Genomic DNA, 271,494 nt, shown 5'->3' with positions numbered 1-271,494 from the left:
CCCGGCACAACAACAAGTTGCCGGTGTACGGGTCTCGCACAAGAGACGAAGGGGCGTCTCTGGTGGATGCTCTGTCCGTCCGGTGGACGTTCAGGTTCGCATACCTGTTCCCTCCGGTCTCCCTTCTTCCACGGGTAATCCGGAAATTCAAACAGGAAGGAGGGACGCTCCTGTTGATAGCTCCCGCGTGGCCCAGACGGCACTGGTTCTCAGACCTTCAGGGTCTGTCCGTGGACAGTCCTCTGCGGTTGCCGCTACGACCGGACCTTCTGTCTCAGGGTCCTTGTCTTCACCCGGACCTGACTCGGCTGTCTTTGGCGGCGTGGCTGTTGAGACGGCCATGCTGAGGTCCTGGGGGTTTTCCAGCTCTGTGGTGCGTACCATGTTACGAGCTCGGAAACCGTCTTCCGCGAGGATATACCATCGCGTGTGGCATACGTTCTTCCAGTGGTGTCGACCGAGAGGTTATGCACCGCGGGAGTTTCGTCTGTCTCGGATTCTCGCCTTCCTGCAAGCGGGACTAGATCATGGGCTTCGCCTTGCTTCTTTGAAGGTACAGGTTTCGGCCCTATCTGTCTGGTTTCACCGTAGGATTGCTACAATCCCGGATGTGCGCACCTTTATGCAAGGTGTTCTCCGTATTCAGCCGCCCTTTGTTCCACCTGTGGCGCCTTGGGATTTGGCTGTGGTCCTGAGGGCTCTCCAAGGACCGCCGTTTGAACCACTGGGCTCAGTGGATATTAAATGGCTAACAGCTAAGACTGTTTTCCTTCTGGCCGTTGCTTCAGCCAGACGTGTTTCTGAGTTAGGGGCTCTTTCTTGTAGACCCCCTTTCTTGGTTTTTCATGGGAACAGGGCAGTGCTCCGCACTCGGCCCGAGTTTCTTCCCAAAGTTGTTTCCCAGTTTCATGTTAACGAGGAAATAGTTGTTCCGGCCTTTAACTCACCGGGTCTTTCCGTGGGTGAGGCCTCTTTGGATGTTGTGCGGGCCTTAAGGACTTATGTTGACCGCACTTCTTTGTTTAGGAAGTCGGACGCTTTGTTGTCCTCTATGGCTTCTGTAAAAAGGGTTGGCCTGCTTCAAAGCAAACTTTGGCAGCCTGGATCCGTATGGCTATTTCTGAAGCTTATCTTCATGAAGGCCTACCGGTCCCTCCTTCTCTGAAGGCTCATTCCACTAGGTCTGTGGGTCCTTCGTGGGCAGCTCGACGTGGTGCCTCGGCAGTTCAGATCTGCAAGGCTGCTACGTGGTCTTCTGTCCATACCTTCGTGAGGTATTACAGGTTTGACACCTTCGCCTCTCAGGATGCTTCCTTCGGGCGGCGGATTCTCCTTTCTGCACAGGAGCGTCCCCACCCTTAAAGGATACTGCTTTGGGACATCCCCAAGGTATCCTGTGGATACCCTATGGACCCTGAAGTAGAAAATATGAGATATGGTAAGAACTTACCCTTGTTATCTCTATTTCTACGAAGTCCATAGGGTTCCACAGGACTCCCGCCCTGTCGCACCTGTGCTGCAGATGGGCTTTGCTCTGGTCACTGGTTTTCCGTCTCCCTCTGGTGAGAATGTGATTCTTGTATGTGTCCAGATCTTTGTTCTCTCTCTTCCTTCTCCTCCTCCGGCCTATGGCTTGGTAACTAACTGAGGTGCCTTGGCCCGGGGGCGGGGTATAGGAGGGGGACCTAGTGCATCCTGGGAGGCTGAAAGCTTAACTCTTTGGTGCCCTGCGACTGACGTCACACCTATACCCCAAGGTATCCTGTGGAACCCTATGGACTTCGTAGAAATAGAGATAACAAGGGTAAGTTCTTACCATATCTCATATTTTTCCAACTATTTACAAACTTGTATAAGCACAGAGAAAAATCAATTTAAACTTTACATTGCCCCAAATGACTTGAAAGACAGAAACACTTGCTGGCTATCCTTTTCCCACTATTAAGAAATTCAAAAATCATAAAATTGACACCTAAGAATCGCCAATACGCTCATGGCCACTAACAGCCTTCTATAAGGTCCTGCTGGCTCAAATGCCACTTTTTGGGTCCAGGATAGTTTCTCCATTTATTATGCACTTCTCCCAGGTCGCTTTTTGTAGAAAAGTGCAGCAATTGTCATTTCTCTTTCATCCACTAGGGGAGGTGTATATAGGCGTGGATAGCTGGAGCTGGCACTTCAAAATTTAGAAGTGTGAAGCTCCTCCCCCTCTATGCCCCACCAGCCCCCAGTTTAGAAAATGTGCCTACGGAGCTGGTCACAACCTGCTGTGCTCCAGCGAGTCACTTATTTTATTTCTTTTATTTAACATTTATTTATTTTTGTTTTATTATTTATAACATCTTTTACATTATTTTTGAGGTACTCTTCGCCACCTCTCTAAAGGTGGGGTTCGGGCACCTGGCGACCTGTTAACCTCCTGGGTTAATATGGAAGGAGTGTGCAGTGCTTAAACTAAAAGCTACTGACAGCTCCTAAAACGCCACACACACACACAGCACAGACTGCCTCCAGGAAGAAGCTGTGAGGAGAGTGCTGTTAATACAGAGGAGCCGTCCTGAGGGGAGTGCAGTGAGTATGATCACATGCACTTTCCCCGACTCCTGCCCCGCTGCCAGCGCTGGTTTCAGAGAGCTCTAGAAGCGCTGCTCAATGATATGCTTTTCCAATCTCCCCGCTGATGAGCGCGACTAGCGGCTCCTTCCCAGCGGGGCTAGCACAGGGGGGGAGGTGATAACAGCGTGGCGGCCATTTTATAGTCCCTCGGACTTGAGGAGAAAGGGGGCGGAGCCTAATAGCGCGGGCTCCCTGGTCTAATTAACGTGGCAGTGGCTGTTAGAGCAGCGTGGGGGCTGCATTTAACCTGTTGTTTGCCTGCATCTCTCCACTACAGGTAGTGTGCAGGCACATGCTGAAGGTTGATTCTCCTGTCTACATCCCTGGCAAGGCTGTGAGTAACACTGGGGTGTCAGTGCAGGGAATCTTATCTGTGGGAGGGGGTACCTCTTCCTCTTTGTCCCAACCAGCCTTCTCTTTTATTTCAAATCTCTGCTGTGTCTATTGTGTCTGGGTGACTGTTGTTTATCCATGTCAAACAAAACAAAAGCGGCTCAAAAGATGTTTGTCTGTTCTAAATGTAACCACAAACTATCTAAGCCGCATGCCACTGGGTCCACGTTATGTGATGCTTGTTTAACAAATGATCCGCCGATGGCTATTCCTGACTCAGTTGCTCCGCCGTGGGCCGCTAACATGGTAGGAGTTATGTCAGACTTAACGTCAGAGTTAGCTGAGGCACGTAAGTCTCAACCTCCCTGGGTGGCGGGGCTAACTAAGTCTCTAGACACCTTGGTTCAGGTTATGGGCACAGCGACATCCACACCCTACACTTCCTACCAGAGACAGAAGCTTACTCTGACGACTGTTCTCCAGTCAGAGGAGTCGGAGGAAGAATTCCTTACTATGGAGGATACCGAAGAAGGGGAATTGGAGGTTGCATTACAGGACGACACCACTCAGGAGTTAGAGTCCACCTCTCCCGGGGTGGAATCTTTAATTTTGGCGGTCAGAAAGACCCTGAATTTACCTGAGGATATAATTCCTCCATCACAGGAGTTATTTAACGAACAACCGAAGAGCTCTGCAGTTTTTCCGTTCTCGCAGCAGCTTCAGCAACAGCTCTCGGTAGCTTGGAAATAGCCGGATAGGAGGTTCCAGATTCCGCGCCAGTTTTGATCTAGTTATCCTTTTCCTTCATCCATGATGGAGAAGTGGGAAACTCCTCCTCCAGTAGATGCGTCTGTCTCCCGTCTCAAAGAAAACAGCACTCCCAGTAACGGGAGCTACAGTTCTAAAAGATCCGTCGGATCGTAAGTTGGAGACAACGCTAAGATCTATTTATACAGCAGCGGGTGCTCAACTCAGGCCCACACTTGTTACCGCTTGGGTTAACAAGGCGGTGGTTTCCTGGGCCAATCAATTGATTACAGGATTGGACTCAGGTAATTCCAGAGCAGAGTTACGTCTACTAGCAGAACACATCCGTGAATCTGCAGTTTACATGGGAGAAGCTTCAAAGGATATCAGTCAGATTAGTGCTTGCATATCTGCTTCGGTGATTTCGGCCGGCAGAGCCCTCTGGCTACACGCTTGGCAAGCTGACGCAGAATCCAAGCGTTCGGTGGAAAGTCTACCATTCACTGGCGACATTCTGTTCGGCCCGGAATTAGACAGATGGATATTCCAAGCCACAGGGGGTAAGTCTTCCTCCCGTCAGCTGCACCGGCTCCCAGAAGAATTTACTTTGGACCTTCGTTTAATTCCTTTCAGGCGCCACATTCCTTTCGTGGTAGGACCAGAGGTGCGCCCTCGCAACCAAGAGGTGGCAGAGGTAGAGGTCGTCCACACACGGTTGCTCGTAGACCAGAGCCTAAACCAGCTGAGAAACAAGTGGCATGACGGTCTTCCGTCCCATCTGGGACCATCTGCAGTGGGAGGCCGCCTGCAAAGATTTCAACAAGTTTGGAACCAGACTTCTACAGAACCATGGATCCGAAGACTAATTACCCTGGGGTACCGAATAGATTTCGAGACCTCCCCTCCACATCGGTTCTTCACTACAAGTCTGCCAATACAGGCAGAAAGAGCCAAGGTTCTACAGGAGGCTATCCAGTCTCTAGTAGTATCTTCTGTGATAGTTCCAGTTCCGGAACTTCAACGAGGTATGGGGTTTTACTCAAACCTGTTTGTAGTACCCAAGCCAGATGGCTCGGTCAGGCCCATCTTAAACCTAAAGTCTTTGAACCGGTATCTGAAGATGTATCATTTCAAGATGGAGTTTCTAAGGTCAGTAATAGCGAGCTTGGAACCAGGGGAGTTCCTATTATCCCTGGATATCAAGGACGCATATCTCCATGTTCCCATTTGGGAACCACACCAGGCTTTTCTGCGTTTCGCCATTTTGAAGGATCATTATCAATTTCGGGCATTGCCGTTCGGGTTATCCTCGGCTCCCCGCATCTTCACCAAACTCATGTCAGTCATGATTGCTCTCCTTCGGTCATCAGGAGTGAACATAATACCTTATTTGGACGATCTGTTACTCAAGGCTCCATCGGTGCCTCTTCTATCAGATCATGCCTTACTGACATATCACATTCTAATCCAACATGGTTGGATAATCAACTTCAAGAAGTAGAATCTCAATCCGTCCCAGAAACTTTTATTTCTGGGCATGATATTGGATACGAAATCTCAGAGGATTTTTCTTCCAACAGACAAGGCCAATGATATTTGAGTGTTAGTTCAGCTGGTCCTCAAAACAAAGACTGCGGCAATGCTTCTTTGTCTGCGTCTCTTGGGGAAAATGGTAGCTGCTTTCGAGGCACTACAGTTCGGCCGGTTCCACTCCAGGGTGTTTCAGTTGGACCTGTTAGCACAGGGGTCAGGGTCTCATCTGTTCCTACATCGACAGATCCATCTGAGCCCGGTTACCAGAGTAGCCCTTCTTTGGTGGACACAATCCAGAAATCTGTTAGCGGGAAAACGGTTCGGAATGTGGGACTGGATCATCATAACCACGGATGCCAGCCTTCGAGGATGGGGCGCAGTGGTCCTTGATTATCACTTTCAAGGTCGATGGTCCCCTCTAGCACAGAAGTGGCCAATAAATGTGTTGGAACTCAGAGCGTTTTACAATGCTCTGATAGAGGCAACAGAGTTGCTAAAGGCTCGTCCGGTAAGAGTTCAATCCGACAACGCGATGGCTGTCGCTTACATCAACCGCCAAGGAGGGACTCGGAGTCGCATGGCTATGCGAGAGGTAACTCGGATCCTCCGATGGGCCGAGTATCAGTCAATAATCCTGTCAGCGGTATTCATTACGGGTGTGGACAACTGGGAAGCAGATTACCTAAGTCGACAGGATGTCCATCCTGGGGAATGGAAGCTTCATCCAGACGTGTTCAACGCGCTGATACGTCGATGGGGATGTCCTCAGGTGGATCTCATGGCGTCACGATTGAATCGGCAGCTTCCAGTATACGTGTCAAGAACTCGAGATCCACAGGCGGGAGCAGTAGACGCTCTGAGAAGTCCGTGGACCTACGTCTTGACCATCGCGACCATCATGATGGCCGCTCGCATAAGCTGTGGGTGGTAACCCACAGCTATGCTAGCGGCCCAGAGGCCGCAACCCCAAAAAAATAACACCTTATTCAGAGCGAGCGCTCGCTTTTTGCGAGCGGCTTTGAATCAGGCCCTGTGTTCCTTCCTGAGGATCGTTCCAGGCTCAGTGTCTGCTGTTTCCAGAGTTTTCTCCTGTGGATACTTTCCTTGCTGAAACTCAACTATTACCTACTTTTACCATCGCTGTATACCATTTCAACGTCGCGGCTTCCACGCCGCACACAGACCGCTTGCTGTTGTCTGCATTCCATCTACCTCTGAGTATCATCTCTATTAGCGCCGCGGCTTTCACGCCGCAGACATGCTGTTCATCATTGTCTGCAATCTATCTACCGCTGTGTACCATCTATCAGTGCTGCAGCTACCACGCTGCACACAGCAGTGGCATAACTATAAATTTTGCTCTCCCATGCCAAAAAGGTTTCAGGTGCCCCCCCACCCTCCCCGCCCAAAGATCAAACACACCCAAAGACGAAGTTTAAGGTGTGTGGTTACATGATACAGCAACGTGCCTTACACATTATGACACACTAAGCAATGGCAATTATAACACAGTGTGCCACACCGGAATGCCCCTTACAACACATTATGCCACACAGCAATGCCCCTTACACATGCCACACAATAATGCCACGTATAACACATAATGACATACATTAAAGCCCTTATAACAAATTTATGCCATGCTGTAATGCCCCTATTTCACATTATGCCACACAGTAATGCCACATACAACACATGCCACACAGTAATGCCCCTAATAGCACATTGTGCACACAGTAATGCCAAATACACATTATGCCAAACAGTAATGCCCATTACATCCCACCCTCAGATCTACTTCATCAACCCTCGTCTCTGCTCCTGCCAGTCTGTCACCTCAGCTCAATACAGGTTGCACAGTTTTTATGTCCGTGTAGAACCAGATTATTGGGAACATAGGCCCTCATTCAGAGCCGCTCGTAAGCGGTCGTACTCTCGTAGTCATCCGATGTTGTCAAACCACGCATGCGTCGGTGTAACAGTGCGCATGTGCGTACGGCTGTTTGCGATAATTTTTCCAGTCGTTCGTCGAATAGCGAACAGGAATTGACATGTCAAATGTGATTGACAGAACTGTCCGTTTTGGGGCGGTGACGGGGGTGGAGATGGGAAAACGCATGCGTGTCGAGGCGTTTTTTGGGCGTACATAAATTATCTGATGCGAACGGCCAATGTGAATGGAACAAGGGTTACATCACTGTCTGATCCACTTTCCATTCAAACTGCTCGCTCAGCTTGTGGTCTGGTGTTCTCTACCGCAATGACGATGGTCTCTTCGTTCTTCCCTTGGCTCATCGATGGTTTCCCGATTGATAAATTGAGGCCTCAAAAACAATCAGTTTTGAATTGCAAAAAGGCTTGTAAGGTGTTTAGCAAATAGCCTTTTTTTAGTTGCAAAAAACCATACGCAGGTGAACTACTCAGCTGATAATTTCTGGGTTAGACAATCAATTAGCTTACAAATTTATTTTACATTTGCGTGTTTTTTCCAAATTGTTTTTTCTTTTTCAGGCAACAATATTGTACGCAGGTTGGTTGTTTTTCTTCATTTTTTAGGGGCCAAGAAAACAATCGTCCTTTTGTTTTTTGCTAAGTGTTAATTAAAACTCATAAATTGTTTTTAACCCTTGGTTTATTTTTCCCTCAAAAATGTTTAGATTTCCGTTGTATTGTTTGTAATGTTGTTTGCGAGATTACCTTTTAACACGTTTTTTAATAAATTAACAATAGAATTGTGCAGATTTTCAACATTATTTTTTTTCTTGTTGTTTATTTCTAAACAAATTTTGGGGAAATAAAAAAAACTTGATAACGTAAAAACAAATAACAAATGATTTTAAAAACACACAAACAAAATAAGTGGCATTTGAAATCCACAAACAAACACAATTAATAAAAAATTCACAAGAAAGGAGAGGGAGGTTTTGGGCATTAAGGAATATGGGGCAAACACAGAGAAGGATTGTGGGAAAATTAGCCAGTGCTGTCATCGCCTTTTGGCCCGTTTGGCCGGGGTAGGGAGGGAGCCTGAACGGGTCCGGGATGTCCTTCTGCTGGCCTGGCCAGAGGCAGATGTTGTGGCCTCTGGACTAGGCATAGGGCTAGGCACATTTGGAGGGATGGCTGTTGTTGTGCCAGAGGTGGAGGGTCCTGATGTTCCGGCAGGAAGGGAGGCCGGCTCCAACATGTGCTGGCGAACGAGCTGCTCCAGGGCATTTGCTATTCGCACGTTGGCCCCAGTATTTTCCGCCAGGGCCTTAGCAATGGTCATGTTGGCCGCAGCACTTTGCTCCAGGGCGTCCGCCACCCGTAGCAGATTGGCGTCTATCCTCAGCAGAATCTCGGTCTGCTGATCCGTTTTAATATTGAGATCAGTGAGGAGGCCCACTGCCTGCGAGGGGGAATGTCCTGGACTGTCTGCCACAGGGTCCACAGCCGGATCTACTGCTTCCTCCCCTGCAGAGCCAGCAGAAATTCTGCGGCCAAAGCTCCCCTCTGGAGCAGACTCATCCGCCTGTGTCTCTGTAAGAGAAGAGAGTAACATTATAATCTAGATATTGTCCCAAACACATTTCTGAGTTGTTAACATTACAACATTTACCTGGGGCAACATGAGGAGCCGCAAAGTCGGGCATGTCGGTATCCATGTTCGACACGCCAAACACCTCCTCATCCTGCACACACCCCTGGGCCAGCTCCAAATCTGTGAGCTCCAGTGACATGGGAGGGACCCCCCCCTGTCCCCCCTGCATGCCTAGCCCTATCAGCCAGTTTTTGCTTAAGACGATATTTGAAGTCGCTCCATCTGTGGGGTAAAAAGTTAGCATTATTCCTGCAGTATTTTAACCTGTAAACACTTTTTACTAAAATGTAGTTTTTACGTACCGGCGTTTGACCTCCCGGGTTGAACATTCACAATCACCCACCCTATTGACACCACTGGCTATGTCATCCCACATTTTTCATTTCTGGCTTGCACCCATATTCCTTGGTCCCTGTGGTAGGTTATCATTGCACATTTGCACCAAAACCTCCATCTCCTTTCTTGTGATATAAAAAAAGGGGAGAGGTGGAGCGCTCATATATAACGACAGGAATTCAACAGTGATTTATTGGCAGCTGACACAAGGGGCTATCTGCTAAAATTCCCCTATAGAAGAACAAGAATGTAAAAAACACTAGTGTCTGCGCCTATAAACACCTGACCATATGAACAAACCAGAAAATTAATATGAATGAATTTATTTCAATAACAATAGACCTTTTAGAACTGCAGCTCCTCAGGACATAAATTAAAACAATGCAGTGATATAATAAACCACTTTTGATACTGAATACATTTAAAAAATGAATAACAAGTAAAATGAACCAGTTCCTGGGTGGATGACAAAAGTTCCTCTGAATATAGAAATCTGGGTATAATGATTCAATAGAGATGGCAAACAATTGTCCCAGAGGTATAGGTTATCCGCATCTCCTTGGACCAAAAAAGGGGACTACTCACTGCTGATAAATTCAAGTTCCAAGTAAGCCAGTATGGATGGACATATGATGATTAATAAGAACCCGGTCAGCAGAAAATTCCACAGTGGCAATGATGGGCAAATAGAAATTCAGCCTACCCATTACAAGAGTCTCCAGACTCCGGGCTGGTATGCACCGTCTCAGAATATCGATCCCACGGACAAGATGATGTCCGCCGCCTGCAGACAACAGAGGGCAAGGAGCGGTAATGTGAACTTCCACACTCGGGATCAGCTGGAACAGGTAGGCGGTGATGTGATGTAAGCTCCAACACCCGGGATGAGCTGAAAACAGGTAAGCGGTGGTGACAGCGGGGAAATGCCACAGAGTGGAGAATAAGAGCCGCAAGGTCCGCAATGGTCTGTGACCGGGATAAACACTCCAGTGTGTGCAGTCTCCTGTAGCGGCAATGGTCCGTCGGAATTACGGAGCAGCAGTTCAGGAAAAGGTCAAAACCTTGACGCGTTTCTCCTCATTGAATGAGGTTTTTTCTTGTGAATTGTGGCTGCCTTTTTTTTTTTGGTTTAGTTGGCCTACTAGGCCCAGCAGCCTCTTCCATGGCATCCTCCACTCCTTTTTTAAAAAAGATTGTAAAAATTATAATGTCAAACGTTACCCAAATTATTGTTAAACATAAACCTTTTGTCCCAAAAAGACAAATACTTACCTGGCGCCTCTTGGCCAGTGCTTTGCTGCTCTGTAGCCATTTTTGACTTTCAGGTCTCACTACAGCAGACCGATTGGGGTTTTCAGTCACGTTTTTATTCATGCGTCAGCATTATTCGGCCGCATCATTGATTGTGCGCTCCTATTGTCCATCCTTAATTTGAGCTGGAAAATAAAGACTTGGCTTGGTGTGACTCGAGTCGAGGTGGCGGGTTATGAATGTTGGAGGTTTGGCGTAGGAGTTGATTGTTGGTGATATTTGGAGTTTGAGGCGGTTTTCTACACTTGTGATCGTTTTGTTTGTTTTCTTACTTATTTAATTTCCGTTCGCTTTTTTTTTATTGTTTAGCTTTTTTTTTTGGAGTATTTTAGTAAGTCTTTTTAAAAACAACCGTCAAAAAGAATAGTAAATAGTTTACAAGTGTTAGTACTTATTTTTTATTTTTTGATTTTTACAGTTATTTTTGCCTTGCCCCATTGAAGTTTTTGTACTTTGGGATATTTGTCTGTTTTTGGTAAGTGTTTTTAGTTTCATGAAGTTACAATTTCGATGTGTTGGTCTTCGCATATGTTTCGCTAAGAAAACTTGTTTTTTTTCTTGGACCAATCATGTCTTACCACTAAATATAGCGTACTCTTTTGCAAAATAATGTTTGAGTTGTTTTTAATTTAAAATGAACGTACTATTTAGCGCACTAATGTCTCCTTATTTAACTGTATAAATTGCGTACTATTTAGAGCACTAATGTCTCCTTATGTAAGTGTCAAAAAAGCGTACTATTTAGCGCACTAATGTCTCCTTATGTAACTGTCAAAAAAGCGTACTATTTAGCGCACTAATGTCTCCTTATTTAACTGTATAAATTGCGTACTATTTAGCGCACTAATGTCTCCTTATGTAACTGTCCAAAAAGCGTACTATTTAGCGCACTAATGTCTCCTTATTTAACTGTATAAATTGCGTACTATTTAGCGCACTAATGTCTCCTTATTTAACTGTACAAAAAGCGTATTATTTAGCGCACTAATGTGTTTTGTTTTTTTCATTGTAAAATCATGTTTTACCACTAAATGTAGCATGCGATTTTCCGAACTAATGTGTGCTCCCTTCTCTATTTTTTACCCCAAAAAAATGTGTTTACAATCCAAGTTTTTTTTTAAAAAAAGCAAAAAATATTTTCTACTTTTGAAATGTAGGTTGTTCTACTCATGACAAGACCCTGGCCTGTAAGCATCTTTGGATTTCTTAGAAAAGATAAGTATATTTTTCTTTACACATTTGTCTAAAACAATAACTACCTGGCTTACCATTTCAGGTTGATGTTGGTCGTATTATATTGGCCATGGTTCCAGAACCCGACCAACCTCAACTTCGTCCCGGGCGTAGGCCTCGTAGGCATGCAAGGCCCCAGATATATAGAACACGTGTCACCCTTTTTGGAATGCCAGATGATGAGGTATTAAGACGATACCGTCTTCCTCCCCAAATCATCCTAGACACTCTCTCATTAATAGAGAGTGATCTTGAATGGCAAATTGACAGTCCTACAGCAATACCACCACTTACGCAATTAATGTTGTTGTTACATTTCTGTGCCTCAGGATCCTTTCTAACCACCGTGGGAATAGTTGCCGGAATCTCCCAATCCTCCTTTTCAAGGATCCTGAGGGCAGTGATGGAGGCCATGTTTAAACACCTCCATCATTTTATTACAATGCCATTGGATATGGGTTCCCTTAGTGTGGCGAAGGCCAATTTTTACCAAATAGCTGGCTTCCCACACATCATAGGGGTTGTGGATGGCACTCAAATACCACTTCAGCCTCCAGCAGGGCTGGAGGCTATTTTTCGGAACCGCAAACACTTTCATTCACTGAATGTAATGGTGGTATGTGATGCCTCCCTCCAGATCCTGTCCCTGAATGCCAAATTCCCCGGAAGTGCACATGATTCCTTCGTCATCCTGCAATCAGGGATTTGGCACAAATTAGACAACCTACAAGCTGGTGATGCGTGGCTTCTGGGTAAGTTGACACCTTCTGTTGCAACCAATGAAAAGCTTGTTACACAATGATCCTGATGTTTGTTTTTGTTTTTTCACAGGAGACAGTGGTTACCCTTGCACGCCCTGGCTGCTCACTCCTTATTTGGCTCCCACACCAGGGCCACAAAGTGAGTATAATTCCACACTTACAGCCACCAGGCAGGTGGTGGAGCGCTCTATCGGCCTTTTAAAAGGCTGATTCAGATGCCTCCAGCGCTCTGGTGGCGACCTCATGTATTTGCCGGCTATGGTTTCGAAAATTGTGGTCCTGTGTGGGATATTTCACAACATCGCCATAAGGAGTTTTGTCCCAATGCAGCCAGAGGATGCCTTGCCTGAGGATGGCCCCCCCGAGGTTGGTCGGAGGTCAGTATATGGGGGGGCCATACGGGATGATGTGATGGCCAGATTTTTTAGGTAATTATTGTTCAAAATGTAGTTAATTGACACAATGTAGACATGTAAGATTTTAATGGCCAATTTTAATTTTTTTATTTTATTCCATAAAATTACCCGAAAAAACGATGCCTACTACCTGATTATAAAATTTGACTTCATGTGGCCACATTGGATATAACTTCTGGAACAATGATTTCTTCGCCTCATTTGTGGATTCATGTTGGCATGCTACTTCTTCAAACAGTTCTTGATTGTTGTTATTTTGTTATTTTTGGTGTTGGTTGTATTTTTGAGTGTGTTTTCACTGTGTGAATTGATTTTGACAATTCACTTTGTGTTTATTATTTGTGTGGAATACATTTTTGGTTAACATGAAAAAAACATTTCCTTGGTAAATTACAAGCAAGTGTAACCTGGTCCAAAAAAGGCAAACTTGCTTAATGGCTAATCCTGTAATGTGTTAAATTGTAAAGTATTTTACCATGCTTTGTGGCTAACAACAAACACCAAAGGTATTATGGTGAATCAGTATGTTTCCTAATCTAGGCCTAAGCAGGTTTGATTTAATATTTACATTACCCACCAAAAAAAAATTGCTGGTAATTCTACAAACCTATTGGTATTGTTAGGTGTTTAATGTGCCAGCTTACATACTTACTTGAGCTTTCTACAATCTAATTTCCATTACTTCCAAAAACATGCTCCAATAGTCGACTTATGTAAGGTTAAACAATCTAATATTTACAGACAAGGAATGAGACTTTAATAAATCAAAATATATTTTATTTTTTTGAACATTTTTATGGGGAAAAAATAAAAAAATTTGTGGCGCAGGAGCGCCAACATGTGATCCAGGACCACAAGCATGCCTACAACATGGCCCCTCAACCTGTGCAAGCCATCCTGCATTTCTTGCATCTGCCTCTGGTCCTCTGTGGGTTAAAAAAATGTGTGGATTACTAAACTGACACCTTAATTTATGTTACCAAACAACTTACAAATCAGACTATACTTTAAAAAAAGAGAAACAAATCCAAAAAAAAACAAAGTAACGGAAAACGCAAAGATTGTATAAATTTTTTAAAAATTACACATAAAAATACAATAAAAAAAAGGGACAAGTACGCCAAAAAACTACAGTTGGTTCAGTAAGCAAGAAAGACACAAGTATGAGTGTTTGGACATGTGTGATATGTGTAAGGAGAAAACATCCTAGACATTGTTTGGCAAAGATATATATCCAAAACATTAGAAATACTTAACAAATTGGAAATGCACAGGCAAAAGGACAACATCACCCAAAAACAAAAAAATGCAAAAGCAACCATAGTTTAAAAGGGAAACATAGCGGTCAGAATGATGACTGGTCCTGGAGCCCCGACATCGTCCTCCTCTGAGGTGGGCCAGTGCTGGTGGGATGAGGAGGGGTGATTTGGCTTGGTGTGGAGGGGGAGGAAAAGAGAGGGGTGGGTGGAGGGGAGGGTGAATTTTGAGGGATGGGAATATTATGAGAGGGAGGGGCATCCCGGTCTGGGGTGGAGGGGGAATTTGGGGAAGGTTGGGGAGAGGAGGTTTGGGTGGGGTATAGGGGACGAGGCCGACGTCGTTGACATAGTAGACGTCGTAGTCTGCGCTCAGCCCCTAAATGATGGATCAAAATTTTTATGATTAATTTTTTTTTTGGTTTTGTAAAAAATTAACCCCCCCAAAAAATAAAAAAAGCGCAATACGGAAAACATGCACACGCAGGTATGTCCTAAATAAAGAAACAGGGCTAGACGGAAAACAGGCACACGCAGATATGTCCTAAATAAAGAAACGGCTAGACGGAAAACAGGCACACGCAGGTAAGTCCTAAATAAAGAAATAGGGCTAGACAGAAAACAGGCACACGCAGGTATGTCCTAAATAAAGAAACAGGGCTAGATGGAAAACAGGCACACGCAGGTATGTCCTAAATAAAGAAACAGGGCTAGACGGAAAACAGGCACACGCAGGTATGCTTACATTTAAAATGTTTAAAAAATACACTTTCGCTAATTTGCTGACGCAAATTGCCCAAAAGGCGTGGGGATCTGCGGTGGAGATTGGACCAGCGCCTTTCTAGCTGGCCGATATTGCGGCGGCAGCCCAAGTTACGCAGGCGGCGACGCACCTCCGCATAGGCGAGCCGCTTGCGGAGGTTAGTGATGGGGGCCGGATGCTCCGTGATTCTCCGGTCCATCACATCTGTGAGGACCAGGAGTTCTCTGCGAGTAAATGCTGCGGCTCTCATGATGGCAATGATTTTTTCAACACAAAACAGTTTTAATAAAGGTCCCAGAAAAAATTTGATTGGCTAATGTACTTTGAAAATTAACAGAAAGCATTGTATTGGTTATTGTATGAGTCATGTGACCTACACCCTCACAAATATAATGTGAGTTATGATAGGCTTGATGCAGTGACATGCATAAGCTAATTTAAATATTATTAATAAAGATGAAAAATCTGCATATAAACTAACGCAAAACAATAGTAGCATTCAAACAAACTTTAAAATTTGATAAACCATCCCCTTGGTACAAACGTACGTATTCTGCGGAAGGAATGACACACACGAACAATAATAAAGTTTATTGACAGTGAAAAAAAAAAAAGATTGCAAAGATGTGAATACCAATTAAGCTAATGAATATACTGATTGCTATTAATCGATTCTAGTATGTTGGCAGAATGAAATAGCAGGCAATCGAAAACTGACAGGCCCACTTCCGGATTTTACTTGTACGAGCGTTCCCTGCAACCAAAGAGGAGACGGACGGTCGCTATTTAGAACGTTCGCTAACTAGAGGAGGGGTTGGGAGACTATGGGGCGGAAGATTAGCTGCGAGCGAACATACGAGCGAGCGCTTGAATTTAAATTTTTTCGCTCGTATGCCGAACGAACGAACGGCCACTTGCGTCCGGCTCTGAATCAGGCCCATAGTTTATAAACTGTAAACTGTGTGTATCAAGTTAGTGCCCCTTATACAGTGCCCCCTTTAGTTGTGCCCCAAAATGCAATGCCCCCTATACTAGTGCCCCTTATGCAATGCCCCCTGTAATAGTGCCCCTTATGCAATGTCCCCTGTAGTAGTGCCAATTATGCAGGGCCCCCTGTAGTTGTGCCCATTAAAGTAGTGCCCCCTGTAGTTGTGCCCCATATGCAGTGCCCCCTATACTAGTGCCCCTTATGCAATGCCCAATGTAATAGTGCCCCTTATGCAATGTCCCCTGTAGTAGTGCCCATTATGCAGGGCCCCTTGTAGTAGTGCCCATTAAAGTAGTTCCCCCTGTAGTTGTGCCCATATGCAGTGCCCCTTGTAGTTGTGCCCCTTCTAGTAGTGCCCCCTGTAGTTGTGCCCATTTTAGTAGTGCCCCCTGTAGTTGTGCCCAGTAGTTGCCCCCTGTAGTTGCTCCCAGTAGTGAGTCCCCTGTAGGTGCACCTAGTTGATCCCAATAGTGAGCCCCCTGCAGTTGCCCCCAGTAGTGAGCCCTCTGTAGTTGCTCCCCCCGCGCACACAGACACACATAAAAAACCAAACACTTACCTTTATCCCCGCTCCAGTGCTGCTGCCGACCATATCCCGGCGTCCGCTCCTCGGCACTATGGGAGTGACATCATGACGTCACTCCCATAGTGCTCTGTGGGATCCGGAAGCCGGAGCTCACTCCTGAGCTCCATCCCCGGCGTCCACTCCTCGGCACTATGGGAGTGACGTCATGACGTCACTCCCATAGTGCCCTGCGGGACCCAGAAGATGGAGGGAGCTCCATCCTCCGGCTGCCGCCGGGGGTTTGAATAGGAGCCGGGCGCCCGCTGGTAACACACTCAGCGGGCGCCCGGCAGATGGAGGGTGCAGGGGGTGCGACTGCACCCCCTGCACCCTCCGTAGTTACGGGAGTTCCGCCACTGAGGGGCATAACTACTGCCCCCAAGCTACCCAGCGCCTCCAAGCCACCACGGGGGCTGCGGGGGCAGTAGTTACGCCACTGGCACTCAGACAACTTCCAGCTCCAGTTCTGCCAGTATATCTGTGGTGCATACCATTTGCTGTTGCCACACATCACCTGCGTGGATTCTACTCCTGCGTTGTGCGGGCATCATCTGGACTGTGTTGCAAGTATCACTACACTCTGTGGCTACAGAGGGTTACTTCATAATCTAGGTTGATTATTTTGGTTATCCTGTAGTGTGTGCTCTTGTCTTGGGCTGACAGTCAGGGTTGGGGTTCCAGTTCTGGAGGGCATGATCAGGTGACACTCTTTTAGCATCGAGGTGTTCAGTACTGTGTGTACCTGAAGTGTCTCTCTAGCCTTAGTTCCCCTTCCGGATTATGGTCCAGGTCTTGCGTCAGAGCTGTACCAGAGAGATAGCTTCATTGGTTCTTCCCTGGTTACATAAGACTCAGATTCCTGGCTTGGGTCCCAGGTCCAGACTGCCAGTACTATACTGTTTTGAGTTCAGGTTATTCTTGTCACTGGAGTAGTTCTCTGGTGTGATTGGTTCTTGGACCATTAGGTGAGAGGCATCCCGATGGGTTCCTGTTCCAATTCTAGTATCCTTGCTGTCAGGATGCGGCCTGGGATCGGCCTTTACTCACCGCTGTACTGGTGTCTCTAGGCTCCGAGGCATGCAGATGCCAGTTGTAGTGGTGGGTTAGGGCTGAGGATTCTCCCAGTGGTCTGCTAGGACTTCCATGTGAGCGTCCTGACTCCTGTGTTAGCAGGCATGGGGGCAGCCATGTTGGTTCATCTAACCTGGTCAGTCTCCTCCAATGACAGCCCGGCAGTCTCCCAGCTGATCTCATGATCCAATGACCAGCTGCCTAGGGGTATTTAGGTCTATACCTCCAGTGCGCTCCAAATGGCATCTTCGTATACTTGTTCCTGTGTCTCAATATAACTTAATTTCTGCACCTCCAGTATATCCCCGGAGCATCTTAGCATATTCTGTACCTGTGTCTCAGTACAAACCATTCCTCTGTGCTAATTCTAGTGTTCTGGTGTTAGCTGTCTCCTATAAATTATTTCAGTCTTCTGCCACTCCCAGGTACCTGTCCAGAAGGCCGCGACCTGCTCACTTGGTGCTGCGAAAACCAAATCCCAATTGGAGGGGTCACTGGAGAATACCACCAAGTGAGTTAGATTCTGCGCCTCTGGGCAGGTCTAGCCAAACCTGGGTTTAGCTGCAACTAGGAGACTTAGGCCCGTATTCAATATTGGAGCAAAAAGTCTGTGCTGGACTTTTCGCTCCACATCGGAGCTTTTCTGGGGGATAAAGTATCGGCCGTGGAATTTTTGGGAATTCATCCTGGGACCCCCATAATGAGTCCAGACATGGGGGATCACTGTGGGTACCCCCATTTAGCCCTGCAGAATGTGTTCTGCATTTTTAAGTAGCCGCGGCAGGTGTTTTTTCCAAACATTGAAGAAGGGATGCAAAAGAGCACTTAGATTTTTTTTGTTCGTTTTAAAAGTGTTCCCATCAAATTTGGGGTACATGAAAATGGGTACTAGCATATTTTTAAGTCCCTAAACTAATTTTGTAATAATTCTGCAAAAATGCATTTGCCGCTAATAGCCTATTCTAGAAAACACCTGCCGCATACTTACAGAATACCCCTGAACCTATTTCGCTATTTTTAAACACTGTTCCCCATTATTATTTTTTTTACACCCTAAAATGAAAATAATTTTTTGGGGTGTCCCTATTTTATTTTTTTTTACTTTTTTTGTTCTTTTTAGAGGCTATTCCCAGGGGTGCAGGCTATTTTTTTTAAGCCTGCACCCCAAAACCCCAATTCTGCACTTTTTTTCACCATGTAAAACATGGTGAAAACTTATCCCTGTTTTTTTACAAAGACTTTTCGAACCGGCGAAAAGTCTTTGTAATTGTATACGGGGATAATTGAAATATGCAAAAATGATTTATCGCCGATTCCGACTTTTCGTAGGCTAATTGAATATGGCCCTTAGTCTGTCACTCCCGTCATTTCCATACAGTCATCCTAAACCTCCCGGTTCTTAACCTCATCAGAGGTAGTCCTAGTGCCTGATCGTGACACTTGCATTGCTCCGGTCCATGATTCCTAGTGTCTCTAGTCTGCCAGTACCTGTATTACCTATGAGTTGTGGTATCTTGAAGCCTTCCCGTTTCCTGCACTCCTCAGTTAATACCCTGGGCCCCATGCCAGATCTATAGAATTACAGAACCGTGACACTGGGCAATTGGACAGTCTTGAAGAGACGATGGATGCTACCACGTACACCCTAATTCTTGAAGAAAACCTGTGGCCATCTGCTAGACAGCTGAAGTCGGCAGGTGGTTCACCTTCCAGCATGAAAACAACCCTAAACCCTCATACCGCCAGGGGGCATGGCCTGGCTGTGGATGGAGCAGGCAGCTGGTTGCATCCTGCTTAATCTCCATATATTATCCTGTTCCCCTGGTGGTATCGGGCTGAAACTTGCACCATATGTGCCTTTACTATCACTGCACCTCCGTTGGTAGTTTGATCCCCCTACGTGCCCGCTGACTCTACTTACCGGCTCTGGTGCTGAAGATGGCCTCCTAGTCTGGCTGCAGTCTCGGCTTCACTCTGCTCCCGGCACTCCTGTGTTTTCCGGCAACCCCCATTGTATGGTGTATAGAGCCCAGAGGTCCGGAGGTCATAGATGCAGGTGCCTGATCTGGCTCCCTACTAACTTGCCACGCCGCAATTCCGTGCTGCTGACATTTTGGGTGAGGAAGCTTTCTGCTGGATCTGCAGCCCCTGTCCTGCTTATTGCTTTCCTGCTTTGCTTCCACCTCTACCTCCCGTTAAGCTGCTCTAGAGGTTGGTTGATCCTGGGTGTATGTGGAGGGGCAGTTTCCTTGCAGGATTACCCGCACTGTTATCTTCTGTCATGTCCATATTGGCTGGGCCCCACCCACGCCTCCATTACACAGCTCCCATATCTCTTCACTGCTGGTTTTCTCCTGTCATCACATCTGTTATTCTTTATAAGGCAAGAATGGAAACCCCTCTACAACAGATCATTCAAGCTATTAATGGCTCTATCCAGAGGCTTATCATCAAATTTGATGACTTACAGTTGGTTATTCTCTCTCCTTGCTGTATCCTTTGGAAGCCTCGGGAGGAAGTTGAGGCATACTTACCTACCCTCCCGATTTGGTCGGGAGCCTCCCGAAAATCGGGTGCCGCTCCCGACAAGGCAGGCAAGTCTCCCGGCTGCCGCCGACCCCTCCTGGCCCACCCCAATTGTTTGTAAAACCCCCGACAGCGAAGGGGGCGGTGACGCAATTCGCGTCATTTTGGCACCGCCCCCTGCATCACACTGCCTGCAATATCGGCAGTGTGCAGTGGGGCGGGGCCAAATCGACGCGCTCGCGTGGCTCCGCCCCCCGCTCCGCCCACAAAATGTGTCATCTGGTCGTCCCTGCCTCCGTTTGCTGGCCACGCCCCCCATAATGCCAATCTGGCTGCTCCCTCCCGAAAGGGGCAGCCAGATAGTCGGCAAGTATGAGTTGAGGTGTCTGAATCTCCATTTTCTGATCCTGCAGTTCACACTTCATTTGTGGAAAATCACTTCATGGATTTCTCTTTTCCTATGACTGTGGTTCTCCCCGAATTTGATAAGCTCTGTCCTATAATCCTATGGGGTGTGCCGTGGTTCCAGGAATTTCCGCCGTTATATTCGGTGTGCTTTTCTGTTTGTTCTCGGGTGTGTTGGGATGGGACTGTTTCTTGTGTTGCATTCTCACAGGATCCCAAAGCATGGCTGGATTGCTATGCATTAGCCTATTACTTTGCCTTACCATTTGATGTTAGTAAGTTGTTATTAAGATATGACCTGCCCTAGTTTATTCAAAGGCTCTTCTGTAATTGCCCAGTTATTTGTATTATGTCTTTATATATCGTCTTAGCTACATACTTTTATATTATTTGTGACTATTCTATTATATCTGGTTGTCATTTTCTTTTTTATTCAAATATCTGTACCCAATTCACTATTTTATATGTGACTCCTGCTCTGTCTAGATATTTAGCTTTTTTGTGTATTTTATTGTGGTTGTTTCAGAGTTTGTTTTTTTTCTCATATAAATGTACTGTATGTGTACGAGTTATTAGTTTAATGGTAAATTATACCTTATTTAGTTTGCATATTATGTCTGTAATTAGCCTTATAGCTAAATAAGTTAATATGTTATGGGATTACCCTGCTATATCTGGTAAAGGTTATTTCTTTGTTTAAGCACCCCTGGTATTCATAATATGTCTGTTTCTAACATACTATATTTAACTATTTCTGTATATTTATTTTTACTATTTTACGTTAAAGCAAAAAAGTATTTTACGGGAACAGTCTGCTGCCTGCTTCATCTCGGATATAGCCTCTTACTTTTTTGCCCCAGTTACTTAGATGGTTATTTATCGTTTATATCGGAGGGATGGGGGGGATTGTTAGAAGTAGGTTAGTGTAGTTAGGGGGGAGGGCATTGTGGGATCCATGTATACCTGAGTTGGGGTTAGGTTATACAGGGTGGGGGGTTATAGGGGAGGTTTGCTTTGTTTAGTTTTATTATTTTGGCAGACATCGTTAGCTTATTTTTTATTTTGGGGACAAAATTTTACTGACTTGATAGGTGGTTAGTTTATATAGATTCTTTTCTGGGGGGGGGGGTAATTGTGTAAGATCTCCCATGTTTTCTTATACACATCTTATATTCTTTATTGGCCTCCGGCTCTGAGGACCCGAATGCGCCTTCGGGTACTTGGTATGTTTTCCTTGTTATTTGGGGTTGTATGCATATCCCGTTTTGAATATTATGTCTTTAAATTGTACTCTGCTTTAAATGTGTATGTATGCCACATTTTTTCTTTCCATGCTTGCCTCATTTACTATTATTATTTTTTTTTGGGTGTATATTCAGAATTTTTTAATAAAAATTACTCAATTTAAACACTCATACCGCCAATAAAACAATGCAAGGGCAAGGGCCCTGACCTAAATTAATAGATAATCTGTGGGTGGACTTGAAGAGACCAGTCTATCCTTGCTCACCACGATATTTGACAGACGTGAATAACTCGGCAAGGAAGAATGGGAAAATATTCCTCAATCTAGGTGATTAAAACTGGCAGAAAGAGAGCGATATATCCAAACAGTCTGGTGGCTGTCAAGGGACTGACCACTTTTCCAACACTATTATTCTAGATTTTAATTTATTAATTTTCAGAACTGTTGCCTTTTTTTCCATAATTCAATGTTGTAAGGTGAAATGTGTAAATGAAGCTTAAAAAAGTTTGATTCTACTTATTTGTTTTCCATGTGACAAAAGGTAAGGATGTTGACAGGTTATGATGATTTTCTAAAGGCACTGTATAAGACCACCCACAAACCATCAGACCTTTATGCATGCTCCTTATCTATCCCTCAGTTTTTCAAGTTATATGGCAGTTACCCCCACTTGCCCCACAAAGATTTTATATGCCCAGCAGATCCCCTTACATGTCCTCAAACCTATTCACATGCCTCATAAATGACTCTTAGAGGCTACCACATGCCGTCAGACCTCCAAAAATGCCTCTTATAATGCCCATGAGACCCCACACATGCCTCTTCTATGACATCATATTCTACCTGCCCTCTTACCTTCCTGTATAGTATTTGTTCCCTGTACTATATATACTGTGTGCTGTGGTCCATATATGTATATACATGTCCTCTGTACTGCGGAGCTGAGCAGTGTGTGAGAACCCTAAGTCATGCAGTAGCAGCACTCTCACCCTTTTAGCAAACACCATCTTGATTTTACGCTTGGTGGCGATGAACACTGATTGCACCTCTTTAAACACATTTAGTGCTGCAGTTACTTCAGCACAGACTATGCTGTCATCCTGCTTAATGCAATCGCAAGAAAGAATTAGCCAACTCTCTTCAATTCACCATCGGCTAAACTCGAGAACCTTTTCACTAGTGAAGATAGTATTTGGGAATTTACCAAGATGAGAGTTTCTAAACTCTCATGAGAACGGACAACATTCCTGTAAAAATTTGTGAAATCAATTTACCTGCCTGTGATCTGCGAGTTTGGCAGAAACAGACACAGATCAGTGTGATCCATGTATGTTTCTGCCTGTAAATAGAAAAAATGGGTTAATTAAACAATTTTTTTTACGTAGGGTCCCCCCTAAAAGCATAACCAGCCCGGACTTGTCAGCCAGTCCTGGTTGAAAAAATTACGGGGAACAAAATGAGTAGGGTTCCACCATAGTTTAGGAACCAGCACCAGGCTGCAGGGCCAGTCCTGGTTTTAATTTATAGAGGAAAAAATGCGTAGGGGTCCCCCTATAATTAAAACCAGCACCGGACACAAACCGACCAGGTGTAATGCCACAACCCGGAGACCCTATTACTGGGTCTCCAGGGGCAAAGCATTCTCACCCCAAGCCGGTCAGGCTGGGGATCTCAGGAGAAGTGGGGACCCCCACAAGAAGGGGTGCCCCCTCTCCCGAACCCCAGGCTTGGTCTGAAGCCCGGGGCTCTTCACCGCACCCCTGGGCTGTGGGTATGGGGTTATGTGAGTATGCCTGCCCTTTGGCACTTGTGGAACTACAAGTGCCAGCAGGAGGCTGGCACCCGTACCTCCACTGTAAAATAGTTAAATAAAGACATAACACACACATTGATAGTACAAGTTTATTACACACATACATCAATCAGACATACTTCCCTGTACCAGCCGGTCTGTTCTCTTCTCCAAGTAGGAATCCGTGTGCATGGACCTGCAAAAAAGATCGTATACCTCCATCCTGGTACTGCTACCCGTAGCATCCAGGTCTTGTTAAAATAAAAAAATTACTTACCCGAAACCATGCCGAACAGATGTAAGTATATGCTGTTACATATACTTACACCTCGCAAAGTGACAGATGACCGAAATCATCTGTAATTTATCACTGGCCGCTTTACATTTAGCGATCGCTCATTGGCTGGGACCCACGTGGAACCAACCCTGCGAAGTACCAGAGTTGGATCCCCTGGACCAGGGTGGATCCATTTACACAGACAAAAATCCTGGGTTGATGCGCATCAACCTGGGATTTTTAGGTCGGTGTAAAAGGGATATAAGTAACTCAACATCGTCAAACAGTAGTCACTCTAGCAAATATACCAGACCAAATAGCCCCTGGCATCTACAGCATACAGGCCAGCTTTGGAGATGGCATCTGGCTCTCAGCCTTACACAGTATGCCTGACATCCATCTGGTCAAGCAGGAATGCTAGAAAGCTCCTTGGCCAGGTCTCCAAATGGCTCAGCCTCTAAATGCCGACCCAGGGCAGATGTTGACTTTTCTTTTAGTATGGGCATTTTAACAATACAGACTCCTCCCCTTTCTATTTTTGACTAATCCAACTTCTTAGTCTATACTATTACAATACAAATATTATTAAACAACATACAAGTGTATATACTGTAATTCTCTATTTAAATAGACACGTCACAGCTAATTCAAACTTCAGACCACGTGCCATAATCAAACATTTGAAAGTAGAAATATCAATAACTATGTTTTGTGCAGCACTGGAATTTAAGGTGCCTAGCTGCCTGCCTGCAAGTGTGTTTTTTTTAGATATATGCTCTGCATCTAGCCCTGTGCTCTTGTCTGCCCAGCTGATGTTACATTGCCTCAGCTGAAGACTACACTCCATAGTGCTACTGGATCATATGCCCATGTCTGCTACCCTCATGGCCAGTGATTAACAATATGTGACTTTCTTTCACCACTCCTGTATGTTTTGACACTACTGAAGATCTGTAGTATTATCAAGCCATCTCATTGGATTTCCAGTGTTCTCTAATCTATTTTATTTAATTTTATCAATGGCGCCTAAACGTCAGGGTGCACCCAATGTGGTGATTCCTGTGAGCTTCTTTAAACAACGTTTGTCTGTTCAGAGTGCACTGGAAACTGTGTTTCGTGATGTCAAGGTTAAAAGACCTGTTTCTACAACACAGGCATCTCCTATTACCACCACAGTTCTGCTTCCTACCGCTACTCCTGGAGATGGGGAATCTTTAACAGTGGGGTCCATGAAACAGCTTTTGGCGTCTTTTAAAGAGGATATTTCCTTGGAGTTTCGGTCTGCCTTACAGTCCTGTCAAGAGTCGATTGATGATGATTTGGGTACTCGCACCGATCACTTGGAAACTAAGATAGAGGAAGTGGTTGGTTCCCATATGACCTGATTCGGTTGCACGAACAGCTCTAGTCTGAGGTTACGGCCTTGCGAAATAAAGTTGGTGACCTTGAAGACCGGTCACGACGCAACAATATAAAAATTTGTGGTATTCCAGGATCCGTGACTTTTAAGGGCCTCCAGGAATTTGTTACAGATATCTTTATGAAGCTCCTGCCCACTATCCTTATTACAGATTTCTTAATTGATCATATCCATGGTTTGCCTCGGGCGAAGACTGCTCCGGCTGGGGTACCTTGGGACACTCTAATGCGACTACATTATTTCCACATAAAAGAGGCCATTCTTTGAGCTGCACGTGCGACTGATTCTTCTGAAGCGGTACTGGGAGATTTACAAGTATTTGGAGATATCTCTGCGACCACTTTAGCTCAACTGCGATCTTTTCATCAAGCTACAAATGCTCTTCGGAAGGCAGAGGTCTTGTACTGGTGGGGCTTCCCGACAAAGTTGTTTATATCATGTAATGGATCCACAGTTACGGTTTCTACTCCAGAAGATGGTCTTCAATTGCTTCGCTCTTGGAATATTGTGCCTGGCGATCCAGTACAGACTTCAACCAGTCCTCGTATCCAAAAGGAATGGTCTGTGGGGTCTAATGATTGAGGGATAGCCAATTTTTTTTTGTTTTCTGCGTCTCATGCTGTTTTATTTTTTATTGTTCACTGGACTGTCCCTCTATTGATATCAGTGACTTTGTGACTCTGGATTGTTCCTGGTAAGATGCAATTATAGAGCCCTTTAAAGGGGTATTTTCAAATGGGTTTCCAGGACTCAGTGTCTATTATGTGTCTGACTACTCTTAACTCCCATATATATTTGTTCTTATCCGTATTAGTGTCATTACACAAATTTATTTGATTGTGCAATTTTCTCTATATTAGGAGTGGTGGAAGAGGAGCCTCTACCCCCCTTTCCATTTAGTGTAATCTCAGATGGTGACCTTTTCTAGCTCCACATGGGAGCTATTTCAGTTTGTTTTTTGTGTAGTGTGTGTTTGTTTGTTTTTGTCTCCCCCTCCCCCCACTTTTTTTTTTACTCCTCTTGGGTACTTTTATTATATTCTGGGTGTGCTGTTAGGCATACTGATGTGTTATATTTAAATTGCTATTGCCTATGGTTAAGGTAATATCGTAAAATGTAAAGGGTTTAAACTCCCCAAATAAAAGACGCCTTGCCTTGCGATACTTTGCTAAAAACAAGGCTCAAGTAGTAGCTATACAGGAAACACATTTTGTTGCTTCGTCTCCGCCTAAGTTCTCTGACAACATTTATCCTCACTGTTACACTGCAAATGAGCCGGAGAAAAAGGCTGGAGCAGCTATTTTAATTTCTCGTTCCTGTAACTTTACTCTACAATCTCAATACGCAGATGTGCATGAGCGTTATTTAATTTTAAATGGTAAGCTAGAAGACCAGTTGGTCACTTTGGTATCTGTTTATGTCCCTAATACCAAGCAGGTGCCTTTTTGTAGACGTTTCTGTACTGTCTTACAAAAACGATGTAAAGGAGCTGTTATGGTTTTAGGTGATTTTAATATGGTTATTGAACAGAAGGATGATAGATCTTCTCCCACAGTTAGGATGAAGGCTACCTCTCAGCATGACCATTCTAGGCCTTTCAAAAACTATTAACGGAATGTGATTTGTTTGATATTTGGAGGGCAAAACACCCAACAGTACGGGACTATACATGTTATTCGCATGTCCACAGATCATATTCCAGAATTGATTTAGCTTTGGCAGATAAATGGACTCTACAACAGCTCCGGAAGGCTGTTATACTTCCTATGACAGGGTCTGATCATGCACCTCTTTGTTTGGAGTGGGTTTTGGGGTCACCTTGTATGGCACCTAGGCCTTGGCGGTTGGGAACATATCTTCTGTTTGATTTGGAGTCTAAACAGGCCCTTTCCCGTACCCTTGCTATGTATATGGAAACTAATACACCAACAGACACTTCTGTTTTTAATTATTGGTGCACACTGAAAGCAGTGGTTAGAGGGACTGCTATTCAATCAACGGCTCATATTAAGAAAGCCAATTTACAAAGACATGCCGCACTGGAAGCTCAATTAAGAGATTTGGAGGAGCATCATAAATGCTCCCCTTCTGATGGTGCTATATTTAAAGATCTACTTAAGGCCATGGACGAGTGGAAGTCTTGCTTTGCAAGAGGTACATAGGAACCTATTCCAGCTGAGACAAAAGTTTTATGTACAGGTTGATAGAGCAGGCAGAATGTTGGCGCGAAGACTGAGAGGAAAATTGGCCAAGGAGAGAATTTGTGCAATTTTCAATAAAGTTGGTGCAAAGGTGTCAGATCCCCTAGACATAGCTAATGCTTTTGCTGAGTACTATTCGCCACTATACAATTTATCTAGTGATCCGCATGTTTTTCAGCCCAAGCCGGATGAGATTACCAAATTTATGGATGCTATTAATCTCCCGTCCTTACAGGAGGAGTCAATTCAATCCCTTAGCAATCCTTGGTCAGCAGAAGAAATAACTGTGGCCATAGAGTCCTTGCCTTTAGATAAAGCTCCTGGTCCAGATGGCTATATCAATGCTTTTCTAAAACTTTCAATTAGAATTGGCTCCAGTTCTTATGTTATTGTATAATGAAGCTTCAGACACAGGATGTTTTCCAAGAGAGATGTTGGAGGCCAAAATTGTGGCACTTCCCAAACATGGGAAGAACCCTTCATTAGTTACCAATTACAGACCAATCGCACTTTTGAATACTGATGTTAAGGTATATGCCAAATTAATAGCAAATAGGTTGAGTCCATTAGTATCCTCATTAATTAATCAAGATCAGGCTAGGTTTGTTTTGGGAAGACAGCCTTCAGATAATACTAGGCGGGTTTTCAACTTGGTTGATTTATTTTCCGGATTCTGGAGACCCATTATTATTGCTTTTGTTGGATGCTGAAAAAGCATTCGACAGACTGCATTGGGGTTATCTGCGGTCCTGAGTCGGTTTGGGTTACGGGATAGAACTCTGTCATCTAGATTGGCCCTTTATTCTAACCCCTCAGCTAAGAGTTTTGTGAATGGTCTTCTCTTCTCTGCCTTTTCTATATCGAATGGCACTGGGCAGGGTTGCCCACTTTCCCCTTTGGTTTTCGCGCTTGCTATGGAACCTTTGGCGGAAACTATTAGGAAAACCATTGCTATACAGGGGCCTCAGTTGGGGGGCTCATTTCATAAAATTTGCTTTATTGCTGACGATGTATTAATGTGCCTCACTAGCCCTGAATCCTCATTGTCGTCACTGCATATGATATTGGAACAATATTCCAGAGTGTCTTATTATAAATTAAACACAGCTAAGACAGAGGCACTTCCGATAAATTTTTCTCCTGAACTTTTGATTAGGCTTCAAGGGGCTTACAATTATGCATGGCAAGATAAGAGTCTTACATATTTGGGAGTCCAGATTCCAAAAAGGGGGGTTGATATTGTGGCTTGTAACTATCTTCCCCTCTTGACTAAATGTTCACTCTTAACAGCTGATTTGATGTTACAAGAGGTTTCATAGTTGGGCCGTATTGCTGCTTTAAAAATGGTACTGTTACCCAAGTTAATGTATTTGTTTTGCCCCATTCCCAAGCTACTCCCTTTGTCATTGTTATCTATATTTTATGGAGTTTTTACAAAATATGTTTGGAAGTCAAAAAGACCCAGATTGTCTAGACGTATTATGGCCCTACCTAAGTCGGAAGGGGGTCTTGCATTTCCAGATCTAGAATTGTACCAGTGGTCATGTATTCTATGTCAACTTGGGGATTGGTTTGCAGTAGATGTCCCTAAACCATGGGTAATTTTGGAGCGGGACATGTCTCATGCTTTTTCCTTATCTGATTTAATGTGGTTACCGCAAAACTGTAAAAGCCAGTTGCCTTCTTCCTCAATGGCAGTAAGTGCTTCTGTGTCTGCATGGCATAAAGCTATAGTTCAGATTTAATCCAAAAATTGGATACAATAGAGGATAAAATACAAGATCATTGTGATTTTGAGATAGCGTGAGACTCATATTCCACCTCAGCCAATAATCCATTTATGATATGGTTTAGCTGGAATGAATACCGAGCATTACTAGCCTTATTTTGCCCGTGTCAGATTCTAAATGATGGGAGTTTTATTTTTATTGTATTTCTTTATGTGTTGTCGAAGCTGGTTTAGTGGCTGAGACAGAATCAGTATAAAATTAGCTTGGAGCGACACCATCTTGCGAATGGCAACCAGACTCCATCTTAAAAATAAGAATCTGCAAGACGCCATTTTGCGACCAGTGCCATTTTAAGTTACAGCTCACGAGCTAAGTACAGATGGCAATGTTTTTGATAATCTTCTTAGAAGCCATGACAGGCCCATTCTGGGGACAACCTTGCATAGAGAAATACCAAAACAAACACAGTATCAGTTAGCAACTAGAAAAACAGCTTCCTGAGAAAAGGAATTAGAAAATAACAATACACCAGGAACTGTGGGTGTTTTTGCATGTAAATGGAGAGACCCCATATGTAGACAGGTGTAGCTGTGGCAATTGTAATATGGCCCAGACATTTGAATTTGATTAAATGAACAATGGTAAGAAATCTGCTCATTTTAACTCACTGTCAGACAGGCTGGCACCAACACGGTTGGGGGTCTCCACCCTGTTTGAGAGTGAAGCTCACTGCCCATAACACATTTGCATTGCAGTTTGAAAATGTTAGTAAGAAATGAGATATATATATATATATATATATACAGTCAGATGCATAAATATTGGGACATTGACAGAATTTTCATATTTTGGCCTCTATTCACCACCACAATGGCTTTGAAATGAAACAAACAAGATGTGCTTTAACTGCAGACTTTCAGATTTAATTTGAGGGTAATTACATCCAAATCAGGTGAACGGTGTAGGAATTACAACGGTTTCTATATGTGCCTCCCACTTTTTAAGGGGCCAAAAGTAATGGGACTATCAATTCAAAAGCTATTTCATGGACAGGTGTGGGCTATTCCCTCGTTATTTCATTATCAATTAAGCAGGTAAAAGGTCTGGAGTTGATTCTAGGTGTGACATTTGCATTTGGAATCAGTTGCTGTCGACTCTCAATATGAAATCCAAAGAGCTGTCACTATCAGTGAAGCAAGCCATCATTAGGCTGAAAAATCAAAACAAACCCATCAGAGAGATAGCAAAAACATTAGGTGTGGCCAAATCAACTGTTTGGAACATTCTTAAAAAGAAAAAACGCACCGGAGAGCTCAGCAACACCAAAAGACCTGGAAGACCACGGAAAACAACTGTGGTGGATGACAGAAGAATTATTTCCCTGGTGAAGAAAAACCCCTTCACAACAGTTGGCCAAATCAAGAACACTCTCCAGGAGGTAGGTGTATATGTGTCAAAGTCAACAATCAAGAGAATACTTCACAAGAGTGAATATAGAGGGTTCACCACAATATGTAAACCATTGGTGAGCCTCAAAAACAGGAAGACCAGATTAGAGTTTGCCAAACAACATCTAAAAAAGCCATTACAGTTCTGGAACAACATCCTATGGACAGATGAGACAAAGATCAACTTGTACCAGAGTGATGGGAAGAGAAGAGTATGGAGAAGGGAAGGAACTGCTCATGATCCCAAACATACCACCTCATCAGTGAAGCATGGTGGTGGTAGTGTCATGGCGTGGGCATGTATGGCTGCCAATGGAACTGGTTCCCTTGTATTTATTGATGATGTGACTGCTGACAAAAGCAGCAGAATGAATTCTGAAGTGTTTTCGGGCAATATTATATGCTCATATTCAGTCAAATGCTTCAGAACTCATTGGACGGCACTTCACAGTGCAGATGGAAAATGACCCGAAGCATACTGCAAAAGCAACCAAAGAGTTTTAAGGCTAAAAAGTGGAATGTTATGCAATGGCCAAGTCAATCCCCTGACCTGAATCCGATTGAGCATGCACTTCACTTGATGAAGACAAAACTGAATGGTAAATGCCCCAAGAACAAGCAGGAACTGAAGACATTTGCAGTAGAGGACTTGCAGAGCATCACCAGGGATGAAACCCAGCGTCTGGTGATGTCTATGCGTTCCAGACTTCAGGCTGTAATTGCCTGCAAAGGATTTAAAAGTGAGTTAGATTTAGGATTGTTTAGTTTGTCCCATTACTTTTGGCCCCTTAAAAAGTGGGAGGCACATATAGAAACCGTTGTAATTCCTACACCGTTCACCTGATTTGGATGTAATTACCCTCAAATTAAATCTGAAAGTCTGCAGTTAAATCACATCTCGTTTGTTTCATTTCAAAGCCATTGTGGTGGTGAATAGAGGCCAAAATATGAAAATGCTGTCAATGTCCCAATATTTATGCACCTGACTGTGTATATATATATATATATATATATATATATTAAATCCATCATAAATAGAATCTCATGCATAAACACCGCACATTACGCACAGTTGCGCTGCTAACATGACGCACATTAGCGAATGCACAATATCCTGCATGAGAACGCTGTTTATTAGCTGCATGCGTGCACATCTGCCCCAAATCAGATAAACCTAACTAGCGTCTTTACCCAAACCCCTAATACTTACATAATGCACACTCACATAAAAGGTTCCATAGCTTTAAAGTATAAGATCCAAGTTTTATTCATTTATTACAAATGCTGTGAAATAAAGGCTATTTTGGTAGTTAAGGTTTAATACGTGATAAGTAAGCCATGTTTGGTATTATATTGATCTGCACTTTCTCAACAGCTTTCCGGTATCATCGGTGTGAAGATCGCAACATGCATTCTCAACTTATGGACCGTAGAGATATAAAGCACCAAAATGTATTTTGTGAAACTTACAGCTTAGATTTGCATGCAGGGGGAATAGAGGAAACAATAGACTGTTAGAGGCTGTTCTGTGTCCATTTGAATCAACCTGTTAAATATCCTGTAACAGATGCACCCGCACTGGGAACCAATGGGATCAGCAACAAATCTCTCTATTGTGTTGTCTGTTTCTGTAAGGGTATAAATGTGTGTGTTGTGACCCCAGTCTGGAGTCTTCTTGCTGATGCCGGTATCTGGTCCAGAGCGCGTGCGTATGTATAACTGTATCTTGGGTCTGTATAATTCTTTGCGCTAAATTGTACTTGGATCACAGCGTGTAACTGACTACTTTACTTGAATAATACTTTGTGCTTTGGAAACACATGTTTAAGGTCTAAAGTCTTTATTTTACTGTGTGACTGCATACGCAAATAGCGTAAATTTTAGAGGTTTATAGGCAGGGTTTAGAAGGTATAGGTAGATGCGTATAGAGGTTGAAATCCAGTATCCTTAGTGTGTATGATGTTTGATATATGTTTTGTATTATATTGTTTATTTATAGATTCGGTATGTATACAGTATTTTAATGATAAATCTGTTTATATATTTTGATGTACCCTGGTCCTAGGGCAATTTTTTCCCTGTCCCCATCTTGTTTATATAATTTTATTGTTTATTTTTTTCTATTGTATGTATTGTTATACATTTTTTTGTGTGGTGAAAATTAATAAAAATCTAATATTGAAAAACAATAAAAAAAATACAAAGCAATCCAAGCAAGTGATTTGGATACCAAACCTCCTGTACAGGGCCACAACAGGGCTTAAATGAACCCTGTGCTGGCCCAGCCCCCCTAGCACCTGTTGTCGGGTGCATGACATCATTATGTTGCTCGGAGGGGGCAATAAGTGCAGCTCTGACTTGGGAGTGGCCACTCAGGACACTCCAGATAAGCTGCACACACTGCAGAGAGCCTGTCTGGAATGTCGAAAGAACACTCCGACAGCACCGCAACAGTGATCCTAGCTGCAGGGTGACGTTTCAGGCACTCTGCTAGCCAAATCAAGGGCCGTAGGGCGTGATGGTGCCGCCCAAAGAGCCCTGCAACCCCTAGTTATGGCCCTGCTCCTAATACCATAGTCAGACACTTAACTTGTAAGCTGTCAGTAATAGTATAATATATGTGCACTTAGGACCTGATTCAGAGATGGATGGAAACAGACACCTCCTTGCTGCATTTGCGGTCGCAGCTTAGGATCAACATCGCAATCAGGTTGCTCCTTTGGCCAGGCTGCGGAAGCTGAAGCTCACCGCAGCCTGACTGGGTCCTGGTCACTTGCAAGGCCAAAATCTGCATCCACCGACACAGACCCTGGCCTCTTCCCACCCGGGAACGGTGGCTAGCCACGCCCCTGCTCCACCCCCAAACGCCTCAGCCTGTCAATCATGCTGCGCCTTGGGGGGGTCTGCGAGTGAGATCGCAGGACCCGTTCTGTGCATGCGCAGACCCCAAAACGTCGGTGATGTTCCCTAGCCATCGGGTTAGAGTACATCTCTAAATCAGGTCCTTATTCAATAATAACCTCTTTTTAAAGCCATCACTGTATTTTAAACTAAAATTGCTCAACATACCATGCAGAGGATTTGAATTCACAACTTAACATACAAGCTTTTTGCTTCTGTGTAGCAAGCCAAGTGATTCTAACTATAAGATGGCTGTAATTCTGCTGATATCTGACTGTGGCTAATAAGTACTTCGCATCAGTGCATTGCAGGACCCCCGGTTCCCTGACACTGATCTGTTGTAGCTACAGAATGGGATTTAGATAGGGGATGGGGCATGGGAATTGCCCTCATAGAGGGCAAAAACTTCTGTCGAAACATCAGCCCCCCTAATCCCCGCCCCCAACTTTCCTCCTTTATTCTCCTGCTGGGATGGGCATCGGTGGGGTGTCTATTGATGGTCACCATCGATAGTTATATCAGTGACTACCATCGAATGCACAAAAACCCATCTGTGGTGAACCATCGATGGTTTCAACCCTTCACTGGCCACTGCCGTTGGGGGTCTGGTGGGCCATGTGCCAATCAAAAATAGGGGCGTGGCTTAGCGGCTATTGGGGACGGCTAAGCTCCATTCTGTCACAAAATAAAACCATCAGGTCCAGTTCGGTCAAAGATGGTGGAGAACTACTGGCTTTCTGCCACTGATGGCAAAACCAACGGCAGATAACCATCGATGGTTGTTAACTAACGATGGTCGAAAGCCATCTCTGCACAGTGGCAGAAGTTTCCCAAGAGTATAAATGCCACCCGCTCTAACCAAGTGTGCTTCTGTCCCTTCCTCCATCTCCAAGTGTGTTGCTGTTCCCACCCACTTCCCAAGTGTGTCTTTACTCCCATCCCACCCCGTGTGCCTCTGCCTCCATCTCTTCTCAGGTGTGCCTCTGACTCCAAACTCTCTTCTCCATCTCTGACCCTGCTGTCACCCCCATCGCAAGTTTGATTTTGCTTTCCCTGGCTGGTGGCTGCCAATCAGAAATAGCGTGGACAAAGGCAGGCAAGATCATGTTGAACGACATACCGGCATCTAACGATGGCAGGTAAGCACGATCTTTAATATATCTTTTGGACTTTATTTCACATAAAAGAAAAACCTGATGGTTATACTTTGTATGTGGAAGTCTCACAAGAATAAATACCCGATTTGAAAAAAAGGTGGTTGTTAGTCAATATAGCTGCCACCATAGTGATCTGTCCTGTCTTATATTGAAGGTAGAAAAATAGGGTAGTCTCACCCCTTCTCTAACAGGCCCATGCTATTCAGCATTATGTCCAGGGGAAGTGGGGTAGCAAGAGATGTGGAGCCCCAATATCTAGAGATAATCAGCCAACTGTTGATTAGCACTGGAACCATCCTTGCACCCCTGGGCTGCGAGTACCAGGGTAATTGTAAATAAAGTGTTGCCCACTTATAAATGTATTAATAAGTTGTGCCCCATTTTTGTTTTCCAAATAAAAATTAAATAAAATATTCCCTAACTTAATACTTACCTGTTCTCTAATTCCCAGCTTGATCTAACATAATCCAATGGGAACTGGGGAAAAGATGCAACTTGCTCCAAAAAATCCCAACAGTGTAATGAGTTAAAATTAGGCTTTTTGGCTTGTTAGTAACTGGACAGCGAATCATGAGCTTTGTCTTATCTTCAAGACAAGACAGAGCCAATCGAGGTTTCCCAAGTTCTTGATTGACTTTATCTTCTTTTTTTTTTTAAAACATATTTTTATTGTAAAACCGCAATAAACAATATAACATATTGATCAGAAAATGACAAGACATCAACAGGACCACAACAGTGATGTGCAATACAATGTATCCATGAGGAACGTAACAATACAGGAATTAAAATGGTGGTTCACCTGAAGACAAGGTTTCTTCATTATACCAGGCTGTAAGTTGAACTGCAGCTCGAAGCGTGTCTTTAACCTGAGGTGTTAATGTGTGAACATATGGGAGCCAAATATTAAAGAACTTCTCTGCTTCCTTGTCTTTATTAAGGGATAGTTCTAACCAATCCATATTAAATAGGTGCGTAATTCTAGGTTGTAAAAGACTGAGTGTTAAAGTGTCAGTGGATATCCATTGAGATAATATTGTTTTTTTCGCAGCTGCTGCAATCTTTGCTAGTAATAGACGGGCACCTCCAGGGGCACAGGATGATCCAGATGATGGTACAATATCCCACATAGCCCACTCGGGTGTTAGTTCAAAGGCAATTCCCAACTTGGTGGAAATATAGGTGTGTACCAAGGACCAGAACCTCTGTACCTCCGCACAGTGCCACATACAATGCATTAGATCCGCATCAGGTTGACCACATTTAAAACAATTTGAGTCTGTGGAAGTACCTGTGATGAGTCTTAATTTGGGGGTAAAATAGGCACGATGCAATAATTTATACTGCATTTCCGCGTATGAAGCCGAAATTAATTGCTTATTGAGTCTAACAAAAGATTTCAAAATGGTGGATAGGGGTATGTTAGGGAATGTGGAATGCCACTTGGCAAATCCCACCGTCTCCACTTCCAAATTTATTTCCCGGCGTATATAGGTGTATAGCATAGAAGTGGAAAATGACATAGAGAGGCAGCGAGACAGCACATCATCCAAACCATTTTTCCCAGGTATAATGGGAATTTTAGGGAGTAAAGTATTGACATAACTACGTATTTGGAAATATATAAATAAAGGGATTTGGATACAGGGAAATTTTTCCTGTATTTGGTTATGAGAGTAAATAGTCATTGTGGAGAGATCCAATAATTGATATATGTAACGCAATCCCTGTGTGTTCCAGGTTTTGAAAGTCTGTGTTAGAAAACCAGCATCAAACCCTGGGTTATGGCCGATAGGAAGGAACAAGGAGACATTGGGAGGGACTCTCATTTGAGTTCTGGCTCGGCGCCAAGCCAAGCATGTAGTATGTAGTAGTAGATTTTGTGCTACGTGAGGTGGAAAGGACAAGGGTCGTGTGTGTAGCAAACTAGCTAATGGCATTTCAACACTAAAAGATTGCTCTATTAGCGTGTCAGCAAATCCATTTGTTCCTCTAATCCAGTCAATTGCGTATCGGTAATTTGACGCAATAGCATAAGATTTTAAGCAAGGGAGATTAATTCCGCCTAAAGCAGGTGGTTGTCTGAGTTTGAATAATGAAATCCTGGGTTTTTTGTTCGCCCAAATGAACTTGCTGATCGCTTTGTTAATCAATTTTAAATCAGATTCTAAAGGAAGCAAGGGGAGCATCTGAAAAAGATATAAAATCCTAGGAAAAGATATCATTTTAATTAATTGACATCTACCGAGATATGAGAGTGGGAGATGTTTCCATTTTTTAAAATCTAAAAGTGTACGTTGTATTAAAGCAGGGAAATTGACTGAGTATAGGGCGGAGGGATGTGCCGGGATATTAAGGCCTAGGTATTTTAGAGTTGTTTTGGCCCATTTAAATGGGAAAGAATTTTTCCAGTTTTTTGTGACGTCCGAGTGTAGGGCCAAGGCCTCTGTTTTGTTATAATTTATCAAAAAACCAGAGATAATATGGAAGTCTTTCAGGATATGAAGGAGTTTAGGTATGGCAGAATGTGGGTTCTCAAAATACAGTAATAAGTCATCCGCATACGCGGAGACTTTCAAAGTATTATTTCCGATATTTATTCCCTGCCATTGTTGACATAGCAAAAAGGTGCGGATAAGAGGATCTATAGCCAAGTTAAATAATAAAGGAGATAGGGGACAACCCTGTCGGGTTCCCCTATGTAGTCTAAGGGATGGAGTATTCAGGCCGTTAACTGTTAGGAATGCTATAGGGGTGTGGTATATTGTTTTGAATAATGTAATAAATTCGGGACCAAAATTTTGTAGCTGGAAGATGCGCAGTAAGTGGTTCCACGACACCCTATCAAAGGCCTTGTCAGCGTCGCAGCTGACAAGGAGCGTTTGGTTATTTCTCATTTGGTGAGATTTAGTTAATCCTGCAATCAAATGTCGGACGTTGATCACTGAGTGTCGTCCTTTCATAAACCCAGTTTGTGCGGTGTGTATGAGATGTGGCAATACTAATTGTAAACGTTGAGCGATAATATCAGTGAGGATTTTGAAATCCTGGTTGAGCAGAGATATTGGCCTATATGATTGGGTCAGCGTAGGGTCTTTCTCAGGTTTCAAGAGAAGGATAATTCGGGCCTGGTTAAAGTCTGGTGGTGTTGAGGTTCCCTTCAATATTGAATTAAATAAGGAAACTAAATGAGGGGTTACAAGTGGATTTAATATTTTGTAGTACTCGGCACTAAGGCCATCTGGGCCGGGTGTCTTTCCGTTGGCCAGGGACTTGATAGTTAGAGCAACCTCCAACTCCGAAACAGGAGTTGTTAGGGAGTCGCGGGCCTCTTCAGAGAGGGAAGGTAGATTAGCCTCTTTCAAAAAGTTCATCCCCAGAACAGGGTTATCATCCTGTGCGGAGTATAAGTCTGTGTAATATTGTAAGAAAGAGGCCGCAATGTCCTCGTTGGTATGTAATGATCCTAGGGGACCTTTAAGAGAAAGAATGGGAGAGGATGTTTTCTGACTTCTCACTATATTAGCTAGCAGTTTGCCCGCTTTATTTCCCCAACGGAAATAGCGATGTTTCTGGAAATCTAGATAATATTGGGCTCTTTCAGTGCACAATGTGTCATATAAATTTTTGTTATTCAAATAATTCCGCCGTGTCTCTGTGTTGTTATTTTGCAGCATAATGGCATACGATTGTGATAGGGCGTTACTCAATTCCGTGAAACGTGTGTTAAGTTTACGGCGTTTATGGGAAACATATCCCATAATATGCCCTCTCACTACTGGTTTAGATGCGGCCCAGAACAATGATATGTCGCCAATATGAGAAGCATTATCATTATTATAATTAAGAAATTGTTGTTCTAAGTATTTTTTGAAGTCTGGAGAAGTGAATAAGTATGAGGGGAATCTCCAATTGAAGGAAGATGTTTTGGGGGTAGATAGTTGTAACGTGAACCATGTAGGCGCATGATCGGAGATGACTATGTTTTCTATATGAGATGTTTGAATCCTATTAATTAATGAGCTTGAGACCAGCCAGAAGTTCAATCTAGCTGAGGAGTGATGGGGGTGGGAGTAAAACGTGTAATCACGTGCTAAGGGGTGGAGGTGTCTCCATGGGTCTACTAGGGCGAGGGATTCAATTAGTAGTTGTAGCGTTGGAGATGTGCTGCCCCGCCACTCACCGGATGCTCCCGTTCTGTCCAGACTAGGAGAAAGAGTAGTGTTGAAGTCTCCTCCTATGACGAGGGCGCCTTCTGCCCAATTCTGGAGTCGGGCGTAGAGATCGGAGAAGAATGCATTGTTGTGACCTGTGGGAGCGTACAAAGTGACAAGCGTGATTAATTCACCTTCTAAATTCAGTTTAAGAAAAAGAAATCTGCCCTCGGTGTCCAGGATCGAGTCTACAACTGTGTATTTTAAAGATTTATGGAAAATCACCAGCACCCCTCTTTTTTTAGATGTGAAAGATGCAGCTGTATAATCTTTTATCCATGAGTCTCTAAGAGTATTAGGATCACCCTGTCTCCAATGGGTCTCCTGTAGCACTGCTATGTCAGGTTTAAATTTTTTAAGTTGTTGTAGTATTTTACGCCGTTTAATCGGGGTGTTTAAACCCTCTACGTTCCAAGTTAAAAATCTTATGTTTTTTTGTGTTTTAGTGAGATCAGCAATAGAGTGAGACATTGTGTTATCCTATACCTGTTCTGTAGATCAAAAAAATGAACCATCGTAAAGAGACCATCACGCTCTCAGTCCCAGCATGCAGAGAGCGCCTGCAGTAAAACCTTGAAAGTGCCATTACAAAAATACACATAACACAAAAACAAAAACATGACCTGCCATAATGTATGGAATATAACAAACATAATGCAGTCTTACAATTTTTGAAAATTTTAAGAACCAAAAAATAAGGCTCTACGGGCCTATTTAAACCCAGTGAGGTATAAAAGTATCGATAATTGAAAAAAAGAAATAAAATAAAAAAGGGGATATGAAAGAGGAGGAATGGTAAATGTGTAAAAGGAAGGGGAGAAAACAACAAACCAGAGATTATCTTGACAATTCTGCCGTTGACGTTTAGCAGTTGTTAAAATAACCAGAAATCTTGAAAACAAGCATAAGATATATATTTCCAATAACAAACTCTCCATGTTTGCGATAGGAGACGGATTTGTACAATTAAATGTATCTTCTTAAGTCACGATATCATTTTGAGGAGTGATTTGGTCAGTTAGAGAGTCCAGGAAAGTCTTTGCAGACGATGGAGAATCGAAAAAGTGTTGTTTGCCGTTATGTAGGACTTTCAGCTTCGCAGGGTACATTAATGCAAATCTCAGTCCCAGATCAAATAATGCTTTACAAATAGTAGAGTATTCCCTTCTTTTCATTGCTACTTGATACGAGAAGTCCTGAAACAACAACAATTTGTGTCCCTGATAGGTGAGGCCTTCTGATTTGCGGTAGGCGTCCAGTATGCGAGTTTTGTCTAGGTAGTTCAACATTTTCATTATGACAGGCCTAGGTCTTCTCTGGTCAGAAGCACGGTCAGGGCCTATGCGGTGAACTCGTTCTATGATGAGGGTATTGGAAGAAGCCGAGCAATTGAGCTCAGAGGGTAACCATTTAGAGACGAAATCCATGAGATCTCTTTGCTTAACAGATTCCGGTAGGCCTATTAACCTTAAATTGTTGCGGCGATTCCTATTCTCTAAGTCTTCCAATTTTTCCTGCATAGCAGAGATCGCTGATTCCTGTGTACGTATTACGCTTTGTGCCTCTGTTAGCTCATCTTCAACATTGGAGATACGTTGTTCTGCTTCCGTAAAGCGTCGACCATGTTCCTTAAGTTGCGAAACTGCTGATTCTATAGCTTCTTTGAGGCCGGACAGTTTTTTGTCAAGCAAGGGAGAAAGAAGCTCAGATATTTCTTGGGCTTTAGCTATTGAGGCGGTACTAAATTGAGTCGATTTAGAGGTTCCGTCCAGAATATTGTCAGCTGGAGGTGAAGTAGGAGAGTCAGGAGATGATGATGGAGCTACATTTTTGTCTTTCCCTTTAGTAGTTTGACCTTTAGGTGCACGCTGTGGTCTGGCCACAAACTTCTCCATGGTATAGGGATGTGATGTGCGATTTAATCAGGAGCCACTAGGGGGAGCCCCAGGTGTTCAGGATATATATGACACTGGGTCTGTAAATTAAAACTTATAGTATGGCTTGTGAGCACTATCTTTGGACCAGACAAGACAAGATCACAGTATGAGGACCCAGCAACACCACCCTGCTCCCTGGTGTGAGCAGCAAACAGAGAGGATTGTGAAAGGAGGTAAGCGCTTGCTGCAGCAGCTTAATCAGGTCTCAAAAAATGGCGGCCGCGGGTGATGTGTGGCCAGCGGGGAGCTTGTAACTGAGGGACGTCCCTGAAACGGTGTCCAGGCGTCCCGCTTGTTCCTATGGGTCTAATAATAGCTCCGGTGGCTGTTGCTGAAAGTGGGGAGGGGAGAAATTATGCCCGGCCGCGATCCAAGATGGCGGCCGCGGGCAGTGCCGCTTTTCCAATGCGGCTGTACTCCGGTGTTGTGGGGCAGTGCGGGGGGCCGGGGCATGCGCCGCTCTTACCCGCGTTATCCTAGAGACCTCAGGGTGGCTTTAGGTGAGGCAGTGAGTCTCTCCGGCGGCGCTATGTCTCGGCTATATGGAGCCGGCTTGGGAGCCCATTAAAAGTGCGGCCAGGTCGTTTGGTCCGCCCACCGGAAGTCCTCGACTTTATCTTCTTGAAGAGTTTTGCAACTAGAAGTACTCAAAGAAGCCTCTAAGGCTGGGTACACACTAAACAATATGTCGTCTGATCCGGCTGATTGGACCAACCAATCGGGCACATCGTCTAGTGTGTACCCACTCTGTCACTGACGATACGTGCTCCTGTGGGTTGTCAGCGACATCCTCTGTCAACTTACATGCAGGGCCGATGGGGGATGTCATTAGCGAGGGCCATGCTGCCAAATGCTGCATGGCCCCCCGCCATCACTCCGTCTCTACCCACATTGGCAACTGTGTATGCACTTGCCGATGCCGGGTCCCATCGCTGCCGATGTCGGGCTGGGTACACATCGTCTAGTGTGTACCCAGCATTAGACTGATGCAGATCACAAGAAAGTATCTGTAATGGTGGTATGACCAGACAGTTCTCACAAATTAATTTGCCCAATAACAACAGATAATACAAGGTATATGAAGTCAAAAGGAAAAAAGACTGCATGTTAACATCTTGGAAGCAGATTAGTATGCAGTTTGTACCTCAGCTACAGCAAAAACATAAACATTTTGTTCAGACAACTGGATGGAGGTAAGCCTTCAAAAATAGAGAATGCGGCACCTAAAGCATTGTATATCTTACAGGGATGGGGTGCACCATTTTCCTGTCCCCACTCAGCTCAGCGGGGATTAGCCCATGTACCAGGCCTCCATGGAGTGCTTCATAAGAAATGAGGTGATCAGGTGAATTTAATTAGCTTTTTTATTATCAATGAAATGTTCTACCCTCCAGTTTTATACATTTACTGTATACAACCAATATATCTTTATTTTTTATACTAGTGACAAATGCTTATGTTTGTATAAATAAGATCTTAGATTTTCATTAAATATCTTTCATGTAACAGCATATTTATCTGAAATCAGATATTCCATGCTAAACCAGAGAGTATGAAAGGTAAGAGACTGGAGAAGTAAACCATACACTAACAAGACATGTTGCTCTTAGGCATATATGCCTACTCTCCCAGGAGTCACAGGAGGCTCTCGATTTTTCGGGTAACTCCCCCGCACCCTCGAAAGAGTAGGCAGGTCTCTCGCATCCCGACCACTTCCTAGTAAAGTGGGCAAGATGGGGAGATTTTAACAAGAAATTTGTTGGTCCGTAGTTAGGGGGCAAGGCTAAATGATGTGAATCACTTAATTTAGCCCCGTCCCCTCCTCGCGGACCCACAAATCACGGGCTTTGCCTGTGAAGGGGACTAATGACGGCTAGTCTGGCCCGCCCTCCGAAACTGAGAGCAGCTCTCCTCTCCAGGCTGCTCCCGGGAAGGATTCCTAAAAAGTCGATAAGTATTCTCTTAGGATTATAGGGATTGTATCCTCCAAGTAAAGAGGAGGGATAGCCAGATCCATAGGACCACAAGTCAGTTTATATCATACTTGCTGACATTATATTTCTGAGAAGCCCGTAGAGGAGATGCAGCTGAGTATGACGAGCCCGGGTGCTTTGTATCATTAGATGATTCCCCCTCATGGTATAGTGCCGCAAATGATGGATCTATGAAGATGGGGTGGGGACAAAATTATGTCATTCTTATAGAATAGCATCATATTGGCTCATCCCCTACCCATGGATGCTCAAGTCACGGCATTGTGCTCTCCGTCCCACGAGAAAGCGGGCGGGATGTGGGAGGGCCACCTACTCTTTCAAGGGACTGCCCGAAATTCAGGATTAGTAGGTAAGTATAGTTAGTAAGTTGAGAAAATGAGTTACCACCCTACCCAGCAAGTACATTATGCTAGGTTTGTAGCAGAAATCATGAGGTGTGTTTACAATAAAAATTACAGTATTTATTGGTATAATAAATGTAGAACAAACAGATGAATCTGAAATAAATAAAATGAGGCATGAATGGGATATATATGCAGGATATCAAATATAAAACATCACTTGCAGAGCATAAGGTACAAAAAGGAATGAACAACACACTGCAGCAGTAGGCAGACGTGGTAGAGAGTCACAGTATAATATCAACACAAATAGAGTCCAGGAAAATCCAACTATTGAGATGGACCCAGAGCCCCTCAATGTATCCGGCAAAAGACCTCAAGGTAAGGCCGGGTACACATCTAAACAACGGGCAATCTTGCCGATGGTCAGGACGAATTCCCTTTCGCCCTGGACCATCCAAGATTGCCAGTACACACTATGTGATTTAATGAACAAGGAACGATACTTTATTCCGTTCTTGTTTAAACTGCACAGCCCTGCATATAACATCTGATTAGCCATGCAGCAAGGCCAACCAGAAGATCTCGTATGCGACCTGCGGGAGTGCACAATTGTGGATACACACTAAACGATCTTCGTGATTTGTCGTCCAATATGACAAATCGTAAACATATTCTAGTGTGTACCCGTCCTAAGTCTAGCACAACTCTTACCACACTAGATAGATGGTGGCAGCTGAGGATAGTGCACAGGGTGATTACGATATAGACTAAACTGTATGCGGATTATCTGAATACCGGAACAATGTACCAAAGGATATGCCACCAGATGTCAGCCTATGGAGCAAGTAAACATGATGGGACAGAACAGAAACTAGCCGGGTCAGAGTCCTACGTCTGCGACCGGGGTTATTCTCGGAACCTGTAACCTGGGTTAGTACCCCAGCTTATGTCTGAAAGGCGTAACGCGGGTTTTGATGACCCAGGTCATGCCTAAAAAGACATGATTGGTGGGCACAATAGAGCTTAGAGATTACATAATTTGCTAGCGTCCACTGTTATACGGAAGACCTGGGTCACTGGAAGACCCGGGTACAGTGTGAAGTGTGACAATCCAGGAATACCTAGGATCATCACCAAAGTGTGAAAGGGGGTAGGTACTGAAACCCTGGCTTCAATCCATATTGTGTCTAGGGTTTGAAGCTGGGTTAAAGCCAGGATTTACGTCTGAAAGGTGTAACAATTAAAAGCAAGCTCTCAAATGCAGGGTAAAACCATAGCAGAAACGGACATTCTGACATTACTGCGTGTGGCATAATGCATTATAAAGGGCATTACATGTGTGTGGCATAATGTGTTAGAAAGGGCATTACTGCTTGTGGCATAATGTTTTATAATGGGCATTACATGTGTGGCATAATGTGTTAGAAAGGGCATTATTGCATGTGGCACAATGTATTATAAAGGGTGATGAATTGGGGGTGTTCCACAAGGACACACCCCTCCCCAATTGGCCAAGCCCCTTTCCGGAAGCGTGCATGCAGAGGAACGCCATCTGTGAAGACTTTTTTTTTCGGGGGTTGCAACTGGGAACTTCCGCCCTAAGCTCCACAATGTCTAGAACCGGTCCCGATTGTCCACCCTTTTATATGTGTAGTGAGGACCCCTTTTATGGAAAAAACTGTCCATCCACCCTGCCGTTCCTGATGTGCAGTATCAGCCAACTCCCCACTACATAAAGTTAACTCTCACAATTAATGAATCCTCACTGGTGAAAATCTATTTGCTTTTTACCCAGTGGACACTGCGGTGCAAAAAAGGTGTCCCAAGAGACAGATATTAGTTTACAAAAATGGGGGGAAGGGGGGTGCTGGAGTGTTTGCCTCTACACTTCGCAAAGATTTGTCCATAACATAGAAATTACTATTAAATGTATAATGCTCTGTTGAAATAGAACATTAATAGCAGTTTTGCCAATATCACATACATACAACTAATTATGCATCTTGCTAATGTCTGAACCATAGTTTTCCTTTGCCAACAGCCTCATTTGTACCTATTGTCTATTACCCCCTTCCTTAGAATGTCAGCTCTCATAGGCAGGGTCATCTACCCTGCGTCATATCTGTCCACTATACATTGCCATCACTTATTCCCCGCCATGACCTATACTAAATAGTTTGTGTGTGTGATATAGTTGGAATTGCATCGGTTCAATTTATTCCGCATTTTCATGTCTGTGCTATGCCAAATTCTTCGGTATTTTTCTGGTCTCTGCAAAATTATGTATTCTGCAAGTTGTAATTTTGTGCACCTGTTTATTACTGCACTCATTCATGTTTGATCTGTCCTGTGGTACATAATTTAACTGTATGTTCCATCCTATGTACAGCACTCTGAAACATTTGTGTCGACAAATGAATAAAAAAATAATCATTTGAACATGGAAATTTTGTTTGCCAAATCACACCAAACTCTAAAGGTGCATACACACACAACGATTTTTTGAACGATTATCGTTTAACGATAATCGTTTGAAAAAATCGTTCACTTTCTGAGTCAAACGATGAACGATTATTGTTCATGCGCGTTCACGTTTGTAGTTCAGTCAGACTTGTCAACTCAACGATTTTCATTAAGTTAATATGCAAAAATTTGTTTGTAGTTCATAAAAATCGTTCATTACATTTAAATGAACATAGTAAATGAACAACTTTAGTAAACGATTTTAGTTCATTTTTTCAAGGTAGAAAATAGTTTACTAAAATCTTTCATTAACTCAATCGTTGTGTGTGTATGCAGCTTTAGTGTTCGGTAATTAGCAGCCTCCATCTGTGGAAAAAAAAAAGTTAACACGGACACCCACTGTAAGATAGTAATTTTAATTAAGAAGTATATAGTGCACAATGGCTGTGGCCATCCTCGGATGATAAGGATTTTTTTTTCTTGTCTAGTCAGAATGCCAGAGCAAAAAAAAAAAGCAGTGCACAGCAAAAATCATAAGATATAGCACATAGTTGCAAAAAAGGGCTCCATACATCTAAAGGGCAATCCGCCGATACCGCAATCGGATCCGACCCCGGCAGACGGAAATGACAACAGGCCACCTATGGTTGCTGATCCGTCTGAGAATCTGTGAAATTCTACATGTCAAAAAAGCACGATTTACTGATCAAGATAAAATTTTGATTGTGATCGGGAAATTAGTTAAAACCAACATGTGGGATTTCACTGATGTGCCGACCCTGACATCTTGAGATCGCCGAATTGCATTAATCAATCGTAAATGTATGGGAGTCTTTATAAGATGTCTCCATCTGTGAAATGTTTGTTTGAAATGTTGATTTTCAGATCACAAACAAAATATGATCGTGATCAGCAAATCAGGCTTTGTTGACATTTAGAATTTCACTGATTCCCTGATGGACTGGCAGCCATCGATGGCCCGGCAGCCATCGATGGCCGCCGGGCGGTTCCAGTTTGATCGGTGGATCAGCAGATTTCCCTGTAGATGTTTAGGGCCCTTAAGGCACACCCATGTTATCACTTGGGCCTTCTTGCTTCTGGTGTTTTTGCTGGAACATAATCTGTCTGTACTTGTGGGCTGAAATATACTTTCTAATACCCCTTTGACACCAGAGCTAAAACCCGGGTTGCTCCTAGGTGTAAAAGGGGCCAGGGTTGGATTCCCAGGTCGAATGACCTGGCAATCCAACCCAGGTAACTTGCAGGGTTTTACACGGGAACAACACATGAAACCCTGCAGTGTAAACGGGAACCCTGGGTCATTTGACCCAGGTCCCGTTTACAGCATGGGGACTTCTGTGTTTCTCGGCACTTGGAGATGATGTCATCTTCAAGCGCTGGGAGAAGTGTTCCACTGCACCCGTGTGCAGTGTGAATGGCGTCAATCCAGGAATAATCTGGATCGGCACCGCAGTAGAAAAGGTCTGTCCTGGGTCTGACCCGTTTTGGAACTGTGGCCCTCATTCAGAGCCGCTCGCTATTTGCGGTCGTTCGTTCTAAAACAAGGGGTGGCTATTCAAGTGAACCGTTCGCTGATTGCGGTCTGTTCACGCCTCTAAGTCTGAACGAGCGAGCAAAACTTGCGGTTGTAATCTTGAAAAATACGCCCCCTTGCCGCTCGCACCATACGTCATGTCCGCTATTTATTAGATTAATCGAGTACATCGAACAGCGTATGAACTGCTCGCTATTCTTGTGGCTGGTTTTTTCAACCGCTATTTTGCAAGCAGTTCTGAGTAAAAAGAAACCAAGTGACGTGGTCAATGACGCTGCTGTATTAATTATGCACTCCCTTAAAACGCCCGTTTTGACCTTTAAGCACGCCTGCGATCTAATTCCACACCCCCGTTTTCAAGCTCCTTCCCCTGTTACCACCCACATACGCCTCCTTCTGTCACTCAAAATAGCAGGCATTCGCTATATAGCGAACAAACGTTTTTCGGCAGCACTGACTGGTTCGCGCATGCGTATTAAAATCCGTACGCCCTTCTGAAGTTACATTCAAGTAAACATCTCTCTGTAATATAAATATATGATCCTGTGTCAATATGAGGCTGTATAGGAAAGCAGCTGCTCTGAATGCACAGCTAGTCAGACACACATAAGGAATAATTAAGGAACTAAGGGGTCTATTTACTAAGCAGTGTTAGAAGACAAGAGTGAAAAGTGATAAGGTGCCAGCCAATCAGCTCCCAACTGTCATCTCACAAGCTGTGTTTAAAAAATGACAGCTGGGAGCTGATTGGCTGGCACCTTATAATTTATTACTCTGTCTCCTAACACTGCTTAGTAAATAATAGACCAACTAAAATCCCTCGGTTCTACAGGATAATGCAATTTTTGTAACAACCTTTAAAGTGAACACATGAATGATTGGTGCATATACTAACTTGGCCGCTAGGTGTCAGCAGAGAGCAGGCAGTGCAATGGTCGCTGCTGAGAAAGGAGTGTGGCTGCTGTCAAAGTCTGACCCCAGTCATGGCTGAGCAGATATAGGGCTAGTATGTGGTGAGTCAACAGGTAATGATCACCCATATATGTACACACGGGTAAGGGGAACAGACAGTGACGGCAGATATATCACCCGCGCGCGCACACTCCTCCATAACAACCTTCTCCCTCCGATGGTGCAGCAGCACAATTTGTTACCACTCCGAGCTGGCACTGCTGCTGCTGGTAGTGGTGGGCGGGCGTAGCAGGGTGTCAGCGGAAGGAGCCTAGCACCGGGTCATGGCGCACGCGCCAACCGCCCTGTGACCCGGGAAGCCGTCCCTCCTCCTTCCGCCATTTTGGCCTCTGCCTCTTGTCGGGTCTGTTTAGTTACCACGTGAACTGCCCGGCCGGGGCCCTGACAGGCCAGGGAGGGGGAGAGGAAGCAGCGAGGCAGGTTTACGTGCGAGCGGTGACACCCGGCCCGTCCCAGTCGCCCATCGCGAGACACCGAGCCACGGCACGCGGAGCGCTCGAGGCGGGGAGCGGGGGCAGCAGCTCGTGCAGGTCCAACTGGAGGGGCGAGGAGCGGCCGCGAGATGCCGAGCGTCAGCCTCCCGCCCAAGGAGAACGCGCTCTTCAAACGGATCTTGGTGAGGAGGAGAGTGCACTCACTGTGCCCGGGGTGGTGTAGAGAAGAGCACACTTCCATGTGGGGGTGTAGAGAGTCACACACAGCTCTGTGACGGGGGGTAGAGAGGAACACACTTTCCCTGTGAATTGGGGTGTATAGAGCAGAGCACACTGCACTGTGACTGGGTATTATAGAGCAGAGCACACTGCACTGTGACTGGGTATTATAAAGCAGAGTACACTGCACTGTGACTAGCAGGTATAGAGCAGAGTACACTGCACTGTGACTGGTGGGTATAGAGCACACTTGTGACTGGTGGTTATAGTGCAGAGCACACTGTATTGTGGGGATTATAGAGCAAAGCACTGTGACTAGTAGGTATAGAGCAGAGTACACTGCACTGACTGGTGGGTATAGAGCAGAGCACACTGCACTGTGACTTGGGATTATATAACAGCACACTGCACTGTGACTAGTGGGTATAAAGCAGAGCACACTGCACTGTGACTTGGGATTATATAACAGCACACTGCACTGTGACTAGTGGGTATAAAGCAGAGCACACTGCACTGTGACTAGTGAGTATAGAGCAGAGCACACTGCACTGTGACTAGTAGGTATAGAGCAGAGCACACTGCACTGTGACTGGGTATTATAGAGCAGAGCACACTGCACTGTGGGTATTATAGAGCAGAGCACACTGCGCTGTGACTGGGTATTATACAACAGAGTACACTGCACTGTGACTAGCAGGAATAGAGCAGAGTACATTGCACTGTGACTGGTGGGTATAGAGCACACTATTGTGACTGGTGGTTATAGTGCAGAGCACACTGCATTGTGGGGATTATAGAGCAAAGCACTGTGACTAGTAGGTATAGAGCAGGGCACACTGCACTGTGACTAGTAGGTATAGAGCAGGGCACACTGCACTGTGACTAGTAGGTATACTGCAGAGCAAACTGCACTGTGACTAGTGGGTATAGAGCAGAGCTCACTGCACTGTGACTAGTGGGTATAGAGCAGAGCTCACTGCACTGTGACTAGTGGGTATAGAGCAGAGCTCACTGCACTGTGACTTGTAGGTATAGAGCAGAGCACACTGCACTGTGACTAATAGGTATAAACTAAAGCAGAGCACACTGCACTGTGACTAGTAGGTATAGAGCAGAGCACACTGCACTGTGACTAGTAGGTATAGAGCAGAGCACACTGCACTGTGACTAGTAGGTATAGAGCAGAGCACACTGCACTGTGACTAGTAGGTATAGAGCAGAGCACACTGCATTGTGGCTGGGTAGTATAGAGCAGAGCATGCTGTACTGTGGCTGGGCAGTATAGAGCAGAGTACACTGCACTGTGACTAGTAGGTGTAGAGCAAAGCACACTGCATTGTGGCTGGGGAGTATAAAGCAGAGCATGCTATACTGTGGCTGGGGAGTATTTAGCAGAGCACATTGCACTGACTGGGAGATATAAAGAGCGCACAGCAGTGTGTTGGGGGGTATAGAACGTGCACTGTGACTAGGACAGTATAGAACGGGTGCGCAATACGCAAACCTCCAGTTGTTGTAGAACTACAAATCCCAGCATGCATTGAAACAGTTTTAGCAAGACCAAATAGCAAAACTGGCAGGGCATGCTGGAATGTGTAGTCTTACAACATCTGGGGCCGCTTATTGCCCACCCCTAGTATAGAAGGATCTCACTGTAATGAAGGTAGGTAGAGGAACACTGACTTCGGGGTCAGAAGAGAGCAGACCGCCATAATTGCTACTTGGGGTCTAGAGATGCACTGTGATTTAGGGGGAGTTGTGAGAGGGACTCACTGCAGTGACTAGCAGTGTTTGAGTGGTGCTCACTACTTTGTGACAAGGTAGGAAAGGGGAAATCCAGACAGGAGCACACTGCATCAGTACCGGGAAGGGGATGTTGAGAGGAGCCCACGGCATCATCACTGGGAAGGGATATTGAGAAGAGAACACTGCATCATGACTGGATGGGAGCACACTCTATAATGACTGGGAAGTGTAGACAAGAACTATGATGGGGAGCTGCGGATACAAATAGAAGCACACTGTCATATGACTTGTGGGGGGGGAGTTTAGAGAGGAGTACACTACAACATTTTTGGGGGAAAGGGGTGTAGATAGGAGTACAAAGCACTGTGATGTAGAGTGGCGTAGACTGCACTGGGACAGGAGATGTAAAGAGGAGCATATAGGTTTACATTGAACCAAGACAAGGGGAGGGCGAGTGTAGAGGAGCACAGTCACTGGGGGAGGCCTGAGGAGAGCAGCACACTGTGCCCTGCCTGGGTGGGGGATGGAGAGAGGAGCACACTGTGCCCTGCCTGGGTGGGGGGTGGAGAGAGGAGCACACTGCACCGTGGCTGGGTGGGGGATGTAGAGAGGAGCACACTGCACCGTGGCTGGGTGGGGGATGTAGAGAGGAGCGCACTGCACCATGTCTCGGTGGGGGATGTAGAGAGGAGCGCACTGCACCGTGGCTGGGTGGGGGCTGTAGAGAGGAGCGTACTGCACCATGGCTGGGTGGGGGCTGTAGAGAGGAGCGCACTGCACCGTGGCTGGGTGGGGGCTGTAGAGAGGAGCGCACTGCACCGTGGCTGGGTGGGGGCTGTAGAGAGGAGCGCACTGCACCGTGGCTGGGTGGGGGCTGTAGAGAGGAGCGCACTGCACCGTGGCTGGGTGGGGGCTGTAGAGAGGAGCGCACTGCACCGTGGCTGGGTGGGGGCTGTAGAGAGGAGCGCACTGCACCGTGGCTGGGTGGGGGCTGTAGAGAGGAGCGCACTGCACCGTGGCTGGGTGGGGGCTGTAGAGAGGAGCGCACTGCACCGTGGCTGGGTGGGGGCTGTAGAGAGGAGCGCACTGCACCGTGGCTGGGTGGGGGCTGTAGAGAGGAGCGCACTGCACCGTGGCTGGGTGGGGGCTGTAGAGAGGAGCGCACTGCACCATGGCTGGGTGGGGGCTGTAGAGAGGAGCGCACTGCACCGTGGCTGGGTGGGGGATGTAGAGAGGAGCGCACTGCACCGTGGCTGGGTGGGGGATGTAGAGAGGAGCGCACTGCACCGTGGCTGGGTGGGGGATGTAGAGAGGAGCGCACTGCACCGCGGCTGGGTGGGGGATGTAGAGAGGAGCACATTGCATTGTGTCTGGGTGCAGGATGTACAGAAGAGCACACTGCATTGTGTCTGGGTGGGGGGATTTATAGGGTTGCACACTGCATTGTGACTGGGTGGGGGATGTGTAGAGGAGCACATTTTCAAAACTGCCTATTGTCTGCGGTCCTGCTTGCAGAATTTAAAAAAACAATGCTATTAATTGCAAAAATCAGGGTGACTCAGACATACGGGAGTGGAAAGGCACTGAGATGTGGGTTATGGGCACCCAGAATTTAGGCTTTGGAGCACAGTGTTTTCTGTAATGCAATTCAAAGAGTTTTGACCTCTTTTATGTTTTATTACTATTGCAAATTGTTTTTGTTTTTTAGTTAAAGATTCTTTGTAACTCACTGAGGTCATGGTAACAAAATCTTGTTAAAGTAGTTATTCCGGCTTATCCTCTTAATGGTGCGTACAGTCGGGATGATCGACAACGATATCGTTGTTCGATCTCCTGGGTGTGTTGGACGATCGATTATCGATCATCCAGCACACCACCAACTCACTAATGACTATAGCGATCCGCAATCAACGATCACAGGTCCCTATAGTAACCTGGTCGATATCGACCAGGTAGGTGCGTTCATGCATGGGGGATGGTCGATATCGACCATACGTGCCCTCGCATCACAGGTCGTTGGGCACCGAAAAATGCACGATATTGATATGATCGTTATCGTTCATATTGTCCATTTTAATCGTACAGTGTGTACGCACCTGTAGTTCATATGCCATATGATTCTATCAGGGCTGCCCTATATATAATTATGTTTACATGTGCGGTGCAACTTGGCCCAAACTATTGACATCTGGTATTTCATACTGAGAGAGCCCATTTTGTTTTTAAACAGAATTTAAAGATAGCTGCACCCAAAGCTTTAAACTTGGTTTTGGGTGGTGTTCACTAATTTCTGGCATAGCTCTGTTTACCTCCAATGGCTCCCAATGTACAGCTGTTGTATTCTGCTACCATGCAGTAATCTTGTCAATGCTAATCTCGATATGGACTGCTCGTTTATAAACATTAGATTCCAGCCTACGTGTTACTAGAAATACTTTATACTAGCATAACGGTGAGCTGCACCTTCGTTTGTGTTCTTTGTAAAAGACTGTGTTCTGTGCATATAGGGGAAACCTATATGTTTTTCAGTTTGACAAGTCATTTTATTTTTTGTATGTCCCCTGCTTCCTTAAAGCTGGGATATGCTGGATGCTTGATTATTTTCTTGTCCTTTACATTTATTAAATAAACTTTTATTTTTTTATCATTTAATTCTGTTGCTGGAATGCTGTACTTTTTTACATTATTGTCATGAGTTTTAATTGGCAGCTCCCCCATGTAAACAAAGGAAAAAAAACTCCCCATAAAACGAAAAACCTTATTTTTTTTAGAGACCATTCAATAGAAACAGTTTTTCATTAATTTGTTCATGTGAAACAGCCACTAAGCAAATAACTTATAATCAAAAGTACTTCCTGGGGAAATGCTGTCTTGTTCTGAGGTCCAGCGTGTTACACTGGTTTGTAACCAAGCTTGTACTGTGGGATCAGCATCGTAAGTTAGATTACATGCAAGCTGTAACCTGCATTCATCCCAAATTGGCGCTTTTCATCAGCCAGTCTAATAACATTATGCTTCCTGTTCATGTCCCTCCCATGGGAAGCAGAAACAAGCCTTCGAGTGTCTGTGGCAGGCTTAAGAACGCTGCTTCAGCACTCTTTCCCCCATCCACCCACATAAATTGTATCTCTGCTTTAGTATGTTGGTAGGTTTCACTTGTAGAAATATACAGGTATTAAGATCATCTGTTATCTAAAATGCTTGTGACTTGGAGCATTCTGGGCAAGGAGTTCTTCCATTATTTGGTGCACAATATTGGAAATATAGTCTACGCCTGTCTTTCTTTTCACTGTCATTTCTCTGCTCATTAAATTGTTTAGGAGTTGTCCGCATGGTAAATGCAAAAAAGAAATACTTGACTCTGTGCTTGTATATTTCTAAACCACAGTATTTTACACTTTTCTTTTGAATATTTGCACCTGTAGCATTTTCAGAATATGCTGGAAACATGTTTCCTGCTATTACTTTTCTTTCATTCTTCAATGCAGTTTGTAACATTTAATCACGACTGCAGCCTTGCATCTAAATGTGTAGAAGAATTTTGTGGTCTGCATGTGCAAGTGACCACCTGTTTCCTCTATGAATACTTCACACCATGCCTGTCATACACTTTCTGCTTCCCTCAGCGCTCTCCCCATGTGTAATAATACGGGGCCATAGTTTTCTAGGCATGTCTTTACTCCATTATTTGCACTTTATTGTATTACTTTGCTGTCTTATTAGGCAGACGGAACAGATATTTTAATACCCGAGATTTTCAGTCCTGCAAAAATAACTACATTATGTATTTTAATACATGCAAATACAAATGTACTGTGTTCATGTTTTTCGACATACTGTCACACCGTTTCGCATTCATAAGCATACTCTATCTTATATTTATTAACACTTATAGCACCAGCTTACTGTTCGTCTTTACAATGTGTAACAAACATGGCAATAAAACAAGATTGGTTAATAACAGTGGTAAGAGCCTGAGGTCCTGTTGACAAGCTTACACTGTATAGGATAACGGGAGTTTAAAACAGCAGGTTAGGTGCTATATTTTGTGTATTGGTCCAGCCAGATTGCAAAAAAAGCTCTTGCTGTCCTATATGATCTAGTCACTCAGCAATGAGTAAAGGCCCCCATACACCAGTAACTGATTGTCGCAATATTTCCAACTGCAAATGCCGGGGTCAGAGTATTGGTGAAATCCAAAATGTTGGATTTCACTGATTTGTTGTTCACGAGCCACCGGATCGGTGACCATCGATGGCCGCCTGTCGGCATTTCCGACAGGCGGAATGTCGTTTCCAATCTGATTGGAGGATCTGGCAATCTGTTGGCTGGTGTATGGGCCCCTTAAGTCTGGGACTGAGGGGTTGTTTGAGTATAGGAAGAGAATACATATAAGTTTTGTGTAAATGGGGTATTAACCTCCCCAAACTGTCTACTAATCGTGAATGAGCGGGTATATGAGTGTGGATGAGAGATGCAGATTGTGCATGGATGAAGGACTTTAAGTTGGGAGAACTTTTGAGATAAAAAATGTATGTTGATGTAGATTTGTTGATGGCCTTATACTGTTTATAAAGTGTTTCTACTTCAGGGTCCATAGGGTATCCACAGGATACCTTGGGGTATAGGTGTGACGTCAGTCACTGGGCACCATAGAGTTAAGCTTTTCAGCCTCCCAGGATGCACTAGGGTTCCCCTTCCTATACCCCGCCCCCGAGCCAAGGCACCTCAGTTTAGTTTGGTGCCCGGCCGGCGTCGGGTGTGCACCTGTCGGAGTGGGGGCTAGAAGAGCCCCTGAAGCTTTCTTCAGTGCAGCTGTGGCTGCACATCTGGATGTACAGCATGGACAGTCAGTCCTGACGTCCATGCTGTCTTCCCTACACCCCCGCCGGTACCAGAACGCCTGTACCGATCCGGGGATGCTGGTGAGCATCTGGGGTCACAGCTAGCGGTGACCCCAGATGTTCCGGACCATGGCCGGATCCAAGGGGGACAAAGGTAAGCAGCGGGGTCCCGCGGTGGGTCCCCGCTGGTCACATGGTCCTAAGTCCCCAGGCAGGGGGCTCCCTGGGGACTGGCTGCAGCGTGGAGACAGGCGACCAACCTGCGCTTTCCACTACCCCCTGGGACAGCGGACCGCAGCAGAGCGGTAGCGCTGCGGCATCCCAGGGGTTAAATGCATGCCAGGGGAGCGCGCCTTCCCTGTCTCACAGCCGGCGCCTCCCCCGCTGCACACAGCCCTCTCTGCATGCTGCCGACTGGTCCTGTGGCAGCGCTCCTCCCCCAGGCCAGCCTCCTCTCTGCTCCTCGGCGGCCATCTTCTCCAGAGCGCATGGTGAACGCTGCTGGAAGCGCTGGACGGAAGCATCGTGGTCTGGGTCCCCCCGCATACCTCTCCTCCGCTGTGGCTCAGGTCTGTGTATGCAGCGCTGTGTCCTACCAGGCCCTGTATCTGTGTAGTTGAGTGATCAGCGCTGTTAGTGCAGGAATTGTTATTTCTCTGCATTGTATGTGACTGTGCTAGCGCTGCCTGTAACTTTTCTTCTCTAAACTGTCAGCTTTATTACTGTCCCTGTTCTTTCTGCTAAAGCCCTTGCGGTGCGGTGCTGCAGGGTGGTCTCTCGCCTATTTAATACTTAATTGGTGAGAGAGGTCACATACGTGGTGCCATCATGTCTGAAAGTGATTTTCCCCTCCGGCTACAGTGTACCACGTGCAAAGTACCGTTAGCGGAGGGGGAGGGTAGCGCGGAGGGCCTTTGCCGGCAGTGTTTGTCCATGGCGCGGCCTATTACGGTTACAGCAGCCGCCCTGGTCTTGTTTCGCTCAGGCGTTAACAGCTTTAGTGGGCCAGTTAGCTCCGCAGCCCGCGTTTACTCCGATGGGTTTGTCCCAGCAGTCTGTGGTGTCGTCACCCATGCAGGGGTTCCCACGACAATTGGTGGTACCCCACAGTCTCCCTATTTCCCCGCTCCCGGGTTCTCAGGAGCCAGCGTGGGTTAACTCCCTGACGAGTTCTGTACAGCACTTGTCGGATGTGTTGCAAGGGGAGTCTGTGATGCGGCCTCATAAAAGGCCGGTGGCGTCTCTGTCCGCTCCTTATGAGGATGACGAAGGGACGTCTGATGGGGAGATTCTGGATCCTTACGATCAGGAACCTCTCCATACTAAGGACGCTGATGCTAAGTCCAAAGTATATATTCCTGGACTTATTCGGGCGGTCCGCACAGCCTTGGTGATTGAGGACGAAGTTCCCCCAGCGGCTAAATCTAAGTATGCCTCTTTCAAAGATGTGAAGGGCGATGCCACAGTCTTTCCTCTTTCGGGTCAGTTGGTGGACCATTTAGAGGAGGCGTGGAAACAGCCTGGCAAAAGATACCAGCCGCAGAGACGCCTGGCGGTGGCTTATCCGTTCGCGGATAATTATTTTGCTAAGTGGGAATCCCCTCCACAAGTGGATTCTCACGTGACCCGTCTTGTCCGTAGTGCCACATTGCCGATGCCATCCATGTCCTCCCTTAAGGATGCTACGGACCGCAAGGTAGAAATCTGCCTGAAGTCCGCTTATTCCCTTGCAGGGGGGGCAGCACGGCCGGCTATGGCCATTTGCTGGGTTGCCAGAGCGATGGAGCGCTGGGCGGATTCATTAGAGGCTTCTTTTGAATCCGACTGTCCGGCCGAACAGGCGGAGTTGATTGGCAATCTCCGTGATTCGGCCACCTACATCAACGAGGCGGCTCTAGACATTAGTACTCTGGTGTCTAGAATTTCTTCAGCAGCGGTAGCTGCTCGTCGCACCTTGTGGCTGCGATCCTGGAAGGCGGACGCAGATTCCAAAAAGGTCTGGAAGCGTTGCCGTTTACCGGAGAAGTTCTCTTCGGTCCGGATCTGGATAAGATTGTGGCCACGCTGGCGGCAGCCAAATCTGCTTGTCTCCCGTCGGCCGCTGCTCCTTCTGGTTCTGGACCATCGTCCTTTCGGTCATCTAGGGCCCAGGGCAGGCCCAAACCACAGTCGTTTCCTCGACAGGCTGGCCCTAAGAAATCGGTCAAGCCCCGGAAGCAGGCATGGAGTTCCAGACGTCCGGCCCCCAAGCCAGATGACAAGCCTGCGGCCTGACGGTCCGGGCCTCCCTTTGGGGGATCCCAGGGTGGGAGGCCGCCTGCTACAGTTCGCCCAGTGTTGGTCGACCACTACGACAGACACTTGGGTTCTGGAGGTGGTTTCCCACGGATACGCCCTCTCCTTCCGGCACAGACCCCCGGCTCGATTCTTCACCACGGGTCTACCATCAGACCGGAACAAGGCTACGGAGCTGCGGAAGGTATTGCACACTATGCTCCAGGCTGGAGTTATAGTGCCTGTTCCATTCTCCCAGAGGGGCCAGGGTTTCTATTCAAATCTATTTTTGGTACAGAAACCCAATGGGTCATATCGTCCGATTCTCAACCTCAAAGCACTCAACAAGTCTTTGCGGGTCCCGAAGTTTCGGATGGAGACCCTACGGTCCATCATTCTGGCGCTGGAACCTGGGGACTACATGGTGTCATTGGACATACAGGACGCTTACCTGCATGTCCCTATTCTTTTGCGCCATCAACAGTTCCTCAGGTTTGCAATCCGCAGCGACCACTTCCAGTTTCGGGCGTTACCTTTTGGCCTGGCAACAGCACCACATGTTTTCACCAAGGTGATGGCGGTCATGGCGGCTTCTCTGCGGCTGCAGGGAGTCCGCATGTTGCCGTATTTGGACGACCTGTTATTGGTGGCAGGATCTCCAGAGCTCCTGTTACGCCACTTGGACCTGACCATTGCACTGCTGCAACGGCACGGCTGGCTAATCAACTGGCAGAAGTCCACTCTAATCCCGTCTCGGAGGATTCTGCATCTTGGAGCCTTATTGGACTCGGGACAGCAAAGGATCTTCGTGACGGAGGACAAGATCTCTGCTTTACAGTCAAGGGTGCGCAGTTGCCTGCACAGCCGCCGGGTGTCCTTACACTCGGCGATGAGGTTACTGGGCTCCATGGTGTCGGTGTTCGACATGGTGGAATACGCCCAGTTTCACTCCAGACCTCTGCAGCACCTGATCCTGTCCAAGTGGAACGGGCTGCCTCAGTCTCTGAAGTCCCAGACGATTGTGCTCACCCCGGAGGTTCGCCTGTCCCTTGCGTGGTGGTTACAGACGACCCACCTCAACAAGGGACGTCCGTTCTGGGTTCCAAATTGGGTCCTGTTGACAACGGACGCCAGTCTTCAGGGCTGGGGAGCAGTTTCGGGTCCACACTTGTTCCAGGGCAGGTGGACGCCGACAGAAGCGGAGCTTCCAATAAATATCTTGGAACTCCGTGCGGTCTTCAATGCTCTCCTGCAGGCACAGCGGTTTCTCCAGGGTCACCCGGTGCAGGTCCAGTCGGACAACGCTACCACCGTGGCCTACATAAACAGGCAAGGAGGAACTCGCAGTCGGGCGGCTCTCGTAGAGGTCTCTCGGATCCTGGTTTGGGCGGAGCGCAATCTTCCGGCCATATCAGCGGTCTTCATCCCGGGAGTGCTAAATTGGGAGGCGGACTTTCTAAGTCGCCAGGACGTTCATCCAGGGGAATGGTCCCTGTACCCGGACGTTTTTCAACTACTGGTGGACAGGTGGGGTCTTCCAGAAATCGACCTCATGGCGTCCCGGCACAACAACAAGTTGCCGGTGTACGGGTCTCGCACAAGAGACGAAGGGGCGTCTCTGGTGGATGCTCTGTCTATCCGGTGGACGTTCTGGTTCGCATACCTGTTCCCTCCGGTCTCCCTTCTTCCACGGGTAATCCGGAAATTCAAACAGGAAGGAGGGACGCTCCTGTTGATAGCTCCCGCTTGGCCCAGACGGCACTGGTTCTCAGACCTTCAGGGTCTGTCCGTGGACAGTCCTCTGCGGTTGCCGCTACGACCGGACCTTCTGTCTCAGGGTCCTTGCCTTCACCCGTTCCTGACTCGGCTGTCTTTGACGGCATGGCTGTTGAGACGGCCATGCTGAGGTCCCGGGGGTTTTCCAGCTCTGTGGTGCGTACCATGTTACGAGCTCGGAAACCGTCTTCCGCGAGGATATACCATCGCGTGTGGCATACGTTCTTCCAGTGGTGTCGACCGAGAGGTTATGCACCGCGGGAGTTTCGTCTGTCTCGGATTCTCGCCTTCCTGCAAGCGGGACTAGATCATGGGCTTCGCCTTGCTTCTTTGAAGGTACAGGTTTCGGCCCTATCTGTCTGGTTTCACCGTAGGATTGCTACAATCCCGGATGTGCGCACCTTTATGCAAGGTGTTCTCCGTATTCAGCCGCCCTTTGTTCCACCTGTGGTGCCTTGGGATTTGGCTGTGGTCCTGAGGGCTCTCCAAGGACTGCCGTTTGAACCACTGGGCTCAGTGGATATTAAATGGCTAACAGCTAAGACTTTTCCTTCTGGCCATTGCTTCGGCCAGACGTGTTTCTGAGTTAGGGGCTCTTTCTTGTAGACCCCCTTTCTTGGTTTTTCATGGGAACAGGGCAGTGCTCCGCACTCGGCCCGAGTTTCTTCCCAAAGTTGTTTCCCAGTTTCATGTTAACGAGGAAATAGTTGTTCCGGCCTTTAACTCACCGGGTCTTTCCGTGGGTGAGGCCTCTTTGGATGTTGTGCGGGCCTTAAGGACTTATGTTGACCGCACTTCTTCGTTTAGGAAGTCGGACGCTTTGTTTGTCCTCTATGGCTTCCGTAAAAAGGGTTGGCCTGCTTCAAAGCAAACTTTGGCAGCCTGGATCCGTATGGCTATTTCTGAAGCTTATCTTCATGAAGGCCTACCGGTCCCATCTTCTCTGAAGGCTCATTCCACTAGGTCTGTGGGTCCTTCGTGGGCAGCTCGACGTGGTGCCTCGGCAGTTCAGATCTGCAAGGCTGCTACGTGGTCCTCTGTCCATACCTTCGTGAGGTATTACAGGTTTGACACCTTCGCCTCTCAGGATGCTTCCTTCGGACGGCGGATTCTCCTTTCTGCACAGGAGCGTTCCCACCCTTAAAGGACACTGCTTTGGGACATCCCCAAGGTATCCTGTGGATACCCTATGGACCCTGAAGTAGAAAATATGAGATATGGTAAGAACTTACCCTTGTTATCTCTATTTCCACGAAGTCCATAGGGTTCCACAGGACTCCCGCCCTGTCGCACCTCTGCTGCAGATGGGCTTTGCTCTGGTCACCGGTTTTCCGTCTCCCTCTGGTGAGAATGTGATTCTTGTATGTGTCCAGATCTTTTTTCTCTCTCTTCCTTCTCCTCCGGCCTATGGCTTGATAACTAACTGAGGTGCCTTGGCTCGGGGGCGGGGTATAGGAAGGGGAACCCTAGTGCATCCTGGGAGGCTGAAAAGCTTAACTCTATGGTGCCCAGTGACTGACGTCACACCTATACCCCAAGGTATCCTGTGGAACCCTATGGACTTCGTAGAAATAGAGATAACAAGGGTAAGTTCTTACCATATCTCATATTTTTTTATTGGATTTGGTAAAATACAGACAACCAACGTAGTGACTAACAGCAGAGTAGCGGTAGAATAATGTTTTGCAAGAAAAGTAGTCTGGCCACTGCGTTCAAAATAAATTGTAGAGGTGACAGTCTCATAATTCTCAGCAACATTCTTAACTGAATCTCCCCAATGCTATATGGAGAGTTTCCCACTAGGCACCCCCCTAATGCTGTTTGCCGAATCATGCTATCACAACATCCGGAATCAGTATATTATACCGCCGGACCTAAGCCCGGCAGATGAAATACTGACGCCGGAAGGCCGGCAGATGGAGATCCCAACAGGGTAAGTATTAACCCTATCCCCTCCCCTCTCCCCCACCACCCTAACCCTCCCTTAGTGGTGCCTAACCCTAATCACCCCCCCCTAGTGCCTAACCCTTAACTCTCCCAAGGGGTGCTTAAACCTAACCTCCTCCCCGGGGAGCCGGACGCTAACCACCCCCCTTCCCCTAGCCCTCCCAGGGGTGGTGCCTAGCCCTAAGTCCCTAACCCTCCCCGTGGCTAACAGCTCCCGATGCCCGGCTTACCTACATTTGGTGTGTCGGGATTTCAGCGTGGGCTTAATGATAAGCGTCGATTTAGAAGCACATCATTTGTCCCATGCCGGGCTTTCACTGTCGGGAAGCCGGCAGTTGGCATTTCGACTGCATCCCCAACATCCATAGCTCATCACTAGAAGAGCTCTATTGTAGAGCTATGGATGTATTGGGTCCTCCATTTCAGATATCCACAGCATCCTCCAGTGTTGAAGAGGGCATACTGTATTTGCAATTTGTAAGGGGAGCCTTTCATTAAAGGAAGGAACATTGGAATCCTAATAGTGCATGTCAGAAGAAGACTAATAGCCAAAATATAGTAGTCCTTTCGGTATTCCTGCCCATTTTCACATGGTAATTTATTTGCTGGAATAATATTTTTTATCTTCTACAAAATAAATGTTTCAGAAATGTTAGAGGCTCTCTAATTTTGGACATTCCCTAGCCATTTAAATAAAGAGGTGCAGCTTTCCACACTGTCTAGTCTTGCCTTAACCTGTCTAGATGTGTGGGGGGTGTTTTTTATAAATTGTTTGGCTGTGTGTAGTGTCAGACAGAACAAACTCTAAGTTTAGGGGTCTGTTTGCGGTTTCCACCCTTGGCTAGTGGTGACAGCTGCAGGTGGCTTTCATACCAGTTGAGTCAGTCTCTTCTAGAAAACACGACTCGTCTACACAGAAGTAACTACTGATATGGAATGTTCAATTTTGCTTATCTGTTTGTTTGTTTTTTTAATATGATTTTTTTGAATAATAAAAATAGGCTCAGTGATTGCGCTGACCAAAAAAAATTTGTGGGTCCCAGGGAACCCTCACTTTAAAAAAAAAAAATGGGGTCCTATTCCACTGTTTCTGGGTTCCATCACATACAATGGGGGGGTGGGGGCATGCAGCAGTTGGGACAGTGCTGGGGGCAGGGAACAGTTGGGGGTAGAGTGGTTTAAGGGCAAGCAGCAGTTGGTGTAGAGCTGGGGGTAAAGGCAGGGAGAAGTTGGGGTAGAGCTAGGGATAGAGGGCAGTAAGAGCAGACAGCAGTTGCGACAGTGCAGGGGGCTCTGGGCAGGGAGGGGTCAAAAGTAGGTAGCAGTTGGCGCAGTACTGGGGGGTAAGGAGGGGGTTAGCGAAGTCAGTTCTGAGGGTAGCTACCTCCTGAAGTTAGGGAGGAATAGAGGGGGCTTGGAATTATTTAGGGGCAGGTAGTGCTGGGGGTAGGAAGGGGGTAAGGGTATATAGCTTAAAGTAGTAGTAGCAGTAGCAGCTGGCCCATCTTCACCCCCCCCACCACCACCACACTATTGTTTTCCAAACGATAGTACCCCCTTCTGGCCTCCCACCACTCTTCACCGTCATTAGCAGCCAGAGGAAGTGACCTCCAGCCCTCATAGCACCAAACGGCCGCCTGCTCACCCCCGCAGAAAAAGTAAAGCGTTGTGAATACTTTCCGGATGCACTGTGTATGTGTGTGTGTGTATGTGTGTATATATATATATATATGTGTGTGTGTATATATATAGTATATATATATATATATATATATATATACACACACACACACACACACACACACACACACACACACACACACACACACACACACACACACACACACACCCCCCCCCCCCCCCCCCCCCCCACACCGTGCATCCGGAAAGTATTCACTATGCTTCACTTCTGTCCACATTTTTACAGCCTTATTCCAAAATTGATCAAATTCATTTTTGTCCTCAAAATTCTACACACAATACCCTATAATGACAACATGTAAAAAGATTTTTTTGAGATTTTTGCAAATTTAATAAAAAACAAAACACTAAGAAATCACATGTACATAAGTATTCACGGCCTTTGCCATGAAGTTCAAAATTGAGCTCAGGTGCATCCTGTTTCCACTGATCATCCTTGAGATGTTTCTACAGCTTAATTAAGAGTCCACCTGAGGTAAATTCAGTTGATTGGGCATGATTTTGAAAGGCATACACCTGTCTATATAGGGTCGCACACTTGACAGTGCATGTCAGAGCACAAACCAAGCATGAAGTCCAAGGAATTGTCTGTAGACCTCCGAGACAAGATTGTCTCGAGGCACAAAACTGGGGAAGGGTACAGAAAAATATCTACTGCTTTGAATATCCCTATGAGCACAGTGGCCTCCATCATCCGTAAATGAAAGAAGTTCGGAACCACCAGGACTCTTCCTAGAGTTGGCCAGCCGCCTAAACTGAGTGATCAGGGGAGAAGGGCCCTAGTCAGGGAGGTGACCAAGAAATCACTCTGTCAGAGCTACAGCATTCCTCTGTGGAGAGAGGAGAACCTTCCAGAAGGACATCCATCTCCAGCAATCCACCAATGGTAGAGTGGCCAAACGGAAGCCACTGCTTAGTAAAAAGCACATGGCAGCCCGCCTGGAGTTTGCCAAAATGCACCTGAAGGACTCTCAGACCATGAGTAACAAAATTCTCTGGTCTGATGAGACAAAGGGCCTGATTCAGACCCACTCGCGAGCGGCTGTCCGCTCGCAAGTGGGTTGATGTTCTGGACTGAGCATGCGCACGACGGAGGGAGCTCCGTCGTGCGCATGCGCCAGACGCGACGAGCGAAGGAAAGTCCTTCGCTCGTTGTGTCTGATCAAAGGGGGCGTGCTGTCGATGTTGATTGACAGCACGCCCCCTTTGGTAGGCGTGCCTCCCTGACGGCGTTCAGAAGCTCTGCTCAGAGCGTACGGCTCTGAATGAGGGCCAAAGTTTGAACTCTTTGGCATGAATACCAGGCGTTATGTTTAGAGGAAACCAGGCACCACTCATCACCAGGTCAATACCATCCCTACAGTGAAGCATGGTGGTGGCATCATCATGCTGTGGGGATGTTTTTCAGCAGCAGGAACTGGGAGGACTAGTCAGGATAGAGGGAATGATGAATGCAGCAATGTACAGAGACATTCTGGATGAAAACCTGCTCCAGAGCTCTATTGACCTCAGATTGGGGCGACGGTTCATTTTTCAGCAGGACAACGACCCTAAGCACTCAGCCAAGATATCAAAGGAGTGGCTTCAGGACAACTCTGTGAATGTCCTTGAGTGGCCCAGCCAGAGCCCAGACTTGAATCCGATTGAACATCTCTGGAGAGATCTGAAAATGGCTGTGCATCGACACTTCCCATCCAACCTGATGGAGCTTGAGAGGTGCTGTAAAGGGGAATGGCACTAGAGACCATCTTCTGCAGCCTTCCGCAGCTGCGGAGATTGTCCCCGGGGACCCAACCATTTTGTAGAAATGAGTTCCTGGTCCACAAGTCTGGTAAAATACGAGCTATCGCGTGTATTTACGATCACTGCTGCTAGTGAGGACTTAATATTGCTTTAATATAAGAGAAAAATGTATTGTTGAAACCAAAGCCTCCTTGATTGGAAATGCGGAATGCTAATCTAGGATGCTAGCGGAAAGGAAGTCCAACATAAATTTTTTTTGCTTTGCTTACTTGAAAAAAATGGGAAAATCCTCGCAGGGAGGATAGCGTGGCACATTGTTTACTGAAAACATACCAGTTTACTTGGCTAGTACCACATGAGCTTGTCCATCCAACTGTCAGATGAAGAGAGTACGTAAATAATAATAATGTTACTTGTATAGCACATTTTTCCTAATATGACTCAAAGGGCTCAATTCAATTAGCTGTGATGATCTTGCAGGTGCTAGTCACTGCAGCAACAGCCGCACTTTATGGCAGCCCAAACTCACACAAACGTGCTCTCGGATCCATAGAGCTGTAAGCAAAATTGTGCAAATTCAGGCTTGGAGCAGGCTGCGAGGGGTGCAAGATGCGGTGGCGTTACAGGCGTTTAGCTGTGGCAACTTGCACCCTTCGCAGACAATCAGATTGATCCCGAAGTGCTTTACATTTAATAAAACACAAGATACTAAATAAGCATATAATTAACAGAAAAGAGCTAAGTATTTTAGCAGCATTTTTTTTTAGGGATGTGGTGTGATTAGTCGACATTTAGACTTTCTTAATGTAAACATGGATGTTAAGTCGACAACCATTTTGTCAACATACAATTATTTCAACATGGTTTAAATGTCGCCATATGGACTTTTGCTTATTTTAGCCTAACCCTAAAAATCAACAAATGTGTCAAAACATGTTTAATGTAGACATTCTGAACGTGTTGACACTTTAACTATTGATTGTCGACCTTCTGAATGTTGATTAGCTGACCAGATACCTTTTTTTTTTTTTGATAGGAACTAAAGGGACATTTGTGAAATGCTTGAATAAACAGATAAGTCTCGAGTCTGTTTTTGAAGGATTCTATAGTGGTGACCTCTGAAACTGGGCGAAGAAACAAATTCCATGGAGTTGGGGCTGCAAAGCTAAAGAATCCGATGCTTCTTCAGGTGTCTAGGACCCTGGTTATATAGGGCTTTGAAAGTCAATAAGCCGATCTTGAAATAGATTTGCCAGTGAAGGGAGTAGAGAATGGGTGTTATTGGCTGGAACAAGGCTTGTTAACTATTTGGCTGCTGCATTTTGTACCAATTACAAGTGGTACAATTCTTTTACTGGGAGACCCAGGTAGAGGGCATTGCAGTAGTCTAAGCATGATGATACAAAAGCACCTATGACTTTAGGCAGATTTGAGGGATATGACTTCAGGTAGATCTGAGGGAATTAAGTGCTTGATTCTGATGAAAGAATGACGATTTGATTGTGGCTGATTACTGGTGCTAAAGTGTTAAACCACCATCCAGGGCAACACCAGGGTTCTGCATATGTTCAGTATTTTGTAAATGAACCCCCCCAAGTGTAAATCCTGTTGGTTGGTTATGCTGCAGTCCTATCATAAGGACCTCTGTTTTATCAGGATTTAGTCACAGCCATCTGACACTCAATCACTCCTGGATCTCTGCTAGACAGCCATTTAGGGTTGGTATTGTGTACCCAGAGCAAAGGATAGGTACAGTTGTGTATCATCTGCAGAGCAGTGGTAGGCCAGACCATGACATCTGATTATTTCACACAGTGGTAGCATGTATTGTGAACACTAAATGGCAGTTTCATCGGTGACAATGACTGTACTGCAGAAGAAACTCTGTGACCTGCTGATGAGAAATGATTTGAAATAGAATCAACTTTACCAGCTAAAGACTGTTCTCCAGAATACTCACTGGAATGGATAACAAATATTGTGGGTTGACAGACAGGTTTTGCAGTTAATTTGCAACCACTTTCTCAATAACCTTTCTTTAAAAAGGAAGGCTAGATAATGGTCTATAGTTGGTTATGCAGTAGGGATCTTTATTAGTTTTAGCTTATCCTCTACTAGGTTAAGCTGGGTACACACTTTTTCGATTGCAGGCTGATCGGGTAAAACTGTCCCAATCAGCCCTGCAGTCTGTCCCCATGTGACCCCCCTGTCAGCCCCATACACACTGTGCAGACATAGCACAGTGTGTACGGGCTTCTATGGGATCGGGAAGTCGAACCGATAAATATTAAACAGTACATAAGATGCGACCTGCCCATCCCGACCGTTGCAGGAGCGTTAAAAGCCGTTTATCGGCTAATGCTCCTGCGTTGTGACAGCATACACACCTATACAATCCAACGCTCATTCTCTCGATATAGGATGAATGGCCAGATGATTGTTTAGGTGTGTACCCAGCTTTAGTCTTTCTCCATAGTCAAACCAAGGAGCTTGACGGTGTGGGATGCGTGGTTGTATACGCACGAGTGTTAATATCGATTGCAGCCATCACATCCCTATTATAGTAAAGGACAAGGGGAAAAGATTTTTACTGGCACTAGAGATCCAGATTTGCGGCAAGGGCCTGGGGAGTACTTCTGTTTCTGCCAGTAAATAATTTGCTTAGAAACAAAATAAACTGCTCTTCTTTCTGGTAAAACATTTTATAAGTATATTCAGGCAGAAATTTATGGTGGTGGTAATTTGTTGGACTCTTTCCATAATATTTGTATGTCAACGTGGTTACCAGTAACTTGTAATTTTCAGCATGTTCCTGTTTCAGACTACTAGTGCTCGCAAAAATGGGTCGTTCATTGGGCTTGTCACGCATTCCCCATACTGTAAGACATTGTCCACTTTAGCCATGATCCAATTCACACTTGAAACTGACTCCTACAAGCGGTGATCTGTAATTTGCTATTGGGTGACTTGATCTTAGACCTGTGCTGTCTGTGTATTTCCTTAGGGTGCCATAAATAGACCTATGGACTGTGAAGCAGTCCGAGATGGCCGTTAACATTCTCTTGAAGTACATCACCTTATTACAAATTGGTACTTTCTACTTTACATATCTGTGCTCCATTATTTATTTTTTATTGTAATGAACACTTGTGAAAACTCTTTTGACAGTAACTCTTCAGGACAGTTCTTAAAACCCATTCTTCTGAGTGTGCTGCCCTTTCCCATTTCCATGCTGATGTTTTGTTAACCTTATGTATTTTCAGAGATGTTACGAACACAAGCAATATCGAAATGGCTTAAAATTTTGCAAACAGATACTGTCCAATCCAAAGTTCGCAGAACATGGAGGTAAATGCTTGTTTTAAAAATGATGTCTTTAGAAATGGCCCAGATTATTGTCTTTTAGATTACATTGTGCAAATCTGGTCAGGTGGAAGAATGACCACTCTGAGATGCTGTTTATAAGGCATCCTTTTGAGGCTAGGCATTCAGAGTATAACATGGGAAAATGCGTTAGCTGTCCAATGGGGGGGGGGATTCAATTGTTTGCAACAGTGCCAGGCTCTCGACCGAGCAATTACATTTTCTTTATTCAGGCGCGTACAGCTGTAGAAGCACACACTTCTCCTTGCAGGCCCCCTGTGTAGGTGAGTAGTTATACGCGGCTTACCCCTTTCTAATTGGGCGTGACATGCTCTATATACATGGTAATGTCTAAATTCCCTTCTCGGAGAGGACCCTGACGTCAGTTACTGTCCAACGTCATTCCCTACCATTCACGTGGGCATAGAGGGGGACTATAATCTTGTGGCGAGCCACCGAGCCCGAAGCGTGGCGAGGGGACAACTTTCTTCTTTTGGTGGACTGTATGGGCAGGGAACCGCACTTCCGCCCTCACTGACGTTGCTTCCAGGTCCTTATCGCAAAGGGGAAATAAGCTCTACTCTATATGCATTGGTGCCCAGAAACAATACAAAAAAATCTCACCCTGATCTGTCAATTTACACAGGAGATGGGTGCGATAAAACAATTGAATTGCCCCTCAGACTGACTGTGCTGCTGTTGCAGTTTAGGGGCTTTCTCCACAACTGTGTCTCTGAAACTATTAAACTGCTTAGTGACACTTTCTCTAAGCTCTGGATACCCAGTTGATAAGTAAATGACTGCAAGGGCTGCCATAGTAATGGCGATTCTCAGAAGTCTCTCTTGAGTAAGGGTGGTTTATCTGCTCTTGTCTGTGGAATATTTTGAAACTCTCCCTAACCTCTCGCTGTTTTATTGACTCCACTGTGGAGCCATATTACATTTTTGAGATCTCTTTTTTTCAGTGCCACTCCGTTTTATGTAATACATGACCTGAATTTACAAATAAATGTACTTTACTTTTCTATTCCCAAATAAAACATTTATTTTTTTTTTCTTATTTTCCACAGAAACTTTAGCAATGAAAGGATTGACTTTAAATTGTCTTGGGAAGAAAGAAGATGCTTATGATCTTGTACGAAGAGGGCTAAGAAATGACCTTAAGAGTCATGTCTGTATCATTTTATAGATAATATAACCCCAAACCAAATTATATTCTGTTTTTAGTTTAGCACTGTTTTATTGAACTGGTGTTACTTTTCGAACTTTTAATTTGAATAATGAGTTATGAATATCACTTTGATATTGAATCTATGGGGCAGATTCAGTTACAAGCAGGTTGGGTCACACGGTCTCTCTCTCATGTAAAGTCCAGAGCTATTCAGTCAGATATGCGAGCAGCCCAGAAGCTGCAGATATCGTTTGTCTACTTGCACCTCTAGAGTAATTACTGATTTGCAGTGTATATTTTCTAACCCTTTCCCAGTCCAGTTTAGGCACTAATAATGGCGTCCAGAACTACTTAGTTGTGAAGAGAGCGGATTCCTGGTAATGGAGACTCTGTAATTGGCACCTAATTGTTGGACGGACCATGGTGTAGATTGCATTTTGTTGGCAAGATGAGGGTTACTGTACCTTTCTTGAGAAAATTACACATAGCTGTACCCCTTCCTCTTTGCCTTGTGCTTTGTGTTGTAACACTATAGATTTCATTTAAATGGCAGTTGATGTGTTATGCTGAGAGCAGATTCTACGTCATTCTCTTATGCAACTAGTAAATAGACCCAGAGTTTGTTGTGTCACTTCAGCCTGCCCCGCTCTAACCCTCCCCATCCTTCCTCCATCTTGCCTTCTGCACGCTGTTCTTACTCTTGGCCTCCACTGCGCGGCTGGAGACGGGACAAACCACTGCCGACTTATTATAGAGATTCTTCAGCGCAGCTATGATAGCTGACAGAGCTCCTACACTTTGTTTGATAAAATGTATCAAGAGCACTTTAGGGGCATATCTGAAAATTGAGGTTACCAGTATGATTTCAGGTGTATATTTGTAGTACACTTTGTAAATCAATGTCTGTATCTGTTTGCTATGTGCGATACCATAGTTCTCCTGTGCTAGTTATCACAAGTTCCCCCTCATTAAGCATACTCCAGTCATTTGATTAAATGTTCATATTAATTTGCCTGAGAATTCGTAACCACCCAGAAGATGACTGAATTCATACAGTTGTAAAAATTGGATTTAGAAGTAACAGTTTAACATTTGTCGTGTTCAGATATTTCTGTTTAATGTGTAATGCTGGGCATACACTGCCAGATAAAATGTCTGTCAGACCGACAGACATTTTATCTGGCTGCCTGCCAGCCGCAGAAGTCGCCGGCATACACTGTGAGAGAAATCTCAGTGTATAGCCCGACATTCGCGCTCCGCCCTCGGGGGAGGAGACCTTTCCCTGTTCCTTCCGTAGGAAGGAACACAGGAAATGTCTGTCTGTCGGCCGCGCTGGGCATACACTGCTCGATGCGGCTGACAGTTTCCTCGGGTAAATATCGCATCGGACGGGCATGCTGGACAATCCAGCATGCCCGACCGAGCAATATTTAACCCTCGGTCGCCCGCATACACGCTGCAATTATCGCGGCGATCCGCCGATATCGGGCGGATCGTCCCGATAATTGCAGAGTGTATGGCCAGCATAAGTGATGTGTCTAATATAAATAGATGTGTCAAGATAAATTTGTATTTCAGGCAGAATCATTTATAACCATATGTTTGAAAGAAATATGTAAGTTTGCTTATAAATACAGGAAGAGTTGCCATTTGTTGGATGCAAATCTATTTTGCTCATTTTTAATTTGTTTTCTGTATTCAAACAGGATTCTAATTTTTTACTATAGTTTTGCTGTGTATAGTTTTTAAAAGGATATTTAGTTGTATTACAACATAAATATATTTGACTGAAATTGTTATTAAAGAAAATAAGTTTTACCTACTTTTTGTTGACAAATAAGTGAGGTTCTTATTGCTAGGAGATCCATTCTTTAAAGACTAAATTCACCTTTCATTTGATTGTCCCTACCTTTCTTGCCTTGTCTTTTCATTCATTTATCTATACCACAAGTCAAAAAATGTAATTTTGTTTGAGTCCCTCTTTCCTTAACTGTTACTTATCGAGGTTGGCACGTGTATGGCTTATTGCAAAGATCTGATAAAAAGTATGATGAAGCCATCAAGTGTTACAGGAATGCTCTCAAGTGGGATAAAGACAATCTCCAGATCCTGAGGGACCTCTCTCTACTTCAAATCCAAATGAGGGACCTGGAAGGATACCGGGTATGTGAGATTTTCTGTGGCTTCCTAACCATTACCACTATTTATCCAGTATTCTTTATGTGGGTATGCCTTGCAGTGCAGCCACCAACACCATTTCCAGCAAGTTTTACTTTCTTCTATTCACTTGGTAAATACAAACTCTATCCTATCCCATCCTATAAATATAACTTGTAAACATATTTTAAATTAAAAATATATATATATTGTTTTACAGGAGACCAGATATCAGTTGCTGCAGCTGAGGCCTGCACAGAGGGCATCTTGGATTGGCTATGCCATTGCATACCATTTACTGGAAGACTATGAAATGGCAGCAAAAATACTGGAGGAATTCCGGAAGACCCAGCAGGTACCAGCTATTTCAGTGCTTGGAAAAAACAAAGCACAAATCTTAAACCATCAGCTCTTGGTGGTTCTGTAAGTGACTGATGCAAGTTGGCTTTTTGATTGGGTGCTACTTTATATGTTAAGTTTATTTTATTACTCTTACTGTAACATACATTGGGGGCAAGATTCAGTTCCACGGGAGTTGAATAGTGCCAGGAGGTTGGTAATTTCAGTGTTTAAAGTCACGAAAACTGGAATTCTCCCAATTAACTTGTAACAGTCAAACTAACCAGCACGCTGAATTGAATAGCTCCGGGACCAACTTCCCGGCACTATGCTACTCCAGCTGAATTGAAATGCCCCCATTGAAGCTTGTTAAGTTCATATTTCCTAGATGAAGACCTCTATTATGACTGATATTGCAAATCTAAGTTCTAAAACCTATACATGTTTCTGCATGAATTACATTAATGCAGAAGGAACAAAGTCTGTGTAAAAAAGGGTTATGTATAAAAATAGTGGACTCAGCCGGTTGCATGATATTGTTTACCATAGCAAGAGGAAGCGATCTCAATGTATTTGAGAAAGGAATGATAACTGGAGCACGTTTGTTAGGAGTTATTGTGATGACGATCGCTTAGCTTTTAGATCTGTTGAAGCAGATGGTGACATGAAAATCTGGAAATATTTGATTACTTGCTGCAAAACTTGACAGGTTCCTCAATAAAGAGATGTGAAGTATTTTTTTTCAGTAGCTCTGCGGTGCCTTGAATAATTTGCATACAAGTATAATCACTGGGAAGCATAGGGTTAATGTATGTATAGTGTCTGACAGTCTGTAAACCTCAAGGTTCCAACACTGAGGACCGTTTGACATTGATTTAAACATTCTACACATTTATGAATATTTGTGCTGCCAACATTCTTAATATATTATGGATAGTGTATACAAATGTTTTGTCTTCCACTTATGTACACTATAGCTAGCCTTTATACATCGCAAACCCGGCTCTGACATGGGATTTTGAACACCGGTCCAACCCTACTGCGACCTAGGTCAGACCCCTTTCACACCGCATGTTTGATCCGGTTGATTCCTGAGTTGGCCCTGTTCGCACTGAACCTGGATCAGCCCTGTAAACCCATATGGATGTCGTAAAAAATTTACTTCCTTTTTTATCCATCTGTGGGATGCCATTACCTCTGGGTTATGCATAGTGAGGTGTGGAGTCAGGCACTAACTCCTTAAGACTAGCTCCCACCCCCTATATAACCCCTTCCCTTCAACTAAAACCTGTCTTGTTTTTAGTGCCTTGGATTAAGGCACTAGAGAGGTCCTAGCTTTTAGTTAGGTTTAATTTCTTTTTCTACTTCAGGGTCCATAGGGGGTCCACAGGGTTGACCTTGGGGGCATAGGTTGGGAACCAAATCCGGGCACCACGCAGTTAAAGCTTTTAGCTCCCAGGATGCACTTGGGTCCACTCTCCCTATAACCCCGCCCCCCAGCCAGAGGCACCTCAGTTTAAGTTGGTGCCCGGCCGGAGTCGGGTCACCGTTACTGCAGGGGGGCTGCTTAGCAGCCCCTAAGCTTAAAAGAGTTTTATTTTATTATTATTTTTTTACTACTCTTCAGAGCGGCAGCATCAGACTGTCCAATGGACGTCTGAGCTGCCGCTCCTACACCCCGCCGGCGCTGCGACGCCAGTACAGATCTGGGGATCGCAGCGGGACCCCAGAGTCTGTACTAGCCGGGCTCTGGAGGAATCCCTGGGCTGCTGCCGGATCGACGGGGACAGGTAAGTCGCGTGGTCACCGCTTGCGGTGACCCGCGTGTACATGCAGCCTTATGCCTCCGGTCTCTGGGGACAGACCGGAGGCGCTAGCGGTGGCGGCGGGCTCCCCCTCCATGGAGGCATACCCCGCGTGTCCACAGCCCACCAGGGATTATAGCGGCAGCGGGAGCCGGCATCCCGGGGGGTTAATTGCTAGCCAGGGGAGGAAGCCTTCCCTGTCTAGCGGCTCCTCCCCTCAGCTCAGCGCGCCTTTCAATAATACAGTCTGGCGTCGCTGAGCTGCTTCCTCCGCGGGCCACGCTTCTTCTGAGGTCTCCAGCGGCCATTTTCTCTCTGTGGTGCTGCAGAACTCTTAGGATGTCAGTGAGCCCAGTCCCCCTGCGTACCTGGCCATTTTGGGTGAGTGTACACAGCGCTATAGCCTTCCCAGACACTGAATCTGGGCAGTTGAATGTAGCGACATTGTGCAGTATATTATATGTCATGCTTATGTATGTATATATATTTTTCTGCATTGTATGTGACTTATGCTAGTGCTGACTGTCTGCTTTTTCTCTCACCTGTCAGTGTATATCTATCCCTTTTCTTTATCTGCCCTAATACAGGTGTACCTGGGGTGGTTCTGAGACCTCACATATATATATTTGTTAATATCTGTGAGGTTTGTCACATACTGTTGCGTGCTGCACGTTGCCATATTTTAGATGGAACTGTGAGTTGCGTACGCTGATAATGGGTTCCTGCAGCTAATCTTAGCGTCAGTCAGGACCGGTATGGCGCTGCTTAATATTTCCGTCAAAATAGTCAGATATATCTGACCAGGAGATTGCACACGATACTGCACCCATTATTGCTATCCTGCAAGTCATAGCCTGCAGGAATTAGTGCGGAGGATTTTAACTCAGAAAGGTTTACGTATGCGGCACCATCTGGTGCCGGGCCCCTTGCACGACCCCCTTAAAGGGCGTTGTTTCTCAGGATCCTCTCCTTTGAGGATCGCCGGGCGGGCCCCATTGTCGTCACTCGCTTGGAGTTACTTCACCATACTGCCCTTTTGAACTCGGGGTATCTCGCAATTTCTTGCAATTTACCCCTGTGTCACAGACTATCGCTCCCTGCCGGGGTTTTTCACAGTACATGAATTACCTCCGATACCACATCGGTCTGTCATTCCCCTTGCAGGGATTACCACAACGGCCACCCTGGTGGATGTCGTTTTATACGAAATACTAATTGGCGTGATATACGCCCTGTGGTTACTGACCAGTGGCTCTGCCGTGAACTGGATGGTATATTCGGCTCTTTCCCTCTCACATGGGGGGGAGCCGATCTCAAGTATTATTATCCCTGCTTTGGGGCTGGTAGCCAGGCTCATTCTGGATATAGAGAATGTCGATCCTGCACCTGTATCATACATCTCCCGTTTTCTGCCCAGCGGGTGGATCTCATAGCGGGAGTCTGGCTGTCCCCAGATACGAGGAGTCACAAAGGCCTCCTGTTTCCCATTCCCTGAGGGTCCTCACAAGTAATGGAAATCCCCTTCTGGGATGGATTTGTATGTTAATCATCGGGTTACAGGCATTAATACGCCTCCCATCCCGGCCTGGACGGATTTTACGGATCCGTAGGTGGTAACTTTGCCTGAAATCAATGTACTCGTTTTCAGGGCCTGTTGCCCGTCCTACCATGGCCATCGCATGGTGATGCTTTTGTGACGTTTTTCCCCTCCAACACGTCTGAGGTTCAAATATCTTTTTGCCGCTCACAAAATATGCAGTGGTCATATGTGGGATTACCTCATGGGATGCCGGTCTTCTAACTTTCAGGGTTTCGGCGGCATCTGTATCCGCCGCAGTACCCTATGGCTGCGTTATGGGAAAGCAGAGGTGCACACTCCTTCCAGGGGGAAGTTCTTGTTTGGTCCTGACCTTGACAAGATCGTTGCATCATTGGCAGTATCACTAATGGGGAGATACCGTCTTTAGCTACTCCCACTACATTCGGACTAACTCTGTTAAGTCTTTTTGTCCTCAGGGTCAGCCTAAAGGCCTGTTTTTTCCTAGGCTGTCGGCCTCCACGGGGGCCACCATATCCAGTACCGAGCAGTCCTGGACTTCCGGACGACCCTGTTTCTACACCTGAGGATATACCCTCAGCCTGACGGGACAGGTCTACATCTGGGGAATTTCCAGAGTGAGGTACTGATTCTCAACGGCCTCTCATTGCTCATGCAGCCTCCTCACAGGCATTGGTACACGGGCCCTTCTTCAGAACTGATCAGGGCCTTACAATCCCAGAAAGCTATACAGTCTTTGTGGTAAGCAGAGCTATTTCGGCCAACCTCACTATCTCAGTGAGGGACTGGTTGTTCTACTTTCTTTTTGGGGCGGTGACCGACTGGTCCTCCTTTGCCTATACTCTGTCTCAAATCCCTGAATCAGATTCCAACGGTGCCTTGACTCAGGTGGAATCGTCCATGCTCCATCATCCGATGTTTGGAACCTGGGGATTTTATGGTATATCCGAGTATTCAGGATACGTACCTACGGGTACATACAGAGCCCTCTCATCAGCATGGGTTCAGGTTTGCTGTGCCACAGCAACACTTGTAAGTTTCGGGCTCTGCCTTTTGGGGCTGTCCTCAACTCCACCGGGGTTTACCAGCTTTATGGATTTTCTGACAGTTCACCTGTTCAGTGTATCCGAATGCTCCTTTCTCTGGACGGTCTCCTACTTTTAGCAGGATCACCAAGGTACTTTACCGCCAGGTCAGGATAACCGGGGCTTCTTCTCGTCACAGAAAAGTCCTCCCTGCATCCCTCACAGGGTTTTCTTCATCTGGGAGCACTGCTGGATTCTCAGAATCTGAGAATTTTTCTGGCGTAAGACAAGATCTCCACTCTTCAACTTCGAGGGTGCGGATATCTACGCAGTCGACATATGTCATTACTCTTTGTGATGCGCGGTCTACCAGAGTGTCTACCTTTTGGTAGGGTGGAATGTGCTCAGTTCCATTCCAGGCCTTGCCATAATTGACTCCCCTCCAGATGGATCGAGTTTTTTCCATCGGATCACTGTTCGAACGATGATACTTTCTACGGAGGCGAGTTGGTCTCTGTCCGGGTGGCTATGGCCATCTCGTCCAGGGTGTTCTTTGCTAAAGACAGTGTCTGGTCCGCATTCATTTCGGGGCAGTTGGACGTCTGTCGCTTCTGCCCTGCCACTTACCTTGTTGATACTTTAAGCTGTCTTGGACTTTCACTCTGGCCTAACCCATTTGTCACGGTTAACCTGAATAGGTTCAGTCCGACAGTGTCACAACAGTGGCTTCCATCTAGGCAACACTGGTAGTTGGGTGGCAATGTTAGGAATGTCACCCATTCTGACATAGTCCAAGGGTCTTCTCCTGGCCAACTCTGCGGTGTTTATTCCCGGAGCTCTCCATTGGGAAGCGGGCTTCCTCAGCCGTCACGGCGTGCATCCCGGGGACTAGTCTCTTCTCCAAGAGAGGTTTCAACTCCTGGTGAGCAGAGGGGGCCTCCCTGAGGGGATTGATCCCCATGGCCTTCTGACTCGATCACACATTACCGGTGTTACAGTCCAGCTCTAGGAGTACTGAAGCTACCTTCAGTGACTCTTTGTCAGTGAAGTGGTCCTTCCACTTTGTGTACCTGTGTCCTCCGGTCTCCCTTCTTCCTCGAGGTCTTCGGAAGTTTAATTCGAGACGGAGGGGCTTTCCTTCTGGGGGCTCCAGGTCGTCCCAGACATCACTGGTACTAAGATTTTCGGAGTCTCCTCCTCGATGCTCCGTTCCTACTGCTTCACTATCTGGACCTGTTGTCTCAGGGTCCTTGTTTTTCCCTGGATCTGGATCGCTTGTCTTTAACTGCGCCCCTACTGTGGTCCTCGGGCTTCCCTGGCTCTGTCTTCATTGAGATGTTTAGAGCAGATAGGCCAGACTTTGCTGGGATCTGCCACGGACTGTGGCATACATAATTCTTATGGTATCGTACCTGTCGATACGATCCTCCGGTGTCCAGGATTTCCAGATATTCTGGCATTCCTTCCAGCTGGCTTGGGTTTCACCCTTGGCCTGGCCTTCCTGACAGTGCGGATCTCTACACTGTCGGTATGGTTAAGATATGGAATTGCTCCGCTCTGGTATCCAGTTCATCCTTTGGAGTGTTTTCTGGATTATGTCTCCACTTATCCTCCCTAGGGACTCCTGGGGAGTTAGTAGTGGTTCTTTGTTCCCTCCGGGGACAGTCCATGGAACCGCTGGTTGTGATAGCCATTACATGGTCTATTGTTTAAGCTCTCTCTCTCTCTCTCTCTCAGGGTGTTTAAATCAACCAGGAGAGTGTCTGAATGGGGAGCGTTCTCATGTGGCTCCCTCTTCTGGAGGGCATCATGTCAGGGTGTGAGTTGCTCTCGCCCTGTGTTTCTTCTTAAAGTGGTTTTTAGGTTCCATATTATTCTGGAACTTATGGTATGGCCATTCAGTTCCCAGTCCTCTCGGCTGTTGTGGCCTCATGGACTGTGGTCCGGCCTCTTTGGCTTTATGTGATCCGTTCAAGTTCCTTATGGTAAGCGGACTCCTTATTGGTGGTCTGCGGTTTCTGGTTTTAACAGGAAACGATGGCCGGCCTATAATGAAATGTTGACTGGATGGCCTCGTATGTCTTCCTCAGGGGCCTACCCATGGGTGGGCATTTCTGTCGTTGAGGCTTGTTTTTTTCTCGGGCCGTGTAACCCTCGTGGGCGGCTCGTCGTGGCGCCTCGGCTGTTTTGCCTTACTAGGTGTCCACGTGGTCTTCTGTCCATACCTTTTTAAGGTTCTAGGCATTGGTTTCCTTTGCCTCTCAGGATGCTTCCTTTTTGGCGACGGATTCTCCTCTCAGCACAGGAGCGTCCCCACCCTTGGTTGAACTGCTTTGGGACATCCCCAAGGTCAACCCTGTGGACCCCCTATGGACCCTGAAGTAGAAAACAAGAGATATGGTAAGAACTTACCTTTGTTATCTCTGTTTCTACGAAGTCCATAGGGTCCACAGGGCGCCCGCCCTGACGCACCTGGCTTCATATGGGCTGTGTTACTGGTCACCGGCTTCCCGTCTCCTTTTCTGTGAGTATGGTTCTAGAGTGTTCCAGTTTTCTCTCTCTTTTTCTCTCCTCCTCCGGCCTTTGGCTACTTACAATCTGAGGTGCCTCTGGCTGGGGGGCGGGGTTATAGGGAGAGTGGACCCAAGTGCATCCTGGGAGCTAAAAGCTTTAACTGCGTGGTGCCCGGATTTGGTTCCCAACCTATACCCCCAAGGTCAACCCTGTGGACCCTATGGACTTCGTAGAAACAGAGATAACAAAGGTAAGTTCTTACCATATCTCTTGTTATTTTTCTGTTTTGATTTGGGTGCTTAGTTCCAGGCAACAGGTGGCAAGCACTAGCAGAGTGGGAGTTAGATAGACATAGAGGTTTGTGTGAACCCTGTATCCTACTCGAAAGACTACCCCTGGGAGAGTCATAGTCCCTTGGACTCTCTCCATACCAGACACACATCTGAGCGGGGTCACTGGCAAAAAGGTAAGCTTGATACAGCAAACAAGGTCTTTTACATGTAAAATAATTTACTGCTTCCTGGCACGCCGCTTTAGCAGACCGGCCGGGCCTGTTGTTACTCACATAGCAGCTGTAGGTGCTCTGTGCACGTGCCTCCACCTTCCCAAGGCTTCCGCAGCACCCACCGCTTTCAACTCCCCGATGGTTCCTCCTGGGGGTCCTCCGGCTGAGGTTACAGAGCAGTAAATACTGTTGACTTTTTGGGAGAGGGAGGCTTGTTAAACGCCCGGTAACATCAGAGCTCTGTGGTTCTCTGGATGGAAGCGCTGGCAGCTAGGAAACACCTATGATAGGCATACAGAATGAAACAGGATGCCGATGGTGTGCCCGGCCACGCCCCCCAAGGTATTTGAGTGACAGCAGGGTCACGGGGCTTCATTGCCATGGCCCAAACATTATTTTGGCAGGTGTTTGAGCACTGCTGGAGGTCTGCTTGGCTGAGACTCACTGCAAATTACGAGGGACAGCTGTCTATTTTCAGAAAGGCAGCTAAACTAGGATTATTACTTTGGGTATTAACCTGGTGATATATGTTGGTCTTATAACATTGTGTGTGTGTATATATATATGTGTATATGTATATATATATATATATATATATATATATATATATATATTGTACCTTTACTGCACTATTTCTCAGGAGTTTAGGCAGTAACATACATTGTTTTGTACTGAAATTCTTTGTCTTTTTTGCAAGTGAATGTGGACTTAAAGGGGTCTGGGTTTTTTTTGCATTTAAACAGATGGTCTTAAGCCTCCTCTCTTTTTGTTATTTCAGAAGCTGTACTTGTTCTGAACAAAAAACCCTTTGTTTTTTTCTGTTCAAACAGTGCTACACTTTTTCCAGTGGAATTTAGGTAGCTATCTGTATTGGTTAGAATTGTCTTTTCTCTCTCAATATGGAGAAGCCAGACAAGGGTTCCAAAAAAAATAACTTTTTATACTTGTACAAAATGTGATAAAAAGTTGACAAAAGGTTGTATGGAACCAGGGTCACTCTGTTCTGGTTGTTCACAGGGAGATTGATTACCGGGACGTTCGGCTGAACAGTAGGTGCTGGCTGATTGGGCTAGGTCTATGGTTGAAGCCATAGGTGATTTACATCACTCTCAGTCAAATTATATGATACCCTGTGCTCAAGTTCCTAGTTTGTCTGAACCCTCGGAGAGCCCAGATGGGCCCAGGAAATGGGACGTTCCCTAAAGAAATTGGTAACGTCAGTAGGGGGCCACAGCCACTAAGAGATGTTCAGCAGTCCTCAGTGGATTTTCCTGGAGATGAGGCTTCAGCCGCCTCCTCCTAGGAAGAAAGGGAATTGGATTATGACTGGGAAGACCCCTCAAACTGGGAGGATGACTCCCATTCTGATTCAGGGGTTTTTATGTTGATAGATGCGGTCAGGGAGACTTTGCATCTACAGGAAACAAATATTCCAGTTGCTAGTACAGTTTCTTTCTTTAAACTTAAGAAGAAACATGTATCTGTTTTCCCAGAATTTTCACATTTTGAAGCAATATTAAAAGAAGCCTGGTTAAAACCTGATTCCAAATTTCTTTTTTCCGAAAAAATTTAAGTATCTTAATCCTTTTTCGGAAGAAGCTACCAAGCTTGGGGAGATTTCACTCATGGTGGATGCTGCTATTGCTAGGTTGGTCAGGAATACTGTTATTCCCACAACGCAGCCTGTAAGATGTAGTTAAATTGCCGGCGAACGGGATGCCGCACGCCAAAATACAGATGCTGGTATCCTGTCGACCGGCAAAATGCTGACGCCGATATCCCAAAGGAGATTAGCATCCCGAATGCCGGAAACCCGAACATGCGGAGCTTGGTAAGTATCACAGTTTAGGATACTTTAGGGTTAGGTTTAGGGTGTGGTAAGGGGGGGATAGGAACCACTGGGGGGAGGTTAGGCACTAAGGAGTGGAGGTTAGGCACTAAGGAGGGGAGGTTACGGTTAGGCACCAAGGAGGGGAGGTTACGGTTAGGCACCAAAGAGGGAGAGTTCAGGGGGTAGGGGTAGTATACTTGCCACCCCTGTCGGGATCTTCAGCGTTCAAGCTTCCAACATCAGTATTTCATACCCATTTTGTCTGTAACACCTAAAGATCCTATGGATAGAAAGAATGAGGCTTTACTTAAGTCTATATTCACTTTGTCAGGAGTCTCACTGCGCCCTGTTCTGGCTAGCGCCTGGTTGATAAAGGCTATCAATTCCTGGGTGACCCAGATGATTGCTGGGATTCAACCAGAGGATTTGTCTGAAGCTAGTTCTTTAGCTGATCAGATTTAGGAAACTCTGACCTATATAGGTGATGCTTAAATAGATACTATTCATGTACAATCTCATATTTCTGCTTTGGCCATTTCCGCCACATGTTCTCTATGGCTTAAAACATGGAAGGCAGACATAGGCCCGTATTCAATTTGAGCTGAGCCGTGATACTTTTTCCCCCACAGGGACCCTACCTTTCTTTACAGGGAAAGGTAGAGTCAGAATACTTCACCTTGTTCTCATCGCCACGACAGTGACGGGAAAGCCCATTTCAGGACATGTCATTATTCACAGAAAGCACTATAAACATCTGTTTGTGTTATATGTATTGAGTGTGTGTTAGTCTTTCATCATTGCTGGTATTAAAACATCACATTTAGTGTAATATAACACACCACTAATTATTTCATCTGCATTTCAAGCGCGTCTTTACTGTATTTATTAAGTACTTGTATTATATTTACACGCACATATTTTTTTATGATTTTTTATTTTTGTAGCAGTCTCCATATGTAAATAATATAACTTAAAGTATAGAATGCATGATTATGTGCCTTTGCCCAAATTCATTGTCAGGTAGTTTGTGTTTGCAGTGTCTTCCAGATATTAGTAGCCCCAAAACTTATTCACTTGTTGTATAGTAGACATCTGTGTGTGAACACAGGAGATAAGTGTATAAGTATATATAGGTTATTATCTGCAAGTGATCTTTTCCCACAGAAATCTGTGCGGTTTCCGAAGTCAGTAACCACTGTGACATTGACATTCTCTTATTCAAGTCACCTGGGGTATATTTAAAAAGGTGAATGAGAGAATTTTTTTTTTTTTTTATGCTTGCACCTGGAATTGTGCTGTCTAAATGCTCCTGTGCTGCTGATTTAACTAAAATGAGCTTGCCAACTTGTATTTATCTCTCAGCTTAGTTTAAGTGGATTAGAAACTGCTACAAAATACAACATTTATCCTAGGAATAAATTGTTCAGTGCATATAGTTAGGTAACTAAAATACTCTTGCAGTAGGATTTTAATAAATTAATTTGTATGGTATTTCACATCTGGGTTGTAAAAACAATCTAACGTTCTCACCAGTTAGTGCATGGAATACATTTTTGCCTAGTTTCTGTTATGAACAGTGATCGCGCTGAGTGAAAAAATTGAGACCCAGGGACCACTTTATAAAAATTTAGTTTCTACGCCACTGTTTCTAGGTCCCTTAACCTATTATGGGGGATGAGGGCAGGCAGTAGTTGGGACAGTGCTGGAGGTAGGTAGCAGTTGGGGTAGAGGGGGTTAAGGGCAAGCAGCAGATGGGGTAGAGCTGGGAATAAAGACAGGAAGAAGTTTGCTTAGAGCTGGGGTTAGAGGGGAGTATGGGCAGGCAGTGCTGGGGGGAGGTTTTGACAGCAGTTGCAACAGTGCTGGGGTTAGGGAGGGGATAAGGGTAGATAACAGCTGGTACAGTAATGGGGGCCAAGGACTGGGTTAGGGGCTTTCACTGGCATTGCACAGAAGGGTTTCACCTCACATTGGCAGCACCCTAGCACTGCATATGTGTTCCAGCAAGCACTGGCACTGCACAGTAGGGTCCCTGCAAACATGGGCCGCACCCTGGCATCAAACAGGTGGTCACCACCACACAGAAGGGTCCCAAAATACCATCGCACCACCCTGGCACTGCATAGAAGGGTCCCACACACACTGGTACTATACAGAAGGGTCCCATTGAACACTGGCAGCACCCTGTCACCAGACAGAAGGGTCCCAACACGCATAGTGGCTCCGCAAAGAAGGCTCTCGATTCATGCTGGGGGCACCCTGGCACCACACAGAAGGCTCCAATCACACACTAACAGCCCCAGGTAAGACTACAAGCCCATAAGCACAGGGCACGGGTTAACACAGGATGTGGCCCCAGAGAGCGGCTAATCACAGTCCAGGTGCTTCTTCTTGGGGTCCATCATCTCATGGTTTGTGGCCTTGCAGACGATCTTGGACACGGCAGAGCCAGTGACACTGTGCTGCACCGCCGTGATGCGGTTTGTGATGCTCTTGCCGGACATGACTGCTCTGAGCTGGGGTCTGACACAAAGCGAATCAGGCTCAGGAGGAGAAGAGGGGATCTGGCGTTACCTAGTCGCACACCTGAGCATGGAGGCCCAGGGCACAGAGTCACACCGGGAGCCCGCCGTGTGATGCAGGGTGTTGGAATGGGAGCTGCTGTAGGAAAATGGCGTCTCCGCTCCACCTCAGATTTCCGTGAGGAGAGAGCCCGGCGGCGTCACGTGAACGGCAGATGGAGGTCTCAGGCGGCGGTTGGATGAGAAGACACTGAGGTTATTGGGCCGGCTGCTGCCGCACACACCGCACGTCCTGCAGGACCTGCTCATTTTTAAGTCCCTCAGTGCCTGTAGCGTGTAAATACGCTTTATAGCGTGGAATTTGCAATCATTGATCTAGCAAGTCTGTTTGCATATATGTTTAGTACAGTTGCCATTAATTTACTAAACATTTAAAATTTTAATTTTCAGATGTTAACCATGAGGGGTAAAAATATATTGCCCAGTATTATCCAGGCACTCCACTGCAGCTTAAGTGCACACGCAGGAAAACTCCTCTCGTATATTAGAAACGTGTCTTAATGAGATTTAGCATAGGTGAAGAAACCAAGTCTGCAGTCACACACTGTTATTAGAGAAGCATGTTTCTCTCAGTTTAGCAACCTTCTGCAAAGGATGACAAAGGACATGTTAAACCTATTTAGTTTTAAGTATGAACTGTCCATTTCATATACAACGATCAGCCATAACATTAAAACCACTGACAGGTTAAGTGAATAACATTGATTGTATCATTACAATGGCACCTGTTAAAGAGTGGGATATTAGGCAGCAAGTGAACATTCCGTTCTTGAATCTGAGCGACTTTGACAAGGTACAAATTGTGCGTTCAGTGGTTCAGAGCATCTTTAACACCGAAGGTCTTGTGGGGGTGTGCAGTGGTTAGTACCTACCAAAAGTAGTCCAAGGATGGACAAACCGTGAACCAGCGACAGGGTCAAGAGGCCCCAAGGCTCACTGATGCATGTGGGGAGAGCTAGCTCCTCTGGCCCTATCCCACAGAAGTTACTGTAGCATAAATTGATGTAACGTTAATTCTGGCTATGATAGAAAGATGTCACAACACACCATGCCCATGCTGACCTGTTTACCGATGAAAGCGCCTACAATGGGCACGTGACCATCAGAACTGGACCATGGAGCAATGGAAGAAGGTGGCCTGGTCTGATGAATCGCATATCTTCAAGGTCCATAGGGATCCACAGGGACACCATGGAGAAATATCGTTGGAGTGATCCAGGCTCAAACAGTTAAGCTTTCAGCTCACAGGATGTCTCAGGTTCTCCACATATACCCTGCCCCTGGCCACAGGCATTCAGTTGTTTGTTTGGTGCGGCCGGATTCAGACACACTTTATAACTGGGACTGCTCATGCAATCCCAATCTTTTTATTTTGTTTTACTTAATTTATTAACGGAGGCCTGTGCTGCTGCTCCACCTACCCCCACCGCTACACCAGTAACCGGTCTGGTAACTTTGGCGGGCACCAGCGGAGCTTGGCTAGCGGTGATGCTGGGACCCGGGAATGCAGCCGGAAGCATGGGAACGCAGGTAAGGCCGGTTCCCCGCTCGGGGGGAAACACGTGGCAGTCCGTACGTTCGGCGGTTGGAGACCAGCCGAAGGTTTCTGTAGTGGGGCGACCGCTGCTTCCGCTCCCCCACTAGACCATTGCGGCAAGTCAGTATGGCGTCTGGGACAGCGGCGGTGGCCATGTTATAAGGCCAGCGCTCTCGGGGGGGTTGATGCAGCATAGGGGAAGTAGGCTTTCCCCTGGCAGCCCCCTTCCCCAGCCCAGCTGAGGTTTTTCCGCGTCTGGGTTGCTCCTCCTACTCTCCTCTGTATATGAGATGCACAGCGACCACTATCATTGTGTTTTTTTTTTGTGTTTTTTCAAATTGTACTTCACATTTTATTATTGTTTGTGAAGGCAGTCCCATTTTGCACTTATTTATGTCTAAGAATAAGGGTAAACGGGAAACTGAGGCCCCGGTGCTGGTTTCATGTAAAAGTTGTTTGGCGGGCTTGGCCCCTCAGGATGGTTTGTGTGCTGTTTGTTATAAAGAACCACCTCACCAGTCCAGTCTTCCAGCCCCTATACAGGAGCCATCTTGGGTGTTGTCCTTGTCTCAGGTTATGACGCAGCTAGTGGACCATTTGGCTAGTCCCGCGCTGCCTCCCATAACGGGATACCCACAGCTGTTCCAGCCTGCTATGTTTGTCTCCCCCTATACATCCTTCTTGGATGGATGTTTATGCCCACTCAAGTTTATGGCTCAGTCAGCTGCTGGATGATGCGCCAGGTTCTTCTCCAGGGTCTATCTCAGGAAAGGAGGAGCATCCTTCTACAGTGGATGTCCCTTCTTTGGTGAGGGCGGTCAAATCAATCCTAATTATAGAGGATGATGAGCCAGCTCCTAGACCTAAGACTCCAGTGTTTAAACACCAGAAGGTGGTAAAAAGCGGAGTTTCCTAAGTCTGAGCAGGTCACTAAACTTATGGAAGAAGCATGGAGTAACCTGGATAAATGATTCCATGTTACAAAAAGATTACATCTTTGTATCTTTTCCCAGCTACTGAATGTACTAAGTGGGAAGTCCATCCCACTGTGGCTGCTCATGTGACACATTTAGTCAGGAGTGCTACCTTGCCTATACAGTCAGCATCTTCCCTTAAAGATCATACAGATAGACAGAAAACTTGAAACATGTCTTAAATCAGTGTTTTCATTGTCTGGAGCCGGTCCTCGGCCAGCTATAGCTGCGGCTTGGATTAGCCAAGGCTGTTGAAGAATGGACGGGGGCATTGGTGGCATTTGGTAGAGTATCTTCCAGAGAACAGCTGACCTATATCTCCCACATACGGGAAAGTCTCTGGTTTGGCAGTGCTCTCTTGTGGCTCTCCTTTTTTTTTTATTTTTCACCAGGATAGATTTGAAGTGGGTGACAGCGAAGACACTCTTTATCCTCGCTATCTCTTCTGCACGCAGAGTCTCTGGTTTGGCAGTGCTCTCTTGTGGCTCTCCTTTTTTTATTATTCACCAGGATAGAGCTGTTCTCCGTATACGGGTGGGTTTCCTTCCTAGGATAGTGTCCTGTTTTCATCTGAATGAAGGTGGTTCCAGCTTTCCAGTCTTCAGATCTTTCTGTATGTGAAGCAAACCTGGATGTATTCTGTGCTCTCCGTATCTTTGTGGATCGTACAAACTTTTAGAAAATCAGACACTCTTTTTGCGTTTATATGGTTTTCACAAATGAAGCTGGCCAGCTAATTAACAAACTCTGGCTCGATGGTTGCGTATGACTATCTCTCAGGCTTACATGCAGGCTGATCTCCCTGTTCCAAACACAGCGACAGCACTTTCCACCCGGTCTGTGGTACTATCGTGGGCGTTTCGTCGTGGTGCCTCTGCTGAAAAATTGTGCAAGGCGGCCACGTGGTCTTCTGTCCACACCTTTCTCAGGTTCTACGCCTTTGACACGTTTGCATCTCAGGATGCTTCCTTTGGGCGGCGGGTTCTCCTTTCTGCTCAGGAGCATCCCCCACCCTTAGGGGAACTTCTTTAGGACATCCCCATGGTATCCCTGTGGATCCCTATGGACCCTGAAGAAGAAAATAAGAGCTATGGTAGACTTACCTTTTTAAAGGTGGCCATACACGGTGAGATTCAAAAATTGGTCAGATCAGTTGTACGATTTCCCTTGAAAATTCTTCCTTTCAGATACAGGACGATTTGTATTTAAAATGCAACTATTTCACATAAGACCATATGATTTGATCAATCACATCACATAATGTGTGTCAATTCCTACACGATCAGTTGAGATCTCTCTGCAAAACCATCTGATCTGCGATTCAACTAGACGACGGGGACACGGATCGGGGTCGCAGAAGATTCAAAATACAACTATTTTCAAATGATTGGTCTGTCCAACCTGTAGAAACTGCCCAAATCATGTAGTCAGTCGTCCCGTGTATGGCCAGCATTACTCTTTTTCTTCGAGGTCCACAGGGCACCCAACTTGACGCATCTGGCTGCATTGGATAATGTTTCTTACGGTCACGGATTCCCTCATCTTGTGAGTGTTTCTGGTGTATATTGTTCTTCCTTCTCCTCTTTCCTTCTCCTGCCTTGGACTTCTATACAAAACTGAATGTCGGTGACCAGGGGCGGGGTATATGTGGAGGACAACCTGAGGCATCCTGGGAGCTGAAAGCGTAACTATAAGGTGCCTGGATCACTCCAACCACATTTCCCCATGGTATGCCCGTGGACCCTATGGACCTTGAAGAAAGAATTAACAAACTCTTATTTTTCTTTTACAGGATCATGTGGATGACCTGGTGTGTGTGCTTTATCTAGGGAAGAGATGACACCCAGATGCATTTTGGGAAGAGTGCAAGCCGACTGAGACAGTATGATGCTCTAGCCAATGTTGTGCTGGGAAACCTTGGGTCCTGGCATTCATGTGGATGTTACTTTGGCACATGCCACCTACCTAAACATTGTTGCAGACCAAGTATGCCACTTCATGGCAGTGGCCTCTTTTCAGCGGGATATTGCACCTTGTCACAGTTTGGAACTTAACGGGCGATAGGTTCGACAAGCAAATTCCACAGATCTCTCCGATTGAGCATCTGTGGGATATGCTGGATAAACCAGTCCGAGGCACCACCTTCCAACTTACAGGACTTAAGAGATCTGCTGCGAACGTCTTGATGCCAGATACCACAGGACACCTTCAGAAATCTTGTGACGTTCATGTGTGTTTTGGTGTCACAAAAGGGTCCTACACAATATTAGGCAGGTAGTTTTAATGCTATGGCTAATTGGTGTGTTTGTTTTGGCAGAAATTATAGGTGTTGATATAGGTGGCAGCAGTGTGTGATGGAGGTCAGTCCCCTCTTAATAAGTTAACCAGGAATTTGTTTATTACCTGGCAGAAAGGGTTGCAGAATAACACAGGGTTAATACAGCAGGAATGCAAAGTGTGGAAGAAAGGTGGAGGGCAGATCACTTTTAAAGGGATGCCTCACCCACAACAAGTGGAGAGGAGCAGTGTGCACGCGACCCGTGTGTGTGCCCGAACAGCTCTGTGCCCACGGGATGACGTGCTAAAAGAAATAGGCATATCTGATACTTTACAAGCAGAAAAACGCCTCCTGGTGGTAATTTTAAAACTACATGTTTTTTTAGCGTGACTTTACTTCCTATGGCCTCATTAAGACGTACTGAAAATTTGGCGACATTCCGTAGTTTTTGCTGTAGTCTGCTTGGATTAGGTGAACTTTAATTATAGACACCATGTATAATACTTTTACATTTATAGCAGAATCCACAATAATTGCACTTTAAAAATTACCACCATTGTTCCCTCATTGCCTCTGTACATTGTGTTTGTCCGTGTGATGCTAGTCTGTGTGATATCTGTCAATTGCATATTTTTTTATTTTCTTTTTATTCATAACTTACCTTGTATTAAATTCTTATTGTTCCTGACTTATTGCTTCTAGTGATGCCTGTTACATTCTCCATAAGGAATGCCACAACTGATCACTAAATTTAGAAAGGCAAAAATATATTTCAAAATACCTGAGTACTTGAGATCTTAATGTAAATTGTGTGTTTTTCATGTTGGCGTAACTTTTTCAGTATACTTTTGCTGTTTAGGGTTGGTATGCATTATGGAGCATGCATCGTTGTATGTGTGTGTGTGTGTAGATATATATGTGTGTGTGTGTGTGTGTATATATATGTGTGTGTGTGTGTGTATATATATATATATATATATATAAAATATATATATTTTTTTTAAGTGTGTGTTTTCTACATTCTGCTATGAAAGATGTTAAACTTGCTAAGCCGATCTGTTTTCTGGTTTACTTAGACCTCGCCGGACAAAATTGATTATGAGTATAGCGAGCTGTTGCTCTATCAGAACCAGGTGCTCCGTGAAGCTGAACTCTATAAGGAGGCACTGGATCATCTGTGCACCTATGAAAAGCAAATCTGTGATAAGCTGGCAGTGGAAGAAACTAAAGGTAGTTTACAGTGGAGTTTTTTATTTATTTTTTTTGCTCATTTTGTGACTTATTAGCACTGTGCCCAGATACGTTAGTGTCTGTCTAGCATAGAGTAGTTGACAGTGGTTATCGAATCTTACTAACCAGACACACAGTGGGCTATATATACTACAGTGCAGGTTTTTAGAAGTGGAGTTTTTGCCCGTAGCAACCAATCCGACTCTAGCTATTATCTTCTAGAAGATGCTAGATAAATGAGTAGTAGAATCTGGTTGCTATGGGCAACAACTCCACTTCTAAAAATCTGCACTTTAGTAAATATACCCCAATGCCTAAAAACATGTTTGGTGCCTAGTGCAAGGTTTCCCAAACTACGTCCTCAATGCACCCTAACAGTCCAGGATTTAAGGCTAACCATGCTTGAACACACATTGTTAAATCAAACTGACTGTTGTACTAATTAGCCTGTACATAAGCATGGATAGCCTTAAAACCTTGACTGTTATGGTGCCTTGAGGCCTGAGTTTGGGAAACACTGGCCTAGTGTATATAAAATAATGTAGATATGAAAAGGCAGGCTCTTTGTTGTTCACAGTTTGTACATTCTACACCATTGTGTGACCTCTTCTAGGCATTCTTTTTGGAAACATGAAAATGTCCATGAAAAGTTTTATCAAATCATTATTTGCTGATTGGGAAAAACCAACCACTGATGATATTTTTTTTCATCCCTACAAACTGAATCTTGCTGTTGTGTAATGTTTGCATCTAATCCCTTTTATTACCAATATGGGTATTTTTCTCCTCCCCCAGGAGACCTATTGCTGCGTTTGGGCCGTCTTGAGGAGGCAGCAGAAGTGTACAGGGGCTTGCAGGACAGAAGTCCAGAGAACTGGGCTTATTACAAGGGGTTAGAAAAGGCTCTGAAACCAGGTAAGTCTTCAGCAGATATTTCTCATTTCCGTCATGTTGACCTTCTCAAAGCCAGTTACAGATTTTTGCCGCAGACTTGTTTTTGTACTTCATATTTGTGTAATATAAATATTGAGGCATGGGTTTTTAAAAATATTCTTACAAAAATTGTGTTTCTTGGCTAGTACCAGTGAGTGTCCTTGTATTTATTTTTGCCATAATCCCTTTACCCATAGTTGGGGTCTCTCTAGGAGTGTAATAATCCCACCCCCTGTTCCCCTTTTCACTGTTCAGCCTAATAAGATGTGTACAGTATGGGAATGTTGGTCATTGGGCACCCTTATTAACTCATTCAATGTATCTAAAACGATTTTTAAGGCCTCTATGCATGGGGCACTCAGACTGAGGGGCTGTCTTGGTCAGATTTAACCATACAGTTAGCAGTAGAGCAGTGATACTGTGACCTCGTGTACAGTTAATCTAAATTTCCTACCACATGAACACACAGTTAATTTTTGTCATGAGCTAATTAACTTGGATTGTGGGAGCAACTGCTTTCCTCCAACAAGCACGGTAAGAATGTACAAACTCCACACAGTTAGGACAGTGGTGGGACTCTAACCCAAGTCCTGATTGCTGTGAATGACACCGGTATTGGTTTTTACAAAGTTTGCTGCTTCAGTGTTTTTAAACCTTTTTGTCAGATGTTACTATGGTATACTGAAGTAAAATTACAAGCATTTCATAAGTGTCATAGGCTTTTATTGACAATTACATTAAGTTTATGCAAAGAGTCAATATTTGCAGTGTTGACCCTTCTTTTTCAAGACCGCTGCAATTCACCCTGGCATGTTGTCAATTAATTTCTGGGCCACATACTGACTGATGGTCGCCCATTCTTGCCTAATCAATGCTTGGAGTTTGTCAGAATTTGTGGGTGTTTGTTTGTCCACCCGCCTCTTGAGGGTTGACCACAAGTTCTCAATGGGATTAAGGACTGGGTAGTTCCCTGGCCATGGACTCAAAATGTCAATGTTTTGTTCCCTGAGCCACTTAGTTATCACTTTTGCCTTACGGCAAGGTGCTCCATCATGCTGGAATAGGCATTGTTCGTCACCAAACTGTTCTTGGATGGTTGGGAGAAGTTTCTGTTGGAGGATGTTTTGGTACCATTCTTGGCTGTGTTCTTAGGCAGAATTGTGAGTGAGCCCACTCCCTTGGCTGAAAAGCAACCTCACACATGAATGGTCTCAGGATGCTTTTCTATTGGCATGACACAGGACTGATGGTAGCGCTCACCTTTCCTTCTCCGGACAAGCGTTTTTCCAGATGCCCCAAACAATCTGAAAGGGGATTCATCAGAGAAAATAACTTTACCCCAGTCCTCAGCAGTGCAATCCCTGTACCTTTTTCAGGATATCAGTCTGTCCCCAATGCTTTTCCTGGAGAGAAGTGGCTTCTTTGCCCTTCTTGACACCAGGCCATAGTCCAAAATTCTTCACCTCACTGTGCGTGAAGATACACTCCTGCCTGCTGCCATTCCTGAGCAAGCTCTGCACTGGTGGTGCCCCGATCCCACAGCTGAATCAACTTTCTACTTCAGGGTCCATAGGGGGTCCACAGGGTTGACCTTGGGGTATAGGTTGGGAACCAAATCCGGGCACCACGCAGTTAAAGCTTTTAGCTCCCAGGATGCACTGGGTCCACTCTCCCTATAACCCCACCCCCAAGCCAGAGGCTCCTCAGTTTAAGTTGGTGCCCGGCCGGAGTCGGGTCACTGTTTAGTGCAGTGGGGAGCTGATTAGCAGCCCCTAAGCTTTATTTTTTCTAAAGGACAAAGTTTTTTATTTTTACTTTGGATTCTTTAGAGCGGCAGCGTTGGACTGTCCATAGGACGTCTAAGCTGCCGCTCCGTGACCCCGCCGGCGCTGAGACGCCAGTACAGATCTGGGGATCTCAGCGGGACCCCAGAGTCTGTACTAGCCGGACTCTGCGGGCGCCCAGGACTGCTGCCGGATCCACGGGGAGCAGGTAAGGCGCGGGTCACCGCTTGCGGTGATCCGCGCATTTGAAATGCAGTCCTGTGCCTCCGGTCTCTGGGGACAGACCGGAGGCGCCGGCAGTGGCGGCGGGCCCCCCCATACCCCGTGTGTCCACTAGACCACCAGGGACTTAGTGTTCGGTGCAGGGAGCTGGCGTCCCGGGGGTTAATAGCCGGCCAGGGGAGGCAGCCTTCCCTGTTACAGCAGCTCCTCCCCTCAGCTCAGCGTGCCTTTCAGTATCCATAGTCTGGCGTCGCTGAGCTGCTTCCTCCGCGGGCCACGCTGCTTCTGAGGTCTCCAGCGGCCATTTTCTTTGTGGTGCAGCAGAAATCTCTGGAGATGGCAGTTGGTCCAGTCCCCCTGCGTACCTCACCATCAGGTCAGTGTACACAGCGCTGTAGCCTTCCCAGACTCTGAATCTGGGTAAGTTGCATGCAGTGTAATAGTGCAGTATATTATATGACATGTTTATGTATATATCTGCATGGTATGTGACTTATGCTAGTGCTGACTGTCTGTACTTTATTCTCTCACCTGTCAGTGTATATCTATCCCTTTTCCTTATCTGCCCTAATACAGCTGTACTTAGGGTGATTCTGAGACCTCACATTTATATACTTGTTAATATTTGTGAGGTTTGTCACATACTGTTGCGTGCTGAACGTTGCCATATTTTGAGTGGAACTGTGTGTTGCATACGCTGAAAATGGGTCCCTGCAGCTAATTTTTAGTATCAGTCAGGACCAGTATAGCGCTGCTTGATCGCAATGCTTGGTCAGATATGTCTGACCAGGAGAAAGAGCGTTATACTGCACCCTTTTTTACTATCCTGCAAGCCATGTGCTGCAGGTGTTAGTACGGAGGATTTAACTCTTAAAGGGTTCTGTATGTGGCGTCATCGGGTGCTGGCCCCTTTCACGACCCCCTTGGGTGGTTTGTTTTCTCGGGATCCTCTCAATTGCGGATCGCCGGGCGGGCCCTATTGTTGTACCTCACTTGGGGTTACTTCACCATACTGTCCTTTTCATCTCAGGGTATCTTGCAGTTTCTTGCACTCTTCCCCTGTGATACAGACTATAGCTCTCTGCAGGGGTTTTTCGAGTATATGAATTCTCCCTGGTGCCACAATAGTCTGTCATTCCCCTTGCAGGGATTACCACAACAGCCACACTGGGTAAATGTCGTTTTCTACGAAACGCAAATTGGCGTGGTTGACGCCCTGTGGTTACTTCCCAGTTGGCTCTGCCGTGAACTGGATACTGTTTTGGGCTCTTTCCCTCTTACACGGGGGGAAGCCTATTTCAGGTATTATTATCCCTGCTTTCGGGCTGGTAGCAGGTCCATTCTGGTTAGAGTGAATGTTGACCTGCACCTGTATCATACACCCTCAGTATTACGTGCCTTCTGGTTCCCTGTTGCTGACTAGCGGGTGGATCGCATGGCGGGACTCTGGCTGTTGCCAGATACGAGGTATTACAACAGTGTTTGGCCTTCTGTCCCAAATTCCCTGGGGGTCATCACGAGCCCCTCCTGGGGTGGATGGGCGTGTTACTCGTCTGATTACAGACGTTACTACGCATCCCATTCCTGCGTGGTCGGATTCTTCCGATCCGTAGGTGGTAACTCCACTCCACTCCCATGGGTAGGCCTTTCTGTTGTTGATGCTTGTTTTTTCTCGGGCCATGTAACCCTCGTGAGTGGCTCGCTGTGGCGCCTTGGCTGTTTTGCCTTACTCGGTGACCACGTGGTCTTCTGTCCGCACCTTTTTAAGGTTCTAGGCATTGGTTTCCTTTGCCTCTCAGGATGCTTCCTTTTGGTAAATCAGTATACTCGCTTTCAGGGGTTGTTACCATTATACCATGGCTATAGCATGGTTGGTTAATACTATTGCATACTGAGCTGATGCATTTGTAATGTTTTTTCCCCTCCAACACGTCTGGGGTTCAAATGTATTTGGTCGCTCACGTAATATATGCAGTTGTCATAGGTGGACATGCCTATATTGGATACCAGTCTCCTAACTTTCAGAGTTCCGGCTGCGACTGTATCCTCCGTAATACCCTATGGCTGCGCTCTGGGAATGCAGAGGTGCAGATACCATCTATAGGTTAGATCGTGTTGGGTCCTGACCTTGACAGTGGTAGTACAAATTTACCGCCTTCAGCTATGCCCACTACAGGGCCTCAGACTAAGTCTATTAAGTCTTTTTGTCCTCTGGGTCAGCCTGAAAGTCTTTTTTTTTCATAGACTGTCGGCCTTTACAAGGGCCGACATATCCAGTACCGAGCAGGCCTGGACTGCCAGCCGATCCTGCTTCTGAACTTGCGGATATATCTTCAGCCTGACGAGACAGGCCTACCACTGGGAGATGGCGATTTTCTCAGTTCGTCCGGTACTAGTGTCAAGTTGCCGCGGCTACGTGGGTAGGAGGGTACGCCCTCTGGCGGCCTATTTCAATGTGATGGTACGCAGGCCCTTATTCGGACCCGAACAGGGCCTTACAAATCCAGAAAGCTATACAGTTGTTGCGGTAAGCGGAGCTAATTGGGCCATCCCCACTTTCTCAGCAAGGGACTGGTTGTTCTACTTTCTTTCTGGTGCGGTGGCTGAATGGTCCTCTTTGGCCTATTCTCTGTCTCAATTCCCTGAACCAGTTCCTAAAGCTACCTGGGCTCAGGAGGCAATCCCTATGCTCCATCATACTATGTTTGGAACCTGGGGACTTTATGGTATCACTGGATATACAGGACGCGTGCCTACGGGTACTTACAGAGACCTTGCCTCAGCATGGACTGAGGTTTGCTGTATCACAGCACTTACAATTTTTCGGGCTCTGCCTGTTGGGACTGTTCTTAGCCCCACAGGGGTTTACCAGCGTTTTGGATTTTGTGACAGTTCTTCTGCTCAGTATATCCCAATGCTCCTGTACATGGATGGCCTCCTGCTCTTAGCAGGATCACTGGGGTACTTTACAGCTGGTCAGGTTGACTGTGGCTTCTTCAGAGTGCAGACGTTTAATCAATGGGGAAAAAGTCCTCCCTGCATCCCTCTCTGGGTATTCTTCACCTAGGAGCCCTGCTGGATTCTCAGAATCTGAGAATTCTGCTGGCGTAAGACGGTATATCCACTCTTCCATTAGGAGTACATGGATGTCTGCGCAGTCGACATATGTCTTTACACTCTGGGATGCATGGTCCACTATTCAGTGTCTGCCTTTGGAAGGGTGGAATGGGCTTAGTTCCATTCCATGCCTTTCCATAATTGGCTTATCTCCAGATGGAACAAGTTTTTTCTGTCTGATCACTGTTCAAACGATGATGCTCTCCCCGGAGGCAAGTCGGTCCCTTTTCGGGTGACTATGGCCATCTCGTCCAGGGTATTCTTTGCTAAGGACAGTGTCTGGTTCGCATCCATTTCAGTGCAGTTGAATGTCTGGCGATTCCACCCTGTCAATTAACTTGTTGGAACTCTCTTGGGCCTTCACTCTGGCATAGCCCTTGTTTCCTGGTGACCCTGAAAAAGTTCAGTCTGACAGGGTCAGTACAGTGGCTTCCTTTTTAGCAATACTGTTTGTTGGGTGGCAATGTCAGGTATGTCATACATTCGGACATTGTCCGAGGGTCTCCTCCCGACCATCTCGACAGCGTTCATTTCAGGTGCTCTCCATTGGGTAGCGGGAGTCCTCAGCCGTCACGACGTGCATCCCGGGGACTAGTCTCTTCCCCAAGAGAGGTTTCATCTCCTGGTGAGCAGGGGGGCCCTCCTGAGGTGACCCTCATGGCCTTCTGACTCTATCACACTATGGTGTTACAGTCCAACTCTGGGGATTCTGAAGCAACCTTCAGTGACTCTTTGTCGGTGAAGTGGTCCTTCCAATTTGCGTACCTGTGTTCTCCAGTCTCCATTCTTCCTCGAGGGAAGTGTTTCAATCGAGACGGAGATGCTTTCCTGCTGGTGGCTCCTGATTGCCCCAGAGTCTCTCCATCGATACTCCATTCCTGATGCTTCACTGCCCAGACCTGTTGTCTCAGGGTCCTGATGTTTGCCTTGGACCTGGGTCGTTTGTCTTTGACTGCGTCCCTACAGTGCTCTTACGGCTTCCCTGACTTTGTCATCGTTGGAATGATTAGAGCACATGGATCAGCTTTTGCTGGGACCTACCACAAACTGTGGCAGCCATAATTCTTATGGTATTATACCTGTCGATACGATCCTCCGGTGTCCAGGATTTCCAGATATTCTGGCATTCCTTCCGGCTGGCTTGGGTTTCACCCTCGGCCTGGCCTTCCTGATAGTGCGGATCTATACAGTGTCAGTATGATTAAGATATGGAACTGCTCCACTCTGGTATCCAGTTCAGCCTTTGGTGTGTTTTCTGAATTATGCCTCCATTTGTCCTCCCTAGGGACTCCTTGGGAGTTAGTAGTGGTCCTTCGTTTCCTCCGGGGACAGTCAATGGAACCGCTGGTTGTGATAGCCATTACATGGTCTATTGCTTTGGCTCTCTCTCTTTCTCTCAGGTTGTTTATATCAACCAGGAGTGTCGGAATTGGGAGCGTTCTCATGTGGCTCCCTCTTGTGGAGGGCATTATGTCAGGGTGTGAGTTGCTCTCACCCTGTTTTTCTTAGTGATTTTTAGGTTCCGTATTATTCTGGAACTTATGGTACGGCCATTCAGTCCCCAGTCCTCTTGGCTAGTGTGGCCTCATTGACTGTGGTCCGGCCTCTGTGGATTTATGTGATCCGTTCAAGTTCCTTACGGAAATCGGACTCCTTATTGGTGGTCTGAGATTTCTGGTTTTAACAGGAAAGGATGGCCGGCCTATAGCCAAATGTTGGCTGGATGGCCTCGTATGTCTTCTTCAGGGGCCTTCCCATGGGTAGGCCTTTCTGTTGTTGATGCTTGTTTTTTCTCGGGCCATGTAACCCTCGTGAGTGGCTCGCTGTGGCGCCTTGGCTGTTTTGCCTTACTAGGTGACCACGTGGTCTTCTGTCCGCACCTTTTTAAGGTTCTAGGCATTGGTTTCCTTTGCCTCTCAGGATGCTTCCTTTTTGGCGGCGGATTCTCCTCTCAGCACAGGAGCGTCCCCACCCTTGGTTGAACTGCTTTGGTACATCCCCAAGGTCAACCCTGTGGACCCCCTATGGACCCTGAAGTAGAAAACAGGAGATATGGTAAGAACTTACCTTTGTTCTCTGTTTCTACGAAGTCCATAGGGTCCACAGGGTGCCCGCCCTGACGCACCTGGCTTCATATGGGCTGTGTGGCTGGTCACCGGTTTTCCGTCTCCCATTTCTGGGAGTATGGTTTCTTGTGTGTTCCAGTCTTCCTTCTCTCTTTTTCTCTCCTCCTCCGGCCTTTGGCTACTTACAAACTGAGGTGCCTCTGGCTTGGGGGTGGGGTTATAGGGAGAGTGGACCCAAGTGCATCCTGGGAGCTAAAAGCTTTAACTGCGTGGTGCCCGGATTTGGTTCCCAACCTATACCCCAAGGTCAACCCTGTGGACCCTATGGACTTCATAGAAACAGAGATAACAAAGGTAAGTTCTTACCATATCTCCTGTTTTAGGAGACGGTCCTGGCGCTTGCTGGATGTTCTTAGGCGCCCTGAAGCCTTCTTCACAACTATTGAACTTCTCTCCTTGAAGTTCTTGATGATCCGATAAAAGGTTGATTTAGGTGCAATTACTAGCAGTAATAACCTTGCCTGTGAAGCCCTTTTTGTGCAAAGCAACAATGACTGCACATGTTTCCTTGCAGGTAACCATGGTTAACCAAGGAAGAACAATGATTTCAAACTCCACCCTCCTTTTAAAGCTTCCAGTCTGCTGTTCTAACTCAATCAGCATGACAGAGAGATCTGCAGCATTGTCTTCGTCAACACTCACCTGTGTTAACGAGCAAATCACTGATATGATGTCAGCTGGTCCTAGTGTGGCACGGCTGAAATGCAGTGGAAATTTTGTTTTTGGGATTAATTTAATTGTCATGGCAAAGAGGGACTTTGCAATTAATTGTAATTCATCTGATCACTCTACATGACATTCTGGAGTATATGCAAATTGCCACCATAAAAACTGAAGCAGCAGACTTTGTGAAAACCAATACTTGTGACATTCTCAAAACTTAAGGCCATGGCTGTTCACTGTCCATGCTATCAATGTTTCCTTAAAATATTTACCAGTGTGCGTTTTTCCCCAAAGTAAAGCTATGTCTGCGTCATTGCCAACTGTTCCACTTTTTCTGCATACATTGCTTCTGTTAAGTCTGTGCAGCATCTCCATGGAATGTATGCAGCTAATAACCTTTTCTCTTTCATCCACTAGGGGACACTGGAGTTGCTTACGCTGGGGTATAGAGGCGTGGATAATTGGAGCCGGCACTTTAAATAATTTAGAAGTGTGAAGCTCCTCCCCCTCTATTCCCCACCAGCCCTCAGTTTAGAAAATGTGCCTACGGAGCTGGTCACAATCTGCTGTGCTCCAGCAATACATTTATTTTATTTTATTATTTTAATAGCATCTTTTATACTTTATTGGTACCCTTCGCCACCTCTTGAAAGGTGGGTTCCGGGTACCTGGCGCCCTGTTATACAGGAAGGAGTGCACAGTGCTTATCAAAAAAGCAACTGACAGCTCCTTATCGCCACACAGCACTTATACAAGCACTGAGGACAAGACAGTGTGAGAAGCAGGAGTGCTGTTATCAGAGAAGCCATCCAAGGGACACAGTGAGTACATCAGCTGCGCATCCCCCGGCTCCTGTCCCCGCTGCCGACGCTGGCTTCAGAGCATAGCACTATAGCGCTGCTCTATATTACATACTCCCTTCTTCCCTCTCCCCGCTGGCACCCGCGCATAGTGCTCCTACTCAGCGGGGCTTCACAGGGGGAGGTGAAAGCTCCAGTGCAACTGCCATTTTCAGAGCCCTTAGAGCATGAAGAAGGGGGGTGGAGCCTAACAGCACGGGCTCTCTGTCTCCATTCAGAGCGACAGCGGCTGTTAGAACAGCGTGGCTGCCGTTTCACATGTGTCTGACTGCAGCTCTCCAATTTAGGAAGAGTGTAGCAGCACTACTACAGAAGGGCTGGTTCTCCTGATTGCATCCCTGGGAGCCTGTGAGCACAGGGGAGAGTACAGCAGGGAATAAATTCTGTGGGAAGGGAGTTGTGTGATCTCCTCCTCTGTTTCCCAAACTAGCCTTCTGTCTTCTATATCTGTCCCTCTGTATGGGTGACTATGGTTGAATGCCAAACTCTTCGCAGAAGATGTTTGTTCAAGCTGTACAAGCATGTTATGTGATGCTTGTTTAGTAATCTATCACCTATGGCATGGTACGAGTGATGGCTGACTTAACGTCACAGTTGGCTGAGGCTCGCACCTCCCAGGGTGTCAGGGTTAACCAAGTCTCTAGACACCCTGGTACAGGTTATAGGTACCGCTGTTTCTACTCCCTCCACTTCCTACCAAAGACGGCCCCTAACGACTGTTCTCCAGTCAGTGAGGGTCTGACAAGGAAATCCTCACATCAGAGGATACTAAGGAACGTGAATGGAGGAAGTTTGTATAATGACGGTACGCCTCAAGATTTTCTCTGCCTTTTGGCTAAGATCAAGTGAAAAAGGGCTGCAATAAACAGGCAAACAGATCAAGAGATTCCATTTAGTATCTGTTCTTATCAGTTTAATACCTGATACGCCCCCTATCTGTGGGCCATATATAGAGTCTGCCTCTACTGGGGTGGAATTCTTATTTCTGGTGGTCAAGCAGGTATTTAATCTACCTGTGGATATAGTTCCTGCATCCCAGGAGTGTGTATTATTTGAGTACGTTACTCCCTGTGTCTGGGTCAGAACAGCAGTACTCAGCCTGGAACAATTGCAATGTAATTGGACGCTACCTATCTTCTCTGTGACCAACAAAAAGGTTGTCTGTTTTTCAGTTTTCTCAGCCCTAGGGACACTCCACTCTGAACACGCCTGATCTCGGAGTGTCAGGCCTGGTTAATGGGAGACTGCCTGGGAATACCAGGTGCTGTAGGCTAAAATGTTCTGGAATCAACCATATAAGAGGTTCCAAATTCCTCGTCTGTTCTTGTTCAGCTACCCATTTCGGTCATCCATGATAGAAGAGGGGGAAACATCTCCCCCTGTTGACGCGTCTGCTCACTGTCCCTTTAAGAAAACTACACTCCCAGTACGGGCTGCCTCATTGTTGAGGGACCCTTCTGATTGCAAGTTGGAGTCAACGCTGCGCTCTATTTATACTGCAGCGGGAGTTTAACTTAGACCTATGCTAGTTACCGCCTGGGTTAACAAGGCTATGATTTGCTGGGCTGACCAGTTGATTGTGTTGATCAGGTACTTCCAGGGCACAGTTACGTTCTTCTGGCAGAACACATTGAGTCTGCAGTTTACCTGGGAGAAGCTTCTAAGGAGCTCTCATATCTGCTTATGCTATTTCGAACTGCTGAGCCTTCTGGATGTGCGCTTGGTAACTGGATGCAGAATCCAAGCGTGCGGTGAGGGGTTTACCATTCACTGGTGACATGCTTTTTGGCCCGGAATTGGGCAGATGGATATCCCAGGCCACGATGTAAGTCTTCCTTCCTCCCTTCGACTGCTCCGGCTCCCAGAGGATCTTACATGGGACCTTCGTTTCTTTCCTTTCGTGTGCCACATTCCTTTCGTGGTAGAGCCAGAGGTGCTCCCACGCAAGCAGGAGGCGACAGAGATAGAGGTTGTCCACACAATGTTGCAGGTCGACAGGAACCTAAACCAGCTGAGAAACAGCTGGCATGACGGTTTTCCGCCCCATCTGGGATCTCCTGCGGTGGGAGCCCGTTTTGCAGAAATTTCAACAAATTTGGAACTAGACCTTTTCAGATCAGTGGATTCACGGACTGATTTCCCTACGGTAACAAATAGACTTCGAAGTCCCCCCCTCATCTCGGTACTTCCCTACACGTCTGCCAATACCTGCAGACAGGGCCAGGGTTCTACGGGAGGCTATCCAGTCTCTACTCCGATCCTCAGTGCTAGTTCTGGTTCCAGAATATCAACGAGGTATGGGGTTTGTACTCAAACCTGTTTGTAGTACCAAATCCGGATGGATCGGTTTAGGACTTCTAGTCCTTTAAAACCTGTATCTTAAGATATATATCGTTTCATATGGTGTCCCTGCAGTCCATCATTGTGTGGTTGAAACCAGGGGAGTTTCTATTATCCCTGGATATCAAGGACTATCTCCATGTTCCCTTTTGGGAACCACATCAAACCTTCCCGCGTTTTGCCGTATTGCAGGATCACTACCAGTTTCGGGCATTGCCGTTCGGGTTATCCTCGGCTTCCCACATTTTAACCAATCTCATGTTAGTCATGATTGCTCTCCTTCGGTCATCGGGAGTAAACATAATCCCCTATTTGGACGACTTGTTTCTCAAGGCTCCATCTGTATCCCTTCTAACAAACCATTCCTTACTGACATATCACACTCTAATCCAACACGGTTGGATAATCAACTTCAAGAAGGGAGCAGTAGAAAGAAGGTGTCCCTAATTCTTTGTCTGCGTCTCTTAGGGAAGATGGTAGCTGCCTTCGAGGTACTACAGTTCGGACGGAGCCACTCCAGAGTGTTTCAGCTGGACCTGTTGTCACAAGAGTCAGGGTCTCCTCTGCTTCTACAGCGACAAATCCATCTGAGCCAGGTTACCAGAGTGGCCCTCCTCTGGTGGACACAATACAACAGTCTTTTAGCGGGCCGAACATTCGGCCCGTTCTGGATCATCGTAACAACGCATACCAGCCTTCGAGGATGGGAACAGTAGTCCTCGATTTTCACTTTCAGGGTCGATGGTCCCCTCTGGATCAGAAGTGGCCCATAAATGTGTTGGAACTCAGAGCGATCTACTATGCTCTGATAGAAGCAACAGAGTTGCAAAAGACTCGTCGGTAAGAGTTCAGTCCGACAATGCTACGGCCGTCGCTTACATCAACCGCCAGGGCGAGACTGGTAGTCGCATGGCCATGCGAGTAGTATCTCAGATTCTCCGGTGGGCCGAGAAGGTCAGTGATCCTGTCGGTGGTATTCATCCAGGATGTGGACCACTGGGAAGCAGATTACCTAAGTCGCCAGGATATACATCCCGGGGAATGGAAGATTCATCCAAACGTGTTCAACGCGCTGATATGTCGATGGTGTTTTCAGGTGGACCTCATGGAGTCATGATTGAATCTTCAACTCCCACTATAAGTGTCACGAACTCGCGATCCACAGGTGGAGGCAGTAAACGCTCGGACAGTTTCATGGATCTACAACTTCGTTTACCTTTTTTCCTCCGATTCCACTTCTTCCTTCTAAAAAGGATAAGACATAAGTCAGCCTCTGTCTTTCTCGTGGCACCGAACTGGCCCCGGAGTAGTTGGTTCTCAGACATTCGGTCCCTATTGGTAGACGACCCGTCGCCCCTTCATCTGCGTACGGATCTTCTACAGCAGGGTCCTTGTCGTCAATTCCAATTTAGCGTAACTGCGTTTAACGGGGTGGCTCCTGAAACCGATATCTTTTAATGCCGTAGCATCCCAGACTCTGATTTCCACCATGCTACGCACCAGGAAGCCAGTTTCGGCTGCGCTTTATTGCATCTGGCGTTCTTATATCGAATGGTGTTCCAGTCGGGTCTTCCGTCCGGTTGTCCCGGTTTCTGTTTTTTTTTTCTTCAGATGGGACTGGATTCTGGTCTTCACCTTTGAACTTTAAAGGTGCAGGTTCTGCCCTTTCTATTTTCTTTCAACGAAAATTGGCCCTCATTCCTGAGGGCAGACGTTACTTTTGTACCACCGATAGCTCCCTGGTACTTAGCTTTAATTAAGTATTTGTCTTGAAAGAGTGTCCTCCTCCTGGCTCTAGCTTTGGCTCGTAGAGTTTAGTTTTGGGTGCTCTGTCCTATAAGCCACCTTAGCTTATGTTCCCAGGGTTGGGTCGGCTTTCCGTGTCAATCAGCCTATTGGGTACCGTCTTTGGTGGAGGACTCCGGTAATTCTTCTACTTTGGATGTAGTTAGAGCTCTCCGCGTCCCTCCGAAAGTCTGAGTCGTTTTTTTTTTTTTTTTTGTCCTCTATGATGCTGTTCGTAGAGATTGACCAGCGTCTAAGCAGACGTTGGCACGTTTGATTAGGCTGATTATTCTTCAGGCTTATATTAGTGCTGACTGTCGGCCTCCTACGTCCATTCGGCTCATTCCACACGTTCTGTGGGTGCGTCATGGGGGGCCGTTAGGGGCGCCTCCAGGTCACAATTGTGCTGTGCGGCCACTTGGTCTTCAGTTTACACGTGGGTCAAATGTTACAGTTTTGATACGTTTGCTGCTTCGGCATCAAGTTTTGGCCGTCTGGTTCTGCAGGTCCCACAGAGCGCTCCCGCCCGAGGGGAAAACTTTGGGACGTCCCCAGCGTAAGCAACTCCAGTGTCCCCTAGTGGATGAAAGAGAAAATGGGATTTTGGTACCTACCGGTAAATCCTTTTCTCTGATTCCACAGGGGACACTGGACCCCCACCTCTGCGCTCTTAGCCTACCTGTTCGGTTTGTTCTGTATGTTGTATGCTTTGATTATTGTGTGTTCTTCTCTCCTTTTTTACTCCGCTTATTCTCCATCTCCTCTCGGTCTTCATTTTCTAAACTGGGGGCTGGTGGGTAATAGAGGGGGAGGAGCTTCACACTTCTAAATTATTTAAAGTGCCGGCTCCAGTTATCCACGCCTCTATACCCCCAGCATAAGCAACTCCAGTGTCCCCTGTGGAATCAGAGAAAAGGATTTACCGGTAGGTACCAAAATCCCATTTTCTGTCTACAACTGATTTACTGACGCTCACTATCTCCTTCAGTTGATTTCAGGGGCACATAAGACTGAGGGTTACAGTTTTCATGATAGTAGTAGTGTAAATTTCTAGTGTATCTCCAACTAATGACAATATATTTTCTTCTCCAGTGGCATTTATACTGTATACATTCCTCTGGGGAACTGTTGTTGCCAGCATAAAATAATTTAGCCATCCAGCTGACTGACTAACCTGCTTATTTTTGCTATCAAGAAAATACAAGTGGAGATATACGCAATCGCGTTTATCAAGGTCTGAGAAGCACCACTGCAAATTTTAGATAATGGTCCGCTAATACTAGTAGAATGAGCTGGTTTGGACCATGCTGTGTGTCTATGGGGCATATTCAATTGGCCACAGCTTTTTAACTGCAAAAATCACACAGACCTCACAATGAATTTTGGATCACCGTGGGTATGCGCAATCCAGATACCCACGGTATCCAATTTAACAACAAAAAAAAGCACACGGGGTTTTCAGCATTGAAAACATTACGGTTTCTGAAATAAGGGGGAAAAAAAACACCTGTCCGAAAAAAAAAATCCCATCCCGCTCAAAAAAATGAATAACTCTGCACCTAATTGAGTAGCAAAAAGCCTGTGGGAAAAACCAAGCAGGTGTGGTATTTCTGCTATTCTCTCACCTAATTGAATATGCCCCTATATCCACCTTTACTTCATTATATTATTAAATTTTTGTATTTGATTTTCCTCTGTCATAATTTAGTAATTGGTTTCTTTAGAACAGGGATGGAGAACCTCAGGCCTGGAGGCCGTCTAAGGCCCGGGCAGTCATTTGATCTGTCCCTCTGAGCTTTTCTCTACTAGCCTCATCTGGATAGCAGGGTGCCTAGAATGTCACACTGCAGCCAGAATCTATGCAGCAGTGCCGCCTGAAGTGTCCTTAGGACGTTTCAAACGGCCACACCGCTGCCCTTACAGCTCCCCGGAGCATCCTTAGGATGCTCCTGGCATTGCTGTAATCACCGGCGATTGTGGCCCTTCTCCGTGTGACGTCATGGAGGGGGAGGGGCCTGCACCAGGCCCACAAAAATTGTTATATATATCAAAGTGGCCCTCGGCAGAAAAAAAGGTTCCCCACCCCTGCTTTAGAAGGTCAAATTGGACTTGTCTTATTGTATTCTTTCTTAAGATTTGAATCCCGTGTAAAACATATCCATTTTATCCTGTATTATGTGCAATGCTTCAATAGAAAAAAAAGTTTATAAAAAAAATATAACCCAAGTGTCTGTATACTCAGAGTTATACAAATTAGATAGTTTTTCTTGCTTTTTATTTGTGTTTGAGTTAGTGACCTGCTCTGGTATGCTTATGCAGTGTGTAGGCAGACATATTTAGAATTTGCGAGGTTGCAGAGGAGTCAGTATAAAGTTTAGAGAGGTAAAATATAACTAAATTCAAACTTGTCATTTTGAGGGGGGGGACACATGCCTCATTTTGGATTTTTTTTTTATTAATGTTTCTTTAAAATTGCTAGTTACATTGAAAACTTGCCAATTCCTTGCAATGTGCACAAATGCACTAATTACTTAGAATGGTACCATTACATCATCACAGTTTCCTGTTTACCTTTATGGGCTAAGGAAAATATGCGATGCGTCCAAACACTGGCAATAACTAGGCAATGGAATTGCCCCCTTAGTAGTAGTCTATTAAGACTGTATCTTATACAACCCCCCCCCCCCAACATTAACTAACAGCGGCTTCCTTTGATTGGTGTAGATGCGGTTGCTTGCTACCTTTTTGCCTTTAGTTGTTTTTCTCTCCAGTTAGTGGTTCAAGTGATTTCACTTATTCATTCATGGTGCCAGTCAAGAGCCAAGCCTCTGTATTATTGTCATGTTTAATATTCAAAATGATCCCTTTGCATCTAACTCTATGATCACATAAAAACCATATAGCTGGTTCTCCCATGTGATAAAATGCAGCTTTGTGTCTCTTTATACATAGCTAACATGGAGGAGAGATTGAAGATTTATGAGGACAGTTGGACAAAATATCCTAGGGGCTTGGTGCCAAGGAGGTTGCCTTTAAATTTCTTAACAGGTATGTAAAAGTGTATTACATTCCATGCAATTGGGCAGCTAAGTCCATTCACTGTAGGAGCCACCCGGGGAGCTTATTTTTATTTCTCTTTTCTCGCTTATGTTCCAGGTGAGAAACTGAGAGTGTGTCTGGATAAATATCTGAGAATGAACTTTAGCAAAGGGTGTCCTCCTGTTTTCAACACTCTGCGATCATTGTACCATGACAAAGAAAAGGTAACTAATATTGTGTGTGTATGTATATATGTATGTATATATATATATATAATCTCTTCTATGTGAGCATGCATTTAACCCCAGAGTAACTGGAGTAAGTTTTTCAGGAAACCAAAAGGAATTTGTTTCTTTTGTTATAAGCTCCATCTTTTTATATTAAAGGCAAGCTAATCATATTTGGAAATTTTAGGTTTTATATTTGTGTCATAATCCTGCAGGGCTTTTACCTAGCATCAGTGAAATTCTTGCTAATTGTACTTGGAGATTTTGTGTTGCCATAGTATTACATTGCTTTTTCTCTTCCTAATCGCTTCAAAAATTTGCCTATAACACACACAGCTTTTGTTACATTGTAAAATGGGCTCTGCATAAGCAGTCCATGTGTTCTTATTTGTCAGAACTAGGCCAGCCTGCTGCTACGGTATAGGGCTGCCTATCCACTGGTAGCTGCGTTTGTGTGCTTACAGGTTTTGTTTTGTAAAAGAGAGAGAACTCCTAAAACACAAACGCAGTAGCTAGCATTATTATTTGTATTTGTGGGGTGTTCAGAGGAGGGGACAATGCACTCTTTTTCTGAAGGACTCCATTACAAGAATGCTACTAGAATTAAAAACATTTGAAAATGTAATTTATGCAGCCTTGCAATGTTTAACATTACACTTTTGGCTGTAAAGTTTGCAAAGTGTTTATACAGCTTAATACATTAATAACTGATTTATAGATATAATTTTTCTATGAATTTATGGCAGTAGCATAATAATCAATAGAACAGATTACCATTTCATTCCGTGTTATGTCTTTTAAGGCTTTGTACTGCAGTATCAATTGTTTAACCTTTTCTTTTTCTTGTTATCTCAAGGTGGAGATCATTGAGAACCTCATCGTAGGTTATGACACATCTTTAAAAAGTTGCCGGCTATTTAACATAAATGGTTTGTATAACTTGTATATACGTTTTTTTTGTGTGTTTTTTTTTTAATACATAACTACTTCTTTTTTTTTTTTTATTTCCTAACTAAACTTTGAGATTTAACCTTGGTTATCTTGTGTAGCAAAAGCTGTAAGCCCCTCTGCTCATTCACTGTGTCTTATCTGCTTTGATAGATGATGGTAAAGAAGAGCCGCCAACTACTTTGTTATGGGTTCAGTACTACTTGGCGCAACACTATGACAAGATTGGTCAGCCATCAGTAGCTCTGGAATATATAAATGCAGCCATTGACAGCACACCAACTCTGATCGAGCTCTTCCTTGTTAAGGCTAAAATTTACAAGGTACAGTAATAAGTACAATAACTATTCTCCAACTTCTGGCTTCTGATTAGGAGTCTTCATGTAACAGACATGCCTATGTTAGCCTCTCAGACCATGCAGATACTCATTTCTGTATTGTAGTTTATATTGTTTCTGACCATAGAATTAGTGAATTACTTTATTTACTGTGTTCTAGGAGGGAGCATCCTATTGCCATGTTTTCTGTTCCTGCCTACAAATTGCTAGATTTGGGGCGTTATTTCCTTCCCTTTTATCAGAACAAAGTTAAGATTCCCTTCAACAATTTCACCATAACTTAATTAGGCTGTTGTGGAACCAAACACAAAACCATCTGTTCTACACACACTGATGCTTGCTTATACTTGAAGATGGGTGATGCTGCTTATGCGTAAGGACCAGTCTCCCATGGGTTGCTTATCACCAATCACTTGATATCCTTTATTAGCATTTTCTTTCATCTAATAGATTCATTTTTGAAATAACTTGTATTAGCTTTTTGTTTGCTTTATTATCTTAATCATATTGCAGTAAGGTAGCCTGTGACATTGTGAGGTTATCATACTCCTCATGCACATAGTGAGTGTCAACCTCTTGACCGTATACCAGGTGATGTATGATCAAGTTTTTGGTCGACTTTGATCACATCTTAAGATGTACAAAGAAGTGCCTGGAAAAAATATGTATATAATTTTTTTTATTTTATGATGGCGGAAAAGTCAATGTTTTACTCAATAACTGTTATGTCTTCCTCGTGACCGCCACTTGAAACTGTCACCTTCATTTAAATTGCCATGTTTTATGTAGCCTGTGATGTAGCTTTCAAAGTGTTTTCTCCTTCCCTTTCAGCATGCTGGTAACATCAAAGAAGCTGCTCGGTGGATGGACGAAGCACAGGCTCTGGACACGGCAGATAGGTTTATCAACTCAAAATGTGCAAAGTACATGTTAAAAGCCAACATGATAAAGGAGGCCGAGGAAATGTGCTCAAAGTTTACAAGGGTTAGTTTTATTTTCTGACTATACAAAAGTATATATGTAAATATCACCCTTCTTTTTTGGTCAATTTAATTGGACGGTTTTATTTACTTTTAGTGAATGGTTACATCTATTATATAACAGGCAGTGTCTGTCTAGCACATGCACAGAGAGCTGGAGGGAGGCCCCGTGCTCACAGCTCACTGGCATGCGCTGAAGGAATTAGACGAAAAGAAAAAAGGGGATCTGTATGGGGTGCACAATCATTAAAATTTATTTTATTATTTTACTTTTAAATGTTCCAATAATACAAAAAGCACAGCGAAATATCTTGGTTAAAATAAAGAGATGGTGTACTAAGTATAGAAAGAGTGATTTAAAATAAAAGTATGTCAATTCCTTAAATAGCGAAGTGTCTGTCTGTTGATAAAACAAATTCTATTAATCCTGTGTTGATATCAAAGTTATTGGTAATCTGCTAAACCCGAAAAATATATGTTCAAAAATATCTGCTTCAGTAGCAGTTCAGATTTAAAGCCATATGCGATTTGGAGCGAAAAGCCGTAGTCTGCGAAACTTTTTTCGCTGATGACGTCATTTTTGCATTTCACACTTATCCCCGTATTTAATTGTAGCGTCTTTTTGCCGGTGCGAAAATGCAATGTAATAGGCGGAAAAGTTTCGCCTATGATTACCTGGCGGAAAAAAGTGCAGAATAGGGGTTTGGGGGTGCGGAGGTGCGGAAACCACTCTGCACTCTTTGCACACCACCCTTGACACTAACTGCGTGAAACTCTTTAAAAAACCCCACAAAGGACATCCCAAAAAAGCACTTTGAAAATGTGGGCAAAAAAGTTCAAAGTGGGGTACAAATTCAAAAACTAGCGAAATAGCCTTTTGGGGGCATTTGCTAGTATGGGTGAGGTGTTTTGTTGATTGCAGGTGTTTGCTGAAGGTGCGTTTTTTGCGCTTTTTAATGCTTGACTTTAGCGATTTTTAAATATGCTTGCTCCCATTTTAATGTAACCCAAATGTGATGGGACTACTTATTTTTAAAAAAAAAACAGTGGTAAATACTATTCTTCGCCACTTGTTCAAAGACGCTTAATAGCACCTATTGAGTCCATTTAAAAAACCCAAATACCTTTAGCAGGGCTATTTGGGGGTACCCATAGTGAACCCCCATCTCAGAGCATCCTTTGGGGGGTGTCGGGCTGATTTCCCCAAAAATGACAGGCTTTTTCGCTGTTTTCGCCGGGTCCCGTTTTTGCTGATTTGGAATTGAATGCGGGGATGAGCGCAATAAGTTTTCGACAAGAAAACCTCCGATGTCTGCGAAAAGTCCGGTAACAGACTTTTCGCTTCAAATTGAATATAGCCCTAAAGGTGCCCACACACATAGCGACATTTTAAACGATTTGGCCGATTTCTACGAATCGGGTAAAAAAAAAGTACAAATCGTGAGTTTATACTCACGAGCACGATGCCGATGCGCGTCCCCGCTCGTCGTACATCGCATCTTCTGATCTGCCGTGCTGTAGGGCAGATTAGCCAATCTGGGATACAATGCATTGGCTGCAAGATAGATCTTTAGTCAGATTGGACATTTTTAACTCCAAATCGTGATCACGACGGCAAGGGAGCTCCCGTGAAAGTTCATGAGGAAATTGGCCATAAAATCTTGGAGAGCTTTCGACTCTGAGCCGAAAGCTCTCTGGGGCTTGCGATGGGCGAGACCCTACCACAATGGTCTCGCCGCAAGCCCGATGGTCCAGACCATCATGGCGACCATCATCCTGGCTGCTCGCAATAGCTGTGGGTGGTCACCCACAGCTATGCGAGCGGCTCTGAATCAGGCCCTGTCCTCTGGATTTATATTAGACTTTAGGTAATTTTCATTCCTGCTATAATGGGTTATGTTCCACTATAACAACATATTATATTTTAGTGTAGTCTCATCTCTAAAACCCAGCGACCGCAGTTTTTTGCAAGTAACGTACACACATACAGGAGTCCGCTATGAGATACACAAGATGAAAGGTAATCTATATAGATTCTTAATCAGATAGTCAGGATATTTCTACCACATTGATTAGTGAATGTCAGTGGGTCTCTTCACAGGATGACAATGATTTATTCCTGAACTAACATTCACTTGGTCAATTCTGTAGTAATTATATGATCGCTCAAGGTCCATTTAACATGTGTTTTCTACTTCAGGGTCCATAGGGGGTCCACAGGGTTGACCTTGGGGTATAGGTTGGGAACCAAATCCGGGCACCACGCAGTTAAAGCTTTTAGCTCCCAGGATGCACTGGGTCCACTCTCCCTATAACCCCACCCCCAAGCCAGAGGCACCTCAGTTTAAGTTGGTGCCCGGCCGGAGTCGGGTCACCGTTAGCGCAGGGGGAGCTGATTAGCAGCCCCTAAGCTTATTTTATTTTTTTAGGGACAAAGTTTTTTCATGGACTTTGGACTCTTCAGAGCGGCAGCGTCGGACTGTCCATAGGACGTCTAAGCTGCCGCTCCGTCACCCCGCTGGCGCTGAGACGCCAGTACAGATCTGGGGATCTCAGCGGGACCCCAGAGTCTGTACTAGCCGGACTCTGCGGGCGCCCAGGACTGCTGCCGGATCCACGGGGAGCAGGTAAGGTCGCGGATCACCGCTTGCGGTGATCCGCGCATTTCAAATGCAGTCCTGTGCTTCCGGTCTCAGGGGACAGACCGGAGGCGCCGGCAGTGGCGGCGGGCCCCCCATACCCCGTGTGTCCACTAGACCACCAGGGACTTAACGATTGGTGCAGGGAGCCGGCGTCCCGGGGGTTAATAGCCGGCCAGGGGAGGCAGCCTTCCCTGTTACAGCGGCTCCTCCCCTCAGCTCAGCGCGCCTTTCAGAATCCATAGTCTGGCGTCGCTGAGCTGCTTCCTCCGCGGGCCACGCTTCCTCTGAGGTCTCCAGTGGCCATTTTATCTCTGTGGTGCAGCAGAAATCTCTCAGGATGGCAGTGAGTCCAGTCCCCCTGCGTACCTCACCATCAGGTCAGTGTACACAGCGCTGTAGCCTTCCCAGACACTGAATCTGGGTAAGTTGAATGCAGTGTAATAGTGCAGTATATTATATGACATGTTTATGTATATATGTATATATCTGCATTGTATGTGACTTATGCTAGTGCTGACTGTACTTTATTCTCTCACCTGTCAGTGTATATCTATCCCTTTTCTTTATCTGCCCTAATACAGCTGTACTTAGGGTGGTTCTGGGACCTCACATTTATATACTTGTTAATATTTGTGTGGTTTGTCACATACTGTTGCGTGCTGCACGTTGCCATATTTTAGATGGAACTGTGTGTTGCATACGCTGAAAATGGGTCCCTGCAGCTAATTTTTGGCATCAGTCAGGACCAGTATAGTGCTGCTTAATATTTCCGCCAAGATTGGTCAGATATGTCTGACCAGGAGATAGAGCGTTATACTGCACCCATTTTTACTATCCTGCAAGTCATGTGCTGCAGGTGTTAGTGCGGAGGATTTGACTCATAAAGGGTTCTGTATGTGGCGTCATCTGGTGCCGGCCTCTTTCACGACCCCCTTGGGCGGTTTGTTTTCTCGGGATCCTCTCAATTGCGGATCGCCGGGCGGGCCCCATTGTTGTACCTCAGCTTCTTGCACTCTTCCCCTGTGACACAGACTACCGCTCCCTGCAGGGGTTTTTCGCAGTATATGAATTCCCCCTGGTGCCACAATAGTCTGTCATTCCCCTTGCAGGGATTACCACAACAGCCACCCTGGGTGGATGTCGTTTTCTACGAAACGCTAATTGGCGTGGTTGACGCCCTGTGGTTACTTCCCAGTTGGCTCTGCCGTGAACTGGGTACTGTTCGGGGCTCTTTCCCTCTTACACGGGGGGAAGCCTATTTCAGGTATTATTATCCCTGCTTTAGGGCTGGTAGCAGGTCCATTCTGGTTAGAGTGAATGTTGACCTGCACCTGTATCATACACCCTCAGTATTGCGTGCCTTCGGGTTACCTGTTGCTGACTAGCGGGTGGATCGCATAGCGGGACTCTGGCTGTTGCCAGATAGGAGGTGTTACAACAGTGTTTGGCCTCCTGTCCCAAATTCCCTGAGGGTCATCACGAGCCCCTCCTGGGGGGGATGGGCGTGTTACTCGTCTGATTACAGACGTTACTACGCCTCCCATTCCTGCGTGGTCGGATTCTTCGGATCCGTAGGTGGTAACTCTGCCTGAAATCAGTATACTTGCTTTCAGGAGTTGTTACCCATCCTACCATGGCTATAGCATGGTTGGTTAATACTATTGCATATTGGGTTGATGCATTTGTAACGTTTTTTCCCCTCCAACACGTCGGGGGTTCAAATGTATTTGGTCGCTCACGTAATATATGCTGTTGTCATAGGTGGAAATGCCTATATTGGATACCAGTCTCCTAACTTTCAGAGTTCCGGCTGCGACTGTATCCTCCGTAATACCCTATGGCTGCGCTCTGGGAATGCAGAGGTGCAGATACCATCTTTAGGGTTGATATTGTTTGGTCCTGACCTTGACAAGATTGTAGTAACATTGGCAGTATTACTAACGACAAGTTTACCGCTTTCAGCTATGCCCACTACAAGGCCTCAGACTAAGTCTGTTAAGTCTTTTTTGTCCTCTGGGTCAGCCTAAAGGTCTGTTTCTTCGTAGACTGTCGGCATCTACAAGGGCCGACATATCCAGTACCGAGCAGGCCTGGACTGCCAGCCGATCCTGCTTCTGCACCTACGGATATCTCTTCAGTCTGACGGGACGCCTACAACTGGGAGATACCGATTTTCTCAGTTCGCCCGGTATTAGTGTCAAGTTGCCGCGGCTACGTGGGTAGGAGGGTACGCCCTCTTTACAAGGGCCTTACAGATCCAGAAAGCTATGCAGTTGTTGCGGTAAGCGGAGCTAATTAGGCCATCCCCACTATCTCAGTGAGGGACTGGTGGTTCTGTTTTCTTTCTGGTGCGGTGGCTGAATGGTCCTCTTTGGCCTATTCTCTGTCTCAATTCCCTGAACCAGTTCCTAAAGCTACCTGGGCTCAGGAGGAAATCCCTATGCTCCATCATACGATGTTTGGAACCTGGGGACTTTATGGTATCACTGGAGATACAGGACGCGTGCCTACGGGTACTTACAGAGACCTTTCCTCAGCATGGGCTGAGGTTTGCTGTATCACAGCAACACTTACAATTTTTCGGGCTCTGCCTGTTGGGACTGTCCTCAGCCCCACAGGGGTTTACCAGCGTTTTGGATTTTCTGACAGTTCTTCTGTTCAGTATATCCCAATGCTCCTGTACCTGGACGGCCTCCTGCTCTTAGCGGGATCACCGGGGTACTTTACGGCCAGGTCAGGATGACTGTGGCTTCTTCAGGGTGCAGACGTTTAATCAACGGGGAAAAAGTCCTCCCTGCATCCCTCTCTGGGTATTCTTCATCTAGGATCCCTGCTGGATTCTCAGAATCTGAGAATTCTTCTGGCGTAAGACGGAATCTCCTCTCTTCCATTAGGAGTACATGGTTGTCTGCGCAGTCGACAGATGTCTTTACACTCTGGGATGCATGGTGGAATGGGCTCAGTTCCATTCCAGGCCTTTCCATAATTGGCTCATCTCCAGATGGAATGAGTTTTTTCTGTCGGATAACTGTTCAAACGATGATGCTCTCTCCGGAGGCAAGTCGGTCCCTGTCCGGGTGGCTATGGCCATCTCGTCCAGGGTTTTCTTTGCTAGGGACAGTGTCTGGATCGAATCCTTTTCAGTGCAGTTGGACGTCTGTCGATTCCACTCTGTCAATTAACTTACTCTGGCATAACTCTTGTTTCCCGGTGAACCTGAAAAGGTTCAGTCCGACAGGGTCAGGACAGTGGCTTCCTTTTTAGCAACACTGTTCGTTGGGTGGCAATGACAGGTATGTCACATATTCGGACATAGTCCGAGGGTCTCCTCCCGACCATCTCGGCAGCGTTCATTTCAGGAGCTCTCCATTGGGAAGCGGGAGTCCTCAGCCGTCACGACGTGCATCCCGGGGACTAGTCTCTTCCCCAAGAGAGGTTTCATCTCCTGGTGAGCAGGGGGGGCCCCCCTGAGGTGACCCTCATGGCCTTCTGACTTTATCACACTATGGTGTTACAGTTCAGCTCTGGGGATTCTGAAGCAAACTTCAGCGACTCTTTGTCGGTGAAGTGGTCCTTCCACTTTGTGTACCTGTGTTCTCCGGTCTCCCTTCTTCCTCGAGGTCTTTGGAAGTGTTTTCAATCGAGACGGAGATGCTTTCCTGCTGGTGGCTCCTGATTGCCCCAGATGTCAGGGGTACTTGGATCTTCGGAGTCTCTACATCGATACTCCATCCCTGATGCTTCACTGCCCGGACCTGTTGTCTCAGGGTCCTTGGTTTTGCCTTGGACCTGGGTCGTTTGACTGTGTCCTTACAGTGGTCTTACGGCTTCCCTGGCTTTGTCATCGTTGGAATGATTAGAGCACATGGATCAGCTTTTGCTGGGACCTACCACAAACTGTGGCAGCCATAAATCTTATGGTATTGTACCTGTCGATACAATCCTCCGGTGTCCAGGATTTCCAGATATTCTGGCATTCCTTCCGGCTGGCTTGGGTTTCACACTTGGCCTGGTCTTCCTGACAGTGCGGATCTCTACACTGTCAGTATGGTTAAGATATGGAATTGCTTCACTCTGGTATCCAGTTCATCCTTTGGAGTGTTTTCTTGATTATGCCTCCATTTGTCCTCCCTAGGGACTCCTTGGGAGTAAGTAGTGGTTCTTCGTTACCTCCGGGGACAGTCAATGGAACCGCTGGTTGTGATAGCCATTACATGGTCTATTGCTTAGGCTCTCTCTTTCTCTCAGGGTGTTTATATCAACCAGGAGAGTGTCTGAATTGGGAGCGTTCTCATGTGGCTCCCTCTTCTGGAGGGCATCATGTCAGGGTGGGAGTTGCTCTCGCCCTGTGTTTCTTCTTAGTGGTTTTCAGGTTCCATATTCTGGAACTTATGGTACGGCCATTCTGTCCCCAATCCTCTCGGCTGGTGTGGCCTCATTGACTGTGGTCTGGCCTCTTTGGATTTATGTGATCCGTTCAGGTTCCTTACGGAAATCGGACTCCTTATTGGTGGTCTGAGATTTCTGGTTTTCACAGGAAAGGATGGCCGGCCTATAACCAAATGTTGGCTTGGATGGCCTCGTAGGTCTTCCTCAGGGGCCTACCCATGGGTAGGCCTTCCTGTTGTTGATGCTTGTTTTTTCTCGGGCCATGTGACCCTCGTGTGCGGCTCGCTGTGGCGCCTCGGCTGTTTTGCCTTACTAGGTGGCCACGTGGTCTTCTGTCCACACCTTTTTAAGGTTCTAGGCATTGGTTTCCTTTGCCTCTCAGGATGCTTCCTTTTTGGCGACGGATTCTCCTCTCAGCACAGGAGCGTCCCCACCCTTGGTTGAACTGCTTTGGGACATCCCCAAGGTCAACCCTGTGGACCCCCTATGGACCCTGAAGTAGAAAACAAGAGATATGGTAAGAACTTACCTTTGTTATCTCTGTTTCTACGAAGTCCATAGGGTCCACAGGGCGCCCGCCCTGACGCACCTGGCTTCATATGGGCTGTGTGGCTGGTCATCGGTTTTCCGTCTCCCATTTCGGTGAGTATGGTTATTGAGTGTTCCAGTTTTCTCTCTCTTTTTCTCTCCTCCTCCGGCCTTTGGCTACTTACAAACTGAGGTGCCTCTGGCTTGGGGGTGGGGTTATAGGGAGAGTGGACCCAGTGCATCCTGGGAGCTAAAAGCTTTAACTGCGTGGTGCCCGGATTTGGTTCCCAACCTATACCCCAAGGTCAACCCTGTGGACCCTATGGACTTCGTAGAAACAGAGATAGCAAAGGTAAGTTCTTACCATATCTCTTGTTATATCCCCTATAGGTATATGTAGAGTCCTAGTTTGTTCTCACTCCTGGTTATAGTATAATGGGTGATATTGTTTTCACTTCATTTGTACATTGTATATTAATACAGTGGCATATATTTATTTAGATCCTGTGGCTACCGCAATTAAGTAAATATATGCCACTGTATTAATATACAATGTACAATTCACAGTTACTACGGAGTGAAATAGAACACTATTGAAGTGGATAAAAACTGAGTATTAGTGATCATTTGGATTTCTTATAATGTACTTATTTTTCATACTATCCGATTTAGCAGGAACAATAATATACTCCTCATCACAAACACCCCGCAGTATACACTTAAGTTTTGCTGGAATATCTGTAATGCCAAAGCTATAACTGTTGGAACATTTATTTAGCTACTATTGTATCCAGTGCACCTGTCAGTGGGGTTTTTGATATATCTGACTTGAGGTGGGTTCACACCTGACAGATATATCTGCAGTTAATGGTCGTTCATACACACTGAACGGCTATCATCTGCTTGTGCCCACGGGTCCCGGGGGGAAAAGGGGCCGTGTCGGGGGGCATCCCGCCCCCCTCCTCGCGACTGCCGCTATGTTTGTACAGGCGGTCTGCAGTCCATCGGCTGTGCAGCACAGCCAATGTGATATGTCGGTGAACGCCGATTTTCACCAACATATCGCGGGTACACACTGGCCGACGGGCTGCAGATATATTGGCCGATCACTTGATCGGCCAATGTGTCTGTCAGTGTGTACCCAGCATAACACTAACTGTAAATAGACACATTGGTGACAGAAACACACAATTCTATCTGAGTTATCAATCTAACCATCTGGACGTCATAAAATACTGTTAATCTGAACTGCTACTGAAGCAGATATTTTTTTTAAAAAAATTTTTTAAAATAGTTTATACATTTTTTTAAATTAACATCTGCAAAATAACAGTACACAGAATAACCAGGAGACATGTATAATTTCATAAGAAAAAAAAATTCAGAAATTACACAATATTTGCAAATATAGTGAAATAACGATAAAGTCTGTAAGGTTGAAAAAGACTGGAGTAATAAGTGCGAAAAAGAAAAAAGCAGGTATTTTTGAACATATATTTTCGGGTTTAGCAGATTACCAATAACTTTGATGTCAACACAGGATTAATAGAATTTGTTTTATAGACACACTTGGCTGTTTAAAGAATTTACATACTTTCTTCTTCAGGGTTCATAGGGTCCACAGGGATCCCATGGGGTGTAGGTGGTGGATAAGGTCCGGTCACCAAACAGTTAAGCTTTCAACTGCCCGGATGCAACGGTCCCTCCCCCCTAAACCCCACCCCTGAGGCGAATCAGTTTGCTTAGTGTCCGGCAGGAGCTCGGATCACCTTGTATAACAGTGGCTGCTTTATACAGCCCAAAGCTTTACTTTTTATGATTTAAAATTTTATTTATCTATATTACTGAGTGCGCAGCATCAGATTGTCCTTATGTCTGTGCTGCCACTCCCTCACCCCTCCTGGTGCCGCTACTCCATAGCATCGCTTGGTACTTTCGGGGGCTCCTGGGGACCTTGCTAGCCGGCCCCGCAGAGGACCCCAGACTGCAACTCTGACACGGCTGGGCAGTCTTACCCCCAGTCTCAGGGGACAGACCGGAGGTGCTGAGAGTAAACACCGGCCTCCACCACGTGATCCACTAGACCACCAGGGTACATATTGTATGGGAATCCATATGTCTGAGTAGCTGAATGTAGCGCCCTTCTGCAGTTAGTGTTTTTCTGCATAGTATGCGACTTTTGCTAGCGCTGCTAATCTGTCAGCCTATGCCTTTCCCTTTCCTCCCACTATAACCCTATCATATCGGTGTATTCAGGGTCTACTATACTTCACTTTTACTTATAAATGTGAAGGCTGTCACATTCTGTTTGGTTGCACTCTACACAGTACTATATCCTGTGCTGTGCTCTCCTGAAGCTGATTTAAGCATAGGCAGGATCACTATACTGCATACCCATTTGTATACACTGTCACATAATAGCGTCTGTATACCCTTTTGTATTTGGTGTATTCTGTCGCATAGTAGCGTTTGCATGCCCATTTGTATTTGGTGTATTCTGTCGCATATTAGGCTATACTCTGCGACTATGTCTAACAAAGGCTCTTCGAAGAAAGCGAGTTAACAAAAGCAAGATTTACCATAATTCAAATTTTTATTTTTAATCACTCTTTCTATACTTAAAGCCGTGTTCAATTAGCCGTGATAAGTCCGAAACCGCGGAAAAGTATCGTGGGTGACATTATTTCGGAAAGTCAATGCCATATAATAGGCGGACAAGTTTCGCCTATGAAAGGTGGGGAAACCACCCTGCACCCTTGGGACAGGTCCCCAGTAGTTAACTGTGAAAAAAAAAAAACTTGTTGGGGTACAAATGTAAAAACTAGCTAAAACAACAGATATGGTAAGAACTTACCTTTGTTATCTCTGTTTCTACGAAGTCCATAGGGTCCACAGGGTGACCTTGGGGTATAGCTGGATCCTGGATCCTCGGGCACCACGGAGTTAAAGCTTTTAGCTGCTCCCAGGATGCACTTGGGTCCAACCTCCCCTATACCCCGCCCCCGAGCCACAGGCACCTCAGTTGGTAAGCAGCCCAGGCCGGAGGAGGAGACGAAACAGAGAGAAGGAAGACTGGAACACACAAGAACCATACTCACAGAAATGGGAGACGGAAAACCGGTGACCAGTCACAGAGCCCATATGAAGCCAGGTGCGTCAGGGCGGGTGCCCTGTGGACCCTATGGACTTCGTAGAAACAGAGATAACAAAGGTAAGTTCTTACCATATCTCTTGTTTTCTACTTCAGGGTCCACAGGGTGACCTTGGGGATGTCCCAAAGCAGTCCAACTAAGGGCGGGGACGCTCCTGTGCTGATAGGAGAACCCGGCGCCCAAAGGATGCATCCTGAGAGGCAAAGGTGTCAAACGCATAGAACCTCAAAAAGGTCTGAATGGAAGACCAGGTGGCCGCCTTACAGAGCTGAACAGCAGAGGCGCCACGGCTAGCAGCCCAAGAAGGGCCCACGGACCGAGTGGAATGAGCCTTAACCGAGGCTGGAACAGGTAAACCCTCCTGCATATAAGCCTCAATAATAACAGAACGAAGCCAACGGGCTAGAGTCTGTTTGTTGGCAGGCCAACCCCTCTTGTGAAAACCAAAGAGGATAAACAAAGAATCCGACTTCCTCACAGAACTAGTCCGGTCCACATAAACCTGGAGTGCCCTTACAACGTCTAAGGAAGTCTCCCCAGCCGAAAGATCAGGTGACTGAAAGGCTGGTACAACAATTTCCTGATTAATGTGGAACCTGGAAACCACCTTAGGCAGGAAATCAGGACGAGTGCGAAGTACCGCTCTGTCCTGATGAAAAATCAGAAAAGGGGGACGACAAGAAAGCGCCCCCAAATCTGAAACCCTCCTGGCAGAAGCAATTGCCAAGAGGAAAACAGTTTTAAAAGTTAGCCACTTGAGCTCCACTGACTCCAAGGGCTCAAAAGGAGGACCCTGTAAGGCCTTAAGAACCACCGCCAAATCCCACGGGGCCACAGGTGGCACAAAGGGAGGCTGGATTCTCAAAACACCCTGGAAAAAGGTGTGTACGTCCGGCATAGCAGCGATCCTGCGCTGGAACCACACCGACAGACCAGACACGTGTACCTTCAGTGAAGAAAGACGTAATCCTAAGTCCAAACCGGACTGAAGGAAAGCCAGAATACGCGAAACTCGGAACACCTGGGGATCATAGTTTCTGGCCTCGCACCACTGAAAGTAAGTGTGCCACACTCTGTGATAGATCCTCGCGGAAGCAGGCTTGCGCGCCCTCAGCATGGTGGTAATAACGGAGCTAGAAAAGCCCCGAGACCTCAGGACGGCTGTCTCAAGAGCCACGCCGTCAAAGATAGTCGACCCAGATCCGAGTGAAGACAGGGCCCCTGAGACAACAGGTCCCGCCGTTGAGGTAGGAGGTATGGAGCGTCGATGAACAGGCTCCGCAGATCGGAGTACCACGGCCTTCTGGGCCACGCTGGGGCCACCAGGATCAGTGTGCCTCCGTCCCGTTTGAACTTGCGCAGGACCCGAGGCAGCAGAGATATCGGAGGGAACAAGTAAGCCAGTTGAAACAGCCATTTCACCGACAGCGCGTCTATCAGACTTGCGCCTGCGTCCCTTGTCCTTGACCCGTACACAGGCAGCTTGTGATTGTAACGGGACGCCATCAGGTCCAGTTCTGGCAGCCCCCACTTGTCCACGAGTAGTTGGAATACCTCTGGATGAAGCGACCATTCCCCGGGATGCACATCGTAACGGCTGAGGAAGTCTGCCTCCCAATTGAGGACTCCTGGGATGAAAACTGCCGAGAGAGCTGGAAGATAGCGCTCCGCCCAAGCCAGGACGCGGGACACCTCCGACATCGCAGCTCGACTGCGAGTCCCTCCCTGGTGATTGATGTACGCCACCGTGGTGGCGTTGTCTGACTGCACCTGAACGGCCCTTCCGTGAAGAGCGGTGCCGGACGACTGCAGGGCTCTGTATACTGCCCGCAGTTCCAGGATGTTGATGGGAAGAATCGCTTCCTCCGCCGACCAACGACCCTGAAGTGACAAGGAGCCTGTCACCGCCCCCCAACCCCGGAGACTGGCATCTGTCGTGAGCAGAACCCATTCCGGGATCCAAAAGGGGTGCCCCTCCAGGAGATGCGCTGTCTGCAGCCACCAGGCTAGGGACAGACGCACCTCCGAGGACAACACCAGCATCTGAGAGCGGATCCTGTGTGGCAATCCGTTTCATTCTGAAAGAATCAGCCCCTGCAGGGGCCTGGAATGGAACTGGGCAAACTCCACCATGTCGAATGCCGACACCATGGACCCCAAAACTCTCATCGCTGAGTGCACCGACACTCTGCCACTGCTCAGACAACTGTGAATCCGCAGCTGTAAGGAGGAGACCTTCTCTGGAGTCAGAAAAATCCGTTGCTGACGAGAGTCCAGCAGGGCCCCCAAATGAACCATCCGTTGTGATGGGATGAGGGAGGATTTCTTCCAGTTGATCAACCAGCCGTGCGCCTGTAGACAAGCGACCGTCAGGTGGAGATGCTGGATCAGTACCTCCGGGGAGCTTGCCAGCAAGAGGAGGTCGTCTAGATACGGTAGCAACCGTATCCCCTGGCTCCAAAGGTGAGCCGCCATGACCGCCATCACCTTGGTAAATACCCTTGGTGCCGTGGAGAGACCAAAGGGTAGAGCCCTGAATTGGTAGTGGTTGTGGAGAATAGCAAACCGCAGAAAACGTTGGTGCGATGTTGCTATAGGCACATGGAGGTAGGCGTCCTGGATATCCAGGGAGACCATATAATCCCCCGGTTCCATCGCCAGTATGATGGAACGCAAAGTTTCCATCCTGAATTTGGGAACCCTGAGAAACCTGTTCAGGGACTTCAAATTGAGGATGGGGCGATGAGAGCCATTGGGTTTCTGCACCAGAAACAGCGTAGAGTAATACCCCATCCCACGTTGAGACTGTGGTACGGGTATAATGACCCCCGCCGTCAGCAAGGCCTCTATGGCTTCCTGAACCTGCAAGGCCTTGGTTTTGTCCTGAGAAGGACTTGTGCAAAAAAACTGGCAAGGCGGCCTGTGCCGAAAAGACAGGGCGTACCCCTGGGAGACCACTTCTCGCACCCACGCATCCGTGGTGGTATTGTGCCAGCACTGGGCGAATTGAAGAAGTCGGCCTCCCACTCTGGGGTCCCCCAGAGGGAGGCCCGTCCCATCACGCAGAAGGCTTATCTTCTGGCTTGGAAGAAGGGCGCCTAGCACTCCAGGCTTGCTTCTTTGGCTTTGAGGCGGTCTTGGGTGCGGACTGCCTCGGGAAGGACTGACCCTTTGCCTTGCCCTGAACCCGAAAGGAACGAAACGCCGAGCTCCGGACCTTAGCAGGTGTAGTAGCTGAAGGGAGGAAGGCTGACCTGGATTTTGCCAGGGTATCTACTATTTTGTCCAGGTCCGGACCAAATAGTAATTCCCCATTAAAAGGTAAGGCCTCCAAGCCTTTCTTTGAATCCGCGTCTGCTCTCCAAGACCGCAACCACAAGGATCTACGAGCAGACACTGCTGCCGCCGAAACCCTAGAGGTCAACAGGCTAGCATCCAAAGATGCTTCTCCAATGTAGGAGGCGGCATCTCTCATCTGTCCTAACAACGCCCTCTGGACGTCCGGAGATTCATCCGTAAACGTGTCCTCCAAGGCGTTGGCCCACCCCTCAATGGCCTTGGCCACCCAGGAGATGGCCATGGACGGCCGGGCTACAGCCCCTGAGAGAGAATAAATAGACTTTAGACAAGTCTCCACCTTCCTGTCCGTAGGATCCTTCAGCGAGGATATAGACGGCAATGGCAAAGTAGCACTCCTGATGAGGCGTGTTACATGGGAATCGACTGCAGGCGGAGCTTCCCATTTCTTACAATGCGCTTCCGGGAATGGATAATTGGACGCCAAGCGTTTCTGTGGCAGGAAACGCTTACTGGGCGTCTGCCAGGCCACCGCCATGTGATCAGTCAACTGATCAGACAAGGGGAACGCTGTAGAAGTAACCTTAGCCTTTTTAAAACTAGGATACCTTGACTTGGGAGCGGGTGCCTCATCCTCAATCAGAAGAATAGCCCGCACCGCCTTAACCAGAGCCCGCACATTGATGGAAGACTTAGTGTCTACCTCCTGGACTGAGGCATCTGAGGCTGAGTCATCCTGTACCTCACCATCATCCGAGAACCCCTCAGAATCCGAAAGATGCGCAGCCTGTGCCATGACTGAGCGTTTAGACGCCCTGGAGGGCACGTCACTGCGCAACATCGACTGAAAAGCCGAAGATGCTGCCGCCAAATCTTGGACAGTGTGGGAAAGCGCATCCACCCAGGGTGGAGGAGCTGTCACAGGAGCCTGAAACGGCACCACAGCCGGCTGTGCCACAGGGGTGGACTGAATATACATTGGCAACCCCGCATAGGGACCAACAGGCTGAGACCCCGGGGGAGTCTGCAATAATTGTGGGACACCCGGGGAATGGGGGATGGCAGGCTGGGGCAACGCCCTAGTAGGGGCGGCAGTCGGGACCGACAGACGGTCCGCGATGGACACCAGCACCTGGGAAACCATCGCCCATGGTGGCTCCTGCGAAATGGGAGGTTTAGACGTACCAGGGACCGCCTGGCACCGTCCGCACAGGCCGTCCTGTGACAAATCCTCCCTATCCACTCCTGCAGAACAGCGCCTGCAGGAGAACAATACCGGAGCCCCGGAGTGCTCAATCTCCTCCTCAGACATGACTTAGGAAGAAAACGTGCGCACTCACCAGTGTGCTGAACAACAGCCCACAATATGGCACCGTGTAGCACACAACTGTATGTGACGGACCTCACAAATACGTGATCTATATAGGTGAGGTCAGTAGAAACACCCTTCCCCCGCACACCTGTAGGGCTTGTAGGAGAAGGAAAGGGATAGGTACAGGCTGACAGTAAGTAGAAAAAAGACACAGACAGGCAGCACTAGCAAAAGTCACATACCATGCAGGAAGATATACTCACTGCACCTTTCCACTACAATCAACCTCCCAGATTCAGTGTCTGGGAGGGCTATAGCGCTGTGTACACTGTCCTTCTGCAGGGGAGAGGTACACAGGGGGACCGGTCCGCGTGCTCCCTGAGAGTATCCACACTGCCACAGAGAAAATGGCCGCTGGAGACCTCAGAGGAGGAGTGGCCGAGTATCTGCAGCTCAGCGACGCCAGACTACGGGCTGAAAGGCGCGCTGAGCTGAGGGGAGGAGCCGCTGACAGGGAAGGCTTCCTCCCCTGGCTAGCATATTAACCCCCGGGTTGCCGGCATCCCGCTTGCCGCGATATTAACCCTGGTGGTCTAGTGGTCTGGCGGGGTATGCCTCCGCTGGAGGGGGGGCCCGCCGCCACCGCTAGCGCCCCCGGTCTGTCCCCTAGACCGGGGGCATGGGACTGCATTTAAAAGGAACCCGCGCACCGCTGCTAATCAGCGGTGCGCGGCTTACCTGATCTCCCCGGCGTCTTCCGGCAGCAGTCCCGGGGGAAGCCAGAGTCCGGCTAGTACAGACTCTGGCTTCCCCCGCCGCGATCCCCAGTTCAGTGCTGGCGTCGCGGCGCCAGCAGGGAGAAGGAGCGGCAGCGTGGGCGTCTGTACAGACAGCCCAGCGCTGCCGCTCTGGAGAAAAACTATAGTAAAAAATAAATAAATTTAACTAAGTTAAATAAAAAAATTAAAAGCTTTAGGGGGCTGCTCCTGCAGCCCACCCCGCAGGGTGACCCGACTCCGGCCGGGCACCATCTAAAACTGAGGTGCCTGTGGCTCGGGGGCGGGGTATAGGGGAGGTTGGACCCAAGTGCATCCTGGGAGCAGCTAAAAGCTTTAACTCCGTGGTGCCCGAGGATCCAGGATCCAGCTATACCCCAAGGTCACCCTGTGGACCCCTATGGACCCTGAAGTAGAAATAAGCTTTTGGGCAGTCTGCAGGTATGGGGGAGGTGTGTTTTTTTTTTTTTTTTTTTATTGCAGGTGCATGCTGAAGGTGTTTTTCAGTTTTTGGTTTTTTTTTTTTAAACTTCACTTTTGTGATTATTTTTTTTTTTAACATTCACCAATTTTCATGTACCCCAAATTTGCTTGACTACTTATTTTCCCCCAAAAAAACATTGCTATTCTTCACCACTTGTTCAAAGACGATAATTAGCAGCTATTGAGAGCAAATAGCTTCAGTAGGGCTATTCGGGGGCAACTACATTGATCCCCAAGGTTAGTGCATCTTTTGGGGGGTGTCAGGCTGATTTCCGCAAATCTGAAAGCACTTTTTGCCTGTTTGCGTTTCGCCGGGTCCCATTTTGGGTCCTTTGGAATTAAATAGGGCGAAAAGTGGGGGCGTGCACGAAAAGTGAATTCGCCAAAAACACGCAGTGTAGGCGAAAAGTACATTTCGCCGACGGCAGAGAAATTATCGCGGCCTTAGTACACTATCTTCTCTTTATTTTAACCAAGATATTTTGCTGTGCTTTTTATATTATTGGAACGTTTTAAGTAAAATAATAAGTTAAATTTTAATGATTGTGCACCCCATACAGATCCTCTTTTTTTTTTTTTTTTTCTTTTTATCTAATTTGTAACATCTGGATCTGTGGTAGCACCCCCATCACTAATACTTACTAAGAACAATTATTAATTGGGGAACTCTTGTGATAGCACGTTTGGATTGACTTTTTTGTGCAACAGTTTTCTTTCCTTTCATACACTGAAGGACAAAGCACCACAGTCAATGTCTTAAGCGGCCTTAAAAACTGCCATCCGAAGTGCACATAGTATATACATAATACGATCAAAGCGTAAAATGACTGACCAATCAAATAACAGCTAGGGTGTTCTGGGGTAATCATATGCCCCTTTTCTGGGAGCGATGCTGGAGATCTTACGTCGAGGCCTGAGTACTTGCAAAGAAAGATTGGGGAATTGTTTGCTGTACAGTAACCACGGAGATGGGTGTGTGCTCTGTGCTTGCTACTTCCAAATGGTTCACAAATGCTGCAAGATGTACAACTAAACGTCTGCATGAAGTTGCCCCTTTAGTTGCCTGTATTCCGCTAGGAGACCCGTGGGTAGTGTCATTTTTTCCACTCTTCCGGACAATGCAGCTATAACCGATTTTGTTTTTAAACCAGTATCTTCTCATTTCTACATTTATAAATGTGATGTAAAAGTCCAAACTGAGACGAAATGTTTGTTTTACCTGTTTGATATATTAAGGACATTGGGGTAGATGTATGAACCACCGTTATGGGGGAGGAGTGGTATCAGCATTTTATGTGCGATGATACTGCTTCTCCCCCATGTATTATTGTTTGGTTCGTTGTGAAAAGACAGGGACACTATGCTATGTGCTGGGCAATGTATGAATGGTCAGTGCCGCTGACCGTTCCGACAGCTGCAACAATATTGTCCCTGCTGCGGCGTTTGCATGCGAGATCTTGCTATGTTTGGGAGAATACCGCCCAAAGATAGAAGGGTGGCAGATGGATGATGAGATGTTCATACATCTCATTCGTAGTGCTTTCTCCTCGGTAATGAGAAGAAGCAGGAAGAGTTGTAGCGGCACTATCCGTGCCGCTATAATACATCTGCCCCATTATTTAGCATTTTGTTGTGTGTTTGTATTAAACGTAGAGAGTGAGTAATGGGTCAGAGACAGAACGCGGGGCGGAGAGAGAATTAATAGAGGGAGAGATGGGGAAGAGAAGGAAAAAATCCCCTGCTGCGCCCAGCATCATAGCTAGCAACCTGGCAAATTACTGGTCCAATTATACTAATGGAAACTAAATAGGATAGTCATAGAATCAAAATAAGTAGTTTAGAAATGGTTTAATATTATTATGACACCTTTTGTTCCTGTAGGAAGGCACATCGGCAGTGGAGAACCTGAATGAAATGCAGTGTATGTGGTTCCAGACAGAGTGTGCCCAGGCATACAGGTCTATGAACAAGTTTGGGGAAGCACTTAAGAAATGCCATGAAATTGAACGAGTGAGTATTCCAAATTGTTGCTTCCTTTTTATTTATTTAAGCTATGCACAGAAATAGCTCTGCGTTTTTATTCAGTCATTCTTGGCTAATGTTTTATTTGAATGCATTCAATTTTTATTCTCTGTTCCTTTCTTCCTATTTCCAGCATGAAATCTGTAAAACAGAGATTTTGTACTTTTGAGTCTTAACTTTGTCAATCCTTCCAAAATAATTTCTCTAACGCAATGAGAACGTGTTTGGGAGAGAGGCCCACTTAGATCTGTGTCTGTTATAATCCCATTTTCTTTCATTACCGTGTTTGTTCCCAATTATAATTTGCTCTGGCGTTTGCAGGTGCTTTATAAGGGTTGGTTATGTGATCCCGGTGGTCAGGATGCCGGCTGTCAGAATACCGACAGCGGCTTCCCGACTGTCCCAATCCCGACAACTTAAGGTGCCCGAACGCTAACCTTTACCCCTAATCCTCCCTCCCCGTTGCCTGAACCTAACCACCCCTAGTGCCTAAACCTAACCTCCCCAAACCTAACTCTCCTCCTTTAGTGCCTGACCCTAACCCTTCCTAAACCTAACCCACCATATTTACCTTTGTGATATCGACTGCCGGGATTTCGGCGCTTGTATCTTAACCGTCTGCATCCCGTCAGCTGGGATGCTGACTACATCCCACTTTATAAATAAATCCTAATAATGTAACCCATTTACCTGCTTCAAAAACTATTCCCCCCCCCTTAAGTCAGTACTTTGTCGAGCCACATTTTGCGGCAATTACAGCTGCAAGTCGCTTTGGATAAGTCTCTATGAGCTAGCCACAACTTGGCCCTGGGAATTTTGCCCATTCCTCAAGGCAAAACTGCTCCAGCTTCTTCATGTTGGATGGTTTCCGCTTGTAAACAGCAATTTTCAAGTATAACCACAGATTCTCAATTGGATTGAGATCTGGGCTTTGACTAGGCCATTCCAACACATTTAAATGTTTCCCCTTAAACCACTCGAGTGTTGCTTTAGCAGTATGCTTCTGGTCATTGTCCTGCTGGAAGGTGAACCTCCTTCCCAGTCTCAAATCACAGGCAGACTGAAACATGTTTTGCTCAAGAATATCCCTGTTTTTAGCACCATCCATCTTTCCCTCAACTCGAATCCGTTTACCAGTCCCTGCTGCTGAAAAACATCCCCACAGCATGATGCTGCCACCACCATGTTTCACTGTGGGGATGGTGTTCTTTGGGTGATGGGATGTGCTGGGTTTGCGCCAGACACAGCGTTTCCTTGGTGGACGAAAAGTAAAATTTTAGTCTCGTATGACCAGAGCACCTTCCTCCATACATTTGGGGAGCCGCCCACATGCCTTTTGGCAAACTCAATCATGTTGTGTTATTTTTATCACGAAGTAATGGCCTTTTTCTGGCCATTCTTCCAAAAAGCCCAGCTCTATGGAGTGTACGGCTTATTGTGGTCACATGCACAGATACACCAGTCTCTGCTGCGGAACTCTGCAGCTCCTTCAGGGTTACCTTTGGTCTCTGCGCTGCTTCCCTGATTAATGCCCTCCTTGCCTGGTCTGTGAGTTTTGGTGGGCGGCCCTCTCTTGGCAGGTTTGTTGTGGTACCATGTTTTTTCCATTTGATGGTGCTCCAGGGGATCATCAAAGATTTGGATATTTTTTTATAATCCAACCCAAATTTGTACTTCTCAACAACTTTGTCCCTGATTTGTTTGGAGAGCTCCTTGGTCTTCATGGTGTGATGCCTCTTGCTTAGTGGTGTTGCAGCCTCTGGGGCCTTTCAGAAAAGGTATGTTTATACTGACAGATCATGTGACACTTAGATTTCTAACAGGTGGACTTCATTTCACTAATTATGTGACTTCTGAAGGTAATTGGTTGCACCAGAACTTCTGAGGGGCTTCATAGCAAAGGGGGTGATTACATATGCACATGCCAATTTTCAGAATTTTATTTATAAAGATTCTTTTTTTATATATATTTTTCTTATTTCTCTTCACCGAATTAGACTATTTTGTGCAGATCCATCACATAAAATTCAGATTTAAAAAATAAATTACAGGTTGTAATGTAACAAAAAAGGTAAAAAGCCAAGGGGGTGAATACTTTTGCAAGGCACTATGTGTTACTATCACCACCTACCAGTATCACATAATCTGGTAGTACTTTGGTCATTGCAAACTCTGGTGTAAGCTCTACAGTCAGGTGCATAAATATTGGGACATTGACAGAATTTTCATATTTTGGCCTCTATTCACCACCACAATGGCTTTGAAATGAAACAAACAAGATGTGCTTTAACTGCAGACTTTCAGATTTAATTTGAGGGTAATTACATCCAAATCAGGTGAACGGTGTAGGAATTACAACGGTTTCTATATGTGCCTCCCACTTTTTAAGGGGCCAAAAGTAATGGGACTATCAACTCAAAGCTATTTCATGGACAGGTGTGGGCTATTCCCTCGATATTTCTACTTCAGGGTCCATAGGGGGTCCACAGGGTTGACCTTGGGGTATAGGTTGGGAACCAAATCCGGGCACCACGCAGTTAAAGCTTTTAGCTCCCAGGATGCACTTGGGTCCACTCTCCCTATAACCCCACCCCCAAGCCAGAGGCACCTCAGTTTAAGTTGTGCCCGGCCGGAGTCGGGTCACCGTTTAGTGCAGTGGGGAGCTGATTAGCAGCCCCTAAGCTTTATTTTTTCTAAAGGACAGAGTTTTTTATTTTTCCTTTGGATTCTTCAGAGCGGCAGCGTCAGACTGTCCATAGGACGTCTAAGCTGCCGCTCCGTCACCCCGCTGGCGCTGAGACGCCAGTACAGATCTGGGGATCTCAGCGGGACCCCAGAGTCTGTACTAGCCGGACTCTGCGGGCGCCCAGGACTGCTGCCGGATCCACGGAGAGCAGGTAAGGTCGCGGATCACCGCTTGCGGTGATCCGCGCATTTGAAATGCAGTCCTGTGCCTCCGGTCTCTGGGGACAGACCGGAGGTGGCGGCGGGCCCCCCATACCCTGTGTGTCCACTAGACCACCAGGGACTTAGTGTTCGGTGCAGGGAGCCGGCGTCCCGGGGGTTAATAGCCGGCCAGGGGAGGAAGCTTTCCCTGTTACAGCGGCTCCTCCCCTCAGCTCAGCGCACCTTTCAGTATCTATAGTCTGGTGTCGCTGAGCTGCTTCCTCCGTGGGCCACGCTTCTTCTGAGGTCTCCAGCGGCCATTTTCTCTGTGGTGCAGCAGAGATCTCTGGAGATGGCAGTTGGTCCAGTCCCCCTGCGTACCTCACCATCAGGTCAGTGTACACAGCGCTGTAGCCTTCCCAGACACTGAATCTGGGTAAGTTGCATGCAGTGTAATAGTGCAGTATATTATATGACATGTTTATGTATATATGTATATATCTGCATTGTATGTGACTTATGCTAGTGCTGACTGTCTGTATTCTCTCACCTGTCAGTGTATATCTATCCCTTTCCTTATCTGCCCTAATACAGCTGTACTTGGGGTGGTTCTGAGACCTCACATTTATATACTTGTTAATATTTGTGAGGTTTGTCACATACTGTTGCGTGCTGCACGTTGCCATATTTTGAGTGGAACTGTGTGTTGCATACGCTGAAAATGGGTCCCTGCAGCTAATTTTTAGTATCAGTCAGGACCAGTATAGCGCTGCTTGATCAAGAGCGTTATGCTGCACCCATTTTTACTATCCTGCAAGCCATGTGCTGCAGGTGTTAATGCGGAGGATTTAACTCTTAAAGGGTTCTGTATGTGGCGTCATCGGGTGCCGGCCCCTTTCACGACCCCCTTGGGCGGTTTGTTTTCTCGGGATCCTCTTAATTGCGGATCGCCGGGCGGGCCCCATTGTTGTACCTCACTTGGGGTTACTTCACCATACTACCCCTTTTTCATCTCAGGGTATCTCGCAGTTTCTTGCACTCTTCCCCAGTGACACAGACTACCGCTCCCTACAGGGGTTTTTCGAGTATATGAATTCCCCCTGGTGCCACAATAGTCTGTCATGCCCCTTGCAGGGATTACCACAACAGCCACACTGGGTGGATGTCGTTTTTCTATGAAACGCAAATTGGCGTGGTTGACGCCCTGTGGTTACTTCCCACTTGGCTCTACCGTGAACTGGATACTGTTTTGGGCTCTTTCCCTCTTACACGGGGGGAAGCCTATCTCAAGTATTATTATCCCTGCTTTGGGCTGGTGGCAGGTCCATTCTGGTTAGAGTGAATGTTGACCTGCACCTGTATCATACACCCTCAGTATGGCGTGCCTTCTGGTTCCCTGTTGCTGACTAGCGGGCGGATCGCATGGCGGGACTCTGGCTGTTGCCAGATATGAGGTATTACAACAGTGTTTGGTCTCCTGTCCCAAATTCCCTGAGGGTCATCATGAGCCCCTCCTGGGGTGGATGGGCGTGTTACTCGTCTGATTACAGACGTTACTACGCCTCCCATTCCTGCGTGGTCGGATTCTTCTGATCCGTAGGTGGTAACTCTGCCTGAAATCAGTATACTCGCTTTCAGGGGTTGTTACCCATCCTACCATGGCTATAGCATGGTTGGTTAATACTATTACATACTGAGCTGATGCATTTGTAATGTTTTTTCCCCTCCAACACGTCTGGGGTTCAAATGTATTTGGTCGCTCTCGTAATATATGCAGTTGTCATAGGTGGACATGCCTATATTGGATACCAGCTCCTAACTTTCAGAGTTCCGGCTGCGACGGTATCCTCCGTAATACCCTATGGCTGCGCTCTGGGAATGCAGAGGTGCAGATACCATCTATAGGGTATATCTTGTTGGGTCCTGACCTTGACAGTGGCAGTACAAATTTCCCGCCTTCAGCTATGCTCACTATAGGGCCTCAGACTATTAAGTCTTTTTGTCCTCTGGGTCAGCCTAAAGGTCTGTTTCTTCATAGACTGTCGGCCTTTACAAGGGCCGACATATCCTGTTCCGAGCAGGCCTGGACTGCCAGCCGATCCTGCTTCTGAACCTACGGATATATCGTTAGCCTGACGAGACAGGCCTACCACTGGGAGATGGCGATTTTCTCAGTTTGCCCGGTACTAGTGTCTAGTTGCCGCGGCTACGTGGGTAGGAGGGTACGCACTCTCTTTGCTCAGGCGGCCTATTTCCATGTGATGGTACTCAGGCCCTTATTCGGAACAGGGCCTTACAAATCCAGAAAGCTATACAGTTGTTGCGGTAAGCGGAGCTAATTGGGCCATCCCCACTTTCTCAGCGAGGGACTGGTTGTTCTGCTTTCTTTCTGGTGCGGTGGCTGAATGGTCCTCTTTGGCCTATTCTCTGTCTCATTTCCCTGAACCAATTCCTAAAGCTACCTGGGCTCAGGAGGCAATCCCTATGCTCCATCATACTATGTTTGGAACCTGGGGACTTTATGGTATCACTGGAGATACAGGACGCGTGCCTACGGGTACTTACAGAGACCTTACCTCAGCATGGACTGAGGTTTGCTGTATCACAGCACTTACGATTTTTCGGGCTCTGCCTGTTGAGACTGCTCTCAGCCCCACAGGGGTTTACCAGCGTTTTGGATTTTCTGACAGTTCTTCTGTTCAGTATATCCCAATGCTCCTGTACCTGGATGGCCTCCTGCTCTTAGCAGGATCACCGGGGTACTTTACAGCCGGGTCAGGTTGACTGTGGCTTCTTCAGGGTGCAGACGTTTAATCAATGGGGAAAAAGTCCTCCCTGCATCCCTTTCTGGGTATTCTTCACCTAGGAGCCCTGCTGGATTCTCAGAATCTGAGAATTCTTCTGGCGTAAGACGGCATCTCCACTCTTCCATTAGGAGTACATGGATGTCTGCGCAGTCGACATATGTCTTTACACTCTGGGATGCATGGTCCACTATTCAGTGTCTGCCTTTGGAAGGGTGGAATGGGCTTAGTTCCATTCCATGCCTTTCCATAATTGGCTTATCTCCAGATGGAACAAGTTTTTTCTGTCTGATCACTGTTCAAACGATGATGCTCTCCCCGGAGGCAAGTCGGTCCCTTTTCGGGTGACTATGGCCATCTCGTCCAGGGTATTCTTTGCTAAGGACAGTGTCTGGTTCGCATCCATTTCAGTGCAGTTGGATGTCTGTCGATTCCACCCTGTCAATTAACTTGTTGGAACTTTAGCCTGTCTTGGGCCTTCACTCTGGCATAGCCCTTGTTTCCCGGTGAACCTGAAAAAGTTCAGTCCGACAGGGTCAGAACAGTGGCTTTCTTTTTAGCAATACTGTTCGTTGGGTGGCAATGTCAGGTATGTCATACATTCGGACATTGTCTAAGGGTCTCCTCCCGACCATCTCGACAGTGTTCATTTCAGGTGCTCTCCATTGGGAAGCGGGAGTCCTCAGCCGTCACGACGTGCATCCAGGGGACTAGTCTCTTCCCCAAGAGAGGTTTCATCTCCTGGTGAGCAGGGGGGGGGGGGTCCTCCTGAGGTGACCCTCATGGCCTTCTGACTCTATCACACTATGGTGTTACAGTCCAACTCTGGGGATTCTGAAGCAACCTTCAGTGACTCTTTGTCGGTGAAGTGGTTCTTCCAATTTGCGTACCTGTGTTCTCCGGTCTCCATTCTTCCTCGAGGGAAGTGTTTCAATCGAGACGGAGATGCTTTCCTGCTGGTGGCTCCTGATTGCCCCAGATGTCAGGGGTACTTGGTTTTTCGGAGTCTCTCCATCGATACTCCATTCCTGATGCTTCACTGCCCAGACCTGTTGTCTCAGGGTCCTGGGGTTTGCCTTGGACCTGGGTAGTTTGTCTTTGACTGCGTCCCTACAGTGGTCTTACGGCTTCCCTGGCTTTGTCATCGTTGGAATGATTAGAGCACATGGATCAGCTTTTGCTGGGACCTACCACAAACTGTGGCAGCCATAATTCTTATGGTATTATACCTGTCGATATGATCCTCTGGGGTCCAGGATTTCCAGATATTCTGGCATTCCTTCCGGCTGGCTTGGGTTTCACCCTCGGCCTGGCCTTCCTGACAGTGCGGATCTCTACACTGTCAGTATGATTAAGATATGGAATTGCTCCGCTCTGATATCCAGTTCATCCTTTGGAGTGTTTTCTGGATTATGCCTCCATTTGTCCTCCCTAGGGACTCCTTGGGAGTTAGTAGTGGTTCTTCGTTAACTCCGGGGAAAGTTAATGGAACCGCTGGTTGTGATAGCCATTACATGGTCTATTGCTTTGGCTTTCTCTCTTTCTCTCAGGGAGTTTATATCACCCAGGTGAGTGTCGGAATTGGGAGCGTTCTCATGTGGCTCCCTCTTCTGGAGGGCATCTTGTCAGGGTGTGAGTTGCTCTCACCCTGTGTTTCTTCTTAGTGATTTTTAGGTTCCATATTATTCTGGAACTTATGGTGAGGCCATTCAGTCCCCAGTCCTCTCGGCTGGTGTGGCCTCATTGACTGTAGTCCGGCCTCTGTGGATTTATGTGATCGGTTAATCGGACTCCTTGTTGGTGGTCTGAAATTTCTGGTTTTAACAGGAAAGGATGGCCGGCCTATGGCCAAATGTTGGCTGGACGGCCTCGTATGTCTTCTTCAGGGGCCTACCCATGGGTAGGCCTTTCTGTTATTGATGCTTGTTTTTTCTCGGGCCATGTAACCCTCGTGGGTGGCTCGCTGTGGCGCCTTGGCTGTTTTGCTTTGCTAGATGGCCACGTGGTCTTCTGTCCACACCTTTTTAAGGTTCTAGGCATTGGTTTCCTTTGCCTCTCCGGATGCTTCCTTTTTGGCGGCGGATTCTCCTCTCGGCACAGGAGCGTCCCCTCCCTTGGTTGAACTGCTTTGGGACATCCCCAAGGTCAACCCTGTGGACCCCCTATGGACCCTGAAGTAGAAAACAAGAGATATGGTAAGAACTTACCTTTGTTATCTCTGTTTCTACGAAGTCCATAGGGTCCACAGGGCGCCCGCCCTGACGCACCTGGCTTCGAATGGGCTGTGTGGCTGGTCACCGGTTTTCCGTCTCCCATTTCTGTGAGTATGGTTATCGAGTGTTCCAGTTTTCTCTCTCTTTTTCTCTCCTCCTCCGGCCTTTGGCTACTTACAAACTGAGGTGCCTCTGGCTTGGGGGTGGGGTTATAGGGAGAGTGGACCCAAGTGCATCCTGGGAGCTAAAAGCTTTAACTGTTTGGTGCCCGGATTTGGTTCCCAACCTATACCCCAAGGTCAACCCTGTGGACCCTATGGACTTCGTAGAAACAGAGATAACAAAGGTAAGTTCTTACCATATCTCTTGTTTTCATTATCAATTAAGCAGGTAAAAGGTCTGGAGTTGATTCTAGGTGTGACATTTGCGTTTGGAATCAGTTGCTGTCGACTCTCAATATGAGATCCAATGAGCTGTCACTATCAGTGAAGCAAGCCATCATTAGGCTGAAAAATCAAAACAAACCCATCAGAGAGATAGCAAAAACATTAGGTGTGGCCAAATCAACTGTTTGGAACATTCTTAAAAAGAAAGAACGCATCGGAGAGCTCAGCAACACCAAAAGACCCGGAAGACCACGGAAAACAACTGTGGTGGATGACAGAAGAATTATTTCCCTGGTGTGGAAAAACCCCTTCACAACAGTTGGCCAAATCAAGAACACTCTCCAGGAGGTAGGTGTATATGTGTCAAAGTCAACAATCAAGAGAAGACTTCACAAGAGTGAATATAGAGGGTTCACCACAAGATGTAAACCATTGGTGAGCCACAAAAACAGGAAGACCAGATTAGAGTTTGCCAAACAACATCTAAAAAAGCCATTACAGTTCTGGAACAACATCCTATGGACAGATGAGACAAAGATCAACTTGTACCAGAGTGATGGGAAGAGAAGAGTATGGTGAAGAAAAGGAACTGCTCATGATCCAAAACCTACCACCTCATCAGTGAAGCATCATGGTAGTAGTGTCATGGTGTGGGTATGTATGGCTGCCAATGGTACTGGTTCCCTTGTACTTATTGATGATGTGACTGCTGACAAAAGCAGCAGAATGAATTCTGAAGTGTTTCGGGCAATATTATATGCTCATATTCAGTCAAATGCTTCAGAACTCATTGGACAGCGCTTCACAGTGCAGATGGACAATGACCTGAAGCATACTGCAAAAGCAACCAAAGAGATTTTTTAAGGCTAAAAAGTGTAATGTTATGCAATGCCCAAGTCAATCCCCTGACCTGAATCCGATTGAGCATGCATTTCACTTGATGAAGACAAAACTGAAGGGAAAATGCCCCAAGAACAAGCAGGAACTGAAGACATGTGCAGTTGAGGCCTGGCAGAGCATCAACGGGGATGAAACACAGCGTCTGGTGATGTCTATGCGTTCCAGACTTCAGGCTGTAATTGCCTGCAAAGGATTTGCAACAAAGTATTAAAAAGTGAAAGTTTGATTTAGGATTGTTTAGTTTGTCCCATTACTTTTGGCCCCTTAAAAAGTGGGAGGCACATATAGAAACAGTTGTAATTCCTACACCGTTCACCTGATTTGGATGTAATTACCCTCAAATTAAACCTGAAAGTCTGCAGTTAAAGCACATCTTGTTTGTTTCATTTCAAATCCATTGTGGTGGTGAATAGAGGCCAAAATATGAACATTCTGTCAATGTCCCAATATTTATGCACCTGACTGTATATCGGCATGTTTGACAGAGAATCCTCTCTGCTTTAGTAAAATGTTTCAAGTTAGGAATACTTTGGCCTATCTCCTTCAGGCTCTCATGACTGGCATTTAGTCCTAATGCTGTCTTAGACAATACGTTTGCCATTTTATCAGCACAGGAGAACCCAGATGAAGAGATGTGCTCTGTCCATATTTCCCAATTAGTAGCCTTCCTGCACCAAAGAATAGCTGTTGCTTATTCGGATGGATTATCGGACTGCTTCCGAGGAGTAAAAGTCATTAGCAAGAAGAGAACAGCCTTTACACACTTTCCATTGCAATGGAGAATCCAGGAGATCATTTCCTCTCTAAAGAAGAATAATTGGCTCATTATACTAGTTCTGTGTACACTTAATCTCTACTCTCCAGTTCACCACATCCTGCTTGTCCTTCCTTCACAACACAAACCTACCCCCTCCTCTCTACATGCAGAGTGAAAGGCCCCAGGAAGGCATTTCCAAATAGGCTCTTCATACACTGTACCATTTCTCTCTGGGAAACATTCAAGTCATGTCAGCATGCCTTCTTGTGGATGCACATGTCTCAGTGCTGTCCACATAAACCACCATCACACTCTCAAGTTGAGCTTTTTTTTTTACATATTTTATTTTGGCTAGTCAGACTGTGTAGGTATCATCCAACCTTTGTAATGGATGCCTTTGTACCAGTAAGCTTTTGTCCAGTATTTTGGCCAACTCAGTGGCTAGACATGGAAATCTCCTTCTAGTTTATGTAATCCGAATTCATGGAAAAATCTCGTCCATTCCCTTCTATATGGCTGTCATGTGGAATCGGTTGGAATGAATAGGCTGGTGAAACTGAACTTATGTTGTTCGAGGCATATAGAGCTGATGTCAGCCAGTTACTTCTACAGATATTCTTGGTAGTTGAAATAATATCCTGGCCCTACCTACATTCGGTGCTCAATGCATTCCAACCTTCCTTTTGTAGGGAATCTGTTCACGCCTTTATCAGAAGTTCCTCATGGATGTATGGCCTTTAGGGTGCCACTTATGATCTATTCTTGGTTCACCCCTTTTGGCCACAAGGAAAAGGTAGTCGCTTAATTTCGAATGTTGTCTCTATTTCTATATCTTCAAGTAAATTGTGCCCCCTTCCCTTTACCTGAATTATAGTCAGAGGTGGTTATCTAGCTTGCCGGTAGATGAGGTGCAAACTCTAGAAATGTGGGGGTCATTCAGACCCGCTCGCGAGCGCAGGACGCTCGCAAGCGGGTCGATGTTGCCCCACTGCGCATAAGCACGGCGGAGGGAGCTCCGTCGTGCGCATGCGCTAGACCCGGATAGCGACGGGCTCTCCGTAGCTCCGGGTCTCGCACCAAAGGGGGCGTGCTGTCGATGTTGATTCACAGCATGCCCCCTTTGGTGGGTGTGCCGGGGGCGTGGCTGCCAGACGGAGGCGTTCCCATGGGAACACCTACCGTCTGAAGCCGGCCCCACTGACATCACTAGTGATGTCAGTGGGAGTGATTTTGGCTCTGATAGAGCCAAAATCACTCCAGGGCTTGCGGCAGCGAGACCCTACCGCAGGGTCTCCGTCGCAAGCCCGATGGTCGCGATGGTCTTGACATCATGGACGCTCGCATAAGCTGTGGGTGTGTGTTCTTCAGAGTCCATAAGGCTCCACAGGGAGAAAATGGGGTGTAGGTGGTACTTGGAGGACTGGACACCAACAGCAAAGCTTTTTTCTATCCCAGGATGCTCCTGTCCTTCCCCCCTATACCCCGCCGACAGCCTGAAGGCTACTCCGTTTCTTTGCTGTCCGGCAGCTGTTATTTTATGATTTATTCTTATTTTCATTATTAACTACAGAGCAAGCAGTGCTAGACAGTCCCCTGGACGTCTGCACTGCTGCTCCATAACCCCTACGCGGCACCGCGACTCCAGCTATTGGCTAGGTACTCTCGGCGGGGCTCTGGGGGGACCTAGCTAGCAGGGCTCCTCGGACCCCAGATTGCAGCCGGGACTCAAGGGGACAGGTAAGGGGGGGACCCGCGTCTATGCGTGGTCTTGCCTCCTGTCTCAGGAGACAAACCGGAGGCACTGATGTGGACATCGGTTCGTCCGGGACACCACTAGACCACCAGGGCATAACCTATACTGGCGCAGGGGACAGCTAAGGCCAGGGACCCGTTGGTTGATGTCAGCATAGGGGAGAAGGTCCTCTCCATGTAGCCCCTCCCCAGCTCAGGACGCCTTTCCACTGCGATATTGTCGCCCCTGAGCTGCTCCTTCCTCACCCTACGCCCCCTCAGAGACTCACGGCAGCCATTTTCTGCATCAGCCTCAGGTCTCCGGGTACGCTCGTCCAGTCCCCCTGTGTACCTCTCCTAGGAGCCAGGTTACACAGCGCTATTTCCTACCAGCCACTGCGATCTGTGTAGTTGAATTTAGTGCCCACTGCAGTTAACTTGTATGCTCTGCATTGTATGTGACTTGTGCTAGCGCTGCTGTTTGTTTTTCGCAACTGTCAGTTTGTATATTTCCCCTTTCTTTCATTATAACACTGGAATACTGAGGTGTAGGCGGTTCATTGTACCTCACATCTACCTATATTTGTGAGGGCTGTCACATACTGTATATCTGTGTTGTGCACTACACTGTGCCATATTGTACATATATCTGGGTTGCTCACTCTACTGTGCCAGATTGTGGTGTTTATTATCCTTGCAACTATGTCGAGCAAAGGCAAGAATAACAAGCAGCCTGCTGCTCCCACTCTGGTTTCTTGTAAGTCCTGTTTAGCAGGCTTAGCTTCAGAGGATCTCATTCAAGACTGTCTGTGTGCATCTTGTTATACGGCACTTGGCCCATCAGCCCCTGCAACCTCTCCTAAGGACGACCGTGGGCTTTTTTCTCACAGGTGTTGGCAAAAATTGAGGACCACCTAGCGTTTCCTGTGGTCGCTCCCTGCAAATCCTTTGCCTCCCCCATGGGTACATGTACTTTCTACCTCAGTGCAGAGTCTGGCGCTACCTCTACAGCCTGTCAACAAATGTTGCAAAAGGAGATACCCTTACCTAGTAAACCTACTAATCGTGCTGTGTTATCTACCTTGCCCACCCATCAGATTCTGAGTTATCATCTGAGGAGGCAGAAGACACAGACCTTTTCTCACTCTGACTCTCCCTCGAGAGAGGAGGAGCCCCGTCTACATTGAATATACCTGCACTTGTGAGTGCTGTAAAATCTATTCTTCAAATAGAAGAGGTAGAACTCACTCCTAAGACAAAAGAGCCACTCTTTAAACGACAGAAGTTAGTTTTGCCAGAATTTCCTCACTCTGATCAGCTATCTGAACTAATGAGTGAAGCATGGAATATGCCAAATAAAAAGTTTCAGCTGCCTAAACGCTTTATTTCTTTACCCTCTTCCAGCTACTGTGATTGCACTAAATGGGAAGTTTTCCCCCTGGAGTGGATTCCCATGTGACACCGTTGGTTAAGAGCGCTACCTTACCTATCCTTACAGCAACCTCCTTAAAGGAGACTATGGATAGAAGGTTTGAAGCTTGCCTGAAGTCTATATACTCTTACAGGAGCTATTGCTCGTCCTGCCAGGGCTATGACCTGGGTGGCAAAAGCCATTGAGAGTTGGGAGGAGACCCTTGAATATACATTTCCCTCTGTTTCTTTGAGGGAACAGCTGTCCTACATCTCTCACATTAGGGATGCTGCCTTCTATTTAGGAGAAGCGGCTTTGGATACTGCTCTCCTAGCTTCCAATGCATCTGCTACTTCCGTGGTAGCCCGTCGTATCGTTTGACTTCTCCGATGGAAGGCAGACTCGGACTCTAAAAAGGCTTTGGAGTCTCTGCCTTACTCTGGGGAGTTCCTGTTTGGCTCAAAATTGGACAACATTGTTGACTACCTTGGCAGCTTCTAAGACTGCGTTCTTGCCCTCTGCATCTACTACAAAACCTTGGATGTTATCCTTTCGTCCTCAGAGGAAAGCTAAAGGTCGGTCCTTTCCATGGCAGCCGGCATCCGCAAAGGCCTCCAAGCCTAGGACCAAACAGGCCTGGGCTTCTAGAAGTCCACCTACCAAATCTGAGGACAACCCTTTAGCCTGACTGGGTGGGCCTCTTCCTGGGGCCTCCCAGGGTGGGAGGACAACTTTTTCAGTTTGCCAGGTTCTGGCGGCAGACCACCACAGACGTCTGGGTACGAGAAGTGGTCTCCCACGGAAACGCCCTCTTATTCCTGAGGCGGCCCCTCTAGCAGTTCTTTTGCGCAGGACATCCATCAGACCCAAGCAAAGCCCTGCTCCTCCAGAAGGCCATTCAGTCCTTGCTGCTCTCGGGGATAATAATTCCGGTTCCTTCATCACAGCGAGGGACTGGTCTCAACGGCCTATCCTCAACGTAAGGTCTCTCAACAAGTTTATCATGGTGCCCAGGTTTCGTATGGAAATCCTACGCTCTTTTGTTCTGGCTATCTAGCCTGGGAACTTTTAAGGTGTCTCTGGACATTCAGGACACTTGCCTACCTGTACCTATAGTGCCCTCTCATCAGCAGTATCTCCGGTTTGCTGTCCTACAGCTACTCAGGTCTTTACCAAGATCATGGCGGCCTATCTTCATCGTCAGGGGATCAGACTGCTCCCGTACTTGAACGATCTCTTGCCGTTAGCAAGCTCCCCAGAGATTCTTCACCACCATCTACAAGTAACCATTGCCTTTCTACAAACGCACGGTTTCCTGATCAACTGGAAAAATTCTTCCCTGACCCCTTCTCAAAAATTGGTACATCTTGGAGCCTTCCTATAATATTGGACTCGGAGAATATTCCTGACAGCAGACAAAATCTCTGTACTACAGCACTGTGTGTGCAGGTTACTCCATAGTCGCTGAGTGTCAATTCACTCTGCAATGCAGTCCTTGGGATCCATGGTGTCCACCTTCGACATGTTGGAGTTCGCTCAGTTCCACTCCAGGCCCCTTCAACACCTGCTCTTCTCCAGGTGGAATGGGCTGCCCCATCTGCTCAGATCCCAGACGATGGGCCTCTCTCTGTAGGTTCGCCTGTCCCTATCCTGGTGGCCGCAGACGTCACACTTAAACGAGGGTCGCCCCTTTTGGATCCCGGACTGGACACTCCTCACCACGGACGCAAGCCTCCGCGGTTGGGGCGCAGTGACCGGCCAGCACTCCTTTCAAGGACGCTGGACTCCAACCGTGGCGATCTTGAAAGGGCACTTATGTGCGCGCCTTAAAAAGGGAGAGTGGCCAAGGAAAAGGGGGCATGTCATCATGACACGTCCCCTTTTCGTCACTCTTGAAGGCGTGCCCGGCACTTACGGTCATGCCGGGCAGCCCCCAAGCACTGCGGTTACTGTGAATGGATGCCCGGCATCCATTTGCCGGCGGTGACCGCTGCACCGGTGTTTTCCACAGTGGCCTGCGGGAGGGGACAGATGCCGCAGGCTGTTTCAGCAGGGCGACGTGTTGGAGGGCTGGGTGCTTTCTGCCCTTCCCTTTAGAGATAGGGCGGGGCGCGACGCCCCACTGAAACAGCCTAGCGGGAACTCTATCTTCATCCAGAAGTCTTTCAGCTCCTGGTGGACAAATGGGGTGTACCAGACGTGGACCTCCATGGGCTCATGACACAACCACAAGCTTCCAGTGTGTGGGTCCAGGACAAGGGACCCCGACCCAGCATTCATAGACGCATTATCTGTGAGGTGGACCTTCTATGTGGCGTACCTCTTTCCTCCAGTCTCCCTCCTTCCTCTGGTTCTTTGGAAGGACAAGCAAGAAGGGGACGCGGTCCTGTTGGTAGCTCCAGCTTGGCCCAGACACCATTGGTAGTCTGACCTTCAAAGTCTCTCCATAGACGCCCCTCTCCAACTTCCTCTACGACCAGACCTGTTGTCTCAGGGTCCCTATCTACATCTGGACCTGGCTCATCTGTCTTTAACGTCTTGGCTCTTGAAACATCCCTCCTAAGGTCTAAAGGGTTTTCTAGTTCTGTGGTCCAGACCATGCTCATAGCGCGTAAACCGGCCTCTGCCCGGATTTATCACCAGGTATGGCATACATATTTCCAGTGTTGTACTACTAGAAACTATGAACCTCATGTTTTTAGGGTTTCTTGAATCCTTGCCTTTCTTCAAGCTGGATTGGATCTCGAACTCTTCCTAACCTCGCTGAAAGTGCCCGTCTCTGCTCTGCCCATCTGGTTCCAGAATTGCTCCACTGCCGGATGTTCACACCTTCCTGCAGGGTGTTGTCCGTATACAACCTCCCTTTGTCCCTCCTGTGGCTCCGTGGGACTTGTCAGTGGTTCTCCATTCACTTCAGAAACCTCCATTTGAACCCCCGGATTCAGTAGATGTCAAATGGCTCACTGTGAAGACTTTTTTCTTCTGGCTATAGCATCTGGTATCTGATTTATGGGCGCTCTCCTGCTGCTCTCCATTTCTGATCTTCCCAAGTTGGTCATTCGTTTCCACCTTAATGAGGAAATTGTGGTTCCAGCCTTTCACTCACCAAACCTCTGAAGATCTGCGTGGACCATTCTAGTTCCATCAGGAAATCGGACTCCCTCTTTGTCCTATATGGATTCCACAAGAAGGGATGGCCAGCTAACAAAAACTATGACCAGATGGCTTTGCATGACAGATAGAAAAAGTATTATGTAAGGATACTATATAAAAATAACATGGGCAATGAACAATGACAAAATAAAGGTTAACCATTGTGTTGACGGACATGAGACACTAAGAAATGGGAACAGTTACATAAAAAAAAAAATACCCCACAGCAGTCAAGGATAAGCTAGGCAACACCCAAAGGTGGCATTCAGGTGCACACCGATGTGAAAAAAGAGGGGCACAGATGGAAAGAAAAAAAATACACATTCGCTATTATATCTAAACTAAAACCTCACATATCTCCCTTCCCTATATGTTAGGATGGGGTTAATACGGGGATCCAGGTATTACCTAAGTTCTGCATATGTTATACAGGGTGGGGGGTTATAGGGAGGTTTGGTTTTGGGTATAATTTTTTTTTTTTGTGTAGTTCATTTTGTAGGTTATGGATAGGCCATAACCTACAAAATGAACTACACAAAAAAATATTATACCCAGAACCAAACCTCCCTATAACCCCCCACCCTGTATAACCTTTGCCGAACTTAGGTATACCTGGATCCCCATATTCACCCCATTCCAACTACTTTACATATAGCTTACCTAACCCTACCTACCCAACCCAAGTAAAGGATCTAAACATCGGATAAACGACTGGGGCTACTAAGTGACCAATGAACATGGCGCAGCCCAGACCAATCCTTAATATAAAAAAAACACATAAAAGAAAAATTAGATAAAACAGGTTATATGAAAAACCACCAGCATAAAAATAAATAAAACATACAGAACATCAAAACATTACAACCAAATTATGAACTACAAAGTTCTAGTCAGGCCAGGCCTCAACCTCTTGCAGGGAGGTAGAGAAATAAAAAGTAACGCCACAGCTCGCATGGCAATAAACAGAAAGCATGAAACTCGTAAAATATTTAGAAGGCACATCTTGAGACATCATTGCAAATGTAGGGACTTGAAAGCAAAGTTTTTGAGTTGCCAAAGCAGAATCTTGGGGACTGGAGATGAAGATAGTCAGCCTCCATCACAACCAGAGCCACTGGAAGAGGCAAAGGTACTAGTACTGGAGAAGGGATGACTTTGTAAGCAGGAATAAAAGGCACATCCATATCAACCCCCTTGCAAAACTTCTTAGGGACATAACAGAGTAGGATTATCCACCTGCAACTTTCCAATTCTGTCAATAAGCCTCTGGGCAATTGCTTGAAGAAACTATTGCAGAGCACTCATACTGAAGGTGGACAGCCAGGGACAAACCACTCACAGAAATAAAAGGCTGTGCGTGTGTTTTAAGACCAGAGTAAAAGAAAAACAGGGGAGAGACCAGGCACACATCCACACCGTTCAGCAACCAGAGGATATACAAAGATGTCCAGTAACAACCCCAAGGAGACGGACAAGGTCAGCAGAAGCCAAGAAAGCAGGATGCACCGCACTTCATCCACTCAAAATTGCCGCCAGTACTGAGGGACGCCACCGGCAATAAGGGGACCCATAGGAGGCAACAATGGAGCAGAGGCACCACAGGATTGAATGAGTCCACCAAGGATGAGTTCAGCGGCAGAACCCGTGAAGGAGCCCAGCGACAAGGCGGCGGCTAGCACACCGCACACCCCAGGCACCGGATCCCACCAACAGGAGCCACAAAGAAGACTGACAGCAGAGCTCACTCCCAGGGCACAGTATAGGGCAGCCAGCAGCCAGGACAAATCTTCCAGGTAAATAGACTTGCAGGTAAGGACACTTCAGCGCCCAGGGAGAAGAGAGGCGGAAGACCCGGCCACACTATTTAATGGAAAATAGCAAGGAGACACCGCTCACACAGCCCAGCACTGGACTCCAAGGAGACAGGAGAGGATGCCCCAACATAATATGCACACCAGGGGAAAACTACCGAGATGGCAGGATAAAAAAAACAACAGGATTTTCGCAGGAGAGCTGGAAGAATGCAACCTACGCCATGCTACTCCAGGCCACGCTCCCAGTATCTGCTCATTCTACTCGCTCTGTGTCCCCCTCGTGGGAAGGCCGCCCTGGTGCATCTGCCGAACTACTATGCAAGGCGGCCACGTGGTCTTCTGTCCACTTAGGTTCTATACCTTTGATATATTTGCCTCTCAGGATGCTTCCTTTGGACGCCGGGTTCTGCTCTCAGCTCAGGAGCGTCCCCGCCCTTGAACAACTGCTTTGGGACATCCCCATTGTCTCCCTGTGGAGCCCTATGGACTCTGAACAAGAAAAGGAGATTTATGGTAAAACTTACCTTTGTTAACTTTCTTCGAAGTCCATAGGGTCCACAGGGCACCCACCCTGACGCACCTGGATTCTATGGGTTTCTACTCTTGGTCACTTGTTTCCTTCTCTGTGAGAGAGGTTGACTCTTCAGTGTACCAGTCTGTCTTCTCTCCTATCCTACTCCTGCCTTGGGCTTGTTGACAACGGAGCTGCCTTCAGGCTGTGGGTGGAGTATAGGGGGAAAGACCGGAGCATCCTGGGACAGAAAAAAGCTTTGCTGTTGGTGTCCGGTTCTCCAAGTACCATCTACACCCCATTGTCTCCCCGTGGACCCTATGGACTTCAAAGAAAGAAAGTTAACAAAGGTTTTACCATAACTCTCATTGTAAAAGACCATATCTGTTCCTTGGCTCCAAGTCCCTCTTCATTCTCATCAAAGACCGCGTAAGGGCGAGGCAGTGCAGTTTAAGTAGTTTAACCTTTTTTTTGCCCAGTGGCTCCTGTAGTTGAATGCATAAATCTATTGCGAGTATCTGTCACTATTTACAAAATTATTTGTCTTGAAGTTTAAAAGAAATCCAGTTTTTGCAATCTGGATGATAAATAAGTCCGTGTCAAGTCAGGGACAAGTAATTTTGCTGCAGACAAAGGATTGTGTATCAAGCAGTGAAATGCGTGGATAAGTGGGCCCATAGCAACCAATCAGCTCCTATCTATAATTTTATAGACTGTACTTGATAAATGCAACCCAAAGCTGATTAGTTGCCATGGGCAACTTCTACACTTTTCCACACTTTTCACTGCTTGATACATAAACCCCATAGTTTAACGAAAATGTATTTGTTTTACAAAAAGACATGTTTTTGTTTTTTTTCAGCATTTTGTGGAGATCACTGATGATCAGTTTGACTTCCACACCTATTGTATGAGGAAAATCACACTCAGGTCATATGTGGACTTGCTAAAGCTAGAAGATGTACTTAGACAACACCCATTTTACTTCAAAGCTGCACGGATTGCTATAGAAATTTACCTGAAGCTCCATGACAACCCTTTAACAGACGAGAATAAAGAGCATGAAGCAGACACTGGTATGTGTGTTGTTTGTTTTGGCATGCTCTGTAGCATGTATTTTTTATTTTAATTTTGCTATAATCTGTATTGTTGCTCATTGCTTTTTCAATGAAGTGGAAAGCTGTAAGAGTAGCCAAACAGACGCCAGTACTGACGAGATGGATGACACCAGGAGCACATACTGATACATATTTACATCGCAGCTCTTTTAGAAAGCAGCAGAAATGGAAGTGTATTGAGAACAAAAAGTTAGTAGTTTCAAAACCTCACATAGATCAGGTAATGTGCACTTTTTATTTCTGTTTTAGGGTCACTTTTTATTTTCTTGTGTACTGTGTTCATAAATTTACATCACAGGTATGATGATAGATTCCATGTTTCCTGCCCTACCTATAAGCACAAAGGGGCCTAATGAAAAATGAATAACCCTCATAGGAGTGTCTATGCCCTTATGCTGTGTAGGAGGGATGCAGTTAAGATGCCAGAGATCAATACCCCAAGAGGGGAGGGTTAGGTTTAGGCACTAAGGGGGATGGGGGGGGGGGTTAGGCTGCAGGCAGGGCGGGTTAGGTTTAGGCACCACCGGGTAGGTTAGGGTTAGGCACTAAGGGGGGAGGGTTAGGATTAGGCACCAAGATGGGAGGGTTAGGTTTAGGCACTAATGGGGAGGGTTAGGCTGTGGAGGGGGGGTTAGGGTTAGGATGCAGGTAAAGGAGGGTTAGGGTGAAGGGCAGAGAGTCAAGATACTTACCGAGCCCCTGTCGGGATTCTAAGCATCGGGATGTCCCGACTGTCGGTCTTCCTTATGTATTCCTTGTTAGATCCAGATGCATCTACCTCTGCACCAGTAACTATGTAACTAGTTTGTCAGATAAACCTATTCTCATCCAGATCATAAACACAAGGAGGTTTTTTTTTTTTTTTTTTGCATTTGCTATTAGGTTTAATTGAAATGGTAAACCCTCTATTATCTATTATACAGCAAGTATAATCTGCCTGCTCATGTATAACTGAACGTAGCAATAGATTCTAGTTTTCAGACATTAATCCACAATCTGCAAACCAGAAGCCTCTAGCTAGTGCTCCAGGTGTACCCCATGTGGGACATTTACTGTACCGCTTATGACCGTCCATCACTCCCCCTTTCACATCTGTATAGTCTTTTTTTCATGTGCATGGACAGTATGTACGTACATATGTACAGCGTGTTTTCTGCTAAACAAATGGTTGTATACCATTCATCAGCTCCATAATGTTTCTTGAGTGAGTAATTTAAGTTTGGGTTTTGCTAAGTATTTGTATAGTGAATAAATTGATTCACTCCTACCATTGTCATCTCCATGAGTTTGTGAATGGTGTAAAAAGAATACATGCTCTCTTTACAAAGTAACAAACGGAAGTGTGACTAGAACAGGAGCAGTACTAAAAATATTTCAGCAGTTTGTAATAAAATAATATTGACTTTGTAATATTGTTATTGTAAGGCTATGTGGATTAGTGCAGTGCAATGTTGTTTTGGCCATGACCGATCTGTACAATATTCTGGATAACAATCATTTAAACAATATTTAGTTCTCACAATTACGCCGTAAAATGATTTGGATACAGGTGTAAACAGTCGCACTTTAAATTGTCATCATTGGCCCAAAATCAAGCATGGTTTACTGAAGGGTCTTGAAAAGAAAAGATTGTGACTCATAGACCTGTCTAAGAAGTGGTCCCATTTATAAAATTACTTTTTAGGGTGTCTTTTTGTAATTAGTATCATTCTAAAGTTAGTCATGGAGAAATGTAGAGAGGAGGTTAGCAAGAACGTGATTGAGATTGTTCAATCAGTTACTCCAGATGAGCAAGTAGATGCTATAAATGCTGGTAAAGGTACCCATCCACTAGGCGATTAAATTGAACGATAACTAAATCGTTCATTAATTGTTTGCTAATCGTTTCGAAAAATGGCTAAAACGACCAGCGATGCGCGCTCCCGCTGGTCGTTTAGACATCTATCATCGAGCAAACATGCTGGACAGCCTGACGATAACGTCAGGTTCAGCATGTTTGCAGATAATTGATGTGCCTACACTGAACGACAGCTCATTCAGTGTAGCCACATCACAGACTTTGAAATGACTGAACAATTACAATGTCGTAATCGTGCAGTAGTTTTGAGGTCTGCTAGTGGATGGGCAGCAGAACAGTTTAAACAGTGCAGTGTCTGTTTTTGTCACCAGAGGAGCTTGGCAGGCATCGTTCTGTGGGCTAACAGTTTTGCCTGTCCATAAGATTGTTGAGCACGCTTTATGCCAGACTCAAACTTTCGGTTAAAGGGAATGTAAGTAGTATCAAAATACCGGCCCCGGGATTCCGACAGTCACAATCCTGAGGTTAGGGTTAGGCACTAAAAGGACTTTTAGGGTTAGGCTGCCAAACGGGATGGTTAATGTTAGGCTACAGGAGGGATGGGTTTAGGCGGAGGGTTAGTGTTAAGTTGGGTACTGAGCGAGTGTACCCAGCCGATATGTCAGGCCGACATATCGGATCGTGGGTACACCTCAGAATGAGTTAATGAAGGACAGAACAACACCTCGTTCCGTCCTTCATTACCTGCAACGGGGCTGCTCGCGATATCGTCCAGTTGGACTTGCAGCATGGCTGACCGGACGATGTAGCATGCGTCCGCGGGAGCACGCATATTGGCCATACACAATGAGCGATGCGGGCTGTCGGAATCCCGGGGCCGGTATTTTGATATGTCGTTCTGATTCAGCTGGAAATTACATATTGTGCCGACATCGCTCCAGTGTATACCCGAATTTTGACGGTCTGGATTCCCAAGCCGGCATTGTGGTCGTCAATATTCTGATGGGATTCAGTACCCAATGTGCATGAAGGGCATGGTTTGCAGCTTAGTCATAAAGAATTAGGAAGGATGAGACCTTGTTCGAGAGAAGCTATTTGCATCCCTGTTCTAGGGGGACAAAGGTTCTTAGTGAGGAGTTCAGACATTTCTTTGGTGGTTATTTAAACTAGATAAGTGGCAGCCCCTCGCCCCCCCCTTCCTAATGGTTATAGTGTATTAATGATAGTGACTAGTTAAAGCAAGCCGTTTATTTTAAATGGTGTGTGTGCAAACACTCAAATTTTATCACCTTCATTATTACGGAGTAATGGTACAATAATAACTGTGGCTAGAACATAATTATTCCTGGTGGTTGTATACGGTTTAGGAAAGACCATTATTAAAAAGAGAAACAAACTTGTTTTTAATCTAATACTGGACATATACACTATACAATTATCTGTCAGATATCTGTCCAATCTGGCTGGTTGGAATGAAAACCTGGTAATGTATGGGAGCAAATGACATTCAACCATTTGTGCACAAACACTGGAAAAAGCCTAAAATGGTTGTTCAAACAAATCGGTTAAATCAGACAAATTTAACCTATTTGAACAATCAATTTTGTCCATTTTCCAGTGTTTGCGAACATATGGTCGAATGTCATTTGCTCCCATACATTACCAGGTTTTCTTTCTAACCAGACAGATTGGACAGATTCCGGACAGATAATTGTATAGTGTATGTCCATCATAAAGAATTAAATACAAGCAACTTTAGTGCAGAACACTGTAGATTGAGTGGATGTGAGGCTAGGATAAATGAACACCTGATAAAGCACCAACGGACATAAAACTTGCACAATAGGACTCAATTCAACGCGAATTTAATAGCACCAGGAAGGAGCTCCTGGAGCGAATCATTTCAGCGGGCTGTTATGTCGGAGAATGTCCATTCTCGCGCCTTAAACATAGTGTTTAATCGCGAGAACCAGCATTCTCTGTCTTAAGTGCCTGTTGTGATGCTGTTTCCGCCGTGCTAAGGGCAGAAAACAGAATTGCGCCAGTAGTTTTGTCGGATTTCTGCTCACACCCCAGGAGGGTTGCGAGAAGAAATCTTTCAGACGGGCTGAACAGCATGCTGAAGTGAATAGCTCTGGGAGCTCCTTCCCAGCACTATTCATTTCACATGGAATTGAGCCTTAAGTTTGGAAAAGAACTCCAAACAAATGCATAATGTTGTTTAGACACATTAGTGAAATGGAAAAAAAACAATGGAGGAATACTGTAGTATGACTAAAAACTGTAAGCAGTGAATGTTGAAGGAGACAAATTGCACACTGCTGAACTATTTAAGCCTGATGGGTATACTTACACCAGAGGGGAGTCAGAGATTCCCCGCTGTACCTGTAGATGCGAATATACTACAGACTCCAAAAAAAAAGGTTATGTGCCCTATATGCATCAAAGATTAGAAAAGAAAATACTGCTTGCTGCTGCCCAGATAATTGAAGAAAATGATAACTATACACATGCAAGTCTCCTATGAAAAGTAGGGAATGTAATACAGAAACCTATATGTACAACTTTCCCTCTCTTCCCATTGGGGTATACTGCGCTAACTTGAGGAGGCGGAGTTGGGACTTGGGGCCGTATTCAATTAGCAGTGAAAACTGCAACAGGCGGAAAAAAACTGGAGAAAAGTTTTTCCAGACCAGACCAGGCAAAAAAAAAAAAAAAAAAGCATAATCCCTATTTTGGATAAAAATGTGGGGATTTCTGTCAGAACCCTTTGGACACCCCCCTTAATGAGAAATTACCGGAATAAAAATTGTAAGTTGCGTACTTTGGTGAAAAACGGCTGCGCAAATTTTGGGTGAAAAAAAAAGTTGAAAATGGTTTTAACGTATTGGGTCTAATTTTTCGATGGGCGGTATGGATGAGTCAAGTGTTTTAAACATCGAACGCGGTCTGGGCTGGAAAAACTTTTCTCAAGTTTTTTTTTTCTGCCTGTTGCCGTTTTTACCTGGTGTTCGCTGCTAATTGAATACGGCTGTTAATCTGAAAAGTGCTCAAAATTCAGAGAGACCCCCCTCTATATCCTTTTCCTGAACTCCAGTTATTAAAGAACTAAGCGCCTCAAAATTTAATAGAAAAGTAATTACGAAATATAATTCTGTTCTGCTAACACTAAATTGTAAAGTGTAAATAAAAGTGCCTAAAGGGAAGGGAATACGATGTTCCCTCAAATGGAATTTGAGGAAAGGATTTTTATTCAAGTACAAAAATCCTACTTATTGAGGACACATTTTACTTCTACAGACTTCAAAAATTTAACCACACAACAGCCTTTTAATGTCATGTTTGGGATACTACAACAAATTATCCACTCCTGTTCCTTAGTGAATAATCTAATCTTTCCTCCGGGTCCAGCATAATTTCAGATTTAAAAAAAATTTATATATTGGTGCTCCTGAGGACTTTGCAACTCTCAGTCGAGGATCAGCTTCCCACATAATTTTCTACCAGTATCTTGCAATTCAACCTATTTATCACTAGACTTGCCTGTCCCTGTGTCTTTTCAATTCCACATACAAATTGGTTGCCATTTTATATAGTAACCTTAACACTTACTCAAGCACAGGTAAGTCCTCAAGTAAACTGGGATGGAAGCAGGAGAATACAGACTGATCTGGATCTGAGTTCGGGGATTCAATTAGACAAAACATGTCTCATTTTCCATTTAAATTAGAGAATGCTTTCAAGATTTATTTTAGATGATACTTACCAGGATCCCTACCTTCTTCCCCTAATATTTACTGTAGCATGTGATGGTCCTGCCCTAAAACTGTGATACTGACTCTCATTTATGTGATAATCTATATTGTCATCCTAAACTCCTCTGAGTATATCTTGCTTCCATTACCAATTGCAGGCCCATCCATAACTTTCTCAAGGCTACCTGGTGTTACCTATTAACATGAAAAAGCCTATTGTTCCTGTACATGCTTTGGTTAATAGAATATTGCTCCTCGACCACATGGAATGCATTACGTGTATCTGTTGAAATGCAGCGATATCTCATTGATGCTACCGTTGTAGTTTGATATTTTCTTCTTCAGGGTCCATAGGGCTCCACAGAGAGACAGTGGGGTGTAGGTGTACTTGGAGGTCCGGGCACCAACAGCAAAGCTTTTTCTGTCCCAGGATGCTCCAGACCTTCTTTGGTTTCCGGCAGGAGCTGGATCACCGTTGGAACAGTGAGGCTGCTTTTAAGTAGACCAAGCTTTATTTTTATGATTTTCTTTTGTTTGGTTGGTTTATCACCAGAGGATTCACTTCAAGATGGTCCTATGTGCAACTTGTTATATTGTATCTGGTTTGTCGGCCCCTGCAGCCACCCCTCAGGAACCCCCATGGGCTTCCTTTTCAAGGGGTGTTGGCAAAGATTGCGGACCACCTAGCCGTCACTGTGGTTGCTCCCCCTATGGGATTGTCACATCAGGTACTACTCCTAAGACAAAAGAACCACTTTTTAAACGACAAAAGGTAGCTTTGCCACAGTTCCCTCACTCTGATCAGCTTTTTGACCTAATGAGTGAAACTTGGAATACGCCTAATAAGTTTCAGCTCCCTAAACGCTTGCTTTCTTTTTATCCTATTCCTACATCTGATTGCGCCAGATGGGAAGTTCTCCCAGCGTTAGATTCCCATGTGACACGCTTGGTTAAGAACTCTACCTTACCTATCCATACAGCAACCTCCCTAAAGGAGACAACAGATAGAAGGATTGAAGCTTGCCACTAATCTGTTTATTCTCTTGCAGAAGCTATTACATGTCCTGCCATGGCTACGGCCTGGGTGGCAAAAGCCATTGAGAGCTGGGCAGATGCCCTAGAGGACACATTTCCTCTGATACTTCTCTGGAACAGCTGTCCTACATCTCGCACATTAGGAATGCAGCCTCCTATTTAAGAGAAGCAGCTTTGGATACTGGTCTCCTAGCTTCCAGGGCATCAACTACTTTGGTGGTGGCCTGCCGTATCATTTAGCTTCGTTCATGGAAGGCCGACTCTTGACTCTAAAAAGGCCATGAAGTCTCACCCTTACTCTGGACAAATTCTGTTTGGCCCAGAATTAGACAAGATTGTGACTATCTTGGCAGCTTCTAAAACCACCTCCTTGTATTCTGCATCTTCTAGAAGACCTCTGATGTCGTCCTTTTGTCCTCAGGGAAAAGCAAAGGGGTTGGTCTTTTCCACGACAGTCAGCACCCGCAGGGACCTCCAGTCGACCATTCAGTCCTTGCTGCACTCAGGGTTAATAATTCTAGTCCCGTCGTCACAGCGAGGGACGGGTTATTACTCTACCCTTTTCTTGGTTCAGGAGCCCAATGGGTCTCATTGGCCTGTCAATATCAAATCTCTGAACAAGTTTATCAGGGTGCCCAGATTTCGTATGGCAACCCTACTCTCCGTTGTCCTGGCTATTGAGCCTACATGTACATATAACACCCTCTCTTCAGCGATATCTCCAGTTTGCTGTCCTACAGCGACATTACCAATTTCAAGCACTGCCTTTTGGGCTTTCTACAGCTCCACGGGTCTTTACCAAGATCATGGCAGTTATGGCTGCCCATCTTCGTCTGGGGATCAGACTGCTCCCGTACTTGGACAATCTCTTGCTCTTAGCAAGCTCTCCAGAGCTCCTTCACCGCCATCTACAGGTAACTATTGCCTTCCTACAAATGCACGGCTGGCTGATCAATTGGAAAATGTATTTCCTGACCCCTTCTCAAAGAATGGTGCATATGGGAGCTTCCTGGATTCTCAGGCTCAGAGAATCTCCCTGACAGCAGACAAAATCTCTGCACTACATCAAGTACGCAGGTTACTCCACTGTGGCCAAGTGTCAATTCACTCTGCAATGCAGACCTTGGGATCCATGGTGTCCACCTTCAACATGGAGTTTGCTCGGTTCCACTCCAGGCCCCTACAACACCTGATCCTCTCCAGGTGGAATGGGCTGTTCTATCTGATCAGGTCACAGACGATGGGCCTCTGATTCTCTCCTGGTGGCTATAGACGTTCCACTTAAACAAGGGTCGCCCCTTTTGGATACCGGAATGGGCAGTGACACCAGCTGAGGCAATCTTGCCAATCAACATCCTAGAATTCCAAGCCATCTACAGAGCCCTCACTCTGGCATAGGATATTCTTCAGGGCAGGCCAGTACAAGTACAGTCCGACAACACCATGGCAGTGGCCTACCTCAATTACCAGGGAGGCACTCTAAGTCGGTCAGCAATGGCAGAAGTGTCACACATTCTCACATGGGCCAAATGCCATCTCCGTGTTCATCCCAGGGATTCTCAATTGGGAAGCGGATTTCCTTAGCCGTCACGACGCGCACGTAGAGGAGTGGTCTCTACACCCAGAAGTCTTTTAGCTCCTAGTGGACAAATGGGGTCTACCGGACATGGACCTTATGGCCTCACAACACAACCACAAGCTTCCAGTGTACGAGTCTAGGACAAGGGACCTTGAAGCAGCCTTCATGAATGTATTGTCAGTGAAGTGGACCTTCAACTTGGGGTACCTCTTCCCTCCAGTCTCCCTTCTTCCTTGGATTCTTCGGAAGTTCAAGCAAGAAGGGGGCACGGTCCTGTTTGTAGCTCCGGCTTGGCTCAGACGACAACGATACTCCGATCTTCAAAGTCACTCCATAGACGCTCCTCTCCAACTTCCTCAACGGCCGGACCTGTTGTCTTAGGGTCCCTGTCTACACCCGGACCTGGCCCATCTGTCTTTGACGGCGTGGCTCTTGAGACATCCCTGCTAAGGTCTAAAGGGTTTTCTAGCTCTCTGGTGCAGACCATGCTCAGAACGCATAAGCCAGCTTCTGCCCAGATTTATCATCAGGTGTGGCATACATATTTTCAGTGGTGCGCTACCGGAAACTGACTTTCAGGTTTCTAGAATCCTTACCTATTTTCAAGCTGGATTGGATCTAGGACTCCGCCTGGCCTCTCTGAAAGTGCATGTCTCTGCTCTGTCCCATCTGGTTCCAGCATAGAATTGCTCCACTGCGGGGTGTTCTCCATATACAGCCTCCCTTTGTCCCTCCTGTGGCTCCGTGGGATTTGTCAGTGGTTCTCCAGGCACTTCAGGAGCCTCCATTTGAACCCTGGACTCAGACGTCAAATGGCTCACTGCGAATACTTTCTTCTGGCTATAGCAGCTGCCTGTAGGGTATCAGATTTAGGGGCGCTCTCCTATCGCGCCCCATTTCTGGTCTTTCATCCGGACAGGGCTGTTCTTCGAGCGCGTCCTGGCTTCCTTCCCAAGGTGGTCTCTCGTTTCCACCTTAATGAGGAAATTGTGGTTCTGACCTTCCAGTCAGCAGACCTGTCGGCAGGTGAGGCCTCCTTGGATGTGGTCCGTGCTCTTAAGATCTACGTAGACCGTACTGGTTCCATCAGGAAAATGGAATCCCTCTTTGTCCTACATGGATTTCACAAGAAGGGTTGGACAGCTAACAGACTCTGGCCAGATGGCTTTGCATGATTATCACGCAGGCAGGCCTTCCTGTGCTGGCTACAGTATCTGCTCATTCTCCTCGCTCTGTGGGTCCTTCGTGGGCAGCCTGCCGTGACGCGTCAGCCGAACTACTATGCAAGGTGGCCACGTGGTCTTCTGTCCACACCTTTCTTAGGTTCTATGCCTTTGATGCATTTGCCTCTCAGGATGCTTCCTTTGGACGCCGGGTTCTGCTCTCAGCTCAGGAGCGTCCCCGCCCTTGAATTGCTTTGGGACATCCCCATTGTCTCCCTGTGGAGCCCTATGGACCCTGAAGAAGAAAAGGAGAGTTATGGTAAAACTTACCTTTTTGTTAACTTTCTTCGAAGTCCATAGGGTCCACAGGGCATCTGTCCTGACGCACCTGGCTGTTATGGGTTTTTCTTCTTGGTCACTTATTTCCTGCACTGTGTGAGTGATTCTTCAGTGTACCAGTCTTCCTTCTCTTCTATCCTGCTCCTGCTTTGGGCTTGTTGCCTTCAGGCAGTAGGGGGAGGACCGAAGCATCTTGGGACAGAAAAAGCTTTGTCCAGTTCTCCAAGTACCACCTACACCCTATTGTCTCTCTGTGAACCCTATGGACTACAAAGAAAGAGTTAACAAAGGTAAGTTTTACCATAGCTCTCCTTTTTTTTTTTTTTTTTGTTTAATGTTTTACCAGGCATAAGTTTTTCTTTATACGTAGTGACTAATCCGTGGATCTCTAACCGCTACTTTTTTGTGTTGGATCTTGGGCTGCATGGTTCCCTTCTGGCTAAACCCCTCCCCAATCCCTGTGAGTTTTTAGCTTCATTCCTACCATATAATGCTCCCTCTTTTATCCAGATAAATTAAATCCAAGGCGCTTCCCAAGGAGCAATCTAAGCACCTGTCAGGTCCAAGAGACCCTGCAGCAGATCCAACAAACCTCCTGTGTAGGTTTAAAGGTTCAAATAATAAAAAGTTTTAATTAGTAGCCATATTAATTACACTATAAACATCTGTTAGGCCTAACACTAAATCACCTTTGATGAAGCTGGGAGTTACCCAGCGAAACGCGTTAGGTGTGGAGCGCCCTACTATTCTCTGGGATTGAATTGGTCTTACATCTTATGCCACTACTTGCATTGTGACCTGGACCAGACTCCATGGACTTCTATACATATTGGGCAACAGCTGAGCGACAGGCTGATACTTAGTCATCTCTAAAGAACTTTGTTTTCATTAAACTTCTCACCACTCCAAGGGACGCCAAAGCGAGAGTGCTGTTCCGCTACAAAATTCAGGACCCCTGTACATCGTGAGTCGGTTGGAGGTTAAACAATATACATCTGTGTATACCATTTTACTGCCTGTATTGCCATCTACCATGAGGAGTCACACAGGAACAGAACACTGATAACTTTTCATTCATTTATTGATCCACATAACCCATAGATAGGTGCAGCATGCTCTAACAATTGGCCTATTGTTGTCATTGTTTTTATTGTGTTTATATATTGTTTTTATATATCATTGCTACTGGAAGCATTAAAATCTATCATTTATTACACTTCATCTGGTCTAGTCATAGTATCAATTCAATACCTCATATCAGCGCTGTTCTTTTCTTGTTTTTATTCCATTTCCCTTGGGTTTGACTATACCCAATATATACAGCTGCTGTGGAAAGAGAACCCATTGGAGTGCCTGTTCTTTGAAGATTTCTTCATACAACTTATCTTTACAAATAATAAATGATAATGATCTGCGCTGGGTATCTATGTAGAAATTGTATGATATCTAACATATATTATAGAGCCATATTATGAGGTCACACATATTTAATATCCAAAATTACTAAACAGTAAAAATACATAGATACCCAGCACAGATTATTATCATTTATTATTATTCCCTCTTTTATCCATACAACCTGGTACAATTGTCAATCAGATCATCTTAATGTGGCAGGCTCATGTTTTATGTGCAGATGTCCACTCAAGCTAGGCCCATCTGCTTGAGGATATTTGTGCTGCTTCAATAAGTGTTTTGTAATAAATCAATAAATTAAAATTGTTAGAAATTGGATGTGCTGCTTTGAGATCATGTTTGTTTATTTTATATTATTTTTTTTCAACTAACAACTGATAGGTCAGTGTGATCAGGATCATATAGCTTAACCACTTATATTGATTGTGATAATGTCTCAAAAGTTTTGCATTTTTAACTGAAAACCCTTTTATTTGATTCAGAGATATTGGAATTTATAAAGGTTAGGCTAAAGGACAGCAGACCGTGTTCTCCCCAGAAAATTTTTCCAGCAGGGTGGCATCAATAAGTAGCCGGGTGGGGGCCTTCGCAATAATATGTTTAAATCATTATAAGGTCAGGATTTAAAACTTGAAATAACAATTTATATATTCTCCTCTTCTTAGAGACCCAGATACTGTTCCCACTTCCTGGCTACACAGAATATATTTTTTATACAGCTCTACAGATACTGGCCCCACTTGCAGGCTCTCTTTAATCAGTTCAGGTGACTGTTCCCGTCTGAAGTTTTATACAGAAGGAGGGATCTTTCCCCTCCAGCCTGACACTGCCCCTGCACTGTGATGGACAACTACCCCCGCCCCAATGCCACATCACCTACTCGGCACTCTCCCCTGACCCAATGCCGCGTCCCCTGACCCAATGCAGTGTCCCCTGCCCAGCACCTTCTCCCGCCCCAATGCGCCGTCACCTGGAACCTTCATGAACATGTCCTTATTGCCGGCAGACACGGAGCCTCCAATGTGAAGAATGTGTCGCATCCGTGGCAACAAGGACACATTGAGGGTGACCGGGAATGCGGTGCATTGGGGCGTGGGAAAGTGCCAGGCGGTAGGCTGTTTCTGCCGGGCGATGCGCCCGCAGAAAATAGCCTGGGGAGAACACTGAGACATATTATTGTATGTATTAATCAGTGACCTTACAGAAAGTATTTCTTTTTGTAGCTGATTCAGAGACTTGTAACAGGGCTGATACCCCAGAGGTATACTACATACAGATCTAAAGAAAATAGAGGACGTATGGAATAAAACTTACCACATACCTTTTAATCTTTAAAAATCAAAAAGCAGCACACAGCATGAGTGGTGAAGTATTAAAAAAAGGAAAGGGAACTTGGGAGTTAGTTTCATATGATATAAAGGCTAAGCAAGAAGTGGAAATTGCCCGTATAAGACTTTGTTGTGTAGGAAGATGTAGGGTAATATGGTCAAGTTTTCACATTGAGTAGTGGGTACAGTTCATTGGGCCCGATTTGCAAAAAGAGGCACTCTAATTCAAGAATACATGGGGCAATAGTGAAGACCAATAAATATTGAGAGAAAATTTCAAATAAAGCATCCACTAAATGATACTGTTAAATGTGCTATTCCTATGTCTTCCATTGTAGTGCGTATCCACTTCCCGACTGTGAAACGAAAGCACGATTACGACATTGTAATCGTGCTGTCGTTTCAGTCTGTGATGTTCCTACACTGAACGTTCAGTATAGGCACATCCATCATCCCCGTACATGCTGAACCGGACGTGATCATCCGGTTGACGAGTATGTACGGGCGATGATAGATCTAAAACGACCAGCGGGCACGCGCATTGCTGGCAGTTTCTGACATTTACATGGTCGATTCGCAGATGATTAGCAAGCGATGGAACGATAACGACATCGTTATTGTTCAATCGGCCTGTTTAATCTCCTAGTAGATATGCACCTTTACTCTTCACTTTGTAGCTAATAGGGAAGAGTAGATGGAAAGCTTCCTTTTGACTGACTAAATCAAAGTAGGCTTTTAAGGTAGCAGGTTCATAAATGCTCATTTTAATACCAGGCAACCAAGCATTGTTTTGTCACATGCTTATTTCTTGCTTCTGTATGATTTGTAGTATAAGCATGTGTTTGTGGAGTCAATGTTTTTGTTTTTTCATCAGTATTTTCTTATTTCTTCTTTTGTCTGGGTGACCTCTGTAGCCAATATGTCTGACAAAGAGCTGAAAAAGCTCCGTAACAAGCAGAGGAGGGCACAGAAGAAAGCTCAGCTAGAGGAGGAGAAGAAGAACGCGGAGAAGGAAAAGCAGCAGAGGAACCAGAAGAAGAAAAAGGAGGATGACGATGAGGAAATTGGAGGCCCGAAGGAAGAACTTATTCCAGAAAAGCTGGCCAAGGTACTATGAGCATGGACAGTGTAACACTAATACTTCTGTTTGCAGCTAGTGATGACAATCTGCGTGCTGTTAAAGCTTATGATGGTGCTTAGTGTAACTCACATGTGTATAATATACTTCTGCAACTGTTGTATGACTTTTACCATTGGTTTTAAAAAAAATTTCTTGTATACAGGTTGACAATCCGTTGGAAGAAGCAATTAAATTTTTAACACCGCTTAAGAACTTGGTCAAGAACAAAATAGAAACCCATCTGTATGCCTTTGAAATTTACTTTAGGAAAGGTAACAAAAGGGGAAATAAAAACTCTTACGTCTTGTATTTCTTCAAAAAGTAAATTTTGCTGAGTAATTTGACCCATTTTATAACTTTCTTCAGACCTCTTAATGTTTGGTCATATGTTTTGTTTTTTGTAGAAAAATTCCTTTTGATGTTGCAATCGGTGAAGAGGGCGTTTGCTATAGATCCCAATCATCCTTGGCTTCACCAGTGTTTGGTCCGTTTCTTTTGTGCAGGTAATTGTTCCACGCTTTAATTCTTGCTCGGATGTTTTAGCTGCTCTCTCAAAATGTAGGTGCTTTACTTAATGATCTATAGATAATGGCTCTTCTCATTCCATAAGACCAGCTTTAATTTTTTATTTGCATGGAAATGTAATGGAGCACAGTTCTGTGTTCTGCTACTAAAGTAAATGTTAAGTAAATGCAAGCAGTGCAGGCTCCCAATTACTGTATGCTCTTTACTTTGACGTATCACGGGGTCATATACAGCCCTTGTAAATTCCCTTTAGGAGATGTTACAGGGAGCTGTTCTTTTTAATAGCATTGTAGCACCCAAATTATTTGTTTTTCAGAGTACGTTTTACAGTGCAACAGCATCTATATTTTTTCAGCGCTCCTTGTAAGTCTGCTTTATTACCCAACACTATAAAATGGTACGAGTGCAATGAAAGAGACTAGTAACTCTCGCTAACCTCTAATTATATGGTACAATGAGAAGACTGTATTTTTAATGCAGGTTATAAAGTTTCTTATTTTGTTTGTACAGTAATGCACAATGTTTTTCCCTCTTACATTTTGATATGGAGTAATCTTTTCTAACGCTCTTTTTAAATGTTTAGTGTGTACAGCAGTTCTTGGACAGCATGCCTTTGCAGTTCTGTTGCATACAATCCAGGTTTTTCAGATATACCCCTGTTAAAAAATAAAAAAAAAACAGCTACTAGCTTATTAGTTTTGTTGATTAACAGACATTTTGGCTGTTGGAGGAATGCAGCCACTGATAGCTATGCTTTTGTCCCATTATCACGAAGGTGGTAAATTTATATGAATTGACTATTTCAAAGGTCTAGACTTATTTGGTCATTAAATATTTTTGCTTATATTTTATTTTTTTCTTCTAACAGTATCTGAGAGCAAAGAACTAAATGAATCCGTTAGAACAGTGTTAAAGGCAGAAATGAACAGACTTTTTGGTGAAACAAGTCCAGCAAATTTTAACAACCTCTTCCTGAAAGCAAACATGGACTCAATACCGCACAGATCATCAGGTAATGTTTTCAATTTGTGAAAGTCTGATAACTGGTTTTAATTTTCGTTTGGCCAAATATCCATCACAGATTCCAGCGCAACTAACCTGGTGTCTATTGGTTGGTTGTGCTGGAATTGACTAAGTGTTGCCTTTGAAATTAGTAAATCTTGATAAATGCAGCAATACTGTCACGCAGGCATAAGAGAACTGAAGTGCATCGGCTGCGGTGTGTCAGGTTACCCTGCGCAGTTAAAGTAAACTAAGTAGAAAGAAGCTGTTCTGATTCTGAGAAACCCACAGAAGCGAGTACTGGAGTACCAGGTAGAACCATGTTGATTTTCGGTTCCGCCTGCCAAAAGCCAATCTCAAAACGAGAAAAAAAAAAAGTTTGCAATTACGCTAATAAAAAATATATTTAATAAGGTTATATAACACTGGGAGGAGGTGGTAAGTGTTCTAAAATATAAGCTTATTTAATATAATTTTTTAATATAATTTTTATTAGCACAGGTCCACACTTCTTTTTTTTTTTTCAATATTTGGAACTAGCTGCTGTATTTTCTCTTTTTTGTATGATTGTATGCATAATTGTTTAAGTTTTTATTATACAATAAGAAATATTTATATTAGCGCCGAGGAAAACATTTTTGAACTTTTAGATTTCCTAAAGAGATGAAAATTAATTTCTGGGAACGTCAGATCTCGCGTGTTTTGGATTACCAATTTTTTTTCATTTTATTTTCATTTTTTTTACTAAATCCTCATGGGTAGTAAGCTTCATTTCTAATGTAGGATCTTGCCTGTTATAAATGCATATATAAGCTGCGGGTTGGGTATGGGATCCCGACGGTCAGGATGCCAACAGCGGCATCCTGACAATCAGAACCCAGGCAGATTTTGTAAAACTCTATACCTCCCCTCCCGTAGCCTAACCCTAACACTCCCGTCCTGCAGCCTAACCATAACCCCTAACCCTGCCTAATAATTACCTCCGCAATCTGTTGTGATTCTGACAGGCTGCCGCTGTCTGTATAGTGACTGTCAGCATCCTGTAGGGATGACTACATCTCCCAGCTGCAGTTGTAGATTAGACCAAGTTTTCAAATGTTAGCTAGGTGGTGGTTCTGCTAAATCGGTCTATTGGGAAAGCGTGCAGAAAGTGTCACCTTATCACTGATTCTCTCTCTCCTCTCCTCCCCCCCCCCCCCAAAAAAAAAAAAAACTCTGTGGGTTGCATTATACACAAGCATATCTGTGCTAGCAAGTGGCCCCCCAGAAAAATATTAGAAATCCCATCTGCCACTGCTGTGCCACCATGTCTTTATTAATTAAACTGCCTTGTGCTTATGCGGCTGCTCTGTCTCTATTTTTAGCCATTCGGCGCACTGAAGCTTTTGGTCACTATTGTTGACTGCTATGAGATGATCATTAGAATATTGAATTGTAATGAATAAATGAATGTTAATGATAGAAATACTAATGTAGAAACAAAAAGCGTTTAAAAATACATTTACCTGTTTTTAACCATTTTTAAGGAAATCCAAAACATTTCAGGGTAATTTTTCTAAAACCAAAACATGATTGCTCCTAAGTGAACATTTCATAACATGGAGAATGTGCCACACTTTGATTGATGTGGCATATAGCAATGCTTGGCATGCCTCTTGAGTTCTGTGATCCTGTTGGTGCTTACATCGTTTTTAAATCTATTTGGTAATCAAGAATTCTGTATGTTTACACTTTGTGTACATGATTAATGTGTAGTCTACTGCTGGGTACACACTGAAAAATATCTGTACATAGGGCTGTGTGTGCAGGCGGTCAACCGCCCGCTCGTACACTTACAGCAGAGGCCGCAGAGGGAGAGGCATGGCCAGATGATCATACAGTGTGTATGAACAACCATCATCTGCAGCTATATCTGTAAGGTGTGTACCCAGCTTAAGTCATGTTGGCTAATATAAGTCATCTTGTTACAGCTGCCAAAATGATGTACTATCTGGATCCTTCTAGTCAGAAACGAGCAGTAGAGCTGGCCACAGCCTTGGATGAATCCCTGACTAACCGAAGCCTCCAGGTAAATGAACATTGTCTTTTCCCCCTCACTGTATATCTAAATAAAGATTATTCAATTCCTTCCTGCAGATATAGCATTTGTTTATTTTTCTACTTCAGGGTCCATAGGCTCCACAGGGACACCATGGGATATAGGTGATGATGGAGACATCCCGGGCACCACGCAGTTACATTTTTCTCCCAGGATGCACTGGGTCTCCCTCCTATACCCCGGGCCAGAGGCACCATAGTTTTGTTGGGTGCCCGGCCAGAGTCGGGTCACTGACACGCGGGGGGCTTGTTAACACAGCTCCTGAAGATTTTTTATTTTTAAGAAGATTTCTTCAAGCGCAGACAGTCCAGGGGACGTCCGCGCTGCCGCTCCGTCACCCCGCCGGCGAGACGCCGATACTGATCCAGGGATCTCGGCGGGCCTCCAGGGATCTTGGCTAGCAGGGACCTCGGAGGATCCCTGGACTGTGGCCGGGCGCTATGGGGAGCAGGTAAGCAGTGGGTCACCGCAAGTGGTGACCCGCTGAGCAACAGTCTTTTCCCCCAGGGCTAGGGGGACTCCCTCTGGATGACGGCGGGTGGAGCTGCGCTTCCACTAGACCACCAGGAACACATGCTGGATATGTAAGGGCGCGAATCCAGCGTCCTTGGGGTTAATCTCCGGCCAAGGGAGGCAGCCTTCCCTGTTGAACAGCCGGCTCCTTCCCGCTGCACAGCGCGCCTCTCCACTGCGGTCCGGTTAGGGCAGTGGCAGCTCTCCTCATGCAGATCCGTTCCCTCAGACGTTTCTGGCGGCCATTTCTCCAGGTTAAGTCTCAGATCTCACAAGGTGGTGCAGAGTCCCAGGTCCCCTTATATACCTCTCCTCCAAGTGGTCAGCGTATGTAGCACTATAACCTACCAGACATGGAGTCTGGGTAGTTGAATAGTAGTGCCATTTGTGCAGGTGTTATTATTCTGCATTGTATGTGACTTTATGCTAGCGCTATCTGCCTGTATTTCTTTCAGCCATTTTACTTTCCCTGTACTTTTTGTCACTGAGCCCTTACAAGTTTTGTCAGGGTGTGTATTTAACCTTAGTTTATTCTTTCTGTGTGGTGGGTCACCTACAGTGTACACGCTTTCCTCTACATTAGTGTTTCCCAACCTCGGTCCTCAAGGCGCACTAACAGTCCTGGTTTTAGTGATAACCATGCTTAAGCGCAGATGGTAAAATCAAAATAACTAAGGTACTAATTAAGTCACCTTTGCTCAACTATGGCTATCCTTAAAACCTGGACTGTTAGTGTGCCTTGAGGATCGTGGTTGGGAACCCCTGCTCTACATTGTCTGGTAGTGAGGATGACGTGCAAAACTTGGCTCCTGACCTGCTGTAAGAAGTGTACTGCAGGATTAGGTGAGGGAGACATAATACATGAGGGGTTATGTGTGAGATGTTATACTCCTCCAGGTCCCTCTACTACTGTCTCAGCCACCTCACAGGAGCCTCCCTCGGCATGCTTTGCTCAAGCACTGACAGCCATTGCGGGACACTTGGCAGTCCCTCCTGTGTTTCCCCCGCTGGGGTTCCCACAGGAGCAGATTGTGCCCTCTCAGAGCCTGCCTCAGCCGGCTGTACCCATATAGGTTGTTTCTAATCCTCCATGGGTCAATATGTTTTCTATTACGGTGCAAAACCTTACGGATTTGCTGCAGGGGGATGCACCCCAAATTAGATCTGCTAAAAGACATTTTCCGTCATCTCAGTCTACACAATATGAGGACTCAGGCTCCACCTCTCGTGTAGAGGGCTCAAAGTCAAAAATGTATATTCCAGGACTGATACAGGCCGTACGTTCGGCTTTGGTCATAGAGGAGGACGAACCTCCAGCTCCCAAGTCCAAACATACCTAATTCAAGGACATAAAGGTAACCGCTGCCATTTCTACTTCAGGGTCCTTAGGGGGTCCACAGGGTTGACCTTGGGGTATAGGTTGGGAACCAAATCCGGGCACCACGCAGTTAAAGCTTTTAGCTCCCAGGATGCACTTGGGTCCACTCTCCCTATAACCCCGCCCCCCAGCCAGAGGCACCTCAGTTTAAGTTGGTGCCCGGCCGGAGTCGGGTCACCGTTACTGCAGGGGGGCTGCTTAGCAGCCCCTAAGCTTAAAATTTATTTTAAGAGGTTTTTTTTTTTTTAGTTTTTACTACTCTTCAGAGCGGCAGCATCAGACTGTCCAATGGACGTCTAAGCTGCCGCTCCTACACCCCGCCGGCGCTGCGACGCCAGTACAGATCTGGGGATCGCAGCGGGACCCCAGAGTCTGTACTAGCCGGGCTCTGGAGGAATCCCTGGGCTGCTGCCGGATCGACTGGGACAGGTAAGTCGCGTGGTCACCGGTTGCGGTGACCCGCGTGTACATGCAGCCTTATGCCTCCGGTCTCTGGGGACAGACCGGAGGCGCTAGCGGTGGCGGCGGGCTCCTCCTCCTTGGAGGCATACCCCGCGTGTCCACAGCCCACCAGGGATTATAGCGGCAGCGGGAGCCGGCATCCCGGTGGGTTAATTGCTAGCCAGGGGAGGAAGCCTTCCCTGTCTAGCGGCTCTTCCCCTCTGCTCAGCGCGCCTTTCAATGCTACAGTCTGGCGTTGCTGAGCTGCTTCCTCCGCGGGCCACGCTTCTTCTGAGGTCTCCAGTGGCCATTTTTTCTCTGTGGTGCTGCAGAACTCTTAGGATGACAGTGAGCCCAGTCCCCCTGCGTACCTGGCCATTTTGGGTGAGTGTACACAGCGCTATAGCCTTCCCAGACACTGAATCTGGGCAGTTGAATGTAGCGACATTGTGCAGTATATTATATGTCATGCAAATGTATGTATATATATTTTTCTGCATTGTATGTGACTTATGCTAGTGCTGACTGTCTGCTTTTTCTCTCACCTGTCAGTGTATATCTATCCCTTTTCTTTATCTGCCCTAATACAGGTGTGCCTGGGGTGGTTCTGAGACCTCACATATATATACTTGTTAATATCTGTGAGGTTTGTCACATACTGTTGCGTGCTGCACGTTGCCATATTTTAGATGGAACTGTGAGTTGCATACGCTGATAATGGGTCCCTGCAGCTAGTTTTAGCGTCAGTCAGGACCGGTATGGCGCTGCTTAATATTTCCGTCAAGATAGTCAGATATATCTGACCAGGAGATTGCACACGATACTGCACCCATTATTGCTATCCTGCAAGTCATAGCCTGCAGGTAGTAGTGCGGAGGATTGTAACTCAGAAAGGTTTATGTATGCGGCACCATCTGGTGCTGGGCCCCTTGCACGACCCCCTTAAAGGGCGGTTTATTTCTCAGGATTCTCTCCTTTGAGGATCGCCGGGCGGGCCCCATTGTCGTTACTCGCTTGGAGTTACTTCACCATACTGCCCTTTTGAACTCGGGGTATCTCGCAATTTCTTGCAATTTACCCCTGTGCAACAGACTATCGCTCCCCGCCAGGGTTTTTCACAGTACATGAATTACCTCCGATACCACATCGGTCTGTCATTCCCCTTGCAGGGATTACCACAACGGCCACCCTGGTGGATGTCGTTTTATACGAAATACTAATTGGCGTGATATACGACCTGTGGTTACTTCCCAGTGGCTCTGCCGTGAACTGGATGGTGTATTCTGCTCTTTCCCTCTCACATGGGGGGAGCCGATTTCAAGTTTTATTATCTCTGCTTTGGGGCTGGTGGCCAGGTTCATTCTGGATATAGAGAATGTCGATCCTGCACCTGTATCATACATCTCCCGTTTTCTGCCCAGCGGGTGGATCTCATAGCGGGAGTCTGGCTGTCGCCAGATATGAGGAGTCACAAAGGCCTCCTGTTTCCCATTCCCTGGGGGTCCTCACAAGTAATGGAAATCCCCTTCTGGGATGGATTTGTATGTTAATCGTCGGGTTACAGGCATTAATACGCCTCCCGGCCTGGACGGATTTTACGGATCCGTAGGTGGTAACTTTGCCTGAAATCGATGTACTCGTTTTCAGGGCCTGTTGCCCGTCCTACCATGGCCATCGCATGGTGATGCTTTTGTGACGTTTTTCCCCTCCAACACGTCTGGGGTTCAAATATCTTTTGCCGCTCTCATAAAATATGCAGTGGTCATATGTGGGATTACTTACATTGGATGCCGGTCTTCTAACTTTCAGGGTTTCGGCGGCGACTGTATCCGCCGCAATACCCTATGGCTGCGTTATGGGAAAGCAGAGGTGCAGACTCCTTCCATGGGGAAGATCTTGTTTGGTCCTGACCTTGACAAGATCGTTGCATCATTGGCAGTATCACTAATGGGGAGATACCGTCTTTAGCTACTCCCACTACATTCGGACTAACTCTGTTAAGTCTTTTTGTCCTCAGGGTCAGCCTAAAGGCCTGTTTTTTCCTAGGCTGTCGGCCTCCATGGGGGCTACCATATCCAGTACCGAGCAGTCCTGGACTTCCGGACGACCCTGTTTCTACACCTGAGGATATACCTTCAGCCTGACGGGACAGGTCTACATCTGGGGAATTCCAGAGTGAGGTACTGATTCTCAACGGCCTCTCATTGCTCAGACGGCCTCCTCGCAGGCATTGTTACACGGGCCCTTCTTCAGACCCGATCAGGGCCTTACAATCCCAGAAAGCTATACAGTCTTTGTGGTAAGCAGAGCTATTTCGGCCAACCTCACTATCTCAGTGAGGGAATGGTTGTTCTACTTTCTTTCTGGGGCAGTGACCGACTGGTCCTCCTTTGCCTATACTCTGTCTGAAATCCCTGAATCAGATTCCAACGGTGCCTTGACTCAGGTGGAATCGTCCATGCTCCATCATCCGACGTTTGGAACCTGGGGATTTTATGGTATATCTGAGTATTCAGGATACGTACCTACGGGTACATACAGAGCCCTCTCATCAGCATGGGTTCAGGTTTGCTGTGCCACAGCAACACTTGTAAGTTTCGGGCTCTGCCTTGTGGGGCTGTCCTCAACTCCATCGGGGTTTACCAGCTTTATGGATTTTCTGACAGTTCACCTGTTCAGTGTATCCGAATGCTCCTTTCTCTGGACGGTCTCCTGCTTTTAGCAGGATCACCAAGGTACCTTACCGCCAGGTCAGGATAACCGTGGCTTCTTCTCGGCACAGATAATTAGTCAACGGAGAAAAAGTCCTCCCTGCATCCCTCACAGGGTTTTCTTCATCTGGGAGCACTGCTGGATTCTCAGAATCTGAGAATTTTTCTGGCGTAAGACAAGATCTCCACTCTTCAGCTTGGAGTGTGCGGATATCTACGCAGTCGACATATGTCATTACTCTTTGTGATGCGCGGTCTACCAGAGTGTCTACCTTTTGGTAGGGTGGAATGTGCTCAGTTCCATTCCAGGCCTTGCCATAATTGACTTCCCTCCAGATGGATCGAGTTTTTTCCATCGGATCGCAGTTCGAACGATGATACTTTCTCCGGAGGCGAGTTGGTCTCTGTCCGGGTGGCTATGGCCATCTCGTCCAGGGTTTTCTTTGCTACAGACAGTGTCTGGTCCGCATTCGTTTCGGGGCAGTTGGACATCTGTCACTTCTGCCCTGCCACTTAACTTGTTGATGCTTTAGGCTGTCTTGGACCTTCACTCTGGCCTAACCCATATGTCACGGTAAACCTGAATAGGTTCAGTCCGACAGTGTCACAACAGTGGCTTCCATCTAGGCAACACTGGTAGTTGGGTGGCAATGTCAAGAATGTCATCCATTCTGACATAGTCCAAGGGTCTTCTCCTGGCCAACTCTGCAGTGTTTATTCCCGGAGCTCTCCATTGGGAAGCGGGCTTCCTCAGCCGTCACAACGTGCATCCCGGGGACTAGTCTCTTCTCCAAGAGAGGTTTCAACTCCTGGTGAGCAGAGGGGGCCTCCCTGAGGGGATTGATCATCATGGCCTTCTGACTCGATCACACATTACCGGTGTGTACCTGTGTCCTCCGGTCTCCCTTCTTCCTCGAGGTCTTCGGAAGTTTAATTCGAGACGGAGGGGCTTTCCTTCTGGGGGCTCCAGTTTGTCCCAGACATCACTGGTACTAAGATTTTCGGAGTCTCCTCATCGATGCTCCGTTCCTACTGCTTCACTATCTGGACCTGTTGTCTCAGGGTCCTTGTTTTTCCCTGGACCTGGATCGTTTGTCTTTGACTGCGCCCCTACTGTGGTCCTAGGGCTTCCCTGGCTCTGTCTTCATTGAGATGTTTAGAGCAGATAGGCCAGACTTTGCTGGGATCTGCCACGGACTGTGGAATACATAATTCTTATGGTATCGTACCTGTCGATACGATCCTCCGGTGTCCAGGATTTCCAGATATTCTGGCATTCCTTCCGGCTGGCTTGGGTTTCACCCTTAGCCTGGCCTTCCTGACGGTGCGGATCTCTACACTGTCGGTATGGTTAAGATATGGAATTGCTCCGCTCTGGTATCCAGTTCATCCTTTGGAGTGTTTTCTGGATTATGCCTCCACTTGTCCTCCCTAGGGACTCCTGGGGAGTTAGTAGTGGTTCTTTGTTCCCTCCGGGGACAGTCAATGGAACCGCTAGTTGTGATAGCCATTACATGGTCTATTGTTTAAACTCTCTCTCTCAGGGTGTTTAAATCAACCAGGAGAGTGTCTGAATTGGGAGCGTTCTCATGTGGCTCCCTCTTCTGGAGGGCATCATGTCAGGGTGTGAGTTGCTCTCGCCCTGTGTTTCTTCTTAGAGTGGTTTTTAGGTTCCATATTATTCTGGAACTTATGGTACGGCCATTCAGTTCCCAGTCCTCTCGGCTGGTGTGGCCTCATTGACTGTGGTCCGGCCTCTTTTTGGCTTTATGTGATCCGTTCAAGTTCCTTATGGTAATCGAACTCCTTATTGGTGGTCTGCGGTTTCTGGTTTTCACAGGAAATGATGGCCGGCCTATAATGAAATGTTGGCTGGATGGCCTCGTATGTCTTCCTCAGGGGCCTACCCATGGGCCTTCCTCTGCCAGGAATTACCACAGGGTGCAGCTTTCAATGGCGTCATCCCAGGCTGGTTTTGATCTTGGTCTAGCCTTGCCTCGCTGAAGGTGCATGTATCTGCTCTTTCAGTGTGGTTCCAGCAAAGGATTGCGCCTCTTCCTGATATCTGCACTTTCCTACAGGGTATCCTTCACATTCAGCCTCCGCTTGTCCCTCCTGTGGCACCTTGGGGTTTGGCTGTTGTCCTATGGGCCCTCCATTGAACCCCCTGGACTCAGTGGATCTCAAACGGCTTACAGCTAAGACTGTTTTTCTTATGGCTATTGCTTCCGCCAGAAGAGTGTAAGACTTAAGGGCTCTCTTACCATTCCCCATTTCTAGTTTTTCACCAGGACAGGGCGGTGCTTCGGGCTCGCCCTGGGTTCCTTCCTAAGGTGGTTTCTAGTTTCCACATTAATGAGGAAATTATTGTACCGGCCTTTTAATTCTCTAGACCTCTGGGCAGGTGAGGCCTCATTGGATGTGGTACATGCTCTCAGGATTTGTGGACCGTACCAGTTGCCTTCGGAAGTCAGACTCCTTGCTTGTCCTCTACGGATTCGACAAGAAGGGATGGCCAGCCAATAAACAAACGTTGGCTAGATGGCTTCGCTTGACGATCTCTGAAACTTAAGGGCCTTCCAGTGCCGCCCTCTTACTGCTCATTCTACTTGGTCTGTGGGTCCTTTGTGGGCAGCTCGCTGTGGCGCCTTGGCTGTACAGCTTTTTAAGGCGGCCATGTGGTCTTCTGTCCAGACCTCTCTGAGGTATTATGCATATAATACCTTTGCCAATCAAGATGCTTCCTTTGGGCGGCGGATTCTCCTCTCTGCATAGGAGCGTCCCCCACCCTTAAAGGGACTGCTTTGGAACATCACCATGGTCTCCCTGTGGAGCCTATGGACCTTGAAGTAGAAAATGAGATATGGTAAGAACTTACCTTTATCTTTCTACGAAGTCCTTAGGGTCCACAGGGCACCCACACTGACACACCTGTGCTTCAGATGGGCTTCGCTCTGGTCACAGTTTTTTCCGTCTCCTGTGTGAGAATGTAATTCTTGTGTGTTCCAGACTTTCTTCTTTTTTATCCTCCTCCGGCCTTTGGCTTGCTATGAAATTGAGGTGCCTCTGGCCCGGAGTCGGGATATAGGAGGGAGACCCAGTGCATATGGGAGAAAAATTTAACTGCGTGGTGCCCAGATGACTCAATCACCTATATCCCATTGTCTCCCCGTGGTCCCTATGGACTTTGTAGAAAGAGAGATAACAAAGGTAAGTTCTTACCATATCTCTCATTTTATCTTTATATAATGATTTATATATTAGATGGCACTTTACACACAGGTCCTTGGGAGCAATCACATTCATGGGCCCCAGTGCTGTGAGGCAGTAATGCTAACCACTGTGCCACCCACTGGTTTTCCAATGTATTTTTGGTTTACCTAATTTTATGCAATCCCTTTTTTTTTTCACTTTGATTTTCTTGATTGCTACTACTAGTTTATTTTCATTTCTATGTCTGGAACATAATTGGTTAAATAAATCCAGGCAGCAAAAAGCTAACACACTAGTGACCATACTTCTGTGATTGTAATGTACAACAGGTGGAGCTCCAAGATCCAGCAGGCTTGTAGATCAAGACCAGCTTTAGAGCCACAAGTTTGCCCAACGTATGATGTAGCACAGGTTGGCATTACAGAACACATGGTAAAATGATTTTTGTTTTGCTGTGCTTTGCAGACCTGCACGGAGGTGCTAGAAGCCTTGCGTGATGGCAGTTTAGGAGACAGCAAAGATGCTGCGGAATCGTACAGAGTCAGCTGCCACAAGCTCTTCCCTTATGCTTTAGCTTTCATGCCGCCTGGATATGAAGAGGACATGAGTATCACAATTAACGGAGATAGTTCTGCAGAACCAGAAGAACTGGCTAATGAAATGTGAACAGCAGATATCGAACAGACATTGGACCATATCAACAATCTAATATTTTTGTCACGCACCTGCTGTATTGCTCTGTAACTTATTTGGAGAATGAAAGGAGTAAAAGAATTGTTGCCTTTAAAGATTGTTTTACTTTTTTTTTTTTTCTTTTTTATATCCTGCTGAAGAGAGATACATATAAGCTGTATTACAGGATATCCTTAGATCAAGTTCTTAAAAAAAATAACTTTTGCTGCTAAAATTTGAATTTGAGGGCATAAAATCAGAATGAAATACCCGGTTTTTAAATGGATTTAGTTTCTTAGAAAGATAAAAGGGTGTTACAGGCGTCAGAGCAGGTGTGTGGCAGAAATATTACTTACAATTTTGTGCTTTTGGTTTTGTTTTCTTGTTTAGAGATTACTGATCTCAGACAGCACACTTCCAATAATGTTAGAGGAGCCTGCCGTGTAGGTCGAGCTCCGCAGACGCCTCAGACATTGCACAGGGTCAGGTTGCTGTTTTAGCACTGGATTTTTCTTTACCTTTTTTTTTATTATTATTATTGAGCACAAGATGTTCTGGGTTTTCTGGGTCACGTGAAATGCAGTTTGCAGAGACCTAGAGATATGTGACACTCAGTGGCATATAATAAAATAAGTATCTTGAGAATAGAGGACTTTCAACGACAAAGTATGTTATCTAAATACAAAAGTTCTCTGGATACTTAAGTTGTTTGTGCTTAAACAATTTTGGGTTTTTTTATTTTATTATTTTTGATCAATTTTAGAATAACCTATTTGAAAAAAAAAAAAAAACTTGAGTAATGCTCTTTAATATTCTTTGAAAAGAAAACTAGGCCCCACTCAGCAGTTTTTTAAGCCATTTTCTTTTCTTTTGCCAAACATGTCAGAATTGTATTGCAAGAACCAAAAGAAATCATGCACTGTGTTGTGGCACCATCTGAATAGGTCTCACAGAAGTCTGCCTCGTCTATCTTCATAAAATGGAATCCTGAGCTGGATTGGCAGACAGTGGATTCCCATTGGTCTGATGCTCTATCGGGACAACGTAAACCTCAGCAGGCCTTTTTCATGTTATGCAGAATAAAACGTACTGCAGATTAGATACCTCTGGATTTTTTTTCCACAGTGTCACAGGTTTGTAATACTTGAAGCCCTTTTATTTCTGAGATTTATTTCTTGCTCGGTTATCAGAGAAGGCTCCTTGCTTAGTAATGGAGTAGCAGATACTGTTTCCCCCCCCACCGCCAATATCAGACCAGCTTCTTATCTCTGCAGATACCTATGTCATTTCCTTTTTGTTGTCAAACATAAGGTACCAAATATAATGCAATAAAACCTTTTGAAAAATATCTGACTAATTGAAACAAGCGCTTCCTCGGTTACAGCTGTTAAGTTAGTGTAAATCATGTATATGCCTTCATATGCTGTCAACAGTCTACAGTGCTGTGCAAAGGGAAGTTTTATGAAGCCAACAAGAATTTTGGAACGTATTAATTGGTCACCAATGGTAAACATTGCTTAGTCATTACTGTTGTCTTATTAATAGAACAAATTAATGTATCAGTTTTGCAGGTTTTCATGAACAGTATTTCCTAGAGCAGAGGTTCCCAAACTCTCAAGGCACCCCAACAATCCAGGTTCTAAGAATATCAATGCTTGAGCACAGGTTACTTAATTAGAACCCATGCCAATTTGATTCAACCATCTGTGCTGAACTTTTGGATATCCTTAAAACCTGGGTTGTTAGGGGGCCTTGAGGGCCGAGTTAGAGCATCTTCAGCTAAACTCCATTGCGTTACTGTTAGTTGTTTTTTTTTATAGCACCTGAAACTACAACTTCTGAATATGATCACTGCATATAGAGGCTGGGAGATGGTATACTCTCAACTGCTTACACAAACATTATAGTGGGCCAAAAAAGGTATCAAAAGTTAGTACTTTATTTGTTATATAGGCAGGAAACATCTGGGGAGACACAGAATGTAATCTTCCTTTCTGTGCCTGCATAGCAGTGTGAAAAAAGCTTCAGACTTATTGTTAATGTTGCTTTACCAAATGCGAACTACAAAATCAAAATTTATTTATTTATTTTTTTTAATAAATTTATCAAAATATATGGTATATATATTATATTCATAAAAGACAGAATTGAGACTTCCAGTGGCCATGTACTTGTGTGTATTTAGAGAGTATAAGTGTTTTTAAAGCACAGCATGTAACGTAGAATGACCAGCCCAATTCTGGGGTGAAGGGGACAAAAATCGTGTAGCTTTAAGTAGATTGCTTCCTAGTGTTAAACTCTTTAGAGCAGCTGATGGGTAATCCAGGTCTAGTGATTGTAAGAAAATATATTTACAGGTACATACATATATTTACAATAACGTGGACAGAAGAATTCACACCTATTTTATTTTACACATAAATAACTTCCTCCAGGCCTCATGGTATCACCATGCCCTAAAAATATCCTTCCCAAACTCACTATATTGCTAGGGGTTGGGTACGGGATGCTGGCGCTCTGGTTCCTGGTGGTCAGAATCCTGAAGCCGGCATCCCGACAGGGTTAGGATACAGACACTTGTCAGTCAGTATCCTAACCCTTCCTCTCTCCCTCCCCAAACTTAACCTCCTCCCAAGTGCATATACCTAACCTCCCTGCACCCTAACCCTCCCACTAGTGTCTAACCCCAGTCAGGATTTTGACCGGATCCTGAATGCAAGCACTCTTATTTACATATACAGTAGTGCCTAATGCACTAAAAATAAAGCAAGCACACAGGTGGCAGTTCCACGTTGTGGGAAGATCAGTTATGCAGATTGCGATAGCCAAATCCTGACCTGCAGTGCAAATTCCAAATTGGTGATTTAATTAATTCTGGTATTTGTAGTGCCACCAGGAAAGAAACTAGTAATAGATTAAGCAGTCACTGGGCTTACTGTATAATGTCATGTGCAGCTCTACAGGGTTGGTAGCATAAGACTCCCTGCAAGGTGGTATACTGACAGTGCAGGAATACCATGTTACACTAAAGTAAACATTTACAAAACACTCTATATACAATCATTAAACCCTAAAAAAATTATATGTACCATGAGCTTTAAAATTCATTATATGGTGTTTTCACTACAGTTTGTTATAGATTATAGTTTATTCTACTTACATCTCATACAGATGTCCAGAGGTTCCCAAACACGGTCTTCAAGGCTCCCCAGCAGTCCAGGTTTTAGAGAGATCCATGGTTGAGCACAGGTGATTTAATTAGTACCTCAGTCAATCTTATTCATCCACCTGTGCTCATCCATGGATATCTCTAAAACCTGAACTGTTGGGGAGCCTCGAGGACCTTGTTTAGGAACCTCTGGTAGTCATTTGAGCTACTGTGAGATAACTGTCCCTTTGTTGTAATGACCCAATCCACACAGGACAGGTCTGCCAAGCTGTCAGTCACTTTGTATCTTCTATATTTAATACTTTTCTCCCCTCTAATATGGCAACATGCTGCAGAAAAGTACATATAACTCTAATATAATTCAGCTCCATTTTGTTCATACTTCATTATATTTAGGACCTAGTATTTTTTCTCGCCTTTCAAATATAAAATTAAACCCAATGAACATGTTAAAAGGGTTAGTATTAAGATTTATAAATATTAGACTATTAAAGCATAGGTCCACTTTTTAACAAATGTGTGCTTTATGCTATATTTTCTTATATGAATAAATTACAAGGAAAACTAGAGATTTCTTTCTATAGCTTTTTTACAATAACTATAAGTTGTTTGTCATTTTTTACTACATTACACAGACAAGTTGTCCATTGCTTAGGTATTGGGAGCCTTGCTGAGTGTGAGCTATAGGCAAGGGGCACGAGTTAGCTGTAGTGCAAGCCTCTTGTAGAAACACCTGTGAACATTAATACACACATGTGTTTTAGCATTTTATTTCAATGATTTAGCTAGAATATGGAAAATAATTGTAATAATACACAGGACAAAATGTTTTCTGCAACTACACTGAGCATACTCAGAAATTACCGCACAGGAAAGTATGTTCCAAATTAAGGTATGTAGTGATGAATTCAGGAAAATCTCTTTTTTTAACGATTTCTGTAAATATTTCAGCTGCAGTATGTAGCCTCTTTTTCTCCCTACAATAAAGAGAAGTACATTTTAGGACAAAAGGGTGCTAAATTGCAGCAGTGGTGAGAAAACTAGTATGCTTCTAGTTAAGTTGTTGGGTGTAGAAAATTCTTGGAACAAATTAGTAAAGATTGGAAAAAATCGGTACCCCTCCACTCAATACATGATCCTAAGACTTTGCAGATCTATATCAATAGGGCACATTAGTTTGGAAAACAGACAATCTTTTGGTACTCTATAATGTCTAGAAAATAGGCTGGCCTGCCTCCCACCAGACAATATCTAGATCAGTGTTTCTCAAATGCTGTCCTCAGGACCCCACACAGGTCATATTTTCCAGGTCACCCAGCAGGTGTACAGGTGTACTCATTACTCACTGGCACATTTTAAAAGATCCACAGGTTGAGCTAATTATTCACTTGTAATTCGGTGAGACCACCTGGAAAACATGCCCTGTTTAGGGTCCTGAGAACAGAGTTTGAGAACCTTTTGATCTAAATGATCACTGGTGATCTGGCAAGCTTACATTCGAACGGGTTAAACATTTATCACAATATAAAAACACTTCTACAAGATCACAATGCTTTTTGATGGTGTGACGTGGCGTTCCACTGGGCAGTTGTGTCGGCAGCTACCTTGTGCACTGTACACACCGATACATGTACTGCAGGTTATGGGGATTGAGGTGGCGACAGCTGCCTTTTACTTTCTCTCCGACAAGTTCAGGAACATGAGCCATGCTTATCAGTACAGGTAGTTACTGCAGCTCTGTGTGACTATATGGTTTGTTATTATTTTTGCTTGTTTGTTTTGCACAAAAACCAGGCTCCAGAGCAGTTTCTCCTACCTCTGCTGCTTTGTGATCATAAATTCACTGGTGCTCAGAAGTTGGTCTTGTGAGGGGCAGTTAGCTGGTTAGCCCCCTCACAGTGCTGCTGTGGCTTGTAATATATTAAGGGGTAGATGTACTAAACTCTGGAAAGTGAAAAATAACAATTAGGAGCTGATTAGTTGGTAGTTTATCAAACACAGCCTGTAACATAGCAGTTAGGAGCTGATTGGCTGGCAGGTTATCACTTTCAAATTTATCCAGAGCTTAGTACATCTCCCGTTACATGTTTAATGTAACTGGTGGCACACATGAGCTTTATGGCCATGTTTGAATCTCCCTCTTGGTGGGATTTTCTTTTGGAGGAAGGGTCATTTGTGTAGCTTATCAATAATTGTGCTTAATGTCCCAGCAGAGTAACTTCTTACGTATGACAATCTCTAGAAGTTACTTCTTCACATGCATCTTCAAGAGCCATATGTAAAAGGGTAAATAATAATAATGTAATCCTGATAATTGGTACCCTTTGTGCACAAATGGATGGAAAGCAGTATCCCTTAACAATTCCCAAACACAAAAAAAAAACCCACTGCTCTTCCAATAGCCCAACACATGTTGCTTATAGCACATAAACTTGGAATTAGCATGTAAAGGTATTTTTATCCGCCCATCCAGCATTGCCTACAGATGGCAGCTCACATTACATGAAAGAAAGTGGTAAAATTTTAATGATCGATAAAACACAACAAAATAGATAAACATGGGGATAAGCTACATACCAGAGAATGATGGACATATATAGCATATCAGACTTGAGGAAAGGTAGTCCTTAGCACAGGGCTGAAATTAATAGGAGTAGATGTCACCACGTCACTTGCCAAACATGTTTCAATTCACTTGGGCTTCTGTGTCAAGGTAAAAGATGCCTCCTGCTACTCATTTAAATACCGGAAGGACAATTTCCACCATTATTACTTTCTATACATCACAAAATCTTAATGAATTGTGAAGTGTAATGTATTACTAAAATACAATCAGAAGTGCGCGGTCTGTAATATAAAAACCACAGTTTACCTGACAACAATAGCGCTATCTTTGTTTGGGACAATAAAGTTTATGCAAAAAAGTCACAATGTCATTTGCAATAGTAACGGGCCAGCTGAAGGAAAGAATATAATATCCCTGAAAGAAGAGGTTGCCATGACGCTATAGCAAAGTACTGTATATCTCTATACAAACGGGGCAAAGTGTAAAACGTATGGCAATGGCGTTACCATATAGTGAAAAAAATACGCTAATCATGTTCTTTTAAAACAGGCTGATTATTTTTCCTGTCTCTAGATTCAAACCAGAGGACTGTTCAGGTGCTAGTCTCATGCATGGTTCACCAATGATCGGAAGTCCAGTCTGGTCTCTTTTCCTGGGACTTCTTTCTGACACAATGACAAACTAAATGCTTTTGTCAAAACAATATTCAAGCATTGCATTTTTGTAGAGTATACAATGATACTTATTATATATTTATCTAGGGTACCAGAGAAGATGGTGATCAAGTTCAAGGCAGTCCAGTTTAATCTATTCCACTAAATAGAATTCCAGATGAGATGTCAGTGAAGTGGAAAACGTCTCTTCACAACCTCTCTCGTGTCCCCTTTTCTACAGGGAAAACCTATAATGCAACAATCCTTTTATGCTACAGGGAGGAACCAAAAGTCAACATCATTATGGATGGAACTTGATGTGTCGGCAATTTCCACAGCAGTGATTTTTCCAAGGGTGGAAACTGGAAAACAGATTTCCTCAGCAGAAATACGCTTCATCCAGACATATTTCAGCAAACTTAATAGGTAAAATGCTGAGCCCTAATTAGTACAGTGTTTATTAGCAGTAGAGAAATAAGAAAGAAGAGGGGAAAACTGAGTAATAAATGAATATAAAAAGGAATCAATAAAATAACATAAAAATTAGAGGAAAAAAACAAAAACACTTGGAACAAAAATGCACTTTTAATGTTTACGCTCTTTAGGTAAAATGTGTGCTCCAGCTCGTACAGTGCTGTATTAGGTAACTAAAAGCTTACCCTGTGTCTAATGGGGTCTTCAGACTTAAGTCCTGGTCCTCCCCGAGCAAACATTCAGGCTTGGAGTGTGGCAGTTTCAAGCCGCTGCAGCCGCGGTGCTGATAACACTTGGCTGTTCTTAGTCCTGGCTTGGCCCGTGCTTTAGCGTTCTCCAACACGTTTCATAGCTGCTTGCTACTTTATCAAGGATGTTTAAAAAGTGGTTTGTATCTCAAAAACTATTTAAAAATGGAGATTAAAAACAGGAAGTACTCCTTGAAAAGGTGGGAACCTCATGTTCCTTGTTCTCTTGCAAGAGTATAGTTTTCCAAATTAGCTATTTTGAAAAAAAAATAATTTAAAAATCAAATTTTGTAAAAAAATCATATTAAAAAAAAGAGACAAAAGTAATATGACGAGACAAAATGGAAAAGGAAAACATTTTAAATTATTTGAAGTGTGAATAATTACACAAAAAAGAAAACTACCAAGAAGAAGAATCTATAGACTATTTTTTAGAGTCTGTTTGAGGATCTGGAACCCACCAATTTACAAGAAGTCAGCACAGAAAAGACGAAAGAACAGCAGCAGTTTAGAAAAAGAGGAACTAGAGGGCCTCCCGAAAAAGAAATAGAAAAACAAAGACATCAGTAACAAATGAAAGAGAGGAAGGAAACCCAACATTTTTTTACTTAAGCAAAAAAGAACTAAAAACAGAGGAAATATCAGTATTAAAAAAAGGATTAAAATTTGCACCTCATTCCACTTTCAACAAATTCAATCTCTACATTGACACCCACAAATTTGTGAGGAGATTATGCCTAAAAAAGTATTTAGCAAAAGACCCAATAACAAGACAATGTATTGACATTACAACTAAATACCAACTTCAAACCTGCGTCAAGTTTTAAGCCATCATTTGTCAAAGATCCACACGTAGAGACTTCAAAAACTTATAGAGGAGGAAATTATTAGAGCCCTACCAGAAAAATCAAGAACTAAATACAACTTCACCCCAGAAGAAAGAAAAGGTCTAAAAGATTTGAAATGACAAAACAATTGACCAGGCCGGAGGCGTAGTAATTCAAGACAAAGAACAGTATGAACAAGAGGCTACGAACCCCTTAAGAAACATATGAAAATTTGCGCACGGACATTACCACTGACTATCAAAATAAATTGATTATTGAACTAGAGGAAGGACTCACTTTACAAATTTGAATTCATAAGTATAGAAAACCCCAAAATAGCAACCTTTTACCATCTACCGAAGGTTCATAAGAATTTGGAAAAACCACCTGGCTGACCTATTGTCGCAGGCATCGGTTCAGTTACATCGAATCAAAATATCTGGACCACTTTCTTCAACCCATAGTAACAAAGCAGAGAAGTTACCTAAAAGACAGCATTAATATACTACAAATTCTAGAAAAAAATTAAATAGGATGATTAGTACATACTTTGTAACAGTGATATTAAATCTCTTTATACCTGTATCGGCCACAGAGATGTGAAGCTTCACGTCACTATTTAACTACACAAACGGACATAGAGAACGAACAAATCAATTTAATTTTGAGCTGTATAGACTTCATTCTCCATCATAACTATTTTTGTTACAATAAGGAATTCTACCTACAAAAATGGGAGACAGCGATGGGCACATCCTTCGCACCAAGCTACGCTAACTTATTCATGGCTTGGTGGGGGGATGAAAACATCGGGAGTAACAACATTTACCTAGAGGACATTGTTTGCTGGTATCGTTTATATCAACGACATGTTCTTTATCTGGAAGGGATCAGAACCCAACCTGAAGGAATTTATCAGTCAGATGAACCAAAACAATCTAAATCTAGAGTTCACAACATCCCACAGTAAAGATATGGTTTCATTTCTTGATTTAAAAATCTTGACAAAAAAATAGCACAGTTCAAACCAGAACACACATAAAAAATGTCAAAGGAAATAATATGCTTTCTTATCACAGTGACCATCACCATCAATGGATCAAGAATATTCCCGGAGGCCAATTCCGTAGGTTAAGAAGAAATTGCTCTGAAGATACAACATATAAAATACAAATCAATGACATGAAACAAAAATTCCTTCAAAGAGGAATTCCTTGACGAACAAATGGATCAAGTAACGAAAATTAATAGACAAGAACCTATCAATTACAAAAGAAAAACACAACACTTCTGAACCTTTTTAATCCCTTTCATAACACAATATAATGGAAGCTTCCATGTCTTTGAAAAGGCCTTAGAAAAACATTGGCATGTATTGTGTTTAGATGAACAATTGAAAACAATACTACCACCAAAGCCAAAAAACTTTTATAAAAAAGCCAGAAACTTAAATCAAGAATTGACAAAAAGCTACACAACAACAGACAAGTACTGCGAATGAAAAGAAAGGACATTATTACTGTTTACAGTGCACAGGTTGTAAAAATCAGAACACCTCTACGAACCAATAAAGACTCTACGAAGTAATCAAACTAATGAAGAATATAAAATGAAGGACAAAATTACTTGTAATAGCAAAGGAGTAAACTATGTTTTAGAGTGCCCTTGTGGCTTGCAAGATATAGGCCAGACAAAAAGAAAATTAAAAGTAAGAACATAAAAAGAGGATTGAGCATGCATAGTTTGTTGCAAAATTTTGCAGACCATCATATCAAAAATCCCAAAGGACTACAATTTATGGGAATTCAAAGAGTGACAAAAGATTGGAGAGGAGAATGCCTAACTACAGCATTAAAAACAGAATTAGACATGCTGGATTTATCTACTTAAAACATTACAACCATATGATTTAAATATCGAAATTGAACTTAATGCTTTGGGTTTTTTTTAAATTAACTTCCAGATAGAATCTCTCTCCTCATCCAATACATATTCACAATACATTTCTGTACATATTCATGCTTCAAATAATTTTAATTTTTTTTTTCCTTTTCCTATTTCTTTATAGAATTATTCCTTTCTTATATTCTCTTTTTTTTATGATTTTTTTTAGATTATTTATTTGGAACACTATATTCTTGCAAAAGACAACAAGGTGGAGGTTTCCACCTTTTCATGGAGTACTTCCTGTTTTTAAACTCTGTTTTTAAATAAAGTTTTTGAGATATAAACCCTATAAATAGATGCATCCAAGCCACTTTTTAAACATCCTTGATAAAGTAGCAAGCAGCTACGAAATGTGTTGGATGAACGCTAAAGCACGGGCCAAGCCAGGACTAAGAACAGCCAAGTGTTATCGGCATGGTGGGTGACGTCATCTGTAACCACCGCGGCCGCAGCGGCTTGAAGCTGCCACACTCTTAAGTCGAAAAGATCACTCGGGGAGGACCAGAACTTAGGTCGAAGACCCCGCTAGACACAGGGTAAGAATAGGGTGAGCTTTTAGTTAACTAACACAGAGCTGAACTGGCCAGAGCAAATACTTTACCAAAAGAGCTTAAACATTACAAGTGCATTTTTGTTCCAAATGTTTTTCGTTTTATGATTTATTAATCAATTTTTTTATTTGATTCCTTTTTTTATTCATTTATTACTCATAGTTTTTTTCCCCTTCTTATTTCTCTACTGCTAATACATACTGTACTAATTAGGGCTCAGCATTGTACCTATTACATTTGCTATTTTTTGGCCTAGCAGCTTTGAATCACAAATAGCGCAGATCACCTATATACCTTATACTTCAGCAAACTGGCCAGAGGTTTGGTCAATCTGATATAGATATGATGATATCCTGGTAAATCTTTACTGCACAAGCGCAAGAGACCCAAAAGCATTTTTGATAGACGCTTAATACATTTTGCATAGAAAGCTGTGGGGACTACTTTACAATCAATAACCAAGAGACTGCAGCAGATATCTCTGACACCCTCTTAATATATAGATGACTAACCCTCTGAAAATGACAATTTCCAGAGAAATAAACACAAAATGAGTCTAATACATCAGCCCCTGATACTACGAAGCAGGGTGCTAACAGACAAAGGTCTCTAACCAATATAGGAGTGGGAGAAAGGTGCTCGTGCAGTTCTCAGATGCTGTGGATAACTCCTCTAATGGGAAAGAGAACTGAGGAAGCACCAAGAAAGTCTGATTTGGATAATGTGTTATGTTCAAAATAATATACCGGTATATAAATCTTTAAACATATTTATATCTGAACAAGTAACTATGATTGAAAACCTAGCCCAAAAACCAGAGTGTTCCCTGTATATTTACTGATTAGTCAATCGGACAGACAATCAGTTGAAAGAATGGACACAGTTTGAGAAATGTTAATGTACTATTGAAAGACTGGAACATATTTAATGATTAAGAGATACTGAAATGGTCCTTACAGTAGATCAGTGATTTTCAACCCGAGGCACACTACACAAGATTTTACAATTGCCAAGGCACACCAGCCAGCTATACGGCATGCGTGACCAATGAAAACACATACACATTGGCTCCCACATAAAAAAAATAATACACACACATTGGCCTCCACAGGACTAAAACACACTACAGTACAAGTGCGCTGAGCTGACTGCCGCAGCACACTTGACAACCGCTCACTACACACTAGTGTGCCGCGGCACAGTGGTTGAAAAACGCTGCAGTAGATGTAGCTGTAGCTAACATTAGAACTGTAGCTCCAGTGGAAGATAGAGACACCATGAACAAAAAAACGGAAAATGCTATAATTTCTTTAGCAACCACAGTGAAGTCTAGCATTGCCATAACTTCACTTTCCAGAGCCCTCAGATTACGTGGGAGGGGAGACTCTTGGGTGTCCAGGATTAAATAAACAGGCTACTCCTAATAAGAATTGCAGTCATTATGCAGAGGGGAATGGATGTCCCACTCTGCATCATCAGTATTATGCTGGGTCGAGTGATCTGCAGATGATGGTTGTTCGTACACACTGAACAACCATCATCTGTGTTCAGTGTGTATGAGGGGGCAGGTTCCGTTGGCCAGGTGTGTGTCTGCCCCCTCCCCGTGGCTGCCGCTGTATGCATACGGGTGGTCTGCAGACCACCAGTACACAGTTGCCAATCGACAGATATGTTTGCAGATATGTCTGTCCATCGGCTGTGCAGCTTGGCAAATGCGATACATCTGTGAACAACGTCGTTCACAGACATATCGTGGGTACACACTGGCCGACGGGCAGTAGATATATTGGCAGATCAATTGATCTGTCAGTGTGTACCCAGTTTAAGCTAGAAGCCATTGGACAGTAGACCAACATTCTAAGTATAGCTGACTAATCTCCCATGTGAAGATACTTCTCAAGTCGGGGAAACTAAATTAAAGATAAAAAGCAAAAGGCCAAAAAACAGTCAACCCCACAATTACTCTTGTCAGAATTAGTCCCATCTGACACCAGTAGGGGGAAAAATATTGCAGCTTAAAGATCTCTGGACACATTTCAGAGGGTCAGATAGGACGTAGTAGGAGTGAATAAGGGGCGCTGTCTGTTTGTGTAACCGGGGAAATGTTTAAGGAAAAATACTTATCTTGCAGCGCCATTCTCCTTTACCTACAAATTTTCGCAGTACATTTCAGAGGGTGCTAGAGATTGCAAAAGTGGTCTATTGGCTAGAATTCCACCGGTATCCAAGAGGAAATAGTATTTGTACATACTAGAGATTCTGTAAAACATTCTATAAGACTGAAGGTAAAGTTGTCTAAGTTCCCTTAGATCAGAATGGCATAGGCTGTGAAAATAATTTGTCCCTGCAAATAATACCCCTTTTCCACCCAATAACCCGGGTTATTGCCAGGCAACCAGGGTCGATGTTTGTTGTAAAAGGGTCTAAGAAAAATAACCCAGCAATGGTGCAGGGTGAACGGCATGACCTGGGTCACAATGAACCAACTTCTTGCCTCAAATAAGTGGATTTACTAGCTTGACTAGTGCTAGGAGATTACATCATCTCCAAGCGTCCACTGTAACAACGGAAAGCCCTGGTCACGGGTGACCCGGGCCCAGTGTAAATGGCTGGACCCAGGAATAACCCGGGTCTAACCACTGGTGTGAAGGGGGTAAAATCCGGCTCCGACTCATGCTCAGTGTCACGGGTTGGAGCCGGGTTTTTGGAGGAAAAGGGGTATTCGTATTTGGGACCCAAATGTAGTACTTAAAGCACTTACAGATACTCCGTTTGACCCAATAATTTTGGTTCCTCTACTACAGATGACGTTGAAAGTAGTTATTTTAGTACTAATTACTTTTGTTAAAAGAGTTTGAGTTACACAATGGCAGTGGTTCCCAAACTGGGTGCCTTCGGTTGGTGGGCCAGTACCAAATAAAATGATTTTAATCAGTATGATCGGCAAAACCAGTGCTAATGACTGCCAATCAAAAAATATGAGGACAAAAAGAAGCACAGCCCTGTCAACCACCACATAACTGAACCTAAGGGTGACATATAAGCACAATTTCATTTTTGCTGAATTTCTCAATAAGACACTTTTGGCCCAGGGGTGCCGTGGAAAAAACGCTGATACTCTAGGGTGCCGTGATTCGATAACGTTTGAGAACCACTGCACTATGGTAAAGTCTTCCTGAGTCCCAAAACTTTTCTGTCAGTGGTTTACAGAACAATTTGTGTGACATTAGGGTCTTTTTTAGAAGAAATAAATGTTTATGGTCCTCTCCTTGCTCTTTGTTTTATATGGGGCTGTGTTAGTCAAATAACTGAGGCTTCACAGCTTAAGATATAGAGGGGGAGGAGCTCAGAAATGTTTTTTTTTTTCTAAACGTGTCCAAGCTCTTACTCACACCCCTATACCCCACTGTTCCTGAGTCCCCCAAATGGACCACAGAACAAGGATTTAACTTAAGTACAAAAACTTTCTTTTATACTTATGTTAAATCCTGTTCTCTGAATCCATTGGGGGATGCAGGAACCGTGGGGTATAGAAGTGTGAGTAGGAGCTTGGGCCCACCCTGATTGTTATCGGTGTTTTGTTTTTCCTTGTTGGAAAGATCAAGGTTCTTCAGAGATGTAGTTCTATCTCATTTTTCTTTGTCCGCTGGGGACTTGGTTAGAACAATAAATGTTCCCTGCAGAATGATGGAGAATTATTGAATATTTTTAAAAGTCCTAAAGAAGACTCAATACACCATTGGCCAGTGTCCCTCAATGCAGGCTAACCATGCTGAAAACAGAAAAAGGAATCACACAGCCTCCGATTTCCCCTTTATATAAAGATTTTAGGAAGTACTCAGCTACTTACAGTATGTCTGTCTTCCCTGTTAAGCTCTAAAGCAAGGATGGGCAATAAGCGGCCCTCCTGCTGTTGTTGTTGAACTACACATCCCAGCATGCATTGGAAGAGTTTTAGCATGGCCAAATAGCAAAACTGTGGCAGGGCATGCTGGGATGTGTAGTTCTACAGAAGCTGGGGGGGGACGCTTATTGTCCACCCCTACTCTAAAGCATGTAGAAATACAGACTCTTTGGGGCATATGTATCAAAGCTTAACGTGAGATAAAATTGTGAAATATATATCACCAACCAATCAGCTCCAAACTATCATTTCTTAAACACAGCCTGCAAAATGTAAGTTAGAAGGTGATTGGTTGGCGATATATATCTCACAATTTTATCTCACATCAAGCTTTGATACATATGCCCCTTTATCTGAAAGGGGACAGCCTAAAAGTGGAAGCGGATCGCTCACATCACCTCTGCTTCTTAAATGTATCCTGACACATATCCTCCGCCCCACTATATATGTATTCCTCCACTCTCAGTCACCAGACATACACAATGTAAGCTTTTCAAGCTCATTTTCACACTGACAGTAATGGCTTATGTGTGTTTTCTAATGTAACCCATGCTAAGCATCATTTTAGGCTGCCAGGAGGGGGCAAGATTTGGTCAGTCCGAAAGTCCCAAGTTTGCCATAATCCTGTTGTGACAAATGCTAGTTACAGTTACATGCTAGTTCCCCATTTGCCTTTACATACACTTACAGATCAGAGAGGTGTGACTCATCCCCAAGCTGACACTCTACTTCCCGCACTAGGTCATGGACCAGGCTCCTGGTGACTGTTCTGCTGTCATCCTCTAACTTCACCTGGTGCCTTATCCACTGCCAGACCTGTAATAGCGGGAAGGAAGCAACACATTGCATGTAGTTTACAAATGATTATGTAGACTTTTTAAATGTATCAAATACAAGTTTCTACTTCTGAATGAGAATATTTTGTACTAACAACTACTTCCCAATACATTCCAGTCTGACGGAGGAGCATTTGTTTCCTGAGATGGCACCTGCAGACTTTTTGTTGGCCAACCACAGTTTATTTTTCATTTGTGTCTATATTAGATATATCAATGTGAATAAATCTATATGATTCAAATTGTGTTGCTCTGTGTCACAGCTACACAGACAGACATATACAGGAGTATACCTGAGATCGGGATATTTCTGCTGTGGCTGAATCCTCCACTTTCCCACAATAGTAGAAATGTCCTTCCCCTAAAGTAAAGTATATATTACATCATAAACCAGCTGCAGCAATACCATACTATTATTGTATATTATAATCATTATGAAATAGGAGTGTTTCCTCCTTCCCCTACAGTACACTAGTATACATGTGTAGGTTCTGTCCAGCACACCTGCCATCCACCTGGGACCCATGCCTAATATTAGTGGGGAGCTTTGCTGGAGAGCTCAGTACAAATAATATCAGTGGCAGTCTGATTGGATGAGAACCACAGTTATCCAGTTATTTATACCCCTTTCAGACATAAGACCCGGGAATACACGGATACTTCCCGGGTCTATCAACCCTGGAAATTCCCGGGTCTCAGTCTGAGACCACCATTCACACTACACCAAACCTGGGAAATTCCAGTGTCATATACATTCACACTGAACCCAGGTCTGCCTTGGAATTTGGTGTGGATTTAAAGAGGGCGCTTTGTTTTTTGTTCACAGTAATGACGTAATATAAAAATTTAAATTTTTAGAGTAAAGGCCACAAAGTTTGCTTGTTTATAATATTTTTTTTATTGAAAACCAATAAATTTTTACATTACAATATAAGAAAATTATGAATATAGCCATTATAAAGTTTTGGTCTATACAAAGACAAAATTTTCACATAAAAAAGTTGAACGTAAAATAATACACACTTATATTAGTTTGCTCCTCAGTTATGTGGTCCGGGTGCCTCCAAGTGACGTCATCTGCAGGTGCACGGAACAGCCAATGAGAAAGTTTTTTTTTTTTTTTTTTTTTAAACCCGGGTCTAAAAACCTGGGTTGGATGCATTCACACTAGAGGCTACCCGGGTTGCTCCTGGGAAAAACCCTGGTACACAGCAGGGTCATGAGCCAGGACTTCGACCCAGGTTGTGTCTGTTCACACATAGCAAAAACCCGGGTTGATGCACGTTCTCAGCCTAAAGCCCGGGTTTTTGCTGTATGTCTGAAAGGGGTAGCCAGCTGTATTTTGGATCTTCCTGCATGTATTACTAATGTCTCCAGCAGAGATCCCCCTCTTGGGCCTGTATCCTACCAGTCTTTACATAGAATCCCAATGTATTACATATGAGAGGACTGTAAATGGGAAATATCTACTTAAATATCTACAAATAAACTAGCATGATGGTGTGCTGATATTACCTTTAAGCCAGGAGTCAATAAACAGGATGCCAACAACGATATTGTACCTCAGACCAAACAATGTCACTCCTCCCTAATAACAATGAGAACCAGCATACAAGCAGTGATTACATAGTTGTGCCATTTACATTTGGAAAATAAGTTATTCTTATGTAACTACTACAAATTCATCATGATAGATTTTAGGACTTGCATTATTTTGCCTTCTTTTATACAGTGAGGCATTTACTGTACCTGTCTCTATTCTGCAACTATTGCTATAGCTTTTCTATATATGTGTGTCTTAAGTTCTAGTTTATTTTACTTTTAAAACCACCCCTATATTGCCTGAAAATGAAGAAAAGTAATAAGTTCTTTGCTACACAGTAAGATGATCAAAACAGAACTGGTATGTAATGCCGCCGGCTGAATAGCCACCGGATCAAATACCGACAGCGGAAGACCAATAGTTCAAAATCCCGACGGGAGTGGTAAGTACCCCAACCCTCCCCTCTCCCTACCCTAATCCTCCCTTAGTGTTGTCTAACCCTAACCTCCCCCCTAAGTGCCTAACCCTAACGTCCCCCTGTTGGTGCTTAAATCTAACCCCCTCTTTCCGCACCCTAAACCTAACCCTCCTGGGGGGTGGCGCCTAACCCTAATCTCCTCCCGGGGGTGGTGCCTAACCCTACCCCCCCCTTCCCCTAGCCTAACCCTAACCCTCCAGGGGGGTGCCTAACCCTAAGTCCCCCCAGGGGTTCCTAAAGCTAACCCCCCCCCACGGCTAGAACCTAACATCCCCAGCTTACCTTCGTTCGGTATGCCAGGTGTCGGGATTTTATCGTGGGGCTAATGATGGGCGTCGGGATTTCGACGCCTATCTTTAGTCTCATGTCAGGCTTTTAGTGTCGGGATTTCGACGGCCGGGATAGCAACTGACAGCAACATTTGCAGATATGAGAAGTGACTATGGGGCATATTCAATTGGGTGCGAGGTTTAGCGAGGAAAACATCTTGTGCCCAATTTTGGATTACCGCGGGCATGCGCGCTACCGATACCCGCGGTATCCAATAAAAAAAAAGTGGTCTGAAAACCCGGTGTAAAAAAAAAATATAAAAAAAAATTTACACTTACGTGCCTGGTGGTCTCTGTGGCTCTCGGAGGCCTCCCCTCTATCTTATCACTGGGGGCTGCTGGGAGTCCCGGGGGCTGCTGGAAGATGTAGCTCTCCCAGCACCCATTACGGGGCTCATACTCACACTGGGGGACACACACACACTTACTCACAAACACTGACATACTCACCGCTGCTGCAGGAGACCGGGACCTGACACTGGATGCAGGAGACAGCACTTCTGCACTTACTGACTAATTAAGCTAATTGGAAACTTCCAATTGCTTAATTAGTCATTAGGAGCGGTGCCGCTGGGGGTCCCAAAACATTTCACAACCTTTTTTCATAAAATTGAGGATTTTAGGAAAAACTGGTTGTGTTCTGGAGGTGCGCAAAAATACAAACCTCCCGGCGGGCAAAAAATCAAAAACCGTGCTCCTAATTGAATAACAAAAATCCTGCACCTGCAGGAAAATCCCGTGGTTGCGGGATTTTTGCTATTCTCGCCCCCAATTGAATATGCCTCTGTGTGTCTCATTTTGCAGAGCAGTGCAGAAAGAAGATTTCCTTTGGCTGGTCCACTAACTGAGATACAGGGCTGGAAGGAGCACATTTCTCGTGGTGGTCCTTACAGTTTGCAGGAGCATGCACCCACTTCCACAACACAATGGGCAAGAATTTTGCACAACACAAAAACTACATTAATCTAAAATGTTAACTCATGTACAGGTGAAGTGTAATCACTGTATGTGACAATGAGTTAGATAAAACTGAATGGAGTTGTTTTGCACTTACAGCAGGCATAGTAAGTAAGTCAGTATGGGTGACTCTCACAGGTGGAATAACATCTAGTTGGTTGGGTCCATCTGTATGTTCCATGAAAAGCTGAGGAATAGAATACAGCAATAAGAATAGCTCCTCACACACAACAGGCAGATATGGTTAGTATGGCACCGTATGCATAAGGCTATTTTTTCCCAGATTCCAGAAAGATCAGATTTAAAACAAAATAAATTTTCTGTCTCCATTTTGAATAATGATGCCAGGGAGGTGCCACTGGAGATCGATGGCAAAATGATGTTATGACTGGACTATATTTTGAGTGTGTGGCTGTCTATATTGACTACCAAATAGGGTGACTGATCTGCAAGATGTGCTATCATCTTAACGCATTTCATTATTCAACTGCAAATCCTAAATACACACAACCCGGCATAATTACCAAGCAAGCCAGGTCCACCAATTTTACCGCCAGCCTGGGTATAGAGAAGCCAGCTCTTGTCTATGGGAGTGGTTAGACTAGGAGAACCTGTTTTTCATTGCCCCTGTATTCCTTTACTACCTAGTGCATTGTACCCTTATTCCAGTATGTAATATAACATGCAACCTCTGTGAGCTAGAATGTCTCCAGGGGTGGCTTACTTCCATCTTCAACCTACACACAATTTTAATCCTTAACACATTGACGAAAGTGACGGTTGGTGGACCTATGAATGTTTCTATATAGAGGATGCTCTTGATTTCATAGTTGGTCTTACCTTTTGCATCGGTACAACAAGGTCAATGTCATACACCATGAATCCATCCACTCCAGCATTGATTTCCAAACGTTTCAGGCTGAAATGTACAGTAACGTTAGTTACATGACCATGTTGCCTAGAAAAATCTATAACTTATTTCTGCTACAAAGATAATTGTTATCTATCGTATATCATCTCATCAGTCAGTGAATGAGATAATCATGAGGTTAGGAAGATGTTTGTCTCATGGGCATAAATATCTTCCAACAGGATTCTTATGCTGCATACACACGGTCAGATTTTGTTAAAGAGCTGAACGATAACGATTGTAAAAATCGCTACATCGTTCACATCTTTGACATGTTGGGCATGTATCAACCAACGATAGGCGTTCCCTCATGCCAGATAACGATATCTGACATCGACTGTGTTTGCAGTAAGATTTGGACAATTTCATTCATTTTAATACTGTCAGAAATCGATCATTGTTCACAAAATCGTTCAAAACGTTAATGAAATCGTTAATCATTATCGTTCATCGTTATTGTTCATCTAACAAATCTGACCGTGTGTATGCACCATAACACTTTTTCCAATATATTTATGAAATTTCCTAATATAGAAGTATAGTGACTTTGTCACATACAGACAGTTCTGAATCTGTATCTGTGTTCTGGTCATAGGCAAATTTATAATGGGTGCAAGGGGTGTGGTGGAAGTGGGTCCCTATTCCTACGCGGCACCATCTTCCCAGTGACATCTTCGGGAGGACGGTGCCACTCAGTGAAAGGAAAGACTCTCTTGTGTGCATGCGCCATCTTCCCGAATATCGCTGGGAAGATCATGCCTTGGTGGAAGAGGAACCCGCTTACCGGTACAAAGCAATATGTGGGGCTTGGCTGGGGGTGGGTTGCTGGTTAAAGGAAGGGGTCCGCTGCACACATGCCCTCTTGGGGCTTAATACACCCTTGGTCCTGGGATACTACTGATACTATAGAAATTGGTCAGGGACCTTATAGTACTGAGATTGGTGGGATAACTATAAACACGCTGCCCTCATTCATGCACAAGACGCACTTATCTTCTTTCTATGACTGTCTGTTAATACCTGGCCTTATTATTACTGTGTTCCAAATTGTAAATCACGGTGGAATATGCTGGTGCTATGTAATAAATATTAATATATACATTTCCAACCCTGCTTGGTATATATAATATGGCAGCTCCACATATCAAACAGGAAAAAGACATGAGCAAAGTGGTGCAGTACTATACAGTGTGACTTATAGCATGGCAATGTACCGTGTAACCGCTGCGGTGACACTCTGATACTCTGCACTCTCTTTGTCTTCCGGCAGCAGGAAAGCCGCCATTCCACCTGTAGCTAAAGCACCTCTCCGATGACACGTCTGCACCAATAAAACCATGTAACTTTTAAGAAAGTGTTTCTCCATGTTCACATACTTACTGCGATCAGGCAGCAAGAATTCCAGACGATGTCCTAAAATATTGGAATATATAGTTCATATGTATGCTCTAACTCTAGAAGTTTTACAGAAATGTATGGATGTTATGTGGAAAACCTTAAGCATTGCTAGAGTTACAGATCTGGTCACAAAATCCTGTGCACTTCCACAGAACAATTGGTTTACTTGATATGTGATATTTACATGGAATGTAAAAAACCCTATCCAAAAGATAAGCATATTGCTTCTCAGCTCACCAAACTTGCTCACAAAGGAGGCTGAGTAATCCCAGATGCCACAGTTTAATCCGGCAGAATGGTCTCTCAGCTCATAGAGGATTTCTTCCATCTCAAAGGAAGCCAAGACACTCTCAATCAGCACAGTGGCCTTAATGCTTCCGAGGGGTAAGTTTAGCTGCACAGCGAATGGATGAAAAAAATACAGCAATTATTCCCATTCACTTAGCTGTCCATCTGATATTTAAACTAGTCTATGGGGTATATTTACTAAAGTGCGGGTTTTTAGACGTGGAGATGTTGCCCATAGCAACTAATCAGATTCCACTTATCATTTACCTAGCACCTTCTAGAAGATAATAGCTAGAATCTTATTGGTTTCAATGGACAACATCTCCACTTCTATAAACCTGCACTTTAGTAACTATGCCCCTATGTGTGTTATCCAGCACCAAAAGACTAGACTGCGTCATATTCGGTGGTTAGGGATGCTGAATGGTCATCCTTGTGTGAGTTAGGGTACTGTAGTATATTGTTTATTTATAAACCAATAATTTTATTGAACATCAACAGACACTTTGGTGATGAACGGGAGAGGAGAAGCTACTATCCCATTAGTGGTAATTGGTATGGCACTGAACATTAGTGAATTATACATAGATGTTCCAGGTAGACACATTCGGGAACATTTGCTAAAACTGCTCTACAAGTAACTGAAAAAAATTGGTGTTGCTCATAACATCCAACCAGAATTTGCTCTCATTTTGCTTTCATCTTTCAACCTTTACTAGAATATTTTGGACCTGGATACCATGGGTAGCACAAACATTTGGGGGATATTCAATTACCCAAGATGTGCTGGTAAAACATGGAAGTCTAACATTGCTAATTATCCTATGCACCTATATGTGGTACGAGGGGAAGTTAGCAATGTTACTGGCCATGAAGTGCCTTCACCCAAACATCCCAGAGACACTTTGAAACCATCACACTAAATTAAATTTCCCTCTTTCTATGCTGTCATCTGTGAAACAGTTTTCATAAATGTCTCCTATGTTTGAGGGAGATGTAGTCACTATTCTGGCTGCCGGAATCCTGACACCAGGATTTACAGGTGACTTACAGGGGAAAGAAGACCGCAAGAATAAAACAGCAGAGGTGTAATGTGTGGCAGTGAGACAGGTCCCAAACAGGATTTTGGACAATACTGAAGTCTCAGGGCCTTAGTTTGCAAAACTTTTTTGAGTCAGGGCACCCTAATGTATCAGGGTTGTTTTCACGGCACCCCTAAGTTTAAGTTTGTTATTGAGAAATTCAGAGAAAAAAATGTAGCGAAGTACTAAAGTGAAGTAAATGGTGCTTACCTGTCAGCCTTATGTTCAGTTATGTGGTGGGGACAGGGTTGTGCTTCTGTTGTGCACATATTTACATTACATTGACTATAAATAATTTGATTTGGTGCTGGACCACCATCCTGAGGCACCCATGCAAGTGTCCTGAGGCACCCCAGGGTGCCACGGCGTACAGTTTGGGAACCATTGCACTAGGCTGCTGGTCAGAATAGGTAAGTGGGCTGTGCTCAGAGACCACTAAAGCATTAAAACAGTGCATAAAACCTAGTGCATCATATATGAATTTTACCCCGCTATCTTCTCCCACTCCATGACATATAAAACTAATAGAAAGACATTTGTTATCAGTGCTATCACTAGCTGTGCAAATCTGTGTGTATCTAGCAAATAATATTAGCAGAGATGTTGGTGACAGCAAGTGATAGTGCAACTTTAACAATGAAGCACATGTGGAATTTATTGGGAGCAGTTGTTCTCCAGATGAATTGATACACCAGAGTATAACATAACTGGCCAGAGTGTGAGTGATGTGGATTAAATGTATAAAGCAGTAATTGGTGCTGGTGATGGTTAGTCCATACGTGGTACAGCTTAATCAGTTTTTAGATTTATTATATATCAGGTAGAACAAAAGGTAGCATATAACAGCAATAGATGTAATACACTGTTTGTGGCCATCTGGAGCTCGGGGTATTGCTTGGTGTTATAGTGGCCGGGCGTGATCACTGTTTTGACACTGGAGAATAGTAGCACTCGTGGTCTAGTAAACAATGGTGGTGGTATAGTGTACTTGCGGGCATACAGCAGGGCACTGTAGGGCTCTTGGTGATGAGAGCCTCCTGGTCTGACCTGTCCTCATGGACGCAGGGGAGTAAAGACGCGCGGAGATGCTACGCATGTGCAGCAGCACATGTCAGACCTTTCTGAGCTAAGTCCCGGAGGGTCCTAGTGACCGCCATCTCTCTTCTACCTGGATAGTTCTGGAGGGAGGCAGTGTAGGAGCACACCCCTTCCAACAAATAAAACATGGGGAGATTGCTTATATTTTGAAGAAAACATTTAAGCTTGGAACCACTTTGTCAAGTGGTCCCAAATCTCTACAAATCCCTGTATTAGCATATACTATATGCATAACACAATTCAATTCAAGTTATGTTCACTCACCTCTCAGATACAGAGAGTAACATCCAGACAAGGGCTGGCTTATGAGCCACATCCAGCTAGGCCATATATAGCTTTGACAGAAGGCAGCCATGACATCGCTAAGGCCTAGTTTGGTGTGTTCATCCCTTCTCTGGATATTACTGTCTGTACCTGAGGGTGAGTGTATTTAACTGCAGTTTCATGGTGAATTATGCTGGAAGGGTAGCGCTCCGTGCTGTCTCCATTCTGTTACATTCCAGGCACTGCAGGAGCCGCGTCACTGCCACAACCTCCAACCAGGATCCCAAGTGTGCACCGATACATGTGCGGCATTTCCACGTTCTTCTCTCTCTGTCCTCCATTGGAAGAGGACTTGCCCCTATGCGTCATACACACTGTACACTGTGTTACACAGCGGAAGCACCGCAAACCCCACTGTATCACCACTCATTACTGCCACCACTGAATGTATACACAGGTGTGTGCTACTTCATCTAAGCACACCACCTGCATTAAGACTGTAAGCTACTTGCTGGATCTGTCCCTTACTACTGCATGTGCATGCCTGCATTAACCCTGTGTTACCCTGCATCTTGTTTTTTGCCAGTTATTAAACAAATGAGCCTAGTTAAGTTGTCTGCCGTGTGGATTGACCGCCATCGCACAAACCAGATAACTATTAACACCATAGGTTCAGCCAATATATTAAGCATATAAGTATGCTAGTGAAAGAACTTGCAGTGAACCTATGGTGTTGATAGGTATCAGCGGTGTGCAATGGCGATCAGTGACCGTGCCAGGTAGTGACAATGTGATCATATTATATACCATGTTATATGGGTGCCTGTAAGTCTACCAAACATATGAAACATCTAGAAGTTAGTTCCTCACAGTTTCACAGTCACCTTTTTCTCTGTCCAGACAAATATCTGATTCCAGAGTCTGGCTTCTAAATAGCTTTCCACCTGGAATAAATAAACATCCAATGTATTTATGTAATAAAACTTGTTACGTATGAGATATTATAGTGGTGGGGTCCTAGCCACAGCACCTCTCTGCACATAATAGCACAATGAATTATTTAATATCTTCTCATTTTCATTCAAACCTAAAGAAAGCAGTGTCAGTATGCACAAGACATGTCACTCTGCAAGTTTACTGGGGAACTCACTTATATCCCATTCCTACACAGTCTGACTTGGGCAGATCTGGACTATCCCCAGCTCAAGCTCCAGTACAAGTATTAACTGACAATATGTTCCAAATGTACCCATCTTCTCAATATGTGCTACAGGATGTTTTCAAGAAAAAAAATAAAAATAAATAATAAATAAATAAAAATTAGCTCTCAATTGAAACAATGAGTTTGGTATATTATGTTGACACTGATCATGTCGACATTCATAATGTTAATCATTTCGACAATCACCACATCGACACTGATTAAATGATGAATGTCGACAATGCCTTTTGCAGGTAAGCCTACCCCTTACCACTAAACCAAAGCCTAATGGCTTTGTAAAAATGTTGACATTAGGAATGTCGACATAGTGAACGTCAACAATGTGACTGGATACCAAAACAATTATTACTCTTAAGCATCTACACAGGAAATGAAATAAACACCATAATATTCTACCTTTGACAAATAGAAAAACGGGCCACTTCCACTCTGATAAAGTCTTCTGCCAGCATGATACATAAGGAGACCATAATCAAAGAGAGGACCTGGGATCTCTCTGCCATTTACCTGTGAAAGGGAAACTATACCTCATACACATATTGTTTTGCAAAATATTTCTTGTGCATTGTGATATATACGCCATATTTCTGAATGAAGGACTATACAATTATTCTTACATACCACCAGCTGCCAGCACTATATTTATGTTCAGGACTGTGTTAGGGAGCCAGAGCTAAGGACAGAGCCAGAGCTAAGTACAGCCTCTCTCTTGCTTTCTCTTATCCTTGCCAGGTGATCTGTGGCAGTCAGTAATGTATTTAGGGCCTGATTTAGAGCTAATGCTGCTACAGCATCGGTCGCAGATTGTCTGATGTTCATGGTTCTGAGTAGATATACCCTGATATCTGTAAGTACCGGTTCATGATATGAGCACAAACTTTAAGTGTGAACCTGTCCATGCGACATCTCTTATTAAATGTATGCTGAATGTATAGATCAGTGTTGGCTAACCTTGACACTCCAGCTGTTATGGAACTACATAACCCAGCATCACTGCTACCGTTTTGCTATTAGGGCAAGCTAAAACTGTGGCAGGGCATGCTGGGATATATAGTTCCACAACAGCTGGAGTGTCAAGGTTAGCCAACACTGGTATAGATCATAGAATTATGAGGCTATGTAATAAGATGTATAGGAAGAGGTGATAACACTTTATACATCACTGCTAAAACCTCATCTGAAACACATTAGAGCAGTCATGTCAAACATGCGGCCCAAAGAAACATTCTATGCAGCCCGACAGTGCGGGGCCAAATACATATATTACACTGGGGAACAAAAGTTGTTTTTTTTTTTCTTGCAAAGGATTTAAGATCGGTTTGAGAGTACTTGCAGGTCCTATTTTCGCATTAGATCTTCGCTGCAGATGAATTGGCTCCAGCTTTTAAATTAATTAAACATTATAAAATTCAATTATTTTCTCCATTTGAAGTACCTTACTAGTCTAGGCCGCTTTACTTAACAGAATCAACTTAGTTTTGCTCTTTTTAACAACTACCCTCTTTCAATAAAAACAAGAATTTGTTTTATTTGTGGTAACGTAGCTGGTAGTAACGTTTGAGACACAGAACACATTCATATCTCCTCACTAACGCTGGGAGGCGGCGTGGCAGTGCACTGCTGAGCCTGCTGGGACATCCTCAGACCACAGCCACGCCTCCTCCCAACATACAGGGAGGAGCAACACATAACACATTCATATCTCCTCACTAACGCTGGGAGGAGGCGTGGCCGTGCACTGCTGAGCCTGCTGGGACATCCTCAGACCACAGCCACGCCTACTCCCAGCATACAGAGAGGAGTAACACATAACACATTCATATCTCCTCACTAACACTGGGAGGAGGCGTGGTTGTGCACTGCTGAGACTGCTGGGACATCCTCAGACCACAGCCACGCCTCCTCCCAGCATACAGAGAGGAGCAATGGAGAGGACCGAGTGACGCAGTTACTGTAGCACGCCTCTTTGTTCGGCCCTTTCTCTGTCCCACCACAACCAATTTCCCGACGTTTGGGCTTGTTTTGTTCAGTACGTCCTCGGCTTTTGTTGGGAATTAGCACTCAGGGCCACATTCAGAGGCGGTCGGAGGATGCAAGCGGTCGCTCAGAAACTGGGCGGCCTCTTGCATCCTGACCGCCCGCCTCTGTTTCAGTCGTTAGGCTGTGGGTTAACACCCACACCTCTAACGACCGCTCGGGTGACAGTCGCGATGGTCAGAGATCATCGCGACCATCGGGGCTTACGACGAGATCCTAGGGTAGGGTCTCACTTGTCGTAAGCCCCGGAGAGCTTCTGGCTCTGTCAGAGCCGGAAGCTCTCCACTGACATAGTGATGTCAGTGGGGCCTCCCCCAAACGGCAGGCGTTCCCGTGGGAACGCCTCCGTTTAGGCTGCCACCCCCCTGGCCTGCCTTCCAAACGGGGCGAGCTGTTAATCAACATCGACAGTTCGCCCCCTTTGGAAAGAGACCCGCTACGACCGACAGCGCATGCGCACTCGACAAACATCGAGGCGGGCGTGCGGTCGTAGACCGTACGGCCGCCTCTGAATAAGGTCCTGAATGTGTGAAACAAAACGTTTTCGCCGTAAAAGTTAGTTCTTCTCGGAGACGGTGTACTAACAACCCTGATGTGTTATATTTGTGGCAAATATAGTGTTGCAAAAGAAAGAAAAAATATAACTGTATTCGTAAAAGAAGCGTAATAGGCTTATTTTGGACGTCACATAAGCCAGCAAGACAAGATTTGGGAGCCTCACAAAGTTTGTAAAACCTGCGTGGAATCACTCCGCAATTGGAATAAAGGTGATCGAAAAGGACTTCATTTCGGGTTACCTATGATGTGGTGTGAGCCAAAAGATCACTTGAGTTACTGCTATTTTTGTGCTGTAAATGTGAAGGGTATGAATCGATTTAAGAAACGCAAATGGAAATACCCAAGTATGAATTCTGCAAAACAACCGATACCACATGGCAAAGATTTTCCTGTACCATCATTCAGTTCTTTGTATGAAGTTGAATGTGATGATGTGGAAATGTTATTTTCATCCAGTGCAAGTGACAATGTGACAGATGAAAGTGAGTTTGAAGAAAGTTTCTCCATTCCAAAAAAATTTTCTCAAAAGGAACTAAACGATTTAATTCGTGACTTGAATTTATCGAAAAAAGGAGCTGAGCTTTTAGCGTCCAGACTTCAAGAAAAGCTTTGTCCTGAGTCGGATGTTACTATAACGTCGTATCTAAATAGAGAACAAGCCATACTGCCGTTTTTTAGCCAAGATAACAATCTTGTGTATTGCAATAATATTCCGGAACTTCTCCAGATGATGGGTTTAACAGAATATAGAGCAGAAGACTGGCGACTCTTTTTGGATCCTTCTAAAAGGAGCTTAAAATGCGTATTACTACATAATGAGAATAAATTTGCATCGATTCCTAACGATCATTAAACAAAACTTAAAGAATAATATGAAAATATAAAGTTAGCCTTAGAAAAAATTGCTTATTCTCAGCATCAGTGGTCTGTTTGTGTCGATTTAAAAATGGTAATCTTTCTTCTTTGGCAGCAAAGTGGATATACTAAGTATCTTTGTCACATATGCTTATGGGATAGTCGTGCAAAACAAAAGCACTGGCAGCAAACTGTATGGCCTCCAAGAGAAGTTATAACTGTAGGAGAAGCCAACATCATTCATGAGCCCTTAATTGACAGGAAAAAAATCCTACTGCAGCCTCTCCATATCAAACTGGATTTAATGAAACAATTTGTAAAAGCATTGGACAAGTCAGGCGATTGTTTCACGTATATTTGTCGAACTCTTCCATCTCTTAGTATTGAAAAATTAAAGGCAGGAATTTTTGACGGCCCACAGATACGGAAACTGGTGAAGGATCCAAATTTTACCACATCTATGACTGAAACCGAATCTGAAGCATGGCTGAGTTATGTGTCTGTCATTCAAAAAATTTTTAGGCAATCACAAGGCAGACAACTATCATGAATTAGTCCACAACATGCTAAAATGTTTCGAGAATGTAGGTGCCAACATGAGTAATAAAGTACATTTTTTGTACAGCCATTTAGATCACTTCCCGTCCAATCTAGGAGATTTAAGCAAAGAACAGGGTGAACGGTTTCACCAAGATATTCAGGTAATGGAAGAAAGATATCAAGGAAGGTGGGATCGTCACATGATGGCCGATTACTGTTGGAGTCTGCAGAGGGACTGCCTGCAACAAGCATACAAAAGAAAATCCTACAAAAAACGGTTCTCATAGCTTCCTATCCTAATTATCCTGTGTCTTTTTATAACATTTTATGAATCAAATTTAATCAGAATTAAAAAAAATATCTTTTTAACTATTTTTAACATTGTTTAATTACATTTTTCATAAATATTAAAGACTCAAAAACTAGAGCCAATTGAAAAATAAGCATGGCATATTCATGATCAGGAGCACAAAATTAATCGTAATCGACTCTTAAATCCCTGGCAACAGAACGACTGTTCCCCAGTGTTATTTGGCCCAGACCCTGCCACTATCGGAGCTCAGCTACGATCGGGCAGTGTTTACTATATTTAAAACTGGGAATGCTGGCCTCTGAAGCGATCAGAGACTAAAGAAGCCCCTGATCTCTTCAGAGGCCAGCGTTCCCAGTGATGCAGTGCGTGGGTGAAGTCATGACGTCACCAGCAATGAGAGGAGCTCTAGTCTGCTGGATCTAGTTAGATCCAGTCAGTGGCAGCATCTACGCGGAAGCGCTGACAGCGTGGAATGGAGCGGAGCACAGCGGCCAGCGTGAAGAGAGGTAAGTACTGCACAGGGGAGTGGGGCCTGTTCAATACTACTGGGGGCATTATTGGGGCACAACATAAGGGGCACTACTAGGGGCATTACTGGGGGCACAATATAAGGAGCACTACTAGAGGCATTACTGGGGGCACTGCATAAGGGGCACTGCATAATGGCCACAACTTCAGGGAGCATTGCATAAGGGGCTCTAATACAGGGGGACATTGCATAAGGGGCACTGCACTGGTTTTTATTAATAATAACCCTTTCAAAATTGCATATAAGACTTTGTTTTTCTTGCGGTCCACAAACTCTTAGACCTTGAATATTCGGCCTGGCTGGTATTTTGAGTTTGCCTGCATTAGAGCATTTAATATAACATTACCAGCATATTGTGCTCCACCATGTTCCAAGCTCTTGGTCTTAGCATTAACACTGGGGCTTCTGAGATAGGCGGTATACCTGTAAATGGAATTATATATAGCATGAAATAAAAACACCATAGGATAATTCATTTGATTACTTTTAAATACTCTTGATTAATGTTCTCTGTGCGTTATATATTACCTGGCACTTTGTTATAAATAACTTGGTAGACATTAAAAATTCCTTTGATCTGATTGAAGAATGTTGGACAATTACCATCATCAAAATCCACCTAAATAACAAAATAGCTGTTAAGAAGACTTAATATTATAAATAATATAGTAATTCCACATTTACTTGAGTTTTCGTGGTTAATATATATAGATATATATATAAACAATGTGGATGTGGTCCGGCTCTCCTGTTACAGATAAGTACTAGGCCGGGTGCCCGCACTAGATAACTCACATATACCGACAAAGAGGTACAGCACTCCTAGCTCTTCAAAAATGACAATATACCGGCATGTAATAGGCAACGTTTCAGTGCTCATTTAATTAGGCACTGATGACAGTGCCTAATTAAATGAGCACTGAAACGTTGCCTATTACATGCCAGTATATCGTCATTTTTCAGGAGCCAGCACCTCTTTGTCGACGTATATAAAGAGATATATATATATATTTATATATATATATATATATATCGGCGCTGATCCCCCGAGGAGAGCTTCAGACCCAGCTAGAATGTTCGACGCAGATGTGTATCCCCTTTACACTGACTCATTGTTATTGCATTATATTTTTATGATAACGATATCCTGATGTGATGCTGTATACTCATCATACTTTGTATTATATATGACAACCTTTCACCTTCTAAGAACAATTGATTTGATTGGGCAAAGGGGACACCTGACATAAATACGTGGTAATATTAATACATTTTAACCTGCTGTGCTGCTGTAGACAGGAATCTTTATTCCCTGTTGCAGCAGCCATCCAACAGATGCCCTGCCCACTGACACTCTTCCCCCCCCCACACACAAGTCAAACACAGGGGCATATACTGTCACACTGTGACAGACACAGGGGACGGTGCTCCTCCAGGACCGCATCCTCCTGCACCAAGCTCCAGCACCAACACTATCTTACAATAGCAGCTTATAACCCCTCCTGCTTCCTATGATCCTCTCCATCCTGTTGGGTTCCTCCCCTGTTCTTCAACTCCCCTTAGTACATCTACTCTCAGTGACAGTCTGCACCGCCCCCCTCTCCACACACACTCCTCCTCCTTACTGGTCCAGTTGAAAAGTGTAAGAGGGAGCCAAGCGTCATAACTGTCCAGCATGGGTGGGAGCTATCAGATACTGCTCTTTTTTAGAAGAAGGTAAGTAACTAGGTTATTGTAATTTTATTCAAATAAACTATTATCTGCATTAGTAGTCTTCTCTACAGTTTTTTTTGTGTGTGTGTGTTGTGTGAATGTTCATTGTTCAATGGTCTGCTGGTGGGAAGCAGTGGGCAGCTTAGATTGATGGAGCCAGGGTGAAGGAGGAAGCAATGGAGGTTAGCAGCGCACAAGGCAGGGTGTCAGAGGGAAGGTGCAGCATGGTCAATGTCCCGAGGACACTCTGTAGTGTCAGCAGTGCTCTTTACGGGGGGCCCGGCCAAACAGCACACACTGATATGGCACTGTGTATGGGGTACCCTCACTGTCTCTGTCCGAGTGTCAGTGCTGAGCCTGAGTCTGTGTGATCTATGGGGCTGTGCAGCATGGGCAGCAGTCAGTGATGGGCACTACCTGGCTCTCTAACCGGGCAAGCAGGAAAGTGTTACTACTTAGTGCTGGAGGATCTCTTCTGAGGCCTCTGTATATGTATGTGAGCCGGGGGGCATGTGCACCAGGGTTGGATCGATGTGCTGTGTGTGTTTTCATTGTGTAATGGAGTAGTATGGGCTGTAGGTGTGTGCTCTCTCAGTGTAATGGAGTAGTATGGGCTGTAGGTGTGTTTTCATTGTGTAATGGAGTAGTATGGGCTGTAGGTGTGTGCTCTCTCAGTGTAATGGAGTAGTATGGGCTGTAGGTGTGTTCTCTCTCAGTGTAACGGAGTAGTATGGGCTGTAGGTGTGTGTTCTCTCAGTGTAACGGAGTAGTATGGGCTGTAGGTGTGTGCTTTCTCAGTGTAACGGAGTAGTATGGGCTGTAGGTGTGTTCTCTCTCAGTGTAACAGAGTAGTATGGGCTGTAGGTGTGTGCTCTCTCAGTGTAAAGGAGTAGTGTGGCCTGTAGGTTTGTGGTCTCTCAGTTGAACGGAGTAGTATGGGCTGTAGGTGTGTGCTCTCTCAGTGTAACGGAGTAGTACGGGCTGTAGGTGTGTGCTCTCTCTGTGTAACGGAGTAGTACGGGCTGTAGGTGTGTTCTCTCACAGTGTAACGGAGTAGTACGGGCTGTAGGTGTGTGCTCTCTCAGTGTAATGGAGTAGTATGGGCTGTAGGTGTGTGCTCTCTCAGTGTAATGGAGTAGTATGGGCTGTAGGTGTGTGCTCTCTCAGTGGAACGGAGTAGTATGGGCTGTAGGTGTGTGCTCTCTCAGTGTAACGGAGTAGTATGGGCTGTAGGTGTGTGCTCTCTCTGTGTAACGGAGTAGTACGGGCTGTAGGTGTGTTCTCTCACAGTGTAACGGAGTAGTACGGGCTGTAGGTGTGTTCTCTCTCAGTGTAGTGGAGTAGTATGGGCTGTAGGTGTGTGCTCTCTCAGTGTAATGGAGTAGTATGGGCTGTAGGTGTGTGCTCTCTCTGTGTAACGGAGTAGTACGGGCTGTAGGTGTGTTCTCTCACAGTGTAACGGAGTAGTATGGGCTGTAGGTGTGTGCTCTCTCAGTGTAATGGAGTAGTATGGGCTGTAGGTGTGTGCTCTCTCAGTGTAATGGAGTAGTATGGGCTGTAGGTGTGTGCTCTCTTAGTGGAACGGAGTAGTATGGGCTGTAGGTGTGTGCTCTCTCAGTGTAACGGAGTAGTATGGGCTGTAGGTGTGTGCTCTCTCTGTGTAACGGAGTAGTACGGGCTGTAGGTGTGTTCTCTCACAGTGTAACGGAGTAGTACGGGCTGTACGTGTGTTCTCTCTCAGTGTAGTGGAGTAGTATGGGCTGTAGGTGTGTGCTCTCTCAGTGTAATGGAGTAGTATGGGCTGTAGGTGTGCGCTCTCTCAGTGTAATGGAGTAGTATGGGCTGTAGGTGTGCGCTCTCTCAGTGTAATGGAGTAGTATGGGCTCTCTCAGTGTAATGGAGTAGTATGGGCTGTAGGTGTGTGCTCTCTCAGTGTAATGGAGTAGTATGGGCTGTAGGTGTGTGCTCTCTCAGTGGAACGGAGTAGTATGGGCTGTAGGTGTGTGCTCTCTCAGTGTAACGGAGTAGTATGGGCTGTAGGTGTGTGCTCTCTCAGTGTAACGGAGTAGTATGGGCTGTAGGTGTGTGCTCTCTCAGTGTAACGGAGTAGTACGGGCTGTAGGTGTGTTCTCTCACAGTGTAACGGAGTAGTACGGGCTGTAGGTGTGTTCTCTCTCAGTGTAGTGGAGTAGTATGGGCTGTAGGTGTGCGCTCTCTCAGTGTAATGGAGTAGTATGGGCTCTCTCAGTGTAATGGAGTAGTATGGGCTGTAGGTGTGTGCTCTCTCAGTGTAATGGAGTAGTATGGGCTGTAGGTGTGTGCTCTCTCAGTGTAACGGAGTAGTATGGGCTGTAGGTGTGTGCTCTCTCTGTGTAACGGAGTAGTACGGGCTGTAGGTGTGTTCTCTCTCAGTGTAGTGGAGTAGTATGGGCTGTAGGTGTGCGCTCTCTCAGTGTAATGGAGTAGTATGGGCTGTAGGTGTGCGCTCTCACAGTGTAACGGAGTAGTATGGGCTGTAGCTGTGTGCTCTCTCTGTGTAACGGAGTAGTATGGGCTGTAGGTGTGTGCTCTCTCAGTGTAATGGAGTAGTATGGGCTGTAGGTGTGTGCTCTCACAGTGTAACGGAGTAGTATGGGCTGTAGCTGTGTGCTCTCTCTGTGTAACGGAGTAGTATGGGCTGTAGGTGTGTGCTCTCTCAGTGTAATGGAGTAGTATGGGCGGTAGGTGTGTGCTCTCTCAGTGTAATGGAGTAGTATGGGCTGTAGGTGTGTGCTCTCACAGTGTAATGGAGTATGTGTGTGCTCTATCTATATTATATGATAGATTATGTTATAATAACAACCAACCACACATCCCGAACTTTGACAATTTCTTTTTACTGGTTTATTCCACAATTGAGGCCTCCCCCCCTGTAGTTCTGCCCACATTATCCACAGCTCCGCCCACCTCTGCCCTCCAAGGCGCTCCTGAACCTGTTTTTCTAGAAAAATAGCACTGTATATAATAATGTGAAATAGTACATTACTTGCTATTTAAAACACAAGTGGACCAACCTGTCCTCTGGTCCTCCTTCAAATCAAAGCTATACTGTCATACCTTGTACCATTCTATACAGTCTTAATACCATAGATTGAGCTGGTATAGTGCATACGCCACCAATGTTCGCTAAACTGCGCATGCGTAAATTTCGCAATGCGCATGCGCAAACTAGCTATTGTGATCAGAAATTGCTCTCTCCTTGAACACAGCCAGGTCGTTAGTTTGAGTGACAGAATGAGGAGTTTGTGGGTGGTAACAGGTGAAGGTGCTTGTGAACGGGGGAGTGGAGATCCGAACGCAGGCGTGCCTGACTATGCAAACGGCTTTCTATGGGAGTGCATAATTAACTAAGTAGTGTCATGGCACATGAGACATGTGAGGTTTTTACACTGACTAGATCGTAGTGTTTAAGAGAGGGTATGGTCAACCTTAAGCTCTACGACCAGCTCCGATGGTTCCCGATGGTCTCGATTAATCCTTATATGCCCGGAGATGATGTGTAATGCGAACGAGAAGGGGGCGTATTTTTAGTCTTACCGCATCCTCCCCTCGCTCGTCCAGCTAACGATCCCATCTTAACGACGCAAATTGCGAGCGCTTCATTTGCATATCTGGACCCTTTCACCTTACGACCGTGCGGCCGCAACAACCGACTCTGAATGAGGTCCAGTTCATAGTTTAATTCTGAAGTTCAGAAAATGTTACTTTCACATTGGTAAACAAAACACATTGGGCCAAATATAATAGGGTGAGAGTTTAGAAAATGTGAGAGCTTTCTCACACCTTTGTAACCTCAGCCAATGTAATAGAGTCTGAGAACAAGCAAACTCTAGTGTTTTTCAGACACAAACAATTTAAACTTTCATCCAGAATTTTCCCATTTAGAAGATACAACTCCACCAATGTAATAGTGTTACTGCTAAACTCTCGCATTTTCTAAACTCTCACAATATTACATTTGGCCCATTACATTTGCGATATCATGAAGATAAGTAGGAAGAGAGCTGGATGGGTATAGATGCAATTACAAAAAAAAAAACAGACACCACTTTGTGAAACTTATCTCTTGCAAATACGTTTTTTACTTTGCACCTGAATCCCTTGTGCAGAGGACAACAGAGCCCTGTGAAAACGTTCTGTCTGACATGGTGCTGTATCTCCAATGTCTACATGTCTGTTCTGAAGTCTGTCAGGAACCGCTGCTACTTTCCAACTTGTGTCATGTCTAATATAAGCGGTATCCAATGAAAAGTCAGGATAGCTATTATTCAAATCAAGTTCAGCCTTCCGTGCTGTACGATGCCACAAAATCTGTAATATACCACAATAATGTTCATGTATTACATACTACTACATTCCATGACTTTTCATACAACTCAGAGATTGAGGCTCTGTTTAAATCATTACATATAATCTAACAATGAATGATTTGTGCTATTCAGTTACCACAACCAGTTAGTATTACAAACAGCTGCTGAGGTTTTCTGACATAATAATACAATCTGTTGCATTGTTTTCTTTGGTTTTCAGAAGAGACATGATTACCCAGGAAGCAGGGCCGGCTCTTCGGGCATTCGACCAGTGCGGTCAAACAGGGGTGCCACCCCATAGAGGGCGCACCCCTACCAACATCCCGATTTCAGCGGGACAGTCACACTTTTCAGGCACTGTCCTGCTTTTCCACCCATGGGCCGAAATTTGTCCCGGGAGTGATCGGGAAGTTGGGCACCCCCACTACCGCAGCGGTGCCGGACCCCGGAGTAGCTGAATGGATGCTGCTCGCATGCATGCAGCATCCATTCAGTGCAGGGAGAGGGTTGGGGAAAGCCCAGCTAGCGACGGAGTGCTGGGCTCGCCCCCAGCCTGACATTACACGGCACGCCCTCCAAAAAAAGTATTTTAGGGGGTGTGGCCTATGGTAATTAGGCCACACACCCATTTTAAATTGCACGTGGCTAGGGGGTGAATAATACCCATCCTGCACAGGACGTGGCTACCCCTGGAGCCGGACCTGCCAGGAAGCAAAGAAGTCATACTAGTTCCTAACTAGACGTTGCCATGTTTACCCCACTTGTAATTTTTACAGCATCTAGTACCTTAGTTTAGCTGGATTAATATACAATATAGCTTTGGTATCCGGTCAGAAGGTCGACAGTAACCAATGTCGATGCCACAATGTCAACAGTAGAATGTGGACATGGTTCAAACTGTCATCAGGCACCATGTCTGCATCCTCAGAATGTCGATATGTTCACAATCTGAGCTGTCTTCATGTGAAATATGGACAGTCTGAGGATACTGTCTGTTACGTGCTGCCAGGAGGGTTAGGCTGCTGAGAAGGAGGGGGGGATTAGGGTTAGACATTAGGGGGGGAGTTAGTGATAGAGATTAGGAGAGAAAATACTAACCAGTATACAGCTGCTGAGACAATGCCACCGGATCTGATCCTCGTGCGACTACTGGGACCTGGAAGAAGACGCTGGAGCTGCTGCAGCCGCGGAGACAAGGTAGGACACCGCTAGACCACCAGGGACCTATGTTGACAGTTTTCATGTTAACACATGATCCATGTAGACACGATGAATGTCAACATGGTCACTGTCAACCAACTGTACCCAACCTGCGCCTTCTATTTGCACAAAAGCCCATGATATATTATCATATATCAAACCTTTGATAAAGTGGACAGAGATAATGGACCTCATTCAGAGTCGGTCGTTGCGGCCGCACGATCGTACGCCACCGATGTTCGGTACACTGCGCATGCGTAAAATTCGCAATGCGCGTGCGCAAACTAGCTATTGCGATCAGAAATTGCTCTCTCCTTCAACTTGGCCAGGTCGTTAGCTTGAGTGACAGGATGAGGCGTTTGTGGGTGGTAACAGGGGAAGGTGCTTGTGAACGGGGGAGTGGAGATCCGAACGCAGGCGTGCCTGACTATGCAAACGGCGTTTTATGGGAGTGCATAATTAACTACGTAGTGTCATGGCACATGTGACATGGGAGGTTTTTACACTGACTTGATCGTAGTGCTTAAGAGAGGGTATGGTCAACCTTAAGCTCTACGACCAGCTCCGATGGTTCCCGATGGTCTCGATTAATCCTTATATGCCCGGAGATGACGTGTAATGCGAACGAAAAGGGGGCGTATTTTTAGTCTTACGGCCGCATCCTCCCCTCGCTCGTCAAGCTAACGATCCCATCTCAACGACGCAACTTGCGAGCGCTTCATTTGCATATCCGGACCCTTTTACCTTACGACCGTGCGGCCGCAACGACCGACTCTGAATGAGGTCTAATGTATCAACCAATCAGCTTCTGCCATTTTACAGGCTCAATTTGAAAAATGACATTTAGAAGCTGATTAGTTGGTACTTTATCTCTGTCCAAGGTTTGATAATCTCCCCATAACATTTTATTTGAAGAGATGCCCAGTGTTCCATTGGAAACAGATTTTCACACTCACCTACTGGTCTACAGAGCTCTTCAATGTAACTCATACTGCATATAAAACAATGATGCGATGCAAGAATGTTTTAGTTATGAAAGAATACATATATACCTCCTATGGGATGTAATCAATAGACCGGCAGTCTAAATCCCGACACTACCTGCCCGACAAGGGACTTAAGATAGGCGTTAAAATACGTTATCAAATAGACAACGCTATCAAATATTAGAGTTCTTGCTGAACAACTTTACAAAATAGACTGTCCTAGTGTGAGACTATTATACAATAAGGCCCATTTATTATTTAATATTTGCGGTGTATTCCCTGAAAACACCCGTTATCTACGATATCTGCTACTGTCCCTCCATTTCCGCCATAGCAGCCCTCCCCTGGCAATGGCCGTCGCGCATGTGTAGACCACGCATGCACAGGAGTCACAGTACAGGAGTGAAGAGACCGCTTATGCCTTTACTTCACTCCCAGCACATTGCAGGGATGGGCTCCTTTTAGAGCCCCTGTTCCTGCGGGTGCCCTTTAGTACATTTGGGCGCTATGATCGCATCCTGCAATGCCATAATGAGCGCTAATATCACATTGCAAATGCAATCATTAATAAATGGGCCTCAATAGGTTATAAAACACAATTTACCATACAAAGGGCCTGATTCAGAGATGCATGCAAAGCCAGTCATGACAACACTTCCATACGCAGCAGACTTGCAAATATATACTAATGACTCAGCCGCCGTCTTGTGCATTGAGACGCCCACCTCTGGCTTCTGATATCCACGTACAAAAGTGAGAACATCAGAAACATCGATCACACATCAGTTGTACATGGAACCTCAGAATGAGTATCTCACCTAAAAAGCTGTGGCCTTTCCAGCTGTGTATGATTTCGCAGAGGCCCATTAGGGCATGCCCAGAAAACGGTCCCAACATGCCTGCGTTTTTCTAACCACCCCATGTTACTTTCCCCAAATACTGACTACCTGTCACTCACTTTGCAAATAAATCCTCTTTTAGGCACATAGGCTTTACCTATGTGCAGTGGCAAAAACAATCACTCCATTGCGTCTGACATCGACATTGTGTCCACCTCTGAATCAGGTCCAAAGCCACAGAAGGTAAATATATAGAAGAATGGTTGTTATGTACTTTGGGGGTGATTCAGCTGCACACAAGCAGCTTTGCAATTCCATACTTGCTAATATGCAAATGCAGCATAGAGAGGTATCTGACACCCCCCAGTGCATTTGCAATCCCAGCACAGCTTACTGAGGCTGGCCGGCTTGCGAGGCCATGAAAATGTGTCCGTGGACGCAGCCCCTGACCTTGCCACTGCTGGAAAACGGGGCCAACACGCCCCATTTCAGTGACGCCAGCCATCCCCGCACCGCCCTGTAAATGCCTCTGTCAATTATTATTATCATTTATTTATATGGCGCCACAAGTGTTCCGCAGCACCTTACAAAGTACATAAAGAAATAGGTGACCAGTGACTTACAGTACAATACAATACAATGTATGACAAGGACATGGATAATATACATTGCTACAATGCCAACCATAACAGCCATATAAGCAACAGAGCATAAGCAACCAAGGGGCATATTCAATTAGCTGCAAAAAAAAATTCGGAACTAGCGAAGAGTCCTGTAAAAAATGGGAAAAACAGTCTACTAACATAGGGAATCACTATAGAGGTGTTCTAGTACCCCTAATAAAGCTATTCTGGGTACTTTAGTTCTCTCGATTGCTTGCTATTAGCATCTTTGCATAAGTGGTGAATAATGGCATTAAGCAATATTTTTTCATCAAAATAATTAGTGCCAGCAAATTTGGGGTACATGAAAATGGGTGCGAGCATATTTACAAGTTACTAATGTGAAGTTTAAAAAAAATTAAAAAAATCCACCTGCCGCAAGCACCTGGAGCATACTTGGGGACCCACCTGGAGTCTATTTTGCTAGTTTTTACATTTGTCCCCCAACTTTTATTTTTTTTTGGGCCCCCAAATTGAAAGTACTTTTTTGGGGTGTTCTTAAGTTTTTTTTTTCTTTTTTTTGACACAGTTTACCTTTGGGGGGCTGTCCTAAGGGTGCAGGGTGGTTCCCGCAAGTTTGCACCCCAAAACCCCAATTCTGCACTTTTTTCCGTCAGCCTTCATAGGCGTATCTTTTTCGCCTATTCCAATGCATTGACTTTCCACATCGGCAAAAAGTCTTTGGAATTGATACGGGATAAGTTTTTGCCTGGTGAAATGATATCACCGGCGAAACTTTTTTGCTGAAAACGGTTTTTCGCACCTAATCAAATATGCCCCTAAATGTTAGGTGCCCTAGTGTGGAGCAAGAAGTAGATGAAAGTAAAGTAGGGAGAAGCACAAGAGGGTAGAGGGCAGGGGCGTATCTATAATGGGTGCAGTGTGTGTGGTGCACACGGGCCCCCGGGTCCAGGGGGGGCCCACACTGCACACCCTGCACCCATATTATTTAAAATTTACCTCTCCGAGGTCCCGCGAGGGCGTCAGCTCTGTACAAAAAGCCGGAAAAATGTCCGCAGCGGCACTCTAGTGCCAAAGTCTACTAATGCTCCGGTGGCCGGCCGGCTGCGTCAGTCGGCTGCCAGGAAGAGAGGAGGGGGCCCCCGACAGGGAATGCACATGGGGCCCCTCCTCTCTAAAGACACCCCTGGTAGAGGGCCCTGCTCGCAAGAGCTTACATTCTAAAAGGGAGGGGCAGACAAACAGGCTTTAATGAAGTAGTGGGTCTTGAGAGCCCATTTGAACGATTGTAGAGAGGTGGAGAGTCTGATGGGGAGAGGGAGAGAGTTCCAAAGGTGGGGAGCAGCATGGGCAAAGCGGGAGTGGGAGGAAGTAATCAGTTGGCATGAAAGGTGGCGTGCATTAGTTGAACGAAGAGGGCGGACAGGAGAGTGAAGGGAGATGAGATCAGAGATGTAAATGGGAGAAGATTGGGTGAGGGCTTTGTAAGTGAGCATGAGAACCTTGATTTGGGTTCTGAAACAGACAGAGGCATAGGAAGAGCTGCGTGTGATCACACAGGACACGTTCGGCACATTCTCAGAACAGGTCCTGTGCACACACAGATTCCTGATAGTCAGCATTGAACATACATGCAATGCTAAATCAGCCTCTTTGTAAGGTGCTCCGTAACCCTTGTAGGACCATATAAATAATAATAAATTATGAATGTATCCAGACACTTACTGAAGACATTGGATGACTTTATCTATACAGATCAATACAAGCCACAGTTTATAGAATAAAAAAGGACAATTAGGCATTATATAGTTGTACAATGTAATTCATTTACTTAGAAAAACTTGCTTGGTTTTTGTTAATATGTATTAATATGTAACAAATGTTTCTGTTTAACCTCCATTTGAATGTGTGGACACCTTTCTTGGATAGACAGGCTGATTTACTAAAGGCATAACTTTATTCCACAAACTTTCTCTGTGTATATTTTTATCATGTCATTTTTGTGTAATGAATCATCTGTCTGAAAAGTTGGAAAATAAATGATGACGCTGTAAATCACCACCAAATACTCAGAACTGAGAATCAGCAGCTGTATCACATGCAGATTGGTTAAGCTACTAGAGAAGTAGCATCACAGCAAAACACAGCACAAAATAGCAATAACAACACTAACAATACAACAAAATGCTCTATTCTAGTATATTTATTTTTGTACATATTATTAATCATATTTATTGTTAGTTTTATCATTAAGGTTAAGACCTGACAAGCAATATATCCTTAAATGTAACTAAAAGCTCAGCAAATAGCAAGACTTGGATGCATTCATTATTATTATTATTATTATTACTACATCGTAAACACACTCATGGATCTTGGATTTTTTTATTAGCCTAAAACAAGTTCTCACCTTGTCAACGTCATTATTGAAAGCAGAAATAAGTTCAACCAGAAAATGTATTGCATCTGCTGTAAGTAGCGTATGGAACTCACTCTCCAGACCGGCTGGAGGGTCACTCAGATCCACATTGTCCATTGCCTGTAAAATAGCTCCTTTTATTCAGGCTACAACAAGCTTGTGACCTTCTCTTACATCTTATACTAAAGAGACTTCGTATGAAAAAAAGAATATGTTGAAGACACCACATTTCTTAAACAAAGACAGTGACAAATTTATAGCCAGCTAAAAAGAATGACACCAAATATACAGGAGAAAATGCCCACATTTGTACATCCTCAAGCATTTTAGATTTCCTACTTAAACGCCCTTGAATAGAGTAAGTACGCCTATGAGACCTAACAAGGTTGAAACAGCTGTAATTGAATGGAGTATATATGAAATTTAATAGCATGTGAAACAAGCAATACTCCACCTGTCCTGCTGTTCCAGGGCAATCGCTTTATGCAAACAAAAGGCAAATCACACGGCTGTCAGGGGACAGGCCATACATTGTGTTCCCATCCTTCCCCAACAGCACAGGAAGATGTTGTGCTCACTACAGGTAATGCTAGGTAGACTCTATTAGACAGTGTATTTAGCCAACAACTATAGATCTGTATAGTGGTCCTGATTTAGAGGTGTACATTAGTACCATTGCCGCTGTGATACCGTATGTAGCTGCTGTGCGAAAATATGCAAATGTCGTAGACGCCAAGGAATATATTGGGACGCCCACCTGTGGCTTTGCAAATACAAGCATCTGCGTACAAAGTCAAACATGCAGTATCGGTGCCAGATCCTTTGATTATCGGTCTTTTGAGTAACCCTATGGTTGCGCAGAATGGGCGCAAGAACTGAGATGCCATAGCCATTTCTCTTGCATACAGGATCACAGACGCAGGATGTGGCATGCCCCTGAAACTGTCACAGTGTGTCTGACTTCTTTGCCACCACTCCCTGACTATCAATCACACGGAGAGTAAAAAGGCGCTACGGTAATGTACCTTGACAAATGTGCAGTTTGCCGATGATTGCTCAACTGAGAAAATATTGGCATTGCGTACAACTGAATCAGGCCCATTGTATATTTGTTAAAAAAAATGGTTTGTTTGCACTTAAACATTTAAAAAACTGATGGTCGAACCTCCTCTGCTCCCCAATTTTGAGATAATTTAAATCCCTCTTGCTTAAAGTCCTGTATTTTGACAGACAAGCTGTCCTTCCGGCTCCTGAGACTTAGGTTATTCTCTTCTATAAAAAAAGGGTCTCCTCCACGATATCTAAAATTCTTAGGCTAGTATTCTATTAGCAGAGAAAATTTTTAGAACTAAAAAAATGGGGATTTCAACTATTTTTTCCCAATTAAAGCCCATTTTTTACGTCTGAGAACTTTCTGCTTTTCTCACATAGGATCCGCAGGAAAAAGGACTTATTGTCATGGACTTGATTTCGCCTGCCTGAAGCAGGCGAAACAAAATCCTTGATTGCTAGCATCGGGGCAAATTGGATAGCTCTGAGCGAGGTAATTAGCCATGGTAATTTACTCCGTCGCTAATAGGATACCGGCATTAAGGTCTTTGAGACGACCTCCTGGTGGTATGTAGTCAGGAAGCCGACGGTCGAAATGCCGACCGCCGACTTCCCGACTCTCAAATTCTGGCAGGGGTCTAATGATAGGCGTCAAAATCCCGACGTCTGTCATCCCTAGGCCAGGAGCCCGACGCCCGGCATACCGAACAAAGGTAAGCCGGGTGGCGGAGAGGGTTAGGTTATGGGCTCCTGGGGGGGACTTAGTGTTAGGCACCCCCCCAGGAGGGTTAGGCTAGGGGAAGGGGAGGTTAGGGTTAGGCACCCCCCCAGGAGGGTTAGGCTTAGGCTGCGGGGAGGGGGAGGTTAAGTTTAAGCACTTACAGGGGGGAAGTTAGGGTTAGGCACTAGGGGGGGAGGTTAGGGTTAGGCACCCCTAAAGGAGGGTTAGGGGGGGAGAGGGTTAGTTAATTCACTTACCCCATCGGGATCTTCACTTCCAGTCTTCCGGCATCGGGATTTGTACCGCCAGACTTAGGTCCGGCGGTAAATCATACTGATTGCCCTCCTGGTATCTGTACTGAAAACTGTCCTAACTCCATTTACACCCTTCTTTATACATACCTTGTTTCTTACCACTGCTATGCTTCACTCTGTTCGATAATTGTGGCCCCATATTTGGACGAAATCCTGAGGGGGTTCGGCATGACCTACCACTCATGCATTGCTACTCTCAAAGCATCTTATGATTATTTGTTTTTCTATTGTGTGTTTTGCCTTTTTAATGACTTTGAGTGCCACCTCCCCCTTTTCTTATGATTTGTCTTACATTGTTGTTTCGGATTTTATTACCCGTTTCTATGTGTTTAGTCTGTTGCATTTCAGCCTAATACTCTGGTAACTATTTTGCAAAACTGGTTCACTGTTGTATGTATTGAACAAATGTCTGTCTCCTGTTCTCTGTGAACTTTATGCCATATTGTTTTGCTAGTCATACTCTTTTCCCTTTCCTATCTACTATAAATTCTTTAATGCACTTAATAAAACAAACAGATTTACAAAAAAGAAAAAAACAAAATAATGGTCCACACAGGTAAACTTATCCTTTAAATGCAGTCTAGTTCATAGCATACTGTGTGGCTACTCACTACCAACATTTTCTAGGTGTAGGGATTTTTCCCTGTTGGTGCATATTTGGTAAAAATCAGCAGTTGATAACTTTTAATGTTAGTCTCTATATTATACTTGCTGACCTTTAGGCTGCTTCCTCCAGGATGGGGCAGCCAGGTCGGCACTGCGGGGGACGGGACTCAGTGGAGATGAGTGGGGCTCGACAGAGGTGGGCAGGTCCGGGTCGTGACAACGTGATCACATCATCATAGTTCCGCCCCCAGTTACGCAATGCCGAGATTACCAGCATTGTGGCGCAGAGGGCGGGGCTACAATGACACAATTCAATGCAAATCGCATCATCGGCTGCCTGTTCGTGGCTTGGTGACCCCAGACCCGGGAGACTTGTCCACCTTTCCGGGTAGCCGGTAGAGCTAACTGATTTTTGGGAGCCTCCCAGCTGTTCCGGGAGGGTAGGCAAGTATGTATTAAACTACCTGCAAAGACAGTCCATGTGAAAGGGACCTGTCCCATGGAGAAAATTGCATTGAGTTTGCTATATTTTTTTAATATGAAGAAAGCATTATTTACTTTTATTACAGAGTGCATGTGCCGATATAACGCTACCCACTTCGCCTCTTTACCAATGTGAAGCACTACCGATGAGATGTATGAACATCTCATCGGCTGGAGAGGGGGAACGTTAACTCCCCCATCCGGCGCTACTCGCTAGAGACCGCAGCTCATCAGTCTAGTGCTGATGCGCTGTGTGTCAGTCCCAGCCGGCTCCACTGAGCATGCGTGGGATCCTGCAAGTATCGCGAGATCCCCGCGTGAAGCCTAGAGCCGGCAGCCGCCGCAGTAGGGACAGCACTATCCCTGCTGTGGGGATAGAGCAGCGCCAGGCTGTAGCTGTCGATAGCGACAGCGGGCCGAACGGTCAGGTGATCTGACCGTTCATACATGGCCCAGGCTATCGGCGCCACTGTCATTTACCGCCAAACCCCCGATCATACATCGGGTAGAAGCGGTATCAGCGCACCTAACGAGCACTGATACCGCTTCTGAGCTTCTTACATCTTCCCCACTGAAACTTATGGGGACTCAGAACTGTGCACAAACACATGAATAGGCAGAGCAACTGGTATCTCAGCACTTTTCTCCATACTAAATATAAAGAAACAATGTTTTAGGATTTCTCCAGCTAAAATGCTGGAGAAAAGCCGTTTTTTTGTTTATTAAATAGACCACTAAGAAATGGAGATGTTATTCCATGAGTTTTACGTGCTGCTCACCTGCCATCAAACACCTCTTCCAGTGATATGTCTACATGGCCATATATATACCAATTGCAATAACAGTGTTAGGTAACACAATTTGTACATGCACATTGATAGGTGAACACTGCATATAGTTAGTCTCACATATGTATGTATTGCTCATTGTAGCTTAAGCTGCTCTTCACTTGGGGCCTGATTCACATTTGGGAATAGAAAAATCCTTTACATGGAGTTTTCAAGCCAGTTCTACAATATAAATGTAGGCAAACTTGTATTCTATATTCTATCAGCGAAACTGCAGTATTCTACACATAAAATCTTACATTTCTATTAATAACTAACCTGAATACTATTCTGTTTTACTATATGATCATACATAATGCATGGCGTATAAAGCAATTATCAGATAGGTACTCACTGAATTACCTGAGGAAGTACCAGTATTTGTCTGCTGTTATCAGAATGGGAGAAGAATCAGATTGTGCAGTGTAAGTACTTCCCTATCAATAGTTAACAGTAATGTCCTCAGACTTTGATCTGTAACTTCAAACAACACTTTCTACAGTATTAACAATATTTTCACTAGAGATGTGCGCTGACCCAGTGTTTTGGTTTTGGATCTGGATCTACCCTGGTTTTGAATCTGGTTTGGTTTTGCCAAAACCTCACCTCTGTGTTTTGTTTTCGTGTTTTGGTTTTGGAACTGGATTTTTTCCTAGAAAATCATAAAAACAGCTAAAATCACATAAAATTGGCCTGTTTTTGTTCCTACAATATAATTAACCTCAATAACATTTATTTCCAGTAATCTCCAATCAATTTTGTCCACCGCACAATATTATTTGCTTCATCTAGTTAAGGCCAAAAGGTTGCATCCTGCTAGCTGGCTGACTAAGCTACCGTATATACTCGAGTATAAGCCGAGTTTTTCAGCACATTTTTTGTGCTGAAAAAGTACCCCCTCGGCTTATACTCGAGTGAGCCGGCAGCTGTCTGTTTGCTGTAATCAGCAGCCGCTGCTGCTCCCACTGCGGGAGCCATCTTCCGGCTCCCGCAGTGGGTAATGGGAGAGACGTCATGAGTAATGACGTCTCTCCCATGCAAAGCGGCCGGAGGAGCTGTTAGCGGCGGGACCAGGAGCGGGAGTTTCAGGTAAGTGATTTTCTTATTTTATTCTTATTACGTCTCTCTCTACTGGGGGGGGGGGGACTACTGGGGGCACTACCAGGGGGCGATTACTACAGGGGGCACTAAAAGGGGGCATTACCACTGGGGGAACTACCAGAGGGGATTACTACAGGGGGCACTACCAGGGAGGGATTACTACAGGGGGCACTAAAAGGGGGGATTACCACTGGGGGTACTACCAGGGGGGATTACTACAGGGGGCACTACCAGGGGGGGGATTACTACTGGGGGCACCGAAAGGGAGGGATTACCACTGGGGGCACTACCAGGGGGGGATTACTACTGGAGGCACTGAAAGTGGGGGGATTACCACTGGGGGCACTACCAGGAGGGATTACTACAGGGGGCACAACCAGGGGGAATTACTACTGGGGGCACTACCAGCTGCTGCCATTTCCCACCCTAGGCTTATACTCGAGTCAATAAGTTTTCCCAGTTTTTTGTGGTAAAAGTAGGTACCTCGGCTTATATTCGGGTCGACATATACTCGAGTATATACGGTAAGTGACACAGTGGGTAGCACTAACATGTGGCAGTTCAGTTTCTAATTTGCAACACGGATACCGGGCCTGATTCAGAGTTGGGAATAGAGAGAGATCTCTCTCTCAACTGATCATCTTGGTGAAACAATGCTGCACTGCAGGTGGGGCAGATTTAAAATGTGATGAGAGATTTAGATTTGGGAGGGAGGTGTCCAAACTGACATCTAATTTGTAGAGTAATAATAAAGCTGTGCAGTATTTGTGGGCTACATGTAAAAACAGCCAGTATTTACACTACATGCAAAATAAAAATTATGTATTTACACCCCTTGCATTACAACATGGTTTGTCCAGGTTCACAGTTAAGTGCTCTCTCTCTCTCTATTCCCAACTCTGAATCAGGCCGACAGTGTGTTATACAGTGTGGGTTGGATACACCAATAGTGCACTTACTGTGACAGCAGTGTCGGCAGAGCGGGGTTGCTGACAGTGTCCTCAGTACATGAAATGGCAGTGCTGCGGTGAAATCTACCGGTGATGTCGGCAGTGCGGGGGTGCCAGCGGTGTCTTAGTGCAGGTTTCCAGGCTGTGTTGGCAGTGCGGGGGTGCCAGCGGTGTCCTCATTGCAGGTTTGATGGCTGTGTCGGCAGTGCAGGGGTGTTCTCAATGCAGGGTGCCGGCGGTGTCAGCAGAGCAGGGGTGCCAGTGGTGTCCTCAGTGCAGGTTTGCTGTGTCGGCAGTGCAGGGGTGCTGGTGGTGTCCTCAGTGTGGGGGTCACTGACAGTGTCCTCAGTACGATGGGCAGCAGTGCAGGAATGTCGGCAGCGGGGGATGCTGCCAGTGGGGGTGCCGGCAGCGGGGGGGTGCCGGCGGTGTCAGGCGGCTGGGGATGATGGGCGCCATCTTCTTTTGTGCTGTTTTCAATGGGCTTAACGCTGATTGGCTGAGAGCCGTGACAGACGACTCTCTCAGCCAATCAGCGTTAAGCCCGCTGAAAACAAAACCTCACAACTCAACAGAGGGGTCGCGAGGTTTTGCCTCGGGTCAGGGATCCTGGGCAGGCAGGGAGATCTGAGCTGCGCTTGGATCGCCCCAGATCCCCGTAATTCAGGTGGGTTCGTATCTCTTAGATCCAAACATGCTCATCTCTAATTTTTACCAGGCATGCCAGCCTCACAGTAATACAGTATATGAGCAGTGCAGGCCTGATTCACATCTGTATACAATTTTTCTGCTTATGGATGTCACAATCTTTTGCCGACTGCACACGCGTCAGGGTCTGCATTATTACCTTAGCGCGATTCAGAACAGTACTCATCTCAGCTGCAGCAGAGTGGCCGGCGATGGCGCAGCCGCAGGTAGAATGTGTTCCGCGGGTGTCGATGGAATTACAGTCTATTCAGGGGTGAGTGTATGCCGAGATCCATCCACTTTCTGGCCCTGATTCAGAGCCGGACGCTCTGACAGAGCGCTCGCTCTGTCAGAGCCGTCATTGTTTTTCAGAGACCACCCACAGCTATAGCGAGCGGCCAGGAAGATGGTCGCGATGGTCAAGACCATAGCGACCATCGGGCTTGCTACAAGACCATCGTGGTAGGGTCTCGTTGCCGCAAGCCCCAGAGTGCTTTCGGCTCTAACAGAGCCGAAAGCACTACCACTGACATCACTTGTGATGTCAGTGGGGCCGGCCCCAGACTTTTGGCCCCTTAAAAAGTGGGAGGCACATATAGAAACCGTTGTAATTCCTACACCGTTCACCTGATTTGGATGTAATTACCCTCAAATTAAATCTGAAAGTCTGCAGTTAGAGCACATCTTGTTTGTTTAATTTCAAAGCCATTGTGGTGGTGAATAGAGGCCAAAATATGAAAATTCTGTCAATGTCCCAATATTTATGCACCTGACTGTATATGCATGTCCCTATAACGGCGTTCAAACACCCTGGCACACCTACGTTTCGCCGATCACCCCCCATCACCTCCCCAAATGGTACTTCCTGTCAATCACTCTGCGATGGGTCTGCGTAGTCACTGCGATTGCAATCCTGATCGCAGTGGAGTGTTCGCGCACTGCAATGCATACACATGCGCAGTATGCAACAAACGCCCATCTGCGTGCATAATCGCACTTGCGATCCCTGCTGAATCAGATCCTTAGTTCGCATACAGCTTAAAGAATGGATGTTACATAATTAAATACGACGGTGGTTCCATAAAAAAGGTAACAAGACCTCTCAAATGTATAATGTTCAGAGAAGGTAGACCATTGCAGTAGTATAGGGAACGCTATTTAGTCAAACTTAATTTGACAGATGGACAAGCCCCTTGGCCCTCCCCCTGTCACGCCACTTTAATAGTGTTTAATATAAAATTGATATCAAATGTATATTAAATTAATATGATTATATAAAGTTTATATCAAATTGATATTAAATTAATATAAAGTTTATATCAAGTTGATATTTGATATAAAAATTTGATGAGGTTTTGATATTATCTTATAGATCATCTTATTAAGAAGTAATTAAATCCATAGAGATCATTAGATAAAAATGTTTTGACAGAGAGTCTCTTGTTGATTTGTAATTTTACTAAGCCGCATGTAACATTAGATTAAGGAACTTGATATAAGTAAGTTCAACTTCATTAAATGGCTACCAGAAAAAAGCAGATGAAAAAGGCATATTACACCGCATTAAGGGTCTGATTCATTACGGATCGCTATTGCAATCGCAGCCGTGATTACGCACGTAATTCTGCTGTGAAAATATACTAATGTCTGCAACTGCACAGCCAGCATAGACGCCCACTACCGCTTTCTCACATCCGTAAGACCTCGCAGTCCTGCCTATACATCGGACCCTCATGCAGAATTACAGCAGGTCTGACCTGTCTCAGAAATTGCAACTCTCGTAAAGGTGCATGCGCAGTACGCACCATTGGCCGATCTGCGTTCGCAGATTATTATTTGATCTGCGTACGCTGTTGCAATTTCGGTCCGTGATGAATCAGGCCCTAAATATGGAGAGTTATTGAAGGGTAGACAAATATAGGGGCGAATAAAGTGGGATTTAAGAAGACAGACATTAAAAAATGGCTACTACAGCCAGACCCCTATGCATTACACAAGCCAGAAAGAAAAAAAATCTAAAAAAGGATCATGATCTATGTCAGAGGTTCCCAAATGCGGTCCTCAAGGCTTCCCAACAGTTCAGGTTTTAGAGATATCCATGCTTGACCACAGGTGACTTTATTAGTACCTCAGTTCATTTGATTTAACCACCTGTGCTCAACCATGGATATCTCTAAAACCTTAACTATTGGGGAGCTTTGAGGACCGCGTTTGGGAACCTCTGATCTATGTCAATAGCGCACGCAGGGGGAGTTCTGAGTACCCAGAAACCAGAGTTGCCTACCCTCCCGATTTTCGCGGGAGTCTCCCGAATACAGGTGGGAGCTCCCGCTACCCCGTAAAGTAAGTTGAATCCCCCAGGGCATTCCCTCTGCCCTGTCTAAAAATCCGGACAGCGCATGCGCGAATCCGGAGGTAAAGGGGGCGGGGCCCGAAGCTTAAGACGCAGGGGCGCACTCACCGGGTGCCTCCCTGCACTCACCGGGTGCAGGGAGGCAGGAGTGTGGCTGCTGTGAGGTCTCCTGGGCACGCCTTTCCCTGCTCACAGACTGCTGCTCCCAGCATTCCCTGGCCAGCCTGTGATGACAGAGGGGGGAGGAGCCGATGCCGTAGGACACTGAAAACAGAGGAGCTGCCTGAGCCTGAGACTGTGAGTGTAGAGCTCCCTGCAGCTCCTGCCACATGTATAACTCATGTCAGTGCCGTGGGGGAGGGAGGGAGATCTATTACTGTGTAATTGTATGTGTGTGTGTGTGTGTGTAGTAATGTGATGTATGTGTAGTACAGTATGTGTGGGTGTAGTAATGTGATGTATGTGTAGTAATGTGATGTGTGTGTGTGTAGTAATGTGATGTATGTGTAGTACAGTATGTGTGGGTGTAGTAATGTGATGTGTGTGTGTGTAGTAATGTGATGTATGTGTGTAGTAATGTGATGTATGTGTGTGTGTAGTAATGTGATGTATGTGTGTGTGTAGTAATGTGATGTATGTGTGTGTAGTAATGTGATGTATGTGTGTGTGTAGTAATGTGATGTATGTGTGGGTGTAGTAATGTGATGTGGGTGTAGTAATGTGATGTGTGTGTGTGTAGTAATGTGATGTATGTGTAGTACAGTATGTGTGGGTGTAGTAATGTGATGTGTGTGTAGTAATGTGATGTGTGTGTGTAGTAATGTGATGTATGTGTAGTACAGTATGTGTGGGTGTAGTAATGTGATGTATGTGTGTGTAGTAATGTGATGTATGTGTGTGTAGTAATGTGATGTATGTGTAGTACAGTATGTGTGGGTGTAGTAATGTGATGTGTGTGTGTGTAGTAATGTGATGTATGTGTAGTACAGTATGTGTGGGTGTAGTAATGTGATGTGTGTGTGTGTAGTAATGTGATGTATGTGTAGTACAGTATGTGTGGGTGTAGTAATGTGATGTGTGTGTGTGTAGTAATGTGATGTATGTGTGTGTAGTACAGTATGTGTGGGTGTAGTAATGTGATGTATGTGTAGTACAGTATGTGTGGGTGTAGTAATGTGATGTGTGTGTAGTAATGTGATGTATGTGTGTGTAGTAATGTGATGTACAGTATGTGTGGGTGTAGTAATGTGATGTGTGTGTAGTACAGTATGTGTGGGTGTAGTAATGTGATGTGTGTGTAGTAATGTGATGTATGTGTGTGTAGTAATGTGATGTACAGTATGTGTGGGTGTAGTAATGTGATGTGTGTGTAGTAATGTGATGTACAGTATGTGTGGGTGTAGTAATGTGATGTATGTGTAGTAATGTGATGTACAGTATGTGTGGGTGTAGTAATGTGATGTATGTGTGTGTAGTAATGTGATGTATGTATGTGTGTAGTAATGTGATGTATGTGTGGGTGTAGTAATGTGATGTGTGTGTGTGTAGTAATGTGATGTATGTGTGTGTAGTAATGTGATGTATGTATGTGTGTAGTAATGTGATGTATGTGTGGGTGTAGTAATGTGATGTGTAGTAATGTGATGTATGTGTGTGTGTAGTACAGTATGTGTGGGTGTAGTAATGTGATGTGTGTGTGTAGTAATGTGATGTATGTGTGTAGTAATGTGATGTATGTGTGTGTAGTAATGTGATGTATGTGTGTGTGTGTAGTAATGTGATGTATGTGTGTGTGTACTAATATGATGTAATTGTGTGTTTGTGTGTGTGTGTGTGGAGGTGAAATCTTCATATGTGTGTGACTGACTGGGTGCCTGTGTGTGAGACACTGTGTGTGTGTGTGTGTGAATCTATTCATGGGATGTGCTGAGACTGTGTATGAGACTGTGTGTGTGTGTGACTGTGTGTATGAATCTATTCATGTGATGTGTGTGAAACTGTCTGTGTGGGTGTGAATCTATTCATATAAATGAATGTGTGCGTCTGGGGGGGAATCTATTAATTTCAATATGGCAGGGTAGAGATGTATTAATGTCAGTGGGGGAGCTAGGGCGTCAGCTTATAGGAATATATACGCCCATAGGTGGAGTTAGACACGCCCTTTGGGTGGAGCAGACCACGCCCCCACAAAGGCGCGTCGCATTCTGCAGCCATCTACAATCTCCCTCAAAGTCATTTTCAAAAGTAGGCAAGTATGCCAGAAACCCTCCCAGACAGAGTCAAGAGCAGGCACTGTTTCCTTAAGCCCCGACCCCTCATGGCAAAATGCTGCGATTAGTGTGTCAATAGGGAGGAGGCGGAGACAATATGAAGTGATTCCTTTAGAATTGCGTAGTTTGACTCCGTCCCATCCAGATTGACCAGCAAATTGCGGCAGCTTGCCACTATGGGGAGAAGCCTAATGACATGGTGCATATATATATATATATATATATATATATATACATACACATATATATATATATATATATATACACATACATATATATACATACATATATACACACACACATATATATATATATACACATACATATATATACATACATATATACACACACACATATAAATTCCTACTAGGTAAATCATCACCATTGCTCCCGTCAGATGCTGTTTTATTGATTGCCTCAGCACAGTTTTGAAAATTCCTACTAGGTAAATTATCACTACTAGTATATTAAGAGCAATTTCTATAAAGGAATAGGAATATATTGTGAATCTGTGATGGTCCACTCCCTTCTCACAAATTGTTTCTTAGACTTTTATTGCATCCCAATTTAGTGTGTGTTGAGCTCTGGGGGTGGGGTCCCAATCAGTGAGCACACAGAGACATATTTGTAATTTTAGTTATTAGTGACTAAGGCTGCATAGACGTAGGCTGTGTTAGATGAAAAGTGTGAGATTATAAGTGTAATTACAATTTGATAACTAAGTCGGAGTTATGCCGGAGTTAAACTGGAGGAAAACTGAGGGCAAACAACCTCAAAACAAGAAAACTTTCTGAATGACAACAAGCATATTTAGGTGAATAACCAAAATCACCATCTTCTGCTTTAAGAATATCCAGGAAACTCCTTACTGCACTCACTGCTTGGACATTGCGAGTACTCCCCTATCTGTGTGCTGCTATGGTTGATTGATCTTTGTTGATCATAACACTTTGGCATGGACTGGCTTGGTACATTGTAATTTTGCCACACTGTCCCTACATCATACAGCCTCCACTCCAGTTTTCATCTCACTTATTACCTCGACCACAGCATGAACACCCTTACTTCAAACACCCCCCATATTCAGTGCCCACATAATCCTCTACTTTATCCATCCCCATCCTCCCCCTCTTGTTGTTTCCCCTTTTTTCTCTCATCAGTCTCCCTTCCAACCCTCTGCTTCTTTCCCCTGCCTTTCCTGTTCCTCCACTCTCAGCCACCTCCCTCCCTGTCACCTCCAGGGCTGCCAAGAGAAATTCTGGGCCTGGGTACTGCAACATCCTGTGGGACCACATCATGATGGGCATGGCTGCACCCATTTGTGGGTGGGTCTATTATGCGAGATGCACCCACTCACAGGAGCATGGCATAGCACCCAGCAGCTGGGACTAAAGTATTCACTACTGTATTAGGATGGCATGAGTCCCATAATAGCTGCATTTTTATCAGGATGTATTTAGATGCTAATATGTAACACACAATCATTAAAGTGCTACTAATTTATTTTGTACATTTCTCATGTAAATAACACATAATTAATATCTATTTTCTGTCATAGAGATAGATGAATGAAGGACTTAATTTTGACATAACATCAGGTCATCTTATACACACACATTCCGCTGCTTGTATCCTAACCCACTGCTCCATGCTCCTTCCTCACTATCTACTCCATCTGTGTCGCCCCTGTCTATCTGCCCTTCCCCTTTAGAATGTAAGCTCTCACGAGCAGGGCCCTCGTAACTCATGTGCTTCTCCTCCCCCTACTTATAGTATCATTCACTCCTAACTCCCCACAACGGCACCTAACACCTGGTTGCTCATGTCCTGCTGCTTGTGTTATGCAGCTATGTTTATAAACCATATCCTTGTCCTGTATTGTTTTGTATTACTATTAACTGTTTTTCTTGTGTGCTCATTTATGTACTGTGTAAGGCGCTGCGGAACCTTTGTGGTGCCATATAAAGGATAATAATAATAATATGTGTGTTTGTACAGCCATGGCCAAAGGTTTTGAGAATGACACAAGTATTGTTTTTCACAAAATTTGCTGCTTCAGTGTTTTTAGACCTTTTTGTCAGATGTTACTATAGTATACTGAAGTAAAATTACAAGCATTTCATAAGTGTCAAAGGCTTTTATTGACAATTACATTGTTTATGCATTAATACCATTGAGAACTTGTGGTCAATCCACAAGAGGCCGGTGGACAAACAAAAACCCACAAAGTCTGACAAACTCCAAGCATTGATTGGGCGGCCATCAGTTAGTATGTGGCACACCAGCTGATTGACAGCATGCCAGGGCGAATTGCAGAGGTCTTGAAAAAGAAGGGTCAACACTACAAATATTGAGTCTCTGCATAAACTTAATGTAATTGTCAATAAAAGCCTATGACACTTATGAAATGCTTGTAATTTTACTTCAGTATACCATAGTAACATCTGACAAAAAAGGTCTAAAACCACTGAAGCAGCAAACTGTGAAAAACAATACTATTGGGCCTAATGCCCCCTATGTTGCCCGGGCCTTGTGTCCGCCTATAGACCCACAGGCCTATTGCCTGAATTTATCCCACGGGCCTAGTGCCCGATAACCCTGGTGGTCTAGGAAGGAGTAAAATACCAGTGGCCCAAGGCCGCCTACCGGTACGGTGGAAGAGGCTGCGGGGGGAGCTTCGTTAGCTCTTTTGCTTTCCTCCCCCGCAGTCCTCTTCGGTCCTCAGCTTCAGTCTTCTGCCGCTGGCCCGTCCTGGCCAGTGGCACCGCCTCTTCCTTCTTGATCACGCCGTCTTCTGGCCTCTTGCGTGGCCGCCAGAACGGTTGCCGCGCCGCTCTTCTCTTGTCTTCGGGAGGTACTTTAAATAAGTGAGTCCCCAGTGCCCGATATCAGGTAAAATACACGCTATAGCGCGTATTTGCGAACACTGATAAATTGTTTTGATCCTCTTTATTGGTGTATAGCCCTTTATCTAGATCTATTTTGTCCCTCATAAATTTCTTCTTTTTCCTTATCATTATTTCCTTTTCCTTTTTGATTACTTTGTACTCCAGTTCTTTTTCTAGAGAAATAATGAATATGCAAGCCACATCAAAAAGTGGTTTAGATATATAGATGATATTTTTTTTTATTTGGGAAGGTGAGGAGGAAATTTTAACTAATTTCTGTAATAAATTAAATATCAATGATAAAAATGAAGAACTCACATTTAATTTTAGCAAATCAGAAGTGAATTTTTTAGATTTAAATATCTATATAGAAGATATCATCAAAACAAAAAATTATTTTAAAATGACAGATAGCAATTCTTATATTGATATAAAAAGCAACCATCACCCATTATGGTTAAAAAATATACCTAGAGGTCAACTACAAAGAGTTAGAAGAAATTGTACAGATGTACAAGTTTTTAAAAAACAAGCCGATGTTTTAACTAAAAGATTCATATATAAAGGATACAAAAAAACTAACCTAGTCCCCTGTGTTGATGAAATTACAAACATCAACAGGGATGACTTGTTAAGAAATAAAGACAAAACAAGTGATACTGATGATTTCATATTACCATTTATAACTACATTTAATGGGCAACACAAGCAAATGGAACGAATAATTAAGAAACACTGGTATTTACTAAAACAAGATCCAGTAATGAAATCAGTGATACCTGAGCATCCTAAATTTATATATAGAAGAGCCCCAAACATAAAAAATAAAGTTGTTAGAAGTGCTAACTCAGTAAAGAAACCTAATAGGATAAAGAGTAAAGGATTCTACAGATGTGGACTTTGTATACTATGTAGAAACCACACCTCACAAGAAAGTAAATCAGTAGATTATGTATCCAACTCTACTAGCCAGAGGTTTAATATTGAAGATTTTATTACTTGCAATAGTCGAAACTGTCTGTACCTTATTGAATGTAAGTGTGGTCTCCAATATATTGGACGGACCTCCAGAGCATTTAAAGAAAGATGGGGAGAGCACCTTAGAAATATCAAAAAGGGGTTCGAAAATCATTCACTCTCCAGTCATTTTAAAAAATGCCATTCTTGCTCCGTTGATGGGATTAAAACAGTGGTTGGCATTAAACAAGTTAAACAACACTGGAGAAAAACAGGTATTGATAACGAGCTAGCCAAAATGGAAATGAAAATGATCTATGCATTACAAACATTGGTTCCATCGAGTCTGAACACTGAATTTGAGATTAAATGTTTTTTATGATCATGATATGATATTTTAGAGTTCTTTTAGACGGTCTACATATTTATATTTTTATGCTTCAGGTTTTTATTGCTTTTATTGTAAATTATGAGCATACTACATTCTGCACTTTATCTCTTGCTATTTTGCACAATATTTATTTAGTTAATATGAGTCTTTGGCCCACAATTTTAAGATCGCATTATCACTCTTATTGGTCATTGGGGTCACAATGAGGTCCCAAGTTCCTCCCATATGCATCAGAAATTCGGAAAGTCCCGATCATGTGATGTGGCTAGATGAAGTTACTCTAGGGGCGGGTCATTTCAGCACACACCACCAGATATGATGGTCACGTGACCAGATATCATTAATCATGTGACAGGGTCACATGACAGTGACCAGCCACTGAACACCCCAGGGTTATTGACATGTGATCGGGATCACGTGGTGCAGCCTTAGGACGTCACTCCAGGCATACGCACTACAGTATGTAGCACCGGAGATTACAATCCTGTGACTGGGTATTGTTGATCAAATGACATAGTCACAAGTAAATAATGATACATCCAGCAATCCTTGGGTGCGTGTCACCAGTCACCCGAATCCGGAAGTAATACATTTATTTGTAGAAAGCACGAGGTATTTATATGTAATAATAAAATTTATAAGAAAGTATTATGCTCATGATTGTTATATCAGTATATGTATTGTATCCTGCATTTTGTACCATAAAATTAGTACATCCCATCTCCCAACCAACAACAGGAAGGGAGGGGGGTATATAAGGACTATCCTACCTCAATATACACACCTTGATAAAGACCCTGGCGGTCGAAACGCGCTGGTGAAAGGAGGGAGCTAATACACCAGAGGGGAACATCTTGGAGGGTTATCTGCAGTTGCTTGTGCTGGAACACGTTTTTATTCCGGATATCTATCTGTTCATATTACACGCATGCTGGTGTACTGATTACACCCCTACCTCTGATTACGCATTTTCAATCCCACCATTGGTGATGACTTGTGTTTTAGACGTTTTAAATGATTTACTGTACTTCACTATATGTGATTTCTTATCTTTTTTATGTACGGTTCCTTTGAGCCTTATGATTAAATAAAATGTATTATTATCACCTACGTCGATGGATGGAGATTTGAATTTCTACTAGAATTACAAGGACTTTTTTTGCATGTGAAATTTATTCACCCACCCTGTCCAGAGATTTGATTGGTACATCGAAGACCATCGGAAGCGACCGCAGCTCTTGTGGTTGACTCTACCCTCCAGCAAGCAATGTAAGCAGTTCAGGCTAAAAAACAACCAAGTGACGTGTACAATGACACTACTTTGCTAATTATGCACACCCATTAAACTCCGTTCTGACGTCCAGACACGCCTGCGTTCGCACATCCACTCCCCCGTTCACAAGCATCTTCCCGTTACCACCCACAGACGGCACAATCTGTCACTCAAAGTAGCGGGCAGTCTGTGTACTATGAGCGCACGTGTCCCCATTGCTAAGACTGGCTTGCACACGTGTACTGCGAATTATACGCATGCGCAGACAGGCGACTATCAGTCAGTGTGAGCGGCCACAGCTTAGCGAGCAGGTCTGAATCAGGTCCTAAGTTAGGTTTGCTAGTAAAGGGATTCATTTTATGCCTTGGAGTAGCTGAGAACCAAGGGTACAAGTACAGGCAGGAGCTGCTGCACATATTCAGATGTTGTGCCATGGACGCCAAGACATTAGCCCCGTAACTCTTTATTTTAGAGTCTTCGCAATGGCAGTAAAGTATTACAACAGTGGTTCCCAAACTGGGTGCCACGGATAGGAGTAAAGTATTACAACAGTGGTTCCCAAACTGGGTGCCACGGATAGGTGGTCCACTATCAAATCAAATTATTTATGGTCAATGTAATATGCAAAACCAGTGCTGCCAATCATAAAATACGTGAACAAAAGCGCAAATATGTCCACCACCATATAACAGAACCTAAGGATGACAGATAAGCACAATTTACTTAATTTAATAAATCTTGCTAAATTTCTCAATAAGAATCTTTTGGCCTAGGGGTGCCAGTAAGAAAATGCTGATACTAGGGTACCCTGATTAAATAAACTTTGGGAACCACTGTGTTACAAATCAAGGAGATTAAAGTAACTAGTGCATATGAAAGACTGCACACCGCCACTGTCTGGACCAGACAATCTGACCTTTAATCTGTATTAAGAATCAGCTTAATGTGCAATTTGCCATCTATCTATACATTACAGTCCAGGGGGCCGATTCAATTCAGCGCACTGTGAATATCTCCAAGAAGTTGGTCCTAGAGCTATGCAATTCAGCTCGCTGTTAAGCCGACGAAAGGATGTCTGCTAGGAGAAATCCGACTAAAGTGCCGGCCACGAGGCTGTTCGCCAGCTTAGCTTGACACTGACAACCTCGCAAACAACACTTTAGTTGGAGAATTACGGTTCTCGCGACTAAACACCCAGGTTAAGTCGCGAAACCCAGCATTCTCCAACTTAAGTTGCTATAGTTGGACTAAACAGAATTGACTAGCTCTGGGACCAACTTCATGGAGATATTCACGGCGCACTGAATTGAATTGGCCCCTTGATTCTTATTTTACAAGTGAAAGGTCTCTTTTTAGCACAGTTGCTAAATATCCAAGGATTATAAGGAAAATCTTATATTTTGCCACCGGCTGATATCATGGTAATACACTGTGAGTTATGTCGCAGTGTATTGGCCAAGATATCTTGCTTCCTCCTCTGGGGAGGAGACATTTCTCTGTTCTTCCCCTGTGGGGGAACAGGGAAAATGTTAATCAGTCAGCCACGGCAGTGCATATATATATATATATATATATATATAATGGATAAATACTGCATCATACGGACATGCTGGACGATTTGGCATGCCCAGTCGATTGATATTTTCAGCTCAGTCGGGGCAATACACAGTACAATTATATGGGAAATCCGACGATATTAGGTGGATCGCCCAGATAATTGTATAGAGGTGTATGTCCAGCATTACATATAGCTTGATTACATGGCGACATCTCTAATAGAGAGCAACCAGGATGCTTTTCAAGTGGCTACTTTATTGCTTGTTTTTTTCTGGGACTCACAAGGAGCAGTTTCCACAAGTAAGAAATAATTCACTTGCAAATGGAAAATAAATGATTCTACAAAGCAAAAGGTACCAATTGTATAGGTCTATGGTTGTTACATTTGCACATTGTGATTGTGGAGCCTTTTTGTTTTTGCAGGCTTAATGGCTATTTTAATAAAACATGGCTTCTCTGGCTGCTGCTCTGTGTTTGGGAACGCAGTCTGTTCACTGATACGCTTGTGACACTTCCATAACAGGCCCAGGAGACAGGCTTTTTTTGCGCACACTACAGACCACCTACCCCTCAGTCACTGCCCAGGAACTCCCAAATTTTAGCTTTGCCAGTTCTAATGCCAGCACCTCAGTACACAACAGCGGTCTCTGGCACTGATTCGGAGCCGGACGCTCTGACAGAGCGCTCGCTCTGAATCAGGGCCGTCCTTCTCTTTTTTTAGAGCGGCCTCCTGGTCAAAAAGATGGTCGCGATGGTCAAGACCATCGGGCTTGCGACGAGACCCTTGTGGTAGGGTCTCGTTGCCGCAAGCCCAAGAGTGCTTTTGGCTCTGACAGAGCCAAAAGCACTCCCACTGACATCACTTGTGATGTCAGTTGGGCCGGCCCTAGACGTATAGGCGTTCCCATGGGAACGCCTCCGTCTGGGCAGCCACGCCCCCGGCCCACCCACCAAAGGGGGCGTGCTGTCACTTAACATCGACAGTACGCCCCCTTTGTAGCGAGACCTGGAGCGACGGCTTGCCCGTCGCTATCTGGGTCTCACGCATGCGCACGACAGCCGCCTCCGTCGTGCGCATGCGCACTGGGCCAACATCGATCCGCTTGCGAGCGCTCGCAAGCGGGTCTGAATCAGGCCCTCTGTGTACACTCATGGGAACATATGCACCATAAGAGTTTTTACATGTGCAGTAGCAAATAATCGCTCAACTGTGCAAATATCAGCATTACCTCTGAATCAGTCCCATTATATGCCAACCTATCAACTCCAATTCTGTGTACACATTTTATACTGCCCCATTTGCTTATTTGCTACTTGCTTTGCATTAATCTGAGCAGAGGGCCTGATTCAATACCGATTGCAATTGCGGTTGCAGATGCAAATTCATAAGGGACACAGCTACGAAAATATGCTAATGCCTGCCAAAGCTCAGCTGGCATAAAGGCACCCACTGCTTTCTCTTATCTGTCCAATGTCATTCTTCTGCATACACATCGGTACCATCAACGCACAGTCACGCACAGTCAACGCACAGCACGCAGCATTTACAACAGGTCTGACCAGTCACAGACACTGCAAGTCTGCACGCATGCAGTGAGCTCATTCTGAGCATGCAATTGCAGTGGCTAATTTATGCACGCCCATGAAATGGCGTTCAAATGGACAACATGCCTGCGTTCTTCTGACAACCCCTCATCACCACACCCTAACGCTGACAGCCTGTCACTCACTTTGTGATGGATTCCTCTGTGCATCTGTACTCGCACTGCGATCACTGCACGCACAATGTGGCTTATACGCATGTACGATAATAAACAATCTGTCGATGTGCTTCATAATCGCACTTGCGTACACTACTGAATCAGGACCAGAGATCAATGTTACATGTGTTTCTCTAGTAGCAGCAGTCTCACTAAGCCCGTTATTATTCGAATACAAGTAGCAAAAACAGGTCAAGAATTTAAACACAGCCTTTGAGATTTCCCCTACATTATTACCACTATAAAGCGTGGGACACAGGCTGAGCTCCATCATTAATGGAAAACGACAAGTAACTTCCAGGTTCCAGCTGTGACTGGGAAGGGATTGCTGCATACACAGACGGCAGCATCTTGCTTGCACGGGGAGAGATAGATCCCCTTCCGTAGATGTCGTCATTCCCATGTTGCACCCATTAGAGCGGCCATCTTCCTTTTGGACACGCAGAGCAACATCATGATGATCTGCCCGGTTCCATCATGGCATCAGTGTAAGAGGGAGGTGGCAGGAGGCGGCACCAACTGTGACGGGACCGGGCAGGAGTGGGATGAACGATGAAAATGCCAAATCAGCGGCCGGCCGCTCAGCTCACCCAGGCACGGCTCCGGCAGGGGCAGCAACAGCAGTACTGACTGCTGACATTTCCGCCGCAGGCCGCGGCCGCCCATCAATCATCCCAAGCTCCTGCTGTGTGTGTGGCTCGTCCTCCGCCCTGCCGGGCTCCTCGTCCGTTGTTCCGGGACTCAGCAGCCGCTGGGTGAGTAGTGGTGTACGGGCGCGCGCTCCCTCAGTCTCCGGCTGCTGGGCGCGTGCTCCCGGGCACTAATGCACAGCTCCATCCATCTCCCGGGCCGGGGCAGCAGTGCCCACCACCTCAGTCCCTGTGTGTCTGCATCCATTCCAAATGCTTGTTTATCTATACTTGCTGCAGCCCAGCATACCTATCACAGACCTCATGTATGAGCCAACATCTGTTGAAAAGCCCCCACTGTGTAGCTAAATGCAGTTCCAAAACTAGCCACCTAATGTTCCCTAATTAATGTAATAATGGTGCTCAGTCCATAAACAAGACATATTACTGTGATGGTATCGTTTCAGCACCATATCATAGGGCCTGGTTTAGAGATATATACGCTAATGCAAATTTGTACGTTGCTGCTGTGTGAAAATATGCTAATGTCACAGGCGCTGGGATTTGTATTACGATGCAATAGGTGGCACCACAAATCCAAACGGCTGCGTACAAAGTGCTGAGTATCCATATGGTTGCGCAGTATGGCAGCGTGTACTGAGATGCCACAGACATTTTTAACGCCTACGGGGATGCAGACTGCGGTTGCAACACACCTGCAGTTTTTGCTGCCACTCGCCATTTCCTCCCCTACCCCAAATGCCCCCTGACCGTCAATCACGCTGCGAGCAGCAAAGGTAACGTATCATGCAGGGCCGTAGCTAGGGTAGTGCGGACAGTGCCATCGCACAGGGCACCACAGGTCAGGGGGCGCTGTTTGGGCCTGTCAAATTTCTGTTTATTATCATTCTTACTTGTAGTTTCCTCTTATTTCATCCCCAGCATCTCCTGGCCTCTCCTATCACTTCCCTGGCCCTTCCCCATGATGAGGCCATTCCCCTTTTTTGGGTGTATTATGTCCCTTTGAAAAATGAGGGAGGGGGGGGGGGGGGGGGCGCAATGCTCTTTCTGGCACAGGGCACCAAAATGTCTAGTTACGGCTCTGCTATCATGTACAGATAATCAGTCAACTGTGTAAATATTGGCATTGCATACATCACTGAATCAGGCCCAAGATCTGTTATACCGCAGCTAAAAGCTGGGCTGCCTCTTGCGGTGTAAAAGGGTCTAGGGTTGGATTCCCAGGTCAAGTGACCCGGCAATCCAACCCGGATAGCTTGGAGGGTTTACACAGGAACGACCAATGCAACCCTACAGTATAAACAGCTAACCTGGATTGTCCGATCAGGGTCCCATTTACAGCATGGGGAGATCTGGATTTCCCGTCGCTTGGAGTCGATGGGGCTTATGTAATAAGGTGCTTTCTGCTGCCTCTGTGGGAATGCCTGTAAGAGTTCCCGTATTTTAAATGTGGCAATCATTTTAAAGGCAAAACCAGATTGTTTTTGTCTTTTTAAAATGATTGCCGCTTTAAAATTACGGGAAGACACGCAACCTATTACATAAGCCACTATGTAAGCACCGAGCACCTGCAGAAGAGTTCCACTGGACACTGGTGCCGTGTGAACGGCACCAACCTGGGAAAAACCCAGGTTAGCGCCACAGTGTGAAAGGGGTCTTTCACAGGTTTGACCCAGTTTGGACCGTGTTCCAAATCCTGGGCCAGACCCGGAATTAGCTGTAAAAGGGGTATATATCTACATGTGTTTCATTAGCTGGGTATGACGCACAGTGATTGTCCTGCTGGATTGAAAAACAAAACCACAAACTGTTTTTTTTTTTTTTTTTTTTGAAAATACCCCATTTGGGGCCGTATTCAGTTAGTTTCGCACCCACGATAAAGTTTTGCATGCCGGACTTTTCGCCTACATCGCGTATTTTAGCTGCGGAAACAGCGTCCCCGCTATTCGCCCTATTCTATTCCAGAAGAAACTAAAACGGCGACACGCGAAGTCAGAACACGTGGAAAGTGGTGTCAGAATCTGGGAAATCAGCCTGCACCTCCCAAAAAGATGCAGAAACATTGGGAATCAATGTAGTAGTGCCGATTAGTCCTAATAAAACTGTTTAGGGTCCTTAAGTTGGTACAATAGCCTCTAATTAGTGTATATGCACAAGTGGTGAAGAATGGCATAAAGCAGTTGTTTCTTTTGGTGAAAAAAAGTAGTCCTGTCAAATTTTGGGGTACCTGAAACTGGGTGCTAGCATCTTTTAAGGTCTCTAAAGTGAAGTTTAAAAAAAACAAAAAGTGAAATTCCTCCATCATAAAAGCACCTGCAATCCCAAAAACACTTGACCCCTTCTTAGAGCACCCCCAGAACCTTATTTCACTAGTTTGTGAACTTGTTCCCCCACTTTGCTTTTTCGCCCCCAAATTCAAAGTACTTTTTAGGGGTGTTAAGTTCAAAAATTTTGCACTCCTTTTCTCCTGCTATTCAGAGGCGAATCTTTTTCGCGTATTACATTGCATTGAATTTCCGCGTACGTGGAATTGAATACGGAGATAAGTTTCCGACAGACGAAAAGTCGCAATCGGCGATATTTTTTCCGGATCTCTGCTTATTACTTCTTATTGAATACGGCCCTTGGATGGAAGCGTGCCCTGGAAATGGAAGACTGTAAGGATGTAGCATTTCCTGAACTCTTTAACGTACAGATTACTTTTGTGGAAACAATTGATGTATACATACAGTGTGTGTATGTATATATTTGTCTCCTCAAAGATCCGTCACGTCTGTTGCAGAATTGCAGGGTGACTCATATCCCCTACTGTAAATTCTATTATCCCATATATTATTTATAAGAATATTAAATGTTCAGTACAATTTAAGATTATAAAATGGGAGAATCTATAAATGTTATTCTTGTTGGGCCATTCTCTGCCAATATCAAAATGATGTATTCCAAATATGAACATGTATATTTCATCATTTTCTTTTGCATATTTGCTCTTGTGGGTTCAACAGCTTTTAGTCCTATGGCTTTTGAACATCATAGTAAAATGTCATTGTGCAAGCCATCCTCTTTCATAGCAAGTACAAAATTAGTGAATCACGAAAACAATAAAGTTGGAACAAGTTATATAGTATACCATTTTACACCAAAAACCCAGCTCAAACCCAGGACACTGAGCATAGGTCGGAGCCGGGTTTTACCCCTTTCACGCTGGAGGCTGGACCCGGGTAACTTCCCGGGTCCAGCCGTTCTCACCGGAACCGGGTCTTCCTGTGTTACAGTGGATATTTGGAGATGATGTCCTCTGCAATTGCTACTGAAGCCAGCCTGCTGGTTTGAGGCGTGACCCGGGTCTCGCTGTTTACACTGCAACGTTACCCTGGTCCTTCCTGGGTTCAACCCTGGTAGCGACCAGGGTCACAATTAGGGAGGCCAATCCCAGGATCCCGATTGGCCATAAAAATAAAAAATGTAAATGCCAGGCAGCGCAGAGCACCTTCAGCAGAGTGCTCAGATGCTGCCTGGCTGTGTGCACTGCGCAGCATGATGTGATGACAAGTGCCGCTGCGCAGCCCTGCACCGGCTGGAGCAATCGCCCACCCACCCCTCTACACACTGCAGCTACTACAGAGCCCGGTAAGTCACTGTGGGGGCTGGGATTGAAAAAATTGGTCCAGGGTTGGCCTCCCTAGTCACAATCCCAGGTCTCTCGACCCGGTTTATTTTTACAGGACCCTTTTACCTGGGTTATTGTGGCAGTGGAAAGGGGGTATTATATAGTTATTTGATTTTTCTCTTTCATATAATTCGCTAATCCTATATCTGTCCCATACTGCCCTTTAATTCCTGCATTGTATATTGTGATGCTCTAATGGTTGCTAGTTATATTGTCTTGATTAATTTGTGTTACAGGGTTGGTCTGTTGATTAAAATGTCTTCTGGTGGCGATAGAGGCTTTGAATCATCTTTGGAAGCTAGTATGAGCAGCACCTGCTCTTATGGTTTCACCCGTGCCAGAATTTTTAAGATCATTGTGATTGGCGACTCAAATGTGGGGAAGACCTGCCTGACTTACCGATTCTGCACCAGCTATTTCCCTGACCGGACCGAAGCCACCATAGGCGTGGACTTTAGGGAAAGGAGCGTAGAAATAGATGGAGAAAGAATAAAGGTGAAGATAATTGAAATGGACTGTGTCTCTGAATGAATGCTTGATGAAAATAAAGAGTAGAACAATACAACATTTTTACAATATAGTAGATTATGACATACATGGATATTTGGCTATGCATCTGTGGTTGTCTATTGTGTGTGCCACAAATGAACATTACTGTATACGGTACTTAGTTTGCCAATAACACCAGGGAAGTGCTAGCAGAAGGAAATGCCTAAATAGAAGTAAGCGTTTAAGTTCTTATCATAATATGTATGTATTATGTATCGTTGTTTATAATTTTCATTTCACTTTAACCTGCGTAAAATACATGGCTACCTATGATTGTAATGCATTACCTTTTGCTATATATACATATTTTTCAGATTCAGTTGTGGGACACGGCAGGACAGGAGCGCTTTCGGAAGAGTATGGTGCAGCACTATTATAGGAACGTGCATGCTGTGGTTTTTGTGTACGACATCACTAACATGGCCAGTTTCCAGAGCCTGCCAGCCTGGATAGACGAGTGCAAGCAACATTTGCTCACAAACGAAGTGCCCCGAATTCTGGTCGGCAATAAGTGTGACCTAAAGGACTCCATTCAAGTGCCCACTGACTTGGCTCAGAAATTTGCCGACTCTCACAGCATGCCTATGTTTGAGACCTCTGCAAAGAATACCACTGACCACGTAGAGGCAATATTCATGACTCTAGCACACAAGCTCAAGAGTCACAAGCCAATGGTTTTGAGTCAACCCCCAGAGAGCACAGTAGAGCTAAACTCAGGAGCAAAGACCTCCTTTCCCTGTGGATGCTAGATTTCTGTTTTTATTGAACTAAAATGCAGTGAGTGGGCACTGATGCAGAAGTCTGCCTGGCTACCTAGGCACCAGGAAGGTGCATGGTTTCATGGAGTTCACACTAAGGCATGTGCTGGTCATGGGTTTTCTAATGAACCCAGCTGTAACTGTTGGTGTGTAGTGGTTTTCTCTAAACAGGGACTGTCTGGGAACTCTGTCTTTGGAGCTCTGTATTTTTCTTTTATGTTGTATTTATCCCCTCTTCTGAAAGATGAAAACCTTTTGGCAAGTGCAATTTTAATTATTAAAAAGGTGAAAGTCAATGTGCTTTATTAGTATGCGTTATCTAAGCCAGTTGTTATGGTTTACATTCCATTTGCCTATGTTCTTCTTGTTTGTGCCATTAGCCTTTCAAACACCTGTTACTACACTGTGCGATGACATTTACTGGACTGGAGATGTGTACACACTGCACAGTAACGTAGCAGCCCTGGCACGTATAGAATTACATATATTATCTTTGTGCTGTGACCAAAGTGGTGCTGCCCGAGCAAATCAGGAACTGGGTGCACTGTATTTTATAACACGATATTGGTAGTGTTTAAGGGAAGTTGTTGTGCATAATGTTGAGTGATTTGAGTCAAACAAGGTCACTTCCGTATCTGCAGCTAGACTGCTTAAATGAGCATTTAAAAAAGAAAAACATTAAAGTAAGCCAAGGAAACTTCTGCATTGGCCTGAATATGTCTGTTTAAAACCTATAATGCAAGCATTACTTTAGCTGGGCATACACTGTACAATTTTCTGTCAGATATCTGTCTGGTTGGAATGAAAACCTGGTAATGTATGGGAGCAAATGACAGTCGATCATATGGTTTTAAACACTGAAAAAAGGACAAAGAAATTTGTTCAAATTGGTTACATTTGTGTGTTTTAACCAATTTGTCTGAACAACCATTGTTGGCTATTTTCCAGTGTTTGTGAGCAAATGGACGACTGTCATTTGCTCCCATACATTACCAGGTTTTCATTCCAACCAGCCAGATTGGACAGATATCTGACAGAAAATTGTATAGTGTATGCCCAGCTTTTAGATTTGCACACGGACGTATCGTTCTTTTACCTTTATATTGTGCTCTAATCTGTGTAGTTTCCTGCTATTTATATTACTTTTTATTTTTCAGCAGAGTTGCTTTCATTTTCCTTGTTACTGGACCCAAGCAATGGGTCTTATAGCACAACATCATTTTATGTGATTGTCGTTTTTTTTATAAAGTCTATCATGTTTAAAAATGAAAAAGCATCAATATCATGTATACTCACTTCATTTAAGTATTGAATATTTAATGAATATTTACTAGTGTTCATTCTAGCACCCTGCACCTGTCACAACCCGTGCAGTTCCTTTTTTATGTCTGGGGTGTCGCTATCTTTGCTCTAGTGCTACTAGCACACTCTGATTCAACAAACTATTGAGATACAGACGAGAGTGTGCTAGAAGCACCAGAGCAGAGAGAGACACCCCAGGCAGGAATGTGGAACTGCACAGGGTGTGACAGGTGCAGGGTGCTAGAATGAAGACTATTTACATGTATTGAAATACTGGATTGACAAGTATGATGGTGCTTGTCAGGCTTATACAAATAGTCAGTGATTGGGGAAATATCATTACGAAATTCTGGACTAGAAAAGATGCTGTATCAGCGGTCATACGATCTGTCCACCCACGTATTGCACGTCTGTTTAGAGAAACTTTTAGTTGTGGATTGGAATTATCCTTTAAATTCTACCTTTTTTAATATGATTTTGTGATTCACGTATTACAGTAAAAATGAATTTAGGTCTCTGGGAGCTGTAGTTATGTCATTGACCTCACTAAGCAGAGACAAGAAGGAAGTGGTCCTGTCTGTAATCCGCTGTTGCGTAGTGACCTCTGAAAGCCATGTGTGTATGCCTCTCCCGTAAGCTGTTCCCAATCTATATGTCTCCTGGTACCAATGCTGACAAGTACTGGACCATTTTAGTAAAGAAACTGTGTACACTATAGTATTTGTGTGTTTTTTCTAAAAATGATTTGGCAGATAATTCGACCACCACAGGGAAAATTCTACCACGGATGATATATTTATATCCATAGTTTGTTTCTATATGAATAGTACTGTATGTTTGTGTAATCTGTAAGAGAAGCATAACTGAATGCAAATTACCCTGATGTTTATCTTGTATGCTTATATAATTCATGAAGTACCTTGTCCAAGGTATCACAACAACTAACTTCATGAACTGAAGGTCTGCACGAAACTGAGCAATTATGGATTGATGACATTATATTTTTTAGTATAACTGCTCTGATACTTTAAATGCTTACACAGATTTGAACTCCAGGTATGAAGTTGCACTCTTATGGCTGCAATACTTCTGTATATTGAAGGCATTAAACTGTAATAGCTTTTAGTGTAGCAAAATATTAATAATAGTTTAGAGCAGAGGAACAAGGACCGTGTTCAGTGTGCTCTGGAATACTTGAAATGACTGTTTCTGCAGGTTTGTAATGGACGGTATTTTGGATTGTCTCAGATGACATGTCCTTTCCATATTCCCCGGGAAGGTGTGGAAATGAGATGTGAACACACTTTGCGTTATTTTGGGGGAAGACTTGTGAAAGAAAAAAAAAAAAAAGTTACGCTCACTAACAAAAAAAACTAAAACTAATTGAAGGGATGAATACAGATGGGCTGTAGGCATGGACTCCTGTGCCAGTTAGCAGATCCTATTGTAGATTTGTTGAAATTCTCTTTAGTATATTGCATAGCCTGCAGCAACCCATGAGTATGCATAGTGCAGGGCAGATGTTAAGCCTTCTCTAATTAAAGTCTACACCTATGTTATACATTCAACTTTTAATTGTAACGGATGTTTTTACAGCACTCATGCATACTAAATGGTGTTTCTGAGCGTCCTTGTAAGTGTATGAGTGCTAATGTGAGGTGGGTTCAGAAAATCTATTAGTTGCTTTATGTTTTAAGGGATTTAACTACTCACTGTGGAGCGGTATTATGGCCGTAGTGTAACGCCTTCCTACAAACCTAAAGGAGGAGGATACACACCTGAACAAAAATGGCCGTTAGAACTTTTTTTTTTTTTTTTTTTAATTTTATATAAAATATTCAAGCATTGTTATTAAATAGAACAGTGGATGGGTTATTAACTTTAACATTTGCTTTGCAATCACCTTTATTTATATTACAAATAAAAGGGAAATTTAGATATGAGCAGTTTTTTTTCCAACAGTACATCAACTATGCAATGTCTATTTTTACAGTATGTCCATTGGTAGATGTACAATCTTCTATTAATGTGTTTAATATGGTTTCCGTTTTATTGTGCCATTATTTCTGGAGAGGATGGACGGAACATTTCCTTTCTCCTGATATTGACTTATTTACACTTTAAATCTTGGCAATGCTGCTTTGTAAATTAAAATTCTTCTGTTTGTAATGTCTCATGTTTACATGTCTGCATATTATCCATTAACGTATAGATTCCAATAAATATTGCTAATGTTATTCCTTTCTCTTGTATAGCGTTTTGTTCTCCTCATCATTACCGCCTATTAGACACCACTTTTTACCATTGTGCCTATTTATCATTCAATATTTGTGACTTATCCTGTGAAAACACCTGTTTTCAGGGGATACCCACAAATACTAAGTATTACCACATTCTCACTGCTGCTCTGTGAATATATGCTTTGAGCCTGGGGGCAGCTTGCCCCAGAGTGATCTAAACAGCAGCATGTTGTGAGGCCACACCACTGTTTGGGGGTATGTAACCCTAGCATCCAATTATACAGCTTGTAATTTGCACTAGGTAGAGAAAAGATCATTGTTCTTGCTTTGTGCACAATGGCAGCTTTTGAGCAGCTCTAGTAAATAATTTAGTTGTTTATTGTCCCTATACAAACATGAAATGCGGCTGAAGTGAGATTACAATACAGTAACCCTTGCTATTTTACTGTTTAATCAATGGCCCCGTGGATGCATTCTCCTCGCACTAAAAGGCATGCAGCATAGTGCCATAAACACCAGGATCCCCTCAAGGTGCAAATAAAAATTGAAAGTAGGCGCCTGACCAATGAACTATACAGTTCTCCCCATGGAGGTGTGCACACTAAAACAAGCAAGGTGTGCTGCTAATGACCTTATTAATGCTCAGACTTCTATTTTGCTGGTGAATCTGTTTTAAGAGATTTTCATTTGCTTTCATCATGGTGATAGGAGATTTTAGTCATTTTAAGATAATTTTTTTTTTTTTAAAGTCACATAACCATAGTCAATAATGACTTCAAGTGTTTATTATGGGAAAAACAGCATCTTTGTAAAATCTAAAATTGTCAGAGAGAAACATTAACATTGCATATAAATTAATATGAGCAAATTTATAGTTACTTTTCTTTGAAATCCTCCATGGCAATCCTCTATGACTGGTTTAGCAGTGTATTTAGCGAAGTAGGGACATGAAATACAAAAATCCCTGAAATTGTTACTCCTTATTTTGAGACATTTCCTAAGTTATCCTACAAAATATAAACACACCTCGGGGTATAGTTACTAAAGTGCAGGTTTTTAGAAGTGGAGATGTTGCCCATAGCAACCAATCAGATTCTACTTCTTATTTATCTAGAACCTTCTAGATTAGAAGATAATAGCTAGAGACTGGTTGCTATGGGCAACATCTCCACTTCTAAAAACCCGCACTTTAGTAAATATACCCCTACAATTCGGAATGTATGGCTTACAAAGAGAGAGGTCTATTTGCACTAATTAGACACCATTTTTTTATTAGCGCCTAATCTCTTGCTTTTGTAACTTATAATTTTGGGAATGTATGACTGCCACGGAATATTTCAAGGAAAACATGATCTTTGTTCATCTACGTATTTCCCTTCCACGCCATAGCATCATCCATTAATTGGGATATATCCAAGCAATACATAAAACAATAGGTGGTGTTATTTACATTTCTGAAAAAAAGGCATAATTGAAACAAAGATTGAAAACCTGATTGAAACTGAGCCCCCACAGAATATCTTTCCCCCCCCCCTCCCTCCCTTGCTCCTCCTTCCTGCAGCATGAGCAGTGCATCCATAGGAGGTTTCCACCACTCTTGTAGAACGTGCCCTTCTTCCTTGTGACGCAGTACATCACGTTTGCTCTGGTAGACCTGCACAATGACCTCTTTATTACATCTTCCCAGGGACCCCGAATCAGAGATGTACACTGATGTCACCGCAGTGGTGATCCCTTAAGCAGCTGCTGTGCAAAAGTATGCAAATGACGCAGATGCTGAGAAATATATTGATGCCCACCTGTGACTTTACACGCAGATACTAGAATTTGCAAAGATGCAGAATCGCTAGCAGATCCTTTGATAATCGGACTCCTGAGTAGCCGAATCGGCACGTGTACTGAGACACCAGAACAGATTATTGCTCAACTGTGTAAACATCGGAATAGCTCTGAATCGGACAAGAGTTTGTTCTTCCCCTATAGCCTCATCAAGGACATGCTCTATCCAAACACAGTGTATCCTTTCTCCTGATTTGTTGTTCTGGAAAGATATACTGAAAGTACTCTGACAAGTTCCTGGGAATGCATTTGCTTTATTTTATTGGTTGGTTGCAGTGCAGGAAGTTTATTTCATGGTTGATGTAAAAGTAGAAAGTACCTTTTGGAAAATAAAGAAAAAGTAGGATTAGTTTGCAACACTACCTCCAAAACACTAAGTAGCCATGGAGAGTAGAATGTCACATCTTTTATGTGCTTTGTTGAACATTTCATTCCACAGTTTAGGGTCAGTAATATGTATTATTATATATGTATTTGGTTTCCTAACCCACTTCTGGTAGAATAGTCTCCCGTCTTATGCAAGGTCTTCCGGCAGATTTTGGACTATGGCTGCAGCAATTTGCATTCATCCAGCACGGATATAGGGCAATAAGGCCTGGCTCACAGTTAGCATTCCAATTCATCCTAAACATATTTGATGGAGTTGAGTTCGGGGTCTGTACATCAAGACATTGTCATCCTTAAACAAGAAACGGCCTTCTCCAATCTGTTTTCACAAAGTTGCAATGTAATTGTAGGCTATTGCATTAAGAGTCTAAGGGCAGTAGTGGATAGTACTCCTGTCTCCTAGCACTGGTGTCATGAGTTTCATTCCAACCAGTGCCCTTAGAGGTTTGGAGCTGGTATTTCTGTGCTGGGTACTCCAGTTTCCTGATGATATATAAAATGCAATAACATTTTGCAACCAATAGAGGTTTTTAGCATAATCATGGCCAAGGTTATAGGTCTACCCACCATATCCAGGTAACCTCTTTAGGGTAAGTCCCTAACATACTAGGGTTCAAATCCAGAGCGCAGGACACTCCTAAATCAGCGCAGCCTAACCACCCCAGGGCATTGCCATAGTGAGAAAAGTGAAGTAAAAAAAAAAGTAAGAGCAGCTATGGCTGCATAGAAAGGTGAAAATACAAATATCATACCTCATCAGGTAACACCTCCCATTATATATATTCAGGGTGTGCAGTCCAGGAATCTTTCCTTCATACTCCAGTTTCCTCCCACAATCCAAAAATATACTGGTATGTTAAATGGTATTTGACCACAATTTGATTCTAGTATGTATGTCCATGTATTAGATCCATTAGGGCAGAGACTGTTATATGTGTGCACTATATAAGTAGCTCTTAAACACAGTGAAGGGAATTTAAATATAAAGAGGCCCAAAACAAACCATGAACAACTTCCCCAGTCTATTACTCCTCCAAACTCTACAGTTAGCAGTATCCATTCAGGCAGGAAGTGTTTTTGTAACCTCCAACCCCAGATTTATCTATCGGATGGTGGTTCGTCATTCCTTACTCTAAAAAACACATTTCCAGAGTTCAATGGGGGTGTGCTTTGCATCACACAAGCCAACATTTTGCATTTTGTATGCAGATCTAAACTGCTTGTCATAAAACCCAATTCACAAAGCTTCCAATAAACCTGTCTTGTGTAGATGTTGCTTCCAGAGGTAGCTGAGTGAGCATTACAGATTAGGACAAACAATTATTTTTAAATCATGGCAATTCTAAAAAAATGTTTTACATACAGTATAATAAAAATACATATACAATTACAAGATACATATTAGTGTTGCTGACATATATTATACTGACAAAATATGTGATCAGAGGAGTATCAGAATAAGCCAGGTCTGGCATCATAATGGGAGCATATACCGGACTAGTGCATGGAGGCATGAACAGAACCAAAAGAGAAATGAAAATGCTCACCCAATGAAAGGAGCATAAGTTTAGACTAACCTTTCCATAGATGTATCCTTGTATCCAGCCAGTCTGTGTCACCCATGTTTGTCTGCCCCCTCCCCTTTAGAATGTAAGCTCTCATGAGCAGGGCCCTCTTCCCTCATGTGCTTCTCCTTCACTTAATTATACTCTAATTTACAACAGCACCCAACCCTTGGTTACAGACACCAAGCTGCTTATCTAAGTGTAATGCATCAATGTATAAATCATGTATCTGTCCTGCATTGTTTGTACTGTTAATATCTGTTTTCTTGTGTGCTTATTAGTTTATGTACTGTGTAAGACACTGCGGAACCCTTGTGGCGCCATATAAATAAAAAATAATAATAATTAAGGGAGGGAGACTTGTATAAAGAAATATATTATACGGGTGGGATCCCAAATAGGCCTACAATGGCCAAATGGAGAAAGAGCCCATCTATCCCATAGCTTGTGAAATTTAGGAAGGGCCTTAGGGCTAGTGTAAACATTGCTCATAGCCAATTGTATCATTAACTAGCTCTCACCATTTGTGTATATCTGGAGGGACCGGAACATACAAAGAACAAGCAATAATCACTTTGGCCAAGGTAGATAGGCCTAGGACATAACGATAAATAGTAACATTAAACATTTCTTCAATAATCGAATCAAATAAAGTTTAGCTTCTAGAGATGGTAATGCTGGAAAGTAAATTGGATATCCGACCACACTAATTTCCAAAACGCACTAATTTTAGGGCACTCCCATAATGAGTGCCAAAAATCACAATCAAGTGCACAAAATTTGGGGCAATTGGTTGGAACATTAATATCAAAATGTGTGATCGTAACAGGCATATGGCAAGACCTATGCATAATAAAATAATGGATCTGTTGAAAACTAACAGAAGGGAAGTTGTACCATATAGAACCCAGCAATAGTCCATTGCTCATTCTGAAGAAGACCCAAATATAATTCCCATTTATTTCTAAGGGGAAGTAGGGCACCCAGCAAATTACGTGAGGTAAGATCAATGTAAAGATCGGAGACAGGCTTACGGGATTGCAAGTTTAAGATCGGAAGGGGATTTCGAAATAGGGTCAGGACCAACTGAGCACGCAGGGAATTACGGAGATATCTATAGAAGGCCGTGTGGGGAAGGCTAAACTTCATGCGCAAATGCTCAAAGGGATGGAGGACACCATTATGAAACAAATGACCAATTGTTTTGACACCATGCGAGAGCCAAAAGGTCTAATGATACCAACCCATTGCTCACTAAGGTTAGGATTTATCATTGGCCAGTTTTTCTAGCAGTGTGAACTCCAAAATACTGGATTATCGAGCAGTTAGCAGTGATCGCGGTGAGTGACAAAATATGCGGGTCCCAGAGACCCTCCACTTTAAAAAAATGGGGTCCTACCTGACCATTTCTGAGTCCCATCATGATTTATGCTTTAGACCTCCCCTAACCCCTTACAAATGATGCCACACAGCCATGTCCGGCCTTTACACATTTTGCCGCACATTAATGCCCTTTACACATTATGCCACACAGCAGTGCCCGGTTTTTAAACATTATGCCGAACATTAAATGCCCTGTCTTTACACATTATGCCACACAGCAGTGCCCGGTTTTTAAACATTATGCCGAACATTAAATGCCCTGTCTTTACACAAGATGCCATGCTCTTCTCTTGTCTGTGGGAGGTTTTCACTCCTCCCCTCTGCCGCCGGTACTGAACTTTCCCGCTCAGCGGCGTCTAATTCAAGACGCCGAGAGTGGGCGGGGCTATGATGCGTCGAGCCGCGATTACCTCATCGCGTCTGCCTCCTATTGGCTGCTGGACCGCGAGCAGTGTTTAGGTCGCGGCCAGTGCCAAACAACCACCGCCGCCGCTTGGCTTCTGGGTAGCGAGCTCCGCTCAGCTTGCGCCCGGAGTCAAGCTTCTCCCGCTGCCACTGTACATCCGACACTGGTGGAAGGGACCAGGCGGTCCCTTCACAAGGTACCCGCCGCGGTGGCTTACCCGGCGCTGGGAACAAACACACTGTCCCAGCGCCGGGCACGGATGCTGTGCCGATGCTGGGATCAGACAGCGTTGTGTCTTTCTCAGGGGGACAGCCAGCTCTCAGGGATTGGCCACAGCACAGTGCGTCCCCAGGGACCCGAGTACTTTTTAAAAGTGAGTCCCCGCTACTCAATAATCGGGTAAAATACGCGCTATAGCGCGTATTTGCGAACACTGGTTAGGAGACTAGTCTCCTATCACCAAAACGAGTGCTGAATGTCACTGTGTATGATAAATGGTGCTCCAGCCAATCAGCTCCCCACTGTCAACTGTTAGAAAATGACAGTTGGGAGCTGATTGGCTGGAGCACCATTTATCATTCACAGTGACAGTTATCACTCATTTTGGTGATAAAACTCATTAGTAAATGGGGGCATAAGGACCTTATTTTCCAACTAGTTTTATCATACACAACGAGTGATAAAACTCGTTGCATATGACAAATGGTGCTTCAGCCAATCAGCTCCCAACTGTCATTTATCAAACAGGTGACAGTTGGGAGCTGATAAAACTCATTGATAAACAAGGTCCTTCGTCACACTCACTGCCGGTGTCGGACGCAGTGAAGCTTTTTTTTTTTCCTTCTGTGTATGCGTCTAAGTTGCACTGCGCATGCTTCCAGATAGTGTGAGCACAGAGACGGCATTATGATTGAGGTGCACAGGAGACGCACGTTCTCAGAAATGTCTTGAAAATATATTGGGCGTTCCTGGGCTGTGACAAGAAGGTGGCTAGCAGGAGCATGGAGATGGTCCGTGTAATGGGAGTGTTTTGCTGGCGTGTCACTGATTGTAGATGCGTACAGAGATGCTCAACTGCTCACATAGGAGGCCATGCTCGGACAGAGGACCTGCCCATGCCACAGGGTCGGTGCAAGTTTTAAAGGTGCAGACATCTCAGTCCTTGCACATTTGGGCGCATGGATGTAACACAGAAGGGATTTGTAGCAGCATTTGCATAAAGTTGCAGATGGACTCAGAATTAACCACTTAAAGCGCAATTAAATAACAAGGTGTGGTGGGTATTACAGGCCAACGTTGCTGCTTATTTGGCTCATATCACCAGGAAAGCCAGCGAGAACCTAATAAAGGAGGCACATTCATGATTTGTATCAAGATATCAAAGTTTTTATTTTTGTAATAATTCACAGGTGGGTTGGGTTGGAAAATATATGGGTTTTCCTTTAACGACATGCTGCATTAAATCCTGCTACAATCATTAAATACACCCCTCATTATCGGATTCAGAAGATATGATAGAGATGGTAGAGACTACACTCCTTATCCACAACCTCTGGAGCTGGAGTCCGCAGTTCTCACAGTACACTCTGGTTCTGAGAGGAACACTATGGGTTTTTTTTATTCCTGAATTTTGTTTGGTTACAGCTCTTCTGGCCACCCCTGCTAGGGCCATCGGGCCTGATTAAGAGTTGGATGCAGTGGCGATGTCTGATGGAATCCACCGATGTTTTCAGTCTGTGCATGTGTACCAATGGTTACTGCCGGGAGACGCAGAATGATTTGTGGGGGGGTTCAGTGGGTATTCATGGGGGTGGCTAACAAGACGCAGGCGCATCGCTGACAGTGACTGCTTCTAAACACGCACTGGCGCTGATAGTTCTGGATGAAAATAACTGCATCTGATAAGAGTCACATAGCAAGGTCAGCCTCTTTCCAAGTTAATACTTTGGTTACCTATTTTTTTTTTACTACTCTTGCACATCCGTAGAAAAGACCTGTATGTCTGTCTGGATGTTTTATAAATCCTCTTTAGTGACAAAAGTGTCTTGCCTGGATGTAGGATTACGATTCACACACACCATTTCCCCACACTTTGCTGCCCAAGAAGAAAGTTTACCATTTTTAAATCGACACAAACAGAAAGAATTGCTTATCCTCAGGATCAGTGTTCTAAGACTTGATATTTTCATACTGCTGTTTAAGTTTTGTTGAATGATCATTAAGAATCAACGCAAATTTATTCCCATTGTGCAGTAATACGCATTTTAGGCTCCTTTTAGAACTAGCCAAAGAGAGTCGCCAGTCTTCTGCTCGATATTCTGTTAAACCCATCATCGAGAGAAGTTCCAGAATATTATTGCAATACACAAGATTGTTATCTTGGCTAAAGAACGGCAGTATGGCTTGCTCTCTATTTCGATACGACGTTATAGTAACATCTGGCTCAGGACAAAGCTTCTCTTGAAGTCTGGACGCTAAAAGCTCAGCTCCTTTTTTTTTGATAAATTCAAGTCACAAATTAAATCGTTTAGTTCCTTTTGAGAAAATGTGTTTGGAATGGAGAAACTTTCTTCAAACTCACTTTCATCTGTCACATTGTCACTTGCACTGGATGAAAATAACATTTCCACATCATCACATTCAACTTTGCACAAAGAACTGAATGATGGTACAGGAAAATCTTTGCTATGTGGTATCGGTTGTTTTGCAGAATTCATACTTGGGTATTCCCATTTGCGTTTGTTAAATTGATTCATACCCTTCACATTTACAGCACAAAAATAGCAGTAACTCAAGTGATCTTTTGGCTCACACCACATCATAGGTAACCCGAAATGAAGTCCTTTTCTATCACCTTTATTCCAATTGCGGAGTGATTCCACGCAGGTTTTACAAACTTTGTGAGGCACCCAAATCTTGTCTTGCTGGCTTATGTGACGTCCAAAATAAGCCTGTTACGCTTGTTTTACGAATACAGTTATATTTTTTCTTTCTTTTGCAACACTATATTTGCCACAAATATAACAAAACACATCAGGGTTGTTAGTACACAATCTCCGAGAAAAACTCATTTTTACGGCGAAAACGTTTTGTTTCACACATTCAGTGCTAACTCCCAACAAAAGCCGAGGACGTACTGATCAAAACAAGCCCAAATGGCAGGAAATTGGTTGTGGTGGGACAGAGAGAGGGCCGAACAAAGGAACAGGAGGTGTGCTAACTGCGTCACTCGGTCCTCTCCGTTACTCCTCCCTGTATGCTGGGAGTAGGCGTGGCTGTCGTCTGAGGATGTCCCAGCAGGCTCAGCAGTGCACTGCAACGCCTCCTCCCAGCGTTATTGAGGAGATATGAATGTGTTATGTGTTGCTCCTCTCTGTATGCTGGGAGTAGGCGTGGCTGTGGTCTGAGGATGTCCCAGCAGGCTCAGCAGTGCACGGCCACGCCTCCTCCCAGCGTTAGTGAGGAGATATGAATGTGTTATGTGTCTCAAACGTCACTACCAGCTACGTTATCACACATAAAACAAATTTGTGTTATTGTTGAAAGAGGGTAGTTGTTAAAAAGTTAAAAGCAAAACTAAGTCGATTCTGTTAAGTAAAGCAGGCTTAGACTAGTAAGGAACTTCAAATGGAGAAAATAATAGACTTTTATAATTTATCATTAATTTGAAAATTGGAGCCAATTCAGCTATAGCGAAGATCTAATGCGGAAATAGGACCTGCGAGTACTCTCAAACCGATCTTAAATCCTTGGCAAGAAAAAAGGCACTACTCTGCCTTTGGGGGGAGGGCTTACTCAGCAGAGAGACAGGTGGAAGGAGGAGTGACATTCTGGAGGAGTCTTTTTTCCATACCAAACCATACTTTGTGGCTGTCATGGAGCTTGAAAATGAGAACAAAGTTTTGAATGTTGTAGACTAACTGGGATGCAGCATCAGGACAGTCTTTCTCTACATGAGGTGGTGAGCAAAAGATGGCCTTGTCATACTGTCACATACGGGACCAGCTCCTTCCTGCTTTATACCACATCGCCCAGTGTTTGTGGTCTGCTTTACCAGGATGAATTTAAGAGTCAGGCTGCCCCTAAACACAACGTTATTAGCTACAGCCACCCCAATGCATAGTGTACTAGGGGGGAGATGTATCACAGCTTGGAGAAAGATAAAGTACTAACCAATCAGCTCCTGTCACCTTACAGTCTGTAATTAAAAAATAAAGAAACACAGGTGTGCTTATTAGTAGTGACTCTAGCCAATCTAGAGCAGCTGACTCCAAAGGGGCTCTGCAAATATTCCCCTAATTGAACAGAAACCGAGAAAAGGAATTTGTGAGTCTGCGCTTTAAGATAGATGGATGTTAAATAATTAATTCTGATATCCCATGAATTTATATAAAAATATATATTTTTATATTATATATTTATTTATAGTTACTATACAAAATCGCAACAATCTTAGCAGTACTGTAGTTCACTTGCAGCAATTGAAAGACACTTCTTACTTAAAATAAATACAAAAATTAAACCATGTGTACACCTATAATATCATAAAAAAAAGGGAAGTCCAAATGAACACTCGGTTATCTAGTGAACTTGGATATATAGCCAGTGCAGGGCCAGATCAACGGGGGGGGGGGGGATGGGTAGGGGGTCAACAGGGGCAGTCGTCCCTCGGCCCCCACACCCATCGGGGATAAAGTGGGCCAGAGGGGACAGAACCAGTTCCGCCGCCTCCGGCCCACCCCAGCCCGGCGCCTGCTGAGACTTTGTAACCAGCGGGTGCCCGGTTCCCTCCCCGCAGCGGCATCCGGCTCCCGCAGTGTGCACTATCGGAGAGACGTCATGATGTCTCTCCCATAGTGCTGAGGAGCAGCTGAGCAGACCGGACGACAGCAGATGCGGGAGCAGGGCTTAAGGTAGATGTTCCCAAACGCGGTCCTCAAGGCTCCCCAACAGTTCAGGTTTTAGAGATATCCATGGTTAAGCACAGGTGACTTAATTGGTACCTCAGTCAATTTGATTTAACCTCCTGTGCTCAACCATGGCTATCTCTAAAACCTTAACTGTTGGGGAGCCTTGAGGACCGCGTTTGGGAACCTCTGGCTTAAGGTATTCGTTGTTTTTTTTGTGTGCAAGTGGCTTTACTACTGGGGGCATTACTTAGGGGGCTCTACCACTTGGGGGTGGGGCACTACTATTGGGGTACTAATACAGGGACATTACTACTGGGGGCATTTATAAAGAGGGAACTACTACTGGGGGCATTACTACTGGGGGCATTACTACAGGGAGCATTACTATTGGTGACATTTATACAGGGGGCATTACTATTGGGGGCACTACAAATGGGGGTAATGCATAAGGGGCACCAGTCCTGGGGGCACCACTACTGTGGGTGCTGCATACAGGGCGCTACCACTGTGGGCACTGCATAAGGGACACCAGTACTGTTGGCTCTGCATAAGGTCCATATTTAATAGGGGCCCCCACAGACCTTAATCTGGCCCTGAGCTAGTGTGATACAAAGTCTCATATATAGATAATATATATTCTGTTACCTCATAGAAGAGGATCCGTATATGTGCTATGGACTTACGCTCTCACAGTGCAGAGGGAGCCAATGCTGTTGTCAGCGCAGCTTCACACTTCCCAGTGCTGGAGCCGCAAATTACGGCAAATGAGGGAGACCTCCTCCTAGTGCCACTCCACACTCCCAAATGCCGGAGCCACAAGTCACGGCAGATGGAAAATAATTGTAGCTGATGTGCAGAACCTACTGTTAATTACCACGACAGAGTAGATCCCGGCAGACGGAGGAAAACATGGTCAGCTACAGACTCCATTTAGGACAGGTGAGACCGGCACACTGAACCTGATGCCGGCGGCCCAAAACAGGAATTAAAAGCAGTCAATAATCAAAGCCAAAGCCTTGACACATTTCTCCCCTCTCTCAGGGGTTTTACTTTCAGAATTTGGGCGGTACCACCTTTTTTTTATTGTAATCAGACTTTACAAGCAGTGCCTCTAGGTCAGGTCCCACTATTAACCAAATGCCTGGCACAGTCAAATGGGATGCGAACACAGGTAGGTGGCCTTTTCCTGCAGCGGTCACATTAAATGCAATCGCAGGCTCTGCTCCTCTCCCAAATAAAGAATATATAGCCTTGGCGCTTCAAAATAAGATACAAATAATATAAAAAATAAATAAACAATATATATAGATTAATGGGTAATAAATATTGAATAATGGCAATAGGAATATTGCTAATTCAAGTTTGTAATATTTCCCTTTAGCTGCAGTGAAAAATGGACGCCACCCAATTTCAAACAGAAAAATGAAGGTTTTTACTGCGCTTAAGGGCTACCCAGTTCCAATAATAATCAACTAAACATCAAAAATTAGTACCAAAATAATAAAGAATAGTAATAAATTAAAAAACAGAAATATTTTTATAAAAAATATATATCGTATTGGTTGCATACAAATGCAACACAATATCACATTTAACAATAGAGAAATTTCTCATTCAAAGCACATGTGAACTCATGAACAATAAAAAATAGCAAAAATCAGTTTACTATAGTACAGCCACGCCCGGCTAATAAAAAACACAATAAAGCATTATTAGTATGAAAAATGTTATTGTAATTTTCCCTCAATGAGGCTTCATTGCTGTAGCAACTAAAAAGTAAACTCATAAGTCCAACTGTTCAAAAATGTTGTTATATTAGTTTGTATCCAATGTTAAGGTAAGATTAAAAAATTTAACAAGTTTCCTTATACAGTGATACCACTTATAGTCATATATATTTCCCTAGCAACTCCTATCACAAAGTCCACCACATATATATGTCTCTGTGTTTATAAACAATCCACAGTCTTTTGTAGCAATAATGTGCATCAGGGAAATTATATTTAGGTGTGCTTAGCACTGTGTAATAATAAACAGTGGCTATTTCCCACTCAGCATAAGACAAAGCCGTCCATACAACTCACTTTTTAGTTGTTGGTCCTTTTTTCATAGGCGTAGCCTTGCAGATATAGGAGACAATATAGTAATGGGGGACTCAGCAAAGTATAGCTATATGTAGTCTCTTGTCGGGGCGATCTCCCACCTAAGGCACGATCTCCAATAGGGACCGTAGCGGCCACTGCAATTAGACGTCCCGTCTGCCAGAGGTGCGTGAGCTAAAGTTTTTCCCGACTAGGTCTCCAAAATCAGCGACTGCGCTGTGTGCTGGTAGTCTAATCAGCCACACAAGTATGCACTGTGATGATCACGATTCCCTGCTTGGGGTATAGTCTCCTAATTGAGGTTGTAGCGGCTACTGCACCTGAACGTCCCATCTATCAGGGGTGCGGGAACTAAAGTGTTTCTCGACTGGATCTCCAAAGTCAGCGGCTACGCTGTGTGCTAGTAGGCTGAGCGGCCACACAGGTAAGTATTGCGGCGGTCACGATCAGTGGAGAGGTAGGCGGAGCTGCTGGTGGTTCACCGGAGCAATGAGCTCCTCTCCCGGTATATTTATGAGCCCACGCTTTACCTCTTCAATGATAGGCCTGGCTCTGATGTTGGTGGTCACAGGTTTGTGTGCCACAGAATGCCTTGCAATCGGTATTTTGGAGGTGGAGTACTAATTACAGCAAAAGTGCTTGGAGGGGAATCGCTGCAGGGGACACTCACAGTGGGCTAATGTATAATGATCGGCAGCACCGCCGAGTGCTGTTTTCTGCTCAAAGGAGACTGATTGGGTGTGGGGGAGGTGGGGTGGCAATAGAGGAATCTATATAATCAATGGGAGGGGGTGTAGGTACAGACCTTAGGTCACTGGGTTTGGAGTGGATGCTATGGTTGAGGGCAACTGTTACAGGGAATTCTATAAAAATTGGTAAAGAATTTAGAGGGTGATGCTAAAAAGGTATTATAGGCACACCCACTGGGGGTTATTTTAGCAAAAATATCATTAAATAATAATAAATACCCATTCACATGTTTTTATTAACCAGGATTTTGGGCTAAAGTAACATTTGCTGCACCTGTGATACCGCTAAGCTGTTTCCATAAACCAGAGGTTCCCAAACGTGGTCCTCAAGGCACCCCAATAGTTCAGGTTTTAAAGATCGTGGTTAAGCACAGGTGGCAGTGGCAACCTTCCCCGTGGTGTCAACCGGAATGGGGAGGGATGCTGTCGCCAAAAAGGGCGCATGGCCTCGCGTCCCAGAACCCCTGTAGTCCCGGCACCATGCTTATAAGCTGGCTGGTGGGGATGGGGTGGGGGGGACGGAGGTATGGACTGCCCTGTGTGCAGTGCCGGCCGACTCCCTCACAGTGTAAGGAGCAGAGTGCCGCATTTAAGTATACAGTGCAGCACTGAGGGGGAGTCTGCACCTTGGTGTCACCCCTCAGTGCCACCACCCTTGTGACACCACTGACCGGTGGTTAAATCAAATTGACTGAGGTACTAATTAAGTCACCTGTGCTCAACCATGGATATCTCTAAAATCAGAACTGTTGGGGAGCCTTGAGGACCGCGTTTGGGAACCTCTGCCATAGACAACTATGTCATCTACATTTTTGGAAATACAGATGCTCCTCACTTAACGACCAAGTTCCGTTCCTACAACTTGGTCGTTAAACGAATTGGTCACTAAACGAGGAGCCATATATACTTAATACAGGTAATTATTTTTATTTATTCTGAATAAAGAAATAGTCTAAGAAACTCAAACGATACTGTAACCGTTTTACTTTGCATAACTCATAGTGTACAGTACAATTAAAGTTTTTATATATTAAAAAAAAAAAAAAAAAAAAAAAAAAGACATTCAGAGTAACATTTTAGTCATTGTACTATGGGTTCCAGCTGGTCGGGCGGTCGTAAGTCCAAGCGGTTGTTAAACGAGTAGGTTGTTAAGTGAGGAACATCTGTATGCCGTTACCTTGAATTTTTGTATGTCTATTTTCTCTCTTTGATGAAAGGCGACATTTTAAAATTACAGGCTGTGATCACAATAAACAGGATAAAGCTTAGCTACTTTGCATTATATGCAATTTCTTTTTGGATCAATCTTTTTAGGACCAGTGAGATTTAGATTATTTACAATGCCGGGTTTATACTTGTCCAATTAAACCTCCGACCTTCCAGTTAATCCAACATTGGTAAAGTTGTACTCTCACGACCTTTACTTTCATCTGATCCTGTCAAAAGATTTTTAAAACTGCTGAAAAAGCAGGAAAACAGATTGCCAATCACCCAACCAATATAGAAGCGTGTATGCTCCTGCAGCTGCTTTATCCAATTCTTCTACCAATTCATAATAAGAGTGGAAGCCGGTTTGCCAGAGCTTAGTAGAGTTTGTATGGTAACACAATTCTTTCAGCAGATGCAGATTGGAGATCTGCGGCAAAATCGGACAGGTGTGTACGTATAGATTGGGTGTTATATCTGCAACCTAGGTCTCCAGTAGGATTGTGTCAACAGTCTCGTCAGGAGTTGGATCCTTGGAGGATTGAACAAGTGTGTATCCAGCTTTATACATCCCCCACATGGTGCAGCGATATGAAACATCAACATTCACAGAATGTTGATATTGCCAGAATGTGGAGTCGGTCTGTTGACCATATGTTTTCACTAACCTTAAAATCTGGTAAAAATCAGCGCTCTCTATTTTGACATTGTCAAAAAGATGATGGTTGTCTTTCCATCCATGTAAAAATTCTGAACATATTCCGGTGCAGTGGACTATACTTAGGCTTACCATACTATCCCTTTAAACCGGGACACTCCTGAATTACACAGGGTCTGTGGCTGGCTGACTAAAACCAGGTGAAATCCAGGCTTAACTATACTGCATTAGTCTATTGAGAACAAATTGGTGATTGCACTAGACAGACCATGAAAGAAACTTGCTCTATTTTTTTTGTTTCGGTCAAGCGAGTATAGACAATGGGTTCCTGATAGCAATCAATATTTTAGGATTTACTTTTACTGCTTTCATACATTATAATAAATGTAATACAATGCATTGTGCACAGATACATTTTACCATTAGTTTATTATATGTCCTTAGTGTTGCTGGGTGTTTCACGAACGTTACTGTGTATTGTCAGAACCTATCATGTTAATAATAGGTGCCATCTGTGTGCAATGGCGGTCAGTCCACACAATATATAACAACCAGTCTACTGGGTTTATTAACTGGAAGAAAACTGGGTGCAGGGTTAATGCAGGTATGCCATAGGTACACAATGCAAGCATACAATATGTACAACAGATACAGCCAGGTACATATGGGGTCAATGCATTCAATGCAAGTGGTGTACATGTAGTGTAGCACACAACTATTATATATATATATATATATATATATATATATATATATATATATATATATATATATTTATATATTACACACACACACTTCACTTTAGTGTCTGCACTAGTCACAGCAACTGGCAGAAGTGGGTGTAGGCGTTTAGGGATGCATCAAGGATTAAAGTTATATTAAATTCAATTAATATACAATTTTGTAAAAAAATGAAAAAATGAATAAAGTATAGCCATCATTATGTGTGGGATTTGACAGTTTATATTCAAAAGCATTGGCTTTATTAGCATAAAAATACTGAGCAATGCTTGCTACTCAAAACCCCATTTTATGTGGGCAGACATTTTGGTATACACATCTCATACAAGAATTGTAACATGACTCCATGTCCAGTCAGGTGGCGACCCAATTTCATCTTTCATTTTATATGCCAGTGAGCTTCATTTATACTGTATGCCAGTAGTTCCCAATCTTTCTTGAATCACGGCACCTTAGAGTATCAGCATTTTTTTCACGGCAACCCTACACCATAAGTTTCTTAGTTTGATAATGCTTGCTGAAATTTACAATAAGTAAATTGAGCTTTATATGTCCCCCTTAAGTTCAATTATGTGGTGGTGGACAGGGCTGTGCTTCTGTTTGTCCACATATTTTGCGATTGGCACCACTGCAAGTGTCTCAGGGCACCCAGCTTGGGGACCACTGCTGTATACTCCTTATGGACCCAGCAAGTTAAAAATTAATCTTATTCCAAAGCAATAAAATATATCACTACATTGTTATACAATATAACAAAACAATTTTATTGAGACATTCTCAACCTACAGTTTATGAAAATCAAGTTCATCACAATAAAAAACAAAAAAAAACAAACAAAAAAAAAAAAACACATTTATACATTGGTGTAGAAGTGAAATATTAATGACCACATCAAGCATATTTTATTGCAACATTTAAGTCTGCAAAAATGAGAAGTTATACTGTACATGCAATGTCACCATAATTTCTTAAGCTGCATACACACGATTTTTTGAATAATTATCGTTAAATATAGTTTAATGATAATAGTTTGAAAAAATCATTCACTCTCTGAGTCAAATGATGAACGATATTCGTTCATGCGCGTTCACGTTTGTAGTTTAGTCAGACTTGTCAACTGAACGATTTTCATTAAGGAAATATGCAAAAATCGTTTGTAGTTCAAAAATATCGCTCATTACACTTTAAAATCTGACAGAAAATAGTTCATAAAATCATTGGTAACAAAATAGTGTGTGTATGCAGCTTTAGGGTTACTAAAAAGAAAAGTCTGCAAGTATTCTATAGATTGTGCTGCAATTCTTTAAATATTATAATGAGTTCTGTTTGTGAATGGGACACATTGAATCAGGCAAATTATGTAATAAGTTATGGCTGTGAATTTAGTTATGGTTTGGTGTTGCTGCCCATGTGTGGTACACTACAGGATATTTACAATAGTTTGTTAGTTACTCAGCTGTTTGAGGAGAGGGAGGTTGTTCAATGAAAGAGTAAGTCCACTAACATATTACGGAATGCTCTTTCAGAAATGGCTGTTCTTGAGATACTCACAGTGGCCACTTGCTGCATTTTACATGTTTAATGAATATGGAAATTGGGGGTGCGGATGACAAAGGTTTGAATTACAGCTGATTGATGGACAAAGCAAAGCCAGACATGGGTTGTTCCACCAGCTGCTACCCAACCCATGCTCATTAAGTGGATTTGAGGTAAAGTACAGCATCAATACAAGAAATACAGCTGGTCTACCTGTGCATTGAAGTTATGCAGCAAGCAAATTACCACCCGATCTGTACGTGTCAAAGCTAAGGATTCACTTGACGTATCAAATTCACTGCTAAATTCTCCTTAACCTCCAATGGTGAATTATAAGGAAACTAGCAGAGGAATTTGGGTAACCGGATTGGCATTTTGAAGGGTCTCTAACTGCTTGGATGGCTGCTGCAAGTAGTGATAATCTGTCCTATGATCTATAGGGGTTATTAATCATGGACAGGTTTGTTTAAAAAAAAAAAAAAAAAAAAAAGAAGAAGAAGGAGGACATCCATACTTCAATTCTTCTGATAAATTTTAGTTTATAAAAAGCAGCAACATTTTAATGGAGCCTCTCTAGTCAAGCACAAACATATAGTTTCCTGTTGCTCAAACTGCAATCTAGCTGTAGCACTCTATTCTCTGCACTCTTTCCGAGCACTGCGAGCCAACCGTAGAACTGGGAAACTGCTACTCTCAGCAACCTGCACACAGGTAGGCATTTCAGAGAACCAATTAGAATAAATGTTTAGAAAGGAAGAGCATATCTCTCTGAGCATATTGAGAGGAGCCTGGTCTGTTGTGTACAGGGATGGAAGATCTACAGAAGTTAGACATTCAATAGGTCGACAAGGTCAAATGGTTGACAATTAAAAGGTCAATATGGACTATGGTCGACAGGGTCAGAAAGTCAATATACAGTTATCCAATTTAATAGTCTAGTGTATGGGCACCTTTAGGGTTAGGCACTAGTGAGGGTTAGAGTGAGGATTAGGGAGAAATATATATATTATACACACATATACATTATATATATATTAACGTGTGTCAACTTTTGACCTTAGTCCATGTTGACCTTTTAACGGTTGACCCCATCTACCCATTGCCTGTTGACCATTTGGTGTCGGCATATTGACTAACTACTGTAAATCTTTCAATCTACATCTGGTCTGTGGAACAGCAGCTTGTGCAGGATGTCCAGATAAGGACAGGGCCACTGTATGAGGTTAGTGGCAATGAGGCATTAGACACTGCACTCTTTGCTGAGGCATGCTCTGTCTACTTTGTGAGTGTAATTGTTTTTTTTTATTTTTGCAGCTTTTAAAACATGGATGGCTGGGAAAGGGGTCAGTGAGAGATAGGACAGGTGGCAATCTGTGTTAATGTGTTATGAGGGAGTGAAATGGAGGAGAGCATTTTGGATATTATATGATGGCGGAAAGCATTGCTGCTCTACAATGAGGGGAAATACGTAGGGTGATCTGCAAGCAATAGAAATAGTGTGCACATGGTACTACATTGGATGGTGACATCCGCTCTTCTGGATTGTCACAGGGAGAGACTAAAAGGAATGACCGTTCTGATCTACATAAATGAAATGTCAATGGACTATAATGGGAGCAGCTTGAACTTTAATGTATAATAAAAAAATTCTTAAAACTTGCATACTATATCTTTAGCACACTTCTTACGAATATGATTTCACAGCTGTTTACTATAGAATGACAGCCGTTTTATTTACCATCCCCAAGTGCACACACAAATCTCTTTCCATACATGCACAGTTATACCTGTACCGCAATACCCATATCACATAATGCAGAATGACAACGGTTTTATTTGCCATATCTAAGCAAATGTCATTACAACATTGCATAAGTCTTATATTATATATTTTGATTTAAAAACTTTCTACAATGCAAGGATATGTTATCTATTAATATTGAAAAGTAAAGTGCTATTTAAACAGGGAAGACAGATTATTTTTAATATAACCTGATGATATTAACTATACAAGAAACTATATGGCACATACCTGCCATTGGGCTGGTGCAACCAATGGTGCGTCTAAAGACGCACACAATCCGTATTTCAGCATCTATGGACGCTGACACTGGGCGTCTCAGTCCTTGCACATTTGCACAAAATAAAAAAGTAAAATAAAAACAAAAAAAGCAATTTCATTGCAAGTGAAGTTTTGTTATTAAACCCTACACAAAGGATACAGAGGGCATTTAGATGCCCCGCATAACATAAAACCTTTAGACTAGGTGCCAGCAAACAATTTGTAAGCATAAAGGGGTTAATCTGTTAGTTTACAGATGTTGATGGTCTGATAGGTGTTTAGTCCAAATCATAGGTTAAGTGTATTGTGGGTGTGTCTTTCTGTTTAATCTAGTTATCAGGGCTGTAAGGGGGCTCTTGTCTGGAATCGTTGGACAGGGAAGTATTATTGTTGCCTAGCTTTGTATTGTTTGGTATTGCATTCTTTGTTCAATTTTTTCTTATCTTCTTTTATAGGTTTTAGTTTCCTCTCTCTTTCCCTCTATCCAATAAGCCATATTTTCTGCTATTTTGCGGTCTATTTCCTCTTCTTGCAATCTCTTTTCTACTGTCGAAGCTGGATTATTGGCTGAGACAAGATCAGTTTAAAGTTGAATCGCAGCGACACCATCTTGCGACTGGCCGCAAGACGCCATCTTGGAAATGAGATCGCAAGACGCCATTTTGCGAATGGCCGCCTAAGCGCCATTTTAGATAAACTCATACTTTAGTACATGTGGCGATATTACTATTAGCATCATGCGATTGCATCTGTGACCATCGCCATAAGTTACGGCGATTCACCAAAAGCCCATTTCATGACTTTACGTAGTTTGGGTGCTCTGGATAAAGTGTATATTATAATTCCCCTAAAGGATATATTTCAGAAATGGCTGTACATGTCAAAATTGGATTGCATTAGCTGAACAGAGCAAATGGCCACGTGACAACTAGCTTGTGTAAACAAGCTTCCTGGATATAACGTCTGCTCTCACTCCAGGTGGCTCTGCTCGAATACAGCAAGAGGGTCGTTTGTAGCACCTTACATTAGCAGGCTTCCTACAATAAAATACCTTCAAAACCAAGAGTGTTATCTGAGGTTTGGGTCTTGTAGTTGTGCTAATTTGCATTTACACAAGAACCTGGGAGAACAAAGGATTGTACTTTTGAGCCTGGGAAGGGTGGGGGCTGCTGAGAGAGGGGGGCGTGTGGAACTATAAGGCTCAGCATTCCACACTGCTAGGTGTTCACTTAGTTTAAGTGAGATTTAAGTGCACCATTTCTCATACACACATTAGTTACCAGCGCAATTGTGCGTATTAATCGCATATTAGCGAATGCATAAGATCCTGTATGAAAACGCTGTTTATTAGCTTCATGCGCACGCATCTGCCCCAAGTTAACTAGCATCTTTACATCACACCCCGCATACTTACACATTACATATTCACATAAAAGGTTTAATAAGCTTTAAAGTATAAGATTTAAGTATGCACATTTACTATAATTGCTATGAAATAAAGGTTATTTCATAACTAAGGTTTTATATGTGATAAGTAAGCCATGTTTGGAATTGTACTGATGCGTACTCTCTCAACAGTATTCCGGTACCATCGGTGTGGAGATCGCATCATGCATTCTCAACTTATGGACCGCAGAGACTTCAAGCAACAAAATGTACATAATATGAACAACTGTTAGGATGTTTGCATGAGGCAGGAAACCAGAGACCCCCAGTTGTTAGAGGCTGGGTTGTGTCTATTTGAATCAACCTGTTAAATGCCTTGTAACATATGCCCTCTCCGTTACGACCAATGGTATTAGCAACAAATTTCTCTATTGTGTTGTTTATTTCTGGGGGGTATAAATATGCTCTGACCCTGGGTTCCTAGACTTTGTGCTGAATGCTGATTGATGAGTGGTTTCTTGCTGATGCCTAACATCTGGACCAGAGAGCACTGCGTATAATTGTACTTGGGTCTGTATAATCTCTTTGCGCTAAGATTATATGAGGATCATAGCATGTAACTGCTGTACTTTTACGTGAATACTTTGTGCTTTGGAACCACATGTTCTAGGTCTGGAGTCTTTATTTACTGGATGACTGCGTACGTAAGTTAGAGTCATCCTTAGAGGTTTATAGGAAGGATATTAGAAGGTATAGGCAGTGGTATATAGGGGTTCAAAGGCAAAATCCTTACTACATTCTCTTTTTACCTCGTCTCAAAGTGTCCCCTTGCCAGCCAGATTTTTGGCATATGTGAAGGTGCCCCTGATTATGGCTGCTGTTTTCTATGGCCAGGGCAGCCCTGTGGCTTGTTTCTCACATCGGAACACCTACAGGATCCCGGTCCGGCTGCAGCACAGCCTATTGTGACTGTGCTGCAGTAGGATGGATCGAATGTGGCTCAGTCAGCTGGTGGTCAATCACACAGTGGAAGGCTCTCACTCTCCAGCCCAACACACCTGGCCATGTCTGAGACTTCCAACTGATGGTGAGCCGCCACGGGGCATGACTGGATGACTGTCAGGGAGGTTAAGATCCTATGGAAATGGTTACGCTGTCCTATCCTGTTGTAGAGCAACCCTCTCCTGTCATACCTGGTCCAATGCTCCCTCACTTTAACCTGGTCTTCCAGGTCCTTCTGGTGAGATGGAGACTGAGCTCACAGAAGCAGATGGTGGTAGTCCACAGGCTGTGTTGTCGGGCAGTTTCTCTGGTGAGTCCAGTACGAATCCAGACTGAGTAGTTAGCATGTCCATTTCTTACTTTAATTAGCTGCATGGCATGTATGTTTTCATGTCTGGTTATTTAGAGACACACCCGGTGGAACACATGAATGTGATCCAGTATTTTTATTTAATCCACGAGTGGTTTCACTTGGTGCACCTATTATGAGTTTTGTAGCAAGCAGCAGGGTTGGGAAGTCATAGATGTTGGTAGTAAAGATGTAGAAGTCTTTGTGGATGTGACCCAGACCCAACAGGTGGCTCAGGAGGGTACATTGCAGAGCCTTGGGTCTTAAGCCCGGTCATGGTGAATGTTTTGCTTTCAACAAAAGACAAAATTTAGTCTGGGTACGAAGTGTCATTTTTTGCAGGGGGCAGAGCTGCCACCTCCTGTGGCCAGGGATGCACAGTAAAACCCCTACCCCAGTGAACATGGGTGCAATGTCTGGCTGGATGCCTACCCACATCGTGGGGATGCTGCCTTTTTGCATGCCGTTTTTTCAGACTTTTATCCCTCCTGGTTTATGGGTGCATATTGGGATGTCTAGGAATTTGTGGTCGGCTTCGGACATTCCTGATATTTGCTTGAAAGGTGTTGTTGGGGTGCATGGTGGGTATATATGCGAACCTGCCGGTTTCACTGGTGAGTCTCGTCCATAAGAATACCTAAGGTAAAGTTAGGCTCATCTAGCATTTGTCTTACCCTTGAGGTTCCTTGGTTAATGGTGCCATACCAGAATGCTATTGTCTGGTCGTTTATTAATCTTTTGATTCGGCCTTAGACATTGTGTAGTCTTCTGGTGATGGGGCTCTCGTGCATAAGATTGATGTGGAATTTGCTTTAAGGTTGTTGCTCCCACATTTCAGTACATGGGTTTTTGGCTGGATGATGGCAATTCTATGGATAGGTGTCTGCCTATGGGCTGCTCTATGTTCTGTGCTTATTTTGTGTGATTCAGCAACTCTTTGCATTGGTGCATTTTGGAGTAGTATGACATAACCAGGTATTGCACACTATTTAGAGGATTTTCTATTGGTGGGTCCCCTTCTGGGCCTCCTCATTGCAATCAGCTTCTTTTTGACTTTCAGGCATTATTCGTGGAATTCGGTTTCTCCATCACCTTTGATAAGACGGAAGGCCCAATGTGTGTCCTGCCTTACTTAAGTATTGTAATTGATACTCAAGTGAGCTGCTATAGGCTTCAGGCAGATAAAGTGGCTAGGCTTGGTGACGCTTCAAAAACATTATTCAACACCGCTAAAAGAAAACCCTGAAGCAGGTCAAATAAACCAAATAAGAGAACAAGAAGGGGCACAAGAGAGGGTAGACATCAGTAAAGCAAACACATCTAAGAATGAATGGAAGACCACAGCCGAACAGAAGACAAAGGACACTGATCATATGGTAACTGCATCATTTCAGTTTCTTCAATCACAACTAAAAGAAAAAAGGGACTTTCTACTTATGTAAAAGTACAATGACAAACACACCACATATCTATTCTCATGAAGGGACTAAAGTTTGCTCCCTCCAATAGATCCAAAAAGTTTGAAGGGTTCTTAGGTGCCCACAAATTCACCAGGAAGCTTACATTAAAAAGTTTTTTGCCAAGAATGCCAAGCAAAGAACAGACAAGGTGGAGAGCAATACATACATCCATGCCCAGTTGCATCCAATATCCAAGTTTTGTCCACACCATATGAAGAGTGAATTTATCTCCACTGTTGAAAGGATGGCCCTGGATGATCTGGAACACTTAAAAAAAATCTAAAGAAATCCAAAAAGCAGAATATCAACAAACAAGACCTCTCAGTCCTGAAAGATCTGCAAAGAAACAATGACTATCATAAAACCAGCAGATAAAGGGGGAGGTATTGTTGTAATGGACAAGCAAGAATACATCACAGAGGAAACCAGAATACTGAATGACACAATGACATACAAACAGCTTAAGATGGACCCTTTGGAGAATTTTAATATAGAACTGGACACTATGTTGAAAACAGGAATAGAACCAGGGATCATTAATAAACATTAAAGTGATTTTATATTCAATGAACAAAGTGATGCAAGTGTTTTAGCATTTACCTAAAATGCATAAGAGCACCTCAAAACCACCAGGATGCCCCATAGTTTCCGGAATTGACGGACAGCAAACCTATCCCAATATATCGACCACTTCCTACAACCCTCTCTTTCACAACAGTAGTTTCATCTTAAGGACACCACACAAACATTGCAAGCATTAAGTGAAGTCATCTGGAAGGATAACAGGTGGTTAATGACTTGTGATATAAAGTCCCTGTACACAGACATTATCCATCATCAAGGATTGGACAGCATTAGGTACTTCCTAGATCAAGACACGAATATGGATCCTCGACAATCATGTTTTATACTACAAGCAATTCGTACTACATTCATACTCCATCACAGTTATGTTTGATGATCTACAACAAGGAACTGCCATGGGGACCAAGTTTGCCCCTAGTTATGACAATCTGTTTATGAGCCATTGGGAGAACGGGAAGGTTTCGATCAATAATAACTTTGTGGCGAACATGGTCTTCTGGAAGAGATACATATAGACAACATCCTTATCGTTGGGAACATTCGGAGCACTCTCTATCAGATTTAATCCTTTACATCAACAATAGGAACTTACAATTCACCACTGAATACAGTAACATCAGTTCAGTTTCTGGATCTCCACATTTATATATGGAGAGGCAAGATAGAGGCTAAAGCTCATTACAAAAATGTGGATGTAAACAGTTTTATCCGAGCCACCAGTGGACACCACCCACATTGGCTAGGCAACATATCAAAAGGACAATTCACCCGCATTAGAAGAAATTGTTCGGACATTAATAACTTTAAAGGAACAGGCAAAAAAAGTCTATCAAATAACAGAGAAACATTACGACAAAAGACGATTAAATCAGCCTGCCAAGAGGTCCTTGGCAAAGATAGAAACACACTTCAGTATAAAAAGGAGGTACAGATGAAGAAAGCACAAAAATGTATTTTGTTACAGAGTTCAATACAGAATTTAAGAATATTAAAAAGATTCTCAACAGACACTGGAACATACTTTTGAAGGATGAAAACCTTAGAACAATACTACTACTTAGATAGACCTGTGGTGGTGGTTTTCAGAAAGGCACCAGATGTCAAGAAACGCATGGTACACAATCATATCAAACCCATCAGCACCGAACAAACACAGTTTACCACATTAAAATAAAACAAAGGGTTTCTTTTATTGTGTTAAATGCAAAAACTGCAGTACTAAGGGACAGACAACCACGAACCCAAACAAGACTTTTAGATCTAAAAACACTACAGGAAAAGCATTCAACAACCGTAAATTTTCGACGTGTGACACAAAATAGGAGTCATTTATCTACTGGAATGCCCATGTGACAATTAGTACGTGGGCAAAACCATGAGGATCCTGAAGCAACAAATAGAAGAACACATACAAAACACAGAGTGGGTTTGATCTCACACTTCAAAAATAGGAACATAGGAAGGATCCAAGCTTGCTTGCATACACTACTAGAGAAAAATTGGAACCTAATTGGAGGGGGTGGGGAGGGACTATAACAAGAAAATAAATAGGGAGGAAATCAAATGGATCATGACCCTCAAGACCATTACAACATATGGTCCAAATGTAGACCTAGAGATACAAGGTATCCTTTAATCACAATCCTATGGTAACTGGGAGTCTGTTTAAGATGGCTATCACAAGTGAATTATAAGAAGAGTCCTATGTACATCAAGAATTTTTGAGCTGTCCAACATAGATAGAATGATCATGGTTACTGAGCATACCAATGGATGGGTAGATCTGGGACATGCACAGCGAACCATTTGATGCAAAACAGATCATACATTTTAAGTTATGTCACTACTTTTTTAGGCTTGTAAGCTGTTGACAATGGAGATAGATATATCTCTCTCTGTCTATCTATACATATACACACATTTTTATGATTTATTTATAATTTATTTATTTTTTGTTGAGTCAGTTTAGTTGTTTTGGTTTCTTATACGAACACAATTATGATCGGCTCCTATATCATATTTCATATTTCATTCGATACCTCAAATATGTCTGTCTCAATATAAATATACATGGAGACATAGAAAAAAAATTAATGGACATGCATTATTTATTGCACATTCAATTTTTGTTATTTCATTCCAAGCTGATACACTTTAACCATACACCTTTTACTATGTGTCATTATTGAATTCCTTAGTAGCCCTGGCTAGAATCGTGAAGGAAGTACACTAATGTGCATAGCATCCTGCCCATAGATGAGGTTTAACCTGTCAGTGAAGCTGCCAATCTAAACCAGGAAGTAGAAGACTGTGCTTACAGATGGACACAAGCCACCCTTGAAAAAGGACAGAAGGAGGCCAAAACGCATTGGATTATTCAACTTCAACAATTTGGCCCATAATTTATTCATCTTTTTCAGAGGCTAAATTGTCAACCTACACTTTGACTACTAATGGTCTTAATACCCCCTCCTTCAGGCTCTACCGGAGTACAAGCCAACGCTGCCCCCTTTCCCCGCTATTATTTAATCTTGCACTAGACCCACTGATTAGAACATTTGTTATTATATTTTAGTGAACCTCAACTAGCAATACCCTCTCTTTGAATTAAAATCCCTAAGAGTTTCTATGTCCAGGTTCCTTATTAATCCTGTTAAAACAGAAGCTTTGGCTCTTTGGACTGCTACTAAGGAGGGATAGGGTTCTTTGTTTCCTTTCCGCTGGGC

General features: G+C 44.6%; 3 protein-coding genes and 1 pseudogene across 6 annotated transcripts; 3 read left to right on the top strand and 1 right to left on the bottom strand.

Annotated features, from left to right (window-relative positions):
- Positions 1-48,325: 48,325 nt before the first annotated feature.
- Positions 48,326-174,728, top strand: NAA15 (N-alpha-acetyltransferase 15, NatA auxiliary subunit). The gene is made up of 20 exons (XM_088451449.1): positions 48,326-48,710; positions 68,042-68,126; positions 69,212-69,316; positions 71,318-71,475; positions 71,690-71,824; positions 89,494-89,647; positions 90,443-90,562; positions 106,430-106,525; positions 106,634-106,740; positions 107,600-107,672; positions 107,845-108,014; positions 108,861-109,013; positions 127,470-127,598; positions 147,039-147,252; positions 160,622-160,815; positions 160,991-161,099; positions 161,232-161,330; positions 162,221-162,364; positions 164,325-164,422; positions 173,174-174,728. Exons 1-20 carry the CDS (start codon positions 48,657-48,659, stop codon positions 173,372-173,374), a joined length of 2,598 nt encoding a protein of 865 aa, XP_088307575.1. The 5' UTR covers positions 48,326-48,656; the 3' UTR covers positions 173,375-174,728.
- On the top strand, positions 100,244-100,296 carry LOC148500712 (U2 spliceosomal RNA; annotated as a pseudogene).
- Positions 174,729-177,166: 2,438 nt separating the features above from the next.
- On the bottom strand, positions 177,167-236,070 carry LOC148500710 (ureidoglycolate lyase-like). Of its 4 annotated transcripts, none has more exons than XM_088451444.1 (15): positions 235,511-236,070; positions 215,077-215,205; positions 208,801-209,019; positions 203,485-203,575; positions 203,303-203,379; positions 198,521-198,631; positions 197,787-197,846; positions 194,408-194,564; positions 193,987-194,185; positions 192,703-192,781; positions 191,960-192,049; positions 190,071-190,143; positions 188,849-188,916; positions 188,408-188,535; positions 177,167-177,526 (listed from the first exon to the last, which is right to left on the bottom strand). In XM_088451444.1, exons 2-15 carry the CDS (start codon positions 215,200-215,202, stop codon positions 177,403-177,405), a joined length of 1,602 nt encoding a protein of 533 aa, XP_088307570.1. In that variant the 5' UTR covers positions 215,203-215,205; positions 235,511-236,070; the 3' UTR covers positions 177,167-177,402. The 4 variants fall into 4 exon arrangements, with proteins under 4 accessions (XP_088307570.1, XP_088307573.1, XP_088307571.1 ...); XM_088451445.1 differs by lacking the exon at positions 177,167-177,526 and adding an exon at positions 178,954-180,016; XM_088451446.1 differs by lacking the exon at positions 177,167-177,526 and adding an exon at positions 180,502-180,743.
- On the top strand, positions 235,719-241,698 carry RAB33B (RAB33B, member RAS oncogene family). Its single transcript, XM_088451448.1, has 3 exons — positions 235,719-236,028; positions 239,830-240,088; positions 240,457-241,698. The coding sequence occupies exons 2-3, from the start codon at positions 239,849-239,851 to the stop codon at positions 240,889-240,891; spliced, it is 675 nt and encodes a 224-aa protein (XP_088307574.1). The 5' UTR covers positions 235,719-236,028; positions 239,830-239,848; the 3' UTR covers positions 240,892-241,698.
- Positions 241,699-271,494: the final 29,796 nt, after the last annotated feature.

This window comes from Taudactylus pleione, unplaced genomic scaffold (assembly GCF_031769625.1).
Source record: "Taudactylus pleione unplaced genomic scaffold, aTauple2 ptg000548l, whole genome shotgun sequence".
Lineage (NCBI taxonomy): Eukaryota > Metazoa > Chordata > Amphibia > Anura > Myobatrachidae > Taudactylus > Taudactylus pleione.
Note: the sequence above shows the minus strand (reverse complement) of the source record. Positions and strands in the feature narration are given on the sequence as shown.

What these genes read in the sequence shown, in the direction of transcription:
- NAA15 (XM_088451449.1), top strand. Translation starts at nt 48,657, where the DNA reads ATGCCGAGCGTCAGCCTCCCGCCCAAGGAGAACGCGCTCTTCAAACGG. An exon ending in TGACCTTAAGAGTCATGTCT is followed by an intron (nt 69,317 to 71,317) that starts GTATCATTTTAT and finishes TTACTTATCGAG; the next exon opens with GTTGGCACGTGTATGGCTTA. An exon ending in TGTACCATGACAAAGAAAAG is followed by an intron (nt 106,741 to 107,599) that starts GTAACTAATATT and finishes TGTTATCTCAAG; the next exon opens with GTGGAGATCATTGAGAACCT.
- LOC148500710 (XM_088451444.1), bottom strand. Translation starts at nt 215,202, where the DNA reads ATGGACAATGTGGATCTGAGTGACCCTCCAGCCGGTCTGGAGAGTGAG. An exon ending in CTCCTTTGTGAGCAAGTTTG is followed by an intron (nt 194,186 to 194,407) that starts GTGAGCTGAGAA and finishes CCAATATTTTAG; the next exon opens with GACATCGTCTGGAATTCTTG. An exon ending in GTCACCGCAGCGGTTACACG is followed by an intron (nt 192,782 to 193,986) that starts GTACATTGCCAT and finishes TGTACATTTCAG; the next exon opens with CCTGAAACGTTTGGAAATCA.
- RAB33B (XM_088451448.1), top strand. Translation starts at nt 239,849, where the DNA reads ATGTCTTCTGGTGGCGATAGAGGCTTTGAATCATCTTTGGAAGCTAGT. An exon ending in TAGATGGAGAAAGAATAAAG is followed by an intron (nt 240,089 to 240,456) that starts GTGAAGATAATT and finishes CATATTTTTCAG; the next exon opens with ATTCAGTTGTGGGACACGGC.